Source organism: Notamacropus eugenii, chromosome 1 (genome assembly GCF_028372415.1).
Source record: "Notamacropus eugenii isolate mMacEug1 chromosome 1, mMacEug1.pri_v2, whole genome shotgun sequence".
NCBI classification, from domain to species: domain Eukaryota; kingdom Metazoa; phylum Chordata; class Mammalia; order Diprotodontia; family Macropodidae; genus Notamacropus; species Notamacropus eugenii.
Genome location: NC_092872.1, coordinates 496,779,056 through 497,056,334, shown reverse-complemented (window position 1 = coordinate 497,056,334; position 277,279 = coordinate 496,779,056). Strand labels below are relative to the sequence as shown.

The 277,279-nt window shown below is 39.7% G+C and overlaps 7 protein-coding genes, 2 long non-coding RNA genes and 1 pseudogene across 28 annotated transcripts; 5 read left to right on the top strand and 5 right to left on the bottom strand.

Annotated features, from left to right (window-relative positions):
• Positions 1-14,407: 14,407 nt before the first annotated feature.
• Positions 14,408-73,301, bottom strand: GMEB2 (glucocorticoid modulatory element binding protein 2). Of its 5 annotated transcripts, none has more exons than XR_011972298.1 (11): positions 73,009-73,301; positions 65,491-65,682; positions 56,002-56,099; positions 53,662-53,789; positions 48,507-48,610; positions 43,753-43,910; positions 38,825-38,896; positions 33,404-33,541; positions 32,662-32,784; positions 21,307-22,188; positions 14,408-15,241 (listed from the first exon to the last, which is right to left on the bottom strand). XR_011972298.1 is itself a non-coding variant. In XM_072633290.1 (11 exons), the coding sequence occupies exons 2-11, from the start codon at positions 65,619-65,621 to the stop codon at positions 22,183-22,185; spliced, it is 1,011 nt and encodes a 336-aa protein (XP_072489391.1). In that variant the 5' UTR covers positions 65,622-65,682; positions 73,009-73,301; the 3' UTR covers positions 21,532-22,182. The 5 variants fall into 5 exon arrangements, 4 of the variants coding, with proteins under 4 accessions (XP_072489388.1, XP_072489389.1, XP_072489390.1 ...); XM_072633290.1 differs by lacking the exon at positions 14,408-15,241 and adding an exon at positions 30,026-30,078 and having other exon boundaries at positions 21,532-22,188; XM_072633287.1 differs by lacking the exon at positions 14,408-15,241 and having other exon boundaries at positions 20,719-22,188.
• Positions 73,302-80,626: 7,325 nt separating this feature from the next.
• STMN3 (stathmin 3) lies at positions 80,627-107,091 on the bottom strand. The gene is made up of 5 exons (XM_072633291.1): positions 106,877-107,091; positions 87,958-88,053; positions 87,230-87,405; positions 81,941-82,132; positions 80,627-81,053 (listed from the first exon to the last, which is right to left on the bottom strand). The coding sequence occupies exons 1-5, from the start codon at positions 106,893-106,895 to the stop codon at positions 80,994-80,996; spliced, it is 543 nt and encodes a 180-aa protein (XP_072489392.1). The 5' UTR covers positions 106,896-107,091; the 3' UTR covers positions 80,627-80,993.
• A 27,235-nt stretch (positions 107,092-134,326) lies between these two features.
• On the bottom strand, positions 134,327-135,523 carry LOC140519830 (uncharacterized). 2 transcript variants are annotated; one of them, XR_011972296.1, is made up of 3 exons: positions 135,307-135,523; positions 134,976-135,044; positions 134,327-134,794 (listed from the first exon to the last, which is right to left on the bottom strand). It is a non-coding gene; the product is annotated as an uncharacterized lncRNA (long non-coding RNA). The 2 variants fall into 2 exon arrangements; XR_011972295.1 differs by lacking the exon at positions 135,307-135,523 and having other exon boundaries at positions 134,976-135,088.
• Positions 134,620-241,566, top strand: RTEL1 (regulator of telomere elongation helicase 1). 8 transcript variants are annotated; one of them, XR_011972293.1, is made up of 38 exons: positions 134,620-134,755; positions 136,262-136,396; positions 138,614-138,812; positions 139,460-139,553; positions 140,680-140,761; positions 144,849-144,909; positions 152,751-152,826; positions 153,690-153,774; positions 154,575-154,640; positions 156,548-156,701; positions 157,263-157,301; positions 159,714-159,792; positions 171,520-171,617; positions 172,602-172,657; positions 179,626-179,700; positions 179,980-180,061; positions 183,766-183,898; positions 185,125-185,238; positions 186,753-186,793; positions 187,490-187,575; positions 188,399-188,476; positions 189,534-189,611; positions 189,995-190,141; positions 190,992-191,107; positions 200,503-200,626; positions 200,897-201,047; positions 201,403-201,563; positions 202,853-202,948; positions 214,698-214,902; positions 216,185-216,325; positions 222,096-222,212; positions 225,684-225,929; positions 226,537-226,725; positions 227,268-227,444; positions 238,407-238,575; positions 238,741-239,122; positions 239,680-239,874; positions 240,613-241,566. XR_011972293.1 is itself a non-coding variant. In XM_072633259.1 (36 exons), exons 2-36 carry the CDS (start codon positions 136,295-136,297, stop codon positions 231,389-231,391), a joined length of 3,933 nt encoding a protein of 1,310 aa, XP_072489360.1. In that variant the 5' UTR covers positions 134,620-134,755; positions 136,262-136,294; the 3' UTR covers positions 231,392-232,227. The 8 variants fall into 8 exon arrangements, 6 of the variants coding, with proteins under 6 accessions (XP_072489360.1, XP_072489361.1, XP_072489362.1 ...); XR_011972292.1 differs by lacking the exons at positions 238,407-238,575; positions 238,741-239,122; positions 239,680-239,874; positions 240,613-241,566 and adding exons at positions 230,514-230,617; positions 231,311-231,445; positions 235,799-236,018; XM_072633259.1 differs by lacking the exons at positions 238,407-238,575; positions 238,741-239,122; positions 239,680-239,874; positions 240,613-241,566 and adding exons at positions 230,514-230,617; positions 231,311-232,227.
• On the bottom strand, positions 186,336-194,603 carry LOC140519829 (uncharacterized). Its single transcript, XR_011972294.1, has 3 exons — positions 194,345-194,603; positions 187,488-187,543; positions 186,336-186,429 (listed from the first exon to the last, which is right to left on the bottom strand). It is a non-coding gene; the product is annotated as an uncharacterized lncRNA (long non-coding RNA).
• On the top strand, positions 203,482-206,261 carry LOC140529688 (ATP-dependent clpX-like chaperone, mitochondrial pseudogene; annotated as a pseudogene).
• On the top strand, positions 238,435-241,566 carry TNFRSF6B (TNF receptor superfamily member 6b). Its single transcript, XM_072633280.1, has 4 exons — positions 238,435-238,575; positions 238,741-239,122; positions 239,680-239,874; positions 240,613-241,566. Exons 1-4 carry the CDS (start codon positions 238,543-238,545, stop codon positions 240,909-240,911), a joined length of 909 nt encoding a protein of 302 aa, XP_072489381.1. The 5' UTR covers positions 238,435-238,542; the 3' UTR covers positions 240,912-241,566.
• A 7,716-nt stretch (positions 241,567-249,282) lies between these two features.
• Positions 249,283-264,138, bottom strand: ARFRP1 (ARF related protein 1). 4 transcript variants are annotated; one of them, XM_072633284.1, is made up of 8 exons: positions 263,773-263,891; positions 261,598-261,697; positions 260,844-260,931; positions 260,450-260,532; positions 259,511-259,592; positions 257,754-257,824; positions 250,381-250,481; positions 249,283-249,828 (listed from the first exon to the last, which is right to left on the bottom strand). In XM_072633284.1, exons 2-8 carry the CDS (start codon positions 261,688-261,690, stop codon positions 249,741-249,743), a joined length of 606 nt encoding a protein of 201 aa, XP_072489385.1. In that variant the 5' UTR covers positions 261,691-261,697; positions 263,773-263,891; the 3' UTR covers positions 249,283-249,740. The 4 variants fall into 4 exon arrangements, with proteins under 4 accessions (XP_072489385.1, XP_072489384.1, XP_072489386.1 ...); XM_072633283.1 differs by lacking the exon at positions 263,773-263,891 and adding an exon at positions 263,584-263,715; XM_072633285.1 differs by lacking the exon at positions 263,773-263,891 and adding an exon at positions 263,526-263,659.
• ZGPAT (zinc finger CCCH-type and G-patch domain containing) lies at positions 264,049-271,102 on the top strand. 4 transcript variants are annotated; one of them, XM_072633278.1, is made up of 8 exons: positions 264,049-264,129; positions 264,494-264,558; positions 264,924-265,611; positions 266,666-266,799; positions 267,917-268,072; positions 268,879-269,010; positions 269,177-269,582; positions 270,161-271,102. In XM_072633278.1, the coding sequence occupies exons 3-8, from the start codon at positions 265,034-265,036 to the stop codon at positions 270,297-270,299; spliced, it is 1,545 nt and encodes a 514-aa protein (XP_072489379.1). In that variant the 5' UTR covers positions 264,049-264,129; positions 264,494-264,558; positions 264,924-265,033; the 3' UTR covers positions 270,300-271,102. The 4 variants fall into 4 exon arrangements, with proteins under 4 accessions (XP_072489379.1, XP_072489380.1, XP_072489378.1 ...); XM_072633277.1 differs by having other exon boundaries at positions 264,088-264,216; XM_072633279.1 differs by lacking the exon at positions 264,494-264,558 and having other exon boundaries at positions 264,066-264,129.
• A 613-nt stretch (positions 271,103-271,715) lies between these two features.
• Positions 271,716-276,724, top strand: LIME1 (Lck interacting transmembrane adaptor 1). 2 transcript variants are annotated; one of them, XM_072633281.1, is made up of 7 exons: positions 271,733-271,879; positions 273,206-273,277; positions 273,689-273,821; positions 275,337-275,382; positions 275,539-275,626; positions 275,774-276,138; positions 276,397-276,724. In XM_072633281.1, exons 3-7 carry the CDS (start codon positions 273,712-273,714, stop codon positions 276,679-276,681), a joined length of 894 nt encoding a protein of 297 aa, XP_072489382.1. In that variant the 5' UTR covers positions 271,733-271,879; positions 273,206-273,277; positions 273,689-273,711; the 3' UTR covers positions 276,682-276,724. The 2 variants fall into 2 exon arrangements, with proteins under 2 accessions (XP_072489383.1, XP_072489382.1); XM_072633282.1 differs by lacking the exon at positions 273,206-273,277 and having other exon boundaries at positions 271,716-271,879.
• The last annotated feature ends 555 nt before the right edge of the window (positions 276,725-277,279 follow it).

Here is a 277,279-nt window from a genome sequence, read left to right as displayed (position 1 = left end):
TATGAACAAGTAATTCTCAAAAGTAGAATGGTGATGTATTACCACCATATGAAAGAACGGATCAAATATTTAACAATAAGGGAAATTCACATCAAACCAGCCCTGAGGTTTCACCTCACATCCTGAAAATTGGCAAAGATACCAAAAAATGGCAATAATCAATGTTGAAAAGGATGTGGAATGATAGGCACACTAATATATTGGTGAAACTGAAATAGTACAACCGTTTTGGAAAGCAATTTGGAATTATGCAAATAAAATAACTAGGATGTCCATATCCTTTGAACTAGAGACTCTATTACTGGGATTATACCCCAAGGAAGCAATTGATAAGAAGAAAGTTCCCACATACTCCAAAATATTTATAGCAGCACTTTTTGTGATAGCAATGAATTAGAAACAAAGTAGATGCTCATCACTTGAGGAATGGCTAAACAAATTCTGGTACATTCATGTAATGGAACAATATTGTACTGTAAGAGATAATATATGGAGAAGCATGGAAAATTTATATGAATTGATGGAGAGTGAAGTAAATACTGTCAAGAAAATAATATATACAGTAACTACAATGATGTAAACGGAAGGAATAACCACACATACGCAAATTTAAAGAGAATGTAATAAAATTATAAATGTTACCCCTAGTTCTAGTTCTAAAGTTTATTGGTATGAGACTCTCTCTTTATTGGTGGAGATCAATGCCCTGTCTATTTGAGGGACAATGGTGGTGAAAGTGAGAAAGAAAAGAGCTCTTCAGTTCTTTTCAGTCTTCATGTTGCTTCAGACTCTGCAGTCTCTTTGGGCTTTCGGTCATTTCAGGTGCTTCTGGCTTCCAGCTTCAAGTGAGAAGGATGAAGTCAATCCAACTTCAGGAGATGATATAAGAGGAACTGGCAGTCTCCATTATGTCCCTATCCCCAATTGGCTACTCTAGAGACTTTGGGGAATTTCCCCTTGGGTGAGATATGAGACTTTCTCTCTTGGTTGAGCTGAGTTGCCTTGGTCCAAATGAGAACTCCTTCTCTCTCTATTGTCTAATATATTCTCCTAGGTATATCTTCTCTTATTTCTGTTTTTCCATTTGAATAAATGAGTTTCTTTGATAATTATTATGTGTGTTCATTGTGGACCTGGTATTTGTGGGGAGATAGTCAAACCTCAGACATAAAGCCTGGGGTCCTGTTTCCCATCCAGTAATGAACAGTTATCAGAAGTTAGTCTGAATCTGAAAACCTGATTCCCTAAACTAGTAATATGTAAGCAAATATATATATATATGTACATATAATTCTATCCTCAGATAGTAAGGAGTCCCTTTACTGGCACCAGAGGCAGGGATCTGTTGTATTGCCTATACTTGGATCTGAGTTCCAGTCCTGGGTCTTAGTCCTAGGGCAAGGAGGAGCACTAGTGTACTAGAGCTTGTGGCCCCAGGGAAGCTGGGATCATAGTCACAATTTTAATGCAGAAAAGAATACTTGTGGTTGCTCACAGACCAGAGCACAAGCCAGGAGAGTAGTAAACATACTTATCCCTAGATCATACCACCTTGGAAGAACTGAAGACTTACAGGTCCCCCAAATTATCAATAAAAATAGTTGCACAAAAAACCTGAAGCTTGGAACAGTGCCCCTCCACTCCAGAAGCAGAGCCCCACTTTAGCATAAAGTTAAAAGTCAGTAAATAGACTGGAAAATTAACAAACAGCAGAAGATCCTGACTATATATAGAAAGTTACTATGGTAACAGGGAAGATCAAAACCCAAACTCAGAAGAAGATAAAAAAGTCAACACTGCTATATCAAAAGCCTTAAAAAGAAAAATATGAATTGGTTTCAGGCCATGGAAGAATTGAGATGGATTTTAAAAAATCAAGAGAGGTAGAGGAAAAATTAGGAAGAGAAAGGAAAGGAAAGCAAGAAAATCATGAAAAAAATCAACAGCTTTGATAAAAGATGCACCCCCCCAAAAAAAAAACTGAAGAAAAATAATACTTTAAAGAACAAAATAGATCAAATGGTAGAAGAGGCACAAAAATCCAACAAGGAAAAGAATGCTTTAAAAATCAGAATCAGCCAAATGGAAAAAAAGAGGTTAAAAAAAACTCGCTGATGAAAAGAACACTTAAAAGTAGAACTGGCCAAATGGAAAATGAGGTAAAAAAGCTCACTAAAGAAAATAATTCCTTAAAAATGAGATTTGGGAAAGTGGAAGCTAATAACTCAATGAGACAAAAAAAAATAAAAGAATGAAAAATTATGAGAAAATGTTAAGGATCTCATTGGAAAAACAACTAACCTGGAAAATAGATCCAGGTGAGATATTTTAAGAATTATTGGACTACCTGAAAGCCATGATCAGAAAAAAAAAAAAAGACTCGATATCATTTCTCAAGAAATTATCAAGGAAAACTGCCTTGATATTCTAGAACCAGAGGATAAAATAGAAATTGAAAAAATCCACTCAGCACCTCCTGAAAGAGATCTCAAAATGAAATCTCCAAGGAATATTAGAGCCAAATTTCAAGCCTCTCATGTCAAGGACAAAATATTACAAGCAGCCACAAAGAAACAGCTCATATATCATGGGGCTACAGCCAGGATAACACAAGATTTTGCAGTTTCTATACTAAAGGATCAGAGGGTTTGGAATATGATATTTTGGAGGGCAAAAGAGCTAGGTTTACAACCAAAAATCACCTACTCAGAAAAACTGAGCATAATCCTTCAAAGGAAAAAGGGAATATTCAATGAAATAGAAAACTTTGATAGAAAGACCAGAGCTGAATGGAGAATTTGGCTTTCATATACAAGATGCAAAAGAAGCATAAAAAGGTAAACAGGAAAGAGAAATCAAAGGGGATTCAATAAGGGTAAACTACTTATATTCCTACACCAGAACATGATATGTGTTTCCTAAAAAACATTCTCATTATTAGAGGAGTTAGAAGGAATATACATAGACAGAGAGCATGGGTGTGAATTGAATATGATGGGATAATTGCTTCAAAAAATAAGAGTAAGGGGTGAAAAAGAAGAATGCACTGGAAAAGGGGGAAAAAGAGAGGTAGAATGGGGTAAATTATCTGACATAAAAGAGGCCCAAAAGAGATTTTGTAGTGGAGGGGAAGATGGGTAAAGGGGTGTGAGGGGAAGTCTAGGAACCTTACTCTCACTGGAATTGGCTCAAAGGGATTAATAATATACACACTCAGTTGGGTGTAGAAATCTATGTTATCACACAAGGTAAGAGAAAGTAGGAGAGGAAGGGGATAAGAGAAGGGAAGGGTTGGGAATGGAGGAGAGGGTAGATGATAGAGGGGGAAGTGGATTGGGGGAGGTAAAAGTCAGAAACAAAACACTTTTGAGAATGGACAGGATAAAAGGAGAGAGAATAGAATAAACAAGGGGAAAGTGGGGTGGAGGAAAATATATAATAATCCTCATTTCTAAACTATATAGGGAATTAAGTCAAATTTGTAGACATAAGAGCCATTCCTCAATTGATAAATGGTCAAAGGATATCAACAGTCAGTTTTCAGACAAAGTAATCAAAGTTACCTATAGTTACAGTCATATGGAGAAAATGCTCAAAATCACTATTGATTAGAGAAACACAACTTAAAATAACTCTGAGCTACCACACCACACCTATCAGATTGGTTAATATGACAGAAAAAGCAAATGACAAATCCTGGAAACGATTTGGGAAAATTGAGACACTAATGTACTGTTGGTGAAATGATGTACTGATTCAAATATTCTGTAGAGCAATTTGGAACTACACCCAAAGAGCTATAAAACCATGCATACCCTTTGACCAAGCAATACCCTTTGACCAAGCGCTACCACTACTCAGCCTGCATCCCAAAAAGACAAAAACTGAAAAGGAGTAGGATCTATAGATACAATAATATTTATAACAGCTCTTTTAGTGGTGGCAAAGAATTGGAATTTGAGGGGATATACATCAATTGGAAAATGGCTGAACAAATTGTGGTATATGATTGTGATGGAATATTATTGTGCAATAAGAAATGATTAGCAGGATGCTCTCAGAAAAACCTGAAAGACTTACATGAACTGATCTAAAGTAAAATGAGAAGTACCAGGAGAACATTGTATACAGTAACAGCAATATTGTATGATGACCAACTGAGGATAACAGCTATTCTCAGCAATACAATGATCTAAGAAAATTCTGAAGGACTTATGATGGAAAATGCTATCCTTTTCAAGAGAAAGAATTGGAATCTGAATGTCAATGAAAACATACTTTTCTTTATTTTTCTTGAGGGGCTTTTTGTCTGTTTAATAAGATGAAAATGCTTTGCATGAATGTACATATATAACTTATATCACAAATTATTTGCCTTCTCAATGAAGGGGGAGGACAGGAGGGAGAAAATTTGGAACTCAAATATGTTTTAAAACATAAATTAAATTGTTTTTACAAGTAATTGGGGGAAAATTTTTTTCAATTTTAAAATAGGGGTGGAACCAAGATGGCAGAGTAAAAGGAGGGACTTCCCTGAGCTCTCCCCCAAATCCTTCCAAATACCTGTAAAAAAATTACTAAACAAATCCTAGAGCTACAGAACCCACAAAATGACAGAGTGAAACAAATCTATAGCCCAAGATAACCTAGAAAGTCAACAGGAAGGGTCCATCACACCTGGCAGGCAATGGAGCACAGTCAGGCATGGGCTACACCAACACAGACTAGCTGGAGCAGACCTCAGGGGACTGAATCATTGGCAGCAGTGGCAGTTTCCAGACGTTTCAATCCACAAATGCCAAAAAGATCAGTGGGAAAACTGTGGGACCTGGGTGAAAGAGAAACATGCAGTCTGGCTGGGTCTGGCCCCAGTGCCAGGGTGCTGGATGTGGTGGGGGTGAGGGTGGAGGTGGCTGGTGACCATGGTGGCAGCAGCAGTGACTGCTTCCAGAGAGCTCAGGGCCCACAGACAATGAGGGATTGAGAAGCTGATACAAAACTCTTGAAACCTGGGTCAGTACATCCACCCTCACTGCAAGCAGAGTCTTACCTTGATAAAGAATTAGAAAGTCAAGTGTTTGGCTAGGAAGATGAGCAAACATCATAAAAGAACTTAGACTACAGACTCTTATTTTGGTGACATAGATCAAAACACAACCAGAAGACAACAAAGTCAAAGCTTCTACATCAAAAGCCTCCAAGAAAATTATGAATTAGTCTCAGGCATGAAAGGCTCAAAAAAGATTTTGAAAATCAAGTAAGAGAAGTGGAGGAAAAATTGAGAATAGAAATGAGAGTGATACAAGAAAATCATAAAAAACGAGTCAAGAGCTTGCTAAAGGAGACCCACAAAATACTGAAGAAAATAACACCATAAAAAATAGACTCACTCAAATGGAAAAAGAAGTCCAAAAAGCCAATGAGAAGAAGAATACCTTAAAAAGCAGAACTGACCAAATGGAAAAGGAGGTCCAAAAGCTTACTGAAGAAAATAATTCCTTCAAAATTAAAATGGAGCAAATGAAAGGTAATGGCTTTATGAGAAATCAAGAAATTATAAAACAGAACCAAAAGAATGAAAAAATAGAAGACAATGTGAAATATCTCGTTGTAAAAATCACTGATCTGGAAAACAGATCCAGGAGAGATAATTTTAAAATTATTGGACTACTTGAAAGCCATGATCAAAAAAAGAGCCCAGGAGCCTAGCATCATCTTTGAAGAAATTATAAAGGAAACTACCCTGATATTCTAGAACCAGAGGGTAATATAGAAATTGAAAGAATTCACTGATTGCTGCTGGAAAGAGATCCTAAAAGGAAAACTCTTAGGAATATTTTAGCCAAAGTCCAGAGTTCCCAGGTTAAGGAGAAAATATTGCAAGTAGCCAGAAAGAAATAATTAGAGTAACTGTGGAAATACAATCAGGATAACACAAGATCTAGCAACTGCTACATTAAGGGATTGAAGGGCTTGGACTATGATGGTCCAGAGGTCAGAGGAGCTAGGATTAAAACCAAGAATCACCTATCCAACAAAACTCAGTATAATACTTCAGGGGGAAAAATGGACATTCAACAAAATAGAGGACTTTCAAGCATTCTTAATGAAAAGATCAGAGCCGAATAGAAAGTGTGATTTTTAAATACAAGAATCAAGAGAAGCATGTAAGGTAAACAGGAAAGAGAAATCATAAGAGACTTATTACAGTTGAACTGTTTACATTCCTACGTGGAAAGATGATATTTGTAACTCATAAGACCTTTCTTAGTATTAAGGTAGCTGGAGGAAATGATAGATAGATAGATAGACAGACAGACAGACAGATAGAGGGCACAGTGTGAGTTGCATATGAAGGAATGATATCTAAAAATAAAATTAAGGGGGAAAGAAAAATATATTGGGAGAAGGAGAAAGGGAGAGATAGAATGGGGTAAATTATCTCACATAAAAGAGGCAAGAAAAAGGTTTCACAATGGAGGGGAAGAGGGGGAAGGTGAGAAGGAATGAGTGAACCTTGCTCTCATAAGATTTGGTTTAAGGAGGGAATAGCATGCACACTCAGTTAGGTATCTTACCCTACAGGAAAGTAGAGGGGAAGGAGATGGGGTGTGATGATAAAAGGGAGGGCAGATTGGGGGAGGGGGTAGTCAGAAGCAAACACTTTTGAAAAGGGGCAGGGTCAAAGGATAAAACAGAATAATTGGGGAGTGGGATAGGACAAAGGAAAATACAGTTAGTCTTTTACAACATGACTATTATGGAAGTGTTTTGCATAACAGCATGTGTATAACCTATATTGAATTGCTTGCCTTCTCAATGAAGGTGGGTGGGTAGGGAAGAAGGGGGAGAATTTGAAACTCAAAGTTTTAAAAACAAATGCAAAAAAAATTGTTTTACATGCAACTGGGAAATAAGATATACAGGCAATGAGGTATAGAAATCTATCTTGCCTTTCAAGAAAGCAAAGAGGAAGGGGATGGGGGGGGTGATAAAAGGGAGGGCAGAATGGGGGAAGGGGTAATCAGAATGCATGCCATCTTGGGATGGGGGAGGGTAGAGATGGGAAGAAAATTTGGAACTCAAAAGCTTGTGGAAATGAATGCTGAAAACTAAAAATAAATAAATAAATAATTTAAGGCAACATGATCTTCAGCATGTATGATTGGAAAAGGAGATAAGCTTGTCAAGGAATAAGAATGAGAGATAACAACAGGATGGTAAACTTGAACATAGCACTGGCATTCACAAATTATTAAAAGTTCTAAAGGAAGATCTCCTGCATGTTAGGTAGATCACAAAATCTCAGAGTGAAAAGGGACCTCAGAGGCAATCTAGTCCAATGAGATCTGGAGAAGATTCTCTTCTACAATATATGCAAAAAGTGGTCATCTAGTCTTTTCTGGAAGCTCTCCAGTAAGTGGAAAACTACCACCTTCCAGAGGGGCATGTTTTACTTCTGGAAAATTCTTATCATTACAAGATCTAAATCTACCTGTCAGCAACTCCCATTCATTGCTCTTAGCTCTTCCCTCTGAGTGAAACCACGTAAGTCTAATTCGTTTTCCATAGGAAAGACTTTAATATACTTGAAAACAACTATAATTTTTCATTTTAAAACATCTAAATGTGGTCAGACTAGGGCTGAGTCCAGTAGAACTAGTAAATCTTAATGTCCATCATTTGGGGAATAGCTGAACAAATAGTGGTATAGGAATGTCATGGAATACTGTTGTATAAGAAATGATGAGCAGGTAGATTTCAGAAAAACCTAGAAAGAGTTGTACAAACTGAGGCAAAGTGAAATGAGCAGAACCAAGAAAACATTGTACACAGTATCAGCAACACTGTATGATGACTTGATGAATGATTTAGATCTTCTCTTCAACACAATGATCCAAAACAAGTACAAAAGACCATGATGAAAAAAACTTTTCTCATCCAGATAAAGAACTTATGAACTCTGAATGCAGAATGAAGTGATGGGGTACAGGCTCTAGGAACCCCACCGAACTCTTCCTACTTGATCTGGCGTTCACCTGAGGCCACAAGTCTTTCATTATTGCTTTGTCCAATTGCCTTGATTCTATCAAAATACCCTTAACCCACAATGCAACCAAGATTAGGAGAGAAGCAGAAAACTGGGAAAGAATTTTTGCAACTAGTGTCTGTGATAAAGGCCTCATTTCTAAAATATATAGAGAACTGAGTCAAATGTACAAGAATATAATTTTAATGTTGTGTATTACCATTACCACAGGCATGGTAGGCTTTTGGAGGAACTGTGAAGAATGGCCTCAGACTTTGATCTTTATATCACTAGTGTCTTATAAGCACTTAAATGTTTACTGAACTGATAGATATGAGTGTGTCCTTCACGGTAATACCTAATCACTCAGGGCCCTTCACACTCCTCCCCCCCTTCACCCAACCACCCCACCAATGTCTAATCCAGAAGGGCCTTGGTAATCAAAAGTATGCACTGTGCCACTAGGATTATTTAGATCAAAGTGCTATTCAGGCCAGTAGTATCACTTCTTTTTCTCATCATTTTATACTCTTTGCAGGGGGAGGAGATCTAGAACATTTAAGTATAATTATAGTGGTTTGGGGGCTTTGGGTTTGTTTTGTTTTTTCTGCCAGTGTTACCTTATTATTTTGGCAATAATTTGATCTTATTGACAGTTTTTTTTTTAATTAGTGCTTTATTAAAGTGCTAAAAACCATCGCACTAGGTGGTACAATGAAGCACCACCAATATGGTGCACCTACAGAGCACCAGTGCAGGAGTCAGGAGGACCTGAATTCAAATCTCACCTCAGACACTTGATACTCACTAGCTGTGTGACCTTGGGCAAGTCACTTAACCCCAAATGCCTCATCCTGGATCATCTCCAGTCATTCTGATGAGTATCTGGTCACTGGATTCAGATGGCTCTGGAGGAGAAGTGAGGCTGGTGACCTGCACAGCCCTCCCTCACTCAAAACAAAGTCAAGTGCAAGTCATGTCATTATTTCTCTGATGGCTTGGTCTTCTTTGGCAAGGAAGGATAAACACACAAGAATACAAGTCATTCCCCAATTGATAAATGGTCAAAGCATATGAACAGCAGTTTTCAGAGGAAGAAATTAAAGCTATTAGAGAGATGCAAATCAAAATAACTCTGAGATACCACATCACACCTATCAGATTGGCTAACATGACAAAACAGGATGATGATAAATGTTGGAGAAGATGTGGGAGAGTTGGAACACTAACATTTATTGTTGGTGGAGCTGTGAGCTGATCCTACCATTCTGGAGAGCAATTTGGAACTACGTCCAAAGGGCTACAAAAATGTGCATACCCTTTGATCCAGCAATACTGCTTCTAGGACTGTATCCCCAAGAGATCATAAAAATGGAAAAGGTTCCCATATGTACAAAAATATTTATAGCAGCACTCTCTGTGGTGGTTTGTGGTGGCCAAAAACTGGAAATCAAGGGGACGCCCATCAATTGGGGAATGATTGAATAAATTGTGGTATATGAATGTAATGGAATACTATTGTGCTATAAGGAATGATGAACAGGAAGACTTCAAAGAGGTCTGGAAGGACTTATATGAACTGAAGCTGTGTGAAATGAGCAGAACCAGGAGAACAGTGTATGTAGCAACAACCACAGTGTGAGAGGATTTTTTCTGGTAGACATAGAACTTCATTACAATGCAAGGACTTTAAAAATTCCCAGTGGTCTCAAGGCAAAATACCTTCCACATCCAGAGAAAGAACTATGAAATGCAATCCCAGAATGTAGCAGATCATTTTCTTTTGTATAATGTTTTGGTTTGCTTTATGATTTCTCCCATTCATTTTAATTCTTCTATGCAACATGACTAAGGTGGAAATGTATTTAATAGGAAAGTATGTGTAGAACCTATATAAAATTGTATGTCATCTCAGAGAGGGAGGGGGGAGGGAGGAGAAAAAAATCTAAGTTATATGGAAGTGATTGTAGAACATTGAAAACAAAATAAAAATTAAAAAAACAGAACAACATATTAGCAGTTGGTGAGATAGAATTTAATTTCAACCACAGGTATAAATGTGTGAAAATGGATGTTAAAAAAAATACCCTTAACATATTCTAGTCCTCCATTGTCCCCATCAAGACCCTCCCTAAATCCCTCTAGTTACTCCAGACTGCTAGACTGCCCCTATATTCCTCCCACAATATTTCTGTATATAAGACCTTTTCCCCCTCCATGAAGGGGCTCAGATTCAATCTAGCGGAGATTCAATCCAACCGGATTGTCAGTACAACACTTAGGCTCAAGAGTCTATTCAATGTGGTGGATCTTAAATAAACTTTATTTGCTTTGGCTGGAAGAAAGCTTGAGTCAAATTCATTTGAGCAGGACCCGGCATTTCAGTATTTTGGGGTTCCAAGCATCCCTAACTTCAACAGAAGCATACCTTTTTTTCCACTTTATTTTTTGGTGTTTTTTTTTCTTTTAATCTGTTTCTTCTTTCACAACTGTGACTAAAAAGAAAATATTTTTTACATAGTTGTACATATATAACCTATATCAAACTGCCTACCATTTTAGAAAGAGGAGAAGGAAGGAAGAGAGGGAGAAAAATCTGGAACTCTAAATCTTGTAAAAATGAATGCTAAAAATTTTCTTGACATACAATTGGGGAAAAAATGAAATACTATTTTTAAAAATGAATGCTAAATTATCTTTATATGTAATTGGAAAAAATAAAATACTATTTATGTTTTTAAAAAATATCTACTAAGTCCTAGACAGTGTACCTCTCTTGTTCTGCCTAAGATTTTATTTATTGACTGCTACATCATTATTGACTCATTGAGTCTGCAGTCCACTGAAACCCTAGATATCTTTCTATTGAATGTTGTCTAGCTATTCTTCATTCATCTTCCAATGCCATGATTTCATCTTTTTGGTGAAGTGTGTCAATAAATGACCATTCAAGGAAAGGATATACTTCTCAATCCTTCAAGTGTTAAGGCATGTTATTTATACAAACTGTCTTCAACACCATATAAAAGAGTTTATCTCTTAAAGTTGTCAACTTGACCATCCTCCTTTTGGTCATATTCTCTACTAGGTTATAAATTCCATGAATGGGGGACTATGTCTTACCTAAACTTTTTATTTCCCCCAGGCTATTGAAACATAATGCACACAACAGACACTTGAAAAATATTTTTTGGATGATTAATTAAACAAAAGGAAAAAACTTTGCAAACCTTATTCTGATATGTAAACATAAATTATCATTATAATTAATTTTTTAAAAGGCAGCACATAATACTATAGGAATGATAAGACACAAAATACCAATAAGACACAAAGTACCATGGCACTTCAAAGGAAAGATCTTGTCTGCTTAGATGATCATGGGAAGTTTCAGACTGAAAGTAAGTACAATGAAAGTAAGATTTGAGATGGACCTTGAGTGGTAGATAGAATTGCTGCAGTAACTGCAACATTCTCAACAAAGCATTTATTTATTCAGTTCTTACTATGTGCTATCCACTGTGGTGATTAGTGCTGGAGATATAAATGCAAAAATAGTTCTGCCTTCATAGAGTTCATATTCCAATCAAAGAGACAACATATAAACAACTATATAAAAACAGAATATGAAGAGTATAAGCTGGATGTTGTTCTTCCTTCTCCACAAGAGTGATTTGCACATGAAGTAGATATGAGTGAGTCAGAGCTGTGCAAAGTGGTAAACCTTACTTTTTCCTCTAAAGTCATTGAAGTCTAGTGTCAAGACAAAATCAAGAAGATTACAATGGCTCAGAATGCAATGGTGACCTTGGCCTTTCTAAATTAAGATCCTTGCTAAGTCTCAATTGGTCTGAGGCAACATCCATTCAAAGACTAAAGGCAGGTGAGAGGGGAAAAGTGAAGCTTACGCTCTTCACATATGGCTTAAGGAGGGAATAACAAACTCACTAAATTTGGTATGAAAATCTGTCTTACACTACAGGAAAGTAGGGGAGAAGGGGATAAGTAGGGTGAGGGAGATGATAGAAAGGAGGGTAAATGGGAGAAGGGAGCAACTAGAAGTAAACAATTTTGGGAAGGGACAAGGTCAAATGAGAGAACAGAAAAAAAGGGGGGGACAGGGTAGGATGGAGGGAAATATAGTTAGTCTTACACAACATGACTATTATGGAAGTCTTTTGCAAAATGATACATATATAGCCTGTATTGAATTGCTTGCCTTATCAGTGGGGATGGGTGGGGAGGGAGGAAGGGAGAGAAGTTGGAATTCAAAGTAGTAGAAACAAATGTTGAGAATTGTTATTGCATGTAACTGGGAAATAAGAAATACAGGTAATAGGGTATAGAAATCTATCTTGCCCTACAAGAAAAGAGAGAAGATGGGGACAAGGGAAGGGTGGGGTGATAGAAGGGAGGGCTCATTGAGGAAAGGGGTAATCAGAATGCAAGGTGTTATGGGGTGGGGGAAGGGAGAGATGGGGGAGAAAAACTGGAACTCAAGATTTTGTGAAAATGAATGTTGGAATCTAAAAAGAAATGAATAAAACTATTTTTAAAAAAAAGACTAAAGGCAGGGTAAGAGTTGGGATAAAAGATAGCCTAATTTACCATCACAAAGATATCATTCTGGCCAGAACAGAAAACAAATGGAAAACATTCATTCTAAGCCATCAAAATCTAAATAATGAACCACAAAGGCTTGGGGCTATTATTGCCCATTCAATGAAAGCCAGAGTGATTTGGGTTTAAAGACAAGTCAACAGAAGCTTTATTTATTTGACAATTTCGTTGTTTTATTCCTAATAATGCATTTTTATTTGCCATAAGTATACTGTATATAAATGTAGAACCAAGTTAAAAATAAGGTTGCCTACTTATTCTTAGTAGCAAGAAACAACTTTACATGTTGTCTAAAACACAATGAACAATTCTCTTAAAATTAATATCACTGTTTAATATTTATTGGCTGACAATCTGGATATGACATATATTTACGATTTGAACATATGGGGAAAAATTATAATTAAATTGGTATTGTATTCACAACAAAAATTAAATTATCAAAAAATAAAGGTGTTAGCCACTTTTATCAGCCAGATTTTTAAAGGAGATAAATTTTACATAAAGAAATTTGAGAATTAAAAAAAAATTTGTATAGCTTATTCAGAAAAGGCAAATGAACAAAGCTTTATTTATATACAAATAGAGGTATTCTTATCTTTAAAGATATATGATCACTGTTAAGCTAATTTGAAGAGAAAATGATGACTTTTTCAGCAATTTATGGTATTGTAAACTTTGAGCTGCTGTAATGAATAAAGCACCAGCCCTAAGGGTTCAGCTTCAAAGACAAATTAATTCTGTGACCCTGGAAAATCATTTAAGCTCTCAATGTCTGAGGCAGCTCTCCAAAACCATAAAGTTATAGAGGAAGTTTGGAAATTAAATCTACTATACAACATTTGATGATGATACTATATATATTTGATGATAGATAAATTGGATATAATACCAGAGAGAAGGCACTTGCAGTGATGGGGACATCCAGGAAAGGCCTCTTAGGGAAAATGGGAGTTGAGGTGAATCTTGAAGGAAGGCAGATAAGAGTGGTGGGTCTGACAGGTACGGACCCTGGGAAACGCTGCCCATCCCCCTCCAACTTTCCTTGAACTTTCCCACATGGCCAATTCTCTGACGTTCACCTGAGGCATCCACCCATCCCAGTCAACTGGCCTTTACTTTTGGTTCCATGCCCAAACCTCCAATTCTTTGTTACCTCTAACCTAGCCCAATCTTTCATTGTCTGGATGCCCCCTCCCACTTCCACGCCTTAATTCCATCTAGAAGCCTTCTCTGTTCATCCCAGACTACTTGGTCACACCTTGATCACAACCAGATCTTCCCATAGTCTTTCTATATATAAGGGCCATCTTGCCCCCCACTAAATTGCTCAGATTCAAGCTGGCCCACTTGTCAATACAAGTGTCACAAATGCTCAGATTCTTAAAATCTGGCCAATAGCACAGATTCTTAAAATCTTACCCACCCCAACCAATGTTCTAATAAATCTTGTCTCTGATTGAAAGAAGGCTTGGGTTGAATTCATTCGAGGTAGGACCCACATCATCTGCCCTTGAATTCTGGGGTTCCCAACACCCCTAGACCTTAACAGGTTTGGAATCAGGAAGACTCATCTTTCTGAGTTCAAATCTAGCTTCAAACACATGCTAGCTGTGTAATCCTGGGCAAATTGCTTAACTCTGTTTGCCTGTAAAATGAGCTGGGGAAGGCAACCCCAATATCTTTGCCAAGAAATCCCAAATAAGGTCATAAAGAGTTGGATACAACTGAAAAAATCACTGAACAACGACAGAGAAGTCAACCACAAAAAGAAGTATTTATTAAGCTCCTACTATGAGTCTTATGCAAAGATGAGAAGGGAGAACATTTCAAACATGGAGTCAGCAGGTAAATAGGCTGGAATCAAGTGCAAGTAGGCCAATATACCTAGGAGGATAGCTTGTGTGGACAGGTATAAAATATAAACACACTGGAGAGTAGGAAAGGGCCAGGTTGTGAAGGGCTTTTAAAAGCAAAACAGATGTTATGTTTGATCCTGAAACTTAGAGGGAACGACTAGAATTCATTGAGTATAGGGGGGTAACATGATCAGACCACTTTTAGCGATGGTTTGAAGTGCAGAGAAACCAGAATCAGGGAGAACAATTCAGGAGGCTATTATAATAATCCAGGTAAAGAGGGTGTGAATTAGGGTGGTGGCTGTATGAGTGCTGAGTAGTGAGGGGGAAGATTTGCAACAGATAGAGATAGGACATTATTGGAAACTGGTCATGTGAGAGGCTGAGGATGATACTACTTGCCTTTCTAGTATGGGTAACTAGGAGGATGGTGGTACTTATGATAGTAAGAGGAAAGTTCAGAAGAAAGGGTTTGATGAGGAAGAATGAGTTCAGTTTTGTACATGCTGAGTTTGAGATATTACTGGTATTCAGTTCAAGCAAGTGATGGGAGCTTGGAGGTAGAGACAGGTTAGGGCTTTACAAACAGATCTGAAAATCACCTGCATAGAGATGACAATAAAATTCATAAGAGCGGATGAGATTCCCAGTGATGTAGTATAGTAGAAGAGGTCCCCTTCAGAGACACCAGCAAGTAGTGGGCATGACATCGATAAAGATCCGACAAAGAAGCCTGAAAAAGAGCAATCAGATTGGTAGGAAAACTTGGAAATAGCAATGTTACAAAAATCTAGAGAGGACAGAGAATCCAGAAGGGCATGATTGACTGTCAAAAGTTACAGAGAGGTCAAAAAGGACTGAGAAAAGGCCATTAGATATCAGCAATTAGATCATTAGTAACCTTGAAGAGAGGAGTTTTCAGCCAGAAGAGGACTGAAGCCTGATTGCAGATGGTTTAGAAGGGAATTGATGCTGTTTCCCATATGCCACATTCAATCTTTTGCTTCTGAGCCATGCATAGGCTATATCTGGGACTGTCCCTACACCCTTTCCCACAACCTAGAGTGTTCTCTCTCCTCACTTCCACATCTTGGAATCTCTAGCTTCCTTCAAAATGTTCCTCCAGAGCCACCTCCTACAAATGGGATTGTGTGTGTGTGTGTGTGTGTGTGTGTGTGTGTGTGTATGTGTGTCTGTGGTCAGTGCCTGGCACATAGAAAAAAACTTAATGTTTGTGGATTTGGATTGAAAGAATGAGTTGTGAATGATTTTCTTTTAAGTCTACTATATACCAAAAGTTCAAGTGCATTTAATAGCTGACACTATATGGCAGAATATTTTTTATTGGACAAGGTAACAATATTGTATGAACAACTGTGAATGACTTAGCTATTCTTAGCAACACAATGATCAAAGACAATTCCAAAGGACTTGTGATGAAAAATGTTATCCACTTCCAGAGGAAAAACTCATGGAGTGTGAAGGAAGATTGAAGAATATTTTTAAAACTTATTTTTCTTCTTTTGGGGGGAGGGGGTAGATGGGGGAGGAGAGGCTAGGTTTTCCTTCACATGACTAAAATGAAAATATGTTCTGCATGACTGCACATGTATAACCTATATCAAACTGTTTGCCTTCTCAATGAGGGGGGAGGGGAAAGAGGTTAGTAGAGACTTTGGAACTCAAATTTTTTTTTAATGTTAAAAATGGTTTTTACATGTAACTGGAAAAAATAAAATATTAATTTTAAAAAAGGACGTGTTTAACTAAATCTGATTCAGAAATCCTCAATAACCAGGAGACATCAGATATGAAAAATTTTTTTATTTTAAATCAAAATATCAAGCAGATACTGGCAAAAACAATATACAAAACAGAACTCAAAATGTCAACCCTTCCTCCCAAATCATCTCTGAACAGGCACTGATAGGAAACAAATATTCCCTTAGGAAAAGCAACTTTCAATTCCAACTCTTCTAGAAAATGGAAGCCAAATAAAACCAGTCTGTCTGTATTTACAGTTTTCATTTTGTGGCAAACCTGTCTCTTGTACATGGTTTCAAAGTATTCTTACTTCTGTTAAAAGTCCTGACCCACGTGAGGAGAGCAGTATCCTTTGAGGGGCAGCTGAGGGGAAGTAATGCTAAGTGGGACCTGTGTCCTAACAGTGTGACAGTATGTAGAATACATGTGCTACACTGTTAATTTACATAAATTAAAGAATAGAAAGAGCAGGATTTAAAGGGAGGAGTGTGTGCTGTTGTATATGAAAATGTCAGCTACAGAAGTAACAACTAGCTTGCAGATGAGTTTAAGTGGGGAATGATTTCTGTAAGTATACATCAGTATCTTCCAGAAGTCACACCTTTCCTAGTTCAGGCCCCTTCATTACCCAATTCCACATCCTGGCCTTGGCCAGGATATTTCCAAGTGAAACAAAAGACTCAATTATTAAAATATTATTTAAGGGTTTGAAAATAACAAGAACTTTTCATTCAGTTGAAGTCAGCTTTTATTAGGTGCAACAAATACTAAAAATTAACTAAGGAGTCACTATCAACAGGGCTCAAGGATCATTGTAAGGAACAAATGGATCCACACCTTCACATATTTTTAAAAAATCCTCTCCCCTTTAGGAGAAAAATCATTTTCTAATTTATGTTGGGAACTCAAACTGATAGCATTATCCTCTAAGACTATGGCCCAAAGGTCTGAGGCAGTCCTTCTCTGCTTGATTTATCTAGCCAGTGGCAAGTCCTTAAAAAAAATATATATAGGTCTTCAAAAGATGTACTTTTTAGTGCTTGTGATTTATCAACTCTTCCAATGTAGTGGAATGAGGGAACAAGGCTAGCAAAACCATGAACTACAAGTTGAGAATATGCTAACAATGAGCAACAAAATTTTGAGTTTTCTTTGTGGCACTTAATTGTTGCTTTTGATTTGTGCCAGGGTGTGAAACTGAATTCCCCCCCACGACCCCCCATCCCCATGGGTCAATTCACCAAAACAGGTGAATAGGGGGAAATATAGGGGGGAAAGGTTTTCTGTTTTTGCTTTAAGAAAAAGAAGTGAAACTTAATCGCTTCCTCCATTTTAGCCCTTTAGCTTAATTTATTGAAGAGATCATAGGATCACAGATTTATAGCTAGAAAGGACTATGGATGTTATAGACAGCATGAAAAGGGAAGAGTGCAATTAGGTACTTAAAACAGAAAACCATATGAAAGGCTTTTCCCAAGGGTAACAACCATTTTTTTAATTAGTGACATGATTCTTATCCCAACAGCACCCCATTAAGAAAGAAAAATATGAAGGTGACCATTGATAAGTCCGATATTCACTGAGTATACAGAGCCTTCAAGATTGAGGACATTGACAAGATCAGCAGAGGATCCTAGGAGCATCAGAAAAAACCTGTTGCTAGGTTGGCCTGCTGAACCATTGCTAACATAGTAAGGCTACAGGGCTTATAAAAGTGGTAAGTATACTTTAACCTACAGCACTGGGGGAACATTTAGCCTTTGGACTTAGGTTTGTTACATCATGTATAAGATAATTTGAGTCAATACCACCACTTCCTTTTAGTTCCCTATACTTATTATATCAAGTATAATCAGACTCCTACAGGTAATATGACTCATAACTGAAGTATGAAAAAATTATTTTAAAAGTATCTATAAATAAATCAATATTGGTATATAACCAGATGACTCATAACAAAAAAGTGAACAAAATTTAACGGAGAGGACACCAGGGCTTCAGTAATTTGACACAGTGAGAGAGTAGCAATATTGGATGAAAGTCACAAATGAAAAGTGGAAATGTCTTAGGAAAAACAATAGATTTGTATATGAATCACTTTAAAGATGGAATATAGTGTAGTATGTTTAAAATGAGCTCCACTCAAAGTCACACTACATTAAATTAAGTCAGTTTTCCAATGGCTTTATATAGAGTAAAAAGATACTGAGTGACCTCCTGGCCTCCTCATGTTGCCCTGATGTTCTTAGGAAAAAGGATCCCCACAATAGCCACTAGCCAGACAATAAAATGAATGGGCTGCAGGGTTGCAAGACTGTTACAGGAAACAAATGTAACTGGCTTGACCTATAAGCAAAGGCATAATTAGTCTATGAGGGCAGGAAGTAGGCTGTGGCCAAAATTTCCTTCAAAATACATGCACACACAAGTACACGTGCATGCACAAACATAAAGAAAAATATATTTTTTGGCCACTGATGAGATTGTATAGTTTTAGCTGCCCTAGTAAAGTAAACTTACAACACAGGATACACTCTCTACCCAGAAAGAAGTATAAGAAAAATCACTTCAATAAATATTTTCACTTCCTTCTATTCCTTAAGAAATTATACCTGACAGCTTTCAACTTCCTTTATCACCAAGCTCCCTGGAATAAGCTGTGAGGCTGCTAGAAAGAAGAACACACACTGGAGCTGATCAGTCTTTCCCAATAAGTCAGGTGGCAATTCGAAGAAGGAATTTAAGAGTCAGCAAAGGCCAGAAAATTGTGAAAAATAAAAATTTAAATCCAAGAATTTCCAAATTGGTAACTTTAATTAAAATTGTGACTCAGGCACTTTCATATTCCAGATTACTGCAAGATATTTTCCTGTAGGAAAATGTCCTTAGTCTTTAAGAAAGAATTTTTCCCTTATTTAAGAAAAAGAAAAGGAAAACTTCAAAGTTGATTACTGCAAAATCACTTTTTCTTTTCTTTCTTTGACTCAGAATGCAACTTGGATTCTTTATTCTAAGACCACTTTCCCTGGCAGCTCTAGAGTATCTTAGGAGCAATGCTTTTGGGCAAAGAACCCTCAGCAAGTTGTTCAAGACCTCACAATTGGGCAGAATTCAATGGCTTGATTCCTTACTATGCTCTGGCTATGAGCTAGGTTCTCCTAAACCCAGATCCAAAACAGGAAAGACCATCACTGCACATGATCTTTCTGCAGCCGTCTATTTGTGCTGTTTTAAACTTCCAGGACTAGTTACTTGGACTTCATGATTTAAATGTTATTGGCAAATCCAAAGAGGTGCTGAGGCCAGGGAAAACCACTGCTTAGGCACATCCAACTCTGCTATTTAAGCAGGATTTCTATACACCAGGCTTCTAGTAGTTGAAGGCTCAGGTGGCAGAGATAGTCGAGATAAGTCTGACAAAGTGGCTATAGTGGTGGCTGCTTAGGATAAATCTATGCTAACAAAGCTGCATGTGTGAGGTATGAGAGCAACATTTAGTAACCACCAAATTTAAATTTGAGAATCTTATAACCCAGTAACAACATTTAACATACTGTATGTACCTTATTCATAGATTTACAAAGAGTTGAGTTCCCTACTATTATCTAAATCTTATAGTTATATTTCTGGCAACGTGTTATTGTTTGAATATTTGGTGCATCCCAACACCTGGGCAAAACCAAATCATGGGAATCCAGGTTCCTATAGATGATAGGTGCATACTTAAAGTTCCCAGGGTTCCTTCTTTACTACATGTGAATGTAACACAATTTTTAAAACAATCTACAAGCTGTTGTAATGGTCACTAAGAACCCAGGCTTACTTCTTCTCAGAACAGGGTTCCTAAGTCCTAGCATAGAGAAAAGCAAAGTAGCCCAAGAATTTTCAATATTGGATCAGATAAGCTCATGAGATTATCTGATAAAGATTCTAACAGAATGCTAGGCCATTTAAAAAATATAAAACATACAAACTCCAGAGTCATCTTAGGAAACCTATATACGTAGCATTCTTTTGTTTAAAATGCTACAAATTTAACTTTCCCTGAATGTTGAAATGATTCTTTTTGAAATATTCAAACTACTTGGTTAATCTGGCCTAGTCAGGATCATATACAGGACAAATAGACTGACTCATTAGCTCAATCTTCCTAGTTTTGGGTAAAATATTCACATTTATTGGCCCCTTTTATGCCCTCTCCCCTCTTAGTACCCACCTTGAGACAGAGAAAGGAAGTCTGTGTCTCAGTGTGGCCTGCTTTGAACTCATTCACCTGCACCTTGAAGATTCCTCTAAAGTTTTCTCCCAGACCTGTGTGTGTACACATATACATTATATAAACATATAATGTATATATAATTATAAAAGGAAGGGGGAGGAAGGAAACTATCCAAATTAAAACCTACAGAAAAACTGTGGGAAGACACCAAATCCATAGGATCCATGGATTTTCCACACTTGGGTATGGTCCCCAAGACCTTTATTACTGTCCCTTTTTTCCCTTGAACACTTCTCAGACCTCAGGCAAGGAACTTGGCTAGAATTGGAAAAAAACAAAACAAAACAGGCACATGTGACTACTGATTTGCACCAAGTTGTGCAGATACTTGCCACCCCAAGCTCCTAAGTCTTATACAGACCTCATTTGGTGCAAAAATGCATTAACTGAACTTTACCACATACCTTATGCTGTAAACCAAATTAACCTTCACAGGAAATGACAAGAAAGCGACAGAAAACCCTGGGACTGAAACCCCAAGAACTGACATATAATGTTACTGTTAGAGAATCAACATTTTCCTGAGGTTCTTTAGGTCCGCATCCATAAGTATCTCTTCAGCCTTTTTCATCATCTACTTTTCATTCACCCTCCTATTTTACCTAGACTTGCTTCTTGCTAGTCATTCTCCTGCTATTTCTAAATGTGAAACCATGCTATTAAGCAATAGATGGAGAAATACATATCCCAGGAAAAAAGGGGGAGAAAAGTTTAGTACTTGAAAACTTTTTATAAGTTGGTATAATTCATCTAACCTTTTTGTTTGTTTGTTTTTGGTGTTTTCTCTCTTTCTTTCTTTCTTTGGTTCAGCAGCCTCACCATTACCCACTTTAGCCAAGTTATCTCCAGTTTTGATTTCTTCTACCTTTTTTACCCTCATTTTCTTACTCTGCAGCACAGACTGGGAAAAGGCAGCTCTCAAAGACAATCCATTTTTAAGTGTTCTGTTACAGGTCCATCTCCTCTTTTTAAAGTTTTCATTTTTTTTTTTTACTTCTGATCATGATCTTCTGACACCGTGGTTACCTCAATGGTGGTATGCTCCTCTGACGTTGCCCCACTCTCCACAGCACTAGATGGCACGGTCACAATTGTACTACCACTAGGAGATACCTGTGTTACGTTCTGTATGGTGGTGCCCAAGCCAGGCAAAGTAAGCAGCTGGAAAGGGCTCACCACTTTAACCACAGTGCTGCCATCCTGCATTGCTGCAGTGCTGAGTACAGTGAGGTTGGAAGCATCAGGATGGATCTCCACAGTGCTAGGGAAATTAGAACCTGAAGAGGCCAGTACAGTATATCCCCCAAGTAGTGGTGAGGCTGGAGAACTAGCAGGAGAAACTTGGGTTGAACTTTTCCCCAATATGGTAGATGGAAGAGTAGATACCACTTTGCTCAGTGGTAGGTTGGCAAGCTGAGACACTGGTACTCCTTGAGTGAGGGCTATCTGTGCAGATTGGGTCAGTACTTGAGAGGTTATGGCAGCTGGCCCAGATGTAGCCCTCGTAAGTCGGGGACGTTTCATGGGTGGTGGAAGAGAGACAGGGGTCAAAGTCATTAGCACATTATTCAGGTGTTGAGATTTATGCTTCAGTTCCTTGGCTCTTTTCCGGTGCTCATCACACTGCTGCTCTAAAGCTGAGGGAGGAAACAAAAAACAAAATGAGGCCAATGACTGTGACGTGGAATCCAAACACAACAAAAATGTATCAAATGACATACAATTATGCTGAGCACTGTGCTATGATCCTACTTTAGTTTAGTTTAGACACTACAGAGGCAAAACAAAGTGCCATAACATGAGCACTATGGTTGGAAAGGGAAGGTTGTCCCTGACAGGGAAACACAAGTTTCTGGAAGAAGTGATTACTTGATCCAGATGTTAAAGGATGGGTAAAAATTCAGCATACACCAAGTGGGAGAGAGGATGTGAGCAAAAGCATAAAGACCATGATGAAGAACTACTAAAGGAACAGACTGGTTCAGTTTGACTGAAACAGATCATGTTTAGAATGCAAAAAGGAGAGTAAAGTGAATTAAGGTTGGAAAGCAAAGGTGACATGAGATTGTAGATGATTTAGATTTACAGACAAAGAAATTTCAACTTTATTTGGTGGTTAATAGGGAATCCCTGGGGATTGTTTTTTTACTGCTATCTTTTTGTTTTTGTATTAGCTGCTTTGCAAAATATACCTTCTCCTTGCCCTGACCCCTTTCCTATAAAGCAAAATTATCTCCTGTAACAAAGATTTTTTTTTTTTATCAAGAGGGAAAAAAATCAGAAAAGCAAAACCAGCTAATACATCACCCTACACCAGGGGCATTTTCTTTCCATCCACCATGTTGCTATACACTCCAGACCAAAGACCATGCCTAGAAAAGATAAGCCTTTCAAACCTTGAACTCCTACCCAAAGGCTCATACTGCTCTGTTGATGCTTCTGATGATCTATTATATATCTAAGACAGTTCCAGTCTTACTTCATTCTACACCCCAGCCATTTTCTTGCTCTTTAATGTGTTACTAAGCATGTTCTCTGACCACCTTTCCAGCTCTAAAATCATAATCAAATCAGTAGTACCACTACCCTACGGTTCACCCACCATCTCTGTGACATACCAAAACACTCCTTACAGACACTACTACCCCATATGTATTATATTCCACTATTAGAATGCAAGCACCCTTAGTGAAAAGACTGTCTCCCCTTTGAATTTGTTTCCAGCAACACTTAGCACAGTACTTTGTATATAGTAAGTCTTTAAAAAATGCTTCCTTATCAACCAAGTATGAGCAAATACAACTTTCTACAACCCAAGGGAAAAAGGTACATTTTCTCAATTTTTCTCTAGAGCCAAGCTTGGTCATTATAAATTACACAGCATTCAGTTTTATTTTTGAATTTGCACTGTTGTGTTCATTGTGGATATTATTTTCCTGATACTTCTCTAGCAGCAATTGAATACAACAATGCAAGTTTACATAAATGATACAAATAACAGTTTCACACCTGTGTATTACCTACCTCTACAAAAAAACAAGAAGAAATGTCTCCTATTCTTTGTAATTTTGCAACCTTCCCTTTTGTCTGGTGGCTGCTGTTCTTTATATTGACATTGCTGTCATTGTGCATACTGTTTCCTTAGTTCTACTTACTTCACTCTTCATTCAGTTCATTTAAGTTCACACTTCTCTATAGTAATTACACTTAGAATTTCTTACAATATAGTAATATTCCATTGCATTCATGTATCATATTTTGTTTAGATGAGAATCCATTTTATTTCCAGATCTTTACTACCATAAAAGGGCTACTACAAATATTTTGTTGTATACAGAACCTTTCAACCTCCTTGGGCTACATACCTAACAATGGGATCTCTGGGTCAAAGGGCATGGACTTTTTACCACCTATCAATTAATCAATCAACAGGCATTTACTGATTACTTACTTGCAAAGGCAAGAAGACAGGTGATGGCTGGGTCAGGTTGGGCTGAAGTAGGGAGGGACCTAAAGCAAGGAGACCAATTAAGTAGACTATTGTAATAGTCAAAGTAAGAGGTGAAAAGGGCCTGACCAAGAATGGGAGCTGGGAGAATGAGAGGGGCAAAGTATGCAATAGATGTGAAGAAAGGACATGATTTGGCAACTGACAGGATATATGGGGTCAGTGAGAATGAAGAGGTAGGGATAAGACTGAGAGTGTGAACTTAGGTGACTACAAGGATGGTGGCACCCTCGACAATTCTAGAGAAGCTCAGAAGAGTGGATTTAGGAGAAAAGATAATGAGTTTGGTTTTGGACATGTTGATGCCTATGAGCATTCCAGTTCAAAATGCTAAACAGGCAATTTATGAGGCAGGATTAGAGCTCAGGAAAAAGACTAGGACTGGAGATCTATACAGATCTATCCAAGCCTGAGTATTGTAAGCTACCCTTCACTCCTTCACACAAAGATGGAAAAAAAAAATCACACAACTGTTCTGACTGGGTCCACTACAAATGCATGGTACACAACATCAACTGGGCCCTCACTGCTGCTAGGCAATTCTACCCTTCCTTTGTGAAGTTACTATCCCACTTTTCACAGAGACTCTTTCAAACTTTTTCAACCATCCTCAAATCTCTCATGGCTCCCCCTCTCCCTCTCCTTAATGCTGAGAACCTTGCTTCATATTTTACAGGAAAAATTGAAGCTATTCACTGTAAGTGCCCTCTTCTACCCTCTTCCTCATCTCTTATCACTCAGATGCTTTCTGCCACAGTCTCCTCCTTCACCCTTGTCTTAGAAAAGGTGGCCTTTCTTCTTAATAAGGTAAACCCCTCTACCTCTACCAGTAATTCCATTCCATCCTGTCTCCTCCAACAGACTGACCCATCACCCTCACTCTATGACTTACTTTAATCTCTCCCTGTCTACTAACTACAAACATGCCTAAGTCTCCCTCATCCTCAAAAAATCCTCATTTGATCCTTCTATCCCCACTGTTTTCCTATATCTCTTCTATCCTTTGTGACAAAATTCTAAAACAGGTACCTCTACTTTCTCTCCTCTCACTTTCTTCTTAAGCTTCTAACCTTTTCATTACACCAAAAGTGCTCTCTCCAAAGTTACCAATGACCTTAACTGACAAATCCAATGGCCTTTTCTCATTCTTCTTGACCTCTCTGTTGGTGTTGACATTGTTAAACATTCTCTTCTCCTTGATATTTATTCTCTTTACTTTTTTGGGATATCACTATCTACTGATTCTCTTTCTACCTATCTGCCTATTCCTTCTCAGTCTCCTTTGGTAGATCTGCCTCCAGATCACAACCTCTAACCACAGGTGTCCCACAGGGTTCTGACCTGTGTCCCCTTCTCTTCTCCCTCTATATTACTTCACTTGGTAATCTCATCAGCTCCAACAGATTTAAGTATCATCTCTATGATGCTTCTCAAATCTGATGATTCTTCTATCTACCTATCTGTGTCTAACTTCTTTACTGACCTTCAGTCTCCCTTCTACAGATGGCTTTCAAACATCTTGAACTAGATGTCCAACAGACATCTTAAACTCAAAATGTCCAAACTGAACTCATTATCTTTCCTTCGAAACCCTCCCAATAACTTCCTTATTATTATTATCAAAGGCCAGTGCCCTAAGCTCACAATCTGGGTTGTCATGCTTGACTTCTGACTATCTCTCACCACCACCACCCATATCCAATCTGTTGCCATGTCAGTTTCACTTCTGCAACATCTCTCAAATATGTCCCCTTATCCCCTGTCACTTGTTACTACTGTGGTGCAGGCCCTTATTACCTCACACATGGACTACTACAATTGCCTGCTGATGGGTCTGCCTGCCTCCAGTCTCGCCCCTCTCCAATTCATCCACAAAAGTAATTTTTCTGAAGTACAACTCTGACCATGTCACTAACCCCACTACACCCCCAACTCAATAAACTCCAGCACTATCATCACCAGGATCAAATACAAAAATGTGTTTGGTGTTCAGAGCCTTTCAAATCATAGTCTTCCCACTACCTTTTCCTGCCTTCTTACACCTTACTCCCTGGCATGTACTCTTTAATTCAGCAATACTAGCCTCCTTATTGTTTCACAAATCTCTTAGCTCCAGTTATTTTCTTTGGATATCCCCCATGACTGAAATGCTTCAAAATGGCTATATCAAAACAAAGTTAAACCAACAGTGTATTAATGTGTTTGGTCTTCTACAACCTCTCCAACACCATTACCATCTTTAAATTGCTCAGGGTAAAGTGAAACCTCAGAGTTGTTTTGATTTAAATTTCTCATAATTAAACACATGGAACAATGTTCCAATAGATAACAGCATGTTTTAATATTTCTTTATATCTCATGGAATAATTAGCTTCTATAGGGTCAATTCCAGTTTTCAGGTAGTTTTTTTCCCTTGGGTAAGGTTTTGTACATTTTCTTCCAAGCTCTTAATTCTCTTTCTGCAGTTTTCTTACATAGCTCTCATTTCTATTCCAGTTTTTTCCTCTATCACTCTCATTCAGTCTTTAATAATTTTTTTCCTCTAAACTCTTGTTTTATCTCTTCCAGGAATTCTAGTTGGACTTTTACCCAAGCTGCATTTTTTTCTGAACCTTTGCTTATAATTGTTTTGGAGTCATTCTCTTATGAGTTTGTCTTGAGTTTCCTGTCACCATAACAACTCTTTATGGTAAGACCGCTTGTTATCACAACCTACTTCCTCACTTTGGACTTTATGTTGGGGCTGGCTCTGCACACTTCTAGGGGGAATGTCTGAGCTGAGCCTCTGTCCTCTTGAGACCTTCTGCAGCTTTCTTGCCATACTGGCTATTGTATTATTCTGGTATCTCAGGAAACTGCAGTGCTCTGAAAGTGGTGTAATCCAGGGCAAAGTCTGCTCACTGTCCTGAGCTCTGCAGGTTTCTGACTCTGATTTGGATTTCAGCAACATGCCTGTGGGTTTGTCCCAGGTTAAAATTTCCACTAGGCTGCTGTTAGACTCAGCCACTATCAAGCTAGCTGAGAAATTCTGCAGGACAAAACTCTAGGCTCTCCTTTTTGTCTGGGATTCCTGCACTGGTTATGGACTGCACTCACACATGGACTACTGCAATTGCCTGCTGATAAGTCTACCTGCTTCAAGTCTTGCCCCTCTCCAATTCATCCACAAAAGTCATTTTCCTAAAGTACAACTCTGACCATGTCACTAACCCCACTACACCCCCAACTCAATAAACTCCAGCACTATCATCACCAGGATCAAATCCACTGCAGGCTTCAGATTAAGTTGGCAGAACTGCTCTCCTCCAGAGTCATAGCCACACAGCTATTATTTACTTCTGAACTTTTTTCTCCATCAGTGCACAATCCAAGACCCACAAACAATCCTCATGTTGGAAGACCATTCCTAGGCACAGATGTCTTCTCCTTAGTCCTCTCTGGATCTATGACTTAGGATCAGGATAGTGAACAACAAGCTTCCCAGACAGTACCCATTTGCATACCCTGAAACAGTTGGTGGGGGGGAGCTCCTAGCATCTCTTCGTGCCCTGGTGTACAGCCTGAATCTTTCGTGAGGCATACTCCTGGCAAGATCCTTTCCTAAGGTCCACACACCTCTCTGTCAATCTCCCTGTGCTAACCTGGGCTGCACACTACAACAATGACTCATTGGCTTTTTTCTTAGATTTCCGGAACAAGACTTGGTCTGTGTATTTTCTTGATCTTTGTAGCAGTGCTGGGGCAGGTTGGGGGGAGGGCAGGTAGGGAAGCTGGGCTACACCCCTTCCTGCTACATTGCCATCTTAGCTCTGCCCCCCAGCACATATTTTAATGCAAAAGTTTTTCAATTTTATGTAATGATCTACTTCCTCTTTTGTGGTCACTTCTACCTTTGTTTTCTTAAGAATTCTCCCCCAAGCCATATCTTAAAAAAAAACCTGATCTCATTCTCTGTCATCAAAGGTTTTTTAAAGCAATGGAGATTAATTTTGGACTAAAAGATGGACTCAAGCATCGAAAAAATGTAGTTGGGAAGACCTCTTAGGAAACTATTATAAAAGTCCAAGTGAGAAATAGTAAGGTTATATAGGAAAGAGAAGTTAATAGAAACAGAGAAAAGGGGATGCATAAAAAATATATTATAGAAGTAGAATCAGGAGGATTTGGAGACTACCTAAGACAAGTAAGCAAAAAAAAAAAAATAATCAAAAAAAAAGACCAGTATTTCAAACATAGAAAGAGTATGATGTAGCAGAAAAATCACTGTATTTATAGTCAAAAGGCTCAGAATACCTGGATTTGAATTCCAGCCTGACATTTATTGTGCAACATAAGACAAGTGACTTTACCATTACAGATCTAATTTTTCTCATCCATAAGATGAATCTTAAGGAATAAATTATCTCAAATGATCCCTTTCAGCTCTAACATTCTGACTTCAGGGGTAAAAGGTGGTAACCCTACTTGAAATAATCAAGTTAGGAGGAACAAGTTTATAGCAAAAGATAATTTTAATTTAGGGCACATTTAATTTAAAGTGATAGTGTGTCACCCAGCTGGAGCTCTCCTGCAGATAGCTGGGTCTAGCTTATTGTTCATTTACAGTGTTTATCTAAAATATGGTAGACAACTCTAAGTTGTCTATGCAAGTGAACATAGTTTAAACAATAAACACGGTTCATCCTTTTGGTTTTTCTACTGGGATAAGTAGGTCAAAAAGCTGAGTAATTATGGATTTGGAGACTACTCCATGATATTCTGAGGCCTGATATGATCAGTATAATGTCACCCACAAATAGGAATACCTGGAAGTCCTCATGATTTATGTGGAATCTCTCTTAAACTTGGACTCTACATTGATCATCTTCCATGATGATGGCAAATGCCTTTGTCAAACATACATCTCCTTGCCTATGCTTCATTTGATATGAATAATCAGAGAATTGTTGAACAAAGTTCTCCCTACTGTTATATCTTTCAAGGTACTGTCTGTGATATTCATATATACATGGGAAAAACCTTCTGGAAGAGAACCTTTAGAGTGACATTTTTGCTCTACCAAATCAAATTTTTTTTTATCATCATCAAACAATAAGCACAATGAGATCCTGTAATCTCGAGAATTCAGATAAAATTATGTGACTATAAAGATGTAATCTAATGTAGAATATCACTTATGAAAACTTGACTAATGACTTCATTAAGAATTCCCTCAGTGTGTGTGTATATTACTCTCATAAAAACGTTGTAGAGATGGGAAAATAGGTATGCGGGACAATAGTTACTAAAGGTCCTTCTGTTGTCTTTTAAAAATAATAAGGTTCATAACTTTCCCCTACATTTTTGGTCACACTTTGAGACTTCTACATGCCAGGTATGCATATATACATACATGTACATATACACACGTGTATGGTATGTCTATTCTTACATGTATTCTTGAATAAAAGTAGACATATAGATACATGAATGTATGCATATACACATACTCTTTATTATCCTTTTCAGTCTGATATGTATTTATCACACAGAGGCACTTCTACTAAGGGTTACGACTGGTGGGAAAGATAGATCAGTTGGTGGCTAGAAACTGATATGGGAAAAGAAAAAAGTTATACTTTATTCAATGAAATTAATTTAACTAAATATGACTATTAAACAAGTTTAAGTAGCTATAATGATGTTCAATATTAGGATTTCAAGTAAAAATCTAAACAATTAAACATTTGAAAATTTGTACCAAATCACTAATAAGAGAAATATAAACTAAAACAATTCTGAGGTTCCACCTCATAGGCAAAGATGTCAAGAGGAAACAGCCATTGTTGGAAGGCTTTTGAGAGGACAGGATAATTATTTCACTATTGGCAGAGTTATGAATTAACTCAAACATTCTGGAAACCAATTTGAAATTATATCTCTAAGGGCACTAAACTATACTTTTACTCGCTTTCCCTTTTACTCACATGTCTATGAATAGTCATGTACCCCAAGGAGATCAAAGACAAAAGAACAGGATCTATATGGAGTAAGAATATTTATAGTTACACTTTTTGTGCTATCAGAGAACTAGAAACAAAATAGATGCCCATGAATTGAGAAGTGGCAGTACAAATCCTGGTATGTAGTAAATGTAATGAGACTTTATTGTTCCATATAAAGTGATAAATATGATGGTTTCAGAGAAATATGGAGTGATTTATGTGAACTGATATAGAACCAATGAAACAATTTATATTGATGATAATAATAATGTGAGAGGATGCCCAAAGGGCTACAAAAATGCATACCCTTTGACCCAGCAATATCGCTTCTAGGACTGTAAATGCAAAAGATCATAAAAATGGGAAAGGGTCCCACATGTACAAAAATATTTATAGCAGCACTCTTTGTAGTTGCCAAAAACTGGAACTCAAGGGGATGCCCATCAATTGGGGAATGGCTGAATAAATTATGGTATATGAATGTAATGGAGTACTATTGTGCCATAAGAAATGATGAACAAGAAGACTTCAGAGAGGCCTAGAAGGACTTATATGATCTGATGCTGAGCAAAAAGAGCAGAACCAGGAGAACTTTGTGCACAGCAATGATCACAGTGTGTGAGAGTTTTTTCTGGTAGACTTGGAACTTCATAACAATGCAAGAACTTAAAAAAAAAAATTCTCAGTGGTCTTCTAAGGCAAAATGCCTTCCACACTCAGAGAAAGAACTATGGAATTCATTCACAGAATGTAGCAGATCATGTGTGTGTGTATTATGTTTTGTTATATGATTTCTTCCATTTATTTTAGTTCATCTACACAGCATGACTATAGTGAAAACGTATTCAATAGGAAAGTATGTGTAGATCCTATATAGAATTGTATGATGTCTTGGGGAGGGAGGGGAGTAGCAGGGGGTAGGTAGGAGGGAAAAAAAATCTAAGTTTTATGGTAGTGATTGTAGAACATTAAAAATAAAAATAAAAAAATAAAATAAAAAAAATAATGTGAGAGGAAACAACTCTGAGAGACCTCAGGACTCTGACTTTAAAAAAACTGGTGATGAAACAACTTCTCATACCTCTTAGAAGAGAAGCAATGGACTAGAGATACAGAAATCAGACAAATATTCTCAAATGTGATCAATGCATTGGGTTTGTAACAAGGGAAAACTTTTACTCAGGGATTTGGAGGAAGGTAGCTAAGTATGGATAGGCACAGGGTTTTGAAAAAAAGACCATTAATAAATTTTATTTTTTAAAAGTTACACATCTAGGACTGTAATGTTAAAATTCACATGCTCCTGACTTCTGACTTCACCAAAACACTAAAAACGCATTATCTAAGCTTACCAACAATTTCTTGATTGCTAAACCAACAGCCTTTTCTCGATCTCATCTTGATCCTTCTCGACCTATTTCGTGTTTGACACTACTGACCATCCCCTCCGGATACTCTCTTTTACCTGAGCTTTCCTGGTTCTCCAATTACTTGTGTACTCTTTCTCAGTTTCTTGCTGGAACTTTATCCATGCACTGCCCCTTTATATTCTCTAGAGTTCTACCCTATACCTGCTTCTCTTTTTCCCATGCACTCTCATATAAGCTCCCATGAATTCAAATATTCTGTGAGAATCACTTCCAAATCTATATGTCCATCTCTTACTTTTCTCCTGAATTCCGGTCCCATATTACCAATTATATTTCCACTTGAATATTCCGTAGAAATCTCAAAAATGTAACCAAACCACCCTGACCAAGGACAGCACAGTAGAGTAGAAAGTTAGAGGATCTGGGTGACTTTGAACAAGTCACATAACTTCCCTGGGCCTCAGCTTCCTCATTTGTTAAAAAAAATATGTGGGTTGGACTATATGGTATCTCAAGTCTCTTTATACTCTAGAATTATAATCCTTAATTCCTTATGCTTATTGGATCCTCCAAATAGTCAAGTACAAAACCTCAAAGGGATCTTTGATTCTTCTCGTTCTCACCCCTCCTATCTAACCAACTGCCAAGTTTTACAACCTCTCTCTCATCCACCATCTCCCTGCACTCCCCCAATCACCAATCTATCTGGCCCTTATCACCTTTCACATAAACTGCAATAGTTTCCTACTCCTTTTTGACTCCAATCTCTCTCCTCTCCAACCTGACCACCCCCTCAGTTGCTAATATTCTCCTCCCTCCCTCAAATTACTTTGTATTTACTCTGTGCATACTTTCTATTTACTTATCTATTTACATGTTATTTCCCCCCTACCGAACATAAGTTGCTTGAGGACAAAAACTATTGTGTTTTTTTCTGTTTCACCAGTATGTAGGTGAACCATGGAAGTGCTTAATAACTGTTTGCTGAATTGAACTGAAATGAACATTTCATACTTATAGTTTAGTTGTTAAAATACAGTATGCATCAATATAGGTATGATAGCACATAATCCAAAAATAATAATGTGCAGTTCTGAATTTATACAATGTTCATTTGCTGCTAGTAATGGAGATAATCATTGTTTGACAGATTTCTTAACATGTGTTCTAAAAGAAAAACCATTCTCTTCTAAAGCATAATACTTGGCATAATTATGGCTGGCGTTTTTTGTATCCAATGGTACGTACCTGCCAAATCTCGAGTATACTGTTCTCGGGAGCGGTCCATCTGGCATTTGTGACTAGCCAGGACTTTCTTCACTAAATCCAACATTCCAAAGTTCTGTACAATGTTGTTGAGTAACACAGCATCTTTAAAAGAAAATGTAAGACAGAAATAATAATCTCTGAAAGAAAACGGAAAATTTCCCAAAGGAAGATAGTGAATTGTTGAGTTGTTTTCAGCAACACATACTAGAACCTAAACCCCAAACCAACTTTTTTAAGAAGTAAACTATCTTGGTATGTTCCTTAAGAAAACAACAAGCCAAGATACCAGAGTAAGAGTTAACTAATGGAAAAAGGTTATAAAAGGTAAACAAAACTTCTTCAAATCTTGAAGATACTTTACTATCAAAGGTGGAATTTTTCATCTAGGTCTTACTTTGTCACCTATATTTCTTTTAGGACTTTGATGCTATATAATACAGAAGACTTGACTTATAATAAATTAAATAAGGTACAACTTTCTTAACTGGCAGCAAGAATTCCTTAAACAGTTGGAAAAAATCTGGCTGACAGATTAAAAATCAGACTTTTTAGGACAGTCAGGCCCATGCTGTAGGATGGATATTAGCTATGATTCTCCCAAATTTGCCTCTACTGAGGCAGTTAGATAGAACTAGAAGAGGAAAGGTAATTACTAATCATCAAACAATATAAGGAGAAAATCTGTGGCTACTGTTAATAATGATAGCTATCAAATTATCACCTCGAAGCTGTAAGGGAGGATCTTGGACCCGCTGCTGCAATCCCTTCATCATCTCTACCAGCTCCTGGTGAAACTCTTGAATCACTTCTTCTAGTAGACCAGCATCCTTCAGCCCTCGCCAAAAGGCAAAAGTCTCATCTGTAGAAATAAAAAGAAAATAACCTCTGGTGTCAAGAATGAGGTTTCACTGCAATTAAAAACGTCTCTTTCTTCTCAGAATTCAATTCATCAAAGGTTAATTACATGCTTTCTACACACAAGGCACTATGGTAGAGTCTAGGGTTACCAAAACAAAAATGTAACAGTCCCTTCCCTTCTATTGGGAAGTATAACATAATGTAATTTGAGGAAGGAGAGACTACTTCCAACTAGGATGGGAAGGAAAGGTGTCACACCACTGTGATGGCACCTGAGCTAAGCCTTAAAAAAAATAAGTAGAATGGAATTTAATATGATCCTAGCATATAAAAAATGGGTCTTTCATTTTAGGATTTCAGAATCCCAGAGTAGAAAGAAAAATCCAATCTCCTCTAGTCCAATCCATAGCTGAACAAGAATCCCCTCTATAACATTACCAATGAACGATCATATAGCAATGGGAAGCCTACTACCTCCTAAGGTACCTCATTCCTCTTTTAGACAGAAGCAATTATTAGAAAACTTTTCCTCATATTAATCTATAAACTGCTTCTGTAACTTCCACTCATTGCTCCTAGCTCTGTCCTCTGGGGAACAGGAAAAATATTGACCTTTCCATATATTTAAATATAGCTATCACATTATCTTCTCCAGGATAAACAAACCCAATCCTTTCAAACAATAAACATATAGCATGGCCCTCTAAAATTCTGGATACCCTTCTCTAGACCACTTCTAACTGGTCAATGTATTTGCTAAAATGAAGTACCCAAAACTAAACCCAGTATTGTACATTGATCTGATCAGGGCAGAGTCACCTCCCATCTTCTAAATACTTAATGTCTATAATGCTGCCTAAGAAGAAATTAGTTTTTTTGGTTGCCATGTCATACTACTAACTTGTCCTAATTTTATAGATCACCAAAATACTCAAGTCATTTTCAAGGGTTATTGCCTAGCCAGGTCTTCCCCATCCTGTATTTCTGCTGATGATTTCTTAAACCCAAATACAGAGCTTTTTAATTCCTATTTCCTTTTCGTAGAAGATATCACAGGAAGACGAATGCACCCCCCCTATCATGGACTATAGTAATACCTAAAAGGTGACTAAGACTATCAGTAATTATTGACCCATAATGGCTATTTAATCATTTTTATAGAATCTTAAAAAGAAGAATCATCTACATATGCATCCATGTCACACATGATATTAAATGACAAGGGAACAGGGAGGCTTTCATAAGGGATTATTTGTAATAGACCATATCCTTTAACTGTTTCAAGTGATTCAAAGGTACAGAGAATATAAAATTCCTTTTTTTGCTTGTTGGTTACAAAAAAAAAACAAGTATTTGACTCAATAAAGCAAAACAGAACCTTAAGTGCTCTCCTTTAAGGAATAAGGAGTTTCTCATGTATATGCTTAGGTTATACAAGACTCCTTGACAAATACAACCACAGAAATAACTTTGTTCAATGGCCTTTTGACTATTAATATCTAGTAAGAAATATAACAAGAAAATGTGCCTGTCAAAGATGTGCACACTATCATTCATCTCTTGAAGAGAGAGAATTTCAGTGGTAGAGAGAATGCCCATAGATGATGAGTCTCCAGGTCTGACAGGCAATGCTTGGGACCTGATGCAGTCATCACATTACAGAGTTTCCTCAATGAAAAACTAAATGAACAGAAATGCCTGTTGTGTAGACCATGACACGCCTTTGGATAGCCAGTTTACTAAATTAGTACAACAATATAGACATTTGCAGAAGGTATAACAATGAGTCGGGTAGCAAAATGAACAAGAGAAAGAGAGTAGACTGGGTTAGTGCTGATAAACTACACAGTACTTTTAAATGATCCCAAGATGCAACAATCTCCAAAGAGTCAAAGGAGTGGGTGATTCAAAGAACTGAGGTAAGCACAAGCAGGCAATCCAAGCAAGTCAATCCAATTCAATATGTATTAGGCGCCTGCTATGTACCAGGCACTATGATTGGCACAGTAACATAAGGACAAAAATAAAACAATCCCTGCCCTCAAAGCTTACATTCTACTGTATTTTACATGCAAAGTATATAAAATACACACATACACACATACAAAGTATATATAAAGAAATACAAAATAATTTAAAGTTGAAGAGATTGGTAATAACTAAGAGGATCAGGAAAAAGCTTCTCATAGGAGGTGGCACCTGAGCAGTACATAAGTTTAAGAGTGCCCATACCTAATTTAAACAAAATACTTCTAAACTAAGAAAGGAATGGGAGAAGAGAAAAAGATAGAATTTCCTGCAATTTCTTGCCTACATGTACTAACTAGTATTGAAACAAAAATTGTTTTTTTTTGAAATTCGGTATGAATGAACAAAAGATACTAAACAGACTCCTTTAAAGGAAGATAAAGCAATACCAAGAAGATTTTCATTACTGTGATACAAAAAAGTAAAGGATCCCAAGGAGCATCTATGATTTCCAATGATGATATCCCTTTTACAACTGGAGTAAAATATCATTAGAAAAGATGAGTCAAATGTGTGTGAAAAGATGAATAGTCAGAGGGCTCTAACAATATTCACAAAATGTAAAGTTCTAGAGGACCCTCTGGCCCTTATCTGGACTCTGTGGGAAGGAAATCTTACTATGGAAGACCACAGTAAGAACTACCTAATGAGATAAAAGCAGGATGAATTGAGATTTGTACCAAACATGATGAAATCACAAATCTACTTAGATACTGAAGTATAAATTTCATACATTTAGTTCATAATTCTAGACCAAGGGTTCTTAACCTGGGGTCCATGGATAGATTTCAGGGGGCCTATGAACTTAAGGGAGGAAAATCGCATTTTTATTTCAATATAATTGATTTCCTTTGTAATCTTATGTATCTTATTTCATGCATTTAAGAACATTATTTTGAAGAATATCTAGTTTTCACCAGACTTCCAAAGGGGTCTATGACAAAAATATAGTTAAGAACTCCTGTTCTAGTCTGTCAATTTTTTTGAATCCTGATTCTGTCATCCAATTTAGTTATCTATTCTAATTTTGTGTCCTCTACAAACTTAATAACTGTTTTTATCTAGGTCACTGATAGAAATATTGAGCAATGCAATGGATCAATCCCTCAAAAACCAGTCAAGAATCTCTTCTCATGCTCTGCTACCACAAATTAAATAATTATAGAATTTCGCCCAGAATTAAAGCTAAGCTCATAGGCTTATAAATACTGATGCTCTTATTTTGAAAATCAAGACTTATCTATGCCTCTCTTCAGTCCAGCAGCCTCTCTTCCATTATCCATGATTTTTCAAAAAGCACTCAGACAACAGTTCAGAAGTCTCACCAACCAGTTCTTCAGTACTCTGGAATGTGATTTGTCTAAACCAAGTGACTTGAACACACTGAAGACAGCTAAATCCTCACTTATCCTCTCTCTCAAATGCCTGTCAACCATTTTTGCTGTATCCTTTTCAACAAAAAAACTGCTCTCTTTGATAGTGAGCACAGAAGCAAAGTCAGAAATAACTAGTTCTGCCTTTTCTCTTTCATGCTACTATAACCTCCTCTGTCCAGAATCTTGGTGGCTCCATCCTTTCTGTAAACTTTTGATCGCTCTCAGCAGTCACTGCCAGAACCAGCTCGTTCTAAGCATTCTTGTCACTCTTCTTGGAGGACTGTGTCATTCTTTTATGTTCATTCTGAAACCTGCCTTTGCTTCCATCTTTTATATTAAAAAAAAAAACCAACAACATAAGTTGATCAAGAAATTTCCTTTACCTCTGTATCTGTCACTTAAAAGAGTTTCACTATTTCTCCCTTGACAAAACTGTTTTCAGAACTGCATTTACTTAGTTTCTCATCCATGCTATGCCAGCCTTCCTGGAAGAATTTTAAGCAATATGGCCCTATCTATCCTGTCTCCTAATTCTTTGAAATCAATTCCTCCCAAACATAGGATGCACAGTGGATTGTGCCAAGCTTTCCCCCTCCTTTTTCACAAAGTTTAAGGATGCTGTGGTCACTTCTTCCAAAGATTTCTGTGGTTTCTATCTCAGCTACCAGTTCCTCTTTGTTGATCAGAATCAAGTCCAGGAGTTCCTATGGTCACTTTATTTACGTTTTGAAGAATTAAATGATAAAGCAAGTCAAAAATGTATCAACTGCTCTTCTTTTGGTAAAGAGCATCACCAGATATCCAGATGGCTTTTGTGTCAAACTTGTGATATGTTTCCTGAAATTTTCATCTATTTCAAACTTCTGGTTAGTGGTCTTTACTATACTTATGCCACAATTTTTCAATAATCTTTATTGACTGTCACTGAAATATGCTTCACCATGCTTTTCCCCTCTATTTCATATGCTTTCTTTGTTCTTAATACACAATGCTTACTAATTCATTTGTTTTGAATAAAACTAAACCCTTCTATCCTCAAATTCCAATCATGAGTAGCAGCCCACCAAGTTTCAATAATACCCAGGAGGTAGTAATTAACTTCCCCACATTAATAACTTTTGTTCACCTTGTTTATTACTCATATTTTGCATATGTATGTAGAATATGAGGTTGCATGTTTCCCTCTTCTTGAATATCATCTGCTTTGAATTACTAGTCCTCTTGAGTCAGAATCTTCTTCCTACATATATATATATTACTTGTTATATTCTGTAGTATCTAGTTTAGTGGATATATACGAGCATTTTTTCTCCTGCACTCTCCATTTTCAGTTTATAGCCTTTTTGATCAGATTTACATGTTTCGAGGCAATGAAATTTTTTTTTACTAGCTTCTGTTGGTTGTTCTCCATTCCAGACCAAACTATTTATATATTTTTTTATTTTAAGCTATATAAAATGTTTTTGACACTATTGTCTTAGACAGCTATTCTCCTTTGCTTAACAAATGACAGTTTCCAAACCTTGCCTTATCATGTCCTCAAGTGTTAACATAAAATATAGTTCCTATACCCTAACAGCTTACCATACATATAATTTTCACAATGTTATATATATATATATATATATATATATATATATGTATATGTATATATATGTATATATGTATATATACATACGTATATATACGTATATACATATATAACACACACACACACATATATATGTATATATGTATCATCTTCCCTTCAGGTTCCCTTACTTGGACATCTCCTTTTCCATTTCCTCAAAGTTCTAATAAGAGTTTCCAATTGTATGATTAATGACAAACAAATGGTCAACAATCACTACCCTTTGTCTTGTGGTTTTCATGCATTATACCTCCAATGGTGGTAGTCCAGTCACCAGTGTCCTCACAAGTTTCTATGGTGATTGTAGCAGGAGACCCATTCACTGCAACCAAAACAAAAACAAAAAACAAGAACAAAAACCAAACCCACAATCATTTATACAGATTTTGTTTTTCAAAATAGTAGGCAACTTTTCTTTATTAATTTTGGTTTATTTTCTTTCCGTTATCTGTTATATTACTGCTCTCTTTAATTTCCACTTCCAAGATAATGCTATACACACACATCTCAGTACTTGAATATTTACTGGCCTCATATTAAGTCCCTACTTTTATTTTCTCCGTTATCTACTCTATAGTTTATAAGATCTTTTCCATAAATATCAATAACATGATAGAATGTAGGTATTTTTCCATTTGAATGCTTTCTATTTAGAACTGCGGAGGCTCATCCAAAGAGTAATCCTTCTTATCATACAGGACTATTAATAGCTATTTTTAAGTTTCACTGATATTTTGTTTTGCAGTACCTTGCATATTTCTATACTTCTACATTTAAAAATTGAGGACTTCTTATGTTGCTAGGAGAAATATCAGGAGTTAATTTGTCAATCTTACATCTAAGAAGAGAAGCACAGTATAGTGAAAACACTGGACTGGAAATCAAGAGACCTAGATTCTAGTCCCAAATCTGTTACAAAATATCTGTGTAATCTTAGGCAAGTCAACTAATGTCTCTGGCCAAAGGTTTCTCATCTGTAAAGTAAGGCAATTGCATTAGAATAGATCTAATTCAATTTATATCTGTTAAGGCCAATGTGCAAGGCATTATGTTAAGCAATGAGAATAAAAATAAAATAAAAAATAAAAGAGCCTCAACTAGATGACCTAAAAGGCCTCTTCTGGGTCTAAATTTCTATGATTCAATGTAATCAACATACAAAATATAGTAATCCAAGTACCACTTCAGTTTATACTAGAGGACTTTAATATAAACAGTGATGTTCCATCAAACGCTCTAGACTTGATTCATCACAATTTCTTCAAATCCCATGACCTAGAATAGCTATTCTAAATCTTTTTCTCTCTCTTCAAGCTTCCCACATAGTTCCCCCCTCCCTACTCCCTTCCAACAAAAAATCCTAACTCATACTTTTTGGAAAATTTAGAGTTCTTTTGCTTGGAACTTCCTCTTCTCCTCTACTCTTCATTTCAAGACCCCCTTTCTTCCTCTATTTCTACCCTAGGTTCTATCTCCTCCAGCAGGTTGCACACTGCCCTACCCTATCCCCAACTCACCATCACATTAATTCTTCCCCCTCCATCTTCCCTCCCAGTTCCTTCTCTTATGGCTAAAATTATGTTCAGCTTTCCCCTATTCTGGAAAATCCTTCACTTAATGCTCCCATTCCTTCAAGTCATCATCTGAGTTATCATTGCTTAAATCACAGCCATAGTCCTCTACTTTCTCTTCTCTCAGTCACTGCTCAGCCCCTCACAATCTGACTTCCAGTTATATAGCTCCCCTGAAACTTCACTCTCCAGAGTTACCAATAATCTCTTCATGACCAGATCCCCTGGTGTTTTTGAATCTTCCTCCTACTTGACCTCTAGGAAGCATGTGACACTGCTGCCCACCTTCCCTTCATTAATTCTCTCTCCACTTCTCTCTTGGTTTTCTTCATACTTGTATGGCTGCTCCTTCTTAGTCTCTTTTGCTTGAGCATCATCAACAGCATTCCTGATAACTATGGGGACCTTATTCTGAACCCTCATCTTTTTTCTACACCCTTTCTGTTGGCAGTCTTATCAGTTCTCACAGGTTCATTTATCATTTCTATGCAGATAACTCCAAGATACACACATACATCCAGCCCTAGCTTCTCTCTCTCCTGGGCTCTAGTTTCAAATTGTTAATGGTCAACTGGACACTTCCAACTGAATGTCTTGTAGGTACCTCAAGTTCAACATATTTAAAACAGAATTCATTATTTTCTCCTAAAACCTTTCTCTTCTAAACTTCCTGATTTTAACGGAAGAGTACCACTATCCTTCCTATTCACCTTGATTCACAGCTTAAACTCTCCATGTTCTTCCACAACTTATATCCAATAAGTTGCCAAGGACAATGTAGCCTCCACAATAGCTGATCTATCTATCTCCTTCTTATTCACATGGTCACTATCCTAGTTCAGGCCCTTAACTGTTTTTTCTCTCCCAAAACTACTTTTTATTTACTTTGTATGTATTTTGCATTTATTTGTTATGTATACATGTTGTTTCCACCAACTGCATTCAAGACTCTTGAGGGCAAGGACTATTTTGGTCTTTGTATGCCCAAAGCCTGGCATAGTACAAGGCCCAGAGTAAGAACCAATTAATGTTCATTGAATGACTAAAAACTAGGGAGACAATATGATACAATGGAAAGGGCACTGAACTTAAAAGTTATAGGTCCTGAGTTCAATCCCAGCTCTTCCAATTACTATCTGTGTCTTGGATGTTGGACAAGATACTTAGCCTCTTTAGTCCTCATTTTACCTACCTGTAAAATGAACGAGTTAGACAAGAAGACCTCTAAGGTCTCTTTTATATCTTGATTTATAATCCTATGAAGGGAAGGTCTTGAAAAGGCACTTTATTAAATTATTTGACTATATCTCAATTTGGCCATCCTGTGTTTCCTCTAGAATTTCAATCAAATCTACCATTTACATGTAATATTTTTTTAAAATTGCACATACTCTAGCCTTAAGTATATAAAGTAATTTATTTTTTTAAAAAACTATAAAGATTAGGTAGGTTAATTTTTTTCTTTGGGCAAGACTGACAAATTTTTATGAGTATTTTCCATGCTTACACTGATAATACATTATTTAGCAGAGAATATGAATAACAAAGAATGATGGGTTAATATTCTCTAATAAGCACATATTCTTACTTGTCAACAACTTGATTTATTTTCAGCCTGGACTAATTTTTAATTTCTTTCAGATACTAGATCTATGAACTGATGATAATTCTAAATCAGTATAAAGTATTATTATAATTATTACAACATTAAATGTTATAAGAATCTATTTTGAACAGAAAAATTTCCAAGCCCTTAATGAGCTGCATTACAAACTTTTCTTCTTTTGTACTTATTGGGTAGAACCGAAACAGGCCTTATAAGATCCCTTAGTTATTTCAAAGGTAATTTATATTAATGTCACTAATATATACTTGGTTATACTTTAATATTTGGTTAGCTTGCACTGACTGGGGAAAGTCAAAAACCTAAGAGCTGTTTTAGTACAATATGAAGAAGATTCATGTCAGTTGCAGCAAATATAGAATAGGCATTTGTGATATTAGTGCAAAGAGAGCATTTTTCTAGTAATCAGAAAACAACTAATTATCTGGGTGACTGTGGTTAAGTCATTTTAAATCCTCCTGGTTTCAGTTTCTTCTTCCGTAAAATTAGAATTATAAAATTATTCCCAACATCCTTTACATGATAAAAAAAATTCTATCTCTAATTATATGCCTCAATAATGATAAACCATTTGTAGGCATTAGGGTTTTTTTTTCCAGAAATTGGGATAAATTCTGAAGATCCAAGCATAGTCACAATCACATGATCAAAAGCAATGACATGTGAGACTAGAAAAAAATCTTTGTAACAAGTTTCTCTAACAAGGGACTCATTTTCAAGCTCTATATGGAACCTTTTCAAATTTATAAGACTAATAGCCATTTCCCAATCGATAAATAGTCAAAGGATATGCATAAGCAGTCTTCTAAGGAAAAAATCCAGGCTATTAGTAGTCATATGCTCCAAAATCACTACTAATTACAGAAATACAAACTAAAGTAACTGAAGTTATCCATCTAAAAACCAGTATATTGACAAAGATGACAAAAAGGAAGAATAATTTGTAAGACTTGAGGAAAAGATGTGCAGCTTTGGCACATAAAGCTAAATAACCTTTACATAGTTCTAACCTACAACTTCATTAGCAACAAGCTTTAATTAGTACTTAGGTACTGAAAGTCCATCCTTCCCTCATAACATGCAAAAGAAGCATCAATGACTATATATCTAACTGCCTGAAGCTTCTAGGTCTTACCAGGTTTCTTGGGCATGACTTTTAAATATTATGCTTAAGAAGGATCATACAAACCTTTAAAGTTAGTGTCAGATAAAATGGACCAACACTCCCAAAATTCTTTCCTAAGTACTAAAAGGCATAAATGTGCTATAACTGAAGGACTATTAAGAAAAGAACCACTGCTTTACGACTAGTCCAAAAAAAAAAAAAGTTCTTTCAAATGAAGTTCTTCAGTAATAGCTGGGAAAAATGTAAATAAAAGAGTTGGAAATTCAAGTCTGCCCATTGAAATATTATTAGTTAAATTTAGGATTTAATTATGGCTTTCAAAAAATCCCATAAGATGGAATTCTAGGGATTACTTAATTCCATCAGATGAAAATGATAAGTAATTCAATTAAGGCAAACTTCAGTGAAAAAACTTAAATGATTTATTAGTCATTTGTTCATTTCGTAAGCTGGTAGAAAACGGGCCTCAAAATCCTATATGAGGTAGTAAAGTGACTATATAATATTTTCACTAAAAAACAGAGATAAATAGAAAGAGGCCAACACAGTGAGGCAAGGAGGAATTTTTGCAATGCTAGGGAGTCAGTTCACTTATTCATTTCTCCTTTTGCAAGCAGAAACCACTGAAAAGGGGAGTTTATCACAACCAGACCTCATTAACTTGAACTATCTAAATTAGCTTATGTGATTATTCTGTTATACCTAACAGAACAGTAAATTTAGAAAAGGAAGCAACAGAAATATAAAGCAAAATGTAACATAAAGCAAGACAAACAAGCCTGTACCTAGGATAGAGTCACAAAGTATAAGGCCATATTTATATGGCTCAGTCAGTGTTGGGCACAAAGAAAACATACCATCTGCAGAAGCAGGGGTGATAGGGATGTATTCTGTTGATGTCTGACTACTTAAAGCCACTCTGGCACCAGACAAGTCGATTTTAGTGCTGCGGCAGGTGTTGGAACAGACCTTGTCATGTTGATAAAAGTCCAGCTCTCCAGAATCCATAATCTTCCTGTGGCAAAGGATTATGTATAACAGTATAATCACAAGCTGATCACAAATCAGTGAAGGAACATCAAAGTCAAAATTTACAATTGTCCCAACTCAAAAATGAACTATTTATCTTTCCATCTAATCACCTTTTATTCTTCTGTAACTTGGAACAAGTAGGAAAGGAACAATTTATACTCAGGCAAAAGAAACTTCTGCAATGATTTTATGGCATTTGAGAATATGTTAAGACTCCTGCTAAGCAGCTCCTGCAAGTTTTGGGCTCTTCATGCTAAAAGATCACAGAATCACAGATTTAGATCTGAAAGGAACCTTACTTCGGTAATCTAGTTCAACTCCCTCATTTTACAGAAGAAGAAACTGAGACCCACAAAAGTTAAATGATTTACCTATGATTAGAAAGGTATAAGTGTCAGAGGCAGAATTAGAAGCCAGGTCCTCTGACTCCAAACACAGCACTCTTTCCACTAAACCAAAAAGCCAAACAGAAAAGTCACAGTAGCTATAGCAGTTAGCAGTAGCCTTCAACTTACTGAAAGGTTTTGCTAATTTAGTAAGGGATATTTACATTATTATCAAAGATCTCTTAAATTCCAAAAAACAAAGAAAAATGTTATGTAGTGGAAAGAGCACTGGGCTGGGAATCAGGAGACTTGGATTCTAGTCCTGGCTTTGCCATTTATTTGTTCCCTAAGCTTTGCTGGGTTTCAATTTCCTTGTTTACAGAAGAGTAGGAGAGAAAGGAAGCTTTTTCTAAGATTTCCCCCTCGAGCTCTAAATCCTATGACTGTGATTCTTCAGAAATATATTAGTGAAATTGCATAAATTATGAACTTGACGAAGATTCCTCTTATCATTTATTCTTTCCTGAATGGGAAAAGTAAAAAAGCCAATGGAAAACAAGTAATAGAGTAGAAAAGACAGAAGAAGGAAGTAGTTGATGAAGGCTCCTCTCCAAACTACAAACACTGAACAAGTCCTTCCAAAGCAACTGGAGCTAAAGATTATTTTGCTTTACAATCAAAAGGTAAGGATGCCTTTTCCTATGGTTTTGCTTGAAAATCCAAATGCCTCAATACACTTTTGTAAAGTGAATGAAGACAGAAAAATAATGATGTTTGGTTCATAATGGACTATTATCTAATTCTTGATTTAGCAAAAATGACTCATAGATAGAGCTAAGAATTAATCTGAAGAATGCTTGTAGAAACCAGAAGAAAAAGAATAGCACTTAAGAACTCTGGTTATTTGTGCAAATCCCAAAGTATATGTAGAGAAAACTATTGTCTAACAAAAAGAACTATTAGAGGGTCCCCTCTCCATAAGCTTACTAACTAAATAATTTCCAGGCCATTATCCCATGTCATTCTAGAAACAAAATTCAAACAGAAAAAAAGAGGGGAGAAGGAAATGGGTAACAAAGTCTTAAGATATTAGAATATAAGAGCTCGTATAATTTATGCTCTCTAATTAAAACCTAAGAAGTAAATGTCAGAAAGCCTAGTGCAAATAAGCCTCCTGCCTTGGGTTCTAGGGGAACAGAGCCAATGTAATAGGTTGTTTTCATCTCTAGCTTCCCTGATACTCATTATTGCTAGGCAGATACTATCAGCTACATTTTTAAAAGTTACTATATGAATGAGAATTCTCCATTTCCTCCTTCCTATAGCATTACTGCTTAAGCAGAGGTTCTTCAAAAGAAAGTTTCCATCTCTTTTCCCTATACCTCTGATAACAGGCCATATTCTACAAAATCAGCAGCTGACTTATACTTCCCTCTGCCTAATGAGATAAATGGAACTTAAAAGATAATATCAGAAAAACCAGTTTGAAAAAAATAAGAAGTGTTATACAAATATATGTTGTTACTGATTTGTGCTCAAAAGGAAGAAAAAACCAAGTTACACTGGAAAGGGAAAAGTAAGATATAAAGTTCATGAGAGGGTGGGGCTTAGTTTTAAAGCTTGTTTATTTGTAAATCTGTGTCTAAATATTTTAAAATCTGTTTGCCAATGTCTGGCACAGAAGGATTGATCATTTTGCTGCAGAGATTCTGCCAAAAGGATCCATTTTTTCAACCAAAAGTTTATTCTGCTGGAGCAATGGCTTCTTCCTCAGAAAGCCAGTTTTGGTAAACAAGAGAATGAGAATGGGGCATTAAAGGTGATATGATCTTCTGTGCATTAGGCCAAATTTGAAAAGAAGTTATCATTGTTAAAACAGTCAGACAAAGATTTTGGTTAAAAATTAATTGGACTGGAAAGAACATTCAATTTTACCTAACAATAAACTTTTCTAGAGGTATCAGCTGAAAGATGTTAAGTTCATACATTCAGCCTGAGAGTGTCCCATTCCTTTTTCAAGATAATCAAGGACAGTATGCTAAGCATTCTAGGATTGACTGTGCAATCAGAGAACTCTAGGTACTTGGTCAGACTGCAAATTATCCAAGGAAGAATGTGAAAAGGGTTCATCCCAGAATCCAGACCAGCAATTCTAAAAGTATGGTCCAGGAACCCTGGAGATCATTAAGATCCTTTCAAAGGACCGCAAGGTCAAAACTCTTTTCATAATAATATTAAATTTTAATTTCTAATATGGTAAATATCAATAGATAAAAAACCCATGTAAATAAAAGCTCTTTCAGGGATTCTCAAAAATTTTCTAAGAGCATAAAGAAGTCCTGAGACCAAAAGGGTTGAGAACCAATAAATAGTCTAGACAGACACAATTATACTCAGAAGGCAAGAGGAAAATATATCCAAGAGACCTCAAAATGAAATAAGATCCTGGGAGCTGCCACTAGGCAGAGAGGACAACTTGAAATTATATCTGTAAACTGGGAAATACCAAAAAAGACCTTAAGTAATATATGAATAGCAACATTATACATGTCTGAAAATTTCAATAAATATACTTCTAAAACTGATAATAATAAACATTTGTAGTTGACAAATCCCCATATAACCCCAGAACCATTTTAGAACCTGTTAGAGATTCTGCAGTGTAAAGCACTTTACAAACATTAAAATACTACCTCATCAATGTGAGTTACTGTTTTTAAGCAAAAGAAACATTAAGAGGGAGACTAAACTGAGTCAACCTTTCAGCTAACTAAAAGTCGTTCAAAAGGATGAGCTTAGTCAAAATGAAAAGGGAGGAAGGGGGAGAAGAGGGGAGGCAAGGAAGGAAGGAAGGAGGAAGTGGAGAGAGAAAGAGAGAGAAAAGAGGAAAAAGAAAGAGAAGTAAGAGAAGAGGGAGAGGACAGAGGGTAGAGAGAGAAGAAGGAAGAAAGAGAAGTTTTTGAGAGCAATATGATAAACACTTCAAGCAAGAGCTTCATGGAAGAACTGTTGATTAGAAAAAGCTTCATTTACACTCCCTGTAGGAAGACAATATGGAAAACAAGAGCCTAAGAGCTTTGCCATTAACTCTGGAATGAGCCATTAGAAAAAGGAAACATGTAGAAAAGAGTCACAAATGCCTGACTGATGAATTAGAAGCCAGAAATTAATCTTAAGGGGAGGGAATAAACATTAATATAGCACCCACCACACACCAGACACTATGCTAAGCACTTTTTTTTTTTTTTAACAAATATTATTTCACTTGATCCTCACAACAACTCTGGGAGGTAGGTGCCATTATCATTCCCACTGAAACTGAGGCAGATGGAAGTTAAGTGACTTGCTCAGGATCACACACCCAGTAAGTGTCTGAGGCCACATCTGAACTCAGTTCTTCCTCACTGCAGACCCCGTGTGTTCTATCCACTGAGCCATCTAGCTGTCTTAAAGAGGTAGTTAGCTGAAAAGGTGGAACTGGAAAGTCAGGTGAAATAAAAATTTTTATCAAGTTGGTTTCAATTTCTTGTCATTGCTATGACAGATTTAATGGGAGTAGCTAGATTAATTGTACAGAAAAGTAGGAAAAATTTGGCAAATGAGATATATTGGCTTCCTAAACAGAATAGAGAAAGGAAAATTAAAAAGCTTATAAATGGGTTCTCTAAAATTCTAAAGCAAAGATTTCTCTTCTTCATCTTCTCTCTGTCCTTGTCTAACTGGGGACTTAGCTTCACTTATTATCTCTAATTATCCACATCTTAAATGATCTTCCCTCCTCCTAACTAGTCACCTGTCCTTACATCAACTGCAGAATTATTGGACAAGTAGCCTCATGCCAAAAACCAAGGCCAATTCCAGAATAGTTGAAGATTTTATCTGAATTACTAACTTTTAACATTCTGAGCAGGAAAAATTACCCACTACTAAAATTCGGCTTGTTTGGCTTTTTTTAAATGGGGAGAGGATTCCTGGTTCCTGTCACCAACAGACTTATGAATATTGATAGTTTACCATTAAAGGGCTTAGCCAGATGCAAATGAGCAAATATAGGAGGGAAGCTCTGGTCCTGACAACTGGGCTGCTTATTTTGGGTATTTCTGACGATAATCATAATGACAAATGTGGATAATTAAAGAAGCAATGACTCATTGGCTCAGCTTCTGGATCAGAACCTGTTTCTCAGCCTGAGATCCTACCCAACAGAGGGAGACTATATTGTCATCCAGGTACTTGCTACCAAATAGGCTGACCTGAGCATGATCCCATTCATGCGGATTGCTCTTTTCCAGTCCTTCAGAGTTGACTTGCCAGCCAAGTGGACAAACTCCTTAGGGCTGATCACATGCTCATCATACTGAAGAAGAAAGAAAAACAAAATAATCAGTAGTCAAGTGTAAAATTCTGACTAGATCATTATTAGAAATTTATTGATTCATTACATTTACCAGTTAATATGCACTTCTTATTGCAAAGTACAATGCTAGATACTGAAAAAGATACAAAGAAAATTAAGAAATAATCCTTGCCCTCATGGAGCTTACAATCTGTGTGTGACACAACTTTGAAAGTTATTCAATAAATATAAAGTTACCATAGCATAGAATAAAATATAACAAGAGGGTAAGATTGGGTACAAATATGCAAGAATGTAGGAAATTTAGGATCATTTTCTATATCAGCAATCTTCTTGTAATAAATTATGTTCACTGCATAGAATGTTAGAAGTTATTAGATCAGGCAAAATCTTTGGTTTTATCAGGATCTGGCAAGATTTTAGGGATAAACCTGATTGTTCAAAAAGTCTGAAGCTGATGAAAACAAATGACTGGCTAAGAGGAAGGGAGCTAAGAGTCAGTAGAAGATTTCCATAGAAATGAAAGGTAACAGAGGCCAGAGATAGCATTTTACCTTGGGAGTTAGGAAGAACTAGGTTCAAATTTTGCCTCTCCGATTTAACTAGTTGATTAATCATAAGCAAGTCATTTAACCTCTCTGAGCCTCAGGCAACTATTATATATGGAATGGAAACTGCCTCCATGGAGGAAGTTCCCATACCAACAAAATCATAGGTTTTTAACTATGGAAATCAGGGGGAGATTTCCTAGAAACATTGACAATTGAGCAGGATCTTAAACAATGAAGATCATTTCAAAAGGGAGAAATGGTGGCAGAGGTATTCCAGGCAGAAGAAAATATTGGCTATAAATAAGAGATTTCATGTAGTCTAGTTTGGATGAAGCATAATGTATACAGAAGTGAGTTGTGTAAGATAAAATTAGAAAGGTCACATCACTTTCTTCAGTGAAAAGAATAAACTACTATAGATATACTGTAACCCATTTCATTTCTACATGTCCTTCTAATCTATAAATGCCTTCAGAATAATTTGGCTTAGCTGGACTTCATACCCAGCTTTCTGGGGACTTGTTTTCCTTCTATCGCTTTTCACTGTTGTATAGCATTGCTCAAAATGTTCCATCCTTCTCCTCAATGTTTTACAATTGAGCTTGTATTCTAAACTGTTGTTACCTTGGCTACCATGTCTCTCCACGTGGCAAGGAAATTGTTTGCTGGCTAAGGAAGTTTCTAGATTCTTTGGCCTTCTAGTTAAAGTTTAAGAAAAGGCAATAATTACAACTAAAGTCTTTATTTTTGCCTACTTACCTTTTTCAAAGTCAACATCTCATTTAAATGAGTCATAACAGCAGTTTCTTATCTTTATTTTTACTTATAATATTTTTGCCTTTTAAACCAATCAATATATAGATGTCTGATTCTGAAATGTGTCTGTTAAAATATAACTAGCTTAATTTTTTGTGATGTCAGAAAGAAATTATCTGCAATATAACCTTCTGAATAATATATAAGCTTTTGACTCCATTTCTTATCCTGAATCATATTTTCCCAAAACAATTTTCATACTTCTGTGTATGTCTTGTTCCTTGTAGAACTTCTCTACTTTTTCATCCTTTGCAATAGATGATAGCTCATAAGCTACAACTATGCTCATGGCAGGGTGGTGCCATTACCTACTTTCATCATGAATGCTGCAAATATAAAATAGCCAAGTGTTCTTTGAAAAAGTGTTTCCTGTTACCCTTGAGTGCATAATGAAACCAACTCAGCTAACTTTTTTAACTGTCTTTCAAGAAGAGCTTGTGAAACCATCCTTCCATTTATCTGCAACTCCCTCTTGTGTATTGGTTTCATTTGTATTGAAACTGACCTTACAAACACAATTTAGTGGGCATATCAATTCACCAAACAGTTAAAGCTCAGAGATGGCCTAAAAACTAGGAAATATCCTCTGTCTCCTCCTCCACCACTGTGGATGTGGAAGGGAGACACAAAGGAATGAGGGCCATTTTGGATTTTTACCTGTTTTAAGAGTTGCCATGGTGAAATAAATCATCATTTAGTGACCAACATACTGGTCATAAGTCCCTCAGATAAATGTTTTAAGGCCTATATTTTATGTCATTCCAGCTTGGTATGACTTGTCAGGGCTTGCAATCTACTGGTGTAGCCTTAGAAAAGAAATTAGGGTATCTTCCACAGCACAAGATAGCATTAAAGCAAAACTCTAGGAGGGGGAATGTCAGCAGGAAGACCAGCAAAGAAGCTTCTGAGTGGTCCATTGAGAGGGCAATAAGGGTCTATATCAGGACGACATCAGTGAGAATAGAAAGTCCTGAAACTGACTGAAATGGCAGAATTGATAGGAATTGGGAAATGACTGGCTACAGATGATGAGCGAGAAGAAAGAATCACAGATAGCATAGAGGTTTTGAGCATGGATGAGTGGATAAATGGCAGTGCCATTGACAGAAACTGAAAAGTGAGAATGAGAAGTCAGTTTCAGGGAAAAAGTAAGTTCTATTTTGAGTATGTCAAGTTGGAACTGCTATCAGCACACTGAGGTTGGAGATTATGCTTCTGAAGTACAGGAGAGAAATTAGTCCTAGGGATAAAAATTTGGAAATCATCCCAATAAAGATGAGAATTAAAGCTGTGAGAGTAGATGAAATTGCTGAGAGAGAGCATTCAGAAGAATAGAACCCTGAGAAGCCACCACTTTAAGAGGCTGGGAAGAAGAGTAAAAAGAAGGAACTACAGAAGTTATTAGACAACATATAAATGGATACAGATAGATAAATTCTATATGTGAATTCACATTAGACTGTAAATTCCTTGAGGGTGGTGACTATGTAGTCACCCTCAAGGAGTTTATAATCTAATGCCAAATCCTAAAAGTCTAAATGTATATAATATAGGTGACTAGAAAAAGATATTGTCTATAACAGTGGTGTCAAATTCATATAGAAACAGATCCCTCTGGACCACATGATGACTCAGAAAACCACAAATTAACATTATCAATGTTATATTGTATTTTCATTTATTTTGTTAAACATTTCCTAATTACATTTTCATCTGGTTTGGTAGTCAGGAGTTTTGCAGGCTGAATTTGACATCTCTGGTAGAATAAACAAAAAAATCATAAACACATATTAACACTTATACAAAAGGAACGGTTAGGTGGAGACCACAATTTGATATATGGTACGAAGTATATAGATTAATAAGAGAAGGCTTCCTAGAAGGGATATATTATAAGTACAGTATGAAAAAAACCAACAGTATGATATAGTATGGCAACCTAGTCTAAAGGTAGAGGACAGTTTAGATAAAACATTATATGTAGGTTGATCTGGCCAGCTATAATAGCAGAAAGCAGCTGCAGTTAGAATAAGACAAGTTTATGGAGTGACCTGGGAAAATAAGATAAAGATCAATGCTTGCTTGATCTGTTAGGTGGCATGATGCCCACTGAAGAAATCTACAAGAAATCTACAATTATGACAGTCTGTAAAAACTGATACACTATCTTGTCTGCAGTACATAAGATGGACTTAAATAGAGAGAAAGAAGGTAAATGATCCACAATATCAAGATGATAAACAGAAAGGCTCTCCCTGCCCTCTAATAAAACAGACTTCATAATCACCATCTTAAATCAACAAACAACTGTTTGGGCTGAATAGTCAAATTTAGGAAGCAAAAAATAAAAAAGTAAAAAACTGAGGATGAGTCACTGGATCTTGGCACAGAGATAAAAAAGAGCTCTGATCCTTGCTTTGCTTATAAGAACTATACTTCAGAGAGGAAGATTCTATGGACAATTTCCTGATTTCCTAAGAGATTTTGAGCTAAGAGTGATTTGTGGAAAAGAGCCTTGCTTCCCACTTCTCATCTTTAATTATGTTTATCTGCTTCTAGTGGCTATTGGTCTTGTTGACCAGAGGAACCAATTTCTCTTACCTACAGTAGAGATTAGAACTTCATGTTACCACTACATGTGAATGAAAGCTCCCTCTTACAATTCTAAGATGACCAAAAAAGATCTTCTTGTGATATCTGTGAAACACCTAATGCCTTTAAAGGTTATTATCTTAGAACAGTCTTCTACATATGATTTATATTTCAAAATCCAATTTTTTTCCTTAAAAGAGCTTTACAGTCTTAAAAGTAGTAAACCTCTCCCTAGGCCCCATAAAAACAACTGGGAATATATGTACTCTGAACTTACCAGCTGCTTAATATTTGCTGAATTAATTTGTTGACTAAATGAATAGTGAAAGATCATAAGGGAAGCAATAATAAAATCTCATGCTTTACTGACAAATGAAGGTATAGCCTAGTTAACAGGGTTTTTTTGTAGGTATGATTCCAATCAAAAATTTTTCTAAGAGAATTTAGTCCACAAAAGTGTTAAGTATTCTTTTAATTGGCACGTGAATGGAGAAGACTATTTAAAGACAATGTAAGGAGGGCTAGAAAAGTCTAACAACTTTAATACAAAATTCCCACATAGCTTCTTTCTGTAGTCTTTCAAAACACAGATCTTATATGTGCCTATATATATAAAATACACACACACACACACACACACACACACACACACACACACACACACACACACACACACATTGTCTCCCCCTCCCCCATCCCTGCCTTTAAAATGTAAGTTCCTTGAGGGCAAAGACTACTTTTTCTTTTTTTTTGATAGGCCTAGCACTTAGCACAGTTCCTGGCCCTTAATAAGCACTTAGTAAATTCTTGTTGATTTACTCATCCAGCTATCATAAGGCAATCCTAATACTGTCACCCGAGCAGAATGTTTACCTTCTAATCCCTAGAATCTACTAGTCCATAGGAATAGCTTAATTCCATCACAGAAGGGGTTATATTTTAATCTTCTTTAATTTTTCAAATCTAATTGTTACTCATGATTATATTAAGTTCTGGTTTACTCTCAGAAATATAGTATCACCACTGGCCTTCTCATTCAAAAATAAAGTCTTCAATCTCTCTCAAACCCAGAAAAATGTTATATATCCTCACCTGAACACACTTCACATTAATGCCAGGACACACAAACTTCCTCCATATCAAGTTGGCTTTACTATCTCCACAGGTGATGGGGTAAACAATCTCAGTCTCCAAACTCTCCTCCTCTTCAGCCATCTTCACTTCTCATAAGGTATACAGATAGGAAGAAGGAAAGGAAAGAAAATCAATTACAATCTCCCAGTATAATTTTCTGCAAATGCAGAAAGCACAACTAATTATCTAAAGACTGAAAATTCAGTTATAGGCAGTTTCTGAGATAGGAGACAATTTATAAACATCTATTATACTCCAGGCAAGAAAAAAAAGACAAAGATAAAGGACTTCCTTTTGCTCTTATTATAGAGCAAATGTGTTTTCACCATCTTAAATTCAAATTCGGCCATCCAAAATTATCTCCCATAGAAATAATGTTTACAAGTGGTGGTAGCCCATCAGGCTAACCCATCAGAGACTATTTCAATTCAATTCAACAAACATTTATTAAGCACCTACCATATGCAATGTGATAGACTATCCTCAAAGGATTTATCATCTACACAAGAATAAGACAAACATTGAGTCATCCTGATGACTACTCAGCTAGCTGGGTAACAGCTCATCCTCTCTCTCAACCTCTCCTTCTCCCCTTCCTTCTCTCCAAAAGAAGGTAAATTTTGATGGCCAGAAGCTGCCCAGTTAACTTGTGGTTTACTGGTTAGATCTTTCTTTCTTTCCTTATTTCTTTCTTTCTTTTCTTCCTCCCTTCTTTCCCTAAAACCTTAGACCCAATGTACTCTGAAGCCCATAGATTGAATAATAATGGGTCCCTGTCCAAGTTCCACTCAATGGCTGTTTTTTGGACCCTCCTGGCTTACATCGAATGTCAATAGTAATGGTTTCTCTTCTGAATAACAACCCTGAGGTTCCTGCCCTTCCCAGTATGATTTATTTTGTCTATTCTACTTAAAGGGGCCATCCCCCTGACTACTTTTAAAGAGGCCTATTCACTGAAAGGGCATTACCTCCCTTTATGTGAGTACCTGAAAAGGTCTTAGCCTAAAAGGTCAAGGTCTCCCATTGCATCATGGGCCATCTCCAGTCATCTTGATGAATATCTGGTCACTGGATCCAGATGGCTCAGGAGAAGAAAGTGAGCCTGGTGACCTTGCAAAGCCCTCCCTTCCTCAAAACAAAGTCAAGTGCAAGTCATATCATCATTTCTCTGATGTCAAGGTCCTCTTCAAAAAAGAAGAATGAACGCAAGACAAACATTTAGATAACTATATAAAAAATCCACATGCAAAAATAGCCTAAGCCCATAGGAAAAGTCATAACAGAATGGTATGAGAAATATGAATAAGAGATGATTATTTCATAGCTAGAGGGTATCTAAGAAGATTCTATGGAGGTGGAGTCACCCAAGCTGGGTTGTAAAGGAAAAGTAGGATTTCAACAGATGGAAGGAGTGTGTTCCAGCCATGGAAGGCAGCATGTGCTAAAAGCACAGAGGAGGAAATGATAGGATGAAGTTGGCAAAGGCAAGTAGTCTGGCTTAGCTAGAACCATTTAATAAATGACGTAGCTTAAATTATTGCCGCTATAGTTCAGCAACAACATGGGCCACAATATAGATTAGCCTGGTAACCTAACACAGTATCTCTACGGGAAATTGTGATCTAACTTCCAAACAATCAATATACAAATCAACTTTTGGGCTGCTTATGAACCTAACAAATATTTATGAAATGCCCACCAATTTAGCAAAGTCAAAAGTCCAGAAGCTGAAGAATCTCTTTAGGAGGTAAAGTCAAGTTTTATTTAAAACAATTATACTGAAATTTCCTTATACTGTTTTTAATTATTATGAGACTTTTAATTTTATGGAAAAAAAATATTGAAGTCATAAAAATATCTACTAACATTTCCGTAAACAGTTTTTGATTTTGAGTTATCAATACAATCATAGCAATAAATTCTGATAAATTTTTCAAATGAACAAACTAGTAACAAATAGTAAAAAAATGAAACAGAAGAGGGCAGCAAAGTGCCATGATAAGCTCAGTCTTCATCAGATAAATTAATAGCCGAGAGGTAATCACAGACTCAAAATTTTAAAGCTGGAATGACATTAGAGATAATCTAATTTAAGAGAAAATTAAGACTACTACAATGGAAGTTTAAAAAAAAATTCACTGAAAAGGACAGCCTGTAGTCTCTTCAAAAAGTAAAACAGGTCTTCTAAGTTAGAGGATAATGTCCAATATTGATAATAGGCAAACATGGTCCTTTAAAATATTATGAGGTAGAGTAATGGGAATAAGTGATGAAAAAAGTGCTTTGCATGTTTCCTACCTAATACTGCTTCCTTCAGTTGTGAAGAAGCTGTGAAAGCAGCTGCGGCTGCAGCTGCTGCATTTTCTGTTTCCATGTTGTCTTCTGTAAGGTCTCCCCTGATAAGCAATTACAATTTTAAAAATTAGTATACATATCAAAACTACTGAACTTTAGTGCAGTCTAACCTGAATAGTTATTTCTCTATAAGAGAGTTCAATGCTTCCCTTTGAGACTGCCCTCATTACTCAGTATATCTTATATGCACTTAGTTATTTTCATGCCATCTCCTCCACTGGAATTCAAACTAGAGGAGACTTTTGCTATAGCCTTTCCTTTTATGCCGTTCTTAACACAGTGCTTAGCCCATATTAAACACTTAGTCCATGCTTATTGGCTGACTGCCTCATTTTATTTGTTAAGCGTTCAGTCAAGACCACTTTTCTCTTTTCACAAGATGTCCCATGGTGAACTGATAAATCAACACACTTTTGGTTTCTGCTTTCCAACAAGAAATAGGTAGAGACCACAGAATGTTAAGAGTTGGAAGGGACTTTAGAAATTACTTTATCGTTAATTTTACAGGTAATCACCTCTACTACTCTTTTGTTTTCAGTCAATCAAACAATTACTTGTCTGCCCAAGATAGTTGCCCTACAGTTAAATAAAGTCATGGATCCCTAAAATCCTAAAAAAAAAAAAATCCTGAAAGCTAAAACTAAGAAGCATTACATGTGTGACTAGGTAGCACAGTGGATAGAGTATTAGGCCTGGAGTCAGGCAGACTCATCTTCCTGAGGTCAAATCCTGCCTCAAGACATTTACTAGCTGTGTGACCCTGTTAAGTATCTTAATTGAATTTGCCTCAGTTTCCTCATCAATAAAATGAGCCAGAGAAGGAAATGGCAAACCACTCCAGTATCTCTGCCAAGAAAATCTCAGATGGGATCAAAAAAGAGTCAGACACGACTGAAAACAACAAACATACAAAAAATATGTATAAAAATACTTAATCAATTCATTAAAATCAATGAATTATAGCTCCAGAGCTAATTTCCTAAATAACTTGGTGTTTCCTGCTCTTTGGCTTTAATTTTCTTTTTGACCATCTGTTCAAAAGTTACTATGGGATCAAAGAAAGCTTTTTCTTTCTAGTCTGCACGCAGATTCTGGAATTTAAGGTTTACCAGACTTTATTCTCTGTCCATGGAAATTGAGGCCCTGGAAAGACAACAGCATTCCGGTAGTCAGCACAGCATAACAACAACAACAATAAACAAGTTTTAGAAACTCAAAATACTTAAGCTTCCTTAACACAGGTAAACTCTGACTGGAAATCATCTCACTGAAATGTTCTGGTTCTGTCAACCATCGCTCAGTCCCTAAGGACTGTCACTTAAGTTATGTTGGCTGGAACATGATTCAATTCAATACTTATTATTTATTAATTATAAATTATAAATCATTATTATTTATTAAGTTAGTCAGTCAATAAGCATTTATTAAGCATTTACTATGTGCTAGGCACTGTGCTGTGATTGTCTACTACATACTAAGCACAGTGCTAAATGCCAGGTATATAATCACAAAAATGAAACGCTCTCTGCTTTCAGGGGTCAATTACATTGAAATGTGGGATTCTGAGACAGAAATGAGGAGGAGAACAAACCAGGCATGGGGGACAGCTTGTTCAAAAGCAAAGAGGTGGAAGAGATGTCAGTCAATTTGGCATATAATGGTATATGATGCTAATGAGAAAAAGAAGAGGTATTTGGACCCGATATGGGCTAATTAACTGCATTTTATTTCATGATCAAAGACTGTATCACCAACAACTGACATAAAAACTAGCTATCAGTCCCGAGAAATGAAAATATCTATCAGTCAATACAAATCCACACAAGCCTATGGAAAGGATCACATAGAATCTATGTCTACGTCTAGGAACATCATTTGTTCAAAAAACAGCAAAAACAAGCTATTGCAGAAACTGGAGGTTATTCTTATTGATTGTCCTCAAAAATGACTATAAAATATAAGGGAGGGGAGATAAGCTATGTACACATAAAAATACAGGGTGTCCAAAAGTTTTAGTGCAGTTTAAGCTACTGGGACATTCTTTTCAATACAAAACAGAATATGGTAAACATGAGAGCTACAAAAAAGGTTACTGTCTATCTGACCACATGTATAAAGCCCCAGGTATTTTCCATGGTCTCCTCATGCATGCTGTCTGCCCCAGGGTTTCCAATGATATATGAGCATTTTCTTGTTTCCTATATGTGCATTTATAATAGTCACACTACAGGGCTGAGCATACATACTTTGGACAGTCTGTCTTTGGTTGACATCATTCAGAAGGAAGCTTCCACAGGCTAAGCTCAAACCCCCTTGTGACTAATAACAACTCTGTTATACGGTGCTTTAAGGTTCAAGAAGCACATTTCTCTTAAGCCTACAGGGTAGGCATTCTCTCCCTGTAAATCCTAAAATTCCTTCTGCAGAGCAGAACGGGCACCAAGACTCCTGTAAAGATTATGTCTGGCAATAAAGAACATCTTGCTTAAGATTTTTCTGTCCATCCTAAGGGCCATTAACAACCTATTCCAGTGAAGGACCTAAATTAATTGCTATGGCAACCACCCTTCTGTGTCAGTGAGCTTGGTACTAAAAAGGGATAATTAACTACTTTCCAAAATTTCAAAGTTCTGTTCTACTTTAAACCAGGTCAGAAACTAGAGTTTATTAAAAATGCAAACTTGAAATCTGCTCATTCACACTCAGGATTGATTATATTAATAGGATTCGCTGTCTGGTTCAGGTTCAGGAATAAGGTTGTAAGGTGAAATTATAGCCCTAGGAGTTTCTTCCCCACTCTCACTAAGTAACAAGTTTCACAGGAGTTCATATGCTTGAAATTTGAAAGCAGAGAAAAACCAGGGAAAGGGAGTAATCAATCAGACAACAAACATTGTTAAGCATCTACTATGAGTCAGGTCTACCGGACCTTGATGTTGGGAAGACCAGAGGGCAAGTTCCATAGTAGATTCATATACTATTTCCTGGCAGGTCTTCTCATTTCTTAGTGCCCCAGACAACTCTTTAAGACTAAGTTGAATAGTAGGTAATTTGGTAGAGTTTCTCACATGAGCTACTTATTTGTTGTAGGTCAGTAATGTCCTACTCTTCTTGACCCACTTTCAGTTTTCTTTCTTTTTTTTTCTTTAGTCTTTTTTTCCCTAATTACATGTAAAAACAATTTTTAACATTCATTTTAAAAATTCTGAGTTCCAAATTCTCTTCCTCACTCGCAGCCCCCTCAATGAGAAGGCAAGCAATTTAATATGGGTTATACAGGTATAATCATGAAAAACATACTTTCCACATTAATCATACAGAAAAAGAAAACATAGGCCAACCCCCCCCAATCCCACAATGAAGAAAATTTTTTTTAAAGTATGCATCAATTTGTATTCAGACTCCATCAGTTATTACTCTAAGGATGGATAGCATCTTTCATCATAAGTCATCTGGAGTTTTCTTGGTAAAGATACTGGAGTGGTTTGCCATTTCCTTCTCCAGCTCAAACAGGGTTCAGTGACTTGCCCAGGGCCACACAGCTGATAAGTGCATGAGACACTATCTGAAATCAGAAAAGTGAGTCTTCCTGACTCCAGGCCCAGAACTCTATCCACTAGGCCACCTTAGCTGCCCTTATACAAATGAAATTATAGGCTGTTGGAAAAAAAGTACCAGACCCCTCCTAAGTGCTGGGAATACAAAGACAAAAGTACAAGAGTCCTTGCTATTCAGTTTCCTTTCTCCTGGGGGAAGGTATATACATATTTATAATGATGTCAAGTATAAATACAAAATAAACGCAAGGTAGTTTAGGGAAGTAGGAGGAAGAGGAACTATTAGGAAAGGCTCCTAGTAGAAGCTAGGAGATTAGAGACGGAGAACCCCAGGGGTGTGTGCATCTGCATGTGTACATGTTACACCAAGGTGTCCAGTTTGGGAAGGAGATTAATATATAATACCAGAAAAGTAGATTGTAGCAGGGCTCTGAAAGGTTTTAAATGCCTAAATATCAAAGAAAGAAGTCTGCATCTGATTCTAGAAGCAATTGGGGCAGCATACTGGAGTCTATGATCAGAGTTGCACTTATGGATAATCACTTTGACAGTTGAAAAGAGGGTTCATTTAAGTGGGGAGGGACCTAAGGCAAGAGGACAGCACAATAGTCCAAGTGAGAGGTGATGAAAGCTTGAACTAAGTTAGTGGCTAAGTGGAAAAGGGGTAAGAGAAGCAGTGGGGGTAAAAACATCCAGATGTGACAACAGACTGGATAAGTGGGGAGAGGTGGAGTGAAGCTTTAATAATAATGCCAAGGCTGGGAAGCTAGAAGGATTGTGGCACCCTTAACAAAAACTAGAAAAAGCTAGAAAGAGGGATGGCTTTGAAGGGAAAGTTCAGTTTTGCACGTATTAAATTTAAAATGTCCTCAGGACATCTAACTTGAGATGTCTAATAGATAATTGGTGATGTATGAGTAGAACTCAGGACTGGGATTGGATATATACAAACTTGAGGCAGCTTCATAAAGATAATCTTAAAACCATGAAAGCTGATGCAGTCACCAAGCAAAAAAGTATAGAGATAAAAGAAGACTGAGAAAAAAAAGTCAAAGAGTAAAGAATCAGAAGGGAAATAGTCACAAACACCCAGAGAAGATAAAGTATCCAGGAGGAGGTAGGTGTTCAAGTGTCAAATGCTACAAAAGAGGCCAAGAAGAACTGGGAAAAGACATCAGATTTGGAAATTAAGAGGTCAATGGTAACATTGCAAAGAGTTCATTCAGTTGAATGATGAGGTCAGAAGCTAGACTGTGGAAGTCAGTCAGTCAACAAGCATTTCTTAAGCACTTACTATGTGCCAATACACTATGCTAAGGGCTGGGATATAAAGAAAGGCAAAAATATGGTCACTACCGTCAATGATTTTGTATTCTAATGGGGGAGATAACATTCAAGTAACTATGGACATATGAGCTCTGTATAAATGGAAAATAATCTCAAAGGGAAGGTACTAGCAGTGGGAAGGAAAAGCCTCTTGAAAAGGGATAAGAAATCAATGAGGAAAGAGGAAAGAAAAAACTGTTCTGGTATTGGTGGTAGTACATAGTAGACAGAACACTGGACTTAAAGTTGGAAAGACCTGGGTTCAAAGCACCCACTTCAAACACCTACCAGTTATATGACCCTGGACAGGTCTTTGTGCCTCAGTTTTCTCTAAAAATAAGGAGGTGGCACACAATGGCCTCTAAGGCCATTTACCACTCAGAAGACCCAAGTTTCATACCCTGTTTTGCTGCTTTACTTCTTTGAGCCTCAATTTCCTCATCTGCAAAATAGAGGGCTGCACACTTTGTACCTTTGTAAGTGCTTTCTAAACTTTTAAGCCACATGAAATAATGTTATCCTAGTAGAACTAGTTATAATGAAAACAAGACAAAAAACAAAAGCCAAGAAGATTAAAAAGTACCTTCACTTCAGTGCAAGTCAGGTGCTACTTACTTCCATGTTCAACCAGTGTAAAAATCACCATACTTTAGCGGACACATGTGCAAAGTATAGGGGAAAATGTGAATCTTTCTCATATCTTTATTTAGGTGATTTAACTATAAAAATAACAATTCTCATTTTTAGAGAATACAAAGCACTTTATATGGAAAGTCTCACTTAATCCTCATCACTCCCTGTGAGGCAAATTGGATAGATATTATTTTACAGATGAAAGATCTAAGGCTCAGAGAGGTCAAAGTGACAAAACTAAGCCCAGTATACTCTTGTTCACCCAATGCTCTTTCCATTGTTCATGTTAAAAAATGTGAAACTCCATCGATTTATTCATATCTTTTCTTCAGAGGCAATTTGTTAAGCTCAATTAAGTGAATAAGGTAGTTGACAGAACAGTGTGGAAGCTGGATGGCATGACAGAAAGAAAATCAGATTTAGAGTCAGAGGATCCAAGTTTATATTCCAGCTCTTCTACCTGCTAGCTGTGTGAACTTGGACAAAACAGTTAAGCTCTCCAGGTCTCAATTTACTCATCTGCAAAATGAAGTGAATGATGCACTCGACAATTTCCCAAGTCTCCTTCCAGCTTTAGAATCTAATATCTTTTGACACGCTCCATCAAGTGAATTTATGGAGGATGGCTTCTACATGGAAATTGATCACGACTACAATACTACATACTAATCACAGCCAAAGAGGGCTTAATTCACTAAAATTTGTATTTAGGAAAAGAGAAGCCTTAGAAATCACAAACTTTGAAGCAAAGGTCGGAATATGTTGCTGAGACAGAAAAGTGCTATGAAATGTTCCTTCAAATGAATGCTCAAGGAAACATTATAAAACCAAGAATAGCAATTTGGCATTCCCCTATCCTCTCCTTTTTAGAGAGGGAGCAGAATAACTGTTCATTCTAATAAGAGAAAATGGAAGGGAAAAAAATTTCATTCCCAGCAGTACATATGTCCACCCAAGAGAAATCAGCCAAGTGCCAAGACAAAACAAATGGAGAGTAGAAAAAGCACTACTAGAATTTCATTAACAGGGAAATTTCCCCCAGAAAAATACCCAATAGACAAGAAAAGAGAAGATCTAGTGCTCCCGAAGCAATTGGCTTGTCTCTGCTCTTTCAAAACAAATTTCAAACTCAATCAAACCTTTGTACAGAGCTGGATAAATAGGAAATTACAACAGAAACAGAGACAAACTATTTTTAGGCCCTTTAAATAATCTACCTTAGTTGCCTCAAGTATTAGATTCCTGCTCAAAGTGGAACACACAGATCTACTTTTCTTTCTGTGATCCAGTGAAATGAATGATGAACTTTTAGTCAAAGGACCTGAGTTTGAATCCTAGCTCTGTCATTTACTACCTATATGAACTTGAGCAAATCCCAACTTCTGTGGGACTCAGTTTCCTCATTTGTAAATAGGGACTTTGACTAGATTACTCACAATATTTCTTCCAATTCTAGTTCTGTGACTCTATAAATGTCTAACAAATAAAGAGCAATTCTTTAGAATTATATACACAAGAAATAGGACAAAGTGAAGAGTGACAAACATTTGCCTTTATTGTTAGGTCTTAATTTTCTTTAAAAGTCTGTTTAGTATAAAACTCAAAGTTCATTAGTTAATAGATTTAAAAAAATAAACATGCTAGAACAACAGAAATTATAAACTTTGTAAGAATAAAATGAGACAGTTTCTGGAAAGCTAATAAACCCATGATATAATCAAGTTAGAGAATGCAAAAGCTAATGTTTAGATAGCCCTATGTAACTGTCAAATGAGACACGTATATAAAGAGACCATGAAACATTTTTTTAAAATCATAGCTTTCACATACATATTAATAGTCACCTACTTTAACAGTTTTTTTTTTTCACATTTCCTCTTCATGATTTATAGACGGGAAAAAAATTGTCAGAGCTGAAATGTGGATTGTGTAGACTTTGAAGTTGTACCTCACCATCATGAACAAGCTAGGCAAAGAGGGTAGGAGGCATGCAAACTTTCACCTTTAAATCTATCAGAGATGCTCTTCTAAGCAAGAAAGCTCAGTTATATACATATTATATTTTTCAAGTAGATTCTAAGTAAGAGGGGGAAATATTCCAGGAAAAATACTAAATTCCAATACTACTACCCAAGGACAATTTTGAAAGCAATGGGAAAGAGGGAGTCTCAAAGTCTATATTAACAATCAAGCTAAGTTACAAGTAAATATCTACACACACAAGCCTTAAGTTCCAATTATTTCTAAATATATGCTAAATCAAGCAGTTTAGTGGCAGGGCAATAGGGAAAGCTCACTCATGCTGCAGCAACTAAGTTAAAAAGTACAGTTTCTGCTAAGTACCCATATGGGGACTTACCCCATATGGGGATAAATATAAAGATTTATCATGGTCCATGTACTCAAGGAGTTTATAACCGAGCAAGGAGAGCAGTACAAAACTGACGATCATTCTCTAGGTTTAAAATATTAAAGTACATTCCACTCGGCACATGAAGTGACACTGAAGTACACCGTAGTATAGAAAGAACACTGGACTTGGAGTCAGGAGACTTGGCGCTGAGTCACAGCTCTGATTTGCATTAGGTGTATGACCTTAGGCAAACCACTTTTTGATTTCAGTTTCCTTATTTGCAAAATGCAACTACTTAATACAACCTACCTCTTCATAAGGATACTGATAGGAATACATTTTTATATATCTTAAAGTTCTCTCTCTATGGGATCTATATCACCATTATTATCTTTTTTTGTGGGAAAGGAAAGACTGATAGTCACTTTGGTCATATGGCTGTGTTTTTACTTAAAGAAAAGTCAATGAAAACAAAATACCCTCTTATTAATCAACATTTTTTTATTGCTACAGAATATAGTAAGATTAGAAAAATTCACAGATGAAGTTACTAGTAGAAATCATCAAATTTTCAATTCTATTTAGAAAAAGTTTCTGAAAGTCTCTAATAACAAAAATCCATAAAGCTACCACCTCCATGGCAGCTCACCTGACATGAAGACAAGTACTAGGACACCAATTTGATGAAGGCAAAATAAAAGACAAATATAGTTATAGTTAGTTTTTCTTAGATTTCAGGCAAAGACTAATATGTTTTATTTCTTCTCAAAAAAAAAAATAACATGCTAATTGATTTGACTCTAAAATAAATGTGACCGAGTAAAAGAGGGAGGAATAAGCATTTATTAAGTGCCTACTATGTGCCAGAGGGGGGCAGCTAGGTGGTACAGTGGACAGAGCACCATGCAGGAGTCAGGAGGACCTGAGTTCAAATCTCACCTCAGACACTTGACACTCACTAGCTATGTGACTTTGGGCAAGTCATTTAACCCCAACTGCCTCATCCTGGGTCATCTCCAATCATCCTGATAAATATCTGGTCACTGGATTCAGATGGCTCTGGAGGAGAAATGAGGCTGGTGACATGCACAGCCCTCCCTCACTCAAAACAAAGTCAAATGCAAGTTATGTCATCATTTCTCTGATGGCATGGTCTTCTTCAGCAACGAAGGACGAACACACACACTATGTGCCAGACACTGTGCTAATTAAGTTGCAAATATTATCTCATTTGATCCTCACATCAATCCCGTGATGTAGGTACTATTATTATCCCCAATTTCCAGTTGAGGAGCCTGAGGCAGACAGAGGTTAAGCAAATCACCCAGGTTCACACAGCTAGTAAGAGTCTGAGGCTGCATTAGAACTTAGATCTTCCTGATTCCAAGCTCAGGGTTCTATCCACTGTGCCATCAAGCTGCCTCTAAAAGAAAAGCTTGTGGAATGCTACTCTTTAAAAAAAAAAAAAATCCAAGAAAAAACATATTGGTACGATGAGGACAAAGACCTAATAAGATTCCAATTTTTAACCTTGCAAAAAGCAAGATAAAAGATCATTCTTACCCATGAGGAGCCAGGTTTGTTGTCACCAACACAGTTTTCACTTCTTCCACACCACTGCCATCAACTGCATTGTCAGGTGTTGTCACAACCACTACTTCCTCCATGTGGACACTCACATCGGGGGTTGCCATGATTAGTCAGATGAGGATACCAATTACCAGTAATGCAGTGACTCCCCCAGGATTATAAGTCCTGGCCAAAAAATAAATAAGATCACAAATGGGTCATAGGAAAGTTGTCTATTTTGGATAAAATAACTATAGGGCAAAACCAACTTTTTTTTTTTTTTTTTTTTTTTTTTTTTTTTACAAAATGTTAGGTATAACATAAATAATCTTCCAATCCAATTGCTGGTACAATTATTTTGAGCAAAAGTTGTTAACACTAAAATTCCAGTACAACAAAAAGATCACTGCAGTCCTGTCCAGGTTATTTTAAGAAGTTTTGACAAACAGAAACTGGGATGTTTTGGTAGAAGTCACTAAAGAAGGAAATGAACACTTATGACTACATTTCTATTACAATAGTTCACAGTGAAATGCACAATACATAGTATACTAGATCAATAAGCTTTATCTGCTAAGTGTACTGTAGAAAAGTCTTGGGTATATAGGAGCATTAAAAAAATTAAAAACTTTTGAGCTGCAATTAACTGATTAAAGGCAAGAATCCATCTTTTACTACAATTCTTTTTCCCCTTACTTGAGATAAGTATATTAATAGCTTGTTCTAACAATTTTTTTTTTGACTCAGAGAAATGATAGGGCTTTAGATTTGAGAGGAACAAATAAGTGTCTAAAGTCCTATCATTTTACTGAATCTAAAAATCCCTAGGATAAGGTGTTGCTAAGCAGCCAAGGTCTCTCCTCCAGGAGTTCTGGCCTAATGCCCTGAAAAAAGAATTCTAAAGGTATGGTAGCAATTCAAAGGAAGAGTCACAGGCCTCAACAACTCAAGGTTTCAGTAGCAACATATTTTCATGGGCAGCAGATAGTGTCCCTAAATAATGTAGGAATTGGTTAAAAAAAATACTGTCAAAGAACATCATAATGGCTGCACCATAATCCACCAGGGGTCACAGATCTGAGAAGCAAAATTCAACTTTACTAAACAAGGAAAACTGTCAATCGGATAGCCTTGTCTCTTTCTCTATCAAGTACGTACCAGAAAACAATGGGCAGATTTTTTTTTTAAATTTAAATTTTTTTTAAAAAATCATTTAAACTCTTCAAAGAAAAACCTAGGAACTTTTTAAAGTTTTAAAGTTAATACACTAAATCAGGCTTAAAATGACACTGGCCATGACAAATTTTATAAAACTCTCAACTCCAGTAATTACTAAAAAACCTACTATTCCAGGTACTATAAAAAGTGTGCCATACTATATTGTGTACTACATTTCAAGAGATCACTAGTGTCACCTTTCACTAGAGTGCTATCAAGATAATATGATCATTAAGACATGGGTATCGAGTTGCTTTTGTAGCAGAGGTGATAGATTTGCCCAGAATTACACATATTCTCACCTAGTCATTTTTATGAACTAGCACTTTCCAGAAAACTGGTCAATTCAACATTTAATCTGTGCAAAACTGAATAGCTCAACGTAAATCTAAAACCTTTACATTTAAACATATACTCTGTACTTAGTACTTAAAGTTTCTTCAAGGTATAAAATTCTATAACTATCTCAGTAGTTATCCCTCCTTTTTAAAGAGCTATAAATGCTATTTTCTCTAATATAAAAGGACATACATGTGCATTCAGGTAGTGTGGTGGATAGAGTGCAGGGCCCAGAGCTAAGCTTCTTGAGTTCAAATCTGACCTCTGGCACTTAGTGGCTATAGAACCCTAGGCAAGGCATTTAACTCTGTCTCAGTTTCCTCAAGTGTAAAATGAGCTGGAGAAGGAAATAGCAAATCATTCCCATAACTTTGCAAAGAGAACCCCAAATATGGTCACAGAGAGTCAAATATGACTGAAAAACAAAATATAAAAGGAAGGTAGGGCAAATTTTAACTAACTTTGCCTGAATATTCAGGAGTTACCTCAGAGGTAATTTGATACTCTAGCTTTTGAACAGCAAACAAAAAAATTAGACCATTTAACTACTGTACTCATATTTATATACAAATTTTACACTAATAAGAACAGAACTAACATAATAGTAGCTTTTGATCTAATTTCATTTGGGTGTGGGTGGGGGAGAATGTGTATACCTTTACAAAAGGCTTAAGTTGGATATTCAGGGGGCTATTAATTCTTGTTTCACAAATAATAATTAAGAGAATGGGAAAAATATGAGGACTGCTGTACTAGCCCACAACTTTTGGAATCCTCCTCTCCCTGAGAATGGTCCTCCCAACATTCCTGATTCAGCAAACAGAAATAAGCAAGTTTGGTAATAAATGAGGTAAAGGAGAACAGTGACCAAGTGGAGTTTACAGGTTCACCAAAATGCAAATTATGGTGCTTTTCTCTTTAAACCTAGATATATAAATCAGAGACAAGAAATCAACTAAGTGTAAAAACAGTACATATATGTATATATATATTTCTAATCAGAGAAAGAAAAGTACCATTTCTCAAAAAAAAAAAAAATCCATGCTTCTCAGGGAAAAGTAGCAAGAAAGAAATTGTAGATGGATTTCTTAAGAATGGTATTTTTCTGAGTTGGATGGTATATGTGTGGAGAGAATTCTGAGGAAAAAAAAGGAAAGAATTCTAGGAATATAAACAACTTAGAGTAAGACTCAAGTAACTTCCAAGTTATTAACAGGATAAGGGGAAGATACTGCTTTAGAGGACCACTGGAAAGTGATGAATGCAGAAAACTCTTAAAAAAGTAGAAGATTTAAGTATATAAATAAACAGCTCCAAAAAGTACTCTTACATAATACAGTGTTTATTAACATTTCAATTTTAAACAAAACAGTAAGCTAATACAATGTCTGTATGGAGTGAAAGTGTTCACATGTACATGAGCATGTCTTCCAGCTGCTGCATGTGACCCAGCCTGTGCCAGAATCTCCAGAAGATGGACTCCATTTTCAAACAATTCTGTGAGAGAAGCTGCAAAATTGAAGCCAGTTATATTTACAGTTTTAACTTCATACTCCAAAGTATATTAAACATTTGCTTTATGAACATTATATATTTAAAATAATTTTCATATTTACATAAGTAGCTTAAAGCTTCTACACAAAAGTCTGTAAATAATTTAAGGTACCTACATGGACAATTATTCTAAGCATGTCACGGTTTTTAAAAAATCACGTAATAATTCTAAAGTAAATATCCTACATGATTCAAATTCTAATTCATTCTTAATTTTAACTTTTCTTCTTTTCTTCTTAAATGTTAGCTGCCTTTGTAACTGGAAACATTTAACATTTAAATAAAAATTAAAAAGACATTTAAATAAAAAAAGACATTTTCTTATTTTTATTAATAATTTACCTGCAGAAAACTGCTTTGTTGATTTTAACTGGGCTGAGCTCTGAGCTTTGTTGTTACACTAAAACAGTCAAACAAATAGAAACTTGACTCTCTTAGTGTCACAGGCAATCCTCAAATGAAAATTTCTAAAATATCAATTTTTGATTAGTCTTCCTCATTAGAATGTGAGATCCTTGAGGGCAGGGACCATGTTTTTGCCATTCTTTGCATCCCTAACAGCACAGACTGGCTACCAAATACGCACTTCACAAATATTTAGGGAAAAAAATAAATAAATACATGTTTGGAGACTATCATTATTGAATAAATTCCAAATTCCTTACTCAGGGACTTAAGGCCTTCTTAATCTTGCTTGACTAAACATTCTATATAACAAATAACACTCTATGAAATTCTGATTTCTCCAATGGAAACTAGAATACTGTAATATTAAATTGGAAGTAAATTTAATACAGGTCATTTGTACATTATCCTTGGCTACAAAATAAACTAGCTACATAGAAAAATGTTACTAAGGTTACAAAAGGTTATTAAGACTTGATTCCACAGTGTACCTACATAAGTTTCCATATCTTCAATATGGGGTTTAAAGAATCTACACTGTGTGATAAATTCAAACACAACAGATTTCAGTCTATGCCCAAATGGAAATTACAAAAAGCTATGAACTACATTTTCCGTAAGAGCCCGTACACAAAAGCAAAGTAAATACAAATACAGTTTCAACTCTAATGTGCTATCAGTACACTCAAAATCAAAAGTCTAGCTTTTCAATTTCTTATGGAAATATCAGTCATTTCTCTTTTTGACAAAATTCCATACAAAACAAAGAAATGTTGATAGAAACTTGTCTTTTGTTTGGAAAGCACATCTGAAGAACCTTGCTGGTAAAAATTAAAGTTTGTTGAAAGGTTTTTTGGAAGTACATGAATATCCTTGGCAAAAGTATCCTAAATATACATGTGTCCAATATATATCAACATTTTATCCAAGTCTTCTTCCTAAGACAACTTATGAATCAAAGTATATTTTATTTTTCTTATGCATGCCACCTATTTCAGCTTCCCTTTTCAAAAGATAACTGAACTGGTACAACTGAAACCTATGCTGCATATAGTTTTTCAGAGAATTAAAACTTTTGCTTTTTTCAGGAGTCCATCTGCTAAAACAAGTAACAGAGGGAAATAAGAACTGTCACAATAAAACAATTTCATGACACTTATCAAGTTCTTACTAGCTCAAGGGCTAATATAGGCCATAGTAGTTTCAAGGAGCTTTAAATCTAGTATGGAAGATATGACACCCACAGACATCCAAAAAATAAACTAGCATGGTTATGTGAGTAGGCAACTTATCCTCCCCACAAAAATTGTATATAAAACATGCACAATATGTGCACTATACACATAACTACTGAAAGTCAAAAAACGGCATCCAACTATTTGGGGGGGCTTGTCAATATTTCATTATTTTCCCCTCAACTAGGATCATTATGTCTTTTTTAAAAAATGAGCAAGTTATTGTTTGGTATTTAAAATTCATCTTTCTTCAAAGGAAAGTAATGCAAAAAATGTACTTACCAACGAAAAATGTTTTCTATACAAAATATAGTCAAGTACTATAAACGAAGTTCCTGTAAATGAGTCTATTTTTAATGCAAAAAGAACCAAACAGCATTCTTTAAAATATAATACCTAACCTCATAATTTAAACCTTGATGTTTATATCATGTGGATGTGAAAATAAAGAGTTCAAAGTGTTTTGCTTAAAAAAAACTTTAAAAAGTCTACAAAGTGGAATATATTTTAAAATGAATGTGAAGTGAAAGCAAAAGATATCAGTAAAACAGAGAAAATCAATTTTTAAAATGCAATTTAACAGTTAAATCTATTTCATATTTATAACTCAGATATTTATCAAGTCTCCTTTCAATTTCAACTGTTCAAGAAGTTTCATTAAAATTAATTCCTTATTCTTTAAATTAACAGCGACTATCAATTACATTTATAGTTAAATTTTACTAGTCAGCTTAAATAATAATGCAGCTAAAGCAAAAGGAACCTTCACACACAGCTGTATCATCAACCAATACTTTGTTCTTTTTACTATTTTTAAAACACCAGCTTCACCCACAGAGGTATATACTCCCCCACATCTCAGCAACCAGAAAAGAAATACATAGATAAGCTTCTCATTTTTACACAGATACTCTACACCCACATATAAGTTACATGTACAAGTTCCCACTTGAGCACACCCACGGTTGGTTGGTTGGTTTGCTCACTCACTTTGCTAAATGCTTTCAGTTCTTCATAAAGCAGAAACATTGCTTAAGTTCATCAAATCTCCTAACTATCCATAAAAAGTGATTTTGCACACACTTTTAGGATCAGACTAGTTTCATGTCCACAAAAAGGTAAGTCTCTTCTATTTTCCCTTAAATAACTCTCATCACCCACCCTTGTGAAATGACACAGACTCTAATCCAGGATACCCAAGGATATTACTGCAATTTGCTTTTTTTTAATGAGAAAAAAAAGGCCTAGAAATTGTCATATTAACTTTCCCCCTCCTACTTTACCCACAAAGCTAGTAAGTCTACATAGTTAAGTAGACTGTCATCCAAAAATCTGGTTAAGAGAAGGACGAGTATCTTAATTCAGAGATAACTCAGACTTGAGACCATAGCTGTATAGACAGTATGTGCTGTACGGTACTATATGTCAGTGTCATCCCCATCAAATAATCCAAATTCCTGTGATAGTCACAGGGATTTTTCTAAAGTTACTTTTCATGCTCATGAGCTGTTTTACTATTGATTCTATAACACTTCTGACCCCCCCCCCCCCCCCGCCAAAAAGTACTGGTTTTCTTTTTAGAACGCAGCATAATGCTGTTCAGCAACGAGTGCAGTTTTGCCATTCGGGTATGGCGGAAGGGGGGAGGGGGAGTCTGAAAAAAAAAAGACCGGTCAGTGAATAGCGGGGCTCGGGGCCCGCGCGGCCAAGTCGGGCCAGGATCAGGAGTGTTGCCCCTGGCAGCGGCGCCCGGGCCCGGGGCCGAGCCGAGGCCAGGAGAGGCAGCCCGGGCCCGACACGGGGAGGGCGGAAACGCCGCCTCCCAACGGCGTCGCAGAGAAGGGCACAAAGCCCAGCCCCGTCCAGCGCGGCGCGGGGGGCCCCCTCCTCCTCCCAGCCACCCCGGGCCGGCCTGCTCGGGAAGCGCCGGGCCAGGCGGCCAGGCGGCGCCGGCAGACCCAGCTCCAGGGGCTTCCGCTGGGGCGGGGGGAGCGGGATTTTGCGGACAGCACCGCCCGGGGCGGGGAGGGCTTCGGAGCCACCTGTACACGGTACATGCAACTGTCGGGCGGCCGCGCGGTGGCCAGGGGGTGGGGGTGGGGAGCGGGGAGCCAGCCCTAGGCATATAAAGGAGGGAACCCAAGGGGCGCCGCGGGGAGCTATTCACGGTGCATGGGGATGCGGAGGGGAGGCCTGCATGCTGCATGCAACTGGAGGAGGAGCTCCGGGGGAGGAGGCTGCGGGAGACCGCACTCTCCAGGAAGGAAAAGAGCGGGCCAGCATGCACGCGCCGCCCGCCCGCCCCGGGAAGCTGAGGGAGGCGGCGGCGAGCGGCGGGCGGCGGCCACACCACGCAGCTCCCCCAACCCAGGCCGCTTTTTGCGGCACATCCAAGTCCCCTTCCTCCCTTCCCCCACCTCCCTGCCCTCCCCCTCCCCCCGTGGGGGCAGAGGCGCGAGGCGAGGGGGAGGGCGTGGGAATGGCCTGACGCACGCGGCAGCCGGCTTCGTCTCACGCCGTATTTACGCTGCAGTCACTGCCGCCGGCGGCCGTTGCGGCCGTTGCCGCCGCCGTCGCCGTCGCCGTCGCCTCCTCCTCCTCCTCTCCCCCCTCCTGCCGTAACGTCCTGACGCTCCGCAGGGACCCCTGACTGGACGGACGGGTGCGTGAGGGGAGCCGGAGAGGCCTCGCCGCGGGGGGGTGAGAGGGAGGTGAGAGGAAGGGATCGGGCCGGGGAGACCCCACTGTGGCTGCCGCTTACCTCGGGGAGAACCGAAACCAGTCTTGCTCAAACGCCCAACGACGGGGGCAGGCAAGGGGACAGCGGCGGCGACTCCGCTGGCGAGGACGGCGGCCACTGGGCTCGCTCCTTGTTGGATATTCGGCGGCGGCGGCGGCGGCGGCGGCTCGGGCGCGCGCCTCCCGGGTGACGCAGGAGGCGAGGGGCGCGCACGCAGGAGGGGTGCGGAAGGGGGAGGGGGGTGACTTTTTTGGTGCTCTTGTGGTTTGAAAAGCCTCCGTAGGGAGGCGGGAGCAGGGCTGATTGGGAAATGTGAAATAAGTCTTGGGCGGGCCCTACGCGCTTGCGCGTAGAACGTAGGGTCCATGCTGCAGCAAGTAACCGCCTTAGCCGACTGTGGCTTCAAGTTGGGTGGAGAGATCAGGGCGTCTTCCTCTGGTATCGTCCTCCTCTGCGGGAAGCTGCTTGTGGGTGGGTCGCTAAGTGAAACCAGAGAGAGAGGAAAACAGGAAGGTAGCTCTCATTTAGGGAGGATGATGGGAACGTCCAGAAAGCACCCTTGCCCGCATCCAGCGGTGGGGGCCTGTTCTCCGCCTGTACAGTGGGCATCGTAGTACAAGTGGCCCCTTTCACCTTGTAGCAGATTGGGCGCAGGAATGTTGTATGTTGATGTTGGGTCGGAAATTGGGTTTTTACTTTGGGAGAAGTCCAGCGGTCCAGAGGAGGGAACAGCCTGAGCCTAGTGAGAGTCCTGTACACGCTCAGTTTGGCTGCAGCGACCCTGCTCCCGCCGACCCCAAGGAAGGCGTGCGTCAGTCAGGGTTGAACCTCTGCTTTTCTGATTCCCTCCTTTATTCGTCACTCCTTCTGCTAGTAGGTATAGCTGTCAATAATGTTCCCAAGCCCTCGTGAGAAAAAATGTCAGTGGCTGCCTATCCCTCCCGAAAACCCCACGGACTTTCTCGATGTTTGTTTAGAAATGCCGGAAGGAGTAGCAGAGAAAACCCCGGAGAAATACTTGTTTTTCCTCCTGTGTAGTGTTGGTGACCGGAAGGTTCCAACTTTATATTGCTCATATCTCAATGCCTTGTCTCCTAGAAAGGTTTCCTTTCGTTACACGTGTGATCCTCAGTGCTTTTAATTCTGTCAGGGTTTAAGCCTTTCTTGCAGGCACCACGGAGAGGTTTTCCAGGGCAGAGGGAGTAATTTCCTCTTACTAATTTTTTGGGGATGCTAAGGTAAACAAGTTGGAACTCTTTAAGGATTCCACTTAACCATGATCTTTTAGCAATTGCTAGCCTAGCTGCTAGTTTTTTTGTTGTGACGAAGGCAACGTGTTGCATTATGTAAACTAGAAAGGCAGCATGTATGGTAGAAATGCAGGTGGACTGGAATCAGATTATCTAGGTTCCACTTGACTTATTTCTGGAGGGATCTTTTAATTTTTCTGAGCCCAGGTTTCTAAACATGTGGAGTAGGTAGAGCGGATATAATTATTCCCATCTCGTCAGGTTGTGAGTAAAGTACTTTGTAAACTTTAATTTGGAATACATTTTTATTCCAAAAGACTCCCCCAATGATACTTGTAAAATTTAAGTGGGCTCTGTACTTGGCACAAAGCAACATGTGGTTTGCATTTAGGGATGTTTATGCATATTCTGTATTATAAAGGAAGCTTAGTGAAATTATTCCGAGTTATCACCTGTTAAGGGAACCTCTGGCTTTTTAAATAACGACTTTATAAAATATAGTAAAAGATAAAGCTTGTTTTTATGCCTTTGTTCTGTATTTATATTGATTTGGTTTTGAAAAGACAAATAGTAATATATAGTAAAATATTACTGCTAGGTCAAAAATGATGAATATGGTGAATATAGGCGAAAAGGGTAAGGCTTTGTATAAATGATACAAAATGAAGCAATTCCATGTATGCAATGACTACTGTGTGGTAAGTGGATGTTATTCATTTACAAAAGAAAAGCTAGGTGGTAAAATACCTGGAATCAGAGTCCTGAGGTAAAATGTATCCTCAGATATTTACTAGCTGTGTGACCCTGGGCAAGTCATTTAACCTCCTTCAATTTCCTTAGCTGTAAAATGGGGATAATGACAGCATCTGCCTCACAAGATTGTTGTGAGGAACAAATACGGTATTTATAACAGTGCCTAGGTACACGGTTGGTGTTTAATAAATGCTAATTTCCTTCCAAAGAGGAGGTGAGACTGTAACCTCTTTTTTCCACCCACACATTGAGAACTGTGAGTGTGGAACATCGCTTAGAATGTTAGGCTTTTTTGATGTTACTTTTGTTAAACAATTTTTTCCTCTTTATTTCCTTATTATTCTTACAGGAATGGATCTGAGAGAGGGAATGGAACATAGAACGGGAAATGTATGTGATTTAAAAGCAAAATATATCAATAAAAACTGTTTTAAAAGCCAAAGGAAAGAACCTTAGTGGATTCTGTAACTCACTCAAAACAACATAGGCTGTATAGCTAAGGCATGTTTAATTGTGCTCTCAGCCCTTTGTTTTAAAACTAGTTAATTTAACAGGTGGTTCTGATATCTTTCGGTATTTTACTATAATAAAGTCTCATTCCAAAACATCTCAAGTTATGACAGTGTAGGGTGTAATATAATACTTTTCATTATTATCATGTATTCTGAAGGCTTGGTCTAGTTCATTCCTGTATGTTCCATGTTAGTAGCCAGAGTAACAGTCTTGAAAGCAAGTACAGCATGAAGTAAATGTTAGCTATTGTAATACAAATGCCTTAGAAATTTGGAGATTGTATTGGGTCAACATAGGCAATAATAAAGTTTATTAGTTCAATATTTGGGGGCATTTAATAGAAACATTGTATTTGGAAAGGTGATAAAGTACCTTTCTTAGGGAAACTTAAGGCTTCAATCCAGTTTAGTGATAAAGTAATGTTTGAATTCCCTTTTAATTACTTGTGTACCTCTTTCTGGGCATAAGAAATTTTCTTTAGTTAAATAAAAAAGAAGCACATAGTTTAATACCAACTTTATTCTTTTTTAACATCACTTCTTTTGCACAACAACCACCTTAAGTTGACAATGAAATGACTAAAGGAACTACATGATGGCAGATTGGTAGGAAATCCATCACAACTTCTTTTGTAAATTTGAAAGCTGTACACACTATTTTGTGAGGAATGGATCCTGTGTAGGGCCAGTGACATTAAAACCCAAACTTGATCCATTGAGGGCTGTGCTGAGTGCCTTTTAGGCTTTGTCTTTCTTTGTCGTGGTCTGGCCTTTTTTAAAAGAAACTGGATTAGTGACATAGAGGATATGATCCACCAAGGTAAAGATAAAAGAAGCCAGCACTCCCTCTTTGTTCCACAGAGGACAGCCAACAGATGCATTGTTAGTCCTAATATATCACTTTATCCCCGAGCATGATTAGGAACTAAATCACTATAGCACCATAAGCAGCCTTTCCCTGACCATGTGGTGATAAAAGTGTCTGTATACGTATTACATGGATGTACATCTGCACATCTGTGTACTTCATAGTGGATGCATACACGTTACAGATATGTTTGAAATAATGCCGGTTTGATCAAATGCTAGAGTACGGCAGATAAAGGTGAATGCAATTAAGATCATTATAGAAAACCACATTGGCTCAGTAACCAACCCAAATGAAACATTTGACATTTCAGTTTTAAATGGATACTTCTATTCTTGGTATGGAGTGTGCATTAGTTTGTAAACAACTACGTACACTGACAGTCTGCAATTGTATTTCTATTTTATCTTTATATTTCTACCACAAAAAATGTTTACAACAAAACCAACCTCCCTCCTACCGCATGACTACAACCTTTTTGTGGTATGAATGTTATACCAGGACTACCCTGCTTTGACAGTTGGGGGGTGGGGGTGCCGGGAGATAACCAAAAGTTTGAAGAGGAAATGGGCTATAATTGCAAATGTCCTAAGACCACAATCCTGTCATAAACACGCACACTCTTCCCAGAAGAGCTAGTCTCCTCTGACAACTTTGCACAGAGAAAATAGCATTGGATTGGGGGTTTTTTCCCCTTTTACAAAATCCCTACTTCTTTTCTGACATTTTTACTTCTCCAGGGTTTCCAATGGTAGCTTTTTTATTTTTAATCTCCCTTCTTTTCCTACTTTAAAGCCATGAAAAGCTGTGATAGGGGGTAATCAAAAGAAAACAGTTCTATTTCCTATCTACTCCTGGAAATTGCTGTTTGTGTCACACAGTTTAAGACTTACAGCCTTAAAGAATGATTGATAAAGCCCAATGAGTTAGTAGGAGGAGGGTGGGATAGTTGAGGGTATTTTAGTCAGATGTAAGGGGCAGGCATTGTGCCTTCTTTAGGGGTGGGATTTGAAATCTAGGTAAGCTCAGAAATGACTTGCAAATAGATTGAAGGAAGGTATAATCCTCCCACATAGTTGATCTTAACACAAAAGCAACAGTAGTACTGATTTGTGCTTGAAGGATCAGAAACAATTTCCTACGCTAAAGATAATTTAATTTCTATTGAGTTCCACTCCACGACCAAGAGAATGCCAAGGGTTCAGCACAGCATGAAGAAATCCCCATAATTATTTATAAGACTTGCTATTCCCTAATGAACAGAAATTGGGAAATAGGTAAATAGAGTAAAGGTTTAGGAAGTAAGTAAATAGAAAGAGGCTTTTCCCAAACTGCCCAGTCCTGACACAAAGCTAACCAAATGACCTGGTTGGACAAGAAGAGTGAGTTAGCAAAAAGAGCCTGTGGGGAATGTTCCCTAATGCTGGCTCATATCCTCTCAGCCTTTATGAGGCCATTGGAATGCTGTGTCCTATGAAGCAGTTCAACTGTCTTTCTCAAAGAAACCTAGTAGTATCCAAGGATTAAGGTAAGGAATATGAAGTTTTCTGTTCACAGAAATATGGAACCTTGGTCATGATTTTCTTTTAAACTACATATGTCTTAGGCCTTAACTGGACTACAAGGAAAACTGATTACCATCAGTTGCTACTCCCAGGAAATCGGTAGTTTAGGCTGAAGTCCTCCGAGAAACAGGCACTGGCAAACATCCTTACTTTAAGTCCAAATACAATCAAGAAGGCCTCTTTAACCCCAACCCTATACCCTTCTTCTGAGAGTGGCTTCTGTACCCCAAGTTGCCCTATTTCCTAACCAGTACCCCTCCCCCCTTCATCAAAAGGGAAAATGGTTTTGCTGTGTTGTATTCCAACTCATGAGTACAACATTTCTTAGCATTATCACTAATAAAAAGTATTTACAAGTTTAAGTTTGGAATTATACCCCAAGCAAACAATCACAAAGTAGGACAGAATAAATAAACTGCAGTTTCCCATATCCCACAGATGTAGGACACCCACATTTGGACCATTTCAACCATTACGTACACTCTAGCACACACAGAGATTTTATTATTACTATTAATTTAACTTAAGTAATTCTTAACTTTTAAAATTTACCTTATTATATGAGTAAGATGAGTCTGAATTATAATAAATTTCTGCTATGAGAATTGCTACCTGCTAGAAACTGGTGACTATTAAGAAATTCAACCTTCAGATCCATTTCTTCTTCCCTTTCTCTGCCTCAAGACGTTTAGCCTTTGGCCACAGCTGAAACATAATCATGGCCTCCAGCTCCCTCCAGAGGCAGTCTTGGTGAATCTTCCGCAAAGTTAGTTAGATGAAATAACCGCTAAACTGGTTCAGCTTTGGGGACTCTGTTTCTCTGATGCTGAATGGCTGGGGCCCCCACCAGTAGATGTAAGTCATACCTGGCATTGGAACATGAATAAAATACCAAGCAGCACTAACTTCACCACTTCCCCCACACTGCTTCCAATATAAGGGAAATTAAAAGTAGCTCATTTTTACAAAGAGGGTGGGCAGCAAATTGGCACCTGTTACAGATAGCCAAAAGGACTCCAGACACTTGCTAAATTTTTGTGTGAGAGTACTAGATTAACAACTTTGTGTAAAAGAAATATTTTGGCCAAGGTAATATAACTGTGAACGTCTACCTGCCTTGGTTTTTATTCATGAAAGTTCTTTAGGAGGTAAGAGGAATTAAACTAGTTTTTTTCTTCTAGATTGAACAAACTTATGAAAAGAAAAATTTGTTCTCAGTTCCTAGATTAGTTTAAACAAGGCTATAAGGTGGCCCTTACATTTTAAGAGAAAAGAATTGCAACAGTAAAGATGGTCCAACCCCATTGGAACTGCCAGAGACATTTGGGATTTTTTTGTTTATTTTTCCCATCAGTAAAATAGAAAATATAAGCAATATTTGGGCAAGATTTAATTAAGGAAATACTTCTGTGGATTTCAGCTCTTTTCACTCTCCCCAGACACTTAAATCATCAATTAAATCTACTAAATAGATTTTAAATAATTAAATCTATATCTACTACTGCCTGACCTTGAACAAGTCATCTGTGTACCTCAGTTTCCTCATCTATAAAATGAGGGAGTAGGATTAGGTGATCTCTAAGATCTACGATCCCAACTCCAACTCACAGGGATAGATCATGAGTCTGTGACCTATCCCTGTGCTGTCTATGCCCTGTGGAAGAATCCTAGCTGATGTAGTTTTGTCTTCTAGCATTTAACCTACTCCCATGTGTAAGCTGGATCTGAAATTTGTGTTTACCTAGGTTGTTGCTTTCATAGAACAAGTAGACATGCCAAAACATTCGCTTTACAGCACATTCTTACATCTGCACATTCTTACATCAGTCCACACAGGTGGCCTCTACAGTTAGCAGAAAATCTGACCTTCCATCCACCAATACAACAGAAGTAAGTACCCATTGTCCTTTATCTTCCTATTTGAGTCCTTTGAAAAAAAATAAACCATGGACTTTATATACTTTTATAGATGGATAAAGCAGAGCTTCCAGTGAACTTTTCTCAGTAGTGCTGAGGAGTTAACTCTTAGTACTGATTACCTCTTCATAAAAATTCTGAAAAGTACCATATAGGACAAGTTACTGTATTGTTACAAAGTTTTGGATTTTCGATGCTTTAGATTGGTTAATAAAACCTAATCCTCCCTATCTTAAAATTGTGAAAATTTCTGTTCTAGATAACAAACATGTCCATGCTCCTGATTGGAACTATCATAGACAGCCCCAGGCTTCCCAACTCCAAACTTCATTTCTATCATAGAATGGAGATCTTCAGTCTCCCCATCCCCTCTAAGCACTGATATTATTAATAATGAAACACTAACCATGAGTTAATATTTGACATACATATATTCCATCCCTCCACGTTTTCTAGGAATAAAGCTAAGACACAGACCATCTAAGCAAGTCCACTAACAGTTGTCTCCAGATTATGTTTATTTTTTGGAACCTCAAGTCTCATCAGGGCTAAAACCATTAACCCAAAGGGAAACTCAATTTTAACTCTCTCAGCCCAATTTCCTTCTCTAATCCTAAAAATATCTGGACATATTGTTCTTCCTCCTGTGGTTTGCCAACAAAAAAGAAATGTTTACTTTGATTCCCTATCCCCTCCACACTCAAAACTGGCTCACAATAAATTCTTAAATGAAAAAAAGTATCATGAACAAACTTTGGATAAGAAATCCACATGTCTATGCCACTCCACTGTTGGTTGAATTTATTAATGTCTCCATCTTTACATAAGTTTATGAAAGATTCCAGGAAGGAACCAAGTGAATAAACTTGTCAGGTGATTAATGTGATTGACTCTATATTCATATGAACTAGTGGCTACTCTGTTTAGAGTTCTCCAAGGCCAGCAAGGCCCTCCACAAGGACTGGATAGATAAGGATCCTAAGGGAAGCGTTAACTAGGGAAGTTATCGTAGGAGTAGGCAGAAGAGAAGAGGGAGGGTAACGAAGAAACAAAGCTGCATCTACACAAACAAAATAAGAACGTGGGGGTTTCTTTTGTGTTTTATGTCAGGAATCAGGTGCTAAGCATATAGAAAAGCCTGTTAACCAGAGATCTCCTCCCGCTGCTCCTTGTTCCTGCGGACTTCAGCTGCATGAAGTTCCTGCAAAGACACGGGAAGGGTTAATTAAGCAAGGAGGAAGAAGAGACCACCTAGAAACCTAATCCTTGACATTCTTGTTTTCCCTCCTGCTTGTTGGTTTCCTCATTCCTTCGCCTTGGAAAACTTTCTTATACAGGTTCAGATCCTTCAACCCCCGCTTTGGCTTCTTATTCCCTATCCTTCAGGGGTCAAAGAGGCCACACTAATGGAAAAAAACTTGGGATTCATGGCATGAGGTTAGCCTAATAGGCTTTTAGGCTTTAGGATTAAAATGAATTACCCCTCCCCACTCTCCATCATTCCAGTGTGAGTGAGCACTGTGATGTGGCAACCAAAAGAACTAATGTGTTAGTAGGCCAAATCAATTACAAGAACAAAACCGTGGTAACAGAAGGGTCTAGAATAAGAGAAAGAACCACTGTATTCAGCCCTGGCTGAAATACTGAGTTTAATTCTGGGGGGTTAAAAAGGTCAGAGCCAAATAATTAAATGAGTCTCTTGAGGTAAAGAAGGTGTTGGGGTCCGAGGATGAGGGAGAAAAGCCTTCTGAATGACTTGAGTTTCAGTCTTCCTCTCTTCCCGCCGCCCCACTTCCACCCCCATGTAACACACAATCAGATTATTGAAAGGAGCCTGGAGAAAACACTTTTTATAAGGGATGTTTATTATAATTGCAACCTACCAAGCCCAGGTACTAAAGGTTATTAAAGACTATGGAAACCATTCTTTCCATTGATTTTTCCTTGGTATTCATTGTATGGGAGTTTTTAGGATGGAGTAGGCCTTCCTACTGGCCTGGAGAAGGATGAAATCTTTTGTTAAGGATTCTTCGTCCTAATGAAGGAGAAAGGGAGTGGGATAAGTGGGAAGCTGGCTGCAGGCCTCACCTTCTCCCGAAGCCGCTCCCTCAAGGCAGCCAGGTGAGCCTCACGGATCTCCTTACTGAGTTCCATCTTGTAGTTTAGTTTTTCTTCGGCCAGACGGCTGAAGTTGTTGTTCTCCTCCAGGGCCTTGTGCAGAACCTCTCGCTCATGCTCCCGTTTCTCCGCCAGCTGCTTCAGGACCTGCGCCTCCTGAGTCTGGTAAACCAAAGGGCCCCAGGTAAAGACTAGGGATCCATTTCTGAAGGGACCCCTCTTCTTTTCCCTCCCCTAGACACAAAAAGCCTTTGCTTACTCAACTACAGAAACAGTCATGTGGTCTTCCCAAGGCAGAGATACTCAGCGGGAAGGATCAAAGATGTATTTTTTATATGATGTAGGTACGTTACACAGAGTAACTTCTCTTAACATGGAACACAATCAGTAGAAATGGGGCACATAATTTACCGCGTTTTCAATAATGGACTTGTGGTGCTGAATCCATTCTCACAAACCTCTCAGAGGCTCACAACCATGGGATTAGAAAGTGGCTTGTCCCCATTTCACAAAAAGTAATCTTCCCCAAACCACCACCTTAATCATGTCAGTCCCCTGCAGTCACCTTCTGTAGTTCTAAAACACCCTCCAATTCAATTTTTTAACAAACATTCCCCTCCCCACCCTAATATAAGATCCTGAAAGATTGAACTATATTATTTTGTAATCTTTATTACCCACTCCACGCCCCCAACCCCCAGTGCCTAGCATAGATGGAACAGATAGAATGTTGAACTTAGAATCAGGAAGACCTGAATTTAAATCTAGCTTCAGACAACTTCAGGACTCTAGCTCCATCATTTAACCTCCTTTGACCTTAGTTTCCTCATCTGTAAAATGGGAATGATAATATCACCCATTTTACCGAGTTAGCAAGGATCAAATGAAATAACTATATAAAGAGTTTTGCAAACAACAAACGCTGCAGAAATGCTACTATTATTAGCATAAAATAAGTAGTCAATATTTGTTGAATTGAAAGAGCTGACAAGTAAGGGGAATGAGATTATAAACTTTACAAGGTATCCCCAAAGTCTTAGTGAAGTTAGCTTTAATATCTTAAAACTGTATTATCTTCAAGCTTTAAGAGCCTAATACTGCATTAAGATTTTTGGGATACCCTGTACAATAATAGAATTACAACACAAAGAATTAAATAGATGGGAAAGGTCCAACCTTATTTCCCATTACATTCCAAGCATGTATTCAGTCAGCCCATTCTTCTCAGTCGTAAAATAGTTTACCTGCTAAAATGCTTTACCAGCATCTCTTCCTGCCTAGGAATTTCCCTAAGGGAAATGGGAAAAATATCCAAATCTTTCAAGTCCCACCTCCCAAGAAGTTTTTCCCAATTACTCTAGCTCACCAAAAAACTCATGATGGAAAATACTGTCCACATCCAGAGAAAGAACTGCGGAGCCTAAATGCAGATTGTAGTATACTGTTTCTCTTTTTTTTCTTCCTTTTTCTTTCTTGTTTTTCCCTTTTGTTCTCATTCTACTTTCACAACATGACTTAATGTGCACATATGTTTAATATGATTGTACATACATAAGCTATTTCAGGTTGCATGTCATCTCGGAAGTGGGAAGAGGAGAAAGTGGGGAAAATTTGAAACTCAGAATCTTATAAAAGTTAATAATGAGGGGCAGCTAGGTGGCACAGTGAATAGAACACTGGCCCTGGCATGAGGAGGACCTGAGTTCAAATGCGGACTCAAATACTTAACACTTACTAGCTATGTTCCCTTGGGCAGGTCACCTCACTTGACCCCAATTGCCTTGCCTTCCCCCCTCCAAAAAAAAAGTGAAGGTTGAAAACTAAAAATTATTTTTTTAAATTACTCTAGCCCACCCTTCACTGAGCTTTATAGATGTATATACAAGCATCATTTGGGGAATTACTTGAACTATATATTGTGGGCGAAAGCATTTTGTAAGCTAGTAGCAGTAACAGCAGGGATATTTATATTTATGTAGTAGTGAATCATATTCATGGGCAACTGGATGGTGCAAGGGATAGAGGTGGCCCAGGTCTGGAGTCTTCTTGAGTTCAAATCTGGCCTCAGACATTTACCAGCTGTGAGCACATCATATAACCTTGTTTGCCTCAGTTTCCTCATTTGTAAAATATACTGGAAAATGAAGGGCAAACCACTCTGGTTTCTTTGTCAAGAAAACCCCAAATGGGGTCACAAAGTGGTGGAAATGACTGAACAACAACAGTCATATTTGTATGTTCTATGTAAATATATCATATGTTTATGTACTGAATAACATATACATTTTACCTAAATGTAAGAGGTTATAGCTTACATTTAGGCTTTCCCTGTCTAATGAGCCAGTTAGAACTATTGTATAGCTATATGGGGTAGGGCTTGGTAATAACGTATTCCTTGTGTCATTGCAAACCATTGGAGATGCAGCTGTGTTGCAGCATATTGTTAATTAAATGAATGATGTATATGACATTGTAAGTGTTGAGGGAGGGCCTGTGCTCCATACTTCTTTTGGCCTCTTCGCAGCAAGCGCGGTGCTTTTTCCCCAGCTGTGCCTGTGTACATGTTGTCCACCATGACAGCCATAGCATCTTTCCAGATCTCCAAGTATTACCATTCACATTTTCTATAGCACTTGAGGATTTCCACCTCACTTTTTCATCCCAATAACTCTGGAAGGGTAGATGGTATAAGTCCTCCTTCATCTAATTTTACAGACTGGAGCCTCAGAAGTTGTAACTTGCCCACACTCATATAGCTAGTAAGTTTTACATAGCTAATCAGTGTCAGAGGTGAACAGTCATGATTCCAAGTCTTGGAAGCCAACCCTTGCCAGTTCGACAATGATACCTCTTACTGCATTATGCCTGCTTTTCTACTGCTAAGGTCAAAATTGAGTGCCATTCTTCCTTGAAACCTTCACTGATTCCCCTATTTAGAAGGGAAGCTTGGTGGTCCTGGGTCTGAAGTCAGGAAGACCTGAGTTCAAGTTTGACCTCATACACTTATTGGCTGTGTTATCCTGGGCAAGTTACATAACCTCTGTCCACCTCAGTTTCCTCATCTGTAAAATGGGGATAATAACAGCATCTACCTCCCAACGTTGTTGTAAGAATTAAATGAGATAATACTGTAAAAAGTGCTTTCCACAGTGCTTGGCACATAGTGGATACCATATAAATGCTTATTCTTTCCTCCCTACCAATGATAAGTCTAGTTCAACCTTACAAGCATTTGCTAGTGCCCATTATGGGTAACCCTGTTTGCCTCAGTTTCTTCATCTGTAAAATAACCTGGAAAAGGAAATAGCAAACCATTCCAGTATCTTTGCCAAGACAACCCCAAATGAGATCACAAAGAGTTGAACATAACTGAAACAATAGAACAACGAAGTGTAAGTCACTTGGCTAAGCATTACGAGTGTCCCACAACATTCTATTTAGACATCCTATTGTGCTACATTACATACTTTATATGTTTTATCCCCATCCTGAGACTACAAGATTTTTTAGAAGCAAGAACTGTTTCGTTTTTGTATTCCCAGTGCACAGAACAGTGCTTTTGCACACAGGAGGCACTTATCAAATGTATGTTGACTTGAATGGATTTTAAATACTACCAGCACTCAGAACAAGCTAGACACAACATGGCTACCCAATAAATACTTGCTGAATTTAACTGAATGGAGTTCTGTTCAGTTGTGTACCAGTCAACTGGAGTTGAGAACAGGTAAGTGACCAAAGCTAAGTGACTTGATAATAATGAGCAGGTTTTGAAAAGATGACTGTTTAGGAAACCAAGATAATGGGGAGGCTCTGGCCACAAAAGCAGGGACAAGGGAATAAGACTTAGCATTTCAGGAGTCCAAAGGATCCAGTGAGGCAGGGAATTTGGCAACAGAATTTCCTGAATAATATTAATTCCCATAAGACCTATTGGGTCCTGAGATGCCAATTAATTCTACAAAGATGCGGAAAAGTCCCCGAGGGGAAGCCATAGAAGAGGGAAAAAGGCCCTCGTGCTGATTTAACAGGCGCCTCATTGTCCTTACCCTGAAACTAGAAAAGCCTTAAAGAAAACATCTCTTTTTAAATTATCTTTTTAAAGTGTTTTCCAAAGGGCTCAGAGAGTAACTGTCTGTTCTGCCCACTAGGTATTCCTGGTTAGTACTCCCAGTAGCCCAAGGCTAGAAGGTGATGCTTTGGGATACAAAAAAGACACCTCCCTTCTGATAGACAGTATTAGCTGCGGTCAGTCAGTAGGCATTAAGTACTTAATATGTCACAAACACAGTGCTAGGCAAGCCCCCATTGCAATAATTTTTAAAATTTTTTGTATCATAGATCTTTTTGGCAGTCTGATGAAGTCTGTGGACTCCTACACATTATTGACTGTAATCAAATTAAAGAAGTGCTAAATTTCACTTAGAGGTTAGTAAAAATAAAGATAGAAAAAAACTTTAACAGTCTAAGTTCATAGACTTCCTTGAAATCTATCCACAGAACTTTTGAGATTTTGTGACTCCTAGGTTAAAAAGCCCTACTCTGGCAGCTGGCCTAACATCAAGGATAAGTTAGTAAATGTTTAACAACCACTTGGGGCGGGATGCAAGATGTACTTTTAAGTTTAATCTGCATTATTAACATTCTCCATCATTTTCTTAAGTCTAGACAATCAGCAAAAAACAAATCAAACCCTGATCTTTGTTTGCTGATTTTAGAGGTAAATGTCTCACTGAAAATTTAACAAGCAGCTTTCAAGAACCTGTTCAAGCTTGTTCTAACATAGTTCTGTAGTCACTTGATAAATTCCTTGTCATCTGTTAAAGTCCCATATTCTAGGATCCAATGAGGGTGATATTTTTCATACAAGCTCTCCAGAATAGTGTGATTTCCATGGGGATGGAGCTACCTTTGGTTCCTGCATCTAACTGCCAATTTCAACAACAGGGAAAAGGTCCAGACTTCTCAGGATCCCAGCACCCTTTCTCTAATCCGATAGTCTTGGTAGAGAAAGTCAGAGTGGAAAGAACTACAAAAAACCCCTTACATTTTACCAAAAGATCTGTGAAAAGGAAAAGCCTTAGTAACTTAAGCCACCAGCCCTGCTGAACAGCATTTTAACAACCAAAATGCTAGAGAGAATAAGGTTCTTCATATTTATATAATGATGCATATGCCTGATAGAGCCAAAGCAGGAGAAGCTAAGGTCATAGTCACCATCATTAGGACTTGTAAGCCCATAGAAGAAGAATTCTTTACCTTCCTTCTCTCCTCGGCAGCCTCCAGCCTCTTCTGCAGTTCCTCCAGAGAAAGGTCCTTCTTCTTGGGTGGGGAAGAAAGTATAGGACTCTCTGGAGACAGATCTGAGGGTGACTTCAAGATCACCTCAAAGCTCTGGCCAGATGCTCTCTTATCCAGTTGCTTCACTTCCATGTCTATGAGAAGACAAGTTTTATACGTTTATCATCCATACTACCCCGGGAAAAGGTGGACTAAGATGAGGGACTTAGAAGCTCTTCCTTCAGGACATATCCATGTTTAAGGCAGATATGTTGGAGAAACTTCTGGCTAGATTTAAATCAGCATCTTCCCTGATATCTTTACTCTATTTTTTTTTTTAACTGGGATCTTTCTCTTTCTGATTCAAAGCCTCTCGTTCACCATCTGTGCCAAGCATTTTAGCCAGACTCATGAAGGATCAGAGTCAAATATAAAGACTGAGAGGGGGAGAGTAAGATTTTTTGGGTTCTTCTCTCTTCTGTTTAATCACATAGCAAATACTGAAGGAGATGCCCGAAGTAGTTACCCTACTTTGTTTCTGACCAAATAAAGGAGCGCCAGTTCCCAGGGCAGCCTTTGTGAGCTGACAGTTATTCTGCTAGCTTTGAGGCTCTGTGGCATGAACTGAGATACTTTTAGTAAAGCCAGGGAGTTATGGGAGTAGGATGGATCTTGCTAGCTGAAATGGTGGTGGACTGTACACTTACCTCCATATTGGTAAATGGTGTTTGGGTGTGGCTGGGTATAAAAACAGGAGCAGATCAGTGAAAGCACAGATAGCTCCTTCATTTTCTCCTTGTATGCTGCAAAGACAAAAATCAGGATGGAATGAGAATGAAAACAATGTTCCTTCTGGTCCTCCCATAAAAACTAATACACTCAGACTCTGCCTCTTTCTCTCATGTGCACACACACATATACATATCATACAATAGCAGCAGATGGAGCACTAGACCTGGAGTCAGGAAGACCCAAGTTCAAATGTGGCCTCAGATACTAGCCATGTGACCCTGGGCAAGTCACTTAACCCTGTTTGCCTCAGTTTCCTCTTTTGTAAAGTGAGCTGCAGAAGGAAATGGCAAAACTCTTAAGTGTCTTTGTAAAGAAAACCCCAAATGGGGTCACAATGAGTCAGGCATGACTGTTCATCCTTGGTTCTCGAAAAGGACCAATGACATTACAACTGAAATGACTGAACAACAACCCAATAACCCTAGACAAGTCATTTAACCTGTCACAGATTCTTCAGCAGTACCAAAGTGATCATAATAGCACCTACTTCATAGGGTGATTGTAAGGATGAAATGAGATGATATTTGTAAAGTGTTTAGCATCGTGCCTGGAATACAGTGGGCTTTTAATAAATGTGAATTTCATTTCAAATGTGAATTTGTAACTAAAAGGACAGTTGTAAAAACCGTTAGCTCTTATATCCAGTGGACTAAGCCAGTGGGTACAGAACCAAACAGATTGTCTCAGTAGTTTTTAGTGGTACCTTGAGGAGGTGTTTAGGGAAAAAAAAGAGTTTCTGAGAGAGTTTCATTTTGGGTAACTGCTACTAACATTATAAGATAGAAATTCTAGATAATCTTCAAGGAAGGCATATGTAATGTGGAGCTATTTGACAGGAGGTATAGTAGAATGCCAGGATTGTAGTATTGAGTTCAGGAAAATGTTTGTACACTCCTAGTCTGGAATTGGATATTGGATAATTGGATGTCAGAAACCAGAAGGTATAGAAGTAGCATGAGAAATGGAGTAGATTAGTGTATGTGAGTGTGACCAATTATATTTTCTGGGATTTGGTAAGTACACCTATTGATTGAAGATTACTTTTAGAGGGTCTGATGGACACTGATATCACTAATATCATCCAGCCCTCCCTCCAAAAAAGGCCATATATGGCCTTGAGGCCACAAGTTCCCCACCCCTGAGTCATAGGTACTTTTAAGATTCACAGACATTTTTTTTTCCTATTGATGTTACACTGGAACAAAGATCTGTAAATAGCCATCCTAGGGTAGAAAATATCCATTCAGCACTACATATCTCTCTTATTCTGAAAGGCTAAATAAATCAAAGCTTTCCTCCTTCCAAGAAAGGTGTTTAACATATTGTTAGAAATAATCAATCAAATGTTTGGGAGGTTGACTTCCTTCCATGAAAAGGGATCTAGAGGAGACTTTGGAAATTTGATTCTGGTGAGTCTCATTTCCATATCTGTCAAGTAATTGTAATCTATAAGAACCTATCATAAGCAAACTACTCTCCTAGTCATTGCTTAGTCTAAAGAGATGAGATGTGATCGTTGCCCTCAAAAAGATTACAACTGAGTAAAAAGAGATAAAGATGTACACAAATAACTTTAATACAAGGCACAATGTGTTAAGGTTATTATGCAATAGATATTCCATTCTTTCACAAAACTAGGATTTCCTACACCTAAAATACTACATATGATTTTTATTGCCACATATCAAGGAAGAGAAAGGGGAGCAAAGGAAAAAAAAGATCCAGAGGGAAAAAGAAAAGGAACAGAAAGGAAGTGAACATTTATTAACTGCCCGTTATGTGGGAGAGGAAAAAGGTAAAGATAACCTAGAGTTTCCAACTTGTGTTACTGAAAGTATATAACTATGCCACCAACAAACATATAAGCAATCATTTTTGTTCTACCTGTACAATATCTCTCACAATGCCATTATCCTAGTTTAGGCCCTCATCATCTCTCAACTAGAATATTGTAATAGCACCTTTAACTAGTCTCCCTTTTCTAGTCTCTCCTCTTCTATCCATCCTTCAAATATCTGGCATATTAATTGTCTTAAGTCATGCATCAGACCATGTCATTCCTCTGCTCAGACACTTTCAAGGTCTTTCTCTATGTTGTCTATTGAATAAAGTATAAATTCCCAATCCTGACATTGAAGGCTCTCACATAAGACTAATTCCAATATAACCTTTTTCATACTTTTCCTACTTGGACCACTCGTTCCCTGATCATATCCTAAACTTCCCTTCCTCCATGAATTCATGTAGGTCATCATATTGCCTGAAATGTTTATCCTCCACATCTCATTTAAGTGTTGAGGTGGCAACTCCTCTAGAAAGCCCACCTAACCTAAAAGTTTCCTCTCTTCAAATTTCTGTATAACATTTTGACCAAATTTCTTCTTTGCCCTTACCACATTCTGTTTTGGAAGGGAAAGGGAGAGAGAGAAAGAGAAACAAAAGGAAAGGAAGGAAGGGAGAAAGAGTGAGAGCGAATATATGTATATGGAGTGTGTGTGTGTATACATATATATGGATATATATTTTATATATGTACATATATACACATACATATATGTTCTTATTTGTGCATAGTTGTTTGCATGTTTTCTTCCCCTCCCAATTGGATTGTGAGCTTCTTGAGGGCAAAGATTGGTTTTTTTCCTCCACTCTTTTTGTATCTGGAGAACTTATCATAATGCCTAGCACATAGTAGGTACTTAATAAATGTTTATTGATTTGTCTTGACATTTTCACTATAAATGAGAACATTTATGAGAGAAAGATGCTGCTACATGAAAGGGTGTTTTATAGGTTCTTCTGTGAGAGATAAATAAAGGAGCTGGTAGAATTGGTTTTTAGCATTCATCCAAAGGTATAAAGAAACATAATTTTGGGGGACTCAGTGACATCTCTTATTTCAGTGCTCATGATAAGTATTTGCAAAAAGATAACCATTAACCAATCAACAAATATAGTCAGGAACTATGCTATATGAAGAAAAAAGTGAAACAGTCCCTGCCCTGAAGAAGCTTATAGTCTCTCAGGAGAGATAACATACACATATATATCTAGGTACATGTACATACCAGAATGAAGCCAAGAGCACATGATGAGTACAATTGGTGACTGGCCTGTGATTACAGTCCTTATGAAAATATGTAGCAGCTGTAATTCCCGTGTAACCTTTGGAGCACACATAGACATTCTGTAACCAGTTCTGAGTTGCTAACCACATGGGAAATAGGAGCCTCTTTGATTGACCCTGAAGAGTGGCCTTTGAGACCCAGACCAGCAATAATCAAGATAAGGGCTATTCCAGCAGAAATTCTGCATTTAGATATAAACTTAGTGGGACCAAGTCTATGCAGAAAATGCATTAAGTCTGAACCCACTCTCCTATAGACTGATGTGGTATAGGAGAAGATGCATCACTGAAGAACTGCCCAGAAATGTTTGTGCTTCTGTTCTTGCTAAATTCTTTAAGTAAATATTCTTTTTGTAAAAGGTAATGATGTTAATTGGTTAGAGAAGGACATGGAGAAATGAGGGCTTGTTAATGGCATTAGGGAAAGCACTTCCAACTCCTCAGAGATATCCCTAGAATCCCAAGAAGGCAGCGTAGCAGACCTTGTTCTGAGCGTGAAACCAAAAAGTACTGATACATGGGCTCTGCTTAGAGCATTGCCTCTTCCCGGAATGCCCCCAGACTGAAAGAAGTCAATTCAACAGAGGAAAGCTAAGATCAACTCTTACCTTGCAAATATACTCCCAGTTCCAGCTACACAGCTAAAGCAAATCAAAGAGACTCCTGTTCACCATGTGGTTAACAGACCAGTACCAAATGCAAAATGTTTCCATATGCTACAAAGTCCATGTGGGAATTGCAGAGGCAAATATTTATAAGGACTAGGGTGATTGACCAGTACCACTACTCTTGTAATACACTCTTGGCTTCATTGGTAACTTTGAAAGTAATTTTGTGTTGGAAGGAAAGGACCTAGAGGTTTCAGGAAAGGGTTCACTTCTACTTCATGTAGAGGTGAAGTTTCAGCTGAGTTTTAAAAGGAAACAACTTCTAAGAGACAAAGGTGAAGAAAAGATGCATTCTAGATGCAAGGCGAGGTAGATGGAATATCATGTGGAAGGAACAGCAAGAAGGCTAGTCTGGTTGGGTTGTAAAGTACAGGAAAGAGAGTAATGTATAATGAAGCTCAGAAAATAGGTTGTTACGTCCAAGTCCTAAAGAAGGACAATGCAAAGGAATGTTCAGTTACTAAACAGTTGCACTCATTTCATACTCCAGTAAGGTTATGCTATGCTTCAGCAATGTGTGAACCAAGAATTACCAGAAGAGCAGGCTGGTTTTCAAAGAAGCAGAGGAACTAGAGACCAAACTGCCAACATTTGCTGGATTATGGAAAAAGAAAGCAAGGGAATTCCAGAAAAGCATCTACTTCTGCTTCACTGACTACACTAAAGCCTCTAACTGTGTGGATCCCAACAAAAATGTGGGAAGTCCTCAAAGAGATGGAGGTACCAGATCATCTTATTTGTCTCCTAAGGAACCTATATGTAGGCCAAGAAACAATGGTTAGAACCAAACATGGAATAACTGATTGACTTAAGAGTGGAAAAAGAATATGACAAGCCTGTATATTGTGACCTTATTTATTTAATATATGCAGAGTACACCGTGACATGCTAAGGTAGATGAATCAAAAGCTGGAATTAAGGTTCTGGGAGAAATATCAATTATCTCAGATATTCAGATTCTGACATTTTGATAGCAGAAAGTGAAGAATTAAGAGCCTCTTGATGAGGGTGAAAGAGGAGACTATTAAAAACTGGCTTGAAGTGTAACATCAAGAAAACTTAAGATGTTGGCAGCTGGTCCCATCACTTCCTAGGAAAAAAAGGGGGATAAGAAATGGAAGCAGTTTCAGATTTTATATTCTAGGACTTGAAGATCATTGCAGATGGCAAATGTAGCCATAAAATCAAAAGATGCTTACTCCTTGAAAGGAAAGCTATGACAAATCCAGATAGCTTAATAAAAAGCAGAGACATCACCTTGCCAACAAAGGTCCATATAGCCAAAATTAAGGCTCTTCATTAACAATGTACGACTGTGAGAATTAAACTATAGGGAAAGCTAAGCACTACAGAGTTAATACTTTCAAACTGTGGAGCTGGAGATGACTTTTGAGATTCTGTTGGACAGCAAGGAGATCAAACAGGTTAGTACTTAAAGAAACTAATTGAGACTGTTTACTGGAAGGTTAAATACTGAAGCTGAAGCTTAAACACTTTGGCCACATAATGAGAAAATGGGACTCATTAGACCCTGATGTTGGAAAAGACTAAAGGTAAAAGGAAAAGAGGATGGTACAGGATGAGATGGATAAATAGTGTCATGAAAGCAATAAATTTGGACAGATTTCAGGAAGATTCTATTCAGGAAGATAGAAAGCCTCAGTGTGCTATGTTGCATGGGGTCATGAAGAGTAGGACACAACTGAACAACAGCCAGTTTATAAGCTGCTTTCAAAGCCAATCAAAGAAGGCAATAAGAAACCATCAAGTTTATTGAATAGAATAGTAATATGGTTAGACCTATAATGTAGGAAAATCTTTTAAGCAGCTATGAAGAACAATTGGAATAGGTTGAGGCTTAAAGCTAGGAAACCAAGTAGGAGATTATTATAATAGTCCAAGAGACAATAAAGTCCTGAAGTAGGATAGAGACTGAGTAAAGAAAAGCAGATGTGTGGGAGAGATATTGTAGAGGGAAGAATGACAAAATTTAGCAACTAATTGGAATTGTAAAATGTGAAGTAAAAGCAAAGAATTGAAATTATGTTGAAGTTGCAAACCTGGACAATTGATAAAATGGTGGTGCCTTGAACCAAAATAGGGAATTTAGAAAGAAGGGTGGATGGGGAGAAAAATGAGTTTTGTTTTGGTCCTGTTGAATTTTGTTTATCTCAGAACTTTCAGGTTGATATGTCCAATAGTCAATTTAAGATGTGTGATTGTGGCTCAGGAGAAAGATGAGATCTGGATATATATGATCTGGGAATCATCTGCCTAGAGATGACAAAAACCCACGGAAACTAATGATGTCACCAAGTAAGAGTGAGAGACCACAGGCTAGAACAGAGCCTTGGGGTATGCCAACAATTAGAGATGTGGTTGATGAACTAGCAAAGGAAACTGAGGAGGAAACTGAGTCAAACAAGTAAGCAGAGAACCAAATAAGAGCAGTTTCCAGAAAACTTAGAGGAATGAATATGTATAAGAAGTTGATCAATAGTGTCAGATGCTGCAGAGAAGTCAAAAAGGATGGGTAATGAGAAAAGGTCATCAGATATGTTAAGAGATTATTGATAACTTTGAAGAAAGTAGTTTCATTTGAACAGTGAGGATGAAAACCAGAGTGAAGAGAATTGAGAACTGAGTGAGAAGGTTGGAAGTAGAGACAATGAGTATAGACAGCTTTTTCTAGAAGTTTGACTCTGAAACAGGAGAAATCTAAGATGATAGTTTGAGGAAATGATAGGGTCTGGCAAGGTTTTTTTTTCACCATGGGGAATATTTGAGTATGTTTATAGACGATAGGGATGGAACATTTAATTAGAGATTAAAGATGGGAAAAAAGGGAATGATTGTGGACACCATATGCTGGAGAAAATAGGAGGGTATGAGATCAAGGGTATGTGTAGAGGGGTTGACTTTGGCAAGGTCAAGGACTACCTTATCACAGCCTGCAGTAAATTGGGGTAGGGGTGATATTAAGGGATTTTTGAAGTATAAAAAAAGGAGAAAAAGAAATTCATAGTGATCTCATTATTTTCTCACTAAAGTGTGAGGCAAGATCCTTAGTTGAGAGGTTTGGTCAGGGGATAGATAATGAGGAAGGTTTGAAGAGAGAAGAGAATGTTTAGAATAGCCTATGTAGGGAGTAGGATATAAAACCAATTAGGGAGAAGTAAAAATTGCAGCTGACATGCCAACATCAGTTGCAGGACATGAGACAGAAAATAAATTATACAAAGAACTCAGTATCTACAGAATTTTAAGTTAAATCATTGTGTACTTTAATATTTATATGGAAGCAAAGGTGACAAGAGGAAAAGTAGGATAAAAATAGATTGGGAAATACGGTTCAGGAATAAGAAACAAGAGAGGTCAAGGACTTGTATTTTTTTTACAGAAGTCTTACAGCTATGTATCAAGAGTAATCTTTTCAAGAAGAAAAATGGACATAGCAAGCACTAAATAACATTGCAAAAAATGAAATTGACTACATTTTGACAGAAAACAACTGGTAGCCAATGTGGAAGCCATTTCTGAATCAGCTATCAATGTCAGACAATCTCAATTTTAGAGCAAACCAAAGTCAATACCAAATTATAATAAAAATGAGAATATATGGCATGAAAGTGAAGCAATTCTATCCTGACCTATTAGAATAAGCTGTTAAAACTGACAAATGAAAAATAGATAAAAGAACAAGACACCAAATTAGACTATCACTATTTCTGAAGATATCTGACAGATTTGAATCAATCACCACAATGAGGAGAGTCCAAGATTTCAAAAACCCATTCAGCCAACAAATGCTTGATTTCTTTGCCAAGTGGAGTGACATGAGTCCCAAAGGCATCACTAGTTTAGAATATAAATTTCTCTAGTGAAATACTATTCGTAATATTACTCAGGGATGTGCTAGAGTCATCTTAAACTGACTCACAAGAACTAGTCATTAAATTTTCAGTGTGAGCATTTACATTTCAGAAACCAACAAATAAGGTGTGATTTATTGTTTTGATTGTCTAGATTTAAGAAAATGTTGGAGAAAATGTTAATAATGCAGGTTAAACTTAAAAATGAATGCCATGTGTTTTGGGGTTTTTTTGGAAAGCCAGTTGTTAAACATTTACCAGCAATACCTTTCAATTACCTCAAAACAGCAAGAAGCAAGGATGAGAGAAAGCAAGTTTTCAGAAAACTTCTGAAAAGATCCAATTAGGCCAGAACATTCCAAAGTCATTAAAAATAAAAGTAAAAGGACAACGAACAAAAAAATTAGATGACTTTTGAAGACTTCAATAGCAATCTCTTTTCTCCATCCATCACAGTGAAACCACCACATTTGTAGTCTGGAATCCCTGATATGTTAGATATGAAAGTAGAAATGACTTTAACAAAAGCAAAGATGGAAAGAACAACTGTATTAGGCCAGGTATATACAGATATGGTCAGTAAGTCAATAAGCAAGCTTTTATTAAGTTCTCACTATGTGAAACACATTGTGCTAAAGTGCTGGAGATACAAAGAAAAGTAAAAATGCTGTCCCTATCCTTAAGGATTACTATTGAGAGACAACATATAATGACTGTAAATAAGCAAGATATATACAGTATATATGGAAGGTAATCTCAGAGCAAAGATTCTAAATGTTGGGGTGGAGAGAAAGCAGTGAATGGGAATGCACAAGATAGGATTTGAGTTGAGTAGGTTAGGAGGCAGAGCATTCCAGGCATAGAAGACAGGCAGTGCAAAGGAATGGAAGTAGGAGATGGAGTATCATGTGTAAGGAATAGCAAATAGGCCAAAGTAGCTACATCAAAGACTGTATGGAAGGAAGTAAAGTGTAAGACTAGAAAGGTAAAAAATGACTGGGTAGTGAGGAACTTCAAAGGCCAAACAGAGAATTTTATATTTTAACCTGGAGGTCCTGGGGAAGTTTAGGAGTTTACTAAGGAAGGAGGTAACATAGTCAGACTTGGGTTTTAGAAAAAGTCACTTTGTACCAAGATAAGCTCCAAATAGGTACAAGACTTAGATATAAATTGTTATATAATAAATTAGAGGAACAAGGAATAAATTATCCATCAGATGTCTGAATAGGAGGAGAGTTCATGACCAAACAAAAGATAGAGAGAATCACAGAAAGTGGACAATTTTGACCACATAAAACTAAAAAAGTTTTTGTACGAACAAAACTAATGCAGCTAAAATTCAAAGAGTAGTAAGTAAATGGGGGAAAAATTGCAGTGTTTCTCTGAAAAAGATTTCATTTCCAACATATTGGGAAGACTAAAATTTACAATAAGAGCTATTGCCCAATTGCTAAATGGTCAAAGCTTATGCATAGGCGTTTTCAGAGGAAGAAATCTTAGCTATCAAGTCACGTTAAAAAATACTCTAAATTACTAATTAAAGTAATTAAAGAAAATTAAAATTAAAGTAAAAAAAAACTTTGAGGTTTTTACCTTACATCCCTCAGATTGGCAAAGTTTACAAAAAAAAGGAAAATGACAAGTGTTGGGGAAACGAATACATTAATGCAGGGTTGGTGGGGCAGTGAACTGATATGGCCATTCTGGAGAGCAAAATGAAACTATTGAAAACACTATTGAACTGTGCTTACCATCTGATCTAGTATAATTGCTACAAGGTCAGGATCCCCAAAAAGATAAAAGAAAATATGTACAAATGTATTTATAGCAGCTCTTTTTTGTAGTAGCAATGAACTGGAAATTTAGGAGATACTTATCAACTGGGAAATGACTGAACAAGTTATGGTATATGAATATGATGGAATACTACTGTGCTATAAGAAATCATGAAAGAGCTGGTTTCAGAAAAACCTGAGAAGAGTTGTATAAATTTCTACAAAGTGAAGTGAGCAGAACCAGAAGAACAATTTATACCATAACAGTATTGTAAAGATAATTAGCTTTGAAAAATAGGGGTTTTTCTTGTTTTCTTCATGAAGTGGAAAGTGGCTCCCCTTCTTTCATTGACTGAAAAAAACTTAATTTTAAAAAACTCGCTTTGGCAGTTGAGTGTAAGGTGGATTAGAGTGGGGAGAGTTGGAAAAGTAACACTAATTAGAAGCCAACTGAAAGTCCAGGTGAAGAACGCTGGTTTTAGTGTAATGGCTATAGAGAGAAGGGGATATATATTAAAGATGTTGGAAAGGGAGAAATAACAAGATTTGCTAACAAATTGTATATGTGGATTGAGTAAAAGTGAAGAGTCAAGGATATGGCTAGGAGAATGTTGGTGACCTCAACAATAATATGGAGGTTGGGAAGAAGAAAGGGAGGTGGGACAGATGAGTTTTGTTTTGGACATGTTGAGTTTAAGAAGTGTGTGCAACATCCGATCATCTTCACAGAGATGATCCTTGAACCCATGGAAGGTGAGGTCACCAAGTATAATATTATAGAGAGGGAAGAGAAAACAGTCCAGGACAGAGCTTGGCTAAAGATCCAGCAAAGGAGACAGAAAGAACGGTCAGACATGGAGGAGAACCAGGAAAGAACAGAGACTACAAAAACCTAGAGAGTATTCAGGAGAAAATAGCAATCTACAGTGTCAAAGGTTGCAGAGAGGTTGAATTATTAAAAAAAACCCAAACTATTTACTACTTTAAGCACATTGAGGTATCTGTTTTCCAGATAACTAAAAGATGGGGAGGTACCAAATACTTTTAAAGGATCCTGGACATCATTATTACTGAAAACAGGGTTCTGAACAAAATATTGATAATCACTGGTCAATTCAGTTCAACAAGCGTTCAGCACTACTATGTGCAAAATATGTCCTAAGTATTAAGGTGGGGGCGGATACAGCAAAATGTATTAAATATTCCTTTCCCTCCAAGAGCTTACATTCTACTGTGTAACATGTACAGAAATAAATATAGTATAAGAAAAATTGAGTAGGTGCAGAGAACTGACAAGAATTGTATTCCTATTTTACCATTTCTATAAAAATCCCTTTATGAAACTAATCTATATAGTCTCCAAAGGATTAAATGTTAGTCAACCAAAGGCTAATGGAGAGTAAAATAGGGTCTAAGTAGGTTATAATGTATTATCACTGAAGGCTTGCTCAGAAGAAATATTTAAAGGATATTATCAGGGATCAGACTGAAAAATAGGTGGGCTAGTCATGCCTTATAAACAAAGGATAACCAGTGGAGACTTTGACTGTTATCCTGCTATCCACACAATGATAAGAGATTCAGATAAAGGCCCCTCAAGATGTTTGGTGGACTCCCTGTGGAGGATTTACAGGAAGACATAATTGACGAACAACACATGCAATGAATTGAATCTGTACCACTATAGGAAATATCCACAACAGTTAATATTCTGGTTATTTACATTATCAGTTTTTAAAAAAAGTTAGAATATAGTAAAAAACACTAAAACTAAACGAACATAATTTTTGAATGATTTTACGCTAAACACAATGAACTTCTCTGATACTGAGTTTCTAATACGTGTGGTTGAGTTTACAATACCTGTGGTAGCTACTTCATGGGATTACTTATGATGCTTAAATAAGATAAAAACATACGAAGTAATTTGGTAAACTTTTTAGTGCTGTACAAATATCTATTATTATAGGACTGTGGGTGCATAAAATTATGCTAGATCTGTACTGACTCTACTACTGTAAGATCACCAAGTTAAGCAAGAATGGACTGTCACCACCAACTGATTCTGATTCTTTTTCCTAGCTCCTCATTCGCTTATGCTCCTCTGACTCTTAGATGGATTCTCCCCCACTTTTCATTTTTAAATCTTGACTAGACCTATGATTTCACTGCATACAATCTCTACCCTCAAGGAGTTTATATTCCAATGGGAGAGGCAGCATGTACATGCATAAGTAGATGCAAAATAAATACAAGGTAGTTTGGTGGGGAGGGCACGAACAGCTAGGGAAAGGAAATGAGGAAGGCTGGAAAGACTTCATGTGGAAGGTGGTACTTGAGGTGAGCTTTGAAGGAAAAGGAGAATAGAGTGCAGTGTGAGGAGCAGAAAGGTCAGTTTGACTGAACCACGGAGTTTATGAAGGGGAATAATGTAAAATGAGGCTAAAAGGTTAGGTTGAGACCAAGTTGCAAAGGCTAAGCTAAGTTAGTTGCAAAGGTAGGATGTCAAGTTTGGGGGACAAATAGGCCAGTTTGGCCATAACCTAAAGTATGTGAAAAGTAATGTGAAATTCAAAAAGCTGAATTGGAGGCACAGTTTTAAATGCCAAGGGGAGGAGTTGGCGTCTTATTGTAGAGGCTGTAGGCAGCAATGAGTAGTCAGACCTGCATTATAGAAAAGTTATTTCTGCACCTGAATATAAGATGATTTAGGAGAGGGAAAAGACTATAAGCAGGAAGGTTGTAGCATTTATCCAAATGCAAGGTGATGGGGGCCTAAACTAAGATGACCACCATGTAAGTAGAGAGAAGAGAAAGAATGAGAGAAATGCTATGAATGTAAAATCATAGGAATCTAAGACCATAGATCCTATATCAACAGACTTGGCAACGGATTGGATATGAGAAGAAGACAGGGAAGAGAGAAGAGTCAGTGACTGCACAGGAAAGAGTCAAGGTTAGAATTTCCACTGCAGAGAAGTTAGGAAAAGCTTTTCCTATCTTAGCTCAAATAGACTTAGTTCAAGACCCACTGAGGTAGCAAACCAGGATGAAATGGCTGGGCAATGACTGCTTGCCCTTTCCAACAGTGGAATAAAGCCCTGTGGTGGCTTACCTGAGTGTTCCTTTGACATGATAGCGACAAACATTTCTTAAGTCCCTAAGCTAAGATGTCTCATAAGCCATACCAGCAGAGCCAGTCTGTGACTGTAATTGAGATGTTAGAGACTGAAGGCTATATACTCTATCAAATATGTATCTTGCTATGCCTTTGTGTTTCCTCCTCATTAGTATCCTTGTAAAAGTTCCTTTTACTTTAGCCAATATAGGTGGGATGAAGTCTGGTATATTAGAAAGAGTGTTAGATTCCCTTCCAGAAGACTTGGCTTTGAATTTGGGCTTTGCCACTCATTAGCTGTATGACCTTAGTCAAAACACTTTATGCTCTTTTGGAACTCAGTTTCCTGAACTGTAACATGAGGGAGTTAGACTACATAATCTGTAAGGTCCTTTCCAAAGCACACTATTTTGCACCTGTTTAAAGCTTAATAAATACTTCATTCATTCATTCCAACTCTCAAATCCAATGGTTGTCAGTTCAGTAGATAGGAGGAGCCATGTAGAGAGGCAGCTTGACATGGCAGATAGAAAGCTGTTCTCTAAGAGCCAGAAAGACACAGGTTCAAATTCTCCCTCTATCCAGGTTTTGTAATCCCTGGCAAGTCATGTAAACTCTCAGTTACTTCAGCAATTATAGGACTATAAATTGCATTGGTGGAGAGAGTTCCTCACCAATAGGTCTGATATTATCTACAGAGAGCTGCTAGTGGGGCAATTTAATTAGAAGGTAGTGTTTGGGAAGGACAGTAATACACAGTAAACCTTGAAAGGTAGGTTGGGGCCAGATTGTAAAAGGCTTTAAAAGCCAAATGGGGGGAGGGAAGAAAAAAAGGAAAAAAAAAAAAAGAAATTTACATGATAGCTTTATTATATACTTAAAAGGAATAACAAGTTGTACATAGTAGATTTACAGTTTCATGTGCAATCATCTTTTTTATTATGTTAAATTCTTTTTATTTTATTCTGTTTCTGTTATGGAAATACATGTTTTATTCTATAAATTAAAAATAAAATTTAAAAAAGCCAAATTGAAGAAGTTGCATTTTATTCTACAGGCAAAAGACTACCAGTGTAGTTTTCTGACTAATTTGGACAAATCAGTGCTTTGAGGATACTAATTTGGCAGCTATGTGCAGAATATGTGGAAGAAGAGTGAGCCTGAAGGTAGCCCAGTTAGAAGGCTATTTTAGTAGTCTAGTTAAGTAGTTATAAGAGTCTAAACTAGGGTAGTAGTTGTATAAGGGGAAATAAGGGGATAGATGGAAGATATATTGTGAAGGTCAACTGACTGAAGATGACAGGGAAGGTGAGGGAAGAATCCAAAATGACTCTAAGATTGTGAACCTGAGTGACTAGAAGAACAATGGTGTACTCAACAGAAGAGATATTAGAGAGAGGAGAGGACATGAAAGAAAAAGAATATTATTAAACATAACATGAAGAAAGGATAAAATAGACTTGGAAGGATTCCTTGTAATAGAATATTTTTATTAGTACTTTTATAAATCTTGATCTTTAAAAATGTTATCCCATCCCCAGAGAAAGAACTGATGGAGTCTGAATACAGATAGAAACATACAATTTTTTAACTTTCTTTTTGGTCTATGTTTCTTTTGCAGCATGACTAATATGGAAAAATGTTTTGCATGACTACACATCTATAGCCTATGTCAAATTGCTTTCCTTCTCAATGGAGGGAGGGACAGGGATGGGAATGGGGGACAGGAGGGAAGGAAAGAATTTAGAACTCAAAATTTTTAAAAATGAATGTTAGTTGTTTTTATATGTAATTGGGGAAAAATAAAAACTAAAATAATTTTTTAAAATAAAAAGAAAAGAATGTTAAAAATAAATAATTTTTTAAAAATAACATCTTAATCTTTACCAAAGAAAACAGCATACTGGAGATTAAAACAGGCAATATAGAGAACAGAATGAAAGGAAACTGACCCAAAGTGAGGAAGGCCTTTCAGAAATAAATCAACCAGTTAGATTAGTTCAGTTATAGAGGTCACAGGGTACCATGTTGGTATAGTGGAGTTGCAGCAACTCCAAGGTGGACTTGGAGTCAGAAGACTTGAGCATGAGAATAGGCTCTATCACTTTATAGCTATTGTGACCTTGGGCAATTATAATAATAATAATAACATAATATGCATATTGATCTTTTAAGTTTGCAGCCTCTGCCACTTAATAACTGTAAGCAAGTCACTTCCCCTCACCCTATGATTCTCTTGAATTGCATCCAGGGTTACTAACTATAATTTTAGAGAATTACAAGCTTAAAGCAATCAGAGGAAAACTAATATATGTGGCGTAAAGGATAAAGAACTGAGCTTAGAATTAAGAGTTCTGTTTCTAGTCCCAGCTTTGTCCCTTACAAGCTGTGGGGAAATTCTTTCACTTTACTGGACCTGAGTTTCTCATCTGTAAAAAAAGGGGGAGGGGCATTCAACTACTAGATAATCTCTAAATCATGGTGGTCAGCAGAGACTGGTCATTTCCAGCTCTAAACTCTATGATTCTATAAGATAATATTGGTTCATTACCCACAGAGCTGTCAATAAATTTTATCTTCTACGACAGACAGAGGGACAGGAGCAGATTAGGAGAATAATAATAGTTTATATTTGTGTAGCATTACAAGGTGCTTGACTCAAATCAGCCCTGTAAGTCAGGTAGCATTATTTTCATTTTAAAAACCAGAAAAATGAGTCTCAAAGAGTTGATGTGACTTGGGTAGGATCACACAAGAATAAGTGCTAGAGCAAAGAGGGCTTCTGATTCCAATTCTGAGGCTCTTGCCAATTTAAAATGTGGTTTCTCTAAAGCATTCAGTTCAGTTCAATTCAACAGACAGGCATTAAGTGCCTACTGTGTTCTAGGTTTTAAGGGAGATCAAAAGATTAGCTAGAATACTGGTTCTTCCAGTTGGAGCACACAGTGAGGAGAGATACTCAGTGAGTAATAAAGCACTGTGTATAAACTTTAGTGAGGTTTTTTTTTTTAACATTTTTATGTTAAATAACATTTTTTAAAGAAAAGGGAAAATTTGCACAAGATAATAAAATTCCTAATGAAGTGCAAATTAGCTAAAGGGTTGTACTCTAAAGCTTTGGCAGAGACTGGGTCTCATTCTAGTATTACTTAATATTTTTTAGGACCCTCAGTGATGGAATAAAAACCCAGTCCCAAAGTTTTAAGATGCTTCCTACATCAAAACATAAGGAAATAAATTAAGAAAAAAAGAATGATGCCCTGGAGAAAGAAGGGCAAACATTAGACCTTTAAAGTAGGAGAACATAGAAGAAAAATCTCCAGGGGCAAAAGAATGAAACATTTTATAGAGATGAATCAGCAATGCTGGGTTGCTTACAAAATAAAAAATCTACCAAGAATATAGGAAATCAGAACCACAATGTAATACTCTTGTCATAGTCAACACCATTCAGCCATTTCAGAAAATGGTAGTGTTCTTGCCCCCACAGCTCAAGAGGTATATTTAAATTTGGAAAAGGTTCAGGAGAAAACAGTAATAAAAAAGGTAAAAACCAAAACCTGTCTCTATGCCTTTCATAATTCATTTTACCTAAAGATGAGAATGCTAAATGGAGTTTAATCATTATTTTAAAATTTACAAAGAATTATTATATAGAGGAGAGTGACCAGTAAGATTTTGGATACAGATAATTTCCTGACAGTCAGAGTTACTAAACATTGATGACTAAGAGAATAGATGACCCAAGAAGCTGTGTAATTTCCTTCTCTGGAGTCATGAGGGCTAGAGAAAAGAGATTTTCTTCTGTTTAAAATGGCTTAGGTATGTTCTTGTCAGGGAGTAGAGAGATGGATTAGATGTGATGTCCTCTCAAGGTCTTTTTTAGGATTCTGTTTAACCCAGATTTGGAGTCAGAAGATCTGAGTTCAAATGTTGCCTCTGATACTTAATAAACCTGTGTGACCTTGAGTCACATTTAACATAACATAATTAAGGTCCCCCTGGATCTCAATTTCCTCATCTGTAAAATAATGGAGATGGACTAGTTAGCCTCTGAGATTCTTTCTAGCTCTAAATACTAGAATACTAGAATCAGTTTCCCCAGAAATTTAAAATATTCTGAGAAATGGGGTGGGGGGAACCTAATGAAAGGATGGTAGAAAATGACAAATTCCGTAAACTCTCCAATAAGTATACAGTGTCATTTGCCTACTGTCTTCATAATGTAGTTTCAAATGGAGAGAGGTCTGGGGTTTTGTTGTTTGTTTTTTCTTAACTGAGCTAATAAAAGCAGACCCAGATCTGCAACAAAATAAAGGACAAACTCCTCTCCATAAACTAAGACTCTGCTCCCACCCTCTTCTACTAGAGTATAAAGCTTTGGAGAATCAAGAACTAAATTTTTTTTCATCTTTTTTTGATCAGCTTCCTTTCTCTGTTCCCAGTCCATTGCCCTGAACACAGTAGGTGCTCAATGAATTTTTTGAATTGAATTAATTGATTCACACAGGGTCACCCAGAGACAAGCCCCTGCCATGAAAAATCTTTCCAATCGAAGCCAACGGGGAATAGAAGATACAAGAGGAGAAAATGAGGCCAGGCGCAGAGAATGCTGCTGTCGGCCTGCTACTGCAGGGAGTGTTCCCCACTCCCCCACCCCCTCCCTAGATGTCTTCGGGGGTGGGGCTGCGAACAAGTCTTCGAAACCACCTCCACTATGGTTCCTCAACAGTCCTCACATTACCTCTGTCACAATGTCCTCCACTTAAGGGAGACTCTTAAGGAGGAGGGGCATGAAAAAGGAAGGGCAAAAGAGTGAGAAAGAAAGAGAAAAGGAGAGGTCACTAATTTAGACTATCAATGAGCAGTTAAGGAGTTGGATCCATCAGCAGTGAGGTCCTAAAACTAGGATCCGTTTCCAAGGATGCCCGTTATCTTTGCTATTAGCTGATTAATCAGGGTATCTTTATATCTTTAAGTTAATCTAATAGAATGCATTAGTATCATATATCTCTTAATGTATCTGTGTCACTTCCCTTCCCTTGCCCATCGCTCGTATCAGGAATATCGATCCATGCATCTGAAGTATGCCTCCCTCTTTTCACTGTATCTTCGCAGATCTATTGGTCTTTCCCCATCTGCATTTACAGCCTGGGCTCGAGTGCCAAATCTCTGTGGAGCATGGAGCTCAGCAACATTAACCCCATAAAAAAGAAAATTCGAGGATGCTGCTGAGCTTCCAGCTACCTAAACCAGTGTAGTGGTTGCTCAACCCTCTCCCATCTACCATCCAGCCCCGGGAGCTCCCTCAAGTGGTGCAGGGCAACTGGGGGGAGGTGGGGATGGGGTGGAGGAACGGGGGTTAAGAGAAGGGAGGGGTTACTGGTTGATAAAGACACCCCATAAAAAGGACGCCTTGTAGTATCAAATCCAAGAAAAAGGGTGGCCCTGTGGGGTTCTGGAGAAAGGAGGTGGGCCGCGCCCTGCCCTTCTTTACCGCAAGGGAGGCGGGGGTAGTGGAGTATGCGACTAGACACTGCAAAGCGGGCCGCTCCCCAATCCTTTTCTTCCTTGCCACTTCCTCATCCTCATTTTAAATTTTCTCCTCTTTTCATCTTTTCCCAACCTACTCCAATTTCTCATCCTGTTAGTTCAGGGCATCCAGATCCTGAGGTTCTGATCAATCTTTCCCCGGACTTTGTACTTCCGAATAATCCGCAGTAAGCAGAGATGCTCTTTATCCTCCTGACCCCAGGCTGTTCTACCCCTTCTTGCTTCTCTAGTCCCTTTTGCCCCTTACCAGAAAGGTCTTCACACTGGCACTTACATGGGCTCTTCTGCCTGGTTGACCTGGTAGCGGACCCTGACTCGATTAGGGAGGGGAGAATGGAAAATACAAACAAAAATAGCATCTATTTCTATACAAAGTGCTTTCCATAAAACACTCCTGTTAGGTAGATAATGCAAGGGTAATTATCCCATTTTACAGATAACGAAACTAAGGCTCCGAGAGGTTAAGTATTTTGCCCAAGGTCACACAATAAGTATTAGTTCCAGAATTGAAATTCCGTTCCAATCTGTTTCCAAGACCAGCATTCTTTCTAGAGTAAAAAACAAAATCTCTGAAAACATCCAGCCTGGATGAAGACAATAGCAGCTACGGTTTCTTCTCTCCCCACCCACCCAACCCCGCCCAACCGCCCCTTGAAAAGCCTAAGGCTCCCTCTGCAAATACTAGAAAGAGTCGAATTCTGAAGGTTGTACAGGCGCCTACCAGATACGGTGCTAGCCATGGTACTGGGCGTTCAGGCTTTGCGAGGCTATGGGGCTGAAGGAAAAGCTGCGGAGGCCCAAGACGCTGGTGGCTGCAGCGATGGGAAGCTGCTTGCTGTAGGCTCGACTGCTGCAATGCTGTGGAAAAGAGCAAAGAGAGAGCCAGCGACTCAGCTCTAGGGGGCTGCAGCCATCCAGAGGGAGGAGAGAGAGAAAGGAGGGAGGAGGGGAGAAGGAGGAGGAGGGAGGGAGGAAGAAAGGAGGGGCCGAGAAGTGGAAAAGGAAGAGTTGAAGGAAAAGAGGGGTCATCTATTCAGAACATCAGCAGTCAAATCAAAGCAAATTGCTTTGAGGTTTGAGTCATTCCTTCTAGAAACTGCTTTCCTTTGCTCCTGATGCCATGGAAGCTGCCTGTAGTAGGAAGGAAAGAAGGGCAGTCTCAGACAGTCATAATGGACAGCTTTTCTTCTTAGAAAACGCCCTTATAGAACCCTTCCTCCCTCTACTGTAGATGGACCAACCTGAAAAGTTCAGCCCCTCTGCATCCTCCATTGATTGGGGGGGGGGGGGGCGGAGATTGGTGAGAAGGGTGTTGTGGGTTGGTTTTTTTTATTTGGTTCTTTGAGGGGAACTCAGGGTTTTTAAAAATTACTTACTGCTTTGCATATTCTCTGGAAATGTAGTTCATATAATCATTATGGTCAAAGATTTAGTTGGGTGGGATCTAAAAGGCCACTTAGTTCAACTCTCATTTTGCAGATGAGGAAACTGAAACCCAAAGAGATTAAATGACTTATACAGAACCAAGATTTGAACCCATGTCCACAGACTCCAAATCCTGTGCTCTTTCTACTGCACCAAAAAGGAGAAGGGTTGGAGCTGGTGCTGAGCAATAACTACATTAGGAGGAGATAGGAATATATGAGCTGAGAAATGGGGTCAAATTAGATTCTTTTGAACTTTCCCCAAAACAAAATAACTTAATCCTATAGTTATTTGAAGTTGCTTAAAATATCAAGAAAATGTAAATCTGTGATTCTCTATCCCCTATCCCACATATACAATAGGACACTACTCAGTCAGTCAATAAGAATTTATTCACATAGTATGTGCCAGGCACTGTGCTAAATGCTAGGTATACAAAGAAAAGTAAAAGACAGTCTCTTCTCTCAAAGAGCTCACAATCTAATGGTGGAGACAACATGCAAATGACTGTACAAATGAGGATAAACTAAAAATAATCAATTGAGGGAAGGTGATAGAATGAAGGGAAATGGGAAAAGGCTTCCTGTAGAAGATAGAGTTTTAACTGGGACTCTGTGAAAGGCAAGGAAGTCACAAGATAGGATGAAGAGGGAGAGCATTCCAGGCATGAGGGATAGCCAATTAAAATACTTGGAGTTGGGAGATGGAGTATCTTGGTGAAAATATCAAGGAGACCAGTGACACCAGACTGCACAGTTCAGAGAACAGGGGAGGTGTTATAAGGAGTAAGGAGACTGGAAAGGTATGGGAAGAGGCAGGTTATGAAAGACTTTGCCAAACAGAGGATTTTATATTTGATCCTTGAGGTAATAGGGAGTCACTAAAGTTTATTGAATGGGGATGGGGTGGAGGTGGGTGTGTGAAGTGACATGGTCAGACTTTCACTATGGGAAGATCACTTGACAAACTGACTGGAGGATGAACTAGGGTGGGAAGAGACTTGTGGCAGGCAGAAACTTGTGAAGGTTCAGGGGTGAAGCCATGAGGGCTTGTATCAGGGTAGTACCATTGTCAAAGGAGAGAAGAAGACATACGTGAAAGATGTTACAAAGGTAAAACTGGCAGGCCTTGTCAACAGATTGGAGGTGGGGGAGTGATTCTCCATATTCACAGGAAACAGTACTCCAATACTGTATCTCATAGTTTATTGGGGATACCTCACAGGTGCAGCTTTGAGCCACAGTCATTCTCAAATTCTTAGTACTATTTCAAGAGGAGTTCACTGCCTGTATCTGAAGGAAATAAAGGCAGCCAGTTCTGGACACCAGCATGTAGATCTTGCTCCTTCTATTTTTATATGACTCATTGTGAGAACATGTTCCTAGAGCTTCCTGATGAGAAGAAATGACATGAGATACAGAGGCTCTCTTATCATCCTGGGTCCTAAGGTAAATAATAATTTGAAAGAGAAAGGGGGGATGGACTGGGTCCAGGACACACACACACACACACACACACACACACACACACACACACACACACACACATATACATACACATGGGGAAGGGAGAGTGTTGGGGTCCCCTAGACCATTACAGGGATCCCTAAACCCGACCCAAGGCTCTTTTCAGGCAAGAGGCCTTGATCTAGTGAGTAATGAATGAGGCAGGAGACAAGGTGGTGAGGACTCCGTTTATTCCAGCTAGCTCACATGCATATATAGTGTTAATTATGTGAACATTCCTAAGCCCATACATTGAACCTATCACCTAACACCTTTCCTTATATGGGTGTCTTCTCCACTGGACATCTGGAGCTGGACAAAGAACTGCCACATTGCAAACAAAGACGAGACCCTTCCTCCTGAAATCCATCTAGTTCCACCCCTACTGACAAGCCCCCAGGTTATCTAGGCAGGCTTTCAGTGTGGTGTCCTGCAATGGGCAGGGGTTGGCTCTAACTCATCCCGTTACAGGAGAGAATGTTAGTTCCTTGAGGTAGGAACAGCTTTTATTATTGTCTATATCCCCAATATTTAGCATGGTGCCTGGTACATAGAAGGTACTTTACAAATGCTTGTTCATTTAAAATGATTTCACCTTACTGTCCTCCAACAACCTGGCCTCCCAGTCCATTAACCTCAATTCTCATGACCTTCATATCTGCTCTATCTCATCTACCCATAAAGATGGTCACACTTGAGACCTCACTATTTTTCAAAACAGTTTTACTTCTATGACCTTAAACTCTAGAACTTGCCATTTCTGATCAAAGTCTTCTGTCTTCCCACCTCTCCCACTACCACATTCCTTCTAAGCCTGCTCTCTATTTTCAAAGCCTCCAGTCTCTTGATCATTCTCTGTCTTCCTTGTCCTTCCCATATGGTCCCATGTTCATGCCTTTACAGTCTTGACCCTATGGCTAACTAGTTCAACTATACACTGTCCTTCACCCTTGAATTCTTGTTCACTTATTCTTTTGCCGTTTACATTCTACCATTATATTATATTACATTACCTTCAACTCTGGATCACACTACCATCTTCTCCACTCCTACCCACTCTATTCGTATGATGTCATTTTGGTCCTCTTCAAGAATGAAGGACACCAATTACTCCTACCCTCTAGCTGCCGAATAAGAAGTCATAAAAACTGTGGTGACTTGCGACTACAAATTCGTGTGACATAATTCGACTGGGCTTTCACTAATATTTTTTTAGTCAATTCTTATTCACTATACCATTCCCTGCTCTGGCTATTTGAAAATTTCTTTCTCTTCAGGTTCCTAAAAACCTTCCCATACCTACTTTTTCTCATCATATGATCTTAGTTCCATTACTGAGAAAATTACGCTGCCTGTCATAAGCTGTCTCAACTTGCCTACTGTACCCATCAAAACCCTTCTTTCCTCTTCACACATCGTCTCTTTGCTTCAATCTCTGAGGAAGAGATAACCCTTCCTCTTTGCCAAGGCCAACTCCTCCATTTATATCTTGGATCCCATCCCTTTCTACCCCTACCCTGAAAGTCACCTCATTGCTTATCAATCCATCTATCATCAAGCATTTATTCAATACTTACTTTATGCCAAGCATTGTGCTAGGCACTGGGGATACAAAAACAAAAATGAAAAGAGTTTCTGTTTGAGGGAGACAACACGTGTATATGTGTGTATTGTGTAATACACACACATATATTTTTGTAAATGCAAAGTACATACCCAGTAAATATAAAGAAATTAGGAGAACACACAATAAGGAGAATGGATGGGGAAGGCTTTCTGTAAGCAGTGGCATTTGAGCTGAGCTTTGAAGGGAGCAGGGGATTCTATGACGTGGAGGTGAGGAATGAGTACATTCTGGAAATGAAGGACAGATGGCAATGCTTGGGGGTCTGGAGGGCATAGTGGAAGGACAGATGGTAAGGCCCAGTGGGTGGGGGGTGTAGTGGCAGGGCAGATGGTATGGCCTGGTGATTCTCCATCTTACAGGAAGAACTGTAGTTAGTGATTCTCTATTCCTATAAGTGACACAGTCATCTTTGCCTGGCAAGAGGATGGAGAGAAGTTAAAGGGACACAGCTCATCATATTGAGGGAAATGGGACTAAAGATTGGAATGGAGTGGGGATCCTGAGTTCCAGGGGTATGCTGGTAAGAGTTTTAACAATCAGCTCTCCAAAAAAAAATATGCATGGCAAACTTTTAAGTGTAATCTACATTTTTAACTTTTCCCCCATCACTTTCCTAAATCTGGACAATCAAAAAAATAATAAATTAAGTTCTGATTTTTAACCTTTGCTGATTTCAAAGGTATAAAGTGCTCACATTGAAAACTTAACAATCACTTCTCAAGACTCAGTGTGAACTGACTCCAGCACACCCCTACAGTGCATTCCCCCAAAAAGGTGGAGATGGAGCTCAGCAGCCAAGCAAGAGGGGGAAAGGGAATTGGAATATTCATAAGAAGGTTAGGGGAGAAGGGCTTTCTAGGTGCCTTCTGGCAGGGCAAATAGGAAAGCCAGCAGAAGCTAGAGGTGGGAAAGAAAAAAATGAGTTCTGTTTGTAATATGTTAAGATTGAGGGGAAAAAAAGAGAACAAAAAAAATGAGATGCCTTCTCTCTTTCTGAAACTCTTATTACTTTCCTTCCCAGGTTCCTATAAACATTCTCATATCATTAAAAAAAAATCACTTTGCCCTGCCATTCCCTCAAGCTGTTTTCCTATATCTCCTTTCTTTCACAGCTAAACTGAGTCATCTATAATCACTACTTCCACTTCCTAATCACCTTCTTACTCTCTAACCCTTTGCAATCTCTATTTTACTGAAATTGCTTTCTTAAAGATTACAAATAATCTCTTAAATGATAAATTCATTAGCACATGTGGCCTCCTAGGTCCTTGAGGCCTTTTGCCTGAGTCCAAGTTTTACAGAACAAATCCTTTTATTAAGGGGATTTCTTCTGTGAAGTTTGGATTCAGTCAAAGGGCCACACCAATGATTAGCCTTTTCTCCATCCTCACCATCATTGACCTCAGTAGGATTTGACCAACTCCTCCTACTGGATAGAACCAGTCACCTCTGACTTACACCCTGTTATCACTCCTGTGGAAACAGAACTCCTACTCCTGTTTCTCAGAAGAGGAAGGCAGTAGTAGTTGAAGGGAGCAGGAAAATCTCCTGCACAGTGTGGAATTTAATCTGAGGCTTGAAGGAAACCAGAAGAACTAGGAAGTCGAGGTGGGGAAGTAGAATATTCTGGGCATGAGGCACAACTAGTGCAAACAGACAGAGCAGGAACATGTATGAGGAACAAGTAGACTGCTACGTCATAGAGTGCATCAGGAGGTGTAAGGTGTAAGATGAGTAGAAAGGTAGGAAGGGTTCAGGTTATGAAGAAAATTATTATTAGGAAAAATGCCTATTCGACAAGTTTATATTTGATGCTTTAGGTAATAGGGAACCTCCACAGTTTTTTGAAAGATGGAGGGAGGGGTGATAGGATCGGTGCTAGGCTCTAGAAAAGTCACTTTGGCAATTGAGTGGAAAATGGATTGGAGTGGAGAGATAATTGAGGCTGGAAAACTAATTAGAAGGCTATTCAAATACTGCAGAAAGGTAAAGGAGGATGAGAATTGGGATTCTGTTAGCTAAGTGATTGTTGTTAACTTTATAGAGAATATTTTCAGTTGAATGATAAAGTCTGAAACCAGATTGCCAAAGGTTAGAAGAGAAAAGGAAAGGAAGTAAAATAGCTTTCTCAAAGAATTTAGCCAGAAAAAGGATAAATTAAGGATGATAGCTACGGAGGATGGTAGGATGAAAGAAGGGTTTGTTTGTTTTTGTAAGGTTGGAAAAGGCATAGGTATGTTTGTAAGCATCAGGTAAAGAACTAGCAGACAGAAAGAAACTAAAGATAAGAGCGTCAGGACAATAGTGGGAGCAGTCTTCTAGAGAAGATAGGAAAGTACGGGATCAAGGGTAAGAAGAGTCATCTTTTCATTCAAGGCTGCAGGGAAGAATCTAGTAAGAGAAGATGTCTGAGGGATACTGCATGAGGAGATGGGAAGAAGGGGGAGCTCCCAGCAAATGTCTTCAATTTCTCAGCAAGGTCTCTGCTGAGAGTTTAGGGGAAGGGGGTACCATGGGAGACTTAAGGAAAGTTAAGAAGGTTTGGGACACCTGTTGTGAAGAGTGAGATAATGTATAGATTCAGGAGTAGAAAGGTTGCTTTTGCTACAGTGAGGACCCAGTTGCTATTAGATAACAAATTTACAATAGACTCAATCAACGTGGTTTCTTGGTTTGTTTTCATGGGGTAGGAGCCCAAGTCATGACGTTTTTCCCTTGGACCTGGAGGGTTTTGGTCCCATTTGTCTGAAGGGCCCCAAAAAGCCTGGCCTTGGTGGCTCCTTGAATTTCCTTTATTTGATTTCTCATTCTCTTGAGGTCTATATCACCTAGCCCAGATTGTCTGGACTACAGGTCATTCCCATCAGGGTCCTCCCTGGATTTGATCTGCATTGCAGGCTGACCTCCCCTATCAAGACCATCCCTGGGGCCCCAGACTAGTTGGAGACACTTGGATTCTTCCCTCAGTCTTTTCTGTATTTAAGTTCCATTTTGCGTCCATGCAGGCTCTCAGATTTAATCCAGCACAGACTCTGTCCAGCTGAGATTTTATCTGGCCTGCTTGTCGAGTTACAAACAGGTTAGGCTCCTTAAGAATCAACCCAGTATGGCAAATCTTTAATAAACTTTGTTTTTCTTTGGCTTTAAGAAGGCTTGTATAGAATTCATTTGAGCAGGACCCAGGGAGTCGGTATTTTGGGGTCTCTAGCACCCCAAACCTCAACATTTCCAACTCTGTTCAGTAGCATATGAATAGGAATAAAGAGGAGGACAATAGAATTAATCCAGAGTTGTGGTTTTATAAAGTATAATCAGCAATAGGAAAAGGGAGCAATAGAAAGGGATTCTAGAGTAGAAGATAGTGTTTAAGTTTAGCTGGTTTATCAAGAGGTCAAGATAGAGGAGAGTGTAGCCAGTATAGTATTGTAGTGACAGCTTTCCAAAGAAGTGAGGGTAAAGGGAATGGAGATCATGGTGAAGACTGAACAGGATTAGGTGTGTCATAAGTCATAGGGAAAGATGGAATGATAAAAGATTATGATTTGATAAAGGAATTTGGGGGTTCACGATCAAGCAAGTAGAATACTTATGGGTGATGCCAAGATCAAGGGCATGACTATATTGAAAGTTATGCTGACTTAGTAATCCTTTTTTCCTCAGCCCTCCTTGTAAATCATTGTAGGGAGGAGGCTCTGTTGATGGGTTCTGCTGGGGAAGGTCACCCAGTCTGCAGCTTTTGTATTACCTGCTATTTAGCACATACTTCTGCCTGTTAAACATCACTTACAGGCAGTTGGGGAAGAACTGAAATGCAATGGCCCATCACCTTTTATTTACCCAAATTGTCTTTATCTTTTTATGAAAGTTATCAATAAAAACTGACTCCATCTTTAATCTCTTGCTGATCTCCAGTGATCAGCCCATCAACACGTTTCTACCTTGACATACTTTTAATAAACTCTTTTTAATTCTCTTTGTCCTGAGTTTTGCCTGTTAATTAGGTTAAAAACCCAAAGAATTTTCCTTTTAACTATCTTTGGGTATATACTCTACTTAAGTAGAGTAGAGAAATGGGTCATGAGAATTGACTAGATTAAAGTAAGCTAAGAGATAAGGTTCTAAGCATCATCAACTTATTAGTTAGGCTTTTATTGTTGAGTCATTTCAATCATGTCTGACTCTTGACCCCATTTGGGGTTTTCTTGGCAGAGACACTGGAGTGATTTGCTATTTCCTTCTCCAGATCATTTTACAGATGAGAAACTGAGGCAAACAGGGCTAAGTGATTTGCCCAGGGTCGCACAGGTAGTAAGGATCTAATGACAAATTTGAACTCAGGAAATTGAGTCTTCCTGATTCCAGGCAAAGTGTTCCATCCACTATACCACTTCAAATTTAGGTTTATCTTCCTTCTGATTGGCCTAACAGTACCAGTATTTGGACCGCCTTGGCAAAGATAAGACAGTCCTGATTGGTAGACATTTCAATAAGGAGGTGGAATAAGTCACTTCAGACTCTTCAGAAAATTGGAATAGTCTTTAGATAATAAGATTTGGCTGCAGACAATGAGAGTAGTCTGCAGGTTTGAACCAACTTGATTCTGGGCTGAATTGGTGAAGTTACATAATTGGACTATTGGAGGGAGGGGGGAATGGAAATGTTATTGTTTATCCTTTTTCAAAGAAGACCAATGGCTTCATATGGTGATGTCTTGACATGCTAGTGAATTGGATTTATATGAAGCAGAATTGCACGAAGTCTTTAGATTCATTCTTTCTTCTAGAGTTTTCAAAGTCCAGTGGTAGATGACCTTGGCATCTTTAATGTTTGAGCTCTAAGGGATGTACAACTCAGCCACTTTGATGGCAGTTGGAACAAATTGTTTTCATCTGCCTATTCTGCCAGTGGAAGTGTTTCCATGCTTGGGGTAGACATCCCCCTAGTTCACTAAAAGGTTTGAGGTCTGTTGATTATCCTGAACCTGGGTTAGCCATTCTGCCGAGATGGTTTTACAAGGGTACATGCCACTGTGCATGCAACAGCTTCTTGGAGCCACAGGTGAGAGTTGGGTGAATCAGGTGGGCACCTAAAATGGATAAACTGTGTTGAAAAGGACTTGGTAAGCCCTCACATTAGATGTGCCAATCCTCCTGAATGCCCCCCTGCCAAAATTAAACAAAATAAAACAGAATTGAGACTCAAGTAACCAGAGGCTACCTGAGTAAAGGATGGAGGTAATTACAAGACAAAAGTTTGACCTTTAGGTGAAGTTAAAAGGGTAAGGAGTTAGTAACTTATGGCACCTTGACAAAGTCTTAAAATAGAATTAAAATCAATTCACAATAGTCAATTAACATTTATTAAACATCAACTAGATGCCAGGCACTATGCTAAGTACTGGAGATACAAAGAAAGGCAAAAGACAATCCATGCACTCAAAGAGGCCACAATCTAACCTGAAGACAACATATAGAAAGAAGCTGAAAAGTGTGAAGGGAGGAGAAGGTACCTGATTTGAAGATATTTTGAAGACCTGCAGTTAGGTGATACCCAGGGCTCCTTCTCTAAGTGAAGGACCTAGAAAGACATGTATACCTTCTACCCTTTCTAATCATAGGGGCTCAGAGACAAGAAGATATTGAGGAGGGGTGAGTTTCAGAGTTGGTTCCATCTTGTAGGAAGATGAGTTTCTGGAGACAGTTTTAAAGTCCAGAAGAGCATCCAGGTGAGAAATGATGTATATAGAAGTCATTCTATATGTAGAAGTCCCTTAATATAAGGACAAGAGATGGGGAGGAGAGAAAACTGTAGCAGAATTTCCAGAGGTCACAGTAGTAGTGGACAGATTTATAGTATGACATTGTAGGGATAAGGTTGAGATGGATAGAAGCAAAGAAATAGCCAATTGAGGACTGGAAACGGGGTTTATATATCAGCCTATCTTATTCTTTTGTGAAACTGTGAAGTTTCAAACTGCTCTCATGGACTGGGACATGTGTGGGGGAGAAAGCACAAACCCCCCCTTACTCAAATTGACTGCTCAGAGGCAGCTCAAGGTAAAAACAGAAAAATCCCCTTTATTTGGTTCTCATGAGAAACCAGCGGTCCCTTCACCAGTAAAGTTGGAGTAGGAAGGCGCCTTACAGAAGCAGAATGGTAATTTATATAGACCCTGATGCAAAAATCTCCCTCCCACCACTGACCATTATTCTAATTGGCTGAGAAGCAAGGTCTTACATTCTAGGCGGGAAATCTAATGAATCCCTTTTGAAACCCGGTTCAAATTTTCCACTTCCCCCGGAATTACAAAGCCCGTGAAAATATACGTTATTATATGCAAATTAGGCATTGAAAACATATGCAAATGAAGCATTGACGACTCATGCAAATTGGGCATTGAGAACTTATGCAAAACAGGTGGACCTGTGTGAAGACTGCAGACTTCGTGCGCATATGCAAATCAGGTATTGAGGAGTTATTGAGTCATATCCAATCATTGATCCTAAAGCAATATATAGCCTTATATGGAAATCACCCGACTCTGGAGGAATGGAAACCTGGGCCCAAGGTCTCTTCCACTCCAAGGAGAAGACTCCATATTCTTGAGAAGTCTTCACTAAATCTGTTCCCATTCAGACAGCATTTAATATATATTTATGTTGTAGCCTAGAGGTGCTGGGAACCCCCAAATAGAAGGGTACAGGGTGGGGGTCTGCCTCAAAAGAATTAAGCCACTCAAAGCTTTTTTCAGTCCAAGTAGCAAGTTTATTAAGATTCCAGTTGGACTGGGCAAGATTCCTAGTGAGTCTGCATTTGATAAGGATAAGACTATTTTTTTATGGGGAAAAGATTGTGGGAAGATCTGGATGTGATCTAGGGGTGGCAAGTAGCTTGGGGTGGTCTGGAGGTAACCGAGAATGGAGAATGAAGGTCTGGGCTAGGTTGGGGGAGGGGTGTTGGAGTAAGGGAAGGGCACAATGAAAGGACAGTTGGAAGGATTATTGACTGGGATGGGGGATGCCTCAGGTGAATGCCAGGGATCTGAGCTGCTGAAATTTGTGGGAAAGTTCAAAAACCCCACCATTTTTTTGAATTGAATTGAATAAAAGAATCTGATTCACTGCTAAATAGTAAGTAATTCTTTCTGCAACCTCTATGACAAACAGTCATCCTGCATTTTACTTAGAACTTCCACTGGTGAGAAAATCACTACTTCTTGAAGAGTCCTCCAATTTTTGGACAGTCTCTCTGCAGCTTTCCACTGTTGTTCCTAGTTCTACCTGCTGAAGTTAGGGGCAGCTAGGTGGTACAGTGGATAGAGCACCAGTGCAGTAGTCAGGAGGATCTGAGTTCAAATTTCACCTCAGACACTTGACACTCACTAGCTGTGTGACCTTGGGCAAGTCACTTAACCCCAATTGCCTCATGCTCGGTCATCTCCAGTCATCCTGATGAATATCTGGTCACTGGATTGAGATGACTCTGGAGGAGAAGTGAGGCTGGTGACCTGCACAGCCCTCCCTCACTCAAAACAAGTGCAAGTGATATCATCATTTCTCTGATAGCATGGTCCTCTTCGATCAACGAAGGACAAACACACCCACTGAAGTCAAGCAGAACAAGTCTAATCGCTTTTAAGGATTGCCTTTCAAATACTTGAAAGCAAAATAAATGAAGAATTAAAAACTTATGGATTCAAATCACATTCTGCTATTCCCTTGGACAGCTAATTTCCCCCAATCTGTTCCTTAGTTTCTTCATTTATGCAAGGTAAAACATGGAAAAAAGTGGCTTCACATAGATGTTATGAGGAACAACTAATTAAACAACTGCACATAAAATCTAGCAAGGCAAAGTGCCTTGGTATTACTTCACCATATGCCAGTTTCCTTTTTCAGACAAAATGTTCCCTCTTTTTGTCATTATGGCTTTTTTTGAGCTTTTAAAAAGGATATAGTTATTACAAAAACATCGGTTCTCTTGACTGACTTGACACTTGGAGAATGAATGACGCAAGAAGGATTTTTGCCTGGTAATTCCTTCTAGTTCAAGGCAAAGGATTTTTAACATACAGTTTTATCCTTTCATGGATCATATGGAAACAGAGAGCAAGAAAATGGGTCTGTGGCAGGGCTGATCAGTTGAGTCTTAGAGATTTACAGCTCTTCTGCATGCTGCAGGATCCTGAGACTATTTTCTGAACCTCAGCAGAAACAGACTCTAAACTATGCCATCCAATCTATATTTTTCTTCCAGACTCTGTATTCATACCAGTAGTGCTTTCTGTCTTCAATGAACATTTCCTTCAGTGAAGGTCATTGAAAGGACAAATAAATCAAATTTTTTGCACAGGTCCTAGTTTGCTATTCTGTCTTTTTTCTTACTCTCCCAGCAGGTTTTGGGATCAAAGGAGGTCTTAAAAGGAAAAGTGGATCAGAAGAGCTAGTCTAGTAAAATAATGATCAAAAAACTAAAAAAAAAAGACAAGAAAGAAATCACTTCATAATATTGAATCATACTGACCCCATCCACTGACAATTTTCCTCTTACAAATCCAGGCTGATGACTTTACAGGTTTTGTGCACTTGAGAAGACTTCAGTAGTGACAGTTTGATTCTTTAAGTACTTATTAATATCCTACTATGTGCAGGATACTGAGCAAATCACTGGGGATTCAAAGATAAAAGATGACATTGACCTTGCTTTCAAGAATCTTATAGTTGAATCTTACAGGGGAAAAGATATGAACACAAATAAAATACAAGTGAGACTGTCTTTAATAATGGTCTGTAATAGTGTCTGTAATAGTGGTCTGAATGATTCCAGGAAAGAGAAAACTCTTAGTTGTGGGGTTCAGGGGAGGCCTCACAGAGAAGAACTCTGACTTCTGTCATAAATTCTGAACTTTCAACTGCCTACAACTCTCCCAGGATATCCCCTAAGTAACTCAAATTCAACAGATTAAGACTGAACACATGAGCTTATTGTCTTTCTCCCAAAAGCAGTCTTCATTCTATCTTCACAATTTTTGTTACCAACACCATCACTCTCTTACATTTCAAACTCTGATGATTTTTTTTACCCTTATCCTTCACTTTGTCCATAGCAGTTATTTCCAAAGCAAAATAAATGAAGAATCAGAAACTTATGGGTTTCTGAAATACTCTCGACATCTCTGAAATATTATCTCTGAAAATACTATCAACATCTATCTCCAAATTCACACAGCTGGCATCCTAGTACAGTGGGCCCCAATTATCACTTACTTTCCTGGAGTCTTGTACTAGCCTCCTAACAGGTTTTCCCATTTATATCTTCTCATTCCTTCAATTCATCCATCCTACCACTACCAGACTAATCTTCCTTATGCAAAAATCTATCCTGTTACTCCTGTACTAGAACCTTTCAAAGACTCAGTACTGCTCATCTAGTAAAGTTCACATTCCTTCAGACTCTCCAGATTCTGGGGCCCTAGTACCTTTCTAGCGTACCTACTTTTCATTTTCTCAATTCTGTGTCTTTGCTCACATAAGTCATCCCTATACTCTCTATTTCTTCCCTAAACCCCCAGCTTACCCATTTATTGAATATCTACCCATCCTTTAAAGACCAGCTGAAATACCATTTCTTCCATGAAGCATTCACTGATCCTTTCAGTTGATAATGACCTTCCTTCTCACCTCATATTACTCTGTAGTAAGGATAAAATTGCTGAGTGCGGATCTTCTTAGGTCAATGATGCAATCCTAAGCATTGGAAGCCTTGGGGTTATATTAAGAATGACCTTGATGCTTGGGTCCAGCTTCCCAGAGTGAAATTTCCTCAACAGTGTGCTTCTTGGAAGAGAAGAGAACCAGCAGCAGGAAGACCATTCTGTAGTTGAAGCATTAAAGCTGTGCAATGGCTGGGAAGAGAACTGTACCTTACTAATGCTCTCTGATAACTTCTGTGAGTTACTCAGACAGTACAGATGTGAAGTCAGTGGGAATTTCAGCATGTGCACAAAGGGTTTTTTTACCTTTCTGGGAAGTGTAATGAATATAATCAGCTATTTGATAATTTTATGTTTCTCTTAAGATGATTTTATGTTTCTTTTATGATGATTTTATGTTTCTTTTATGATGATTTTATGTATATATGTGTTCCTATGTATCCTTTGCATCTTCTGCATTATCTGTTGTAGAAGAAATAAAAAAATCCCAAACCCAATATCCATTTTGTATAATGAGTTCTTTTGTGGAGAAGACTATTTTGGGGTGCTAGGAACCCCCAAATGCAAGGATACAGGGCCAGGGTCTGTCTTCAAAGAATTCGAATACTCAAGCCTTTTTCAGTCCAAGTGGTGAGTTTATTGTAACACCAATAGAAGTGGGTGAGACTCCTAATGAGTGTGGGTTGTTTGTGCCTCCCATACAAGTAGGTCAGATTTTAAGAATCTTTGCAATTTAATGGGGGAAAGATTGACACTTTTATATAGAAAGACTGTGGGAAGATCTGGATAGGATTAAGGAATGGTAAATTAATTAAGTAATCAAGGTGGGCTGGGGTGGGCCAGATACTTCAGGTGGTACACCAAGGACTGGGCCAATGGGAAAGTCCAGGGCCTTTTAAGGATCCATCATTAGTACCCCATCATTACCTGCTTATGAGCAAGCCCCAGCATGAACCATACTTAAGCCTTACAGGAGCTCCCCTTTAGTTTTACTATGGTTTGTAGGTGAATTAATAAGCAAAAGAAAATTTCATGCCCTTAGGGTCAAGTTCCCACAATGGGACCAGAGTCTAGAGTCCTTAGGGGGCTCCTGATCATGGATTAAATCAACATATATAACAAGAAGTAACATTAAAAATTTACAAAACACTTTACATATGTTTACTCATTTGACTCTCACAACCCTGGGAAGTAGGTAGTAAATACTGTTAGACCTCTCTTGTACACTTATATATTATTATCAAACTTTATAAGATCATAGGGTTTTAGGGATGGAAGAATCTCCGGACATCATCTAATTATCATTTTACAAATGAGAAAAATGGAGGTTCAAAGAGTTAAAGTGATTTTACCAAAGCTAACCAGATAGGAACCAGAATTCAAACCCAGACCTTCTGACCTCAGATTGGACGCTTTTTCCACTGACCCATGCTTAAAGCTATTTGAGCATATGGTAGTTATGTGTCACATAACTCTACCTCACTGTGAGTTCCACAATGTCAGGATCATATTTCCCAGCATCTAGTTTAAAGATCCTTATACATTAGGCAATTAATTACTGTTGGTTTAACTAAATTGAATTGATTCTGTAGGCAATAAGTAGCCACTTGAGCAAGGGAGTGTCAGACTTGTAAATTAGTAAGATTATTTTTGCAGCTGTGTGGAGAAATTGAAAAGAAGAAAAAGAAACTAGAGGCTGGGGTTAGTGAGAAGGCTTTTAACAACAGTATAAATGAGATAGTTAATGAGGGTGGTGGGAATGGGGGGACGGTTTCTCTCCTCCTCCTCCTCCCTCCCAGAGAGCTATCCTTTATAACAAAACATTTTTGTACGATGTATTTTTAATGTTGACATTGATTGGCTATTTTGCATTCAAAAAGTGATATCCTACAGGTGTTCAGGAAAAGATAATACAAATATCAGAAACTATGCATATGAAGAATACCGAGAAGCTGGGGGAAAACTAGTGAATGGATACAAATCAAGTAGGCAGAACTGGAAAAACAATAAGAACTATGCAAGCAACAACGTAAAGGAGAGTAATATGAAATAAGCCTAAAGAGGTAACCTGAAGGCAGAGTCCAAAGGGAGCCAGTGAAGATGGTTTATGTGTAGAGCATTGTAAAAGGTGGTGTGGTTTGTCCTTCCTTTTCAAAGAGGACCTTTGACATCATGGGGTGATGACTAGTGGTGAATTAGATTTAAGGGAGGCAAAATTGCACAGTTTTCAGCCTCTTTCTGAGTCACCAATGTCCAGGCAAGACAAAAGCCAAGATGGCTGGTAATGGTCTACCATGCTGTGGATGACTATGTCAGTGGACGACCTTGGCATCTTTGATGTCTAACCAAGCTCTAAGCACTCTACTATTTAGCCACCTTCATGATCATTAGGATAGATTGTTCTCATCTGCATATTCTGCCAGGGGAAGATGATTGAAGTAGACATCCCCTTAACTCACCAATGGGTTTGAGCCCTGTTGGTTACCTTCCACCTGGGTTAACCTGTCTGCCAAGATGGTTTTTACTGGGGTGCATGGCACTGTAATGCTACAGCTTCTTGGAGCCATAGGTGAGAGTTGGGTGAATCAAGCAGACACCAAAAATAGATGAGCAGCCCTGAAAAGGGCTTGGCAAGCCCTTACGTTAGAAGTGCTAGTTCTCCCGGAACACCCCATGACAGTATGAGCTCTGGGAAATCCCTCCCACCCTGAACTTTCCTAGAACTTTCCCACATGGCCAAGTCCTTGGTATCTGCCTGGGGCAACCAGCCCTTTCCAGTTAATTAACTGGCCTTTCATTATGGCTTTGACCCTGCCCCAATCTCCAATTATTCTTCATTGTCCCTCCACTCCTTAATTCCATCTAGACTCCTTGCACATGGCCCAGGTCCCTGGCATTTGCGTGGGGCACCTGGCCCTTCCTGGTCCTTCTCTGCTACCTCCTAGTCACCTCAGACTGTATAAAAGATCCATCTTGCTCCAGATTCCTTAAGAATATAGTCAATGGCTCAGATTCAATTTGGGTTGCTTGTCAGTCCAAGTGTCACATATATGGCAGATTCTTAGAATCTTGACCACCCCCACCAGTGTTCCAATAAACCTTGTCTTTGGCTGAAAGAAGGCTTGAGTCTAGCTCATTTGAGGCAGGATCTGTGTTGCTATTTCATAGTCCTAATTTCAACACCCATATACCCTCAAATTGTAAAAGGTATCAAGGATATGTATGACTGGAAAGGAGGTGACAGGTTGATTATATGTTAATAGTGAGATATATAAGATGGTTAGTCCAAGTGTAGCATAGCTATCCTTGAGGAAGGTCTGTGCATTGTGTAGTTTTGGCTCTGTATCTCTAGTTTTTTGTTCATAGTAAGTGATGAATAAATACTTAGAGAACTGAATTCTCTGTTACTTTTATGCAAAAACAACATCACTGATTTGGAGCTGAAAAGTGACCTTAAAGGGAAAGTTATTTGCCCACATAGATAATAAGTAGCAGGGCTGGGATTTGGATCTATGTTCTCTGACTCCAAACCCAGTACTTTTTCCATTATCCCTTGGCCAAAGACCCAACCAAATGAGGGGTCCTAGAACCTAAAGTGCAATTTGGTGTGAAGGAAAGAGTCCCACGTTCAAATCTCAGCTTGGCTATATTAATTCAACAAGAATTAAGCACCTGTTATAGTCAATGAACTCTGCTAAATTCTGGGATACACAGACATAAAGCTCAAGTCCCAGCCATCAAAGACTTCATATTCTTCTGAGAGGAATACAACAGCATATACACAGATAAGTAAACACAACATATAGGAGCAGCTAGGCGATATAATGGATAGAGTGCTAGAGTCAGGAAGACTCATCTGTCTGAGTTCAAATCTGGCCTCACATACTTACTAGCTGTGTGGCCCTAGGCAAGTCACTTAACCCCTTTTGCCTCAGTTTCCTCTTTTGTAAAATGAGCTGGAGAAGGAAATGGCACACCATTCCAGTATAGGATAAGACACAATCAAAATAACTGAACAACAACAAAAACACAAAATATATAAAAAGTAAGTGTGAAGTAATTTCGTGGAATATATGTAAATACTCCATGGAGTAGAACAACAACTGGGGAGATCAGAAAAGTCCTTATGTAGGAGGCTGAGTTTTGGAAGGAAGTTAGGGATTTTGAAAGGGAGATAATAATGTATTCTAGCCAAGGCAACCACAGGGAGATGGGGAAGCATCATATAGAAATGGAGAGTGCATGAAAGGAAATAATGTGAAAAAGCCCAGAGAGAGAATGAGAAGGAGTTAAATTACCTAACAAAAGAGTTTGTATTTTATCCTAAAGGCAACAAAGACTCACTGAAGCAACTTGAGCAGGATCTTCAAATGGTTAGTCTGTGCTTGAAGGACATAATTTTGGCAGTTGTGAGGGGAATTTGGATTGAAGATAGGAGAGATTGGAAGAAGGGAAGAACAATTAGAAGGCTACTAAAATACTCTAAGTGATGAGGGCTTGAACTTGAGTGGAGAGAAGTAGTCTAATGGAAGACATGTTGTGGAGGTAAAATTGACAAGACTTGGCAATTGATTAAATATGGGAGGAGAAGGAAGAATGAAGAGTAGAACCTGGGTGACTAAAAAGATGTTAGTAGCCTCCATTAGTAACATGGCAAGTGAAGTAGACAGAAAGCCAGTCTCAGGCTCAAGAAGACCTGGGTTCACAGTCCTATTTTTGACACAAAACTTGTTAAACTCTCAGTGCCCTCAAGCAAGCAGTTAAGACTTATACACACAAGAACAATTACCAAGCTACAAGGATGAAGGAAATATCAACACTGACGTTTTCCTACACCAATGAAATAAATCATATTTGTAGATGATAATGACAAATGACGGTGACAACAACAACAACACAACAGTGACAAGGGAGAAGCAAGAGAGAGACAGAATGACAAAGACAGAGAGATACAGAGAGAGTGTTTAGGGGAAAAGGTAAGAATTCCATTTTAGACAAGTTGAGTTTGAGAGGTCTACAAGATATTCAGGTAGGAAGGTGTTCAGCCCTCTGTGGATGATGCTGGACTAGAGTTGCTGCGACCTTAGGCAAGTCACTTCCTCCTCTCTGTGACTCAGTTTCCTGAGAGATAATCTGGCATAGTGAAAAGACCCATGGACACTGAGTGAAGCCATACTGGTTATATGGGGCAACTAGGTGGTGCAGTGGATAGAGCACCAGTGCAAGAGTCAGGAGAACCTGATTTCAAATCTCACTTCAGACACTTGACACCCATTAGCTGTGTGATCTTGGGCAAATCACTTAACCCCAACTGCCTCATCCTGGGTTATCTGCAGTCATCCTGATGAATATCTGGTCACTGGATCCAGATGGCTGTGGAGAAGAAGTAAGGCTGGTGACCTGCACAGCCCTCCCTCCCTCAAAACAAAGTGAAGTGCAAGTCATGTCATTATTTCTCTGATGGCATGGTCCTCTTCAGCAACGAAGGACGAACACACACTGGTTATAGGAGATAAGACAAATAAGTCTGACAACCCTAAAAGCACAGCAGGCAGAGCTTGACTCTAGCATAAAACTTCAATTCAGGAACTAATGCTGGAAAGATGAGCTAGGAGAACATACAGACCACAATAAAGAATTCTAATAGAGCCAGAGATTTTAAAAAACCCAATTTAGAAGGAGAGTATAACTTCACAAGAACTGTGAGCAGAGAGTAGAGCCAATTTATTTTTTTTTGGCTTTTTCTCAAGGACTATATAAACATCTAGAAGAAATTAAAAAAAAAAGAGCTATAAAATGAAATAAAAAATCTGGAGGAAGAAATTGGACGGACAATAGCTTAGAACAGAAAGCAGTAATCCTAAACCAAGTAATGGATTTCTCTGAAAATTACAATAAACCAAAGAGAAAGGATGGATTCCATGAGACAGCTAGAAATAGTAAAATACAATCAAAAGACTGGAAAAAAATAAAAGAAGAAAACACAAATTTCTGTTGTAAAAAATAACTGACCTCAAAAAATAGGTCAAGAAGTAATAACTTAAGAATCTTTCCAACCTGGCAACTGCCCATCAGCCTATGTTAAACTTTGAATCTTACTTCATGATTTTATTGACCTCCAGTCAGAAGAATCAAGGTAGGAGTAATTACTCTCCAGCAGGCATTATAACCTCTGGGTTGAGGCATTTCCCATCAGCCACAATATCATGCTATAAACAAATGTGCTGAAGGAACTAGGATTGTCTAACCTGGACAAGACAACACTCAGGAGGCACATATGATTGATTGTTGCCTTCAAGTATTTGAAAGACTGTCATATGGCTGAAAGAGTAGAACATTTCTGCTTAGTCTCTCACTACTCTAAGATTCTGTGATTTTTTGATAAGATAAGATTGTAATTTAATTTTTGCTCTTTTTCACAACCAGTTCAAAAGATTCTAAAAAACCTAAAAGATTCTAAGAAAACGTGGTCCCTGGGTCCACATTTTTCTTTCTGATATTGCCAGATATGTCTTCTTACATCTTTTGTTTTAATGATATCTTTAGGTCACCTGGTATTCTTTTCGTCTATGTCCAGGACATGTAATCTTTATTAGGAAGAGATATTTGATGTAACTAATCCTTGAATCAGAGCAATAAATACAAAGGACTTGAGGATTGTCCATTCTGTTCCTCCCTTCATCATTCTAGATAATTCAGTCTCTTCCTGTTCAATGTCTTGTTTCTGTCTCTGCCCCACGTCTTGCTTCTGGTGTCTGTCCCATAGCTTAGTAGGATCCCTGCCATGCATCAAATGTGCTCCTCCATTTCCACTTCTTCAAAGTCTTATTTTCATTCAAAGTGCAACTCAAGTGCTATGGCCTACAGGAAGCCTTCCCTTGATCACCCTAAGTGTTTGTGCATTTCCCATGCTCAAATGACCTGCCATTGACTTATCTGAGTATATGTTGTATAACTGGATACATTGTAACTAAGTTTCATGAGGACAGGGGCTATTTCATTTTTGTCTTTGTCTGTGCAGAGTGTGTTATACACACTAGCGCAATGAGTAGCATATATGCTTTGTACATTAAGAAATGCTTTTTCATTTAAAAAAAAAAAGAATCTTTTCAGTCCCAGAAAAATTATAATCCTAAAAAAAAAAAAAAAAAAAGCTTGGATAGTATAATTCAAGAAATCATCAATGAAAATTGCCCAGATCTTTAGATCTTTTAGAACCAAAAGAAAAAGTAGAGATAGAAAAAACTAATGAAAGGAACACCAAAGGCAAAGTCCCAGGAAAGCCATGGTTAAAATTCAAATTCAACATCAAAGAAAAAATACTGTAAATAGCCAGAAAGAATTAAAATACCAAAGAACCACAGTTAGGATCACACATTGACCTGGCAGCTTCTATTATAAATAACAAGATTGATGTTAGACTACAATGTTTCAAAAGGCTAAAGATATAGTTTTACAACTAACAATAATTTACCTAGCAAATCTGAATAAAAATGGATATGTAATGGAAGACAAGACTTTCAGGCATTTCTGATGAAAAAAAAATCAGAACTAAGTAGGAACTTTGAAATACAAACACAAAAGTCCAGGGAAACCTAGAAAGGTTGCTATTTGAGCAACTGGAAGAGACTATATGATGATGAAAAGTTAACATTCTAATCCCAGGCAGCTAGATGGCCCAGTGGATAGAGCATTAGGCCTGAAGTTAAGAACTGTGAATTCAAAGCCAGTCTCTAGTCTCAGGCATTTACTAGCTCTAGGCAAGATACTTAACCCCTGTCAACCTCAGCTTCCTTATCTATAAAATGAGAATAATAGCACCTACTTGCCAGGATGGTTGTGTTGCATGGATCTAATGAGATTTGTGAGATTGTGAAAAATTTTGCAGTTGCTACATAAATGCGATATATTAATAACTAAGTATGCCTTTAGAAACTGAATGGGAACAGATTTAGTGAAGACTTCTCAGGAATATGGAGTCTTCTCCCTGGAGACCTTGGGCCCAGGTTTCCATTCCTCCAGAGTTGGGTGATTTCCATATAAGGCTATGTATTGCTTTAGGATCAACGATTGGATATGACTCACTAACTGCTCAATGCCTAATTTGCGTATAATAACGTATTTTCGAGTGCTTTGTAATGTCCAGGAGCGGGAAATTTGAACCGGGTTTCAAAAGGAATTGGTTAGATTTCAAGCCTAGAATGTAAGACCTTGCTTCTCAGCCAATGAGAATAATGGTCAGTGGTGGGAGGGGGATTTTTGCGTCAGGGTCTATATAAATTACCATTCTGCTTCTGTAAGGCACCTCCCTACTCCAGCTCCACTGGAGAAGGGACTGCCTGGTTTCTCCTGAGAACCGAATAAAGGAGATTTTCTGTTTTTACCTTGAGACGCCTCTGAGCAGTCAATTTGAGTAAGGGGGTTCATGCTTCCCCCCTCCCCACAAAACTTAATGTCTTCAAAGGATTTTGAGTTAGTTAAGGAAAAGAGAGAGGTGGGGGAGAGGGGAGACTGGTTCTTTTCTGAGTGTTTTAAGAGGGAAAAAAAGAGAGAGGATTAAAAATAAATCACTCTCCCTTCCTGAATCATTCACTGCCTTGTCCTGACAGAGGGCCTCCTATAGCTCACTGAAATTATGAGCTATGCTGTGAAGGATTACCCAAAGTGCACAGGTCATAGTAGAGATTTCTGACAAAAGGTGATCCACTGGAGAAAGAAATAGCAAACGACTCCAGGATCTTTGCCAAGAAAACCCCATGGACAGTATTAAAATTATAAAAGATATGACATATGAAAATGAGCCCCATAGGTCAGAAGGCATCCAACATGCTACTGGGCAAGAGTAGAGGACAGCTACAAGTAGTTCCAGTATTAAATGAAGCTAGCTGGGTCAAAGTTGAAAGGAAGCTCAGCTGTGGGGGTATCTGGTGACAAAAGGAAAGTCTGATGTTGTAAAGATCACTATTGCACAGGAACCTGAAGTATAAAATCTATGAACCAAGATAAGCCAGATGTGATCGAACAAAAGATGGAAAGATTAAACACTGACATTTTGGGTATCAGTGAACTTAAATGAAGGAGAATGAGTGAATTTAATTCAGGTGATCACTTCATATACTATTGTAGCCAAGAATCCCTTAGGAGAAATGTAGTAGCCCTCATCATCAATAAAAGAGTGAGAAAAGCAGTGCCGGCATTTAATCTCAAAAATGACAGAATGATATCTATCTGAATCCAAGGCAAACCATTTAGCATCTCAGTAATACAAGTCTATGCTCCAACCACTGATGCCAAAGAGGCCCAAGTTCATCAGTTCTATGAAGACTTACAACATCTTCTAAAAATAATGCCCCCCAAAAAGATGGTCACATTTATTATAGGGGATTAGAATGCTGAAGTAGGAAATCAAAGGATAATTGGAACAGCAAGAAAGTTTGGTCTGGAATACAAAATGAAGCAGGGTGGAGACTGTTGACCTGAAAACTTGGTTAGAGAAAAGGCAACATGGCTAAATGCATACATTTTATGATTTAATTAATTAATTGATCAATTCCCTATAAAGAAAACAGTTACATAGCGCTATGGAGTCAGAGGTGACTCTGACTATCTAGTACAGAAATCATCTGTCTTAAGTACATTTTGCCATGAGAAAGAAACTCTCCTAATTAAGCAAATCATAAATTCAGTAAGACAGGACAATTAACAAAGCAATGTTAGTCAGGCCTTGAGATTCCAAGCTGGGTAAGCATATGTCTCAGTGATAAGGAAAGAAACCCCACCACTAGTAAGTGGCAGGCTTCCTCCCTTAAACAGATAATTGACATAGGAAAGGGTAAACAATGTTCAATAGAAATTATGATCTAAGATGTCTATATTTTCTTTATCATTAATACGCCATAACATAGTATATGTCGATAGATCAAAGGAAAGTCCCATTATTCATAACATAGTATGTGTCTATAGATAATAAGATTCATCAAAGGAAAGTCTCATTATTCATCAAAGGAAAGTCTTATTATTCAAGATATAGTGTCTTAGGTTAAAGGTCTCCTTAAGGAGTGTAGAGTCGGCCTTGGCTGGCTTTTGCTGACATAGGAAGAGGCACTCTCTGAGTTTACTTCAGAGAGAACAAAGAGATTATTCCAAAATTTTATATTAAACATTATCAAGACTAATAGAGTTTTTTCAAGAAAATTTGCTGGTAATAGCACATTCTCTTTCAACAACCTAAAAGGTTACTCTCAACATATTACCAGATGATCAATGTTGAAATCAGATCAATTATATATTTTGCAACCAAAGGTGCAGAAGCTCTATATAGTCAGTTAAAACAAGACCTGGAGCTGGCTATGGCTCAGATCATGAGCTTCTTACTCCAAAATTCAGGTGTAAATTGAAGAAAATTAGGGGAAACCATCAGACCAAATACGTATGACCTAAATAACATCTCTTATGAATATGAAGTGAAAGTAATTTATAGTTTTAAGGGATTAGATCTGGTACAGTGTCTGAAGAATTATGGACAGAAGCTTTCAGTATTGTACAGGAGGCAGCAACAAAAAACATTCCAAAGGAAAAGAAGAGCAAGGAAGCAAAATGACTTTGATGAGGCTTTACACGTAGCTGAGAAAAGAAGGAAAGGGAAAGGAGAAAGGGAACTATATACCCAGCTGAATGCAGAATTCCGAAAAATAGGAAGGAGAGATAAGAAGGTTTTCTTAAATGAGCAATGCAAAGAAATAGAAGAAAATAATAGAATGAGAAAGACAAGAGATCTTTTCTAGAAAAAAAGATATCAAGGGAACATTTCATGCAAAAGTGGGTGTGATAAAAGATAAAATGGAAGGGACTTAACAGAAGTAGAACAGATTGAGAAATGGTGGCAAAAATACACAGAAGAACTATACAAGAAAGTTCTTGACATCACCAATAATCATAATGGTGTGGTTATTCATCTAGAGCCAGACATCCTGGAGAGCGAAGTCAAGTGGGCCTTAGGATACAATGCTAACAATAAGGGTAGTGGAGATGTTTAACTATTTAAATTCCTAAATTCCTATTTAGCTATGTAAAATCCTAAAAGGTGATGCTGTTAAAGTGCTACATTCAACATACTAGGAAATTTGGAAAACTCAATGGTGGCCACTGGATTGGAAAAGATCAGTTTATATCCCAATCCTAAAGAAGGACAATAGCAAAGAATGTTCAAAATCACCAGACAATTGTATTCATTTCACAGTCCTGCAAGGTTATGCTTAAGATTCTGCAAGCTAGGCTTTGGCAATACATGAATCAAGAATTACTAGAAGAGCAGGCTGGTTTTCAAAGAGGTACAAGAACTAGAAACCAAATTGCCAACATTTGCTGGATTGTGGAAAAAGCAAGGGAGTTCCATAAAAACATCTACTTCTGCTTCATTGACTACACCAAAGCCTCTGACTGTGTGGATCACCACAAAATGTAGCAAGTCTTCAAAGAGATGCAAATACTAGATCATCTCATTTGTCTGCTCAGGAACCTGTATGTAGGCCAAGAAGCAACACTTAGAACTGAGCATGGAACAGGTTTATGATTGAAAATGGAATATGACAAGGTTATATATTGTGACCTTATTTATTTAAGTTATATGCAGAGTATATCATGTGACCTGCCAGGTTAGGTGAATCAAAAATTTAATTTAATTTAAATTTTAATGGAATTAAATGTGGCTGAGGGAAATATCAGCAAAAATGAATTAAGAAGCCTCTTGATGAGAATGAAAGAGGAAAGTGTAAATAAAAGCTGGATTAAAGCTTAACAAAAAACTAAGATCTTGGAAAGTGGTCCAATAACTTCCTAGCAAATAGGAGAAAAAATTAAAGTAGTGTCAGATTTTATATTCTTGGGCTCAGAAATCACTGCAAATGGCAACTGTAGCCATGAAATTTAGACACTTGCTTCTTGGAAGGAAAGCTATGGCAAATCTGTACAACATTCTAAAAAGCAGTGATATTGATGAGGTTAATGGTGAGGGGAACCCTAAAATACCGACGGTCTGGGTCGTGCTCGAATGAATTCGACTCAAGCCTTCTTAGAACCAAAGAAAACAAAATTTATTAAGGATTCGCCTAATTGGGTTGCCTCTTAAGAGCCTAAGCTTTTGTAACGTTTGTATTCACAAGCGGGCCAGGCACAATCCCAGCTAGACAGAGTCTGAGCTGGATTGCATCTGAGCGCCTTCATGGAGGCAAGGTGGGACTTAAATACAGAAAAGAGTATAGGAGGGATGGGGGGGGGGGGGGGGGGAGGAGATGGTCTGGTAGTTCAGGGTGATGGGAGGAGGGGTTTAGGAAGGGTCTTGAGGAGAAGTCCAAGGAGGGAATCCAAGGAGGGTCAAAGGCTGGAAATAGCTGGAGGCTATCAGGAGATAGCAGACAATGGAGGGTTTGGGTGGGAAGCAGGTGGGGCAATCCAGAGATCTTGATAGGGGCAGTATGGGAATGGGGTTTTGATGGGATCAAGGGTGGGGAGTGCAACAGAGACCTGAAATGATAATGAAAAGCCCATGGGCTTCCTGAGACTTCGGAACAAATGGGAAGATTAGAGTTGAGTAAGCAAGGCCAGATTCTGTGGGGAGATTCAAGGGGAGCTCAAGGAGGCTCCCAGAGTCTGAACCTCATCAATATCACCTTGCTTACAAAGATCTGTAGAGTCAAAACTATGTTTTTTTTCTAGTACTGATGTACAGATGAGAGTTGGATTGTAGGGAAAGTTGAGTGCTTCAGAATCAACACTTTCAGATTATGGTGCTGAAGACTTTTGAGAGTTCCCTGGACATCAAGGAGATCAAATCAGTCAATACTTAAAGAAATTAACTCAGACTATTCACCAGAAGGTCAAATACTGAAACTTAAAAACTCTTGCCACTTAATAAGAAGACAGGAAAAGCCCCTGATATGAAGAAAGATTGAAGGCAAAAGGAAAAGAGGATGGCAGAGGATAAGATGGATAGAGAGTGTTATGGAAACAACAAACATGAACTTGAACAGACTTCAGGAGAGAGTGAAGGATAGAAGGACCTGGTAAGCTATAGTCTATGGGGTCCCAAAGAGGGTGTGGAACTCAACTAATTTTCATAATTGGTGGGCATGTTCAGAAGAGTATACCAAAACGGAGTAATGGGGGTGGGCATGGGGGTGGGGAGCAGGCATCAGATAAATCTTACTCTTATCTGAACCGGACAAAGGTTTTAACACACACACACCTATCACCACCACCACCCCTCCCACACGGATAGCTTGATGTAGAAATAGTGTCCCCAAAGTCTTTGTTCCTGCTTTAAGCAGGGAAACAAGTTGGGATACGGGAAGGAATAACATCAGGAGAAACAAACTTCCTGATCTTCAGGGGGGTAATTTAAAGACAAAAGAAAAAACTTGAACCTAAGGAGTTCCCATTAACTGGTGAATGGCAGAATAAACTGTGAATGTCATGAATATTATATTACATATTTATTATATTTTGTTGTAAGAAATGAGGAAAACTTGAGAAACAGGAACTGATGCAAAGTGATCTGAGGCAAACCTGTAGAACAACTTACACACTGACAACATTTTAAAGAAAAAACACCTTTGAAAGACTTAAATCTGATAAAAGCAATGCAACCCAACCCAAACCACAGAGGTCTTAAGAGAAAGCACTATGGACAAGTGGGGTTGAAGGACTCAAGGTGCAGGAAGTGAAATGGTCCCTGTGTGGGAACTCTTTTGCTTGGTTTATTAAGAGGATTTATTTTTCCTGCTTTTAATTGGGGAAAGAGGTTGGAGAACAGCCATACTGATGCCAAAAAAAAGGGGGAATCATTTAAACAGTTTTAAAAATTCACAGAATACAAAGTAGTTCAGAAGGAAGCACAACGAGGTATTACAGTAATGGGTTGACTTTATTATATGTTAAAAAAGCAATCTCAGTGGAAGAGATTCAGGGCTTCATGCAGAGACCTCTTTTTGTGTTCTACTTTCTTACAGAAATGCTTAAGGGGGGGACGGGACCGTGGGTTTAGCCCAGAAGGTAGGGGGAACAGAGCTACAGTCAACCAGCCCCTGGGCAAACAGCACCCGGACCCAAGGAAAGGCAGGGCTGGACCTCCCTTCCACCCAGCGCAGCCTCAGGCTTACGTCATCACCGCCAGCCCCGAGCATCGCAGGAAGAAGGACGGGCTTTCGACCTGGGATATGACGTAAGTGGCACGTGACAGCTTACGCCACCGCTTCTCTGCTGCCCGGGAAAGTGCAAATTGGGGCACTGCCGAGGCCCGGGAGAGACAAAGAGAGGAGCTTCTGAAGAGCCGTGGTGAGTCCTCCCCGGGATCTGTCCCTCCACTCAGCGGCCCTGTCGGAAGTCAAGGGAGAAGTCCTGGTTTCTGGAGCTAGGAGGATGATCTTTTAGAAAAAACTACAGCTCCCAGCAGGCTGCGCGCTGGCTGGCTTCCCGCTGGGCTACCTGGGAAGGTCGCTCGCGTTTGCCTGGAGCGCTGCTGCCCGGGCACCATTGCCAGCTGGCGTTTTCTTACCCATTTCTTGCTCTTTCCCTTCCTCCTCCCGTAACGAATCTGAGCCCCGCACTGATCACAAACTCTCAGCTGGAAGAGACATCACAATTTTCCTTGGCCTAGGTCGAGATCCCCTCCATAACATATGTTCAGGGCTTCTGCTGAGCTGGAGTACCCTAAAGGTGGGGGTGGGGAGGATCCCCACTACCCCCCCCCCCCCCCCCCCCCCCCGCCCTGTCCCGGCCCATCCCTCTTCTGGGCCAGCTTTAATTGTAATTACAATGGATTGTTTAAGTAGCTTCTCTTGAAGGCCTAAATCTGCCTCTCGGTGGGTGCATGAAAAAGCACTTACTGGGTGCTAAAGACTTGGGGCCTGTGCCAACATCCGGGGTGCAGATACTAAGCCAAGCCACCCCTGTACTCTGGGAGCCCGCATTCTGACTGGGAGCGGTGCGTGGCTTGAGAAGGAAGCCCCCTCAGGCCCCCTGCGGCTGCCTCCTAGTGCTGTCCTCCGGAGCCTAGCAGAACAAGTCTAAATCCTCAGCCACTCCATAGTGAAGGGCCTCAGCGAAGGGACCTTGGCTGTTTTAAAGGTCGTCCAGACTTTGGTGTGCTTTAATCTGTGCTTGAACTTCCGTGTAACGCCCTTGGCAAAAAGCTGGAGGCTCCAGGGTGGAAGTGTAGGACACCTCAGAGGTCATAAAACCTACCCCCTTGCCCCCCACTCTCCTCAGTTTTGTAGAAGCTCTGGGAGGTCAGCTAGCAGAGCAGGGTTTGAGCCCCTGCTCTCGGACCACAATTTCCAGTGCATCAGGTCTCTGACGTCTTGTGTACTCTGTTTGACTTTCCTTCCTCACTTATAACCTAGAGATAGATGTGTGGTAGAGTGGTACTGTTGAAATAATGCCACATTTGGATTCAGGAGATCTGCCCTCCCATTCTGGCTCTGCTATTTACTAATGATTGAGTTTGGGCAGAACAGTTTCCCATCGGTATGATGGGGATAATCATCAATATAGCCTGTCTCATAGAATTGTTGTTAGTAAAGCCTTTGCAAACCCTAAATACAAAAACCTTAGAGCCATTGTAAATGTTAGCTACGGTCTCTCTCCTTTGGGAGGCATCCAATCCCAAACCACATAAACAGTTACATGATAATAGAGTGCTTGGAATACGTCATACCAAGAGAGAAGCGAATTCAACTTATTGTCATTATTATTTACAAAATTGTCATCTGTGTGAACAGAAATGTTCAGAAGTCTGGGATGATTTCGTGAAATTTTAATAATAAATATACTGAATTTCAGGAAATTTGGGAATTGAACTGGACACAGGTAGATATGCCAAAGATAACATTAAATGGAGTTACAGTGGATTTTCCTTTCCAACCATACAAATGTCAAGAAGACTATATGGCTAAAGTCCTGGAGTGCCTGCAAAAGGTAAGACTTCCCTTAGAATTTTTGTTTGAGTCACAAGTTCATGTTAAGGCTATGATTCAAAAAGCACCAGATTTATTACTTATTTCTTACATATTTGTTCCTCCCTTCCACCATGTGTAAGTTCATTTTCTATTTTATTTTAAAATGCTAAACAGCCTGGAATACCAGAATGACAAAAGGAGAAGTGTTTGATTAGTTGAAAGAGTTGCAGATTTGGTTCCCCTTCTCTCCCATTTTATTTATTTATTTTTCTTGGTATCTTTTGTTTTTACAACCCCTTTTCCCAAATGTATCTTTCTTCCCTTTCCCTCCCCTACCCAGTGTAATATCCTTTGTAAACAAAGGTTTAAAAAAAGGGAAAAAAAGAGCTTCAATAAACCCTACAAATGCATCAATCCTGTGGAAGTGTAATATTCCACACATGTAGATGTAGGATCATAGTTCTCTACCTGTAAGGAACTTCAGAGGTTCATCTAGTCCAATTCCAAGCCTCTCTACCTCTGCAGTGATTCAGTCATTCTGTAAGAAGAAACGTCCAATTTTCAACTCTTGTCTCTTTCCTTCTACATTTTAAAGTAGAATAAAGATAATAGGTTCTTTGTGTCCCTGCCATTAAGTTCAGTTCAATAAGTGTTTATTTCTGTTGATTCTCTCCTTTGTGCTTTGTAATACGTGTTAGCTATCTATCTTTGGCTATTTGTTCTTTTTATTTATTTTTAATTTTGTTGTTTTCCACTGATACTTTTTAAAAAAATTCACATTTCTTTTCAAATACTTCCATTCCCACCCCTAACCCATTGAACCATCCTTTGTAGCAAAGATTCAAAAAGAAATGGTGGCAGGGGGTAGAGCAGTTTAAAAACTAATCACCACATCAGTAATTTCTGGCAGATTTTGAAATATTCCTTGTCCATAATTCTCCCATCTGAGGGATTTATTCTGGTTATGATTGATGCTGGAGCTGAGATTCCTGTGTGCTGTTAGCATTTGGCCTGGGTTTTAGCTCTGGTCAGCTGGCTTGTTTCTAACAAAGTGGAGGCTTGGATCCATTTCAGTCCCAACTAAATTCATAGCTTTTGTGGAGCTGTATTCTTAGCCTCTCATTGAATCCAATGATTACAGACATTCATGTAAGAAATTTGTATTTAGGCTTTCAGATAAGGCAACTGTTTGAAAGCCTAAATTCAGAATTGCAAAATTATTTGTTATTTAAGGCATCCCTAGCAAAATATCTTGCTGTAAATTTTAGCTGAAGTACACCATTATAGTATTATTCAGTGATGAGATTGTTAAAACCCAGTGAAGTTGTGATTTGTGGAACTAGATTGAGAGTTTCAACTTAAATTGTAACATCTCAGGGTTTACATTCCTTGTAAAAGTACTTCCTCTTGCTTGGTCAGTTTTGAATCACGAATGAAAAACTATTTATTAATTGTTTACTAAGTGTCAAGCACCATGGCCACTTACACAGATGTAAAAGCAATAACAGCTGTCTGCTCTTGAAGACCTTACTTTCTAATTGGGGGAAACAACGCAGGCCTGAGTGGAGCACTTTGGTCTAGAAGGTTCCTGGGATGGTGGGTGGTGCCATAGAAGGGCAGATTGACATTTCTTCATGAGGAACAGGGGCAGAGTTGATTTACTCATGATTGCCAAGTGACCAGAGAGCTGCTGAGACTGTCAAGAATATGGCTGGGGAATAGAGAGTGAAGTCTTGGTTTTTCCTGAAAGAGGGCCAGGTAAGGCAGTCATCGGTCAGGACAGAAGTTCCAGAGATGAAGAACCTCCTGCATACGGTTTCTGGTCTAGATAGCAAAGCATCTGCTGCTGTGGCCAGTAGAAGAGATGACTAGGGCAGTAGGAGCCAAGACATGCACCATACAAGTTCCTAGACAGCATACTATGGTGAGAAAATAGTAAATTTGTGTTTAAGCCCTAGCTTCTTACTCTTCCAAAATATGCATGTGATGGTGGGCAAGTTGTCTAACCTCACTGAACCTCGGTTTGATTTGTAAAATCTATGCCTACCTATTGCATGCCTGTGTGTTGTTGTGAGGAAAGTGCTTTGTAAACTTTAAAGTGTCATGAATAAATATGAGTTATTAGAGTGCTTCAAGATACTGTTCTGGCCTTGCTTAACTTTTGCAGCTAATATAGGACAAACATGGCCCCTCCAATTTGACCTTTTTGCCTTTCCCTCATTTCCCTGGTCTCCAGAAGGTGAATGGCATTCTTGAGAGCCCCACAGGAACAGGGAAGACTCTTTGCCTTCTTTGTACCACTCTGGCTTGGCGGGAGCACTTTAAAGACACAATCACTGCCAGAAAGATCGTTGATCGGATGCACGGGGTGGAGCTCTTTCCTGATAGACCAATGTCATCTTGGGGAAATGCTGCCACAGATGGAGATACCACAGGTACAACCACCTCCCTTGCCTCCACTACCCTCTGGCAGGGAACACCATCTGATAGCCCAAGCTGTTGTTGTTATTGTTTGTCTTTTGTTCTCCAAGAGGACCATGACATCTGGAAGATGATGCCATGTCTTGCAAATGAGTTAGATTTAAGTGAGGGAAGGCTATGCAAAGTCACCAGCCTCACTTTCTCCTCCAGAGCCATCTGAGTCCAGTGGCAAGATATCTAGCCTAAGCTAGAGAAGAAATGAAAGAGATTCAAGACTGAAATGCGTGTTCTCCCATTCTCTCTCTTTTGAACTTGGGTCCTCCTAATTTCAGGGCGAGTGCACCGTTCCCTTTGCCACCTAGCTGTCCCTGTCTTTTGAACAAAAAGGATATGAGAGTATTTGTGGCTGTCTCATTTCTCACTATTCTTTCTGAATGAACTTAAACCTGGGGCTAGAACCTTTATTCTAATGTCAATGAAAACTATCTACTTATCTCATTCCAATAGATTATCTAGGTTGTAAAATTCTCCACTGTCTAGGGGGAGGGGGAGTTGTTATCTGAATGCCAATTTTGTTAGAAATAGATGTGTTATCTTAGGCTATTTCCTTGTGTAATTATTTTATTTTTGCCTCCTCTGCCTTGATTCCACACTTTGTCAGCCTACTACACAGATATTCCGAAGATCATTTATGCTTCCAGAACCCATTCTCAGCTCACTCAAGTCATTAGTGAGTTAAGAAACACTACTTACAGGTAGGTATATCAGTAAACATAAGAATACAATAGCTACTGTCTTCTGTAGGAGAGGAGAAAAAGGTCTTACTGTCTAAAGAGCTAAACCATTATAGTTAGTCCCCAGAAATGGATGAGTTTTTAATGTTTTTTAAACTTTAGCATTGAGTGCCATTTTCTTTTGAGAAATGATTTTGTTTTGGTATTATATGCATTTTACTTTCTCTTCTTGCTCATCTTCCCCAAGTTAGAGGAGTAGCCTAATCTATCTACCCTTATTTTCTTTAATGGTTGAAAGTTTGGAACCAAGATGAATACCTGCCATTGTGTTTCAAGATACTTTCTCATGTTAAGAATAAGGATGAACTCATGTTTAGGTCAGGGTTCAACATGCATGTTCCTTCTCTGTATACTCTTGCTTGTTGTAATTCTTTGACTCCATCACCACTCGAAGTAGAGCAAACCTTTTGTAATCTGAGGACTTGAGGGAGTAGATCTCTGCATGGTAGGGATTTTGATTAGAACTCACAAAGGAAGGTTGATTTATCTGTCCTTATCTCCTGTCTCTTACTAGCCTCCTAAAGCAAGGTCATTGTTATGTACCACTTGAGCATCAATTTTTACACTCTGCCTCCTCATCTCATTCTACTCCTCTACCTAGCTTAAGAAATCTATGAAATCTACCCCACTGACTTTTAACAAAACTGCCTGAATTAGAGGAGGATTTAGGGTGACCATTTAAACTGGAAAAGGGCCACTTAGTGATTGCATGTAAATAGTGATAACCATTGCAATATAGCTTTTAAAAACTTAATTTTTTATTCTGAACTTATCAAACCATATAAAATTGGCATTTTTAAAAATACATTTTAGAACCACAAACGGATACCATATTTGAAACTTCAGATCTCTCATATACAGAGTTTGCTTTTCTTTTTGAGTATCTAATAAATTCAGCTTAAGGCTTTCAAAGCAGTCCTGCCCATCAGTGCCTCTTTCTGGTCTTCCTCTTATACCTTTATAGTTAGCTACCCTGTCTCTGCCTGTTCTCTGCTTGGGTCCAATTTCTGTCTGAGTCATGTCTTTTGCAGTCTGTTTTGTGGACTTTTTTCTTTTTTTCTACTAACTGTACATTATTTTTAAATAGGCCAAAGGTGTGTGTACTGGGCTCTAGAGAACAGCTGTGCATCAACCCTGAAGTGAGGAAGATAGAAAGTAACCACATACAGGTGGGCACTTGTCATTTTCTGTGTTGAACTTCCTGAGTCTTCAATGTTTCCATTTTATATGGCCTTTCCATTTGCTTACAACTCATCAGGCAGTTCAACAGTATTTTCTGAATGCGTTTTGGGAACTTTCTTCATCCTTCTGCTCAGTTGCTGTTGCCCTCAACTTAGCTACCTGAGAGGAGAGTCTTTCCTCTCTCATTTCCATCCTCCACCCAGCTCCAAAGCAATTCTTCTGAAGCACAGGTTTGACCATGTTTCTCCCTACCCTTAATAAACTCCAGGTGTTCCCAATTTATTGCTTTTAGGATCAAGTACAAACTCTTCTGTTTGACATTTAAAGCCTTTCGTGACCTGGTGTCATCCTACTTTTTCAGGCTTATTACACTTTATCAGTAAGTGATTGAGTGCCTGTTATGTGCCAAGCACTGTAATTGGCACTGAAGATACAAAATAATAATAATAACAAAACTGTCCTTATTCTTAGGAGCTTACATTCTGTTGATGAAAACTACCTGTACACATCTATATTCAGAAGAAATACAAAGTAATTTTGGCATGGAAGGCACTAGCAGTTAGGGGGACCAGGAAGGCTTCTGTGTAGAAGTTGTTCAGTCAAGCTGAATCTTAAAGGAAAAAAGATGATCCTATGAGTTATGAGAAAGAAGAATGCAGTGCACTCCAGGCATGGCCATGTGCAGTGGAGTGCTGTGTGTGAGGAAACAACAACACAAGTTTAGTTGGACTATAGAGTGTGGGAAGGAAGGTTTGGAAAGGTGGGTTGGTGCCAGGCTGCAGAAGTCTTTACAGACCCAACAGCAGCATTTATATTTGATCCTAGAGGCTGTGGAGACTTGTTAGAATTTGTGGAGTAGGCAAATGACATGGTCAGACTTATGCTCAAGAGAAGGTCACTTTGGCAGTTGGAGAAGTCACATTGAAGTAAGGAAAGAATTATGGCAGGAAGACCTGTTAGATGGCCATTATAATAGTTCAGTTAAGAGTTAATGAGGCAAAAAAAAAAAAACCTAACCTCAGTGGGTGGAGGTGTGATTGGATTTTTAAAAAATGAATGTTATAAAGGTAATAAGAATTAAAAAGTCTTTTTAAAAAGTTAATGATTGAACTACAGTGGTTCTATACTGTAATGACAGGATGCTGTGGGAATAATGAAAAGTGGATAGATGTGAGATATTGTGGAGATAGAAACAATGAAATGTAGAAACATGATAATATGAGGCAAGGAAGATTAAGGAGTCAGGGGTAATGCTGAGGTTGGGAATATGGGAAACCGAATGGGTAATTAAAAATACTTTTGACAAAAATGGGGTAATTTGGGGAAAGGGTGAGGTTGAAGAGAAAGATAATGAGTTCTGTTTTGGATATGTTGGGCTTGAGATGTCTTTAGGACATGCATTTTGAAGTGTCGATTAGGCAGTTGGTGTTTTGGAGCTGGAGCTCAGGAGATAGATTTGGACTGGATATATAGATGTTCAAATCATACTTAAAGAGATGGGAATTTATATGATCACCTGGGAAGAAAGTATGGACAGAAGAGAGAGTAGGAGAGACCAAGGGGGAAGAGAAAAGAAAAAAGAAAAGAAAGGAAAAGAAGAAACAGACCAGAGAATCTGGAGTTCACTCATGATTAGAGAGTGTGATATGAATGATAATCCAGCAAAGGATACTGAGAAGGACCAGTCAAGGAAATAGGAAGAAAGCTAGGAGAGAGCACTGTCATGACAATTCAAAGAAGAGTATCCAGAAATAAAGGATGTCTTGTGTGGAATGCTGTAGAGAGGTCAAGAAGGTTTTAGATTGAGAAGAGATCATCAGATTTTGTGGATCTGGTCACTTTGGAAATAAAAGTACTTCAGTTAATTGCTAACATAAGAGGCCAGGTCTCGAAGGTTGAGAAGAAGTGAGAGGAGTAAAAAAGGAGGCTATGAATATCAGTAGACATTTCTTTGTGTGTTCATCCTTCGTTTTGGAAGAAGACCATGACATCAGAGAAATGATGACATGACTTGCACTTGACTTTGTTTTGAGGGAGGGAGAGCTGTGCAAGGTCACCAGCCTCACTTTTTTCTTCTGAGCCATCTGGATCCTGTGACCAGATATTCGTCAGGATGACTAGAGATGGCCCAAGATGCAATGGGAGATCTTGGCCTTTTTTCCCTTAAGGCCTATTCAGGTACTCACTAGAGTGAGGTGATGCCCATTCAGTGAATAGGCCTTTTTAAGAAGTCATCAAGGAATGGGCCCTTTAAGGAACAAAAGAAAAAAGTATAAGTAAATCAAGCTGGGAGGGAAAGAGTAACAGTTACTGTTGATAATCACTCTTAAGCCAGGAAGGTCTAGAAAACAGCCATTAAGTGGAGTTGTTGTCCAATCTATAGGCTTCAGAGTGCACTGAGTTTTAAGGTTTTGGGAAAGAGAAGGAAGGAAGGAACATTTCTAGTACTTTGAGGTGGTAAGGTATACTGAAGGTGTTTTAAGCATGTGGAAGACTTGACCATATTTGTAAGCAGTAGGGAAGGAACCACTAGAAAGGGAAAGATTTAAAGGTTGGTGGGAGGATGATGTTTTAGGGCACTGGAGAAGACAGAAGGGAATGGGATCAAGTGCACATATAGTAGAGTTGGCTTTGCCAAGAAAAAGGGCCATCAATCTTATTATCGGAGCTTGGAGTAAAGGAGAGAATGTAGGATGATGTGAGAGAGTTTTTTTATGAAGATATGGAGAGAAGGACTTCAAACTAATGGCCTCTATTTTCTTAGTAAAGTGTAAGTTGAAATCCTTACCTGAGGTTTGGGGATAGGTGGTGGGGTGGGCAGGGAGGTGCTACAGGGAAGGGGAGGTTAGGAAGGAAGGGAGGAAAATGAAGCAAGAAAGTTTGAATGGTGGATAGGGAATCACTTAGGAATTAAAGGATTGCTTTGCTGCAGTGAGGGTCCATTTAAGATAAGAGAACCTGAATTTGTATCAGATCCAGCTGGTTCTTTGTCCAGCTCCATTCAGCAACATGTGTAGAAGAGCAGAGGAAACATAGGGTGGAATGATTCAGGTTTGGTGCTTGGCAAGGCATGAATAGCAATAGGAGAAGAGGGAAAGGAAGTAGAAAATAGAGAACAGGGCTGATATTATGAGGGAAGGAAAGCAAAATCAGAGCCTGGGAAAGTACTGAAGGAAGAGGGGTTAGAGGTTATGATCAGGACAAAGAATAGGGTTGGGAGGAGTAAAGTATAAGGAAAGACAGAATGAGAAGAATTGTGATCAGATAGAAGAATGTTAGCATTTTTAATTTTTGAATTGGAACACTGGCCAAGGAAGAACCCAGGCTGTGACCACCTCTGTGTGTGACTGAGATGTGTTTGCTAATTCCCTAGCTACTGATGGCTTCTTCCTTTAAGTTACCTTGGGTTTATCTTGTATAACTTTTATCTATCATGTTTCTTTTGGTAGATTATAAGCTTTTTTGAGGGGAGGAACTGTTTGAGTTTTATCTTTGTATACTCTAGTACATAATAAGCATTTAACAAATGCTTGCTGACTAAGTGATAGCATTGGGCCTAGACTTCAGTAGCTCACACTATCTCTTCCCAGTTGTTGAAGCTGTATAGAGGTTAAGGTGAGGAACCCATGCTCACCTCTCTTTGTCCTACTTTTTTTGGTACTGTGATATGAAGGTAGCCCAGGAGAAGTCGTTGTTCCTAGAGTCATAGAATCTGAAGTGACTTTAGAGAAGTGATTTTAGAATTCATCTAGTCCAACCCCTTCCTGAAGCCACAATCCCCTTGACAGCAACCAGATGAGGAATCATCCAGCCTCTACTGAACTTGTTCTATGATAGGGAATTCATTTCCCTGGCCAATGACTGCTCGTGAATGCCTCTGATCCAATGTGGAAACTCTCTAACTAGCAACTGTCTGTTAGAGCAAGGAAGAACACAATTGGGAGCACAGCCTCCAACCAGGTGGTATCCAACTAAACTGATTTTTCATTCAGATCTCCCATAACAAAATTCTTCTTTTGCCTTCTGGGCTCACTGATCCTTCATAAGAGTACACAAATATATTTTATTTTCCAGATCCATGTGTGTCGAAAGAAGGTGTCAACTCACTCTTGTCATTTCTACAACAATGTGGAAGGTAAATGGGAACATCCTCAACTTCTTTGGAAGAGGCATTGTGAAAGAATGATCTAAAATATGAGTTTACACAACCTGCTTCTTAAGGACTCACCTACTTCCCTTGGTGATGCTGTTCAGGATGGAACCAAGTATTAACAGTCAGGATACTAATCAGGATACTATTTCTGACTGACCATAAATAATCCAGCTTATGGGACTTGCCCTTTGGCCACATAGGGATATTAATCAGAGATATATGTTTGAATGATTGTTAGGACTTTTGATTTCCTCAGAAATTACTACAAGGGATTTATTCAAAATAGACCCTGATGTAGGTGGTGACAACCTTGCCATGGTTTAAAATCAATATTCTTCTGTCATGGCCTGAAGGGTGTTCAGGTTGTCCTTTGAAATTTTGTCATTCTTTTGATTATTTGTTCAGTAGCATTCAGATTGGCTCCAGCAAGCGGGAAATCATTGAGAAAGTACTTCCAGAACATGGCCTCATGAATCAAGCAAATCATTGATCATCAGGATGAGTATCATCAGATGGTGGTGAATAGAGAACTGTTAACTAGACTAGTTCTAAAGGTAGGCAGCCAGTGTAGTCCTTGGAGTTTAGTATTTAATTATATTTCCTCAATAGCAAATGGTCTTGGGTCTCATTCTGTTACATCAGGAACAACTGTTACGTCCTTTGCAAGCTGTGCTGAAGGTAAAACTCATCAGTATTAACAATGATTCACATTTCTATGGCTCTTTAAAGTTTGCAAAGGCACTTTGCTAATGGCAACTGTTAGGTAAGTATTATAAGTCTTATTCCCATTTTATAGATGAGGGCACAGACTCAGGAGGATGAGGTGACTTGTGAAATAAACTTTTAGCTGGGAAAAAGTCAGCTGTCTTGTGAAAAAATGTGGTTGTGCTGCTTTTCCTGTGCTAGAAAGCATACAGGATTTCCTTTTAGCGCCTTGATAGTCTACATATTCTCCCCAAACGGTTATATGTTTTCTGTTTGGTGTCTCTGAAATAACCTTCAACTTGTCCTCATTTCCCAATACCCAGATCTATTGCACAGTGACAAGCTATTCCATTGGGGTAAAAGGGCACAGTGGGGAATTATCTAGTTGCATAGTCTAGATAACATCCAGAGTATATATGCCTGAGAAAGGAACATGAGTATTTTCAGGCCTGGAGCAGCCACACCAAAAGTCCCATTTCTTTTCTTTTAAGATGCTGTGTCTTGTTACTAAAGAAATTTAATAGTTGCTAAAGCTGTGTCACGTTAAAAATGGTTTTAAAAAGAAAAGGATAGTTAAATATTTCTTGACATCTTTAGAATTGAATGGTTGCCTCAAATCAACTATATTTATATTTATTACTTCCTATTACACTTTGTTGCCACGTGTATTCTTAGTGGGCCTGTTTCACCACTCCATAAAGTCCAAACATGGCAGGTGCTTCACAAGGGTTAGAACAGTAGGAGGATAGAACTTTCCCAATTATCTTATTTTCCATGCATTTAACTTTGTACATAGTTTTAAATCTTTTAGGAAGTAGATGGAATGCAAATTTTAGATACTGAAAATGTTTTCCCAACGGAAAGCTGGCAGTTCTATGACTGGGATTTGTCTTAAAAGCTCTGTTATTCTTCCCACAATCTATTAGATCTCAGATGACCATCCCTGTCTTTGCAAGACCTTTGGGACCTGAAAAGAGCGTTCTGGAACTTCAAGGGTTAGTTGGGAGTTCCGATGATTTCTTGGTGACTCCCTGCTGCCATCTAGTCTGGGACTTCTTTCTCCTGGACTGCATCCTTTGTGAGAGTGGCCTAGTGTTCTTCATCCTTTTCCCTTCCTGTGTCACTAGCACCACAAAACCACTAGGTCTGTTCTTGCTATTCTACTGTGAATAGGTTAACTGAAGTTAATTTAATCATTCACTTTGGGTCCTCAACTTCCAATAAATTGATTGTTGTCTGAGGCTCAACTTGAGTTCAGCAGATATATATCAAGCCCTGTTGGTAGTTAAGTAACTTAACCAGCGTCGCACAATTAAGTAAGGCCAGATTTGAACTATCTACTTTGCCACTTAGCTACCGTACTCCGTACTAAGCCTATCCTCTTTACCTGTTCAAGCAGTCTTATTCCATCTTGTCTCCTCCAGTAGACTGCCCCTTCTGTCATCCTTATTTTATCACTTTTTTGCAATCTCTCCCTCTCTACTGGCCCATTTACTACTGCCTACAGTAACATGCTCATGTCTTTCCCATCCTGAAAAAACCCTCACTTTATCCTACCATCCCTGCTATCATCCTTTATCTCTTCTGCCCTTTGTAGGCAAGTCTTCCAGGCACTTTTCATTAGACTTCTTGAGACAAAATGATTTCTGGTAGACTCTTGTGGTAAAGGAGGTCCAGGCATCCCCTAGCCACTTCACAACATTGTGGCAATGGAAGCAGGGCATCTTCCTTCAGCATCAGCCCCCATCCTCACCTCCCCTGTCTCCCCCCAACCTTGTCCCCCAACCTCCTCAGGCGTTTATTAGTGATGAGAAGTTGATGGTGCTATTTTTGTAATTTACTTAATACTGGTGATAAGCAGTAACAGAGGGCAGAATTGCCAGGGATTGAGGAGTCCTCCAATCTTAGTCCTTGAGAATAGCCAGAGCTGGAACCCTTCCAGGGTTGCATGACAAAGGTCAGAGTATATGCTGGGGTAGGGATATCTGTGTGAGGAGTACCTTGTTTGGTCTAAGTAGCTGTTGCTTCTACCTACCTACTTACCTTGGTGGCAGTGTTGGTGAATGGGGGCTGAAGGCTTTCCATCAGTTTAAGCAATATGTAAGACCTGTTCATCTAAGTCATTGTTTCTAACCATTTTCATTTTATATTATTCCTTTAGAGTTGTTGGGATGTACCAGAGTACATTTTCTTCCTTACTCCTTCATCAGTGCTACCTTGTTCAGCCATCTGTTAATCTGTCTCTCACACACACACACACACACACACACACACACACACACAGAGACACACACAGACACACAGACACAGACACAGACACAGACACACACAGACACACACACACACAGACACACACACACACACACACACACACACACACACACACACACACACACACACCTCTCTACTGTCCATCTTCTTTCCCACAATTGTTGTGCACTCCTGGTAGCCCTGATGCCATCCAAGCAGGCTACAATAGTAGGAAACATCAGAGACCAGATCTCCTGATCAAAAATTCTCAAAGGGAAACCACTGTGCAACATGTGCCAAGGATGTCCTTGAGAAGGATTCATTGGGAAGCTCCACCTCTCTTCTCCCTCTCTCTCCTCACTTCCTTAACTCTTCTCTTCTCCTCTGGCCCTAATCCACATAGTTCATAATGGAAATGTAAAAGATCAGTGATACTGTTCATAAGAAAATCATAGGAGGAAGAAACAAAGGAGCTGGAATCCCCAGTGAATGCTTTTCTTGAAGGTTGATTGTTCTCAGGATCTTGACAGTTTTTGATACTGAGCTGAAAAATGCAAAATGATTCTGGCCTAGAATTAAATAGCTCCTCTTCAGGAGCTCTTGATATATGCTCATTGGTGTTTCCTAATTTTCTTCGTAACTTCTCTGGAAGGCCTATATTAGACATTTGGTTGTGGAAACAACAGCACATAGAGTAAATGAACTATATGAGGCCCTTCTTTAGTTCAAGAAATGCCTTGGCTCCAAGGCTTCCAATGTCTTCGCTCAGGCAACTGTACTTTCAACCTATTGTGGCCAGCCTAGGTGACATCAGGATTACCAGAAATGCCCACTCCAGTCAGCTAAAGGAATCTATAGAGAACCTCACCCCCAGGAGTCATTGGGTAGCTATCCACAACAGGGGTTAAGGGGAGGCCAGCTGGAGAAAGCATAGAGCTGCCTTTCTTTTGCCTCACTCCTTGACTTTTGCTTCTCTTGATGCCAGAGGCTACAGACAAGCTGCTAAACCAGCTCTAGTCAGACTTTCTGTTACTAGGGAGAAAAAAAACCTTTGCCAGTCATAAATCTCAAAGTCTTTACTGCACCAATGCTTGAGTTCTGGGCCACTGCATAGGAGAGCCAGCCTCTTAGCTTTCTGGGAAGCTGCCGAGCATCAACAGTGTTGGCTGACGACCAGAAAGGGGTGTAATGGGGCGGGGCAGGAGACAGCTGAGTCAGTTGCTGGAAATGTAAATATCAGGAGATTTCAGTGCCTGCAGAAATCAGCACAAAACAGATAGGTGAGAAACAGTCAAAGAAGATGGGGGTGTTGATAGGAAAAGAGACCACAAGATGAAAAAGGAAGGACAGGGGAGGGATAAAAGAGTTATCAGAGAATTGTTTAGCTTTCTCTTCAGTCTCTTGAAAGATGAATTGGGAGTATATTAAGGAACCAGGAAGGTTAAAGTCAAGGGCACTAAGGAATGGGTACTTTTATCAAGTCACCTTTCTGCATCTGTTGAGGAACCTTCTTAGAGAACCTTCGAGGCTGTCAACTATGCAGGCCAAGGCTGCTTTTCTCTAAAGAGCCTTGGCTACTCTGTTCCTACTCATCTGACACATCTAGCACCTGTAATTATGAAAACACCAAGATAGGAGGATATAGTCATGTCCTAAGAAGGGAGTCTTAGTTATGTATTGCCTCTCTTCTCCATTTTTTCTTCCCCCTACTCGAAGGGCATTGTTTAAGCTGACAGATACCAGTTGTATGTTGCAAGAGGATTTTTGTCTTTGAATTGTTTCTGTAATTCTTTAAAGCTTATTCTTAGTTTTTGGTTTGCTTATTTCTTTCTCCTGCTGCAACTAATTTCACCTTGACTCCTTTAAACTTTTTATAACATCTTTCTGTTGTGAGTTCTTTCCTCTTGGTCCTCTGTAGTCAGTATCTTTACATTTACAAATCATTCAACAGTCCAGGCTAGATCAGTTTTCTATTCTTAAATGCCTAAAAGCTTGAATTTGACCAGTTGGACTCAAGGTTGTTTTTGCAAATCACTTGAGGTTTCTAGAGTAGAAGCAGAGACTTTTCAGTTTGCAAGGAGATTGTGTAACATGGATCACAGTGTTTCTGGTCTTGGTTCCTTTGGCTTCCTTAAATATTAAAGCTCTTATTGAAGGCACCTCCCACTGGGTCTGTTTTGTTGGAACAGGCTTGGTACCTGTGGTCTGAAGATTCTGGTGTTACAGAAATGCTCGCATATTCTAGCTCACATTTGCATATATGAGCCATCTGAACTAATTTGTCAGTCCACAGCAAAAGCTAGTGATTTGGAAAAGTCATGTTTGACCTTCCTATTCCTTGCCAGGTAGAGAGAGCTGTTTTCAGAAAGCAATTTTAGGTCTTAATCCCTTTGATGTTAGGATTTTTAGAAGATGGCTTTTCTTCTTGTTCCTGTTACAGCTGCTTCTTTGATTAGTTGATCTTAAATTATAAGGGGAAGAAGTATACCATGGGGAGTTTGCCAGCCAGGGTTAAACAATGACTCTTAATAGGAAGGCTTTGTGTTGGTCTCTGTCTGAGCTCTAGTACACAGCATGCCAATTGGCTGCTGCTGTTGCTGTGGTGTTGCTGAATGGATACCTTCTCTCCTCTTTCTGTCTTGTCCTGCCTTTCCCTAGTCTCCCTATTCTGGGAGCTGTAGAGATGTTTTGGGCCCATCATGCTCTGGAGGAGCAGAGGGATTGTTTTTTTAGTGATAGCAGGGGTCATGTGGGAGGTAACAAGTGTTGGCTTATTCTTGTGACTGGAATTAGAATCCTAGTACTTGGAATGGACCAAACCAGAGAACTTACTGATGTAAATGCTAGCTACTGTTGTGGCAAGGAAATCCCTGGAAAGCCTATGCCACATTTCTGATGAGAGGACTGTTATTTTAAAGGGTTCAAGTCTGTCTAAGAACTTCTACTCAGAAAAAGATTGAATAGGCAGTAGTGGTGTGGTTAATGCATCTTCTATATATTGGTACCTTCTTGTAACTGCCAGCCCCCACTAAAGGGCTCAGAAGCTGTGTTTCATATGCTTAAGTGAGACTTTTTACCTTGAATCCCTGGTAGCTTAACATAAAGTTTTGATGCCTAATTTCCATTACCAGCAGAAAGAACTAGCATTTTTAGATGGCTTAACCATACCACTATTCTCCCAGATGTAGAACTTTCTCAGTCCAGAATTTTTGATTCTGTACTTGGCCTGGGATGATTACCACCCGTTGGCTATGATAGAGGAAGGTCAGAGTAAAGATATCAGAGTCGGGTTATCTCATCACTGTATTTTATCAAGGTCTTCCCCACCCCTACCCCAGAATGATTTGAAATTACTGTTACGTAACCTAATAAATCTTACTACCATGCAAAATTTTTCTGAGGTTTGTTCTTGGCTTCTCCATCTTGATTTTGTCCCTTTTCTTAGACTAGACGGATCTCCACTGCATTGACTCTTACTGCATTTTCCCTGCCTGCACCCCTCCTCCCCTCTTGCTTGTCTTTAGTTTTCCACGTCATGGGCCTTACGTTTCTTTGTTCTTGTGGCAAGGCTGTTTCTCTGTCAGGTTGTTCCTCCTCAGGTCCCTTTTGTATTCCCTGGGTTTGTTCCATACTATGTGCAATAATCAGGCTTGGGATATTAGGGATCTTATGCATCCTCACACTGCTGTGTCTCTAATCTCATCTCATTGATCCCTTTAGCTCTGGTTATAGCTTCAGATTTTTATTGTTCCTTAAACTCTTCTATGTTGTATTGCTTCTGAACCTGACTTTTTGTTTTTATGTTTAAAGACACCAGAATTTATTTTAATTGGTAAGAAAACAAATCAAGAAGAAGTGAATTATCTCCATATTGCATCCTAACAGCTCATTCTGACTGATGCCTGTCTCCAGAGGTTTGCTTGAATTGAGATTAGGCAAGAACAACAGTCTATTGCAACTGCTGTCTTCATGAGAGTTTGAGAAGGAGGAAGGTTATCTGTCAGACTGAATGAGGGATTTTCATTTGTTTTTCACATGTGTCCAACTCTTCAAATGTGATGCAATTGGGGTTTTCTTGGCAAAGATACCAGAGTGGTTTTTCTCCAGTTTATTTTACAGATGAGGAAACTGTGAGGTAAACAGGGTTAAGTGACTTGCCAGGGTCACATGGTTAGTAAGTGTCTGAGGCCAGATTTGAACTCACAAAAATGAGTCTTCCTGACTCCAGGCCTGGCATTCTCTCCACTTAGTCACTTAGTTGTCTGAGTGAGGGATAGTGACAGGGAAAAAGATAAGTCTGTTTACTCTCCGAGGATCTCTGAGTGAGCTTCTTTTCTATTATCCACTCTATCACATAAGGCTGAATAAGACTGCAGCCAGTGGACATTCCTGCTCAGACCACTTTGATATCTTTTGGCATTCCTGCCTCCCTAGGCTTTGATACCAGACATTTTATCCTGGGGATGGAGGTGAGAAGCAGCTAGCTATTCTGCTTCTATTGGTACCTGGACAAAAGACTAGCTTTGTGTCCTCACCTGTTTGGCATCTAAACTATGAGTTTCAGTAAATGCCTAGGATAGGAGAACTCAATGCTAAGGTGTAGGCTGTGTATATTCTTTGTTCCCACTGACTTTCATTGATGCTCCTGAGACTTCCCCAAGGTAGTTTATAGTTGTGCTGACACTACAGTGTGCCAGGTGTTATATTTTTGCCCTATGTACTATTCCAGATCACCTTGCTCTTGGGAAGCTATACTACCCAGCTTATGGAATGATCTCTGCCCTTGGGGCTTGAGGATTGACTTAAGAACTCATGAAACCTTTATGTGAAAAACAGACTTTTATTTATTCTTGGCTATATTCTCACAGAGAAAAGCACAGTGAAGGAGCTGGTCACTTCCATCTTGGATATTGAAGATTTGGTTAAAAGTGGCAACAAACACAAGTAAGAACCCCCTTTCCTTCACTGCTCAGCCTTTGTGAGAAGCAGAGGAATACTGACTGATTGGAGCCTTCACACAGTTCCTGCTGCCTACCACAAGGTGTCTCAGCATTACTGTAGGTAGTAGGGCTTTGGAACAGTGATCACAAGTTGCCCCTGAGGAGGCATTGGAGTTGTGTGAGCTCCCTCATGGCTCTTCTCAGAAGTCCTTCGAGCTTATAGCCCAGACCTCTGCCAGTTCTTACTCTATTCTAAGTTTTGCTAATGTCCTTGAGCATATGGGGTCCCAGCCACGTCCTTTTTGTTGTTGAGTAATTAGTTCTGATGCTGCGTCTCCTTATTTGTGGACTCTTGGCTATCTTGGAAAACAGCATAAAGGATTATTAGCCAGAGATCAATTTTACCTGATTACATGGAAGGTCTTTACCTTCCTGCAAGTAAAACTCTTCAGAAAGAAGGTTGAGAATTGTAAAGCTGTAGCCACATTATTTTGAAGAGTTAATGTTACAGACTCGATGGGGAGCCCAGTGTTAGCAAAAACTAAAATGTTATTTTTGATCCATGTGACTTCCAAGTTCTTCTCCCCTTATGTAATTTCTTGACATGTGGAAGCATCTATGAATTGGGCTTTTGTTTTCTGTCTTCAAACCTAATATGCCCATTCTCTCCATTGGCAATGTCAGAACTTCTCCTAGGAAACTCTTTCTGAGTTTCAGAGAAGGTGAACTTGTAACTCATTCAGGAGGTCAATCCAGTTCACACAACCAGTCCCTTGAGTTTGTATGTAATCAAGAAAAGGAAAATGCATTCTCGTCTTTCTCTGAGTGGGATTAATACCTGATTCCCTGTTCTTTCATTTTAAACAGAGTCTGCCCTTATTATTTGTCTCGGACACTAAAGCAGCAAGCAGACATAATTTTTATGCCATACAATTATCTGTTGGACTCCAAGGTAATACTTCATTATTTGTATTAGTATTTATTTTCTTATTGACTTTTCGTGACTTAAGCCTGGTGGAAAAGGTTAAAGGGGAGGGATGCTTAAGGTACACATTTTGCCTTAGCTAAATGCATTGTTTGGTTCAGGGTCCTTTGTACCTTCACTGCCACAAAGGAAAGAGCAAGAGTAAAAAAAACCCCAAACCCTCTGAGAGCAGCAGTAGAATAAGATCTGTTCAGACTTTACTATTGGACAGGAGCCTGGGACTGTGCCAGGCAGAGGCTTATATTTACCAAAGTTGTAGATCATTCAATTTGTGGTATCATGAACAGTGCCAAGCTGTTGGGAAAGGTCCTTTTCTAGAGCAGTTCTGTACATCTTCAAATACTTACTTTGTCAAAAAGATTGTGGTCATTCGATACCTAAGCGGAAAGGAAACCTTTGCATCATTTGGCTCATTGTGCTCTGGAACTTCGTTTCCACTAAGAGTACAAGAGGGAAAAACCCTGGCATTCTCTGGTAACAGTAGGAGGTAAAAGAGGGTAGCTGAGAGAAGCCAGAGTACTTGCTCCAAGCACAAAGTGTGCGATGTGCTTCTGAATATCTCCTCAGCACGGGCCTCTCAGTTTTCTTTCCTATTTTTCTGCTTCCCCAGAACAGTTACTATTTAGTCTGAAAGACTGGTCAGTCCCAGACCATTTGAAGCCTATTCCCAAAGAAGCCTTTCACAACTCCATGTGGGTGCTGAGTTTAGTTTCTGTTTCATCTGCCTCCAGCATTATACATTCCCTTTCCTTAACTTTGCTTTGCAGACTCGAAGGGCACACAACATTGACCTTAAAGGGACAGTAGTGATCTTTGATGAAGCTCACAATGTGGTAAGTTTCTAGGTTTCTTTACATTCACCCTTGTTGTGATTTTATGTTCTCCATATATGACCTGATGATCTTCTCATCTCCCCAAGCCCATGACATTCTCCTCCCTTGGCATGTAATTGGATTGAATTTCCCAGAGACTTATTAGATTAAGTCCTTTTTAAGAGCAGACTCACAAGTATATGTCTGCGGGACTGTTAGGGATGGGACAGAGGAATAAGAGTCAGTAAAAGCCAGTCTTGGCACTTCAAACTTCGGCTTCCTTTATTGGTTTTTATTCATATGATTGAGGTCAACTTCATTTTGGTCTTTCTATTTTTTTGGTATTCTTCATATCTGTTATTTTTTGTGACACATCACATATATTACATGCATATATTACACTGACATGCCATAATTTATTTAGCTATTTCCCAACCATTTGATACATGGGAACATTTGTGTATAGATAGGGTCTTCTTTTCTCTTAATAACATTATATTAATAACAGCTGGGGTAAAAATATGGTTAGTTTTGTGGCTTTTGTTGGATGTTGCCAGATTGGTGGAAGTCTCTTGGAAGCCATTCTTCAGTCCTACCGACAATGTGATAGAATTTGTTTCATCAAAGTGTATTGTTGATTCTTGAAATTATGTTATAATATGTGGATTTATTTTTCCTTTCTTTTGGGGACAATAGCATTTGAAAATGATAAGCAGGTAAATTTTCTCCTTTTTGCCATCATTTTCTTGTTTTATAATATTTCCTTAACTCTAGTCTGAAAGGAAACACTCTCTTTGTTCTCAATGCCATTGGTTTTTGTGAGCAAGGAAAACTACCATAGGGAACCATGACTTTTAAAGCTTGCCATTCCAGAAATGGTTCTGGAATAAGGTATGTTTCAAGCCCTAATTCTTAAGCCCTCTTTCAGAATTAGGATCATTGAATGAATAGATGATTGATCATTGTAGGGAAGAACATCTTAAAAATTAGAGCTAAAGCTAAAAATGAAATGGTCTGTTTTATGATGTAGTGAATTTCCTGTCACTAGAAATGTTCATGCAGAGATTGGACTATGACTTGGGAGGGCCATTTTTTGGATGCAGGGCCAGGGGATATTCTATCCATGATTTGGGAGTGGTCTCTACGACTCTCTTCTTAAGATTATATGATTCATAATTGCCTTGGTAAAGCCCATGAGTTTCATTAGTGAATGTTCAATATTGAACTCATATTGCTTGCATTTTCCAATTATTTTCATGAGAAGCTAACTAAAGTCCTGAGATAAAGGCATAAGTAAGGAGCTGTGGGTAAGATGTTTTTCTTTGATATAGACAAAGCATTGGATTTGGAGTCAGGAGGACCTGAGTTTCAATCCCAAACAATACTAGTTGTGTTACCCTTGGCTAGTCACTTAACCTCTCTCAGCCTCAGTTTCCTCATCTCTAAAATGGGGATGAAAATAACACCTACCTCGTAGAGTGGTTTTGAGGATCAAATAAGATAATATACGTAAAGTTCTTTGCAAACCTTAAAGTTCTATGTAAATGTTAGTTTTTAATTATTATAGTTATTTGAAAGTAAGTGGCTCCAAAGCATCTATGCTTCTTCATGGAAGTTATATCTCTGGCTGTACAGAGCAGCTATGGAGTCCACGACACAGGAGATGCCAAGCTGTTCCCATTAACATCTATCCTTTGGCCAGGCTAGCATCAGGTTTGTTTTAATTAAGGGATCTGGGTATCATTTTCCTGCACTTTTAACTTCTTCTGTTTCTTTTCTCTACCTGAATACATGACAAGTGTCTTAGTGACTTGTTAGTCTACTGGCATGGTATTCTGATTTTGCCAACTCTAGAGCTACTCAGAATTGAAATGTCTTTAGCATTCCTTCCTGGTTCTGCTCTCAACTTGGGTTTCTTTACATCTCAGGAAAAGGTATGTGAGGAATCAGCTTCATTTGATCTAACTCCCTTCGACTTGGCATCTGGCCTAGATGCTATTAATCAGGTGCTAGAAGAACAGACAAAGTTGTTGCAGCAAAATGAAATCCATGCAGAATTCAACATGGAACTCGACAATTCAGGTAGGCATGAGATGAAGAGAGTCAAGAAACAAAGTTTTTTGAGAAATAACAAAGGATCAAACTTCTTCAAACTAGGATAAAAACAGGATTTCCACCATATGAAAATTGACTTTCTGACAGTCTGGGATCCCAGAAGGCAGCTGATCCACATTCTAGCCAAGTAGAACCTTGTCCCATTGAAATTTGTAGTTATTAGGGTAGCAGCAGCCTTCCTTAAGATGAAGAGGAGTCAGCATCTCAGATTCTAAAATTAAGTATATATACTATCAGTTATTTTGGACACTTCCCAGATTGCTTTGTATCTCTTTCTTTTGGAGCAGTGTATGTACAAATTGGTGGTATGAAGTTTTTAACTTACCAGTGCCATATCTCAACTGTACATATCTTTAGAAGAATTTCTGGGTTCGTTATTCAACTCTCATTTTTTGCTTATATTACTTTGTCCTCTGACATAGAATGAGGAAAGATGATCAGCAGAGATTTTACCTACATCTGGTATAAGGTGCCCGATTGTCAGTAGGATTACATACTGACTCTGCTTTGCTTTTTTGTTTTGTACAGGTCTGAAAATGGAGGTTGAAGATATAGCTAAGGTAAAAAGTAAGTCTAACTTTTCTCCTTCTACCTGTTTTTTCTAAGAAACTGAGCTGTATAGTACTGCTGGTTAGAATACTGAATTTAAATAGGGGATTGTTGTTGAATTTTTTTAGTTAAAGCCCTCAGAAGGAACTTCTACCCATAATTTTGGCATAATTCTAGTCTAATTATAGCAACAAGAGCAAAATTACAAGAATTGACAGAGGAGACAAAATTATTCCTATTTGTAGGTGACGTGATGGGTATGCTTACAACACACCCAAAAAAATCAATGAAGAGACTAGTTGAGATAAATAATAAATAGCTTGAAGTAAGGTAGTAGGATACAAAATAAATCCACAAAAATCACCGTTATACAGTACTAACAAAAACCTGGAAAATATTGAGAGAAATTGAATTCAAAATAAGAATGCTGTTATTTAAATTAATTACAAATTTAGTGCTTAGATCAGTCAAACAGCCAAGGGCATACTTTATAGAGCAAGACAGAACTGTAACAAAATTCATTTGGAGGAATACAAGGTTTAGAATCTCAAGGGATTTAATGAGGAAAACCATATTATAAATCAGTAATCATAAAACCTATTTGTATTGGCTAAAAAGTAGAAAAATAGATTAATGTAACAAAATAGTAATTCAGTGTTTGGTAAACTCAAAGTCATGAATTATTTGGCTGAAGGATTTTTTTTTGACAAGAATTTCCAGAAAAACTGAAAAGCAGTTTGATACAAATTGGATTTAGATCAACATCTTATACCATATATCACCAAAAACTCCAAATGAATACATGACCTGAATTTAAAAAGGTCATGTCACAGAAAGATTTGAGAATGGAATAAAGTACCTTTCACATTTATAGCAAGGGATAGAGGAATTCATAAAAGATAAACTAGGTAATTATAATTATATAAAATTTTAAAGCTTTTGCACAAATAAAATCATTGAAGAAAAAGGAGAAACTGTCAGATGGAGGGGAATCCTTTGCATCAAATATCACTGATTAAAAATCTGAAATCCAAAATATATTGTGAATCGATACATATAAAACAGTCCCATCATTCCCTAATAGATAAGTGGTCAAATGATGCAGATTATTTTCATATTAATTTTATATACTATAAACAATATATGGGAACATGTTTTAAATCACTAATAGTAGGAGAAATGCAAATTAAACAACTGTTTTCAGTGCATCCTATAAATTCACAAAGACGACAAAAGATGGTAAAGGTAAATGTTGGAGATGCCTCTGGAAGACAGGTATACTAATAAACTTTTAGTGGTTGAGCTATGAGTTAGTTTAATCATTCTGGATATTAGTGTAGAATTTTGCAGTCAAGGTGACTAAACTATACATCCTTTTGATCCATTGATTTTGCTAAGTGGGTATATGGCTGTAGGAAGTGAAACATAGAAACAGGTCTCAAAAAACCAAGATATTCATGTTAGCCTTCTTTGGGGTAGCAAAGAATTGTACACAAAGTAAGTGAACAACATTTGAGAAATGACTTAAAAACTGAGGCATATGGACATAATGGAGCATTGTGTAATAAGAAATGAGGAATATGAGAAATTCAGAAACTTAGAAAGATTTCTGTGAGTTGATAGACAGTGCAGTAAGATGAACAAGAGCAGCCACAAATGCAGTGACTACAAGAGTGTCAGTGAGAGGCTCATTAGAAGGAATTGAACTCTTGGGAGCTAAAAAAGGCAATGGACCCCAGGGAAGAGAGAGTGGACTATCTTTCACTGCTGAGAATTTGGGAACTAAAACTGAATGTTTATACTTTGTCTGGTATAGTTATCATTGGTGATTATGTTTAATTGTCTTTCTTTGTTACATTGGAGGATTCAACCTGCGTGGGGAGGGGGAGCATCCTCCTCCCCCAGCAGAATAATTGATATAAAGACAAGGAGCATCAATAAAACATTTTTAGAAAGAAAATTCAAAAGGACCATCTATCAGAATTTCTAAGAGAGCAAAGTATCAGGCCAGTTTTGGGACAAATGGGAGTTGCTAGTGCTTTTTAGACTGAGATTTTTCCTTAGAGCATGGCCCAAAGAAACTCCAGACTAAGGAAAATAAAGTGCACATTTTTGTTCAGAGATCAGTAGAGGCATGGTGAGCACTGCCATGATGTTAGCTGGCCTAAAGATGTAGAAAGAGAGGTTTTGTTGTTTGATCTTCACATAAATATTCTGGCTATTGAGTGTGAGAGTGTTAATGAAGACTTTCTTTTTTTTCTTTCATGTCTTACTTCCTTTCTTTTACCCCCCCATAGAAGTGTGAGGTTGAATATATTGTGTGTAGATCCAGGAGATATGTGTGTAGACCTGCCTAAGGGGAACAGTGAAGCTTGTATAACAGCTTTTACCAGTCTTTCGCCTCATTTTTTCCTTTGTTTGCCTTGGCAGTAATTCTTCTTAAGCTGGAAAGTGTAATCGATGCCATTGAGCTCCCAGGAAATAACACTGGCATGACTAAGCCTGGAAGGTAAGTCCTAGCTGTGGAGGCTCATTTCCCAGGGTTCCACATTTTGTGTTATGTCTGCTTATATCACTTGTTTAGGGCAGGTTCCTTTAATGTTTCTCTTTGGGGCTTGAGATCCTGAAGAGCAAATGACTTAAGAGCTCAGCCCCTAAAAGCCAGCCTAACTTTGACCTGATAAATTAGGATGATTACAGAGTAAACTCTAAGTGAATGATGCCAGTTCATTACAAACCAACCTAACACACTTTATCTATCCAGCCTACACTATGCTTCACATTCCATCCAGCCATCCACCTTGTTATCTGTATGTCCTTTTACTTCTTGTCTTCTCCTCCCTTCATGCTTTTCATTATATTCTGCGGACAGTAATCAAGTCAATATTGTGACACTTTTGAAATACTTCTGAAAAGGGTCTGTTGACTGCCCTATGACTTTACTTACTATCTCCTGTGACAGCCCATCCTAAAATTCCTTTTCTGGCTACCACTCTTCCTATGTGTTGTCTCTGTCTATTAGAATGTAATTTTCTTGAGGGTAGGGGCTGTTTCACTTTTGTATTTGTATCCCCAGAGCCTAATACAGTGCATACATAGCACATAGTAGGTACTTAATAATTGTCTTTTCATTTTTTCAAGTGACAGTTATTTTTCTTATTACTTTCCTCCCCCCAAAATATCTCTCCTCTTCTAAACATTCCTATTTTTACCAATAGCACAACTATTTGTCCAGTCTCCCACATTTATAACCTCATATTTCTATCTCATTGTACAATAACCCCCTTCTTCTTCCCCCTGTCATTCACTTTGCAGTACAGCCACACTGGCTGTTCCTCATGTCTAGAGTGGACATCACCTCATAGAGTCTCTCTCCTTTTTAAGATGCAGCTTAGGCACCATCTTTTGCTTGAAGTCTTTCCTGAATCCTCCAACTACCAGTCCCCTCCCACTCAAACTACCTGGGATCTGGTTATTGGGGATATATTTGTATTTATTCACTTTCTGTTTATACTATATACTTGTCTCCTGCATTCAAATGGAAGTTCCTTGTGATCAGAGATTGTTTTATTCTTTGTACTTTTTTTTGAGAAGAGGAATGATTTTATTTTATTGTAAATAGTTTATTATTTTTTCCAATTACATGTACCATTCTTTGTACTTGTATCCCCATCACCTTGTTCAGTGCCGAGTACATAGAAGGAGTTTAATAGATACCTATTAATTGATTGGTCAAAACACCAGAATTCTTCAGTTTTTCTCTCAATTCTATTCCTGTATCACATATTGCATTGTGTTTTCCTTTTGAAACAGCCTAGAATTTGTAAAAACTGGTAGGAAGCTGAATTTCCTTCTCTATCTCTTCCTTCTCAAACGACATCTTTCCAATGATACTAGAAATTTTATCCACCCTCATTCCTTAGCACATTTTGTCTAAGGCTTAGCTTTTGTGACTTGCTTTTTCCAGAAAGGTAGGCTAATCTTCAGCCACCAAATTAGTAAGTCTCATGCAAGGAGCAGACTACCCACATACAGAGAATAAGAGGAATCAAGCTGAGACATTTACACTGCCATCTATGCCACCTATGCCTCCTTATACAAATTTATCTTCTGTCCTGTAGAAGTTTTTGGTTCCATTTTGGGTCAGAAGTAATAACAGTTATAAAAAAATGCTTCATTTGTCTCTTGGTTGAATCTGATTTGAAGAGACATGTCACTATGGAGTCAAGCTTTTCTATTCTGAAAATTATTTTTCCTGTGCAGGCCATGTATTCTGCTTTCACAATTTTTGTTTCTTTCTTGAACCATTTGAGAGCCTCCTGTTCTGGGCCCAAGCTCTCTTGGAAATCCACAGGGTCTTCTATCTCATCAGGTGTTAGTTCAGTTTCCTTGATCTATCATTTATTCTAAAGTATTTGGACTTTAAGTGCTCTGGTGTTCATTTTCCCTTCTGTTTAATATCTCCTCTATTAATTTATCTGCTTGTACTCCAATTTTTTAACCGAGTTTTCTTCCTCTTGAAATCTTTGGCAGGTTTTGTCTTTTGTTTTTATATTCCTCTACTGCTTTTTTTCTGACTTCTTCCTTTTTTACCTTTTTGACTTTCCTCCCTAGGGTTGGACCTCAAAGCTGATCAGATTCCTCCCATGCTGAAGTATTCAGTCGTTTCAATCACATTCCCTGCCCCAAGCAAATCCTGGGAGGACAGAAACTGGTCCTAGATGAATGCCAGTCCCCTTTCCTTTAGGCCTGGTACAGCCCCTACACCCTCTAGTACCCTGTCACTGTTACCTCTCTTTAGTTTTCTGACCGAGTGCTGCTATATCAGTATTCTGCAGTCCCAGACAGAATACTCTTCAGTTTTTCTAAACCTCCACCTTCACAGGAGGAGGAGCTATAGGAAGAAGGGAGAGAGCAGTTGGGCAAAGCTGAGTTCTTTTGCTCATTGTCATGTGAGTTAGGGTTTGCTCACAGAGATGAGCAGCGAGGAAGTTATAGAGTGAATTCCAGAAAATATGCCTGAGGTTCTGGTTGTGGTACCCTGCCAGAGCTTGGGAGTTGGTAAGGGAGAAAATGCCAAGTGAGTGCATTAAGAATTAGGAATTAGCCTTCTCTGCTCTTAATATATAAGATTGTTACCTTGTTAGAATTCTTATCTCGGCTTATGGAGTTAGCTACAATTGCTTTGATCTTTTGTGCGCAATTATTATTTGGGGGAGACTGGAGAGATTGTGAGGGGTGTAGAAAATGTCTAGTCCTCCATCGTGTTGGTCACATGACCCAGATAACTTCCTATTGAATCTGACTTGAAAGTTATTTGTATTGTAACTTAGAGAGATATAGTCAGAATTTATATTGTTGTGATTTTGTTTAGTTTAGTTTGTTTCATGTAAGTCTTACTATATTTTTTTGTTCTTAATATTTGTGATTTCTTATGTCATTGTGTTCATGTGCCATAATTTATTCAACTGTTCCTCAAACTTTGGACACATAGGTTGTTTATGGTTTTCCATCATTAAAAGGATGTTACTATGTACCTTTTTGTATAGGTAAGACTTTTGTCAATATCTGCCATTGTCAGTTTAATGGTTATAAGATTGTGTCTCACAGTTGTGTTAACTCACACATCTCTGTTTAATTGAGAATTTGAACAGTTTTTAAGATGATTAGTGATATTGATGTAACCAGCACAATCTCATATGCCCTGAAACATCACAGTTTTTTGAAAGAGTTTGATGCATCCATCTACACAGGAATGACTAAATAGAATGTCTGTTGTCCAGATTGCGAGACCCATTTGTATGTATGACCCCAGAGCTACTTCACCATTATGCATATGTGGGACTCACAATGTAGAAGGACAACGAGCAGATTTGAACAGAGGGAAAAGAGCTGATTGGATTGCCTTTAGGAAATAGCAGAGCACCTTTAACCCCAAGCTGCTCCTGAAAACAAAGGCTCATCTTTTTTAAACTAACATTCATTTAAAACCAGTGTTGCTGTGAGGCAGTGACATGTGGAATACACAGCATTGACATTATCACACAGCAGCCAGTGGAGAGGCAAATGGTAAGTGTGGGTAGGCAGCTGTACATAACTAATAAAGAAGTAAGAGATGTCTTCCAGGAAATAGATGGTAGGAGAAGATGATAGCCTGGTCGTATAGGAAGGGTAGTTGATCACCCAGAGTGTTCTGTAATTATCCCTAAAGTGCCAAGAGAACATGAGGAAGGCCTTCATCACTGTGCCAAGCTTGTAGGAGGATGCACACGAGAGTCCCAACATGGAAGTGCTGCAGCCTGCGTCATCGGAAGACATCATCAGACTTACGAGATCACAGACTTATCTGAGTACAGATGTTCACTATCTTAAATTTTTTAAAGAAGTGAGTTATGTAGTGGTAAAGGTATATGTAATTTACTCTGGAATTTTGCTATTAAAACTCTTCCTATTTCATTCTCATAACTTCGGTGAGGATAGCCTTGATGAATATGTAGATTGTTCTCATGAAAATTTTATATAGATAGAAAAGTGGGCACATGGGCTTGTAGTTATTGGCATTTTCTTGGTTTTCTTTTTTGATGATAACTTCTCAGAGTTTCTCTGGGCCTTTGATATTTTCCCCTCTCGCAGATAACTTGACAACCTCTAAATTCTCTCAAAGATGTTTCCCCCACGGGGACCCTCTCTTTAAATACTTGGTTTAGTTCAGCTGCTTTGCACAACTTTGTTTTCTTTGATGATATTTTTCTTCCCAAAGAAACATCTGGTGTCCTTACATCTGATGTTAAAATCTAAATGACCTTGATGGTCAAGTTTGTTATCATTATCTTTTTCAAAAAGAACCTTTTTTTCAGTCCTTTCCATTTTTTTGTCTGTTGTCCTGCCAATTTCATCCTTAAATACCCTTGGAATGACTTTGCTGAGTCAGAGCTCTCTTCAATGTTTTTCCCTCCACTTCTCACTGTTTTTTTGACGTGATATTTATTGCTCATAATCTTCCATCCTTTTCTGTAAGATTTTTCAAAGAAGGTTTATATTCTATCTAGTATTGACCTTGGCTGCCGTATTTTTCCACTTGATGCGGAAAGAGTATTTGCTGATTACGGTTGTCTTTAGAAATTTTTGGTCTTTTCGTTATGGCATTATATTATATTACATTAGTTAAATTTCTGTATGAAATCATTGTAATTGGTGGTGGCATCTTTTCCTTCTGCACTAGTAACTTAAATAATTTTAATTGTATTCATGTCTTTTACTTCTGTTCTAGTATTGTAATAATGTTGATTGTTGCTCTTTAGAAGTTAGTGCTTGACTGTATATAGACAACTGTTTCAGGAATCATTTCCAAGTTATTATCTGTTACATTGTAATCAGTTTTACTTTGCTGCTTGCCATATTCTGCACCTCCCAATTCTTTCTTTGATGTGAGTACTTTTTCCTGAGTATTTTATTTTTCCCCAGTTACATGTAAAAACAGTTTTTTAAAAAATTCTAATTTATTTATCTATTTTTAGTTTCCATTGTTCATTTCCACAAGATTTTGAGTTCCAAATTTTCTCCCCATCTCTCCCCTCTGCCCACTGCAAGGCAACATGCATTCTGATTACCCCTTCTGCCAATTTGCCCTCCCTTCTATCACACCCTTCCCTTTTCTTATCCCCATTCCCTCTGTTTTCTTAGAAGACAAGATAGATTTCTGTATCCCATTGCCTACATATCTTATTTCCCAGTTGCATGTAAAAACAATTTTTAACATTTGTTTTTAAAGCTTTAAATTCCAGCTTCTCTCCCTTCCTCCCTCTCCATCCATCCTCACTGAGAAGGCAAGCAATTTGATATGTTATACATGTGTAGTTCTGCAAAAGACTTCCATAAAAGTCATGTTGTAGAAGACAAACTATATTTCCCTCCATCATATCTTGCCCCCCATTTATTCTATTCTCTCCTTTGACACTATCCTTCCCGAAAAGTGTTTACTTCTAATTATGCCCTTCTCCCGTTTGCACTACCTTCTGTCATCCCCCCAACCCCCGCTTATCCCCTTCTCCCCTACTTTCGTTTAGTGTAAGGTAAAGTTTCATAGCAAATTGAGCATGTATGTTGTTCCCTTCTTAAGCGAAAAGTGATGAGAATAAGGTTTACTTTTTCCTTCTCACCTCCCCTCTCTTCCCTTGCATTGAAAAAGCTTTTTCTTGCCTCTTTTATGTAAGAGAGAATTTGCCCCATTCTGTTTTTCCCTTTCTCCTCCCAATATATTCCTTTCACACCCTTTAATTTTATTTTTTCAGATATCATCCTTTCCTATTCAACTCACCCTGTGCCCTCTGTCTATATGTATATAATCCCTCCAACTACCCAAATACTTGAGAAAAGTCTCAAGAGTTATAAATGTTATCTTTCCATGTAGGAATGTAAACAGTTCAGCTTTAGTAAGTTCTGTATGATTTCTTTTTCCTGTTTACCTTTTCATGCTTCTCTTTGAAAGTCAAATTTTCTATTCATCTCTGGTCTTTTCATCAAGAATGCTTGAAAGCTCTCTATTTCATTGAATGATCATTTTTTTACCTTGAAGTATTATACTCAGTTTTCCTGGGTGGGTGATTCTTGGTTTTAATCCTAGTTCCTTTGATTTCTGGAATATCGTATTCCAGGTCCTCTGATCCTTAATGTAGAAGCTGCTAGATCTTGTGTTATCCTAATTGTATTTCCACAGTACTCAGATTGTTTCTTTCTGGCTGCTTGCAGTATTTTCTCTTTGACCTGGGAGCTCAGGAATTTGGCTACACTATTCCTAGGAGTTTTCCTTTTGGAATCTCTTTCAGGAGGTGATTGATGGATTCTTTCAATATTTATTTTACCCTCTGATTCTAGAGTATCAGGGCAGTTTTCCTTGATAATTTCTTGAAAGCTGATGTCTAGGCTCTTTTTTTGATCATGGCTTTCAGGTAGTCCCATAATTTTTAAATTGTCTCTCCTGGTTCTATTTTCCAGGTCAGTTGTTTTTCCAATGAGATATTTCACATTGTATGCTATTTTTTCATTCCTTTGGTTTTGTTTCATAATTTCTTGATTTTTCATAAAGTCGTTATCTTCCTCTGTTCCATTCTGATCTGTAAGGAATTATTTTCTTCAGTGAGCTTTTGGACTTCCTTTTTCATCTGGCCAATTCTGCTTTTTTAGGTCACTCTTCTGTTCATTGGCTTTTTGGATCTCTTTTGTCATTTGCGTTAGTCTATTTTTTTACAATGTTATTTTCTTCAGCATTTTTTTATTTCTTTTAGCAAGCAGTTGACTTGTTTTTCATAATTTTCTTGCATCATCCTCATTTCTCTTCCCAATTTTTGCTCTGCTTCTCTTACTTGACTTTTCAGAATCCTTTTTGAGTTCTTCCATGGCCTCAGACCAATTCACATTTTTACTGGAGACTTTGGATGAAGGAGCTTTGACTTTGTTGTCTTCTGTTTGCATATTTTGGTCTTCCTTGTCACCAAAGTAAGATTCTCTAGTCTGATTCTTTTTGCAGTTTTTGCTCATTTCCCCAGCCATTTACTTGACTTTTGCGCTCTTTGTCAAGGTAGAGCTGTACTTCCAGTGAGGGTGGGAGGTTTCAGAGGTTTGATTCCCCCACAGTCTGTGGGCCCAGAGCTCCAGAAACAGTGATTATCTTTCCCCCTGTTGCTGCTGAGGTTGCTGGGGATTCCTCTGCCCACTCTCCCCTCTGCTGCCCTGGGGCTGGGGCCAGACCGCTCCACTCTGCCACAGTGGTCCCACAGGATTTTTCCAACTGACCTTCCAATTTGTCCTTGGTGTTTTGGGGGTCCTGAACCCTGGAAACTGCCACAGGTGCGAGAGATTCAGTCTCCCCAAGGTCTGCTCTGGTCCTGTCTGTGCCGGCATGGCCCTTGCTGGATTGTACCCTGCCCTTTGCGTGGCATGATAGACACTTCCTGGTGACCTTCCAGGCTGTCTTGGGCTGGAGTTTTGCTTCATTCCATCATTCTGTGGGTTCTTCAGCTCCAGAGTTTGTTTAGAGCCATTTTTTACAGGTATTTGGCTGGGCTTGGGGGCAGTACTCTAGAAGGTGTGTGCTGTTACACTGCCATCTTGGCTCCCCCCTCCCTCCCCCATGTTAAAACAGTTTTAACGTTACTTTTTAAAAACTTTGTGTTCCTTTGAGAACCCCCCTTCATTAAGAACACAAGCAATTCAATATAGGTTGTACATATGGATAAACACTTCCATAAGAGTCATGTTGTGAAAGACTTAACTATATTTCCCTCCATCTTATTCCCTCTTGTGTTTATTTTTTTCTGTCTCTCCTTTCACCTGGTCCCTCCTCAAAAACAGTTTCCTTCTGACTATCCCCTTCCCCAATCTACCTTCTCTTCTGTCACCCCCTCTTTTCTTATCCCCTTCCCCACCTACTTTCTTATAGTGTAAGATAGATTTCTATGCCCAGTTGAGTGTGTATGTTATTCCCTTTTTGAACCAGTTCTAAAGAGGGTACTGTGCAATGGGAACGTTCTTAATCTATAGATGTGAAGCTTCTATGTATTCTGTAAAACTTTGGACTCTTTCATTTCTTAGTCCCAAATCACATTTTCTAACCCCTTTTTCAGGTTAGAATCTAACCTGATTTATGTCTAACCTGATTTATGTCTACCTTTGCATTGAAGTTATGCTGATTTAATTTTGTAGAATTTATCTACCTCTTCATCTTCTCCAGCAGATGTTATACATAAACTATAATTATTTGCGTGGTAGTCTTTTTGCAGATACTTATCCATGAGTACTGAGCATCAAAATACAAATGAACAAATGTGAAAATGCTTATTTGTGACATACAGTACTGGATTATCACTTTGCATCCTTTGGACTCAACTTCCTGGCCTGCAGTTGTTTTACTGTAGATAACTCTGCCCTGAGGTTCACTCAAAGGATTGTTGAGTCCTGAGTCCTAACTTAGTGTGTCACGAGGGACTGCTAACTTTACTCCTGATCAGTTCACTCTCTGAACATCTCCATTTCCTTGTCAGCAGCCCTGCTTGGTTATCCTATCATCCATCCCCTTTTTCTTGCTTCCTGGTTTCCCTTTAAAATGTAAACTCCTGAGAGATGTCCTTATTTCCCAAGTACTTAGCACTGTCTCTGTCTCCCTCTGTTTCTTCTCTCTTTCCCGCTCCACTCCCCCATATGATTTACAGTACTCTTACATATGTCATGTGGAACAGAATTAATAGGTCAGTTTGCCCTCAAATTGTAGATGTTCCAAGAAGAAACCAAATTGTAATAATTCCTTTTGCCATTCTGTCTTCTATCCAACCAGTTCAGTTATATCATAGAGTTTTCCATGGTTTTCAAATGTTTCATTTTATAGACTGTCTCCAGGCCTTTGAGTCATGATAGTTTCCTCATTTGTAACTAACCATTCTGGAAAATTCTTCAAAAGTACTTCTTAAAAAAAGTAAATTCTATAGAATGTGTGCAGTCTCAGAGTCAACATGGAAATCAAATACTGATGACTTTTTGGTAAAGATTAAAAGACAAATTTAAAAAAAAAAAAGCTAAGCAAAACTCATCCATAATTGACCACGTATGACAACGTGTACAGTTTTCCTCATCTATTGACCTGTAAAGCCATGCTTAGTCGTGATAGTAACATAGTGTTTAGTCTCTTTTTTATCTTTTAAATTTTAATTTTTAAATTTAAGTTTAAAGTTTTAAAAATTTTAAATTTTTAAATTTAAGTTTAAATTGTTGCAGTCTGTGTGTGTCCTGTTGATCTAGTTCTGCTTGCTTTATTGTGCATCAATTCAGATAAGTCTTCCCATGCTTCTCTCAGTTCTTTATAGTCATCATTTCTTATGATATTTTAACATGTCATTATTCATAGAACCCAAATTTGTTGAGTCATTCTCCAATCAATGGATAGTTATTTTTTTCTTTGCTGTCACAAAAACTACTGTTATGAATATTTTGGTGCTTATGAGACTTTTCTTTTTGTAATTTCGTTGGGGGGCGGATGATATATGCATAGCAATGGGATCTCTGGACCAAGGATATGGATATGTTAGTCATTTCTTTCTAGCATAATTCCAAATTGCTTTCCAGGGTCATTGTACTGATTTGCACTCCATTGGTCAATGTTCCTGTCTTCTCACAGCCCTTTCAGCATCAGCTATTTCTATGTTTTGTCATTTTTTTCAATTTGCTTAGTATAGGACCTGTATACTATAGATAAAAAGAAATATTTGAAGCAAGATGTTTTCCCAATTGATGATTTCAATTTTAATCATAACTTTGTTCCCCATTTAGATTCAACTTCTTCTATCTTCTATATTTGTTTATTATTATTACTTTTCCAAATTTATTAATTTATTTGTTTTCAGTTTTCAACAGTCACTTCCATAAGTTCCAAATTTTCTTCCCCTATCTCCTCCCTCCCTCCCCAAGATGGTGTGCAATCTTATATGGGTTCTACACATGCATTCCTATTAAACACATTGTTGCATTAGTCATATTGCGTAGAAGAATTAAAAGAATGGGAGAAACCATGAGAAAAGCACAACATAACAATGGAGAAAATAGTCTGCTTCATTCTGCATTCTGACTCCATAGTTCTTTCTCTGGATATGGATGGCATTTTGCATCATGAGTCCTTTGGAAATGTTTTAGGTCCTTGACGCCTTGCTGTGAAGGCTAAGTCTATCAAAAAATGTCCTCATACACTGTGACTTACCATGTAGAATGTTCTCCTGGCTCTGCTGTCTTCACTCAGCATCAGTCCACACAAGTTTTTCTGCAGTCTATCTGTTCATCGTTTCTTATAGCACAATAGTACTCCATTACATTCATATACCACAACTTGTTTAACCATTCCCCAATTGACGAGCATCCCTTGATTTCCAGTTCTTGGCCACCACAAAAAGAGCTGCTATAAATATTTTTGTACATAAGGGTTCTGTATTTGTTTATAACAAAAATGTGAAGTCTGATAGAATTCATGTTCTCATATGTTGTGTCATTGGACAGGAATCTCTCATCTAGAATACAAATAGCTAAATCAATACATATAGTTGGAATGAAATGTGACTCTTGCTATCCTTTTACCGCCTCATCCACTTGTTACATTTTTGCTACCTTTGCCTCAGAAGTGGAAGATCTTGGGGCAGGACTGAGAACCATTCTGCATTTTTCATTTGTTACCAAGTGGCCAGCCCATAGGTGACAGTCTGTCCTTGACTGGGCTGGTTCTTAGGGAGAGGCTCAGGCAGTTATTGGGACCACACTTGGACCTTCTGCAACATTGGTAGAACCTGTAGCACTTTGCTGTGGTACAGGGTCAGCCTTTGAACACATAGATACCTATCTGCAATACTTTGAGGCATTGGGATAGGACCTTGGAGAGGAAACTATCCTATCATCTGCCAAGAAAGAAAGGTTAACCTCTTCTTTGCCTGTGCTTATTTAATTTCAACATTCTGGCCTGAGATAGTGAAGAAGAAAGCTAAGAAATTTGAATCACCACTCAGAAACCCTGAAATTTATTCAATATAAAGAGTGTATGTTGGATATAAGCTCATTTAACTTCCCATTCTGTATTTAGTGATACTGCATAAAATACAATTACAGATAGTAGTATGAAAAGTTTAAGAATTTCTGTATATGAGTGTGTTTGCACATGCGTACCAACAGGGCAGTGGATCAGGAAACTCATTGCTTAGATAAGGTCTTACAGGATTTCAGACCCAGAGGGGACCTCAGAGGCCTTCAGGTCCAGCACTCATTTTATAGGTGATGATCCTGAGGCCTAGGGAGGTGAAGTAACTTTCCCAAGTTCATAATGGTAAAAATTTGAGATGTGATGTGGATCCAAGTCCTTTGAGTCGAGACCCAGACTGTACTATATACTGTCTTCTGTTCAACAGATAAACATTGCAAGGTGGAGAGCCTTTTTGGATTCTTTGTGTGAGACTTAGCAGGCATCAGTTGTGGGTGGAGTAAGCTTAGAAAAAGGAGCCAGCACAGAAAGGTCAGTCACAGCTGAAGTTACTGTCTCACTGGTGAAGGTAAGGTAGTAGAAGGAGCCATAAATAGGAAACTTTGGCATAGTAGTGGTGCCTAAAACTGCTTCACATCTTTGTCTGGGTAACATGAGCATCTGAATCTTTCTTCCTAACTGTGAACGGTGTTCTTTTGTCAGATCTAAAACTTTGCTTCTTTTACTTGGCAGCTATATCTTTGATCTGTTTGCTGAAGCGCACATAACCTTTCAGACCAAGTCTTCCCTCCTGGACTCACTGGAGCAGATCATACAGTTCATGGCAGGACGTAAGTCATTCTCTCAGCATGCAACTTTTTGCTCCAAATTTGTCTCATTCTGTTATGTGATGGGTTTTTTTAATGTTTTATTCCCCTATCCCAACAAGTGTGGGGGGGTACCTATTGCATGTGAGGAGAAAGGGAGATGAAGAGACAGTGGCTTTTTAAGCTAAGATTGCTTCTTTGTATTTGAGCCATTAACATGGCCAGTGTAACTTGAGGAATTTTGCAGTGATGTAGCAGGGCCAGCAGGACACTCACTGTTAATGCTTTGGTGACTATTAACTGCAGCCCCCCTAGCTTTGCAGATTGCCAAGAGTCATTTGCAAAGTGAATTGTAATTGCCCTGAAATATAATTTGGGGTAAGTTCTTTTATTTACAGAGATCAAGCTTTTTTATCCTTTGTAATTTTGACATTAAGGAATTAACATTATTCAGCCTCTGAGTTTCACTGTATTTGCAAAACCAGTATTTTTTATTAGCAATTTTTACACTGGATTCTCAGCCAGATTTCTATCTAGAAAGAATTATGTGCCCTATAGTGACATGGTTATTCCCCTAATCAATCTTACCTCCCTTTTTTAATCCAAAGGGGATAAAATGATTCTCCTGTATAACTTTACACATTTGTTCTCTGGGAAAAGCAGTTGAGCACTTTTTCATTAATAAAATCTGTATTAAGCACTTAGCTTGAAAAGAAATCTTGTGCCCCTAAATTAATAATACTGACAACCAAGGAGTAAACCAGAGTGTAGATCTCACCTGCAATCTGGTTGAGGTATTATGGGCCTGTGGACCAATGTGGTCATTTAAAGTAGCTTATTTTGGTCTCTAAGTCTAGTTGTACTCTACCTTTTAGATAGTTCTTGACCATAGTTCTTCGCCAGGAGACCATTCAGAGAGATAAGATATCAGTGTTGCATGATTTTGTTCTAGATGTCTGTTTGTACTTATAGGAGATGAACTTACTACATTTTTGCCCTTATCCATAGGTACTGGGATATTTAACAACACAGCAGGCTTACAAAAGCTGGTGGACATCATTCAGGTAAGTCATTTAGGCCCCATCTTTTGTCTTTCTCCGTCCATAAGCGTAATAAGAAATATGGCAGACAGTAAGAGTCTTTCCGTCCTCAAGAACTAAAAAAGGTTCTATCTAAAAACGTTGGATTGATGTGCATGAGAGAAGACTGTGAATCAAAGCTGTTGGATGGAAATCCAGGGCATCAAGTTGAGACGTGGTTTTAAAATCCTGTTGTACGTAGGATCCTGGTCGTGGAATCTAGTTTTAGGGCTGGAAGGGACCATCCAGTCCAACCCCCTTATTTTACATGTGAGGCAAGTGATGTCTAGAGAGGTAGGTACACAGGGTCACATGTCTAGTACATGTCAGCAACAGGATTTGGCCTCCTGGTTTTCCCAACTCTAAGGCCAATACCAATGTAAAGCACTTAGCCAACATTTAAGGCATTACATAAATAAGTGCCAGCTATTTTTGTTGTTGCTGTTTTGTGTTAGTTATTATTATTACTTCTATGACTCCTATTAGTATTACTGTTGCCATTTTTACCACACTGCCCAGTGCCCTATAAGGTTGTTTGTTTTTCTGTTACATTTTGATAATAACCATAAACATTTTCTGAAGGAGTCAGGCAACTAGATTCTCATTAAGAGCAGGTCCAGCTATGTCCAGATAGTCCCAGGAAAAAAAAATGAGATTCTTTGGGAATCACATATTTTATGGTCCTATTCAGGTGAAAACTTATACTTATTCAACAGTTTTTTCTTGTTGGTATGCCATAATTTTCCTATATTCTCCGTAGAAACTCCAGCTTTTGTAACAGCTTTTGCTTCTACCCTTCTTTAGTTTCTTGTCCTCGTTATTACACCATTAATTCTTTCTGAACTGAAGGTTAAACTGTGGTGTGTTCCTTTCTCATCACCACCAGATGGAGCTGGGGATTCTTGTGAAATCTAATTTTTATTTTTTTAAAAAAAGAAGGAGGGAGGGAGAGAGAGGGGAAGGATATGACAGATGTCTGAATTCACTAAGGATTTGCTAATCATCTAACGAGTTTTTCTCATCTCTGTCCTATATATTATTTTCTGTTGAATCACATATTTGAAACGGATGGTTCTTGAATGTATCAGACATTCTGGTTTATTCCCAGCTTTTCACTGTCAGTGTTCTGTAAGTGGAATGTGTATTCATTCCACAAGTATTTATTACATAGCATTGTTGTTGTTTTTTTTTTAAGGAATCCTGTTTAATAGTGATCTTTTTAACAAAGCATTTACATGGAATCAGCATAGGCCCTATGATGGCCCTTCCTACTTCCTGCATATTGTTCAGAACTGCTGTCAGGACTTCGTTAGGTATTCTGTGCAAGTTTATGAAATCAGTTTAGTTTATTTCAGTATTTTCTTAGTTGGATGAAACCCTAGGTGTCATTTTAGAAGTCTATCATAACTAGATGCTTAGTAAATGGAAAGAGTGCAGGTAGCCTGATCAAAGCAGTTAGAAAAACATTTTTAGCTTTTTTGATAACCCTGGCAAAAAAACCTGACTCCTTGTAATTGCACTGTATTTTTGTAAGGAACTCAAAATTCTGTTGTTTCTTCTTTTATACCCACATCGCTGAATGAAATGGAATGGAAAGGGCCTGTGTTGTCTGTGCTAAGCCAGTCACCACACCATGTCTACCTACAACTTCTAATCTAATTGCTTACCCTACAGCTTGTTGGTTATTTTAGTGATCAAACAAACATTACTCAGCCCAGCAGGATCCTAAGAAAGCTAGAACTGCCCCAAATCATATATGTACAGCTCAGTAAGCATTTATTGGGCATCAGCTGTTTGTTTATCTGTTACGCTAAGACATAATCATGTAATCTGTTAATGTGTCTACTCATAAGGGACTAGAGTAGTGTGAAACATGATTTTTCCCTGGAAGCTTTTACAATCTGGTTAGAAAGACACACATAAAACAATTAGACAGTGGTCTAAAACAGGCTTAGGAGATGGCAGAGTGGGTGGGAAAGGTGTCAAGAGATGTGAATACAGATAAGCTGGCGTTGTTCAGGAAAACTTCAAGAAGGTGGAACCTGAGTGAGGCTTTGAAGGATGGGATCTATGAAGAATTTATGGAGTGGAAAAACTCTATATGTGTATAAACCTGTGGACCACTGGAAAAACTAAGGGAAATAGCTCTTTCCTTCATTACTATCACACAAGTGCTCTATGAAATAGGTTCTAGTTTTAAAAATTTAATTCTTTGCACTTAAAAATAGTTTTTCTTTCTCCCTCCCAATTAAAAAAGAAAAAACCCTTGAAGTAAAATTAAATTCAACAAATTTGTGTATTGGTTCATATCCAAAAAATATTTGCCTCATCCTGCACCCTGAGTCCATCACCTTTCTGTTAGGAGGTGGGTAGTTTCATGATGAGTCTTAAAAGAGGTGCTAGTTACAGAATAGGGATATTAAACCAAAAAACAGGTTCAAATGCTATGAAATGAACTGATGGGAGGAGAATTGACCCGGACTTTGTTCTGGATCTAGAATATGTAGAATTGCTTAATTCTCGGCACATCCTGCATTTTGGTGTCACTTTTCAGCAGCATTTCTGGCAGTGACTCAATCTCAAAAGATTGAGATCAAGTGACTGTGCTTTGATTAACATTAAGTGACTGTACTTTGCTCTGGGTTTCCCCTTCCCTCCTTATCTCTCTCTCTGTTGGTGAGGACTCTGTTCTATCCTGCCCTCTCTAGTATTCACCAAGGGAGTGGCTGCTAGACTGTCATTACTTTTAGGTTTTGGCATCTTAATCAGTACCCTCTGTAGATATCAGTAGCTTCTTTGTTGTAGGTCATTGTAACAGAATGTCAAAGGACCATATGTGTATGTCAGGTATTTCACTCCAAGTACCAGAGCAGTATAATTAGATTTGTCCTCATTTGGTGTTCTTTCTTTCACTGTTAGTGATTTTTGGAAACAGACAGCAGCACTAGTACTCTTGATGTATGCTTCAATTTTTCTACCACAAATTGTGAAAGGGTCATTGTTGCAGAAGATCCCTTGTTACTCTCAGCTATTCACTTACTCTGGAGTGATATATAGCAGAGATTTCCTGGTTTCTTCTATACCATTTCATGAGAAAGGGAAGAGAAAAAAATCTACTTGAATGAAAGAAGATTTTGCTTTTTTAGTGTTTCCAGATTCCTTACAAAGATTCCCCTTTTTCCTCTTCTGATTGCTTCTAAGGGTTCTTGTATTTTTGACCAGAGCAATAATGGGTAGAAGGAAAACAACTCTTTGGAAACATAAAGGTAGTAATTGTTCTCCTCCTTTTCATGGGTGAGCGTGAATAAGTCTCACAAGTCCTGCTGGAGTCACTGTCCAGAGAATGGACAAAAGCTACAAGAAAGACTCTTCTGTTGCTGTGCCATTGACCTGTGGAGCTTATTCCCCTGCAGTCTGAGGCAGTACTATCTAGAGAAACTAGTGTTCTCTTCAGCCCATACTTAAGAGTAGAGATGAGTGTTCCTTCTAGGTAAGTGATTTCCTGAAACCTCACAGGAGTCAAGCATGTAAAATTGAAAGAGGCCATTTAGTCTAACCCTGTGTTGTTATAACTTTTCAAAACAAAAACTGAGGGTCAGAGAGAGGAAGTGATTTAGAATCCTAGATGTAGAGCTAGAAAGGACTTTCGAGACCATATAATCCAACTAACTCCCTTCTTTACTGAAAGAAATAAGGCTTAGGGAGGTCAGATGATTTGCCTAAGAGTCATTCATGGCAGATCCAAGATTTGAACCCAGGTACTCTTGACGTCACTCTTTGCACTGCTCTGTGCTCCCTCTCTCAGCAAATATGATGCAGAATTGCCTCAAGTTTGGGAAGTGTTTCCTTTAACGTCATCCATTACCCAAAGCGTATCAATGAGTTTGCCTCTTTTGTTTTGTATTTTCTTGGATTCCTGCCTTTAACTATCCACCATTTGGTGATAACAAGCCAGTGGTAAATAACCCACCATGCTTTGAATACTCAAATTGGTAAGCCTTTCAGAAGAAGTATAATCATCTATTCACTTAACTTTTCAGAGTCTCTGTTTCCTCGTTTGTAAAATGGGGATGATAATATTTGTACTACCTTACAGCATCGCTATTGAGTTCAAATGAGATAATGTATAGAGACCACTTTGTAAATTCTGAAGCACTGCATAAATCTGAACTTGGAAATGGAAGAATAAATAGCATTTGGTCTGTGTTCAGTAAATGCTCATTGAATGTTGAATGAAATTTGCAGTTGGCTAGCTTCATTTTGCAAAGGCTTGGGCATCTGCGGATTTGCTACTTTCACATGATTTCACATGATTTTGTTTATTGGTGTTCCCTTTATTAGTCATAATAAGACAAGTTGGGCAACATGCCATCTCCTGAAGGAGATTAAGTTTAAAATTAAGATGATATGTTTAAAATTTATTGAAACTCCATCTATTGTCACCATTGGGGGATGGCCCAGATGATGTTATGTGGGGTGGGGGAAGAAAGGAATGGGATTTACAGAAAGTTTATTGAGTATAAACCTGGTAGAGAGAGACCTCAGAATTTGAGCCTACCTAACAATCAAATAGAGTACTATCTGATCTGGGGTTTTCTCAGACTGATTTCTCTTCCTAATTTCCTGTTTTCATCAGTGGCTTTTACTGTTCTTCTAGTGACTTAGGTTTGAATCCTTGTATTCATTTTTAAGTTTTCCCATTCTTGTGTTATGTTTGTTGCCAGTTTTTGTCAGTTCTTTCTTCAAAGTATCTTCCTTTCTACTCCCACTGCAGCTTCATTCCTAGATATGTGAACAGCTTCCTGTTTATTTCCCTAAAATGCCATTTTCATCATTTTCAACATCATTTCATCCCCTGCTGAGAAACCTTCACTGGCTCTTTATTGCCAGTCAAATAAGATTTAACTTTAACCCCAGGCCATCTACAGTTAGACCCTCATTCCATCTATGCATATTTTCTTCCATCAGTCTCTCTCTATGAGTTCTGTACTCTATTCAGGTTGATGTCTTCATTCTACTTTGTATGAGTCACCTTGGATTTTGACCTAAATCTTTGCTTATGTTATGCCCTTTTTTTTTTTTGAATGTCCTTCCATTTCCCTTCTACCTACTCCAAATTCTACCAATCTTTCGGAGAAGTCATTGTAATTTCCACTTCATCATGAGGTCTTTTTGACCTTTTTTCCCCTTTTTTCTGATTACCTATGTTGTTTATTGTTTGTAGCATTCATTTTGGCATTAAATAATTTGCTGCCCCATATTATTATTCAAATCTTTTATATGTATGTATTTTGCTTCTCCAATTATATCTCATGTGTCAGAAACATAGTTCCTTTTGGGGGAAACCTAAAAAAAGCCAGCTCTAGCTTATAGCAATGTTCAAAAATATATAATGCCCCAGAATATGGGAAGTGATATTTCTGATGTATTCTGCCCAAGTCAGATCCTACGTGCTGTATAGTATCAGTTCTGGGTACCACATTATAAGGAAGACGTAGGCACATTGGAACGTATGCAGAAGAGGACAATGATAATGATAAAATTGGATACCCTCCATATGAGGATAGATTTAAAGAGCTAGGAGGATGTTTAACTTGGAAAGGACTTTGGGGGAAGAAAAGATGGAATCTGATCACTGTCTTCAAGTATTTGATAGGTTATTCCATGAAAGAGGGATTAGACTTAATCTGCTTGACCCTAGAGGGGAGAACCAGGAGCAAGGGGCAGAAGCTGCAGAGGGGTAGCTGAGGCTTGTTGTCAAGAAAAGGCATACAAAAATGGAATGGGCTGCTTGGGAATGAGGAGGAATAGTCAGTCCCTTTTCTGGTGCTCTGCAAGTAAAGGTGGACAACTACTTGTCATCTGTGTTATAATGTTACAAGGTAGATTAGATAGTCTCTGAGGTCCTTTCCAACTCTTAGATTTGGTGTCTTGTAAATCTTTTGTAATTCTGCAACTGAGCCCAAGAAGCCCACTGTGGGTCCCACGATCCATTTCTGACCAGCATATCTCTTTCAGGCAGTCAGCCGCTCTTTTTGAAAAGCTTCATAGGATAAAGGAAGTCTTTTGTAATTTGGTTTCTCTTTTAAGGTCCAGTATTTGGCAACCATAGTGGAGATAATATTTTTGTTTGTTTGCATGTTAACAGCACAGTCTTTTTGAGGATCTATACATCATGACCCTGAACAACTTTTTGTGGTTTTTGAACATAAAGACAAATACTATACTGCTGTAATAGCTATGTAGACCATCTGAGATATCCCTGGCTTTATTTAAACAAGAGAAATTGGAAATAACCAGTGACACATGCTGTGAAGGTACAAATTGGTGCGTCTCCTTAGCCTTTTGCATTAATGAGTGGGACATTTTAACTGGCAGCATGGCATACCTGTGGTGTACCTTGCAACATTAAAATGAGGTTTTTATGCTAAGATAGAATAAAACTGTTCAGTTAAAAAAATCCTTCATAGGATTCTTTGAATGGCATAATGTGTCACGTCCCTGCTCTGTCTCTTTGTTTTGTATTCTGCATACTGAGAAAGATGGAACTTTTTTACCCAAAAAAGTTTTCTGCTGTAGAAATTATGGGAAGTTGTCTGTGCTGAATAGTATGATGTGCTGTAGAAAAAGTTACTTGGTATTCATTCCAGTTATTGAGAGACTATTTACTGAATGGGCCCCAGACTTCTCTCTACCTTGTATTTTGCTGTACTGTGATCTGTACCAGGATCAGAACATTCCTCTTCTTTGACCTGAGTCACAGATTGAGGAAGTGATGTACATTATTTAAGTTTCTGTAGAGAAGATACTATATAAAAATTCTGTAAGAGGAAGAAAGGTTCTTGGGGCAGGGAAGGAGAGGCAGAGGCAGAAAATGGATTATTTAATTGTTTACATGCTTTTTTTCCCTGATTTTGTCATTTTTATAGTTCTGCTTTATGTCTCTGTCTTAGATTGTTTTCAGTGTTGATCCTCCAGAAGGTGCAGCCAACCCCATAGTGGGGCATACAATTTCAAAATATTATAAGGTAAGGCATCTTTACTCTGAGCATCTGCTTACAGGGGATACTGGAGTTTCATTAATTTTAGCCCCTTTATTTGGGAATGTTACAACAGTTGACCGTGCTGAAATTTCCTTTTGGCACCCATCTTAAAGACACTGTAGGAAGAGTACATCTCAGTGGTGGAAGGGTCCAGTATACATAGTACTTTGAATGCCCTGAATTACTAGTAGAAATAATAGCAAAAATTTCATTGTTTATCATTTCTGTAGCAATCTGTGAAGTAATGTTGTGTTATTTTAATAGGTTCACATCCATTTGGACACTAGTAATAGAAAGAAGACACAGAGGACTGATGCTTGGAGTGCTCCTATGGCCAAAAAACAAGGTGCTGAGGGGTTTCTGAGATTTCAGTTTGGTTGGCCGTCCTGCTGATCTTATGTTCATGGTTTGTTAGGCTTCCTCCTAGTGACTTCTTGGTTATGTGCATGTGTTACTTATGTTGTTTTGCTTTGTTAAAGTGCTATTTCAACATAAATTGTTATTCTTGCTTCTTGGTAAATGTTCCATGGCAAATGTTTCATCTCGTATCACATTCCCCATGACCGTAAAAGTTGGGAAAATCTTGGACCTGGAAGAAGGTTTAGAGCACATCTTATCTAACCCCCATGTTTTGTAGATAAGGAAACTGAGCGCAGGCAAAGTTAAATGATTTGGCCTGGGTCCCACAGCTATTTTGTAACAGAGCAGCACCAAAACCTAGGTCTCCTGACCCTGGACCAGTGTTTTTTTCACTGCCCTATGCTCCGTAGCTCTTATTTCCTCTTAGCCTTTGAGTTTATAGACTGAAGATAATCTTAGCCTGGCCTCTGGGGGCAGCCTTGTTGTCTCTCTCTGGTTATGGTCTTCTTTTTTACCATCATGTCCCAAGTGCACGTGTGTCTTTTGTTTTCTGTCCATACCTTCAAATTCTAGGCTTCTCATGTTTTCACAGTGGATCAAGTAATTTCTGGCCTAGTCCAGCAACCTGCTTAGGTCTTTCAGAATGGGGAAAGTTGCCTGGAGCAGACCTTGAAAAATCAAGTATGTGCTTTAACTGAGGGGCAAGCAGGATAGCGGTCCCTAGGACACATCTGGTAAGAGCTGCAGCATCCAGGATCCGGAAGCAATCATAGTACCTAGGTAAAGAAAGGCCCATATCTAAGGTGGAAGAGTTCAGTATGCATGACTGAGAAGAAAGGCTGGGCACCAGCCTGACTAGGGCTTCCTGATTGCAGAACAGCTCACTCAGCTATCTTTGTGCTTGTTTCAATGGGCTTTGTTTCAAATGCTTTCCATTGAAATCCAGCCTTTGAAATATTTTCCTTTTTCAGTATGACTCTTCTAGGATTAGCCCCTCCCTCCAGTGTTCTTATAGGAAGTGATTTAATTCCTTTGGGCTTTATAAGAAGCTGCCAATTATAAGCTTATCCAAGGAGAGAGAGCTTAGAGCAAGGAGTGGGAGAGAGGGGAGACAGTGAAATGAGGTGAGCATTCCAGAGTGATGGGATCTGTTCTTTCTCTAAAGGAAAGTGGCCCAGCAATTTTTTTTTTCCCTCATGGGACATGTTTTCAGGTTTAGAAATCTATGCCTTCTGACATCCATATTTTTTGTTGTTAGATTTCATTGTTCTTTTGTCCTCTAACTTGCTTTGACACTGTCCTCTTTTGAGAACATATTATTCTGTCTTTGTCAGCTAGTCCAGTTGACCAGCAGTCACCTCTGTAAACATGCCCAACCAAGTGGCCAGCCGATCTCAGCTTGAAAGGCCCCCACTGATGAGAAGCTCACTGTTGTCTGAGGTGCACATTCCACTTTGAGAGAATTATATTGGCTTGGAAGTTCTTTGTTTCATTTTGTTTTATGATGAGCTAAAATCTGCCCTGAAATTGGTTTTATCTGCTGAGGTTAAAAAAAAACAAAAAAAAGTGAAGTATGCTATTTCTTCAAATACTTGAAAACATCTCTTACCCTGTTCTAGCCTTCCTTCCCCTTCCTCCCTTTTCCTCTCAAGAGGTAGCCTCTGTAAGTAAAATATCCTCAGTTCCTTTAACTTGTCCTCCTGTGGTCTTGTTTTGTGTTTCCTCATTCTTCTGGTCTACCTATTCTGGACACTTGCCATTGTCATTCCTAAAAGTAGGACCCAGACACAAACACGTCATCCCAGATGATTCTTTTCAGAGCAGTGAATAGCAGGATTGTGACCTCCCTCTTTCTGGGTTCTGTTTAGTGACTGCAGTGTAACTCCATATTAACAGGGTTCAGGAGGTAAAAGTTATGGGCAGCTAAGTGGGTCAGTGGATAGAGCACCAGCCCTGAATTCAAGAGGACTCAAGTTCAAATGTGGTCTCAGACACTTACTAGCTATGTGGTGCTGGAAAAAATCACTCAACCCTGATGGCATGCTGTACCTCTCCCACCTCTCCAAAAAAAAAAGAAAAAAGAAGTTAAAGGTTATATCAAAGGACCAAATTGTATTACCATCTTCAAATATGTAGGGGGTCATTTTTTTTGGGAAATCAGCCATAAGCTAGAGGTTTCTGCCCCTCCTGAAGGCCACTCAAATAAGGCAAAAAGGAACCTTATGAATTGACCTACTTTTTAAAACTTTTTGTGTCCTGACCCTATTGAAGAGAGACAGACAGACAGACAGAGGTAGAGAGAGAGAGACAGACAGAGGTGGGGAGAGAGAATCATAGTCCTGTCTCCACAGAGCTTAGATTTAGAGGTCTAGTGAAGAATAACTGCTATCCTGGCTTTACAAGTTTTGTCTTGTTTAAAAAAAAAGACTAAAACTTGAGAGCCCAGAAAGTTTTTTATTTTCAGTTTCCTCTTTAACCAAGAAGTTGGAATATATACTTAAAATTTTAGCTTTAGTTAGAGCTACAGATTTGATTGCTGCTTTTCCAAATTTGAATGCTCAGAATTTCTTAAAAGTTAAGTCGGAGAGGTTGTGGCCTTGGCCATACTTTTACCACAAATAACTTGGCGCCTCCCAACTGCTGTCTAGTCTTGATTTGTATTAACCGGTTGTCTCAGCTTTCACAGTTACTAGATCCTGTTATTAAGAGCATGTGTATACTCCACAGTTCCAGACCAATTAGGCATTTCTAGGAATTGGACTAATCTTGTATACAAACTAATGACATTGTTTATTTCTTGCCATAAAATAAGTGGTTTCACGAAAACACTTTTGGTTTTCCCAGTTTCTAGTGGAGAAATAGAATCTGGTAATTTTTCTGTCTTTGTTTTGGTAGTCTAGAAGCCTCATGTATATTACCTTTAAATGAAATTGTATATGATTATTGAGAGAGAATGTGGTGATTGTTAGTATAATGTGCTGCATATGTTCTAAATCAGCTTGTTACTATTTCCTTTGAAATAGGGAGACAGATTGGTTTCTACTTTCACCTCTCTGGAAGGTTTGGATTCCCACTCCTGGAATTCCAAACTCAGAATTTGTTCCCAGGTCTTGATATTGCCCAAGCAGTATAAATGTAATGAGGTGCCATCTCTTGGTTACTGTGGCTTCTGTGGAGTTGGACTTAATAGATACCCAGTCTGTCTGTGGGATGGAGAGTTGGGCATTTGGCTTTTATTCCCTCTCATGTCAGTTGCTTATGCTTGAACCTCTATAGTTATACATCCTTTATCTTCTCCCTACCAAAGATATATATAACCTGAACTCATATGACACGAGGATAGGATGCCACCTGAGGACCATTCATGACCTAATGGAAGTTTCTATTGGCCTTTTCTATTCCCTGACTATATTTAAGTATTTTCTTATGTATTTCTAATATAAAGAATATAGTCAGTGACAGTGATTTATAAAGTTTACCACCAATATAATTAAAAGTTGTTAGACAATTTATTACATGGTCTTTGGGCATGTGGCTATTCATATATGAGCTTATTTCATACATTCAGATATTAATTAGCCTCATCAGAATAGAAAAATCCTTATGTAGACCCTCGGGCTAGCTATTCTTTGGAGCCATAGGTTCTTTGTAGTAATAGCCTTAAAAAGTGTGTCATCTTTTTAATTGCAGGAAAGATACTGAGCTATTGGTGTTTCAGTCCGGGATTTAGCATGCATGAGTTAATTCAACAGGAGGTGCGTACCATCATCCTCACCAGCGGGACTCTAGCTCCAATTTCTTCCTTCACTATGGAGATGCAAATGTGAGTGTCTTTTCTCAACCCCATGGTTAGTGAAGCTTGAACTTCCTTCAGAAGTATGTAGCATTGACAATTGGGGACAGATGTGCTAGCATTGAGCCCTTAGAAAGAAGGTAATTGGTAAATGCTCAGACTAGAGGATGAGGAAGAAGAGGATAAAAAAGTTATTTTAGGTTCACCTGCTTGTTGTCCAGAATCTTTGACCAAATAAATTAAAGACTGGGGGATAAAGGTGGAAATTGGTCAAGAGAAGGCCAAGATTCTGCCCTCAGACATTGGGAGAATTTTTGCAGTAGTTTTTATGCATCGGACTCTTGAGGAGTCTTGTCATTTCCACCTCCCTTCCCTTCTACTCTCTCATGCTGCTTGGGGATTTCAGGAATAGCTGTTGAAGACAGTGAGGATTTGGAGGTAGAAAGGAAAATCCTTTAGTCTCTTTTTAGCTGCTCACCTGCCTCTGCCCTGGTCTGTAGGTTTAGATCCTATATCTCAGGGTTCCCCCAGAAACCAGGTTTTTTTTTCCCTTTCTTCAGCTCAAATGATGAACATTTTTAAAATTTAAATTAAAAAAACCATTTTTCCAATTACATGATTACAGTTTGTAGAATTTGAAGGGATCTCAATGGCTATCTAGTCAAGTCCATAACCCAAAGGAATCCCTACTACAAACTACTTCTTGACAAGTAGTCATCCAGCTTCTGACTGAAGATCACCAGTGAAACCTTTTGTTTTGTTTGTTTTTGTGATTATTAATGTTGTCTTTACTTTTTATATTACATACTTTTCCAAATATATCCCTTCCTCTTCCCCGGTATAGCTAGCCATATCTCATAACAGATTTTTTTTAAAAAGGGGGAAAAAAGCAGTTTAGCAAAACCAGTCAACCTGCTTGACAGTATATGCAGTATTCCCCCCAAGCAAAGAATGGAATTTTTATATTTGTATTAACCTGATATTTATCCCATCCTTTCCCCTTCATTCCAGCTTTAAATCTTTCCTTGCAAGAAATCAAAACCACTGTCCAGTTCATGACATTGCACAGTAACTGTGCATAACAGTGTTTGTGACATTCTCAAACCCATAGTGTCTACCTCCCCAGTGAAAGAAGGGCAACTAGGAGTTTCCACAGTGAATGCGTAATTGAAGCCATGTTAAAGTAACCACATCCTCTCGTAGCAATTCGGTATTATGTCATCATTTTATCAGTTGTTTGCTTTTCCTGCTTTCAGTCCTTTCCCTGTTTGTTTGGAGAATCCTCACGTTATTGATAAACATCAGATCTGGGTCGGGATTGTCCCCAAAGGCCCTGATGGCGTATTGCTGAGTTCTGCATATGATAAAAGGTAGGAGAATTCTTCAGCTTAGATGGATTTTGTCTGTGAGGAAGAATCAGGAAATGAGTGATATAGTAGGAACAGGTCATATAAGTATACAACAGAAATAGAATTAGAAAATTTGATAACAGCACATAAGTATAGCAGTAAAAAAGATGTAGGAGTTAAAATCGTGTATTTTTTTAAAGCAACAAGCTTGTTGTTGCAAGTGATAGGCAGGTAGAGGATCTGTGAAGTCATCAACGCGTTCAATAAAAAGATAAATCTCATTTATCGAAGATGATCTGTTTCTATAGGTTCCTGGTCCTATTTCATGAAAGTTGGGAGTGAATTTAAGTGAAATAACCTTTCCTAAATGTCTGCTTTCTGCTGGACCCTCTGTGTAGTGCCAAAGATAATGCAGAAAATACAGAAGTAAGATGGTACCTCTCTTCAAGGAGAGAGGGGAGACAGTACATATAAGGGAGCACTAACCAAGATAGGAAGCCACTGGGGGTCTGTGTGGTCTCTGGGAGTCTGAAAGGTGTTGTGTCATGGTGGGGTTGGGAGGAGAGGAGTGACTAGATGATTACAGCAATATCCTTCCAACGTGGACATTCATTGGAAACTGTGCTGTATGTATATTTTGGAATATGAGACCAGATACTTGAAAAAGTTATATACTGAAAAGTTATATTCTCATCTTCAGATGCCAAGTTGTTTCCATCATATTGTTGTCTTGATATCACATTGTTGGCATCTGACTTTCTTAAACTTTGCTCTTTGTGCATTGTCTTGCTAAACAGCTTATCCCCCTAAACTTCTGATCCCACCCCAACCAGGGAATTTGACAGCTGGAGGCAGCTCTTATAAAACTGAGTCATCACTTTTAGGAAATTCCCTGGCTCTTACTATGTTCCCATTAGATCTTGTCATGATTTAAGTAATAGAAGCCAGATTGGTAAAAAAAAATCAAGTCAGCTTGATTACAATATGTGAAAGAGTTTAAGGCTATGACTAAGCAACAAACCAGTAAGTAAATCATCCCCGATTCTAGAGTAAAGTGTTTCCCTTTCCTTTTCTCATTGAGTCGCTCATGCAGCCGACTTCCCCACCATTACACTTACCTGACTTGCTGCTGTTTATGTATCAGATGTTGACTGTTTCTTACTTGAAGCTCCTAGGATGAGGAGACCTTAGGAGAGGGAGTGTAAGACAAGCCTGCCAGTGGGCAGGAGATGATGACTAAGAAACTTATGATTAATTCTCTTGTGTTTATCCCCAAAAGTCACCCTTATCTTTGCCTTGGTGTGTGCTATGGGTACAAGCTGAATCTAACTAAGATGAGCACTAGGAAAGTCATGTCCCCTCCCAACATAAGGTCAAAAAGTTATGGCAAACAAATACCTTTGGGGTGAAGAGCTATGAATCAGTAACTTGAGATGCACTTAAAGCACATTCATTTGGCTCAGAAATAGATTAGCAGAGCTGCCAGATAAACTACACCGATACTAAAGGGAATGGGATTTTTTTTCCTTCTCTAGGTTTTCTGAAGAGTGCTTGTCTTCCTTAGGAAAAACTATAGGTAAGAAGTATGAAATTGAAGGTTGAAACAGCACATATTAATTGAGTAGCCATTTGGTAGGAAGCTGCTTATTAGAAGATATTTGAGGAATATACTAAAGAATCAGTATAATTTCTGCCTTAGAAAGCTTAAAATCTAGTTAAGGATAAGGGACTGTGCCTGTGGTTTTATCATTAAAAGAAAGGTCCAGGTTAGTAGATTTCCCTCTATTATTATGGATTGTCACCTTCTCTTCAACCTGGAGGCTTACAGGGATGACCAGAGCATTGCCCAGGATCACAACCAGGATGTGTGGGAGACAGGACTTGGCCCCTAGTCTTCCTGACTTCCAAGCTGTCTCCGTTATACCACATTGCCTGTGAATTAATTACTCAGTCTAATTCAAGAAATGGAAATTTTTCTTACAGATTGAGGGCTGATACATCGTTGTGTTCTGGTTAAAGCAAGGGGCTTCTCTGAGAAAATGCAATATCCTGGGTCATGGCCTCTTCCTATATCTTTGTGCCCTTTCAAACTGGGGAAAGGCTTTTCATCCAGTTTATTGCCCATGTCCCCCTCTGTGATACCCCATCAGCCCTCCTGGTCTTTCAGTCCCATAGTTCTGGTTCTCCTTCCAACCCAGCTGAGATCTAATCATAATCTAAAGTTGTGCTGGATGCTGGTATGCCTTTTTTTTTTTTTAATGTATACTTACAGGGAACATTGCCCGAGTTGTGCCCCATGGACTCTTGGTATTCTTCCCATCATACCCTGTGATGGAAAAAAGTCTTGAGTACTGGCGAGTATGTTGTTTTCTCACTAAATCTTCATGTTTTGTGTAAATGGAAAGGTGGTGCACTGGAGAGGGGACTGTGTAACAGTGGGCATTCCAGCATCCAAAGGAGGGCCTGCTGCATAGGTTCTTAGATCTACTTTTCTAAGGAAAGCAACCTTAAAAGGGGTAAACAGTCTTACTTTAATCAAGCACATATGCTATTCAGTTAGTTAAGGGGGAAAAGCACACTGAACTTGAGAGAAAATAGAAACAGAAATTACAAAGAGAAAGACCAACAGACAGAGCTTCCAGCTGTCTGACCATAGACAATGCATACTTCATTACCAGAGAGAAGTACCAACATCTGGGTTTTCAAAGGCGAGGGGGCACTACGCAGAGTCTAATCACACATACTCTTCAAATGATTTGATCCCCAAAGCAAAACCTCAACTCAGAGTGTGTACATACACAGACACAGACACACACACAGACACAGACACACACACACAAACACACAGACACACACACACACACTTACTTTTCAGAGCCAAAGCGCCTGACTCTCGTGACCCATTGCATCATTAGCAGTTAACAAAAGGGGTGGCCCTTCATACAAAATAAGTCTCTCCTAATCAAACTTCTTTTAATAGCCCCGCATGAGGCCTATTAATGGGTGGGGAAGATTTCTAACTCCCATTATGGGCTAGCAGCAGACCGTGTCTAGAGAGGGTGGAGCAGGGGTAAAGGTGAAAGGAAAAGAAAGCTTCAGCTCCCTTCTTGGTCTTCAGAAGACCGAGGACCACAGACTTCTGGGGTGGTTTTTCTCATTGTATCATGTTTCCTCTCAACAGAACCATGATTTTGCCAGAAAGATAGAAGAGTTAAAGGCAATTTTTGTGGAGCCAAGAAGTAAAGGAGGCTTTACTGAGGTCTGTAAACATGAACTGAAGGTGACTGGATGGCCAGTTCTCTTGAGTTCCTATTTTTACCCCATCTGCTTTCTGTACTGAGAAGCCCCTCAGAGAAATTGCTGGGCATCTGCTTCATGCAAACCTCTGTCTCTTTCTCCTTTTCCCCCCTGAGCACATTCCTTTCCAAATGGTCCTCAGCTTTAGTGTGGGAGAGGCTTGAAGGAAGTCCAGGAGCCATCGCGTCATGTCAGTGGTTCATCTCACTCTGGGTTTGGTTTGTTTTGGTTTGACTTTCCAGAGAAGTAAGTTTCTATTCCTTGTGGGTTATGTCATACATCCAGTTTTTTTCTGACACCCGAGGCTATAAGTTGGGAGAGGATAACAGAAAAAGCCCAGTTCACCTGGTCTCACCTTCTTCCCCTTGTCCTTGCCCAGTATGGGGCAGTGACTAAGAAATCCTGAGACCAGTTGAAGTTAGGAGGGTTTGCCTTCCTTGATGTCCTGTCAGTGCACAATGACTTCCTGGCACTAAAGATGCTACCAAGTGTGTCTGCTCTCTCCAGTCAGAATGGAAAGCATTTTCTGTATGGGGAGGGTCTCTTAGCTTCCTCCAAGGTGCCTGTGTCCCTGGCTTGAATTGATGGCGCACTTACCTCTCACTGTTTAGCATTTTTTTGCCACCTCATTAATACAGCTTTTTACTCTTTCTCTAGAAAAAAATTTATGGGGAAGTTACTGTATGCTCTGAGATTTGCTTTATTTGTGTGATGGGTGCCCACTTTTAAGATAGAAATGCTACCAGTAAAATACAAGTTTTATTCTTCTTGTAATCCCACCCTCTGGCCCGAAGTAATGAGTGGTTTAAACAACAGCAACAACAAAAAACCTCATAAATGTCTCCATTCTCTTTCACTGAAATTGCTCAAGGAGCTTCTTGAAGCTATGCCATGAATAAGGCTTCTCTGACATCTGACGCCTCATCCATGTCTCCTTGGTCTGTGCTCATCTGTTGGCAGTCTCTCACTGGGATGGAGGACCAGGGTGTGGGTCTGAAGTCCTGTCTGATCTCTTCTAGGTTATTGATGCGTATTATGAGAAAATTGTCTGTCCCAAATCAAATGGGGCTGCTTTCATGGCTGTGTGCCGGGGAAAGGTAAGAATCTACACTTAGGCCGTACCAAGGTGCCGCTACACAAAAAAATACTAAGTACCAAGTGACATGCTCTCCATCAGCTTTAGTCTACTACATCAGACTCTGATGTATAAGCCTGGCTTCTTACACCTTGAGAAAAACTCCTCAACTCCATGGGTCTATTCCCAGCTTCATTTGCAACCCTCGACAGAGCTCAGCCTCCCTCTCTGGGTACACTCCCTCTCTGTCTCTAAGTACACTGGAAGCTGAATCCTGCTTCTGGCACTAACTCATACTGGGCTATGTCTAGGGCATTTCTGTATCACCTGTATATTACCCCCCTGTGTAGATTCATCTTTGTAATAAAGACCTTCTCAAACTCCTGTCATAATTTTGTCCTCCAGGCTAGTGAGGGTTTAGACTTTGCAGATATGAATGGCCGTGGGGTCATCATCACTGGTCTCCCATTTCCTCCACGAATGGATCCCAGAGTCATTTTGAAGATGCAGTTCCTTGATGAGATGAGAGGAAAGAGCGGCACAGGGGGCCAGGTAAGAAGTGAGCTCATTCTTCATTGTTCTCCCCTGCCTACAGATAGACTTCTTCATATTCCTTGCGTCTGGAATGCTGATGATAGATATTCAAATGTATCACCGCTGCCCTAATGTTCCCTATTCCACAGCCTGGGCATGGAGTAGAGAAAGGGCATGCTGGGGTGGGCACATATCCAAAGTGAATGTAAATGAAGGTGGATACCCACAACTCCAGGCAGCCTACCCTTGATTGATTTGAGATAATTGGTTGTCCCCATTCGCCATATTTGTTTAGGTGTCTTCCAAGGACGTTATTTCCTCATCAGCCTTTGAGCTAAGTCCCTGTCCTGCATAAGAAGAGTAGTAGCATGAGTGCGGCAAGAAATCCTCAAGGGCAGTGAGTCGGGTGGGAGAGGTTAATACACATGACAGTAATGAAGCTGGCGTTTATATATTGCTTTAAGGCTCACAGAATGCTAGATATAATGTCACATCCTGACAAATAATAAGGTGATATGTTTATATAGAGCTTTATAGTTTACACAATACTTTTCATATGGTTTTTCTATTTAACCTTGACAACAAGGCAGGGCATATAGTATTATTATCCCCACTTTACACATGGAACGCCTCACAATCAGAGAAGTGATTTGGCAGAAGTCACAAGGCTAGTGAGTAACAGAATGGGGACATCTCTCAATAATTAACCATTGGCAGTGGTGATGACATGAAACTTCCCTCAAAGGTTCCACAATAGTTTCATGACTTTGAAAGGAGTTATGACCATCTGGAATACCAGGCTTTAGAGTGGCAAGCAGCCTGAGACAGCGGGCTGCAACCTCACTGACTTCTTTTGCATCTGGTCTAGTATTTATCTGGGCATGAGTGGTACCGGCAGCAAGCCTCCCGGGCGGTTAATCAAGCCATCGGCAGAGTCATCCGACATCGCCAGGACTTTGGGGCTATTTTCCTCTGTGATCACAGGTGTTGTATAATGTCTGCAAAGGTGGAGTGTGCCTGCCTTTCTGGAACATAGAGAGCTATCTGTCTGGAGGAAGGGCCTCTCCTGGGCAGTAGCCATAGATGGCATCATAAGATGATAGAGTTAGAGTTGGGAGGAACTTTAGGAGTCATCTAGTCTAATCCCCTCATTTTATAGGTAGGGAAACTAAGGCCCAGAAAAATCAAGTGACTGGCCTAAGGGCCATACAGTAAATACCAGAGCCAGAATTCAAATTCAGGCCCTCCTGCAGTGCACCAAGTTGCCTCTCAGTTTCTATTGGTTGAGTATGTGCCATGATTTAAAATTTCAGATTCCATGAAGGGGACTATTTAATATTTATGTTGTGTCTACCATAGCCTTCTGCGTAGTAGGTACTTTATAATTAGCTTTGCAGTTCCAATTTTTTTTCAAAAATTGTTAGGTCAATTTTAATTATCCAAATTGGGCCAGTAGTTAAAGCACTTGCAAATGCCAGGATTATATTATGGTTTTTTACAAAGCATCGATTTTAAATTATGTATGAATATATGACTTTTCAATAGATATTTCAAAAAGACTGTTCTTCAAACTGGGTTAGTATAAAGAGGTCCATTGAGTCATCTGCTTCCTTTTATGCTCTGCTTCATCCAAATCAAATAAAACTAAGCCTAACATAGTTCAGATTTTCAGGACAAGTTCAGGGTAAATTTAATTTAATTTGCCTAGTAGGTCAATATTTAATTTTTTAAAATACATACATATTTATAACATTTTAAACCAAGGCTCTATTCACTGATTCTTTTAAATTTTTTTTTGTTATAATTTGTTTTCTGTTTTCTACAATCACTTCCAAAAGTCTTAAATTTTCTCTCCTTCCCTCCCCCTTTCCTCCCTCTTCCCTCCCTGAAACAGCATGCAATCTTATATGGGTTCTACACATACATTCTTATTAAACACATTTTCACGTTGGTCATGTTGCATAGAAGAATTAAAATGATTGGGAGACTATGAGAAAAACTATAACAAAACAAAACATAACACAAGAGAAAATATTCTGCTTCATTCTGCTTTCCAATTCCATAGTTCTCTCTCTGAATGGGGAAGGCATTTTGCCTCAAGAGTTCACTGAGAATTTTTTATGTCGTTGCATTGCTGTGAAGGGCTAAATCTACCAGAAAAATTCCTCACACATTGTGGATGTTACTGTGTACAATGTTCTCTTTGTTCTGCTCCTTTCACTCAGCATCAGTTCATATAAGTCTTTCCAGGCCTCTCTGAAGTCTTCCTGTTCATCATTTCTTATAGCACAATAGTATTTCCTTACATTCATATACCACAACTTGTTCAGCCATTCCCCAATTGATGGGCAATTCTCAATTTCCAGTTCTTGGCTACCACAAAGAGAGCTATTATAAATATTTTTGTATACATGAGACCCTTTCCTATTTTTCTGATCTCTTTGGAATACAGTCCTAGAAGTGATATTACTGGGTTAAAGGGTTTACGCATTTTTGTAGCCCTTAGGGCATAGTTCCAAATTGCTCTCCAGAATGGTTGGATCAGCTTACAGCTCCCCCAACGGTGCATTAGTGTTCCAACTCCCCTACGTCTTCTCCAACATTTATCATCTTCCTGTTTTGTCATGTTAGCCGATATGATAGGTGTGATGTGGTATCTCAGGAGTTGTTTTGATTTGCATCTCTCTCATCAGTGGTGATTTAGAACTTTTTTTCATATGATTATACATAGCTTTAATTTCTTCCTCTGGAAACTGCCTGTTCATATCCTGTGACCATTTATCAATTGGGGAATGACTTGTATTCTTGAAATTTGACTCAGTTCTCCATACGTTTTAGAAATGAGACCTTTATCACAGACACGAGTTGCAAAAATTCTTTCCCAGTTTTCTGCTTCCCTCCTAATCTTGGTTGCATTTCTTTTACATTCTTGAGAAAAATGTAAAATAGCAATTAATCACTGTAAGACTGATAAGAGGATAAATAGAAATTCTTAAACATATGTACTTTCCCAAGCAAAAAAAATTAATGTTTTCAAAGTTTTTTGTGGTTGTTTCCTCCAAAAATGCCTGTCCTCCTTTCTAGTTCTACAGAGGAATTTGTGTCTTTCATGTTCAGTCCATGGGTGTGACTGAGGGGAATGATTCCTGGCCTCTTTTTATCTTGTCCTTTAATATGTACTTCCAGCTTCCCATTTTGGTAAGTGATGTTGGACAAATCACTGTCCCTTTCTTCCTTAGACATAAAATGAAGGAAATCACAGTGTTTTAGACTGAAGAGGTTTCTCAAAGCTGTCCAGTTTAATCTCCACGCAAATAAGACTCCTCACAATCACACAGCAGACGAGTGGGTATCTAGGCCCAGTTTGCATAACTCCAGTAAGGGGAAACATTTCTTCTCTAAGGCAGCCACTTTTGGTTAGCTCTATTTGTTAGAAGGGTTTTCCTGGTGTCAAGCTTAAAACTGCCCATGGCCCTTGATTCTGCCCTCTGGGGCCAAAGAGAATAATTCTAATGCTTCCTCTGAACAGTGTTTCAAATGTTTGAGGGCAGCTGTTATGGCCTCACGGAGCCTTTTCTTCTCAAGATTGAATATCTCTAGTTTCTTTGACGAATCGACATATGGGTTAGACTCAAGGCCCTAACCTTCCTGATTGCCCCCTTTTTGACCCTCTTCAACTTATCAATATCCTCCTTAAACTGTGGTACCTAGAACTAAACACAGTGTTCAGGTTTGGCCTGGCTGGGGCATGGTGCAAGGATATTGTCATTTCCTCTGGCATCCCAGATTGCATTAGGTTTTTTTTGGCTATGTCCCACTGTTGACTAATTGAGTGCTCACTGAGCCTGTAGTCCACTAATATCCCAGATATTTTTAGACAAATTACTTTCTGTTCATGTCTCCCTCATTCTATACTTCTGAAACTGGCTTTATTTTGAGTCCAGCTGTAAGACCTTTTGAATTTCTTCATAGAGTCAGTTCTGGTCTGTCAAGATCTTTTTGGATCATGATGATGATCCAGTGTTAGCTTTCCCTCCCAGTGTTATATCACCTGAAAAGTTGATAAACATCCTCTTTACCTGTAAGTCTTGAATTGGGTGGGGAACCTGTGGCCTCGAGGCTACATGAGGCCCCCTAGGTCCTTAAGTGTGGTCTTTTGACCTAATCCAAACTTCACAAAACAATAGGAGATACGTGTTAGCAAGCATCTCCTTGTCTTACCTTTTTATATCCTTTAGCACAGTGCCTTTAATAAATAACCAGTAGTAGTAGTAGTAGGTCTTGATAAATGCTTTTTGACTAACTCTTCTTATGGTCATGTTCTGGTGCTTTCCTAAAACCTAGGTAACCTCTTTATAGGGTCCCAAGCATCCAGAAATTTAGTGACTTTCAGAAAAGGAAATGAAGTTTGTCATAACTTGTTCTTGATGAAATCATCCTAACTTTTCCTTTTCTGGGTTTTCTTTCACCTCTTTAATTTGTTCTAGAATTTTCTCAAGATTCTAAGTCTAGAATCTCAAGATTCTTGAATTTTCTCAAGATTCTCAAGATTCTGGCCTATATGTATAGACTCTACTCATTTCCTTTTTTTAATTGGAGCAATATTTCCCCATTTTTAACCCTTTTGTACCTTTCCTATTTTTTACCAGCTTTTCATATATCACTGAAAGTAGGTCAGCAGTCACACCTGTCACTTTTGTCAGTACCCAAGGATGTGGTTCACTTGGGTTTGATGACCTGAATTGGCCAAGGGCAGTTTTTTACAATGTCATTGTTTATATTTGATATTAACTCCCATTTTTAGCTATTTTTGTTGTCATTTTCAGTGCAAAGGTCATTCATCTTCTTATGAAAAAGGAGGCAAAAACAAAATTGTTTCCAGATCTGCCCATTCTCGATAATCCTTTTTGTCATTTATCCTTCCATCTATCCCAGGCAGCATAACCATCCTATCTTTGGTCCTTCTCTTCCCACCGTTACAGCTTAAAAAAGCAAAAACAAACTAAAATAACTCTTTTCATTGCCTTTATCTTTTTTCTCTAGCATCAGCTCATTATACAATATTGATCTTCTGTTATCTGCCATTGTTTCCATCTAAGTTTCTTATTAATGTATGTCACTCTCTGCTGATAAGTCCTAACTTTTCCCTCCTAATAATTATTTCTGTGCTTGTCTTCATAATTTTCTTCTTTAGAATCTTCCACCTTTCCTGATTTGACTTCCCCTGTAGAATTTAGTCTATGGCATCTTTTCTACCCTTTGAAATTTACTGTACTAAAATTTAAGATGTTTGAGAGCTTGAAACTAGCTTTCCTTTCCTTTGTCACAAACTCTGGGAGGGAGAGAGGAGTTACTGGGCCCCCTAAGATACCTAACATTTCCACTCCAGCAATCAGTTCCTTTCTGTTAGTGAGAATGGTATCCAGAACAGAATTAGCCTTCATTTATTCCTCTGTCTTTTAAAGGATGAAGTTATCACCACAGCAAGTCAGAAAGTTTTTAGCTGCTCTGCTTTTGGCACAAAAAGGGCTCTGGAAGATATCTGGATAATTTAAATCCTCCATCACTGATTTATCTTGTCTTCATAATTTATATCCACAACTCCTCATCTTTCTTCTTTATGTTCATATGATCTATGACAAAATTGCTTCTTACTTGTTCTCCATTGATTTTCAAACAAATATTCTCCACTACGTTTCCCCTGTGTATTTACTGGATTTCCTTACATGAGTATATTATTTTAATATACAATATTATATTTTACCTGTCTTCTTTTTTTTTTTCAATAAGGTATACCCATCCAGAGTTATCCCAATCAAAGGTTTCATCCTGCCCAGTCTCACCCATACTTTTGGAGTCAGTTTTGTCTGATTACATTAGGACTTCTGGTTGTTTTTGCTCATTGCCTAAACTTTGTATATTTGTGTATAGACATTTAAGACCATGGGTTTGTCTTCTGTGAACTTATGGATATCTCAATTGATATTTCCTTCATTCTGGCTATCCTATAGGAAGTTTTCTACTTCCTTTTTTGTTTTAATATACTTTTGATTGAATTTGCAAGATACCAGAGAGTAGCATTCTGGTACTTGAATAGTGAAAGGATAAAAATGACCATAGAAATCCACACTTGTCTGTCTCTAGGAGATACAGTGACTTCCCAGAAGTAGCCCAAGGCAGAAGTGATTTCAAGTATTGCTTGCTTATCCTGAGCAATCTTGATATGACCACAGGAGAAGTCAGAGGATCCTGTATGTCTTGGGATTCCATATATCCCCATCCTGTTTTTCTAGCAAGGTGACTAAATCTCATTAAGTGATCCACCTACTGGTTCATTTCCTGTAAAGGAACCCACATGTTTTTATTTGGGTGATGACTATAACATATTGTGGCCAAAGGACTTGGTACTATGTCCCTTTGTTTTCTTGAGGCTTTTCTACAAAGCTGACCACAGGCTCAACTTTCATAAATTCCTCATGATCAGTCATAGTGAGTTACCACAACAGACTTAACACTAACTATATTATGTAAAGTTGAAGGTCACCTAAAGAGCAATGGAAAGGTTCATAGTCCTTGTGAATAGGCTAAAATATATTACAATGATGAATGCTATTCAGGAGATTGTTTAAAGATATCAAAGAGATGACCAGAAAAAATGTTGGGCCTGTCATGAGAGTTAAGAGATACCAGACAGACAGCCTGCATTCTCCATTGGGACTCATGTAATGTCAGAACATCCAGAAGAAGGCCTCGTCTACTCCTTGTGGAAGATCATGGGAGGATTTGGAGAGGAGTCATGCAGAATAAGGATGCGTAGATAGGTCACAGTCTGAAATGTTAGAGGAAACATCTACATTGAGGAAACTATAGATCCAAGAAATTATTATTATTCCCATTACCTGTCATCTTCCTTGGTAACTTTGATATCTCTGCATGTTGATGACCTTTGTCACATCCTCCCTCATTGTTCCTGGACCTCTTTGACTCCACTGACCTCCATCTCTACATATAGGCTTCATTCCCATGTGACCGCTGCTTAACAGGCACTATCACCTGAAACTGCATCTCCCTGGGGTCCTGAACTCTGCAGGTATCTTCTGTTACCACAGTCTCCTCTATTTCTTCTTCTCTTGTTCTCTTATTGCTATTGAAACTCTTCTTTGATAGGATATCTGGTCCCTTAATCACTTCCTATTCTCCCAGTTGGTCATTTTCCATTTTTAGTTCACCTATAAATAGTCCTAGGTCTTTTAGCCACAATCAGGATCCCTTACCCTCTTGATTTTTGTATTTCTTAACTCTCCTGGAAAAAGTCATAAAGCTGTTGACTTGGCTCCACTGTAAATTCATTCAGCCTGCCTTCTGATCTCTCATAGTTGCTTAGCTATTTATTTGTCTCCAGTCCTGTAGAGCAGTTATTCCAGTTATTTCCTCTCTTTTTAATCATCCTGCTCATAGTGTTCTATCCCAGCTCACACACTCTGAGCAGATGTTCTTGATTTGTTTAGTGAGAAGAGCATAGCCATCTGATGTGATCTCCCTGAACTCTCCCTTCACCTTCTTTAATTCTTTTCTTTTTTTTATTATTTTTAAAAATTTATTTGTTTTCAGTTTTTTACGATCACCTCTATAAGTCTTAAATTTTTCTCCCCTTCCCTCTCTGAAATGGCATGCAATCTTATATGGGTTCTACACATACATTCTTATTAAACATATTTTCACATCAGTCATGTTACATAGAATAATTAAAATGAATGGGAGAAACCATGAGAAAAACCATAACAAAACAAAACATAACACAAGGGAAAATATTCTGCTTCATTCTGCTTTCCATTTCCATAGTTCTTTCTCTGGATGTGGATGGCATTTTGCCTCAAGAGTCCTTTGGGAATGTTTTAGGGCCTTGCATTGCTGTGAAGGGCTAAGTCTACCAGAAAAATTCCTCACACACTGTGGTTGTTACTGTGTACAATGTTCTCCTGGTTCTGCTCCTGTCATTCAGCATCAGTTCATATAAGTCCTTCCAGGCCTCTCTGAAGTCTTCCTGTTCATCATTTCTTATAGTACAGTAGTATTCCATTACATTCATGTACCATAATTTGTTTAGCCATTCCCCAGTTGATGGAAATCCCTTCAATTTCCAGTTCTTGGCCACCACAAAGAGAGGTGCTATAAATAATTTTGTACACGTGAGACCTTTCCCTGTTTTTATGAACTCTTTGAGATACAGTCCCAGAAGCGATATTGCTGGGATGAGTGGTATGCACATTTTTGTAGCCCTTTGGGCATAGTTCCAAATTGTTCTTCAGAATGGTTGGATCAGCTCACAGCTCCACTAGCAATGAATTGGTTCCAACTCTCCCACATCTTCTCCAACATTTATCATCTTCTGTTTTGTCATGTTAGCCAATCTGATAGGTGTGATGTAGTACCTTAGAGTTGTTTTGATTTGTATCTCTCTAATCAATAGTGATCTAGATCTTTAATACTTTTCTAGAGAAGGTTGCTTTCTTCTTTGCCACGGTTAATGTCTCCCCATTACCTTTGATCCATGCTGGATCAAACAGCTAGGTGATATCTTTCCAGTCTTCTTACACCTTCCACCACTCACTTGAAGCTTAGTCACAGAGCCCTCTGGATATTCCCCATACAGAAGAGCCTGTCTCTCAGCCTTGGGTATTTCCCCTGTGCCTAGAACATTCGCTCTCATCTCTGCTTACTGACTTCCCAGCCTCCTTAAAATCCCATCTCTTACTTGAAGCCTTCCCCAAACTCTTCTAACTCTAGTGTCTTCTCTCTGTTAATTATTTCCTATTCTGTATATAGCTCACTTTGTTATATAGTTGTTTGCATATTGTCTTCCCAATTATATTGTAAGCTCCTTGAGGGCAGGGACTGTCTTTTGCTTCTTTTGTATTCCCAGTACTTAGCATAGTGCCCTGCATGTAGTACATGTTTGATTAATGTTTATTGATTAATTGACTGGATAGAACACTGGGCCTGGGTCTCAGATACTTACTAGCTGTGTAACCTTAGGCAACTCATTTCAACCTCTGTGCCTCAGTTTCCTCAACTATAAAATGGGGATAATAATAACACCTACTTCCCAGGGTTGTTATGAGGATCAAATGATATAGTAATTGTAAAATACTTAACACAGGGCATTGTGTGTAATAGATGCTTGATAAATACCTGTTCCCTTCCCCACTTCAAGTACTACCATGCTGAAAGGCTGAAAGATACATTCAGAAGAGCAGCAGAGTCAGAAGACATGTTCTATCCACAAGTGTGATACCAGTTCTGCATTATAATCAGGAGGATAATTGTGGGTCATTGAATCTCTCTGAGCCTGTTTTTTTATCTTAAAATCAGGATAATAGTGCTTGTAACACCTCCCTCATGGGTTCTTGTGAGGAAATCAGTTTGTCCGTCTTAAGGTGTGAATTGTTGATGTTATCCACTCTTTTTTTTTTTTTTAACCGGATATTGAGTTGTATCAGTCATGTCTGCCTTTTTATTACCCCATTTGGGGTTTTTTAGGCAAAGATACTAGGGTAGTTGGCCATTTCCTTCTCCAACTCATTTTACTGATGAGGAAACTGAGACCAGTATGGTTAAATGATTTGCCCTGGGTCACACAGCTAGCAAGTGCCTAAGGTTGAATTTGAACTCAGAAAGATGAGTATTCCTGGCCCGAAGCCCAGGTTCTATCCACTGTTACACCATGCTTACACCTCCTTTCCATACCTCTTCCATCTTCAGTCTTTCCCTCTCCAGTCACTCTTTCCCCTTCACTTAGAAGCCTGCTTAATTAGATCCTTCCTGATTCTATTTAAAGCAAAATAAAAATTAATCTTCTCTTGACCCTACCCCCACCAGCTATTTCCTCCCTTTCAATGACAAAGTATTTTAAAGAATATCTGCACTCATACCTGAACCCATGGTCATCTGCCTTCAGTCCCACCACTTTGGAGATTGCCCTGAATACTAGAAGCTGGAACTTGGATTTATTCTAATCCCTATTAGATGACAGTGAAAATGTACCCATCTTCTCTAGTTGTAAAAACTGTCATGAAGCTCACCTCACTTCTTCAGCCTAAGTATGTCTGCTGCAGATAAACATCCATTTATTTATTCATTTGGCACTGAATGTTGGAGTGGTTACTGTATTCCCAAGATTCTGGGCTTTAGGACTGATGTGCACTTTATATTTTCTTGAACTAATTCTATATCAGTATGAGGAGGGAATATAGTTTTTGTTCTTAGTATCTCCTGTAATCATAGGCAGGATCCAAACCAGGTTTGAAGGGCTGAGAGATCTAAAGAACTGGGTTGAAACCACCTTAAGACAATGCAAAATGCAGATCTCTTTCTCTCAGGTTCACTAACAATGATGCCAGAGCCCAGCTACCCTCCTGGGTGCGCCCTTATGTCAAAGTCTATGACCATTTTGGCCATATTATCCGTGATGCCGCCCAGTTTTTCCGAGTTGCTCAGAAAATTGTAAGTATTCCACCTCCACCCAGATGGATACATTAGAGCTTGTCCAGGGAAGGGAGGGTCAGTTGATAACAAAGAGTACTGTCCTGTTTTCTCAAAGCACCTCATTATTCCTAAGGGATGTGGTAGTAACCAGTGAGGAGGAGATCACCACCCAGCCAGGAAATGCTGTACTTGGGTCTCAGTTGCATGACCTGTCCTGGGCAGAAGTTCTCGTCTGAAAGGAAAACACTTCCGCCTCTCTTTAATAAGTAGTTTTTTCCTCCTAAACAGATGCCTGTACCCATCCCACGGGTTCCCCAGGGCCCCTGTGGGGGAGAAGTTGCTGCTGTGGCCTCCACTTCTTCATTCAGCCTATTCCTCTCATCTAAGAAAGCTAAGAGCCTGGATGTACATGTTCCTAGCCTGAAAAGGAAGTCTACAGGTGGGTATCTACCCTTGGTCTTCATAGATCAGTGAGGAGGGAAAGATTCCAATCTCTCAGGAACCATATGTGGTATTCCTTCATATGACCAGCATCCTAGGTGATTACTGTTGTGCAAATGGCAGGTGATTCAAATAAGCATTAAAAACAACTTGCTTTCTTTCTGCTTTCTGTGTTCTGGGTTTTTACACTTGGAACAGCTGATATACTTAGAAAGTAAAGGATCTACCTACTTTAAGCCTGAGTTAACACAGAGATTTGACTTTCCTGCCTCCTAGAATCTGGCTTAGGCAAAACGATGTTTTTTTGTGGTGTTGTGAAGAACCACTGTTCCCTACTCCCATTGTTTCCCCAGGATCGCTGGACAGTGGGGACAGTGAAGCCAGCCTGTGGGGAGAGTATGAGCAGGAACTAGTTTCCCCACAGAGGAAGCCCAGGGGGTTGCTGGCTGCGTTGGATCGTAGTGAGAACAAAAGTGAAATTGATGAGACCAGTACACTTCCAGGCGAAGAAAAGGTACTACTAACTAACTAGGTGTAAGCAAGTGCATTAGGAATTAGCTAATTTCTCCTTCCTCCCTGTCTTGCCTTCTCCTTCTGCCTTAAACCTTTGGTTGTTAAGCCATCTGTGGGGTAATTGTGTAAACTTGGTCCACAGCCTTGGTCCATTCAAAAGCAGGAACTTCAGCTCTTCCCAAACCATTATAGACTTTGAGACATTAGTACGTATGAATGATGACACTACCGAGAGCACCATCCTAGAAAAGGCTTCCAAGCTCATCTTTGGCCATTTCTGCTGTTACTGCTCAAAGGACTGCAGGGTTTCTTCTCTTTAGACTTTGAGATAGTGAGTGCATCCTCCATCTTTTTTTTTTTTAATATCCCTTATAGATGTATAATATTAATAAAGAGATTAAACTCAAATTCATTAACCCGCAAGCTTTGTGGGCAAGAAGAAGAATTGCATGGCATATACATTCCTCTCAATGTAACTGCTTTATTTAGGGCTCATTGTCTGAGCTCCTAGTACTGCTTCAAGGTGTGAGAACCCAGCGGCCTTCATCTTTTGTCCTCTTTTGTACCCTTCTTTCATAAGCCATGTAAAGCAGGTCTGGTAGGCAGAGAGGGAGCTTCAATTTAGGCTCTCAGTCAAGAATCCATCTTCACTTGCAGTGAAGTGAGTTGAGATAAAATTTGTGTCAGTTCTCCCTGAGAATTGAGCTGAGCTCCAGGTTAAAGCTGCATCTCTTAGCCTTTTTCCCTTTTCATTTTTTCTGAGTGTTTTAAAGTCCCTGAAGATTTACATGACTTTCAGAATCAAACTTGCAGCCTTCTAGTACTTCCAGTGTTCTGTTGCTGTCAATCAGGTATAGGTCACATAGTTTGTACCCCCTCAAAGTGACATTTGTATGTCACATCCACAAACTCATGTTTGTCTTAGACAAACTTAGACTTAGACAGTACACAGGAGCATGCACACACAACAGAGAAACATAGTTATTCCCTCCAGTGGGCCTACCAGGACAGTGACAAACCTGCTTCTGGATCAATATCTTAGGTTATCAAGGGATTCTGGCACCTGGTGTTATTAACCTGGGGCTGTCTCAGATTCTTGTTCAAAATTACTCTTATGTTCAACTGATTAATCTTTTGAGTTCTGGTTTCCTCTCTTATCTTTCTGTGAGTTTCTAGGGTATCCCCTCTTATCCCTTTTGGGTTGAACCACCGTAGATTGTTCATTTCATTGCTTTTATAGATTCAGAAAATATAATGAAAGAACATAAAATGATTTTCTTTTCTCTACAGGCTCAGCGTCTCTCTACCCTTTGCTTACAATATGAGAAGAGATTAACAGATGAGCAAAAAGGAGGAAAGAAGAAAATCAGAATTGTTAGCAACCAGGTATTGTGCTTCCTTTACTAGTAAAGACAAAAACTACAATCCATTCCTCAAGTTTGTGACTAGAAGACTTGAAATGTGCTTTGGTTATAGCCCATCTTTCTATGTGTTTATTGTCAAAGGAGAGATTAAAAACCCAAGTAAGGGCTGGAAAGTTAGAGTGACCTAAAAAAGGAATAGGAAGGGAGTGATGTTGATGGAGAAAGCTATAAAAAGGGTTTGAGACCTGAGAAGGAAAATTAATTCAAACTAAGTCAGAGAGCCACGAGGGTAGTCAATGAAAACGTCATGAGAGCAGAGAAAAGGCAGCTCAGTAAATCTATGAATGGAGAACTATGGGCTCAGAAAAGACACCAGCTGACTTGAAGGAATTTCTGTGGAGCAAATCAGGATTCTTTCAAGTACTTTAAGAAGTAGTTTTAACCTGGTGCTGAGCAGTAGACTGCTTGAGGTCTAGGTTTAAAAAAAAAAAAAAAAGGATTCTGATTCTCTGGGAAAAGAGACCCTTTCTTCTCAGCCTGGGAATGAAAGCAGGAATGAGAAGGAAGGAGAGTATCCCAAAGAATCAGAAGCTCCTGGAGGAGCTGGCCTTACCTGTGGTATGAAATAAGAAGGGCCTGGGAAAAACTGATGCATGTGTTAAGCTCCCTAAGTAGCATCGGCCTATGTACCTCTGCCTCCCCTTTTTGATTTTGCGTGTGGCTTGTGCCTGAGTTGTCTTCTGGGTAGAGTGAATGCAGGGTCTTCATAGATGCCTACAGTTTTTAAACTTTTAAAATTTAATAATCTAGTCCAGGGTTGGGGAACCACACAGGTTCCCCACCCTGATCTAATCTTTAAAGGATTTAAAGACAACTTGAATCCTTCTCCTACCTAATAAGCACTTCAGTTTTGCTGATGGACCCAGTTTGTCCGAATGTCTCTGGTGGCATTTCCTTTGCTTACCTTAAGGATAAGTTGTGTACAGTTGTGTAATATCCTAATATTAAACATTAATACTGGTTTTAAGGATGGTTTATAGATTGTTTCTAAAATACATTCACCCTATGTTGTTTTAGCTTACAGTAACAAAGGACTTGATATGGACCCCCAAGTATGTGCCATTTATGCTGTCCTGCAGGGGATGATGGTTGGGAGGGATACTCCAGAAGCCAAGAAGGGGAATGAGTCATAAATCCCATGAGTGAAGTCTTTACAGGGAAAATTCCTAAGGAAAGTCTCCTGAAGTCACTGAGGGGACAATAAGCCTTTTTAAGAAAATTTCTTTTTTTATTAAAATATAATATTAACCTTAACATGGTAGTTTTCAATACTGCTCTGCTTGTCCATATCCCCTTCTGAACTTCTTTCTGCGCTGAATTTTTTTATATTTAACAAACAGTTATTAAGAACTTACTTTGTGAGGTGAGAGGGGACGTGGAGGTGTGTGGTTAGATATCTACCTAATGGAGCCAGCGGCTGCGGCCGGGATTGTGAGGAGCAGTGCAGACTAGTGACAAGATGACAAGATGAGCAGGCTCTGCACTGAACCCAGTGTGGGCAAGGGTGGCCAAAGTCTAGCTGGAGTGGATAGCTTGGCAGGAAAGTAGCTAAGGCCAGGAAGCTCCAGCACACTTTGCATCAAAAGATGGAACTTGCCAGAATGGTTCTGGACATGGGAATAAGAGAAAGGCAATAAAAAAATCAGGCTCTGGAACTTCTGGGAAAGGAGGAAACCAGCTGAGATGTCCAAAATACAGTGGTCTGTGCACACATATGGAGACTTTGCTATCTTACACCCAACTTGTGAAGTGTGAAAAGCGTTTTGTCGTCATTACTGTGCCATCTGAAGCAGACTCAAAGAAAAGCATAAAGAGCCTGAATCAGCAGCAGAAACTGTAAAATTGGCATTCCAATAGAAATCACCTCCTCCACCCAAACCACCTACCTGGACAAATATGGTGTCAGTCAGTTATTTGCCAAGAAAATGCTTTCACTTGCTGTGTATAATCATTGCAAGGGAATTTATAATAGTATCCCAGTCAACCTGAGGCAGCAAGCAGAAGTTGAGAAGCAGACATCATTAATTCCTAAAGAATTAGAAATAGGAAGCTCAGAAAATGAGTACAGATTTACAAAGTTGCTTCAGAATGCTGGAATTGGTGCACATGATAATACTCTAGGAGCATCAGTGCAGCAACAAGTGAATCAACAAATACCTCGGGAAAAATGGGGAGGCGAAGTCCTACATTCTACCCATGATGACATAAGACTTCAAAAAAGTAATACTTTGCTGCCAGGACCAACTAAGTCAGGTAAAACATTGCTGGCCCAAACTCTAGCTAAATGCCTTGATTTACCTTTCCCTTTCTGTGACTGTTCTACCTTGACTCAGGTGGGATATGTAGGTGGAGAAATTAAATCTGTGATTGACAAATTGCTGCAAGATGCCAGTTATAATGTACAAAAAGTGCAACAGCTTTCTGAATGAAGTAGATAAGATTGGCAGAGAGCCAGTCATTCATCAGTTACGGGATGTAGCTGGAGAAGGCATTCAGAAAAATTTGTTAAAAGTATTGGAAGGTGCAATAGTAAATGTTTCAGAAAAGAGTTCCTGTAAACTTTGTGGAGAAACAGTACAAGATAATACAACAAAATTACTGTTCGTTGCATCTGGTGCTTAAGCAGAATAAACAGCATGAGGAAAAATGAAAAGTATCTTGGATTTGAAACATGAGCTAATTTAGGAAGAGGCGGGAGGGCTGTAGCAGCAGCAGATCTTGCCAACCAAAGTGGGGAATCAAATGCTCACCAAATGCTCACTGTGCCACGTGGAAGCCAGAGATCTCATTGAATTTGATATGATTCCATAGTGTGTGGGACAGTTATGGTTCCCTTATATAGCCTGGGTGAAAAAAACACGTATAGATTCTTATTAAATGTATAGATTCTTATCGAACCATGTAGTGCTGTACCAGGGCATTATTCATTGTGGACAAGCGTGAGCTTTAATGTTACTGAAGATGAAGATTGTTGCAAAGGCCCTTCATGAAAAAGCTGTTGCTAGAATCAGTGTTTGAAGTGCCAGATTCTGACACTGTATGTGTGGAAGTTGACAGAGAAGTTGTAGAAGGAAGGAAGAAGCCAGGATACACTAGGGCTCCAACTAAAGAGTCATCTGAAGAGGACTATAACTGGAGCTGAAGAGGAAGGATGCCTTCTGCAAGTAGATGCTACAAACAATGGCTTTTAAGCTATTAAACACTGTTAAACCTTTGTCCTGTAGAAATTTCTTGCTTTTGTTTTAAGATCATAACTGGCTTTACAATTAAAATATTAAAGATTATTAAAGATATTGGATTTATCCTGGATATTATACATGGTCATTATGTGAACATTAATGGCACAATGTTCAAAAACAATGTCTATTTTTTGGTTCGGTTATTTAAAAAATGCTTTAACAAAATTCTGAAGTTATATTAAGCAATGCAGGCATTTCCAGGAACTTAGGAATTTTACAGTAATGTTACTCTACAAATGGGAAAATAAATTTCTTTAAAAACTGAATGTAAGTATACCATCAGTTCAACTTTTTTCATCCTCATTTGTTTCCTGAAGAGATTGGACTTTTTAATTCACATTTGAAATTGAAATGGATACTGATGATAAAATATTAGTAATGGAAAAGTGGCCAAGATTACTGAATTTTGATGATGTTTAGTTATGTTCTGAGACTGCTTTGCTAATTTATGACACCAGTTTACTAATTGATTTCAGTGTAAAAGGCATTTTGCTTATTGGCCAATCTAATTTATTGGCCATTTGAGATATACTTCAGTGCAATGGAAAAGCATATGGAATTGGAATCTTGGTAAATTTCTCACAGAAAAAACAAATGAGGAATACAGCATGTAGGTATATTTAAATTTTAAGTAAAATATTTTCAGTATTGTACGATTACCTTAAGAGCTAGTGTGCATCAGTTTTTTGGTGCTGCGTATTTATCCAACCTCCTATTTACTTATAAAACTAAAACGTCAAGGAATGAAAATGTATTGTTTTCCTGTTATCAGTAGTGAATTTTTCATTCAAAAATAACTTCTAAGTCATTTGCTCTCATTTGTTGTACATCTTTTTCTTGGTCATCGTTGATTTAGAACTTGCAGCATAACAAAGAAGAACAAATCTGAATCCCTTGGAGGACTTAAATATGAAAACTTTAGTGGAAAAACTTAGGAAACTAGTAAAGGGTTTTTGATTTTTTTTTAAATAACAAAATCTTCAGATACCTTTTCATTTTTCTCCCTTTGTGCTAAGATATTGCTGCAGCTTTTATTGTTACTCATTTAGTTCAACTTATTTTTTTTTAAAAAACTGAATTTAACACTGATTTAAACATTTATTTTCTTTGTTTAGCCTGCTTACATAAAGATGAGGATTTTACTCATGCACTTTGTTAGGAAGAAAAAACATTAAGCTCTAACAGTTTAATTACAAGCCCTCATATTGTACTGAAGGGCTTATTTAATTAGGACTTTACGTGACTTAAATAATAGGAAATTGTGAAATATTTATTTCTAGGTGGGATAGGTACAGAGATGCACATTTGCCATAACACATTTGTGTATGCTGCTGTCTCCCTAGTAATGGTTAAAATTACTTTCAGAAAGTCCTTGATATTGTGTTGTAACGTCATTCATTACTTAACTTTTATTGTATAATTTTCCTTTTCATAGAATGGGAAAATAAAAGTAGATTTTAATTCTTTTCAGAAGAGTCTTCCAGAAATGGACTGGGAAAGATTATTGCGACAACAGTAAAACAGCTTGCATTAAGTTTTGTAAGTTGTTTATAACATTGTGATGTGCAGTGTAACTGCAGTTTGTGCCTTGGAATTTATGTTCTGGCATTTGGATAAAATGAAGCTATTAATGAAACACATACAGATACACAAACATACTATATACAAAATACCATACTTTTGGCAGAAAAAGTCTTGATGAGATTTCATAGGCAACAGTTGCTTCTAACACTCTTTGGGATTGTTTCCTCTTTGTTCCTGTGAAAGGTCTAAAAACTTCAAACTCCATATTGGACTGATTTAGGAGAGATAAGTGGCATGTCCTTGGAAAGACACTGAGTCAGTGACAATGTTGTAAACAAGCCCTCTTCCTCTTTTCAGTGCTAGTTGACCTTTTACTCTTCAAAGTAGTTTCAAAGTGTGTGCAGGCTTGAAATAATATTTAGGTGGATGCTCTTTCCGTTTCCAGAAACCTAGCACGATCACATCACACAGGCAGCATTGTTCTTCATCCCTTTGATTGTTTCCAGTCTTTTTACAATCTGTTGACAGAAGCCCTTGGTTTGTAGATATGATGAGTGTTTTATGGTGGTTTTTTTTTCCTCATGTCTTTCAGCTTGAACTTATGATCAATTTAGTCAGCATCATCTAGGAACTCCCTTATGCTGCTTTTCCCTGTTGGAAATCCCCAAGGATTATTATTTTGAGTCTTATGTGTGTCTTAGCTCTTTCCTTCTGGGAAGAGAAGTTTTTTATTGAAATTAAATAACTGCTTCTACTTCCCAGGCATTAAAGAGATATTTGACATAGAAATTCTGTTCTGATGGGAGTATCTCTATCTGGAAGTCACTGAGACAGTGAGAAATACCTTTGAGATTTATAGAGGTGACTTTGAAAAATACAGCAAAGACCAGATTCTCAAGAATTCTAGTTTTGAGGAAAAGCCATACTTTTCCGGAAGGCCACAAAGGAATCTTCTTCCCCCTTCCTTTTTGGACTTGAATTCTAGTAAGCTCTCTGAATAACTATGGGAAAAATCACTTTGAGAACAAATCTCACATCCCTGTTAGTTGCTTTTGAATGCTCTGTTTTCTCTAAAGTCTAGGTCAAGTCTCTGGGAATTGGGCAGAAATAAGTCACCATGAGGTACCATGGTGTAACACTTCTTTAAAAAACTTGAACTTAAGCCTAGTTCTGCTCCTTACCATGTGACCACGAACAAATATGTCCACCCCTCACTTTCCTCACTTCTTTTTAACTGTAAAAAATTTTTTTCTATTTGTTGAGTATTTGATTTTTCTCCAATTACACATAAAAACAATTTTTAACATTTGTTTTTAAAATTTTGAGTTCCAAATTCTCTCCCTTTCTCCCTACCCCCCTCATTGAGAGGGCAAGTAATTTGATATAGCTTACACATGTGTACTCATACAAAACATTTCCATATTTGTCATGTTGTAAAAGAAAACACAGACCAAAAAAATAAAATAAAATTTAAGAAAGTATGCTTCAATCTGTATTCGGGCTCCTTCAGTTCATTGTTTGGGGATGGATAGCATTTTTTTTTTGTCGTGTCTTTCAGAGTTGTCTTGGATCATTGTATTGCCGAGAATAACTAAGTCAAAATTTGTTGATCATCTTACAATATTGCTATTACTGTGTACAGTGTTCTGTTTCTACTCATTTTACTTTGCATCAGTTTATGTAAGTTTTTCCAAGTTTTTTTGAGAGCATCCTGCTCATCATTTCTTATAGCACAATGGTGTTCCATCACAATAATATACCACACCTTATCCAGCCATTCCTCAGTTGATGGGCATCCCTTCAATTTCCACTTCTTTGCCATCAGAAAATAGCTGCTATAAATATTTTTACACATGTAGGTCCTTTTCATTTTTGTTTTTTATCTCTTTTAGGATATAGCCCTAGTAGTGGTATTGCTGGACCAAAGAGGTTTTATAGTCCTTTGGGCATAGTTCCAAATTCTTCTGCAGAATGGCTGTATCAGTTTGCAACTCCACCAATCATGCATTAATGTCTCAGTTTTCCATTATCCCCTCCAACATTCATCATTTTTCCTTTCTGTCCTATTAGCCAATCTAATAGGTGTGAAGTAATACCTCAGAGTTATTTTAATTTGCGTTTCTCCAATCAATAGTGATTTAAAGCCTTTTTTTATATGACTATAAATAACTGATTATCTAAAATCTTCATATCTTTTGACCATTTATCAATTGGGGAATAGCTCTTTTATTTTAATGAATTTGACTCAGTTCTCTATATATTTGAGAAATTAAGCCTTATCAGAGAAGCTTGCTTTCAAAATTTGTTCATAGTTAGGATTGCTAGCTGTATTTCCTCCTTGTTTATTCTATTATCTCTCTCCTTTCACCCTGTCCCTCCTCAGATGTTTTGCTTCTGACTACTACCTCCGCTACTCTGTCCTCCCTTCTAATACTCTTCCCCCTTCTCTTATCCCCTTCCCTCCTACTTTCCTGTAGGGTAAAATAGATTTATATACCCAGTTGAATGTGTGTATTATTCTCTCTTTGAGCCACTTCTGATGAGAGTAAGGTTCAAGGGTTCCCCACCACTTCACCCAGCTTCCCCTCCAGTATAAAAACTTTTTCTGGCCTCTTTTATGTGAGATTATTTGCCCCATCCTATCTCTCCCTTTCCCTTTTCCCCAGGCATTCCTCTTTCCACCTTATTTTTTAAAATATCATCCCTTCATATTCAACTCACACCTGTGCCTTTTGTCTACATGTACTCCTTCTAACTGCCCTAATAATGAGAAACTTGAGTTACAGTATCACCTTCCCAGGTAGGAATGTAAGCAGTTTAACCTTATTAAGTCCCATGTGATTTCCCTTTCCTGTTTACCTTTTTATGTTTCTCTTGAGTCTTGTATCTGAAAGTCAAATTTTCTGTTCAGCTCTGGTCTTTTCATCAAGAATACTTGAAAGTCCACTATTTCATTGAATATTCATTTTGCCCCAGGAAGGATTATACTCTGTTTTTCTGGGTAAGTGATTGTTGGTTGTAATCCTAGTTCTTTTGTTCTCCAGAATATTATATGCCAAGCCCTCTGATCCTTTAGCTGCTAAATATTGTATTATCCTGACTATGATTTCACAATACTTGAAATGTTTCTTTCTGGCTGCTTACAGTATTCTGTCCTTGACCTGGGAACTCTGGAATTTGGCTATGATATTCCTGGGAGTTTTCATTTTGGGATTTTTTTCAGGAAGTAATTGGTGGATCTATTATACATATTATATATTATAAATCTGTTTTATCCTCTGGTTCTAGAATATCAGGGAATTTTTCCAAGATAATTCTTTGAAAGATGATATCTAGACTCTTTTTTGATCACAGGATTCAGGTAGTCCAATAATTTTTAAATTACCTCTCCTGGATCTGTTTTCAGGTCAGTTGTTTTCCAATGAGATATTTCACAGTCTTCTAGTTTTTCTTTCTTTTGATTTTGTTTTATTGTTTCTTGAGTTCTCATAAAGTCATTGGCTTCCACTTGCTCATTTCTGATTTTTAAGGAATTATTTTCTTCAGTGAGCTTTTGTACCTCCTTTTTCATTTTTGTACCTCTTTTACCATTTGGCCTAGTCTGTTTTTTTAAGGTGTTATTTTTTTGTATCTCCTTAACCAAGCTGTTGACTCCTTTTTCATGATTTTCTTGCTTCATAGTCATTTCTCTTCCCAATTTTTCCTCTACCTCTCTTACTTGATTTTCAAAATCCTTTTTGAGCTCTTTGGTGACCTGAGACCAATTCATATTTTTCTTGGAGGTTTTGCATGTAGGAGTTGTGACTTTGTTGTCTTCTTCTGAATGTGTTTCGATCTTCCTTGTCACACCATGGTAACTTTCTGTGTTGAAAATTTTTTTCTGTTGTTTGCTCATTTTTCTAGCCTGTTTCTTGACTTTTAACTTTCTGCTAAAGTGGGGTTCTGTTTCCAGGGTGGACTGCGCATTGTCCCAAACTTCAGGGATTTTGTACTGCTGTTTTCAAAGATATTTCTAGGGACCTATAAGTTTTCTGTTCTTCCAAGGTAGGAAAATCTAAGGAGAGGTGTTTACTACTGCCTTGACCTGTGCTCTAGTCTGTGAGTGACCACAAGCACTCTTTTTTACTCTGGAATTGTGATGAGGGTCCCTGCTCTACTGCACCCTTACAGGCTCTGGTCTGCTACTGGTCCTTGTTTCCCTGGGACTGCCACCCAGGACTTCAATCCAGATCTGAATATGGACAAAGCAACAGAGTTCTGCTCCCAGTACCAGCAGAGAGATTTCCTGTAATCTCCTTCTAACCACTTGTTTGATCCCCTTACCTTACCATCTGTGGGCTGAGAGTTCCAGAAGCAGCTGGTTCTGCTGCTGATTCAGTCACTCCCAAGGCCTGCTCCTGGTTTGCTGGGGTCTGGTCTGTGCCTCACTCTTAGCCCAAGTGTGACAAATCTTTCCTGCCAATCTTGTAAGTTGTCTTCGACTAGAAAATTGTTTCACTCCGAACTTTTGTGGATTCTGCCACCCCAGAATTTGTTGTAGGGCATTATTTAATGGTATTCTGAAGAGTTTAGGGGAGAGCTCAAATGAGTTCCTGCCTTTTCTCTGCAATTTTGGCCCAGTTTTCTCATTTATAAAATGGGTTTGGAATAGAAACATGTAGAGCCACACACTTACAATTGAAAGCAAGGTCTATACTTTCTCCTTCCCTAGCTTTCCATTTCCATGGTTAGGGTCAAATTGGGGATCCTTAAGCCTGCAGTGAAAGTAGAGTTGACTGTTTTTCCATTTGCCTTTTTTCAAAGAGGGAAAAATTATTTATTTTTAGCACTTAAAAATTTTTGGAGTTCCAAATTATCTCCCTCCCTCTTGACCCTTCTCCAACCATTGAGAAGGCAAGAAATGTGACATCAGTTAAATATATGACATTGTGCAGAACATTTCCATGTTAGCCATGTAGCCCCCCATAAGCAAGAAAAATAAAGTGAAAAAATTATGCTTTCATTTGCACTTGGACTTCATCACTTCTCTCTCTAAAGGTGGATAGCTTTTTTTCATCACCTTATTTGCTGTTGATGTAGTTCTTATGAACCAGGAGAGTTGATCTAAGCTGAGAGATGTCCCAGGAATGTGTTGCTAGCCACATGCTAATTATGCAGACACTTGTGGCATCCACTTCAGATGTGGCAGCCAGATATGGACATAGGATGATCCTTGGTGTTTAGCACAAACAGATGTTCTCAAGAATAGTCCCTGTCTACCTTTCTCATCTACCCTGCTAAGTATTTTCTCCCACAGCTAAGTTGTTAAGATGAAATATCCAGCCCATGCACAACAGATTCTCTGTATAGTTTACCCTATTCCCTTTTTTGCTCCTCCTGCTCCCAGCACCTATTGAATTCAGAATGTTCTCCCCAGAGCAGTGTTGCCTTTGAGATTCTGACCTTGTCCTTTCCCTTTTCTCTCGTTATCCTTTCTCCACATTAAGTTTACAGACACCACATTCTCAGGGGGCAAAGGTACTTGCGATATGAGAGAATCTTGAATTGTAAACCATAATCAGACTGGTTCAGCTGTGAGGGCCTAGACTTGTTACTAAAACTACTTTGACAAATCTAAACTCTTTAACTTTTTTAAATTTTAATTTTTAAGACATTTATTTTTAACATTCATTTTTTTCAAATGTTGAGTTCTGGATTCTCTCCCTCTCTTCCTCCCTCTCCTCTTGCTCAGTTGAAAATTTTTTCCTAATTATACGTAAAAATAATTTTTAATATTTGGGTTTCTTTTTTCTCCCTCATCTCCCTCTCCCTGAGACAGTAAGTAAATACTTCCACCCATTTTGAAAGCAAAAAAAATGTGATATTAATCATACAGGTGAAATCATGCAAAATATTTTCATGTTAGCCATGTTGCAAAACAAACAAACAAAAGACAAGAAAAATAAAGTGAAAAAAATTTTTCTTCAATCTGTATTCAGATTTCCATCAGTTCTTTCTCTGGAGTGGATAGCATTTTTCATCATAATTTCTTGAGAATCATCTTGGATCATTGTATTGATCAGAATAGTTAATTCATATCCAGTTGATTGTCTTACAGTATTGCTGTTACTGTATACAGTGTTCTGGTTTTGCTCACTTCACTTTGCATGAGTTCAGTAAATTAGTAAAGATCTGTAGGCTTTTCTGAAACCATCCTGCTCATCACTTAATAAACTTTTATTCTAACCCATGCACTAAATTTAGTGCCCAGAACAGCTAGCTTATACCTTTAACCCCAATACATACTTAGGCTCTCATTGCTGAGTTGCAGATCAAAACTATTCTTTGGGCAGGCTAAACTACCTACTAGGTGATAGCCTTCCCTGCATTAGCCCATCCTTCAGTCTGATCTACGTTCCCCAAGAACATTTTTCCTTTTTGCCCTGTTCATTCCTACCTTTCTGATTTCCCACAGAGTCTATACATCAGGATTCTATCTAAAGCCTAGTTGGCATTGCTATTACTTTTGGCCCCAGCCACAACTTTTGATGAAGGAAAGGGAAGTTTTTTTTACTTTTTTCTTACTGATTTTTGTTTCCAAAACTTGAATAAATTATATCTTTTTACAGGTTCTCCCTAGGTAGTGTAGCTTGAATGAGCCCTCAATTTGGACTATCCTGATTTTATCCCCTTCAACTATGTGACCCCAGGAACGTCAATTCATGAATCTCTTCAGTTTTTTCCATCACTGTAATGATTGCAAAGGTCTCCCCACTCTAACGTTTACTGATTCTAAGCTCGGTTCCCCTCCACCTCCTCTCCCCTTATCCCTTCTCCTATCCCAATGAATGCACAGAAAATTATTCTTACCTTCTAGTGTATAGGAATGCCTAAAGTAGCGTCTGTCAAGCTTTGAGCTCCAGGAACTGTGGAAATTTCTACATGCTTATACCTTTGTTTGTCTTCTAGGATCAGAAAGAATCTATCCCCGTGGAGCAGGCAAGCAAAGCCAAGCTGTTTATGTTCTCAGTGAAGCAGTCCCTGAGCCAGGCCAACTTTGACCTCTTCACCAGAACGTTACAGCAATATAAGGGCCTGGATGACTTTGATGCCATGATGGCTCACATTAGCACACTCTTTGCAGAGGACCCAAAAAAGCACCATTTGCTCCAAGGTACTGTAGTCCTGTCCCTGTCCTATACCTGTGCTTGTCTGTCTATGCCTTTTAACAACCCACACGTTCTCTGATGAGCACCACAAGTGAAGCCCAGTAGGCATGTGGGTAGTATGTGGCAATTCTATATTTTGCCACAATCCAGATTCATAGGATCACAGAATCCAGGTTAGAAGGAACTTTAGAGAACAAGTAATCCAACCCATATTTGAATAGGAATCTCTTTGACAATTTACCTGATGAATGACCATTTAGCCTTTTGTTCACTCTCCAGGGAGGAAGCATCCTGTTAGCCTCCAGGATAGCTCATTCAGCTAGGATGGTCATCATTTTTAGCAGGTTTTCTCAGATTGAGCTTAAATAAGTTGACTTTACCCATTTTTCTTTATCCTGCTGCTCAAGAGCCCATTGACCTCCTGGGTTTCCAGATCATACTCTGGATTTATAATTTATAATTTGCTATAAGCCACCAGGTCTTTTTCTGAAGAACCACTGTAAAACCCATACCTCTCCCATCTTATATTTGCAAAGATGATTTTGAGCCCAAATTTCAGATTTTACATTTATTCCAGTTAAATATAAATTATTCCTGGGGAGGCAAAGTGTTATCAACTTCATTAAGGCTTAGTTACTGATTTGTTTTTGGAGCTAAGGAATATATACCTGCCATCAACTAGAGAAAATTAAAACCATAGTGCTGATGATGTTTGAGGCTCAGAGGAGGCCTCTTAGACTGTGGTAATGAGGGAGAAACAGAGAGAAGGCTTGCGTGTGCATGTGACATAGAGAGACTGGGTTGAGATGGTGACCCTGCTCTATTCAATTCTCTGATTATTTAGTTATTCAGCAAATAATAAAAAAATGAGAAAAGTACATTGAAGACAGGGAGAGTCACTACTTCCTAGAAATATTTCTGGGCTGGAAAATCCCAAAGAAAATTGAACATTAACAAAACAGGAACATACTTCTTAGCTCTAAGAATATTCTGCCCTACTTGTCATTGTCCTCTAGTTAAGTGTTCTCCTTTGATAATGTAGCTAGCTCTTCTAAAGCCATCTAAGTCTCTGTTCAGATAGCCCACAGAGTTCTACTCAAACTAATCTAAACCAAATGGTTGGCCAATAGTGTCTTGTGACTTTTCCCAGTTATCTGTGTTCCTTTAGAAACTTAGTCTTTCTTACTGTACTGAAGTTATATCAATGACTTTGACTAGCCTTTTAATTCAAGGACCAGTTTCCACATGGTGACCACTTGTTGCCTCTGTTACTTCCTTTTTGGACAGGATTTTACCAATTTGTCCGACCACACCACAAGAAACTGTTTGAAGAAGCATGCCTCAAGCTGACTGGACAAAGCTGTGGCTACAAACCTGAGCATAGCCTGCCCAGAGAGAAAAGGGAGCAGTTGGCCCAGGGTCCAAACGGTGAGCAGCCCAAAAGGCTTGTACCAGCACCTGAAGTGGAAGATCAGGGAAGAGATTCCTTATCAACATTGGGAGCACAAGTCTGTCTGAGGCAATTTGGTTGTTTTTTGGCTCTAGACAATCAAAAGAATTTCGATGTGATGATGATGATGGTGATGATAATGATGGTGGTAACTGTAGTGTAGTAAAAATTCTGGATTCAGAGTCATACGATGTGGGTTCAAATTCTCTCACTCCTGTTTGCTGTTTGTATGGTCTTCATCTATCTGGGCTTCAGTTTTTTCATCTGTATAATAAAGAGGTTGGATTAGATGACCTCCAGTCTCTTCCAGCTCTAAGGTGCGATTCTCAGTAGTTTACCAAGTACTTGATACACATTCTCATCTGCTCCCCACCAACCCTGGGAGATGATGCTACAAGTGTGGTTATCCCTACTTTGGCTGTTGTTGTTCATTCGCCTCAGTGATGTCTGACTCTTGCTGACCCCATTTGAGATTTTCTTGGCAAAGATACTGGAATGGTTTGCCATTTCTTTCTCCAACTTATTTTTCAGATGAGGAAAGTGAGGCAAACAAGGTTAAGTGCTTTGCTTAGGGTCACACAGACACAGTAAGTGTCTGAGGCTGGATTTGAACTCAGGTCTTCCTGACTCCAGTACTTTATCCTCTTTACCACCTAACTGTCCCACTTTACAGGTGAGGAAACTGAGTTTGAGAATTTAACTGCCTAACCCAAGATCAGTCTGCTGTGTCTAAGGTGGGATTCAAACCTAGGACTTCATAATTTTCTGATTGATGGTTCCTTTCCTCACCTCTGGGCCCAGTTCCCTGAGTATTCCCTTCATCAGTCTTTGTTTTCTCATTTATAAAGGGAGAGAGCTGGACTAGATCATTCCTTAAGGTCCCTTCCTGCAAGGAAGTTATGTGAGCCTCTGCGCTTATCAGTGGCTCCCACTTTCTGGAGTCTGCAGAGGAAGGATCCTCAGCCTTCTGTAACTTTTCCTCTTTAATGCTCCTTCCCTTATTCTAATTTGGGAAGATGACGATCCCTTTGCTGTTTTTAAAGTTGGAGAAGTTTGTGCCCCTTTTAGACTGTGACAGTTACTCACTGTTCTGTTGAAGAGAAATATATTTAGAGAGTACCAAATGGCCATGCTTTCTCCTTGGAAGTGGGATAGGCTCACAGGTGTTTGAGATCACTGTGGAGGTAGGTATAGGATAAGTAAGTCTTAGCAGTGGAATAGATGGCAGGGGGAGGAGCAGATTAAGCAGCAGGTGGAGTAAAAGTACCCTAGCCCTATTGCCTCAAACAAGGGCATTTGAAACTTGAGTTGTGCCAAGCAGGGTGGAGATGGGGTGGGAGTAGACAACCTAAGTCAGTTCTCTGGTGCCTGAGTCGGGAATACCCTACAAAGGTGAAAGAAGCAGCCCTTCTCATGTCAGTTATTCTCAGCCCTTGAACTCTGAAGCATACATTTACCACACTAGGTAAGACTGATGGTCCATCCAACTCTGTGTTCCAAGAGGGATCCCATGGAAAAACGTAGGTGTCATGTTTGAAGTTAGCACTTTGTCACGGTAGTCACTTAGGGCTCTTTTTCACTCTGGTTCTGAGATTTCATTAGTGTTAAGAACTCCTTGTGAGGAAATTCTTACCTGTACAAACAAATCTGACAACTCTTGGATAACTTAGACTCTTAGATGGTTTTCTGGGACACTGAGAGTTAGTTAAGTGACTTGACCAGGCTCACACCACCAGTTTGTGTCTCTGGCACAATCCAGGTCACCCTGCCTCTGAGGCCAGCTCCATCCACCATGTGCTGCCTTCTCTGATGTTGTTCTGACTGTCCAATCTCTATATTCATTCTAGTTCTTCTCTGAATTACTCTGTTTTAAAGTATAGTGACCAAAACTACCTATGAAGTTTCAGGTGTAACCTTAGTAGTTTTTTCCTTAGAAGGAGAAGATGATGATTTCTGATTTGATCCAAGGACTTGAAGCTGCCCAAGCTTTAGCAGTGTGTTGGGGCAGCATTCTTACAGAACCGTGGAGAGCGTGACACCATTTCCAACTCAGCAAGAACACTAATAGCAATTATCACCTCCCAAATCAAGTTCTCCAATTGCAAATTCCATCCTCTCTCCACTGTTCAGTGCTGGCCTTTCCAGGTTCTCCTTTTACCTTTTTGAATAATGAGTCATTCCCTTTTTCTGGATAATCATAATTCATGTCCAGCTCTTTAACCAGGACTGTCCCCAAAGGGCTTGTCTTGGATCCTCTTCTCTTCAGCATGATATGACTCTGGAGTCAGAAGATCTTGGTTCAAAAACGGTCTCTACTGCTCATTCCTTATGTAATATAGGACAAGTCACTGAACTTCTATGGGCATCAGGTTCCTCACCTGTTAAATGAGGCAGTTGGATGAGATGGGCTCAGACCCTTTCAGTTCTGGATCCCTAGTCGTCTGGCCCACCATCTTAGCAAGCTCATCAGCTCTCCTGGGTACCTTATCTCTGTGGACATGACTCCCAAATCAGTACTCCTTAACAGTATTCTTGCATCAGCAGCTCTGGTTGTGCCATAGGTGTCTCAAGCCCACCATGTCCAAATCAGGTGTTGTCTTCTTCCCTAGTCTGACTGCAGCCTACCTCTTTGGAGCACCTTGCTCCTTTTCATGTCATTTGCTTTCCGACCAAATTTTTCTATTTGCTTCCTTGCCCTTCCTTACACAAGCATTCCTTCCCCTGCCTCTCTGTTACTGCACAAGCTGTGTCTGAACTCTTTCTGTCTTTGCAGCTGCCTCTTTACAGCTCTCTACATGTTATCTTCTCAAGCTGCTTGGGCAGAGGTGTTTTTTAGTGAATGTTTGTGGAATTGACTCTGAGAGCTAGCATTGACCTAGGTTCTCCAGATTTCAATTCTGCTGTTTTTTCTATCACAGCATGCATCAGTTCACAGGCCTTCATTTTCTATGTGTGGTATAGACTTTTTTTTTTTATCCCTAAATGTATTTTGTCTATGTAAAATTCATCTATTATTTTTCAGTCCTCTTTCAGATTTGTTAATGTTTTTTATTATTTTTTGCCATTACAGCTAGGTCTCAGTGCAAATAATGAATCTCCCCCCATCTATGGTTCCAGAGATTTAATTTCTTTAGTATCCTTTGATGTGGAACCTCATCAGTGGCTTTTTTTTTGGGAGACTACCCATACATTGGCAACATTTACTAGTTCTCCTTTACCATGTGCCTGTTGACTTCCTCTGAACCTCTCTAGTAAATATCAAACATGGTTTTCCCAAGCAGAAATCATTCCGCCTTTCCCCAGAGTTTAGCACAGGGCCTGGTATGTAGGAAGCACTTATTAAATGCTTAGTTGGCTGACTGTTTTTATTTTGTTTAACATTTGTAATTGGTATGTTTTTTGTTTTTTACGTCAGCGTTCATTCTATAGTCAGAAAGATCTGGCACAGCTTGTGATCCCTTCCTCCCTTCCCCCCAACTCCCTTCATCCTTTCTCCTAGCAGGGCTGCCCCAGAACCATCAGAGCTGCCTGACTCCTCACGTGGCTTCAGTGAGAGGGAGGAGCCCTGGGCTTCCTGAAGTCCTCCAGGCTTCCCTATCTGTCTTACCTCCATACCTGGATGACCCCTGGTATTGCTATCTGACCAGCTGATGCCCCCTCAGTACTTGAGTGCCATTCCTTCTGCTGCACTTTCTGTGGGTGTTGTTTCCCCACACTAGATTGTTAATCTCCTAGGGAGCAGGGCCTGTCTTGCCTTTCTGTTTCTATCCCCAGAGCTTAGGACAGTGTTAGGCACCTTGTGTTGTTGAGCCATTTCTAGTCATCTCCTACTTTTCGTGACCCCCTTTGGGCTTGTCTCAGTAGACACTGGAATCATTTGCCAGTTTCTTTCTCCAGCTTATTTTACAGATGAGGAACTGAGATGAGCAGGCTTAAATGACTTGTCCACAAGCACACAGCTAGTCAGTGTCTGAGCTGGATTTAAACTCATGAGGATGAGTCTTTCTGATTCCAAGCCCATTTTTTGTTACAAATAATAAAACAGAAATAAGAGGGAAAGATAGTTCTGCACAATTAGCTTTAAAGCATCACATGATTGATGGGATATGCAGTATTACATGGTCGCTCGCCTCTGACAAAGGAATGGAAGCATTTATGTTCTTGTCTTTTACTCAGGTTCAAGTTTGGTCATTATAGTTGATAGTAAGTTCAGTTTTGAGAGTGTTTTTGGTTTTGTTCATTTCTTTTACATTGTTAGTCATCTGTATTGTTTTCCCAGTTTTGCTTCACTACACAAGTTCATATAAGCCTTAAACTTTTCTGTATTATTCATATTCCATCAATTTTTAAGGCACAATAATACTTCATTACCTTTACATTCATGTGGCACGGTTTGTTTGGCCACTCCCCAGTCCATGGACATCTTTATTTCCTATACTGCTACAAAAAGTGCTTCTAGAAATGTTTTGGTGTGTATGCAACATTTTCATATTTTCTACCAACATGTAGAGTATGGAGACAAGGCTTATTCCTGCCCCTCTGGAGTCCTTTCCCCTCTGGCCCATGGTCATCTTCCTGTATACCTCTTCTCTTTTGTAGTGATATCAGTAACCTTCCATTCTCCAGATTATTGCAAAGAGTGGATCACCCATTGTGATCCTGAGTTTCAACCTTAATTTAGAATTAATTTAGATCCTGATTATCTTCCTGCAGTTATGTTTTCTGATTGGCTCATATCCCTCTGAGCATTGAATATCTTTAGTCTTTTCTTGAACTATTACATATCTTGGTGGGTGTTGGAGGTTTAGAGTAAAAAGTGCTTATGTTTTGGTTAGATATTCTGCTATTGGGAACACCATCCCTGCTAGGGCTCTCCTGAGGGAGCATGCATATCATGCCACTGAATTTTGTAAAGTATTCCTTCCATGACCTCACCTGTAATGTTCCCAGGAATGGACAAATAACTACAGCTGCAGCTGGGAGGAACACCTTAAAGGCCTTCATTCTTTGAAAATAAATACAGATTATAATGTCAGTGAGCCCAACAATGAGATACACTTACCACATCAGTCTTAGCTAAGAGTTTGGGATAAGGGTGAGAGACATTTAAAGAGTCATAGTAATATCCTTGGTGGAGGGAGGCATGGATTTCCTTCCTGGAATCCAGGTCTTGGATATTAAAATCAGCACATTGCCACTTCCCCTCCCCATACATGTTTGGTGGAGTCTGGTTGCAGGCAAGTAAAAAAGAAGGTTCCATTTTGTATAACAGAGAGTAAATTAAGGAATTTGCTTCTTCAGGAAATGGTACAGACTGGAAATTCAATAAAGTAAATTTAGGAAGGATTTTGATCAGCTCCTGGAGAGAGCCCAGTCATGGGTCATGAAGAAAAGTTGGTGGCACCTAGGACAGGCCATCTCCCAAACGTCTGCTGGTACCTCTGTCAACCCTGCTTTGCAGAGGCCAAAGTCTAGAGAAAGCCAGACCTGTCAGAGCAGACCAAATCCTTCTCTTTTCTCTGTTGCTTTTATGTTAGGAGTGGATGGGCTCCATTGTATTTGTACTTTCCTTTACCCAAATGAGTTTTATTTAGCAGTATCTTCAGCACGTTTAGTCCCATGGCGAGCCCTGCTCAGTGGTGATATACAAGTGGAAGAAGAAATGCCTTTACATGGTTGACTGTGCTTTTCCTGATATTCCATAGCTAGGCGGTCTGCAGTTGTTTTCACAGATGGTTTTCTTTACAGAGATGAAGCAGAGTAAGATGAAAGTGACCTTTTCAGAGGGTGCGGCCCAACTGCTGAACTCAGGCATTCATCTGAACCAGGGTGGAACCCACCTGGTATCTGAGATCACTACCCAAGGTACTCTGACTTTTATCTGTGTGATCTTCCTATGAGCTCCATTCTTGGTTCAACAGAGAAATGAGGAAATAGACACAGTAGTGACCAGACTCTTCAGATGTTTAAAGCAAATCTTTTGCTGTTTTACCTTATAAATTCTTAATAGAAAAGAGAATGGTGCCAATAATGGATGTTTAGAAAGAATTTATGCTATATCTCTTTAGAAACAAATCTTTTTTATGACATTTTAGGCCTTAAAAGGCTGTTTTCAGAGGTTAAGATACATTTTTTTTCTTTTATTACTGTTGTGAACTCAAAAAGTAAAAGAACATTTCCTCATATAAAGAACATAAACAGGATTGTTGCTGTATAATTTTTTTTTAAGTATTTACTAAATTTAATACAGTTATTTCATTCACCTTCTTCTCTGAGCCTCCTTTTGAACTTTCTTCTGTTCTGTATATTTTTAAGATGTTTCATTAATGCTTTTTTTTTTTTTTTGGTATCACTATCCCCACCCACTTCTCTCTGCTCTTTCTCTGCTCAATTCCCTGAAAGAAAAACTCCTCCCTGTAACAAGTTGAATAAAACAAGTCCACACGTGTCTCAAAATATATCTCATTTGACTTCTCTAGTCTATCACCTCCGCCAAAGGTGGGAAGTGTTTATTCATTATCAGTCATTCACAGTCATGGTTGGTCATTGTATTTATTAGAGTTCTTTTTAAAAAACATTATACTTTATTTATATGTTCATTTTTAAAAATTTTTTGAGTTCCTAATTCTCTGTCTTCTCCTCTCCTATCCATTGAGAAGACAAGCAGTATATCATAAATTATGCCTGTGAAATCATGCAAAACACATTTCATATGTTTCTTTCTGTCTTTTTTTGGAGGGAGGGAACATGGACGAGGCAATTGAGGTTAAGTAATTTACCCAGGGTCACACAGCTAGTAAGTGTCTGAGGCCAGATTTAAACTTTGTCTTCCTGACTCCAGGCTAGTGCTCTATCCACCTAGCTGCCCCAAGAGCCATGTCCATGTTCCTTCCCCACCCCATTCCCTCAAAAAAAAAAAAAGGCAGAAAAAAAAGTAAGTTAAAAAAGTACATTTCAGTCTGCACTCAGAGTTTATCAGTTCTCTCTTTGGACATAGATAACATTTTCTTCATGAGTCCTTTAGAAGTTTCATGCATTATTGCATTAATCAGAGGAGCTAAGTCTTTTGGAGTTAGTTAGTCATTGTTACAACATTGCTGTTACTGTGTACAATGATCTTCTGGTTCTGCTCATTTCATTCAGCATCAGTTCATATAGTCTTCCCAGGTTTTTCTGAAACTATCCTGCTTGATTTTTTATATCACAATCATATTCCATCACAATCTTATACCACAACTTATTCAGCCATTCCCCAATTGATGGGCATCTCCTCGATTTTCATTTCTTTGCCACCACAAAGAAGAGTTTCTATAAATATTTTTGTCCATAGAGGCTCTTTTCCTTTGATCTCTCTGGGATGCAGATCTAGTTGTGGTATTGCTATGTCAGCAGGTTTGCACCATTTATAGCCCTTTGAGTATAGTTCCAAATGATTCTCCAGTTCACAACGCCACCAAGAGCGGAGTGTCTCTGTTATTCCATATATTCCATCTCTATTAGTGTCTCTATTTTTCCATATCCCCTTCAGCATTTGTCATTTTCTTTTTCTATCACGTTAACCAATCTGATAGGTATGAGGTGTTGCTTTAATTTTCATTTCTCTCATTGATTAGAATTCTGAAGTCTTTCACAGATGTTTTCCTTGGCAGTATTGTAGTCATTGTGTAAATTGTTCTGCTCATTTTACTGTACTTTAGTCTATATAAACCCTCTCAGGTTTCTCTGAATCTATTCCTTTTTCCATTTCCTTTGGTGCAACAATATTCCATTACATTAAAAAACCATAATTTGTTCATCCATTCATCATTTTTTGGGTGTCCACTTTATCTCCAGTTCTTTGCTACAACAAGAAGCTATTGATATTTTTGGATGGGCCCTTACTTTCTTTCTGTGATCTCTCTGGAATATTAGTTTAGTGCTATTATCAATGCATCAGAGGGGATACATAGTTGAACAACTTTTTGGGTCTAGTTCCAAATTCACTTAATGGTTTCTAGGATCACTTCACTGCTTGCCCAACAATGTGTAGTGTTTTTGTCCTCCTGTAGCCCTTCCAACAGTTGTCATTTTCCATTTTTGTCATCTTTGCCATTTTAAGGGGTATAAGGTGGAACCTAAGAGTAATCTTAGGGATTTGGAGCATTTTTTCATACAGTTGTTAAAAGCTTACATTTCTTTTGAGAACTGTCAGTTCATATCCTTTGACTATCTATTGGGTAATGGCTCATATATATATATATACACATACATACATACATACATACATATGCATCTTAGATGTACGGAATCAATTGCAAAAATTAGATTTCTTCTAATTCTAATTGTAGGAACTTTTACAAAAACTTTTCAAATTTATATAATCAAAATTTTCTTTCTTATCACCTGTGATTTTCTTTATTCCCTGTTTGATTAAAAGCTCTTTGCTTGTGATATGACCTTTGATGTCTTGTCATGTATACATTTGGCGCATACTGTGCTGTAAGGTATGATGTTAATCTAAACATAATTTCTGTCAAATTGTTTTGCAGTTTTTGTCAAATAGCAAGTCCTTAACCCAGTAGTAATAAGAATCCGTAAGTTTATAAAACACTATTCTACTAGATTTGATTGCTTCTTGGGTCTGTTTAAATTGGATTTTCTGTTTTTCAGACTGAGTTTTTTTTTAAGGTGAAGTATTTCAAATATTTTTCTTTTTTTTCAAATTTATTTATTTGTTTTCAGTTTTCAGCAATCACTTTTGTAAGTTTTAAATTTTCTCTCCCTCCCTTCCCAAGATGGCATGCAATCTTATATGGGCCCTGCACATACATTCTTATTAAACATATTTTCACATTAGTCATCTCACATAGAAAAATTAAAACGAATGGGAGAAAACATGAGTACAACTAAACAAAACCAAACTTAAAAAAAGAGAAAATCGTCTGCTTCATTCTGCATTCTGACTCCATAGTTCTTTCTCCGGATGTGGATGGAATTTTACATCATGAGTCCTTTGGAAGTGTTTTAGGTCCTTCCCTTGCTGTGGAGGACTAAATCTATCAAAAACAGTCCTCGCACATTCTGGTTGTTACTGTGTACAGTGTTCTGGTTCTGCTCACTTCGCTCAGCATCAGTTCATATAGGTCTATCCAGCTATTTCTGAAGTTCTCCAGTTTTGCTGTTGGTTTTTTTTGAGTTAGTTCCTTGGTCAGAAAACTTGCTTGTGTGCCCATGTATAGGAACCAGAGCAATACTGTATCCTCCATGCTGCTTCCCCAGCCTACTCTGGGGGTTGTAACCCAGATGTTACCTATTTACAAAAACAGTTTTCCTAATGTTGCCTTCCTTCTCTGTTAGGAAAAAATCACCCAAGTATCTTGAACACCACAACCAAAGAGGAGCCAAAAGCCCCAGGGGAGAAGAAGGGACATGGTGCTGTTGCAGCCTATCTTGCAGATGTCAAGAAATCCCTCGGGCCCAGCTGTTACAGCCAGTTCTCCACAGCTCTCTTTGCTTATAAGAAAGATGACAACTACGAAGCAATGGTGTCAGTGATTGCTGCCCTCACCACTGAGAAGCCTGAGGATTGGCCTCTTCTACAAAGCAAGTGTTGTAGGCCACCTTGGCCTTGGAACAGCCTTAAAATCTGATCTGGATAGATGCAGTAACCTGTCTCCGTAAACTTCTTGGTCTTGCCCAGTTGTTTAGCTGCCTTTCCACAAAGAGGCATGAGGTTCTCTGCTGGTCCCTATGGCTGACCCCCTGAAACCAATAGGATAGTTTTCAGGAGCTTCCAGAAATGAAGTGAAAAATCTTAAAGCATAACTAGGAAGAAATTCCAGCTCCAGAGATCCCAAGTCGTCTGCCTTTTCCTGGGCTATTATGTATAGGCCATGACTCCCTCCCAGTGCCACACTTAGCAACAAACTCTGTTCTTATCCCATTTACCTAGTTTTTACTTTGCCTCTCTCAAGCTCAGAAGAGGTGAGAAGTTCTCTGTTTTCAGAGGACTTGAGACCATAGAGAGTTGGACAGATTTGTCAAGATGCAACCAAGGCAACTTGGAGGTCAAGCTGCCAATTCTAATTCTGGCCCATGGAGTAGCAGCTGACAGGATAAACCCCAGGATGAAGCAAAGGGCAGGGGTGGGTGGGAGGAAAAGGGACCAGTTCTTCTTCTCATTCCTGATGGCATATCCTTCTGTTTTTAGAGTTCTCCATGTTTGTTCGCCCTCATCATAAGAAGCAGTTTCTCCAGATGTGTATGGACTTGACAGGGACATGCCCTAGAGAAGGCACACTGGTATCTCCCTGGAAGAGCTGCCCAGAAGCCTCCAGCCTTGGCCCCCAAGTAGAGGAAGAGACTGAAGATCAGGTATCTGCGGCAGGGTCCAGACCAGGTAGGACATGGGCTTCTTTTCTATTTTCATACATACCACATAAAGCTGGGCTACCTTGTCTCCTCTAATCGCCATGATCTCAGGACATTCAACTACAGGTTCTGTTTTAGTGTGATTATCTCACTTGCTTTAAAAAAAATTGCTTGGTTTCTGTTAGATGAAGAAGATACTTTATTTTGTCTACAGAAAGGTAGGTGATTCAGTCAAGGACTCTGCCTGCTTGCTTTCTGTGTGACACACTTAGATCCTAAATAAGAAGACATCTGAGTCATTTTGGGATCTCTAGACTTTTCCCCAAGATCATGTTTGCTCTAGTTTCTTCCTGATAGCTACACCCAGTGTACCAGACTTAAATGATGTATATTATGGGGGTGAGAGGTGTGGGAGAAGCAAGGAAGGGAAGAGTCTAGATAGTGCCATCAAGGTGGGGAATGTTCTGGAAACAAGTGTAACAACTTAGGATACGCTATGACTTGAGTACCTGAGAATACAGCAGGGTGGGCTGTAGCCTGCCTTCTGTAACAGGGCTCTCTGTCCCGCAGACCTCTCAGAACCTGAGAAATCCAGGAGAGTTCAAAGCAAAATCTCTGCCTTCTGCTGCAAACTGAAAAAATCAGAATCTGCAGGAACTAAATCTTCTGAAGGTGCCAGCCACCTGCCAATGAGCTTGGAGCCTGACCCAATCCCTGCTCTCCCTTCTAATGTCGAACTGGAATGGGGTGAGTGACAATCCTGAACTTTTTGTTGCTTATAGCGATAGTTACAGGACTTGTCATTTCATTGGTATTGGGACTTTTCCAGATAAGAAAAATCCCTTTGCCAATGAAGGGCAGTACCTTGTTAGATTTCAACTCATTGTTTTAGAGGCCTGCCTTGAACATTGAGAAAGTAAGTGATTTCCCCAGGGTCACACACTCATTATGCATCAGAGGCCAGACGAGCCCAGATCTTGCGGACTCTCAGGCCAGCTCTGTGTCTTGGACCTTTATCTCCAAGGTCCCATTTAGCTGAATTTCAGTGGAGTTGAGAAATGTGATCAATGCATTGCACTGAGTGAGAAGCATTCCAAAACATTGGTAGGTTGGCCTGCAATGAATTGGGCCTTATCTCCAAGCCCAAATAGATCTGTCCTGACTTGGGAGAGCCCTGACCCCACTCAGGTCCATGAGAGTGAAGTCCCGTGAGGGTGATGCTGGGACCCAGAGAAGGACAGATTTTGGGTGTGCAGAATTACGTAAAGATATTTCCTTGAAGGAATCCGAGGAAGAAGTCAGAGGATGTGTCTGACTCCCACCAAATCAATCTAAAGCTGCCAAGTGGAAGCTGATTTGGCTGAAAAGTATCCATCTCACCCCTTGTTCTGTGTAGGACACTGTGCCAAGTCCTACTGATACAAAGACTGAAAATAGTTTTTCCATCACCATCAGGCAGCCTAGGACAGAAGAAATGGGCCTGGATTCAAATTCTACCTCCAGCTCTTATCACCTGTGTGATCTTGGGCCAGTCATTTCACCTCCTTGATCCTCCTCAGTTTCCTAATATGGTCCCTTCAAACTCCAGATCTTTGGTCCTGTATATAGAAAGTATAATAAGGGAATAAATAAGGGAGTGAATAAGGGAGACAAAGGCGCCCTCTTATCTTCTCTGTGCTGAAGAGCTTCCATAGATTTAGGTTGTCAGATCTGAAAAGGGACCTTAGAAAGCATCACCTCAACTCCCCCACCCTATAGGTGAGGACAGAGCCAGAATTAGAATCCAGGTCTCCTGCCTCTCTCCAGTTTTTCACTCCAGCCACCCTGATAACATTTGTGTTGCCCAGCTACAAAGGACAAACATATTTGTCTTGATCTATTAGCAGCTTAAAAATGGGTGTTTCAAGCTTTCAGAGGCATCTCTGGGCTTGACACAAAGTTGAAGGATGGAATCAAGTTTGAGAAGCAGAAAAAAGGAAACAGAAATAAGATTATGGTTTTCACAAGAGAATTAGGGTTTAGATGCTTTGTACCGTTCCAAGTCATGTCCATCCTTCAAGGCCCATAGCACATTCTACCTCCTTCACAACACCTCCTTAGTAATTGCAGCCAATGCACGGCTCCCTCTTTCTGACCATTCGTAGCACTTTCTACCAGTACCACACATTTTGTCACTTGCTTATGTTTAATTTAACTTGTATCAAACAATTACCTTATACTGCGCCTTGGGCTTATTTCATACTAAATGAAATGGGCATAGTTTTAACCTCCAAAAACCTCCCATGATAATGTGAAGGCTTGGATAAGTGGGCTCTGTGGCTGAATGGGATAAATGCAAACAGGAAGCACAAGCTGCCACATATGGGAAGTATAAAAAGGGAGAGAGGACTGTTGGCTGGGAGCATCAGGGATGTGTTCTTGAGGGAGGCAGGTGCTGAGGAAGGGAGGGACAAGTGTGGGGCCGGAGAAGTCCATTTCAGGCATAGAAGGATCACATGACCTCCCAAAGTGGTGGAGGAGGGGTAGATATGAACAGAGGCCAATCAGGAACTTCTTTGCCCAAAATATTGAGTCCAGGATGGGGAGCGCTGGGTAAGAAGCCTGGAAAGCTATGTTGTAGGACTCTGCATCTCTGTCTTACTTCACCCTTTAGCTACTTAGAAAGATGTAAGCTATGTATTGGTCTGCTCCCCAGCGGATCTCCCAGACACATTCAGCTCCATGAGCTGCAAACATGTGAATCAGATTAAGAGCAAGCAAAACAATTAGAGTTGAAAGATACTGGGGGAAAATTAGTAGTAGTTGACTTCAGAGTATGGACAATACAAAATGATCCAACTTATGTTTCTTTCATTTTGTGGAAAGTAATCTTTCATAATGGTGTTTATAGAAGTAGATGGAGGTGATTATTGGGACTTTACTTCACAGTTAAGTCAGATGCCTGCCACCATTTCAGTTCTATGTAAGTGGGTAATGGTTCATTTTTTTGGTACTAAAAATGAAACTCAAATCCATTACTAATCAATTTAATTATGAATTCTGTGAACAATCTGAACAATTGTCAACTGTTCAAATTAGAACCTATTATATATATGTGTATTATATATGTATATATATTCCAAAAAAGGATGAGTATAATAACATGTATACATATACCATTTGATGAGAAATGTAAATAAAATATAGTGTGCCTTTTGAGTGCAAAAAGATTAGATTCATACATCCATATTATAGGTTGCCTTGAATGCCCAAGTAAAGAGTTTATTTTTTGTTGTTTAGTCGTTTAAGTTGTATCCAACTCTTCAATGACCACATTTGGAGTTTTCTTGACAAAGATACTGAAGTGGTTTGCTATTTCCTTCTCCTTCTCCAGTTCATTTTACAGATGAGAAAACTGAGGCAGACAGAGTTAAGTGACTTGCCCAGGGTCACACAGCTAAGAAGGCCAGGTTTGAACTTAGGAAGATGAGTCTTACTGACTCCAGGCCTGGCACTCTATCCACTGTGCATAAAGCATTTATATTTTATCTACTTGCTTTCTAATTGCCCCTGCCTATGGATTTCATGTCATTGGCAGTAGACAAGAGGCCAGGGTCACTCCTATTTCTCTTCCAATAGAAACGAGGTATAGGGTGGGGCACTTAGAAATAGAACTGGCATCATGGTGCATATTTAGAACTCCAGTGAGTACCACATATGACTTCGTGGAGCTTCCCCTAGGAACTCTCCTAAGATTTCCCCCAAGATGGCCACAGCTCTGGATGTCAGGCACAAATTTTTGTCCCTGTCTCTCCTTTCCACCCCATCCTCTTTCAGAAGGTTTCCATTGTCCTGGTTGCAGTGCTGAGGATGTGGTGCCCTTTCAGTGCCATGCTTGTGACTTTCATTCCTGTAAGGCATGCTGGGAATGGCATTTCAAGGTTGGCTTAACTTCTTGTCTTTGTTCCTCCCACTCCTGTGTCTACAAAGTTACTCTCCAGGGGACAGAGTTCTGTCCCTCCTATCAGGTTCATTATGGCCACCACCCCAGGGCCCTCCTTACCCTGTGGGGGAGCAATTGTCCCATAGTTTTCCCCCAGATGTGGGCCTACAGGCCTTTGTCAATCTGTATGCGTTTAAAAAAGTTAATTCCTGTTGTCTTTAGCATTATAGACTCACTTGTCAGGGCCAGGTTTCCACCAAACAGCTGAGTCACTAGCTATAACCAATACAGTACAGGGATAGGTTTTCTTTTCCTTCCCCCAGCCCCTCACTCATTTTTCAAGCTGAATATTAAGCTCTGAGTCTTTTCGGTAGTGTCCCTTGTTACAAAATATGCTGTTTTTCACCTTCTTGCCAGAATCTTCTAGAAACAGGGTCTCAGAATCAGTCACTAGAGAGCCATTGCATTTGGAAGATCACCACTAGCCAGGGGTTTTCAGCAGCTAAAGGTAAAAGATACAGATAGAACAAAGAGGAAGGAATCCCTGGAATTCTCAGGGAGGTCTTAAGGGATATAGGTGAAGTTAACATGTGATTGTTTCTTAACCCAGTTGTTCGTCCATTCCTCCCTCCTGGCAGATAGGCTATAATGATCTTCTTAAATTACCTAATTTTTCCTGTTGTTTCTCCAGACCACTAAGAAATGTCCAAAGTGTGGAGCCATTGCCAAGAAGAGATATCTCACCCAAGTCTTCTTCTGGAAGAAAACCTAGTGATGAACTCAAATTTGCATGCTCTGTTGCCCATGGTTGAGTCCCATGCACAAGGTTAATTGGAGATATTCTTGATGAAGTTTACCCCTTACAGATCCTACCACCTAAGAAAGAAGTTTTGGTGTGTCTAGCCCCATAATCCTAGCAAGGTTCTGAGAGGCAGGAGCTGACTGTTTCCCATGTTGCCTTGTTTTGGGAACATGGCCACACTGTTGCATCTAATATACATCCTAGCCCTTGGACCAATGGATTTTCAGGCACTGTCATAATTGAGAAATGCCTAGGGAGTATCTTAGCATCTCAGTCACAACACGCAGATCCTCCACTGTCGCTGATTGTAAATTTGAGTTGTCTAGTTCCTGGTTCCCAGGTTCTACTCATATCCTACTCACTTTTCCTTCTCGTTTTCCTTGTAACCTTTTGTGTGGTTCTAGAGCAAATAATACATTCATGGAAAAATGGAGTTTCCAGTGTCTCTAGCCAATGGTGGGAATCATTCCCCAGCTAAATCTTCCCAGGACAGTCTTCTCAGGATCCTATGATCTTTATGTGAAGGCTCCACACTGCCCCCCTCTTTCCAGCCATGTAGGATGGGACCTTTAGCCTCTGCAACAGCATTGTTATACATCCTGAGGGCCTCTGTATCCCAATTTCCAGTGGGGGTCAGCATGCTTTGGTATTCATGGTGGGGGTGGGGCAGGGTGAGAGGGAATCTAAGGAATGGGTAAAGAACATTTGTTTTTATGCTTGTGTTTTTTTATTTATTGCATAATTCCCAGATATTTTGTACATTTTGTAGTTATTTTGAATATCATTTTCTTTTATTTCCTCCCGGATTTTGTAATTGTTACATGTTACTGATGATTATTTGAACTTATTTTTAACTATCTGACTCACTATCTTTGATGATTCTCTTGGATTTTCTGAGTAAATTGCCTTGAATGCAAATAGGGATAATTTTGCCTGGATAAGGAACATTTTGTAAATTGTAAGGGGAAAGGACATCTTTTTTTGCTCATCCTCAGGCAGAATTATTATGTCTTCTCTAACTCTCATTTTCTAGCTCTTCTGTCACTATATCTGCCAGTGCTATATTTTATAATAATCAGTGGAGAAAAAAGGAAGAAAGCTTGCAACTATCGACCCTGAGATGGTAGCCTGTGTTTCTATAAATTGACTTGAAAAAAAAATCAGGTGAAAATAATAAGTCTTCTACAAATAAAACTTGTTGACTGCTGAGCCCAGGGACATACTAATTTCAGGGCAAGAAGTGGTCTTGGTAGAGGTAAATTCCCAACAGTCAGCTCTGAAACAAAGTCTTTTTCTGCATCTTTCAAGAAGTTTCACAGCTGTTCTGTGGGCAGTCATCTGATTTGTTTTTCTAACACAGCAAGCAATCCTGAAATAAATGGTAATTGTCTGGGTTATATGCTTCCAGGAAAGAGCTATTATGAGGAATAGTCAAATGCCCTCTTAAGGGGCCAAAGAAAAGATTAGTCATAGGGCCTCAGAGACCAATTTACAAATGAGGAAATGGCCAGAAAGGTTATGATTTGCCTAATGCCACACAGGTAACAGTATTTAAGATTCCAATCCAAGGACTCTGGTTCCAAATTCTTTGTTCTTTCCTGAGGTCATTGGCTCATGGAGACCAGCATTCTCTGTGTGCTCTCATCTCTCCCTGGCCAACCTTTCTTCTTAGGTCTTCAAATATCAATGCCCCATACTAAAAATAAACTGAAAGGAATTACATAAATATGAAAGCAAAAGACATTTAGGTCAGATAATTGGGAAGAACTTGTCATTAGGAGCAAGATTCAAGGATGACTAAGGGGAGGATGCAGTGGATCATACTTCGCTGTAGATATTTGAAAACAGGAAAGGTATCACCTCATCTACCCCTTCTTCATCCCCAAAACTTTCCAGCCTAGGTTAGGGCTCAGTCCCCAATATTGCTGGAGGATTGGAATGGATATCCTGTCACTGCCAGTTTGGTTTACTTCCTCAAGGGAAGATGACTTGTGGGGATTAGAATTGTTCAATTTATAATAAAAGAGACTGAGGCAGAGCTCTGAGTTGAGTGCACTTTACTAAAGAGTCCATTGTCCTCTCTAATGAAGTGAACCTCAGCTCTTCCTCACAATCTAAGATGCCCCTTTCTTCCAGGACTTTCTGTTTATAGAGTTTGATACCCAAATATGCAAAAGAGACATGGAAAAATACAGGATTTCATTGGTTGATATATGGCACATAAGCTAAAATAAGCAACAGTGATGTGTCAGCAGGGTCATGAATTGGGTAAAGCAAAGTATAACTCTGCTGACCTAGGTGGTCACAAGATTGATAGGTTCCTCCCTAAGCAGGAAGAGATGGTACAAGCTATTCATATGCTCCAAGAACATATTGGGGGAGGTGGGGGGACTTTCAGTACCATGCCACCACCCGTTCTTGGTTTGATCGTAGAATTTGAGCAAAACAGGATGGAGATATCTTTGTTAGCATTCTTGTGGTTGCACATGGGAGCTCCATAGCTGCTTAACAAGTAATGAACATTCTATTAAAGTTTCAGGTCTATTATAGGACCCTTCTGTTAGAATCTGTACTTCTGTGTAACTTATACAAATATGGATTAATACACTGCTTTTTTTATACCTATCATTAGATAACTGACTAAATATGTATTACTAGATAAATATCTTAAAAAATAATTACTAGCAATCGTTACCCCTTTTAGAGTCATTATGAACTGATTAATATTTTTAGAGTTTGAGTAGGGGTCCTCAATGTATCAGCATCCTCAGACTCACCAGACCATCTCACGTATCACAAATCAAAAACCATGTCTTTACACATACACAAAAACCTGATGTGAGAAAGACTGCTTCCTAGTTCTTTCCCAGCTCTGCTTCAGGGTTGAGAGTTGATGCTTCTACAAAGAGAAACAACCTCGAAGGGAAGGAGGATGAGGAGGGAAACAAAGGAAATAATAGGAGACGGTGTGAAATGAAGATTGGTGCCTGATTGTGGAGGGCCTTGAATGACACGGAAAGAAATAGGTAATAGGGATAGAAGATTTTAGAACAGAGGAGCAGCATGTTGAGATCTCTGCATATGGAAGATTAGTTTGGCAATGGCATGTAGAATAGGTGTTGGAATCCAAACTGGAAGATGGATGAAAACATTGCTCTAGTCCACACCAGTGGTAATGGGGGCCTTGTATTAAAGTGGTAGAAGTGGTTATGGAGAGGAGAGATGTAAATGTTGTAGAAATGGGCTTGCTGACAATTTCAAAATGAGGTGAAGGTGAAGAGCCTATAAGAAATAAGAGTGGAAAAGGGGAATTGGTGTCGATTAGATTAGCCTACTTTTTCCAGGTTTATTCTACATTGTTCCTCTTCACACAACTACGTTCCCTCCAAACTGGCCCATTCAGTGTATCCCATACACAACATCCTATCTCCAGTACCCATGCACAGGCCAACATTCCTTCCTAGAATGCATTCCCTTGCAAGTACCTCTTAAAATCTCTTTCTTCAAAGCAGAGTTCAGAGGTAATCTTCTACATGAGTCTTTCATGATCTCCCATGCTGCTAGTGTCTTCCCTAACTCCAGAATAACTTTGTATTTTTTTTTTTTTTGCTATGTTACAAGTCTGCCTGTATTGTTTCCCCCTAATAGAATGTATTGAGGGCAGGATTTTAGTTTTATACCAGAATTTGCTGAGCCAGCACAGTGCCTGACATAATAGATACTTGATAAATGCTTCTAAAAAGCTGAGAAGTTAAAAAACAAAACCCACCTTTTCAGACTTGGGAGAATGGGTGAATAATGATGCAACAAAAAGTGAAGCTTGGCTAGAGGAAGCAAATTTGGGAGAAAGATTAGTTAACTTCATGGTAAAACATTTAAGTGGACAGGCAGAGAAAGCTGTAGGTAGGACTGGCCCTCAGAAGAGAAGGGGTCAGAGCTGTGGTTGGAGATAAGTGAGTAATATACATCAATGAGAATTGAGATTGTAGAGGAAGGGGCCAAGGACAGCATCTTAGGGAGCATTCACCTTATGGATTGAGAAAAATATAAAGAACTAATGAAGATGGGACAGGTCAGAATTTGACCCAAGGAAAGAGTCTTGGTCAGGAGGGAGTAGTCAAGTCAAAAGCAGAGAAGTCTAGGAAGATAAAAGGGGGAGGAAAGAGGCCTTTGATTTGAGTGAATAGGCGGTGATATTTGAGAGCAGTGAAGGTGAAAGCCAGATGACAAAGGTTTACAATTCCTCCTTGGAGAAGACAGTGGGTGGTGAGGAAGTTTAGCAATGAAGGAGCTCTTCATAATCCCTAAAAAGACACAGCTGAGAGGGCCCTTAAAGGTCATCTTACAGGAAATTTTTCCATTTTCTTTATTTTACAGAGAAAAAAGCAGACTTGGAAAATCTAGAAGAAATGAAGCAAGAACTAAAAAATGAAATAAATGCTCTTGAAGAAAGAATTGGCGGGAGAATAAATAGCTTAGACCTACTGAAGAAATAAAATCCTTAAAAACTGGAATAAATGAAAGAAATCAATGAGATAGAAATAATAGAAAAAAATCAAAAGATTAAAAAAATAAATGTGAGATCTGATATCGCAAACAAGTGGCTTAGATTAAGAAGAGAAAATATAAAAATTATTGGACTCCCTGAAAACCATAATAAGGAAGGGGGAAAAAACCCCGGATTCAATAAGTCATAAATGAAAACTGTCCAGATATATTACAACCAGAGGACAAAGTGATCAGTCACTTCCTGAAATGAAGTCCCAGGAACGTCATAGCCAAAATCCAGAGCTCTTAGATAAATAATTCAAGCATCCAGCAGGAAGTAGTTTTAAGCACCTAGCGACCAGTCAAGATCACAGAGGAGTAGGTAGCTACTATCACAAATGAAATCTTAGAATACAATACTCTAAAGGAGATCTTGAAATACAATATTCTAAAAAGTAAGAAAAAAACTAAAAAGTAAGAACCTTGCAAAGCTGAGTATTATGCTACTGGAGGGAAATTGATCTTTAATGGGATAGAAGATATTCAAGCATTTCTGATGAAGACATTGAGACAATAGAAAACCTAGAAAGGTAAACTTGTAAGGAACTGTATGAGGTAGTGCTAACAATGCTAATGGGAGAGGTGTCTCAGATCCTTAAGGTCTTCAAAGGAAATGGAGGGAGTTCTATAGGACAAATAGGGGCCCTGCGGATGGGTTGGGTCTCTTCTGAGGGTTTGAAGAGGGGAAAGAAAAGTGAGGATAAATGGAATACACAAATGTAGAGAAGGAAGGAGAGGGCAGAAATTGAAAAAATGTCATAATTAGGATTGTGAAGAGAATTTGCAAGCAGGAAGGAGACGAGGGGTTGGCATCTGATGAATCTTACTGAATGAGACAAAGGACAGTTGAATGTATACAAGTTTATTAAATTTAGCAGGGAAAAAACTAGATTGGGGCAGGAAAGGGAATTAGGAAAGAGGTTCATATCAGAGAAGGAGTAAGTACAAGCAAAAAAAACCCCAAAAATTTCCTGATCTTGAAAGGAGTAGTAAAAGGCGGGGTGGGGGAAGAAATCGAATCCAAAGAGATCCCCTGGATCTCCTCTTCAACAATTGGAAAATGGTTGAGCAAGTCGTGGTATGTGAATGTAATGGAAATTATTGAGCAGTAATCGGTAACAAAACATGCACTTCTCAGAATTTGGGGGAGTACAAACTGACTCAGGGAATTGAACATAATCAGAACTTAAAACTTTTATCAGCACGATGACCAAGTATGTCACCAGAGGACCCATGATGAAGTATGCCCCCATTTCCTGTTAGAGAAAGGAGGTACACAAGGTACAGACAGTTTTGAACGTTGCCCCTGTGGATTCCTTTTGTTTGACCACCATTATTTGTTACAAGGAGTTTGGTTTTTTGGTGGGGGGGGAGGTGGCCGGGGGATAGATGAAGGTAACAAAAATCATTTTAAAAAAGTACAACTGCAACATTTTTTTTAAAGCACAAGAGAACAAACAGAACAAAAAGAAGCACAGATAAACAGGGCTGTTGTGAAAGTAAGTTGTAGAATTTATCTTATGCATTAAAAAAAACCAAGGACAGGAATTGACGTTCAGGCTTTCGTGGAAATCCTTTTTTTCTGCTGTGTCCAGGAAGCATTCCTGGATCTGGCTGTGCCTTTGCTCCCCACCACTACCCTCCAAAAAATGTTTTTTTAAATTCTAGAGGCTCAGCTCTTCCTTGGGTCGGGGCGCCCCGCCCCTTCCCCAGAAGAGGGGCAGGTTCGTTTAACGAAAAGGATCCCGCTTATGGAGGCTTGGGGAAGCCGAGGTTGGGGAGGAGGGCTTTTCCTGGGCTGGAGGTACTACGGGGAGGGGCAGTTGTGGGGCCGAAGCCGGGGGTCCCGCCCCCTTTGCCTCCGCCCTTTTGATCGAGGTTCTTAAAGGGCGGCCGCTCTGCCCCGGTTCGAGCGCTGAGGAACCGCCCGGACCAGGGACGGGTAACAGGGGTAGGTGCACGTCGCCCTCTCCCTCCCTCCCAACTTGTCTGGGCCGGGAGACTGAGGCAGAGCGAGGGCGGGGCCTGGGAGCTCCGCCTGAGCCGGGGCTCGGGAAGGGGAGGGAAGCGGGAAGCTCTGGGATCCCGCCCAAGGCCAAAGTCGTGGCGCTGCCCGTCTCCCGGTCAGCGTTCCAGGCCAGGGTGCCGGCTCGGCCAGGCAGCTGTGCGTGGTCCTGACCCTGGCCCAACCCAACCCACTCCCACGGGAATGGGAGAGGGAGGCCTCCAGGGCTGGGTGCTGTCCCTTCTGTCTGCGCCTCTGTAAAAGGTTCAGTCAGGACCCAGCGCATTTCCCGGTATGAGGGCCTTACTGTATTGTATAGAGCCCTCGTGCTCTTTTTATTGGAGGTGCCGGAGAATGGGGAGAAATACCCATCTGCGTACAGGGATGCTGGCTCCCCCACGCCCTGGTGACTCCATCCCCGTCCTTTCTCAGTCTTGTGTCACAGGAGAGTCCAGGGACCCGGGTCAAGAGAGGAGAGTTTTGAACCTCCCTTCCCAGCAGCATCCCCTGAAGATTCAAGAGACCTTTCTCCTTCCAGAGTTTGGATCATTCATCTCAAGCAAGAACCATGGATCTCACAGCCCAGAACATAAATTTTTTGGTAAGGTCTAGACTAGCACTGAACTCTCCTTTCAACTCTAAATGGGCATGGTGGGAATTAGTGAAATTCTCTGTAGTGACCTGGCCCTACCTGAGAAGTGCACCCAGAAAAGTACGGGAGAACCTCTGGTTCTGACCTGGACTCCTTTGTCTCCCTGTCTCAAAGTGGATAGTCAGTACACTTCTGCTGTTGCTGGTGATGCCAGGGGATGCAGGCGACTTTCCTACCTATTCTTGGAGAGATGCAGAGACCCAGGAGTGGCTACTGTGTGATCAGTGCCCACCTGGCACGTTTGTGAAGCACCACTGCAGCTACAGGAGCCCTACAGTTTGCCAGCCATGCCCATCACTCCACTATACACAGTACTGGAACTACCTGGAGAAATGCCGATACTGCAATGTGTTCTGTGGAGAGCATGAAGAGGAGGCTCAGGCCTGCAATGCCACTCACAACCGAGCCTGCCGCTGCCAGTTGGGCTTCTATGCCCATGCTGATTTCTGCATTGAGCACTCAGCCTGCCCCCCAGGCTCTGGAGTGGTCACTCTGGGTAGGTGGTAGGTTCTGTATCCCTAGAGCTGAGTCCTTTTCTAGGCTCCGTAGGTTCCCTTTTCCCACACCTCCACTCTGGCTGGTCTGAGCTCTCTTGGCTCCCACAGGTGGTCACAGAATTGGGGAGCTAGGGGGTGGAGAGCAGGAGCACTGAAATGGTGGCAGGAGGGATGCTGATTTGAAAATAATATGCAAATGGACAGAACCAGGATGGAAACATCTACACTGCCTCTCTCACTGCCTTCTCAGCTCCCAGCTTTTGAATGAAACCCCGGGCCTAGGGTAAGGAAGATCTGAAATCTGATCTGCCTCAGACACCTAATAGTTGTGTGGCCCTGGGCAAGTCATGTTTAACACATCTCTGCTTCATTTTCCTCTACTCTACAGTGAGAATAATACAAGTACCCACCTGGCAGGGTTGTTGTAAAGATCAAATGAGATATTTATAAAAAGGCACATGGCACATAGTAGGAATATATAAATTTTTATCACCCTTCCCCTTCCTCCAGTCCAGGGCTGTGTAGATTTTTACCTGACCCTATTGCTTCCCCACAGGGACCCCAAACCAGAACACACAATGCCAGCCATGCCCCAAAGGCACCTTTTCAGATAACAGCTCCAGCACAGAGAAGTGCCAGCCGCATCAAAATTGCACCACCCTTGGCATGTTCCTCAATGTTCCTGGGACCTCATTCCATGACGCCATTTGCACACGCTGTGCTGGTTTCTTGAGCAGCACTCCTGAGCCAGGTGAGACCAGGGGCTTCCCCTATTCCTCCACAATCATCTCCTTCCCTTTCAAAAGCAGAAACCTGAGGGCATGAGATTCTCTCTGAATCAGCTTCCCTTCTTGACTTCTTTCATTCCATTACTTCCAAGAGGCCTGAGTCAGGGTGCAACAGAACAACTAAACTGGTTGGAGAAATTTACTCTCCATGGTTGGAGCCTAGGAGGCTGGAGGGATTCTGAAGGAGCCTTAGAAAAGATGAAAGAATCCAGGAAGAACAATTATCATTTTTGTCAAGGGAAGATGAAAGGCCTAGAAGCAGCTTTTGCAAAATCTCATTCCCTGCCAATATTTTAAGAGCAAGAAAGCTCTCCCCACCCCACTCCTCATCTGTCCCACTTACAGTTGAAAGGAGATTGGCCCTTTGAGGTCCCTAATCAAGAGTCTGCTATCCACCTAAGCCCCACTTGAGAATACTATCTTTTAGCTGACTCTCCTAGCTCAGTCTTAAAACTAAGATTTCCTCAGGGGACAGTAAGACACAGGGAGGTAAGAAGCAGGGGGTCCTGCTGTAATGTGGCACTTTTCCCTAAATGGAGGGAACAGCTAGGACTTTAGCCCTGGTCTTTGGACATAACCCAGCCAACAGGGATAGCAGGAGGTAGGTCTTACCTCTCTGGAATGGGAGGTGATGAAGAAGGGATTCTCCCATTCATCTGTTCTTCATCAATTACCCCCACCCCCATATTTTCCCACTGCAGGTGACAAGGAATGTGAAAAGGCAGTGATTGACTTTGTGGCCTTCCAGAATATTTCACTAAAGAGACTGATGAGGCTGCAGCAGGCCCTAGAGGCCCCAGGTAGCTGGCATAGGCAGTGGCCTGAGCCAGAGAGTCGGGCTACTGTGCAGAAGGAGCTACTGCACAGGTTAACTGAACTCAGTGAGACCCAGGGATCTTCAGCCCTTCTACTGCGGTTGCTACAGGCTCTTCGAAAAGCCAAACTAACTATCGTGGAGAGGAATATTCAGAAGCATTTCTCCCTTGACCTGAAAGACTAGATCACCTCCAACTCCTACCCCACCCCAACCCCTGGATTTGCCCAAGTCTCCAGTAGACCAACTCTTCTTCCTCTGGGAAGCTAGACCCTGGAGCCAAGTGTCCTGGGGTTCAGACCACTGGTGCAGTATCTTCTGGAGAAAGCCAGAAATAGGCTGTCTCTTCTGGGCCTCCCACCAAAAACTCTGGACTTATTTATTTCACAGATAGGTGGCTCAGTGGATAGAATACTAGGCCTTGCATCAGGAAGACTCATCTTCCTCAGTTCAAATCTGACCTCAGACACTTACTTAGTTGTGTGACCCTGGGCAAGTCACTTAACCCTATTTGACTCAGTTTCCTAATCTGTAAAATGGTTTGGAAAAGGAAATGGCAAACCACTCCAGTATCTTTGCCAAGAATACCCCAAATAGGGTTATGAAGAATCAGACATGACTGAAAAACAACTGAACAATTTCCATCCCCACCAGCCCTCTATTTTCAGAGGTCCCAGTCTCCTAGCTTCACCAGGGAATACGTGGAGCCAGTGTGACTTATGTCATGATGAAAAGATATTTTTTATAAAACCATTTTGTAAGCTCATTTTTGTGCCTGTTTCTAATGTTTAGCACAGTGCCTGGCACATGGTAGGAGATTAATAAATGTTTGTTGACTGAGTGACTGTTTCAAACCTCTGTCTTGAATAGAAGGCAGGGAAGATGAACATGCCTAGTCAAACTTACTTCTTTTTGTAAGCTTTACCTGATCGATCCCACCAGGACTCTCACTCTAGGTTCTTTAAGTATTAGCACTCCAGTGTATGATTTTCACCTGTGTCTGTCCTTTTTTTTGGAAATGTTCTGAAATCTTTGTGACAGTGATTCCAATTTTCCCTCCTTGGGTTTCTTTAGATTTTCAAGAATGCAGAAACCAGGTCTTCTGTGACACAGACACACAGACACACAGACACACACACTCTCTCTCTCTCTCTCTCTTTCAGTACACTGACATAACAAATCCCTGTTCTCCAACAGCAATTGTCCTAATAAAAGATGAAATACCTAAATGCACTACTGGAAAGCACAGATCAGGAAGTGTTGTTAGAAAGCTAGTAAGTTGGCTTAAAGACTCCCTTAGAGGAAGTGGACATTACCTGTGATTCAGAAGAGAGGACTGTGTTCTGGGACAGTCCTTTGCAAATAGTAGGCAGTTAGGAAAATTAGCTGGGAGGGAGTGGAAACCCCAACCCTGGAGGGTTCTTCCTCCTCAGCTCTGGGACAATGCTAGGGGTGAGAGAAATGCTGGGGGTGGCCTTCATCAAAACCCTCCAGCTATATTCCATTTCCCTCGGCTTTCTTTTTGGGGAAGTTGAGGAATCTGTGGTCACCTGCAGATGACAACTCCCTCTGGCTGGCTTTTTCTATCTACGTTACTATGCTCTGAGGACTGGTGGGGCAAGTATATGTCTGACCAACACCTCTGATCTTTTCCCTCCCCCAGTCTGGCAACTTCTTAAGACCAAAGAGGCCCAGGCCTGGCCACCAAGGTATAGGGAGTAATTTGAGAGAGACTAAGATACAAAAGGAAGTGGAAAATTAAAGCACAGACAGGGATCTGGGAGGTGGGAAGAAACTGAAGGAACAGAGAAGGGAGTGTTGGCCTTAAGGGCACAGTGAGAGGTGTGAGTTATGAGGGAGTTGAGAGAGGGAGAAAACTGAAGGACAGGTGGAGGTGGAGGAGGAGAAGGTGTGTAGAAAGGTGAGAGTCTGAGGTTTTATTTCTACTAAGTTCCTCCTGAGCTACTCCTCAGGGTTTCAAATTCCCCCTCAATCAACTGTACTCCACTTACTAGAAAGAGAAAGGCCCCCTTTTCTGGGATCATTCTCTCTTTTGGCTCATAATTCTTCTCTCTCCCTCCTCCCCCTCCACCTCATTTTGGTTCTCATATACCCGCAGGACAAATATCTCCCAGAGGCACTGGATCTGGGCCTGAAGCCAACTACCCAGTGCTTCTAAGGGGTGAGGGTATGGACAGATAAGGGAACAGGCTGAGATCTGAGCTTGTGGCCTGGGCCTCACCAGCATCATATCAGTTTCCCATCTCTTGTCTGTGCCAGTGCCAGCCCTTCCCTCCCTCCCTGCCTCGGTGGTGAAATTAGGGGATTTCCTAACACTGGAGGAAATAGCAATACCAATTTGCAAAATCTGTGCTTTTCAGAAATCTCTGCTTCCAGCAGGTCTTTCACCTCTGACCCCTCCCAGAATTCTCATTCCCACATGCTTTCTGGGAAACTGTAACTTTTCCTTAATAACTCTGGTTTGACTGTTTTGACAGATCTTTTTGTCCCAAACCTGAGGGAGGAAGTCCAGAATAAGGCAAAAGATTTAGCTCTGGACAGAGGAGTAGCTGACTGAGGGCACAGTCCACAGATGATGCCCTGTTCCTTTCCTAGAACTTCTTTCCCAGATAGCCTAGGTTCTTTCTGCAGTACGACTAAATACTTGAAAGAAGTGACACCTCAGGCTCCTTTATGCCCTAGAGGTCCTGGGAGAATTGGAGTGGTTAGCTCAGGAGAAATCCTGGTCCGCATGTCTGCCATAGGGAGGCAGACGGTTAGTTTCTTTCTGCAATTTTCTTTCCCAATGACTTACTTAATTTTACAAATGATTCTTCAAAGCTTCGAATTATTTTGCTTGCTGGAAAATGTTCCCCAAACCCCTACCTGATGGGTTGAAGACGAACCTAGCACAACAGGAAGTGTAAAGGGGGCAGGGCACCAGGGACGCAGGAGATGCAGCTTTGTGCCAGATCTCATTCCATGAGGAATAACTAAACAAGAACACATTTCTGTAGAGTCGAGACAGATCTCTCCTATGGAGAGGGCAAAGGGAAAATGCTCCATCCCCACTGGGTATTGCTCAGCCTGGAGAAGCTAGGTGGCCCAATAGATAGAGCTCAGAGCCTGGGGTCAGGAAGACCTGAGTTCAAATCCAGCCTCAGACACTAGCTCTGTGACCCTGGCCAAGTCATTTAACCGGTCTTATCTGAGATTTAATAGTGGCACTTGCCTCCCAAGGTTTTTGTGAAGATCAAATGAGATAATGATCAGAAAGTGCTAGCACAGTACTGGCACACAGTAAGCACCATATAAATGTTAGCTATTATTATTAATCAATACTACCATTCCTGGAAAGAATGCTCAATTGCCCAATTAACATTACTATAACTTTCCAAATCAAAATACCTCTCCTTGGTCACTCCAATCTCATATGTGTTCTGCCCACAATGGAAGACAAGCCGTTAAGGGCCAGAATTATCTAGCTCTATGCATTTCTATCCCCAGCTCTCAGCCCAATATCCATGACAAAGTAAGCCTTTAATAATTGCTTTTTCATTCATTCACTCATTCCCACAGGTATAGTACCAATCACCTTATAACAAAGACCTGACAGCAGTTGGACATAGTCTGGACTGATTCAAGATTCCTTTCTTCCCACTGCCAGCTAGAGGAGCCAGCCTCAGTTGGTCTAAAGCCTATTCCCCACTTAGTGCTGCCCCATCAAGGGCAGGGATTGACAGTGAAAGCATGTAAGCTGGTCAAAGCTGTCCTTCCTCTCTCCTCATGATAAAGACAAAATGGGTTAAGGGGGTCCCAGGCCAGGTTGACACGTAATCTTTTCTGTGTGGCACATGTGCAAATGTCTGCCTTCCCTTCCTCAGTCAGGGGCTCTTTAAGCAATGAGTTCCTTTACTGGATCTTCATCCAGGCCACTCCAGGCTATGCTGATATAATCAGAATGTCCCCTTAGACTCTGCCTTGAGACCTCTTCCCTCTATATTATTTTACTTAGTAAAATAACTCCAATGGATCTGATTATCATCTCTATGCTGATGATTCTCAGATCTGTTTATCCACCCCTAACTTTTCTCCTTACCTTCAGTCTCCCACGTCCAGTTGCTTAATGGACATCTTGATCTGGCTGTCCTGTAGACATCTTAAACTTGTCATGTCCCAAACCAAGCTCATTATCTTTCTCCCCAAACCCTCCTCTCTTCCTGACTTCTCTACTGCTGTGAAGGGCATGACCAACTTTCCAGTCACCCAAGCTGGGTGTTATCCTCAATTCCTCACTTGTCATCCCAGCCTCAATATCCAATCTGCTGTTAATTCATATCAATTCTACATATGCTCTATCTTGGTACATGTCTCTCTCCTCTAAAAGAGCAATCTCATCACCTCCAGAGTGAACTGTTACAACAGTCTCCTGCTGGGTCTTCCTGCCACAAGTATCTCCCCACTCTCCTCTCAAACTGATAACTAAAATATGGGTCTGATCATGACACACCACCATTCAATCAACTCCAGTGTCTCCCTGTTGCCTCCAGGAACAAATATCAAATCCTCCATTTGGCATTCAAAGCCTTTCATAAACCTTTTCTGTCTTCTTGCACCTTCTCCTCCTCTGCATACTCTGACTCGGACTTCCTTGCACAAGACACTCCATCTCCCCATTCAGCGCATCTTCATCTGATACCTGGGATTCTCTCCTTACTTTGCTTCCTGGCTTCCGTCAAATCTCAGCTAAAATCCCACCTTCGATAAAAAAGTCTTTCCAATCTCCTCTCCACTGAGATTATATCCAATTTATCTTATATACATTTTATAGTTTGCAGATATAGTTGTTTGGATGTTGTTTTCCTCCCATTGGATTTCAAAGTCCTTAAGAGTTGGGACTGTTTTTATTTTTCCTGGTATCCTCGGTGCTTAGCAGTGTCTGACACAGGAGGCATTTAATAAATGCTTTGTGACGTGACTCCCCTTCACACTCTACACCTCTTTGAGCTGGGAGTCAAAGGTGTGTCACCAGTGAGACTAGTGCTTGGGAGACAAATCATTTGCAAAAAATCCAAATAAGCAACTGTACTGTATTCAGGAAGCCTGGCACAACCCCCTACCCAGGAAGGACCAGAACAGCTCGGATTCCTGATCATATTTTTATTTTTCCAAACACAGAGAACCACTGGAGATTAAAGAAAATTGACACACCTTGAGAGTGGTGGCCTCAACTTCCCACAATCAGTGGCCAGACCTCTGCCGGCTTAGTGGTCAAGATGAAGATGTCAGTGGGCAGGGAGAATATAGCTCTGTGACCACAAGCATTTAAGCATAAAGCTGGACAAACAAGCAGTCAACCAAACTTCTGCTGGATACTGCTGGGGAATGGATATCAGCAAATTGGGAACCATCTCCATCTTTCAATTCCTAAGCCAAGAGCTGCTGCTGTGTGAAAAAGCCAAGTCCTCAGAGTTACTAGTCATAGATTTTTTTCAATTTTTCCCTAAGCCAGTTACGATTGTCTGGGTGATTATGAAAAGAACCTATGGCTGTAAGGGCCTCAGGGCAACAAGTCACCATCAGGTATGGATATAAGCATCCAAGCTTTCTAAATAAAAACAGGGCCAAAACAGGGAATAGAGAGTTCCAACCCAGCAGCTGCAAAGCCTAGGCTGGAATTTCCAAAGGAAGAGAGGATGTTTATGCTATGGAGTTGCTACTTGGTTTGGATCAGTCCAAGAATAAAGGAGTGGGATGGGTAAGTGGCAAGGGGGAGAAGAATCCTAAAATGTTTTGGGGAAGACTAGAAAGTCCTCAGTAATAGCCAAATTAGAGGCTTCTCCACTGAGTCACAAGCCTCATTTCACCAAAGCAAGAAGATATTCAATGGGAAACATGGATATTTAGACTTTTGTTAGAAGGATGATCTAGAGTTTTTACCCAGCCATGCTCCAGAACAAGCCTCAAACTGACATCTCTTTGGCCAAAGAAAACACTGAGAAGCACTTTCCTCTGATCTTGATAGGTCCTGATCCTGAAGCCTGACCCTAAGCTCACTCTAATGCTGACCCTGTTTTAACCTACATGTAGCTGGAGCTGTTGAGCCATACCACTGCTGAACTAGCTACAGGAGTCAAATCTATAGGAATCCTCTGGATCTCCTCTGGAGTAGGAGAATTTAGAGTTTGGATGACAGAGCAGATAGTGCTTCACAGATATCGCTAACCTCAACTCAGTAGTTGGCCTTGCTTCTTACCAATGGACCAGAGCCACACAGAACATTTTCTGTCCCATTCCCTCCCAACTCACCCAGAGCTCACTGTCCAAGAAAGAAGAAAGGTAGCACATTTAACATTGCCAGATCTATTTATAAAGGGGATTTCTACACAAACATATTCTCTTGTTACCATGTAACATGAAGAACATGATGTTCCTGCAGGGGCAAACATGACCTAAAGACAAACATGAAGTATGTCAAACTCCTCCCTCAAAAGAAAGATCAAAGAACAAATCCTACTTTGGTTTTTGGAGTGTGCTTATTTTCAATTTGGGCAGCTTTCTCCCCACTCAGGATCTCAAAGCTCTCAGTAAACATTAACTCTCTCACCACCAATCTGCAAAGAAGTAACAGACCACTGGTGCTTCTCAGGTCAGATATTAACCTCCTCTACAAGAGAGAAACTTTATATAAGGGTGAATTTGTCTAAAATCAGGAAGGGATGTCAGAGGATCTCAGATCCATGTTTCTTTTCTTCTAACTCAGTTCAAGAAGTAGCTACGTTGACCACTCAATTAACATCAGGACTGTGAGGAAATGTTCCATTCAAAATCCTCAAACTGAAAGGGTAAGGCAGCAGTAAGGTTAGCTTCTGACTCTATACACTAACTTTTCTAAATTAAAAGTAAAGGAGCATATAGACTGAGGATGATCTCCATATGCCTATCTTGCACTACATTCTCAAGGAAGTAAGCCACAAAAGAAACACACCCTGGTGGGTAAAGGACAGTAGGGTAGGGTTTAGAATGGCCTATATTCAGATATACTTCATGCCTGTAGCTTGCAGATTGCCCAATAGGTCTACTGTGGCCAAAGCCATATCCTGGAAAGATTGACTACAAATCACTACCCACCCCTTTACTTTCCCTATAAACGTAGCAGAATAAATTATGACAATGTTGCCTGAAATCTACCCAGCCTAAGGCACAACTTAGCATGCAGGCTACATAGGCAAATAGAGACCTCACAAAGTAGGAAGCAATAGCCTATATCCCCTTGGCCTTAGCTTTCCTATGTTAGCCCTCTTTCTGCCCTTTTTGGGAGGCTAAAATCAGCTGTAATGAAGGCTATCAATAGCATTACACTACTTGCTCGTCTTCATTATTCAAGGTGCCACATAAGTCTAGCCTGAGAAGGAAGAAAAATTTTCCCCTAAGTACATGCCTCCATTCCACTTCCCTGCAGGCATTCTAAAACTGACACTCAAGTGTCTGGCTTCTCAGTTGGGTGTGGAAGTGTGGGAGGATAGCTTTGTGGTTCTGTCACCATTACTACACTAAAAGCGTAGTGTAGAACACTACAAGTTCTGGGCAAGTGGATCCATAAGTGATCAACTCTTATGCCATCAGCTAGTTGCCCAAGCCCTCTTTTAAGAGGCTCTAGGGTTTCACACTATCCCCTAAAGTCAAAGCCCTCAGAATGAAAAAAGTGTTAACAATAGGAAGATAGGGAGGCTGGCCAACCTCGGCTGATTCTAGTTGGCACTACTAATCTTCAGCTGCTTCAGGTCTTACAAAGATAAACTGTGACAGACATTCAAGGTCAGTCAGCTAGCTAAGATGAAAAGCTAAGGTTTCTATGAAACTCTAGGAAGAATTCCCTATCTCTCACTGACTCTGCTTTGGGCAACACTGCAATATGGCCAATGACCTGGATTATCTGGAGCTTATTTCTATGTGGAAACAGTCAAGGATGCTCTTCAATAACACCCACAACTCCTGGAAAACCCCTCAACCACTTACGGCTTGTGAGCCTGGGCCTGGGCCAGGTTTGAACAAGTTATTTCAACTACCTATTCTGGACCCCAGGGCTGGAGCCCTACAAGCCAAAGCAGGATTTAGAGTCGAATGCTGCCAGAGGTGAGCAGGTAGTGTCTGCTGCAAACACAGCTGCAAAGAACTGTCATGGAACTATTTTGGCTCAAAGTATTCCAAGCTTTTCCTTGGAGTCCATTTTTCTACATATCACCTAGTACAGTTGCTCTGGGCAGCCATAAATGTGTCACCTCAAGCAGACAGGGCTCGCAATGGGAGTTACCTCTGCCTACTCTTGATGGAAATGTTTGCTGCTCATCACCTTGTGAGAGGCTAGGGAACCAAGTGCAGGCCACTACCCTCAGGAAAGGGGTGATGGGGAAGTTATTAGAAAACATGAGGATTCAGAGCCAAAGGGTAGCTACTCCAGCCAGAATTTGGCCAAATAGACCCAAGAAATGTAGCACTTCAGGGCAGGCCTGGCACAACCACTCATCAATACTCACAACCAAGGACTAGCCTGAGCCAGTTTTTCATATTTGGTCTTAAGAGATGAAGGACTAAATTTAGGTCATTAACCAAAAATACTCCACCAGCTCCCCTGAGCAATTGAGGAGTATATGGCCACACCTCATGGTGGTGTGGGTAAAGTCACTTATGACACCTGATAATTCCTGTGCTCCAGGTGAGGTGTTGGTCCTACCATTCCCCATTCAGGAGAGTCTTGTGTTTGATTACAGAGAAACTCTTCCCCCAACACCCTCCCTTTTCCCCTCTCCAACCCCCAGGTAGAATCCTCAAGATGAGTTTTTTTCTGGATGGAGATAAAAGTTTGTCTTAAGAAAAACAAAAACAAAATAAAAAATCCAAATGAAAAGAATCCAATCGATGACAAGGTCCTGGCCCTGTTCCCTGGACAAGGAGGGTAGGTGGAATCGGCGCTGGGGGCAGCTGTCCAAGCACAGCAGAGGTGCTACTCCAGCCTTACGTGATGTCCTTCTGCCGGGGGGGGCGGTGGATATTCCTCACGACACACTTCACCATCCACTCGATGCCCTCATTCACCCCTTTGCTGAGAAAACACCAGATATGAGGCAGTGGGTCCCCATGGTTCTTCAAAATGTGTGAGATGGGGAGAAGTGGGATTGGCTCTGGAGATGACTCCATGGTCTTTGAAGGCAGGTCATAGTTAAGAAGACACAGTGACCATAGCTACAAGCTCCCTCTACAGACCTCATTCATGTTTACAAAATGACCACACTGGAAGGGACTGGTTCATATTTCCCTCCTGCCAGTTACAAACATGTGCTGTTGACTCTCTATCCATTAAGGGCTGGCAACAGTTAGCTCCTAAATGAATCAGCTCTGCCACCTAAGTTTCTGGTCCTCCTCCTCATAAAGCCATTTATATGTGGTAGCAACAGCTGTAGGCATGCAGAAATACCCTGGGTACTAAGAATATAAATTCTTCTCTGGTCACTGATGGTGTCCAGGTCTAGGCCATGAAAAAGCCTGATAGCTTGGGATCCTGTTAGGTCTGGTGAAAATTATTTACTGGCATGGCACAGGGTATGGTTAGGAAATACCCACTAGTAAGGCTGCTGCTATGTCTCTCCACACTTACCCTGTGAGAGCTGAGCAAGCCTGTGTCAGACAGTCTCTCTTCCCTATTTTATTAATGCAGTCACTGAATGCAGTCTTGATATCAGGAATGGATAAGCAGGTCTGTTGAAAAAAGGAAAATGACAGAAACATTAAGAAACTGGTCTTTTGATTACAGTAACCCCAGGGATGCCAACTGATTTATTCTCAGACACTTGGTAACAGTTAGGAATGAGGTGGTCACTTTTCGAAAGAATGTATCCAAAAAAAGGAAAAGTTACAAGGTAAACCTAGTGCTTCCTGAATACCTAAGTTCTTATGCCTGGCCTCTCTTTTCATTTATTCTGGGTCATCAAGGCACATCAGTCACTCATCTTTAAAATGTAACCATTCAACTTCTCTGCCTGTGGCCCTCCCAACAAATGGCACATGGTTAAGGCAGGACATAAGAACAGCCTCTCTCATTTCATTCATTAACCAGAACACCACCCATTTTTCAGAAGAGCATCACTTTATTTCAGATGTTGGGTGTCCCTCTTCATTCATAAGGCCTTGGCCCAAGGATCCTTTCTCTTTTCCCACAGGCAAAGAAGGGATTCTGGGTTGCAATCTGGGTTTATGTAAATATTTTGAAAATATTACAGATACTGTCCCCATGATACTCTGGACTGAGGCTTAAAGAAAAGAAAAAGGCAAGTAAATATGGCAAGTAATTCAGAAAGGGATGAGGCAACTACAATTGCCTAGACCGCTCCAGCTATCAATAATAGCTCGGCCTCACTCTCAGGGAATCTCTTGAGACCTGATGCTGGCAGAGGTGAGAGACCCAGGCCAGCTTTGAAGGAGACAAAAAAGGAGAAGAAAGTGGGAGGAGGGAGAAAGGGAGATCTAAAGAGCAAAGACCTAACAGAACAGGCATCAATTGTGGAAATTAAGAAAAACATTTATAAACATTTGCCAAAACAGATTGTTCAACACTCTCTAAAGGTTCATTTGAGACCTCATGAATATAAGGGGCTATTAAAACCTATTTCCAGAGCAACCTTCCTCCAAGAAGCTTCACTGCTTAACAGATTTCATCTCATCCTTACATTATCTCCAGGGGATAAGCCAGAGATAAACCCTCCCTTTCAAAGATGAAGAAACTGAGGCAAAGATATGGAGTTCTGCATGCCAGAAAGAGCTATGTATAGAATTCAGGACATAAGCTTCCCATTTTATGACCCCCTTCCAGGCCCTATTCTTTCTCCAGTTTTGACAGAATCCAGCTCAGTCCTGCTGCCAATACTTCCTCCACACCCTTACAAGAACTGATCACCTATTTACAACAAGCTGCACTAGGAACTTACGTAAAAAGCAACAGGCAGAAACTCAGATAGGAAGAGGTAGGTAGGCAATAAATAACATCTGACTAGCTGCACTAACCCTTAGGACCCTCCAGCATCTGTTTACCACCTCATGAGATTTTTCCAAGTTTCCCACCATCCCAAAAAGTGGTGAAATAAATATGGAATAAGGGGGCGGAGCCAAGATGGCAGACTAGAAAGACACACTTACTCAAAGTCTATCCCCACAGCCCATAAAATACCTGTAGAGAGGGACTCTCAACAAATTTTGGAGCAGCAGAAGTGGAGAACAACAGAGTGGAGATTTCCAGCCCATGGTGACCTGAAAGGCCCATGGAAACATCAGCTGCGCTGGACGCAGAGCCGAGCGCAGAGCCCAGCCCAGCCTTGGCTGAGCAGTGTGATGAGACTCTGGGAGGAGGACACCTGGGGGGGTGGAATCTCCAGTCCCAGCAGCGGGTCCTCAGATCCCTCAACCCATAGGCGCCAAAGGTTAGTGATGGGGTTTTATCAGCTGGCCAGGAAAGGAGAAGGGCCTTCCCATAGCTCCGACAGCAGGCAGCAGCCACAGAGGCAGAAAAGCAGCCCAGTAGGAAGCTCTACTGTTGGAGCGTAAAAACCCCTGGGGGCACTGAAGAGCTGAGTCTTACCTCAGCCCTAGGTGGAGGCTCTGGGCCAGCTGGTCTTTGTCTCACACCGAATGGCAGCCCTGCCCATCCAGCTTATCTGAAAACCAGCCCCCAGTGCTGACTTGATGGAACTGGGGGCCAGGTGGCTGAGGAGAGGTAAATGCTAAGATTCTGGGCATAAAAATCCCTCTCTGCATCCAGACCACTACATGCTTGATTGTGCCACCTTGGAGGAACTGAGATCTCACAGATTCCCAGAGTATACCCTACTCTTGACAAAGGACCCAAAAGTCAAGTAACTGTTTGGGGAAAAATGCCCAAAAAAGGGAAAAAAAACAAGACCATAGAAGGTTACTTTCTTGGTGAACAGATATTTCCTCCCATCCATTCAGATGAGGAAGAACAATGCTTACCATCAGGGAAAGACATATAAGTCAAGGCTTCTGTATCCCAAACATCCAAAATAAATATTCAATGGGCTCAGGCCATGGAAGAGCTCAAAAAGGAATTTGAAAATCAAGTTAGAGAGGTTGAGGAAAAACTGGGAAGAGAAATGAGAGAGATGCAAGAAAAGCATGAAAAGCAGGTCAACACCTTGCTAAAGGAGACCCAAAAAAATGCTGAAGAAAATAACACCTTGAAAAATAGGTTAACTCAACTGACAAAAGAGGTTCAAAAAGCCAATGAGGAGAAGAATGCTTTAAAAAGCAGAATTAGCCAAATGGAAAAGGAGGTTCAAAAGCTCACTGAAAAAAATAGTCCTTTAAAAATTAGAATAGAACAGAAGGAGGCTAATGACTTTATGAGAAACCAAGAAATCACAAAACAAAACCAAAAGAATGAAAAAATGGAAGATAATGTGAAATATCTCATTGGAAAAACAACTGACCTGGAAAATAGATCCAGGAGAGACAATTTAAAAATTATGGGACTACCTGAAAGCCATGATCAAAAAAAGAGCCTAGACATCATCTTTCATGAAATTATCAAGGAAAACTACCCTGATTCTAGAACCAGAGGACAAAATAAATATTGAAAGAATCCACAGATCCCCTCCTGAAAGAGATCCAAAAAGAGAAACTCCTAGGAACATTGTGGCCAAATTCCAGAGTTCCCTGGTCAAGGAGAAAATATTGCAAGCAGCTAGAAAGAAACAATTCAAGTATTGTGGAAATACAATCAGGATAACACAAGATCTAGCAGCTTCTACATTAAGGGATTGAAGGGCATGGAATAGGATATTCCAGAAGTCAAAGGAACTAGGACTAAAACCAAGAATCACCTACCCAGCAAAACTGAGTATAATTCTTCAGGGGAAAAAAATGGTCATTCAATGAAATAGAGGACTTTCAAGCATTCTTGATGAAAAGACCAGTGCTGAAAAGAAAATCTGACCTTCAAACACAAGAATGAAGAGAAGTATGAAAAGGTGAACAGCAAAGAGAAGTCATAAGGGACTTACTAAAGTTGAACTGTTTATATTCCTACATGGAAAGACAATATTTGTAACTCTTGAAACTTTTCAGTATCTGGGTAGTTGGTGGGATCACACACACACACACACACACACACACACAGACAGACACACACACAGACAGACAGACAGACAGACACACACAGACAGACACACACAGACAGACAGACAGACAGACACACACACACACACACACACACACACACACACACACACACACACACACACACACACACACACACACACACACACACACACACACCCCACAGGGTGAACTGAATAGGATGGGATCATATCTTAAAATAATGAAATTAAGCAGTGAGAGAAAAATAAATTGGGAGGAGAAAGGGAGAAATGGAATGGGGCAAATTACCTCTTATAAAAGAGGCAAGCAAAAGATTCCAATGGAGGGAAAAAGAGGGGAGGTGAGAGAAAAACATGAAGCTTACTCTCATCACATTTGACTAAAGGAAGGAATAAAATGCACACTCACTTTGGTATGAAAACCTATCTTACAACTCAGGAAAGTGGGGGAGAAGAGGATAAGTGGGGGGGGGGATGATGGAAGGGAGGGCAGTGGGAGGAGGGAGCAATTTAAAGTCAACACTCTTGGGGAGGGACAGGATCAAAAGAGAGAATAGAAGCAATGGGGGGCAGGATAGGATGGAGGGAAATATAGTTAGTTTTATACAACACGACTCTTAATGGAAGTCATTTGCAAAACTACACAGATATGGCCAATATTGAATTGCTTGCCTTCCAAAGGGAATGGGAGGGGAGGGAGGGATGAAGAGAAGTTGGAAGTCAAAGTTTTAGGAAAAACTGTTGAGTATTGTTCTTGCTACTAGGAAATAAGAAATACAGGTAATGGGATATAAAAAGTTATCTGGCCCTACAAGACAAAAGAGAGGATGGGGACAAGGGAAGGGAGGGATGTTAGAGAGAGGGCAGATTGGTGATAGCAGCAATTAGAATACTTGGCGTTTTGGGGCAGGGGGAAGGGAGAAATGGGGAGAAAATGTGGAACCCAACATTTTGTGAAAATGAATGTTAAAAGTTAAATAAATTTTTAAAAAAATTTTTAAAAAAAAGAAAAAAATAAATATGGAATAAGACCCGGAAAAATGCTAAAAAAAAATTATGAAGGCAGGGAAAATGAGGATAATAAAACATATTTCACTTACAAGAAATGTTGTGATTGAGAGGTATGTATAACATAACATCCTCTTAAATACCCAACAAATGAGTTCCTAGCCACTTCTTTTTTCCCCAGCTTTCAGCAGAAGACTTTTGTAAAGCAGCAGTAGATCTGAGGCTAACCTCCTGTATTAAGGAAGGGCAGCAAGGCAGGAAGCTCTGGTAGGATCATTTCTGGAAGAGTTTTCTTCTTGTTTTCATGCAATCATTTATCTAACCACTTGGGCATAGAAATATTTTTCTTCTCCTATGTAGAAATTTCAATCCTTTTTCTGGAAACACCTCTTCTTTGTCATAATGAATTTAACAGGCAGGGATAAAAAGAAACACAATTGAAGGTCACTGTGAAGGCAGAAGGAGGGACGGAGGAGAAACTACTCATCACTTAATAGAGCACAGATGCTTGGAAGGCAGGTGATTGAAACAAAGCCCTGCCCAATCTGTTCTACGTCTGCGTCAACACAGGACTTTGGGAATTACACAGCACAGAGCCAAGCCAGCAGGATCAGCCCAGTCGGTGCTTAGAGAGAAATGGAATTCCAGGAAGAAAGCCAGGAAATGAAGACTGACCCTTAATCAGAGATGACCACTGTTTTAGCCACCCCCTCCCCCTCCAGATGATGTATAAAACACACAGGTCAGGAAAAGGAAATATTCTTCTGATATTCTGTGATCCTATGGTATGTACTGTCTCCAAGGCCAGACATTCGAACACAATGGATCATAAAGGCTACAACTTTAACTAAAGGCTAAAAATGAGGCAAGAAACCACAGTCCAGTATTTATAAACAAAATTATATTGGGAAATCAGTTTTTTGGCCTCCCTAAAATCTAAAGGGAATAATTCTTGGTATATTTTAAAGTCATTATTCAAGCAAGCAGCCATCAACAATGAAGAATGACCCAAGGGCCACCATTCACAACATGCCAACAACTGAAACACATGGAGTACATATTCCTATTCCTTTCTGCCTGTGAGCAGGGCTCATCAGAGGTATGAATGGCAGGGAAGAGAAAGGAAGGAAATGGAAAATAGAGATTTCAAAGGATCACAGATTTAGATTTTTTAGACCTCAGAGATCATACAAGCCAACTCTCTCCTTTTACAGATGAGAAAACTGAGACCCAAGAGGATTAAGGAACTTTCTTCAAATTCACACAGGTAGTAACAGAGTGGCCCTTAAACCCATGTCTTCTGACTACGCATGTCATGCTCTTTTTACTGCACCTCCACCATACTTTGATGGTCCACAATGAACTCAACCCCTCCCAGCAACAATGGGCTCCAGATGTGGCTGGTGACAGGATGAATGGAAGTAGTGACCTTCCAGCCCCTATTCCTCCAGAGACTTACTTGGGAGGCTAAAATAACTGTTCTCTTTCAGTTTCTCTTCTATGCTTCCTTTATCACTTGGAGGTATGTTAAAGTTTTAACGAATATTCAACATAAAGCAGTACACATAAGAGTAAAGTATTTCTGTTAATGACAACAGGTCCTAATCTAATTTCCTTCATCAATTTCAGGCAAGAAGATATTTTTTCATTCTCCTTAATCTGATTCAACTCCTTTCCTTTCATATAGCTACCTTTCAATTAACATAGTAAATCTGCCTTCTGAAGATCTTTCCAAGACCTTCTTAAATCCACTCTTCTCCAGAACTCTTGCCTCAGTTAGGGAAATTGAGATGGTTATTTCCTCCAACCCTTGTCCATCTAACAAACCACAGTGGTATTCAGGGGAAAAGAAAAATTCACTTTAATCCCTTCAATACTAATAAAAAAGTCCCAGTAAAATATCACCTTCTGGAGGAGGGTAAGAGCACCTTTATGTCAAATAGCCTACCTCTAGATACCTATCAGTGGAAGTCCAAGGCCCAACTGTGAGGTAGAAATATAGAGTATAAATTAATTCAGTGGAATGGAGGATGAAGGTAGCATGAAAGAAGAATGGCATTTATACGCATGAGCAACTATGGTTTTGTCCTTTTTCTGAGCAGTGTCTTACGATAATGTCAATCTGCCTCCCTCCAGTGGACAGAAGATAGTCCTACATCTATGTGATAGAGGTCAGAGGGAAGGGAGGCATAAAGGACAGACTCCCTGAAGCAAATAGTAACAAAGTTCAGACCACTGACTGACTCTTGAAAGGAAATCTCAGCTTGACTAATGGCTTGAACCTCCTCAAAGTGGAGCTTCAAGTGTACATCTTCCGGATCCTCTGAAAAAGGGAAAGATGAGGACAACAGTTCCAGGGATGAAGTAATGAGAAAGAAACTGGGTTCTGAAGTACAGAGGGAAGGAGCTGAAAACACCATCATTTTTTACCATAGCAAATTTTATAGCACTAAGCAGATGGAGAGTCAAAACCATTCATAGATTAGCGGCCCTTAGGCACACTATTTTGACACAGTACTGAGCAGGAGAGGAAGGAAAATAACTACAAGATCTAGAGGCCTGGAAGACACACTACCAGAGGGAAGGGCCTTAGACCTAAAGGAGTAAGTCATATGGGAGAGGACTGGCAGGATTTGGGAACCTCACACAGGTCTCAGATATAGATTACAGATGTATTTCCTTGGTTCCTAAACATAGGAGGTACTTATAACTCACACTAAGTAGATATTATCTCTGCCAACCCATAAGACAAAAGATTCCCATCTTTGCTTGCCTCTGGGGTTCAGAGAAGTCTTAAGTCCAGTTTTATCAAAAAAAAGCAATCTAGGACTGAGCAAGGAGTCAGTGATCTCACCTCTACATCCTGTTTATTGGCCAGGACCAAGATAGGGACCCCCTCCAGGGCTTCACTGGTGATCATTTTCTCTGGGAGAAACAAAAATGATGAGTGATGAACTACCCCTGGGATGGAGGCATTAAGTTCTGTCAGGAATTTCATTTTCAAGACCTCAGACAAGCAGAATGGGTTCTTTTCATGGCCATAGTACCCAAATGAGTACTTCATGCCTTCACTTTTTTACAACCCACTGTCTTGTCAACTTCCCCAATGTGGCTTCCAACTCTATTACCCTACAAAACAGCCCTCTTAAAGGTCTCAAATGACTACCTAATTATCACATGCAGTGGATTTTTCCTCAGGCCACATCCCATCCTCTCTGACCTACCTTCAATACTATTGAAATTTCCTTCCTTAAACTCAGTTCCCTCACCTTTTGTCACACTGCACAAAGTTGGTTCTCCTTCTATCACTCTGATCTCTTCTAACTTTGCTGTTTCCTCCCACTTCTAATCCCCTTAACAGGATTATTCCACAATATTCTGTCCCTGCCTCTCCTCTCTCTTCAGATTTTCCTCCAAAAGTTCTCATGCACTGTCACTTCCTTGCAAAATACTTCCAAATCTGTGTGTCCAATCCAAACCTCTGTTCTGATCTTCAACCTATAATTTGCATCTACCTGCTGGAAATTTCTACCTATATATCCTGGCTGGTACTTCAAAGAAATATGCTGAAGACTGTACTCACCTCTCTCATTAGAAGTAGACCCTCTTTCTTATTACTATACTTGATTCCCTATTAGAGTAACTCTTTCCTTCACCCAAGAAGAAAATTTTAGAATCCTACTTGAAATTCTCTTTCTTATGCCCCATATCCAGTCAGATGCTAAGGGCTCTCAAGTTTTCCTTTAAAACCCTTTTCAAATCCATTCCTTCTACCTACTGCAGCTACTACAGCTCAGGCCCTATTACAACAGCCTCCTTAGCAATAGTCTCTCTCCGTTGAAATCTACGCTACTTCTGTGGAAAAGTCACCAGTCTTTGAATCAAGATTTGGGGTTGAGTCTCACTATCCTAACTGGGAAAGCCTAGGCAAATCAATTCACTTGAGTCTGTTTCTTCATCTATAAAATGAACACTTGTACTACATACTCCAAAGGAATAGTACAATGAATACACTTTGCAGACCTTTAAGCACTGTGTAAATGACAATTCTTCTTAGAACACAACTCTGATGTCATTCTCTGGACTAAATAAAATCTAAACTCCTCAGCATGATACTTAAGGTCCTTGACAATTTGGCCTCGGATTATTTTTGCAGCCTTATTTCCCACTTATTTCCTTATACAAATTTTACATTCCTGCCAAAACAGACTGCTCACTTCTTCCCAGACCTGATTTGTGTGGTTTTTTTTTTCTCGTGTGTTTCTCACAGCTTAGAATGGCCCTCCTCTTATTTCCATTTATAGAAATTCTACTTACTTTCTGAGGCTTGGTTCAAATGCTACTTCTCCAGCGGAAATTTCTCTGATTACCCTTCTTGTCCAGCACTTTGCTTCTATTACTAACATAGTATTTATATAATGCATTGCATGTGGTTATTTGAGTTCATGCCTTATCATCTCCCTTCCTAAACTCTACCTTATCTAGCACAGAAATCGTGTCTCATTTATCTTTGCATTGACCATGCCAAGTCTGCCTGGCAGACTTGAATATAGCAGGTACGCAACAAATGGCTTTTGAATGAACAAAACTCAGGTCAAAACCATAACTCACCAAATGCTCTCTTGGTTTCTGAAAGTCGCTCCTCATCAGTAGAATCGATGACATAGATGACCCCATGGGACTCAGCATAGTACTAGAATGAAAGCAGAAAGGTTAACATCCAGGAGCAGCTTCAGTATATTCAGAGCACATTGCAAAGATCAAAGAGAGAAGGAGAGAGGTGGCAAACTGCCGGCACAGGGCCCGATATAAACAGGATTTTCTAAATTACTGTGATTGTCAGTTTCGCTTATCTCAAGTGGAGATAATTCATGATATAAGAGAGTGGACAATGGGCAAAACTCCACGTTGGAAATGCTTTTCCTAGCTTAAAAGAAAATAATTCAAAAGGGCTTCTCATATATTGTTTTATTCTACTCCCTATGTGCCAACTGGTAGAAGTGTTGGGACACAGAAGTCCAAGATGCTCAATGCTTTGAAATGGGCCAAATACCCTAGTCTTGGCTAACAAAATAATGAGAAATCTTAATTGAATCTTTCCTTTGCAATCCAGTGTTGGTTGAAGCTGCCAAAAAAATGGTCTTTTTATCAGCCCAGGCAAAAGCTTCTCTTTTAGGGGAATAACCATTATTCTAAGTAGAACAGATTTTTTTTTTTTTTGCAGGACACTGATGTGCAGAAAACAGCTATTACTAAGTGTAGATTGGAAACTGGCATCTGGAAACTCCAGCTTCTAACTGCATGAACAAAAAAAAAATAGTATGTTTGAGCAGATAGATTTCTAGGAGTTATTTGTAAAGCTGCTTCCTATAAGAAGTCAAAATATTCATACTGTGAGGTTTTGAACAGTAAAATTACCAAAGAGCTATCTTTACCTAGCTCAGTATCTGGTTTGTGATGGGACTATCCTCAGGACCATAGAGTTTCTAAAAATTTTATGGAACTTAAGCATAAGGACAGGCCTGGAAAAAAAGAAAGTTCCTTTCTTACCTTATCCCAGAGAGACTGCAATTCCTCTTGTCCTCCTAAATCCCAGAACATAAGGCGAGCTTTGCCCACATCAATAGTACCAACTTCAAGGAAAGAAGAAGGAAGAAAAGAGAAATTAAAGGTAAAATACAAGATCCCAGTCACACAAACTTCATTTTCCCCAATCTCTCATCTGAAAGTAAAACAAAATAACTCCCCACTACTCCACAGAGTAGCAATCACTGAGATAAGGAAGGTATTCAGCTCTCAGAAATTCAGTTTCTTTCCTTTACCACATAAGAAGATCAATGAATAATCTGTTATTCCCTGGCTATCTCACCTAGGTCATCATGAGATATTGTCACACTATATCTATTTGCTTTCCTGATTCTGTAACCCCAAAAGATCCACTTACTATTCAGGCCCACTGTAGTGGTGATTTTGGATAAACTCATCCCTTTGTAGTTTCTGTTAAATCGGGTTTTCGTTTGCTCCAGGAAAGTCTAGGTAGATGGAAAAACAAACAAGAAGGTAAGTTTAAAATTGTCCAAAATGGAATGGGCTGCCTCAAGGGATAAGAGTTCTCTGTCACTGGAAATCTTCAAGTGGAGGTGAAATGATGCTTATTAGGGATTCTGTTGATGGGATTCATGATTTCAGAAAGGGCTAGATTAGAACAGCTGAGCTCATTTTTAGCTCCAAAAATCTGTTAGTTTCTACAATCCAGGAATATGCCATAGCTAGCTCCTACCAACTCTTGAAAAATGACATTTAAATTTTCAGTGTATTTACACCTCAGAAATGCTATAATAAAAGTGTGATTTATTGTCTTACTGATTGCCTGGGCTTAAGAAAATGATAAAGGAAATGTTAAGAATGCAGATTAAATATAAAATTGTGTTGTATGAACTTTTTTCACTTGAGACCCAGCTATTAAACACTTAACCAGTACACTCCAATTATCATAACTGTCTCAGAAAAACAGATCCAAAGATCACTCCTTCCCCTTTCTAAAATGCTCCTTTCTTACAATCACTTACAATAACCTTTTCTCAGACTTACAGCTGAGCTATCACATAATCAGTTGAAATTTTACTGAATGAAAAAAAAAAGTAGCAAAATAGATTTTACAAAAAGGAACTGAGGTAACCAGAAAAGAAACTACCTACCGTCTTTCCCGCATTGTCCAGCCCCAAGATTAGGATACAGTATTCATCTCTCCGGAACATGTACTTATAAAGCCCTGATAAGAGTGTATACATCCTGCTCCTGTAAAGTACAAGAAACCAGGAATTACTGGGGAATACTGCTGGGGAACTCTGTTCCTTACAGCATCTTCCTTGCTTCCTTCAATATAACAACAGTAATGATCGTAACAACAACAGATAAAACAATTGAGCCAGAAGGTCCAGGATCCTATTCTAGGCTCCTTTTGCTGTGTAATCTTGAGAAAAATCAACCTGTTTCCTCATTGGCAAAATGAGTATTATACCACAGACTTCTCATTTATTCCCTAGAAATTTTGTAAAGATTAGGTTCTGACTGAAAAACTTTAAGCTTTTGGGAAGATCAGTGATAACAATGTCATAATACTACTAGGCTTATCCCACTGCTCTTTCCATGTGACTGGAAAAGTTTCCCCAAAGACACTGGCATGTAACAGGGTGAGTTTCTGCTTTCTCTTTATACAGTGAGCTAGACTGAGTGCTTCTCAGCAGGCTAAATGGGCCTTTTAACTTCTCTCAACATAAGGGCCTACAGCTGAAAATATCCAAGGACCAAAGTGGCATAGCACAGCAACTCTTTTATGGGGGCCACTATCATTCACCTAGACAGAAACTTGTCCCTTTCTCTCTTGAGAAACACTATAACCCAGAGATTCTGGGCTTTTAAGGGTTATTTTAAAGGTTATGGGGAAAAAATTAGGGGCCTCATAAATTCCCATAACTTGTGCTCCATGGGTCAAACCAACACCTCCACCACAGCCAACAAAAACAAGACTAATCTTTCACTGAGGGAACCATCTCCTTTACTACTGACTTGAACTAACTAACAGATAAGGAGAAGAGTATTAGTTTTCAAATAATGGTTTGGAACACTAGGATAGGACAGACCTACTGGCTCAGCAGTAAGACAAGAGGGGTTCTATCAGTAGGCAGACCAACTGATCTGGACACCCACACAGGGACTCACTAGTTCTGATGTTAGCTCATAAACGAAAGTGGGGTGGGAGATAAGAATAGGACTTTATGGCTCAGAAAAAGGTCTTGGAATGGCTGAATAAGCTGTGGTAGGATTGTGATGGAATGGAGGGGGATGACTTCAGAAAAACGTGGGAAGACTTATATGAAGTGATGCAAAGTGAACAGAACCAGGAGAACAATGTACACAGTAACACAATATTGAGGCAGTTACTAGGCAGTGGATAGAAGGCTGGGCCTGGAGTCAGGAAGATCAGAGTTCAAATCCAGCCCTAGACATTTACTAGCTCTGCAACCCTAGACATGTCAACCTGACCCTGTTCTCCTCAGTTTCTTTATCTGTAAAATGAGGTGGAGAAGGAAATGGCAAACCACTTCGGTATCTTTAACAAGAACCTCAAATGAGGACAAGAAGGGCCAGACACAGCTGAAAAGTCTGAACAACAAATATAAACAGTAGCTCTACAGTAATAATGATCAACTGTGAAAGACTCAGCTACTCTGATCAATACAATGAATCAAGACATTTTCAAAGGATTTGTGATGAAAAATGCCATCCCTCTCCAGAAAGAGAGAACTAAGGAACTGAGTGAACATTAGAAACATACTTTTTTTCACTTTCTTTATTTTTCTTTCCTTTTTTTCTTGGGTAGGGGTGGGGGTTTGGGCAAGGAAAAGAAAGAGTGGCTGAGAGCGATGTATTCCTATTAGCTCAGATGGAGCAAGGCTCTCGAAAGCAGGGGCACGTAACGCCACGGTCTCCAAAATGGGGAGCGAGAGGGCAGTGCAGGAACACAGGTTCAGAAGGGGAGTGGGAGGGCAAGATGAACCCACGACTCGGAAGTGGGAGGAGGGGGCGGTGTAGTCTAGTAGTGGAAGGGGGCCCGGAGCGTCACCTAGGAAACTGGGTCCTGTGGCCCAGACGCGGCCTGGGCCAGGAGGGAGGGGACGTGCCTGAGTTTCAGAGCGACCCATGCGCTTCCTCTTCGCCTCCAGGGAGAGGCCGGCTCCGGCCAAAGGGCCCTCCCCACAGAGGGAACTCTCTGGTCCGGCCTCAAACTCCTAAGTCAGCGGCTCGGGAACTTCCACAACGAACGTGGAGCCCGTGAGGAAGCAACAGGGAACGGGCTGCGGGGCTCCTACCTGCGGCCTAGCGCCTCAGAGACGGAGCCGGAACGACGGCTACTACAGCCACTAGGGCCGAACGAGACCCTCTCGGGCCACTACCTCTACCGCCAGCAAGAGTCGACCTCTCTCGCTGACCCTGGCGCTATGACTTCTGGGACATAGAGTCCACACCGAACTCTTGGAGAAAGGAGAGGCCTTTTGGAAACTACGAATCCCAGCAGACACCGGAAGTCCGCGGGCGGTAGGGTCGTCAGCTCCAATGACGCTTGCACTTCCGGTGGACGGCAGAAGCTGGGGAGGGAGTTCCGGTGGGTTCGTGGCGACCCAGTGAGGGAATCGAGGAGCTGTTGTGGGCCTCTCTAGCCAGAACAAGTACGGCATCTATGGTTGTCTTGCCCGAGCGGCGGTTTCATGGCGGCCGTGGAGGTGGCGGCGGCGGCTGCTTCCCAGGCCTGAGGGGTGAGAGGCTGAAGAGACACTGAGCTTACTGAGGGAATAGGGCCCGAAAAAACCTGGGCAGGGAGGACGGGGCTCGGGAGCAGGACTAGAGATGAAGAAACGATTCCTCCACCGAGGGTCTGTGGGCGAGGTCTCTGCGGAGGACGCCCAAGGGCTAGGCCTCATCTCCCCTCCCCCACCACCCTGCTCCCACCGCCGCCCCTTCCTCCTCCCCCTTCCCGTCTTCTTCGTTATAGTCTTCCCCTCTCCTCCACCTTGTTCTCTTCTCTGCCCTTAGGAGCTTACGTTGTACTGGTGGGAAATAAGATCTAGGCAGCTAAGTCAGTACACAATTTGTACAAGGTAAATAATTTCTCCGCCCCCCACCGGCTCTCCTCTCCTCCCTTCCCTCTTCCACCCTCCCCACGGCCTCATCCAGTCCCTCTTCCTTCTTCCCCATGGCCTTTGTCTCTTCCTCCTCCCACTAACTTTGACATCCCATCTTCCCTTCAGACCTGTCCGACTACATGACAGCTTTAAGTTTAGGAACCTTAATTTTAAAGGACTGCATGGTTCCTGCCCTCGCGAGTGGCCTTGCTCTGGCGTAGCTGTCCTTTGACAGGAGTGATGATGCCTCCCCTAGCCTGAGGGGGGATGGGGCCCAAACGCCAGGACTTCTGTTGTGATTAAGCATCTGTTTGAAATGGCCTTATTCCTCATCTCTGCAGATCGTGATTCCTAAAGGTGCTTGTGGAACAGCTGCCTCCTAGCCAGCGTTTTGTAGGATGTAGGGATACTCAAGTAGATCATCAGAAGAGCTACAGACTGCCTCTGCAGGATGGATGAAAATAGTGTGGAAGCTTCCATCCAGACCTACCATGTCCAACTGCAGCAAGTGGAGCTGGCCCTGGGGACCGGCTTGGACCCTACTGAAAAAGCTGACTTGCTTCAGCTGCAGGCTGACTTAAAGCAGCTCATCGAGCTAACTGAGTCCAGTCTTGTGTCCATCAAGAAGAGTAAGCTCCTGGCCACACTGGACCCAAGCCTTGGCCTAATTGAGAGCGCAGTAAGGGATGAAGCTGAGTATTTGGCTTTCCAGAATGCCATTCGTGAAGTAACAGATTCTGAGACTCAAGGTGCTGAAACTACAACCTCTCCTGAAAGAGGAGAAACGGAGCCTGACAGATCTGGGCATGAAGAGGAGGAAGAGGGAGAGTTGAGTGGGATGAAGGTGAATGCTCCCTACTACAGTTCCTGGGGCACTCTGGAATACCATAATGCCATGATTGTGGGGACAGAGCAGTCAGAGGATGGCACAGCAGGGGTTCGTGTGCTCTATCTCTACCCGACTCATAAGTCCCTAAAGCCCTGTCCCTTCTTCCTGGAGGGAAAATGCCGATTCAAAGAGAACTGCAGGTAATTCTCTCATGCCATTCTGTCTTTACAGGTACCAGAAGACACTCAGTCAACTGAGGACAACAGCCTCAGCTTGAAATGGTTGGGAGTGATTGGTTTAGTTTTTAGTCATTTCTCATGCTGCCAAGAGGTGCATGAGGCATTCTCAGTATTGTTTTCTTGCCCTCATTAGTACAATATAGGGCATGACAGTGTTTAGAAATTAGGGTTTGGAGTTTTTTTGGTGGAGGGGGTGCATTTTGGGAGGCGGGTTCTTGGACCATAGTTTGATCCTAGGCACATCTCCCCTTCTCCACTCCTTGGTTTACTCCTCTGTTAAATAGGACTATACTTCTTTGAGTGCTTTGAGTTCTCCTGTATCGCACATGTGTGAAGCAACCTTGCAAAATGCTGTAGCTACTCACCCACAGTGAGTACCCTATGTGTCCAGTGAGATGCAGTGGTGGGCTTTACTCCCATGTGTCTTGGGGAGGGACAGGGACTGGGTGGAATAGGGAAAGCTGAAGGGTATTATTTGGTTTTGGTTTTGTTCTTGTTTGCAAGGTTTATGGAGAGGCATATTTCTATGTTGGCCTTAAGCTGACTGGTGGGACTCTTCTTCCTTGATTTTACATATCCTTTTTTGTTGAAAAAGAATTCAGCCCAACTAAATGAGCAGTGGTGTGAAAAATATGATAAAAATATATAATCAGAGACTTGCACGCTTGATTTTGTGTGGAATAACCTGAGCGAGCTCTTACTTTAACTGTACATTAGGAACGTGGGACCTAACTGGTTATCATAAAGGAAGTGTGGAGAAACCACTGAGCTAGTAATCCACTCCCAGAGAGTTGAGAGTTTACTGCAAAAACCTATCCCACCAAAAATAGTAAAAATAAAACAGCTCTCAAACTCTCCATTATTTTTGAATGGGTTACCTCTTTTTTGGCATCTATCTGATTCTCTGCATTTGAGTACAAGTTCTGACAGGTACTGGATTTGCTTCTTCTTGGTACCTGATGTTAGTGCCATTTATGGGTGGGAATATTTGATGTGCTTAACCTAATCTCTGCAGGTTCTCCCATGGGCAAGTAGTTGCTGTGGATGAGCTTCGTCCCTTTCAGGAGCCAGACCTGAGTGCCCTGCACACAGGCTCAGCCTGTCTAGCTAAGTACGATGATGGAATTTGGTATCCAGCGAGGATCACAGGTAAGCTATTAAGACAGGGAAGACTGAGGGTTTCCTTAATCAGTGTCTTGAAATGATTGCCTCATGCCAGTGATTTTGAAAGCTAGATCTGATATCAGATTTTTTTTTGAGATTCAGATAAAATCAGTTAGTTGTTAAAATTTGATGTCTTATTTTCATCATATATCAGGTACTGAAATGGAATGGTCTTTGTTTCCTTTCTTCCTCTATTCATTTCACTGTACTTCTTCTGTGACAATATTCATGGAAACAGTTATTGAAAAGGTCTTTGAATGTAGCAGTAAAACAAGTCAAAGATTGTGGCTCGGTCCTCAGTGCCGTCAGGTAGGACACCTGGGAGAAGCAAACTTGATCCCTCACACATGGTCAAAGACTGACCTTTATGCAGGCCGTTGAGTCCACAAGCATTTACCAAGTGTATGCTGTTGCAGGCATGATGCTGGGAGTAGAAAGACAAAAAGGAAATGGTCCCTGCCTTTGAGGAACAGGGGGGTAAATAAGATATTTGTAGATAAGTCAGTTCAAAATATATACAGTATAAATTATAAAGCAGTTTTCTGCATGAAGGAGAGCATTAACAACTTAAGGTATCAGGAAGTAACACTTGAGCTGAGCTTTGAATGGAATAAACGGTTTTAAGAGGCAGAGTGAATAGGGAGGGCATCCCAGGGAGCAAAGATCCAGAGGCTGGAGCTGAAATGTCATGTACAGCAAGCATGTTAATTTGACTGGTACATAGAATATGTGAGAGAGGGTAATGTGAAATCAATCTGGAAAAATTAATGAGAGTCAGATCTTGGAAGTGCTTTAAATATCAAACAGACTGCTATGTATTTTATGCTACAACTATTAGGGATCCACAAAAACTTCTTGATTAGGGGTATGACATAGGCCCAGGAGTAATATTGGAACAGGACACTAGACTTGGGTAAAAACACTTGATTATCATTCTTGGCTAACCATGTAACAGTAAGTAGCCTTCTTTTTCTTGCCTCAGTTAACTCGGTAATGTTTTAGTTTCCAGTTCTACTTTTGTGTTTTTGTGGGGTTCTTTTGCTCATCTTGTTGGTTTCACATGATCATGAAGTTAATTGGTGTGCTGTTCTTCCTTCCACAGACGTGGACAGTGGCTACTATACGGTCAAGTTTGACTCACTGCTTCTCAAAGAGACTGTGGTGGAAGGGGATGGTATTATGCCTCCTCTACGAAGTGAAGACAGTACACCTTCAGAGTCTGATGGAGATGATGTGGATGATTCCAGCTATGCCAAAGGTACTGAGATGGCTCTGCCTTACTCATGGTGATCAGTGGAGCACTAATGTCCTTTCCATTCCAATTCAGCCTATAGGAAATGTAGAACTCTCTGTTCTCATGAAGGCAGGTGGAAGGGCAAGGGCTAAGCATCTAGAGGTCTTCTCTTCAGTTAGAAATTATTTTGTTCCATCTTGATCTTCTTGGAGTTCTTTGGTATCTCTTATTTCTATAGTGTCTTAGTATTTGCAGGGTGTTTCTTCTCAGGAACCCTGCAAGGAGGATAGAGCAAGTGTTGTTATCCCATTTGACAAATGAGAGTGAGGGTCAGAGAGGCCAGATTCCTTGCACACATTCACACAGCTTGTACATGATGGACCCAAGTTTTTTACATGGGCTCACGACTCCCAAGTCATTGCAATCAACTGTCATAACTCCATACTCCTCTGGAGCCTATTGGTAACTGGTGCTAATCTGAGGGGGAGGTGAGTGTGGACATTGGGGTGAAAGAGATAGTGTTACTGTTGATAAGGGAAAAAGAAGGGGAGAAGGGCAATGTTGCTACTATTCTCTGGGGACTCTATGGCAGTAGGTTCCTCCATGTACAGTCACTGTCTAGGTTCTGTACCCTTTAGATTCATCTGTGAGGAAAGTTGCAGCTTTTATGTAATGCCTTTTGTCTCCCTTAAAGTCAACTTACACCCGTTCTGTGGAAGAGTATATGAGAATAATTAACTTCTGGGTTCAGGTGGCATCAGGGGGACTCCCTTGCTGCGTGGTCCTTTCCTTAGTTAAGCTGATGTCCACTTCTGTTTTTTTTTTTGTAGTGGTGGAGTCAGATACCTTGGAAAAAGGGGATTGGGGTCCTGCTTGCAGCTCCTCATTTGCTGGCTGGGAGGCACATACCCGAGGCATTGGTTCCAAACTTCTTGCTCAGATGGGCTATGAGTTTGGCAAAGGTAACTTTTTTTAGCCCTTGAGGCATGTCTTTAACCCAACAGTCTTCATATTTATGTTGAAGAATGGCATTGATTTGTCAGCACTGACTCAAGCTATGTAGTTCTGTAATTCCATGTGGAAGGATAACATTTCTCTTCTACTCCCAACCCACCCTTGTCATCCTAGGTCTTGGAAAGAATGCCGAGGGCCGGGTAGAGCCCATCCATGCTGTGGTGCTTCCAAAGGGGAAGTCCCTGGATCAGTGTGCTGAAATCCTCCAGAAGAGAACAAGCAGCAAACCAGACCTTGGCAAGCCAAGGAAAAGCCAGGCAAAGGGGAATGGAGTCAAGGGACGCCCACCCCAACGCAATGTGTTTGATTTCCTAAATGAGAAACTCCAAGGCAAGGTTCCTAGGGTCCAAGAGGAAGGGAAGGTCCCATCCCTTAAGAGGAGTAGCAAAGAGCTCTACCATGCCAGCAAGAGTACCAAGCGATCCCTAAGTGTACAGCTCTTCCAGATCTTGGAAAAGGTGGAGCAAACTCAGAGGGACATCCGAAGTATACAGGAAGCCCTGGCACGGAACATTGGCCGGTATGATATAGGCTTTTCCTGGATAGGGAAGGCCTTGGGGAGAGATTGAATGACAGATGAGTGCCCACAAGAAAGACAAGGTTTCGACTGCACATCTGAAATTACTCCCAAGAGCTGAATCGGCAAGCATCTCTGAAGTGCTAACTGTATGCTAGCTTGTCATTGTTTTAGCACATCCTTTTGTCTCAGTTCAGGGATAAGAGATTACTAGGTTTGAATTCTCCCAACCAGACTGTGATCATATGAGGAGCACTTGTCTACAGAGAGGAATGTCTTTGAGGATAGAATGTGGTTAGTCCAGTTTGCTAGCCTTCAGTTAATTCTGAAGTCCCCCAGAGGGGGCATAGTTACTTTTAAATTGCTTGGAGTGAAAAGCAGACAGCCTCTGCCCTTATGGAGCTTCTGGTCTAGTAAGAAAGACAAGATGTCTTTGCAATCAGTGTCAGATCATGGGAAATGTAAAGGATAAGTCAGGGATTGTAGCAGAGGCTAGAGAATCAACTAAATTAATTTGGGAAGGTTTCCTTGATGGTGAAGCTGAGGCTGGTCCTGAGAGTAACTGCATGGTTTTTTTCTAGGCATAGCGTGGCCACAGCCCAGCTGGAGGAGAAATTGGCTGGAGCCCAGAAGGAGCTGAAGAATCTCCGGGCCCAGGAGGCAGGTTTGCAGCGGGAACAGAAGACTGCTGACACACACAAGAAAATGACAGAGTTTTAGTGCTGAAGCGGGAGTTCTTTCCTGTCTCCTGAGTCCATCCTTCCCCCTATCTCTTCATCACCCACTGCCCCCACTTATCCCCCCTCCCACAGTGGGTGTGGCCCAGGCCAGAAAGCCCAAGTTTCCTCCATTCTCCTCCTCTGCTCCTAGACCCTGGGTACTTGAAGGGGCAGGCCCCACTAGGGATACCTGTTGCCATCCTTAGTGAGCTCTGCTTCAGCCTCACTGACTGGAGACCCCTTCTTTTGGGCCACAGGTTCAGATATTAAGGGATGGGGCTTTAGGACTAGCTGGAGGCTCCCAGGGGATGGGCTGGCTAGAGCTATAGTTTCTGCCTCCTAAGCTACCAGACTTGGGGACCTGAATTGTACCTGCTGTAGACAGACCAGGAAATTATAACAGATCACCTTTTCCCACACTTCCCCAGAGCCAGACTCCCTCCCAGCCTCACCCATCAGCCAGTTTGTGGCCTCCACTCTTCAAAAGGGTGAAGCCAGTGGTGTGATAGAAAAGTCAGGTGTCACTCCTCCCTCTCCCAAAACACCCCTGAGAGTAGATGGAACAGAAGAGGAGGCCCAGAGGAGCAGGGTTTGCAGACAAAGGCCTCTTTCGCTTTCCTGTTGACCCCAGGCCTGTCCAAACACAGACCGAGCTGTGTTGAAGTCACTGTGTCTCGGGGCAACCTCTTCTTGGGAGGGGGAAACACTTTTCTCCACACTTGTTTTCCAGTTTGTTCTGCCACAAGGCCTTAGGAAGGAGTTTTTCTTAAACAAAATGATTAAAGTGACGTTGTTGCTGTGTCATTAAGTGGAGAGTCTCTGGTGAGGGCTGAGACCAGAAATAACAAGGTGGCTCCCTGGGTACAAAATGAAGGCATAGGACTCAGAAGGATATAAAGATTCAGGAAATGGGGTAGGGGGGAGATGGGACAGAGTGGGGACTGCTTGATAGGAGCTGTGGCTGACAGGTTCCCTTCCCTTTCAAAAGTGACCATGTCCAACTGGACAGAGAGAGCAGTCAGATGGGGGAAAACCTTTCAGCCTCAGCTTCAATCCTTGTCCAGATGGGGCTTCTCTGTCAGAGAAGAAAAGTCAGAAGCAAGAATGGCAAGTAAAAGAATATAAAAAGAGCAGGTCACTGAAGTTTCACCCCCAGATTGGCTGTAATTCCACAAAAGTTACCAGTGTATAAGGTGGCTGTTGGCCTTTAATTTACTGCACAGAATTGAATTGATGGATTGAATGGAGAGGCCAAGGGTGCTGGGCTGCAACATTTCAAGGCTCCAGCAGAGGGAGCAGTGCTTTGCTAGATTCCTCCAGTCTGCAGAACGTGGAGTAGGTGATAGAGGTTTAGAAACTACATGGGGTTGGGTGGGGAGATGTTTTAGGCACGGGCCAGGAAATGAGCCCTGAGGGTGGGGGCTGAACAAAGAAGCTACCACTTTAGAAGACATGCTGGAACCGTCCCGAGGCTGGCTGACAGGTCCGGAGCCTCCATCCAGCATAGTGAAGAGGAAGATAACCTGGCAATACCAGTGATCGTGGGGGTTGAAAGTAGAGACCGGCGAAGTTTGCCTGAAAGTAAGTGTTGTATAGGCTTCTTGGGTTCTACAAGGAAAGGCCTCTGGAGCCATTGGGAAGCAAAGGGGAGGTAGATCCCAGTGAGTCAGTTCCAACCATCCACCAGGCTTAGGGGACAGTTAGAAAATGTCATTAGCATAGAAGCTACCCCACTTAGTATCTGATGAACTTATGGTTCAAGTCAGCTAAATGCTTTCCACCAACCTAAATACCGGGGGTAGGGATAGTACCAACTGAGCAAAGCCAACTTCTTTCCAACAGTGGGAAGGGAAGAAGCAACACCTAGAAACTGGTCTGTATAGAGCTAAAAGGTCAAAGCCTTGTGATTGCTTTCCTAGGAATTTGGGGGAGTACATTCTCCTGCCCTGCCCTTTACTGACTCTTCAAGCAAAGACACCTTTACCAGTTTTGGGGGTGGTAATTGAAACATCCTATTGGGAAAATTCTGCAAATTCAACAACTAGCCAGTTCCATCCTGCTTCTTGGCCTCTTCTTAGTCACATCACATTCCCCATTAGGAACCCTGTTCTGGTAAGAAGCCAGAAATTACCCTGTCCCCATTGTTGAGTTGTTGAGAGACCTTCACATCACTTCTTAAACCTTAGGGGGATGGGGTCATCAGGCAGGAAGCAGAAAAGTCAATGGTTGCATGAAGGGGCTTCTGTTGCTGACCTGTCAGGATGGCTAACAAGGAGGGAGCTGAGAAGCTGAAGCTCCCCTCCTCTTACCCCTGCTGCTTTGCTTGAACCCTCCATGAGATCCATTCTTCTTTATGTGTAGCTCCCTGGCCTTAGAGTTTTGAAGTAACCAAGGCATTTTGAAGGGCGGAGAGAGAATGGCAGTTTCCCTCCTTTTCCGGCAATTGGGCTTAGTGGCAGTAACAGCTGATGCCTTTCAAGGGCTTCCTCATCACCAGCCTTCCAAAGTAAATGTATTATCAGAAATGCTTTGGCTACACAATTCACATGCTGGGTGCAGTGGTCAACTCCACCATCGCTTCCACTACCATCATTCCCTCCCTCTCCCTTTGCTCTCCCATTTCCTCCGCCAAAAAAAAAAAAAAAGCAGTAACTGAGATTTGTGGGACTGAACTTGGTGAAATTAGAATGATAAAATCACCTTTACCTCAGTAAGGTCTACAGGCCTTGTGGTTTGTGGGGTCAGTATGGTGTGCTTGTTTGTGGTTTGGGGTGAAACCACAACTGATTCCAGGTCAACAGGATATGAAATCTCCCAGGTATACTTGTGGGAGTGGGGGGAAGGAGGCTTTTTGACTGGGGCAGTGGGCTGGGTGAGCCGTTCTTATTGTTCCTCTCCACCCCCAAGGTTCCAGGAGCTTTGGTGAACCTTGGCATAGCAGGAGTCTGTACCTTGAGAAGAAGTCTTTAGGAGAAAGAGGTACCCCCGACTCCCTTTGACATTGTGGGGGAAGCAGTCTCAGAAACACAGATAGTCTAAAGCCAACTAGAGTTTTCCCAGGCTGGTAGTGCCTCATGTAGCAACCTGATGGACAGATGCTTGGACATAAACGGAAGTCATGTAGATCAGTAAGGATGGCTTTTTAAGGCACCAGCTCAGGCACTGTTAGCAACTCATCAACATCCGAGACCACAGGTTGTGGGGGAAGGGGACCTGAGAAGCCTTTTGGTTTCCTGTTCGCTGAGTCAGAGCATCTCCCCTCCCTCAGCATCCCACCATCTGTTCTTTGAGGGGGTGGGGAAGGGGTTGTATCCTTCAGAGATTCAAATTAGGATTTTCCAATTCCATCATAACTGCACCATACTTCCTGACCTGGCCCCTTCTCCACAGGCCACAGTACAACAGCTCCCTGCATGGCAGTGGTTCAGACTGCCCCTGAGCTCCGACCCCCTCCAGCCCTTTGGGTCCTGAGCTGCCTGGCCTTGGTACTTATGCTTTGTGCCTTGTGTACCACCTGTCACAGGTATGTCTGTCCCTTTGTCACCCATCACTCAAAATGACTGTCATCCCAGCAGGGATTCAATTCAATTAATCATACACACTCACAGGGCATAGGGCCTGTTGTAGGCTACAGGGAGGAGCCAATGAGGAAGCTCTAGGGAAGCTCACAGGCTGCTTAAAGAGGCAAGACTTGAGGAAGCGATAGAACAATGCAGCGCATGACATTTGAAAGAAGATAGAGCTTTGGTTGAGGAGACGGTTGCTTGAACTGAGGTAGTCCACCCCCAGTCTTTCTTCAGGGACAGAAATGTGACTTGAGCTGGTCTTGAAGGATGGCTGTTATTTCAGAGCAGGGAATGGGTAAGGAAAGTCTGGCAGAGAGGAAACAATGTATCGAAAAGAATGATGAACTTGAAATCAGAAGACCTGAGTTCAACACCATGGCACTTTGTCAAAGTCACTTCTCTCTCTCCACCCCACTGGCCTCAGTTCCCTCATCCATTAAAAAGGAGTTAGATAAAGTGATCTCTAGGGTCCCTTCCAGCTCTAGCATTACCATGATCCTACTCAATTTTCTGTAAAATGAAGGGTTTAAAATAGAGGATTGTTGAGGTTTATTCCAGCTCTACATACTGTGACCTCATGTCCTGCCTCATAGCCTGTTGGGAGACATGCACTTTACAGATTGCAAAGCGCCCTGGATATAGGAGCTATGATATTACTCTTCAGGACAAAATGGGAATGAGAGATAGTGACTGGGGGGGTGGGGGTGGGGGCGCAAGGAGAGACAAAGCGAGGGAGAGGGAGAAAAAGAGAGAGCTAAAGGAAGTATAAAATGATATGTATTCTGGAACAGTGAGACAAAAAGCTGGGAAAGTGTCAGTTGAACCAGGATGGTGAGGGCCTTGACAGGTCAAGGAATTTGGTTTTTATCCTGTGTGCAACCACCAGTGATGAAGCCAGAGTTGTGTGGCAGGAAATATGCAGGATGAATTGAAGCAAGACAGAAAGTGGTGGTTCTAAAACTTTCCACATGACTTTAGGTAAGTAATTTCCCTTCTCTGTACCTGTTTTCTCTTCAGCAAAATAAGTGGGGTGGAAGCTTCTAGATCTTAATATTTTAGAGGCAGGAGAATGAATGTTGGAGAGACCTGGGTTCAGATCCTGGATCTGACAGTCAACATCAATCTAGGCAAGTCATTTAATTACTCTAAGCCTTAGTTTCCTTATTTTTAAAATGGAGATGGTAATGCTCATTACACATTCCTCACAGGATTGTGAGGAAAGTGCTGTGCAAACCTGAAAATTTATATATTTCTATCATCATATGATACTGTGATATCAATCAGCTATGATATCAGGGGCCCTTAGCCCCCTGCTTCCGATCTTTGTGACAGGTGGGAATGGTGGTGGAAGTCTATGGTAACTTGGGGTCTTGCCCACTGGTGAGTAAACCCCTCCCACTTAGGGCCTGAGACTTACTATCAGCAAAGACTAACCCCCTCTCCCTCCCCTTGCCTTTTCTGTCCTCCTACAGGAAGGGTAAAAGAAGGCAGCAGTCTGGGCTGAAGCTAGTGGATGTGGTGAGTGACTTTAGGTGGGACAATGCTAATGTGACATTCCCCCCCTCACCTCCCCCTCCCCCCGCCCCTTTTGCATGGGCTTTGGGTTTCAGGAATGTGGCTCATGGTTGAAAGTGGGGGAGGTTCTAATTAGATTTCCCCTCCTTCATCCCCTAGTCATTACTAAGACAGACTCAGCTTCGTTCTCTCAGCAAATCAGACTCCAAACTGCATGAATTCAACCGGGGCCCCAGGAACAGTAAAGGTGAGGGATTCTTTGTCCCCTTCAGTTCTAAGTCTTTTCCTCACCCTAACCGCAAGACACCAAGTAGAATCTTATCTTCTCCCCATTTTCCTTCTCTCCACACCAAGTCCCGTTGTCTCTCTCCAAACTTGCTGTTCTTTCCCCTAGCCCAGCGTCCTACCAGCATTGACCTCCTATATCCAAGGTGGCCAGGAGGGACCAGGGCTGACGTTCAGATGACCACAGTGCCCCCTGTGTTTATTCATCGTGAGTTGCCCCAGCCTCCACTTGCTTCAGACTCCTGGACCCCTGAGTCCACCTATTCCAATGTGAGGCTGGCAGCTGCCCCAAGAGCTCCCCCCATGACACAAAGGGGAGAGGAACAGCTGAGGATTTCAGAAAAGTTGGTAATGGCAGAGTATGCCTGTATACGGAAGAACAAGAAAGGGGCTGAGGTGGGACCCAGCATTACAGGTCCCAGTGATTCAATCCCTGGGGAGAGAGGAGCTCCGAAACCTGGAGAAGCAGCTGAGGTAAAGTGGGTTTGGAGAGATTGCAGAGCTCTGGGCTGGGGGAATATTGGCAGGGTTTTCCCTTGGGGAGAATAAGCATTGGGGGCAAGGTGTGTGTGGGGTGTCAGGATAACTCTAGAGTATCTCCCCTTTCTGTAGCCAATTTCTCCTTTCTTTCCTGATTCCCCCTTCACCCTTCCCCAAACCAAGATGTAGACTGAAGAAGCCAGAATCCTCACTGGTATCCAGGTCACTCTGGTTTCTGCATTTTTCCCCCAGGTAGAGGTTCTGTACTCCAAGATCAGCAGGCCAGGACGGAAACCCTTGGAGCCCACCTGGAACAGAGCTCTATGTAACCAGCTGGATAGAAATACTCAGGCCCCCCTAGTGGAGACTGCAAATGAAGGGAGCCAGAGTCCAGCCACAAACCCCACCTACAGGACTAGCAGTCCCTCCTGGGGCAGGGATACAGGAAATGGCCCTATGGAGAATTTTTATGAGAGTATCAGTGAGATGGAGGGGCTTGGTGGGGCACAGACTCATAAGCCCTCTGAAGATTTATGAAAATGGAAAAAAAAATAAAGGCAAAAGGAGGCTTGTGTATGTATATACTTGTGATCCTGGGATTGGGGTGGAGGGATAAGGAGAAAAAGCAGTCTGAGGCTGGGAACTTTTCAGTCTGTCCCCCTCATCCCCTGCCATGTTCAGGGGCTCTTTCTTTGGGCTTATTTTTCCCTGAGTGTTTTTTGGATGCAGACCCCTGTATTTGAATATTATGGGACTCAGAGAGGAGGTGCAATCTAAGAGAGAACACAGTCTGGAAGACTTAATGTTAATATGTATGGATCAAATCATGCTCTGGCAGTTCAGATATAAGTGAGGGATGAGTGTTTGGGAAGGCACGGGAAAAAGTTAAGACAAGATAGAAAGAGATGAGATATAGAGACATTTAGGAAATTCATGAGGAAACAATGGAACACCAGGAAAATGGAACGTTGGAATAAGATGTTGTTCAGCTAACAAACCACCCTTCCTGTGGTCAAATAGCTTGGAGCCATGAGCTGAGAGGTCCCTCTGGTCCTAGAGCTGCAGGGTTGGGGGTTGACCTCTAGGGAGAATTCGTTCTCTGGGGGCTGGTGAACTTTGGCTATTGGAGGCTGAG

Excerpts from the sequence above, each read along its gene's own strand:
- GMEB2 (XM_072633287.1), bottom strand. The coding sequence starts at position 65,621 with ATGGCAACCCCCGATGTGAGTGTCCACATGGAGGAAGTAGTGGTTGTG. Across the intron at positions 53,790-56,001 it reads ACTGAAGGAAGCAGTATTAG|TGAAGATGGCTGAAGAGGAG; the intron begins GTAGGAAACATG and ends CCTTATGAGAAG. Across the intron at positions 33,542-38,824 it reads CTGGACTACCACCATTGGAG|ATGAGACTTTTGCCTTTTGG; the intron begins GTATAATGCATG and ends TTATTTCTACAG.
- STMN3 (XM_072633291.1), bottom strand. Across the intron at positions 82,133-87,229 it reads CTGCCGAGGAGAGAAGGAAG|ACTCAGGAGGCGCAGGTCCT; the intron begins GTAAAGAATTCT and ends TTGGTTTACCAG. Across the intron at positions 81,054-81,940 it reads GGGAGCGGCTTCGGGAGAAG|GAACTTCATGCAGCTGAAGT; the intron begins GTGAGGCCTGCA and ends GTGTCTTTGCAG.
- RTEL1 (XM_072633259.1), top strand. The coding sequence starts at position 136,295 with ATGCCAAAGATAACATTAAATGGAGTTACAGTGGATTTTCCTTTCCAA. Across the intron at positions 139,554-140,679 it reads TTAAGAAACACTACTTACAG|GCCAAAGGTGTGTGTACTGG; the intron begins GTAGGTATATCA and ends ATTTTTAAATAG. Across the intron at positions 144,910-152,750 it reads TTTCTACAACAATGTGGAAG|AGAAAAGCACAGTGAAGGAG; the intron begins GTAAATGGGAAC and ends ATATTCTCACAG.
- TNFRSF6B (XM_072633280.1), top strand. The coding sequence starts at position 238,543 with ATGGATCTCACAGCCCAGAACATAAATTTTTTG. Across the intron at positions 238,576-238,740 it reads CCCAGAACATAAATTTTTTG|TGGATAGTCAGTACACTTCT; the intron begins GTAAGGTCTAGA and ends CCTGTCTCAAAG. Across the intron at positions 239,875-240,612 it reads GAGCAGCACTCCTGAGCCAG|GTGACAAGGAATGTGAAAAG; the intron begins GTGAGACCAGGG and ends TTCCCACTGCAG.
- ARFRP1 (XM_072633286.1), bottom strand. The coding sequence starts at position 264,138 with ATGCCGTACTTGTTCTGGCTAGAGAGGCCCACAACAGCTCCTCGATTC. Across the intron at positions 260,932-261,597 it reads TGGACAATGCGGGAAAGACG|ACTTTCCTGGAGCAAACGAA; the intron begins GTAGGTAGTTTC and ends CCATCTACCTAG. Across the intron at positions 257,825-259,510 it reads AGAAACCAAGAGAGCATTTG|AGAAAATGATCACCAGTGAA; the intron begins GTGAGTTATGGT and ends TGTTTCTCCCAG.
- ZGPAT (XM_072633278.1), top strand. The coding sequence starts at position 265,034 with ATGGATGAAAATAGTGTGGAAGCTTCCATCCAGACCTACCATGTCCAA. Across the intron at positions 265,612-266,665 it reads CGATTCAAAGAGAACTGCAG|GTTCTCCCATGGGCAAGTAG; the intron begins GTAATTCTCTCA and ends TAATCTCTGCAG. Across the intron at positions 268,073-268,878 it reads TGATTCCAGCTATGCCAAAG|TGGTGGAGTCAGATACCTTG; the intron begins GTACTGAGATGG and ends TTTTTTTTGTAG.
- LIME1 (XM_072633282.1), top strand. The coding sequence starts at position 273,712 with ATGGCAGTGGTTCAGACTGCCCCTGAGCTCCGACCCCCTCCAGCCCTT. Across the intron at positions 275,383-275,538 it reads GGCTGAAGCTAGTGGATGTG|TCATTACTAAGACAGACTCA; the intron begins GTGAGTGACTTT and ends TTCATCCCCTAG. Across the intron at positions 275,627-275,773 it reads GGGCCCCAGGAACAGTAAAG|CCCAGCGTCCTACCAGCATT; the intron begins GTGAGGGATTCT and ends TCTTTCCCCTAG.